The sequence below is a fragment of the Pan troglodytes genome, chromosome 20, assembly GCF_028858775.2.
Source record: "Pan troglodytes isolate AG18354 chromosome 20, NHGRI_mPanTro3-v2.0_pri, whole genome shotgun sequence".
Classification (NCBI taxonomy): Eukaryota; Metazoa; Chordata; class Mammalia; order Primates; family Hominidae; genus Pan; species Pan troglodytes.
The window spans coordinates 21,234,265-21,485,354 of NC_072418.2; the positions used below are offsets into that span (position 1 = coordinate 21,234,265).

Consider the following 251,090-nt stretch of genomic DNA (forward strand, 5'->3'; position numbering starts at 1 on the left):
GTACCAGGCCTTATTACTTGAGGGACCAGTGCTTCAGATGCGCACTTGTGCAGCTCTTAACCTGGCTAACTTTCTCCCAGAAAATGAAGGACCAATAGAACATGACTGTCAACAGGTCATAGCCCAAACTTATGCTGCCCAGGAGGATCTTTTAGAGGTCCCCTTAGCCAACCCTGACCTCAACCTATATACTGATGGAAGTTCGTTTGTAGAAAAGGGATTACAAAGGGCAGGATATACCATAGGTTAGTGATAAAGCAGTAGTTGAAAGTGGGCCCCTCCCCCAGGGACCAGCACCCAGTTAGCAGAACTAGTGGCGCTTACCCGAACTTTAGAGCTGGGAAAGGGAAAAAGTATAAATGTATATACAGAGAGCAAATTTGCTTATCTAGTTCTACATGCCCATGCTGCCATATGGAAAGAAAGGGAGTTCCTAACCTCCGGAGGAACACCCATTAAATACCATGAAGAAATTATGAAATTATTACAGGCAGTGCAGAAACCCAAGGAAGTGGTAGTGGCCTTGCACTGCAAAGGCCATCAGAAAGGCGAAGGAAAGGAGGCAAAACGAAATCGCTGCACAGATGCTGAGGCCAAAGTTGCCGCAAGACGGGACCTCCCATTAGAAACACCTATGGAGGGACCCTTGGTATGGGATAACCCCCTTCAGGAGACCAGGCCCCAGTATTCCCCTGCAGAAACGGAATGGGGACTTTCACGGGGACATAGTTTTCTCCCCTCGGGATGGCTAGCTACTGAGGAGGGAAAGGTGCCCATACCCGCAGCTAATCAATGGAAAATACTTAAAACCCTTCACCAAACATTCCATAGGGGTATTGAGAATACCCATCAAATGGTCAAATCTCTGTTCACTGGACGAGACCTCCTTAAAACTATCCAGCAGACAGTCAAGGCCTGCGAAGTGTGCCAAAGGAATAACCCCTTGGTCCGTTGTCAAGCCCCTCACGGAGAACAAAGGACAGGGCACTACCCTGGAGAGGACTGGCAGTTAGATTTCACTTATATGCCTAAGTCAAGGGGACTTCAATACTTACTAGCCTGTGTTGATACCTTCACGAATTGGGTTGAAGCCTTCCCCTGTAAGACAGAAAAGGCCCAGGAGGTAATCAAAGCCCTGGTCCATGAAATAATTCCTAGGTTTGGACTTCCCCGTAGTTTACAAAGTGATAATGCCCCGGCTTTCAGAGCCACAGTGACTCAGGGAATTTCCAAGGCGCTAGGGATACAATATCACCTGCATTGGCTGGGCGCGGTGGCTCACGTCTGTAATCCCAGCACTTTGGGAGGCGGAGGCAGGTGGATCACGAGGTCAGGAGATCGAGACCATCCTGGCTAACATGGTGAAACCCCGTCTCTACTAAAAATACAAAAAATTTAGCCGGGCGTAGTGGTGGGTGCCTGTAGTCCCAGCTACTCGAGAGGCTGAGGCAGGAGAATGGCGTGAACCCGGGAGGTGGAGCTTGCAGTGAGCCGAGATCGCACCACTGCACTCCAGCCTGTGCGACAGAGTGAGACTCCATCTCAAAAAAAAGAAAAAAAAAAAAAAATCACCTTCATTGCGCCCAGGGACCACAATCCTCAGGGGAAGTTGAGAAGATTAATCAAACACTCAAAAGGCACTCAAGGAAATTAACACAAGAAACTCACCTCCCATGGAAACTCACCCTCTTGCCCATAGCATTATTAAGGATCCTAAATTCTCCCCACAAGATAGGACTCAGTCCTTATGAAATGCTATATGGACAGCCTTTTCTCACAAACAACCTCTTACTTGATTGAGAAACTGCCAACTTGGTCAAGGACATAACTTCTTTGGCTAGGTACCAGCAAATCCTAAAGACATTACCCGAGGGATGCCACTGAGAAAAGGGAAAAGCATCGTTCCATCCCAGGGATCTAGTATTAGTCAAGTCCCTCCCCTCTACCTCCCCATCCCTAGATCCATCGTGGGAAGGACCATATTTGGTTATCCTCTCCACTCCAACTGCAGTCAAGGTGATTGGAGTGGAGTCTTGGATCCATCACACCTGAATCAAACCTTGGATACAGCCTGAAAAACCGGCAGAATCATTAGCTCGGGAATCTAAGAGTCAGCCGGACAAACCTTCTTACACCCACGAGCCGTTGGAAGACTTATGTATCCTCTTTCAGAAGGAAAAACCACAGGAAATTAATCAGTGCTCATAAGTTCTACCTCAGTTCTTGTTTTAAAAACAGAATGTACTCTAACATCCTAACATTCCTTGCCTTTGCCCAAGTCTTAACCTTTCCCCACTCAATGTCTTCCCCTAATCTTGAGGGAATTATTATTATTATTATTATTATTTTTTGAGACAGAGTCTTGCTCTGTCGCCCAGGCTGGAGTGCAGTGACGTGATCTCGGCTCACTGCAAGCCCTGCCTTCCGGGTTCACGCCATTCTCCTCCCTCAGCCTCCCAAGTAGCTGGGACTACAGGCGCCCACCACCACACCCGGCTAATTTTTTGTATTTTTAGTAGAGACGGGGTTTCACCGTGGTCTCGATCTCCTGACCTCGTGATCTGCCCTCCTCAGCCTCCCAAAGTGCTGGGATTACAGGCGTGAGCCACCGCGCCCGGCCTACCTTGAGGGAATTATAAACATGTCCTCCAGGTTTTTATTTGAAGCACATCCCAATCAGAGTAACTCATCCTGTTGGGTTTGCATGAACCCTAATTTCCCCCTTATATACAGCAGTTCCGGCCCCCCTCAGCATATGGGTGGAAAGCTCTGAGGCCTCATACATAGCTAACACTTCTAAGGGTCCAGGATTTTTTCATCCTAGTGATAGGTCCAATTTCCCTGACAGGGCTCAAGCAGCCTTAAAAGCAGCCGCCGCCATTCTCCGACAATTCGCTCTATCAGCTATCCCAATCATAGGTTCTATGGGCACAATAACCTCCTTCTCTTCGCCTCCGCTCCTTTGTATCTCCCGTCAAGTGTTCCCAGGATCACAAGGTGTGGGACACGTGGCTGGCTGCAACTATAGCTTGCCTTGGATATAGAGTTCAAATATTCTAATTCTTACAGTACGACTACTGGCACCCCAATGTTTTGTGGAAATAAACATGAGCTCCTTGGAAACCCTATTTCAGTCACCTGTCCCTTAAGATTTACCACCCCAAGCCAAATAATTCCCCCACCAGAGGCCAAAACAACAAGCAATTACTGCTGGGGCAGACTTCCTTTTGCCCAGGATATCCCCCTCCTGGGACTTGGTTCCTCTCTCACAGGCAAAGGGTTAAAAAAACCCCATTGCTTCCTGCTTCCTGTCTGGGGTGCGCGAGTTTTTCTTTTTGTTGTTGTTGTGTTGTTTTGTTTTTGAGATGGAGTCTTGCTCTGTCGCCCAGGCTGGAGTGCAGTGGCGCGATCACCCTCACTGCAAGCTCCGCCTCCCAGGTTTGCACCATTCTCCTGCCTCAGCCTCCCGAGTAGCTGGGACTACAGGCGCCCACCACCACACCCAGCTAATTTTTTGTATTTTTAGTAGAGATGGAGTTTCACCGTGTTAGCCAGGATGGTCTTGATCTCCTGACCTCGTGATCCACCCGCCTTGGCCTCCGAAAGTGCTGGGATTACAGGCGTGAGCCACTGCACCCAGCCGAGAGTTTTTCTTAATGCAGCTAGCCACCGGTTTGCCTTACAGGAACCCCATAATACGTCCTTGGCAAATTCTATTCAGCTCCAACTGCTAGGAGTGGCCCATTTGTCCTGAACCCTCAAATCATGGGAATGAGAAATGAATTTAGACTGACCACAGCCCTTATGAGATTTTCAGCTACAGGGGTGTATAGAACCCTGATAAGGAGTTTTCTTTGTGTGTGGAAGATCCTTCTATATTTGCCTCCCCACCAACTGGACAGGAACTTGTACTTTAGCCTACATAGTACCTCCTGTGACTTATTCCTTTTCAGAAGAGGCAGTAGCTGTGCCCATTCATGCTAAGCTTCAGCCGAGAGCAATCTCACTACTTCCTCTATTGGCTGGTTTAGGATTTACTACCACCTAGGAGGTGGAAACGCTGGACTCACAGCCTAGATGAAATCTCTCTCCAACTTACTCAAATCCAGGACCAAATAGACTCATTAGCAGCCATGGTTCTCCAGAACCAGTGAGCACTAGATCTCCAATCTCCTCACTGCCGAAAGGGGAGGAACATGCCTTTTTCTGAACAAGGAATGTTGTTTTTATGTCAATAAATCAGGCATAGTGAGAGATGGAATTAAATGACTTCAGGATAGAGCCAGCAGACTACATGGTGGGACAACCGAAACTACCTCAGGGTTCTCACAGCCTGTTCTCCCCTGGCTTCTTCCATTTTTAGGTCCCTTCCTTTATGATTATTCTAGGAGTAACCTTTGGCCCATGTCTTTTCAATTCCTTCATCCTTTCGTTTCTTCCTGAATGGAATCAATGAAACTAGAAATGTTACTGCAGATGGAACCTCAGATGACTTCAACCAGCACCTATTATCAAGGACCCCTAAACCAGCCTGCCGGCCCATACCCGGACGTTGACACACAAACCACCTCTCACGGAAACCTCAGCTACAGAACCCCTTCTATGCCCCTATTTAGCAGGAAGCAATTAGAGTGGTCATCCTCCCACACCCCAACAGCAGTTGGGCTCTCCTTTTGAGAGAGGGGACTGAGGGGTGGAGTTGGCAGGATTTACTGGGCAGGTTTGGGGACTTTCACAAAAGACCCCTGTGACTCAGTGTTTTGAGTTCTTAAACCAATCGAGTGAAGGATTCAGAATTAACCACTCCAGGCCGGGCGCAGTGGCTCACGCCTGTAATCCCAGCACTTTGGGAGGCCGAGGCGGGCGGATCACGAGGTCAGGAGATTGAGACCATCCTGGCTAACCCGGTGAAACCCCGCCTCAACTAAAAATACAAAAAATTGGCCGGGTGTGGTGGCGGGCACCTGTGGTCCCAGCTACTGGGGAGGCTGAGGCAGGAGAATGGCGTGAACCCGGGAGGCGGAGCTTGCAGTGAGCCGAGATCGTGCCATTGCACTGCAGCCTGGGCGACAGAGCGAGACTCTGTCTCACGGAAAACAAACAAACAAACAAACAAAAAACACTCCAGAGGAGGATTGAAAAAAGAACCACTCTCAATGGACAAAAAGAAAGGGGAGGGGTAACATAGGGATATGAGCCCTAGCCACCGGAGCCAGCAACGGCAACCCTTCCGGGTCCCCTTCCAGCATGTGGAAGCTTTCCTTTCGCTTTGTTCAATAAACTGCCCTGCTGCTCACTCTCCTGGTCCGTGGACTCTTTTTGATCTGTAACACACACCGCGAAGGTCCACAGCTTCATTCTTCAAAGTTAGCGAGACCACGAACCCATCGGCAAGAAAAACTCCCAACTCACTAACAGCCTAGTCCCTTCCCCCTTAAAGGCCGGTGTCTGTCACCCCATACCTGAGCTGGTCCCTCTTCACTAAGTCAGGCTACCAGCATCTTCCTGCTCCTCCGGCTGGGCCCCTGGAGGAGGAAGCTTTCCAAAGCTCTGTCTAGCCCATGTATCCCTCCAGCAGGAAGCTCCAAGGCCTCCTCTGTACTTTGAGGTCGTTCTGGCCCCTGCTATGCTCCAGGCTCAGGGCTATTACACAAGACGCCCAATTCAACTCGGTGGGCTGTTGACACCGTCCCTGTCACTGAATCTTGTCTTCACCCCTGTGATTCTCTGAAGAGCCAGTGAATCTCTGTTAATGTTGGTGGAGTTCCAGCCACTGCACTTTTTTTGAGGCAGACTCACTGTGGCTCCGGCTGGAGTGCAGTGGCATGGTCACAGCTCATGGCAGCCCCCAACTCCCGGGCTCATGTAATCCTCCCACCTCAGCCTCCCGAGTAGCTGGGACTGGAGGCGGGAGCCGCCATGTCGGGCTAATTGGTTTTTCTGTAGAGATCGGGCCTCCCTAGGTTGCCCAGGCTTACTTAACACTCTTGAACGTCAAAACCCACGCTCAGTACCCGCTTCACGTGGAAGTCGGTGTTGAGATACAAGCATAGGAACGAACTCAAGGCTAACAGCTGTTCTGTATTCAGAGCCGCACAATCAAGGAAAAACACGATCGGAGGCGGGCCCTGGACGGGAACAAGAAGGGTGGGTGCAGGATGGTGGGCTTGACTGGGCGGCCCGCGGTCTTGGCTCCCCTTTCTTCCTTCTGGCTCGCCGGCCGGAGGGTAGGGGGTCCGTGGACCTCCCGGCCTGTAGGGGGCGTCGGGCGCAGCGGAAGGGCCTGCTCCGGAGCCTGGCCAGGGCTGCGCAGTCATGATCACCGAGACCGCGGCGGAGCGTACGGTCCCTGCAGTGCCTGCTGCTGAGGAGGCCACCGAAGCTCGGGGACGCGAGGAGCCGGCGTGGCCCTGGGTGAGCCCAGGCCCAAGCGGGAACGGGCGCGGGGCGGGCGGCGCAGACCCAGGGGCGCGGGCTTCATGCCCCAGCCGTGCCCCCTGTCCCGCAGAAAGACGCCCCGATCCGGACGCTGGTGCAGCGCATCCACCAGCTGCAGGCTGAGCGCGCGCAGGGCTTCCGCCGACTGGAGGAGTGAGTGGGGGCGCGGAGGGGCTCAGGGTTCGGTCCCCCGCCCGCTCCGGGCGTGGGCGTGTTCTCGGCGGGCGTGCGTGGAGGAGGAGCTGGGTCCTTGTGCGGCTGCAGAGTCAGATGGGGCGGGGATTTCGGGGCACCGGGTCCTCACCTTCACGAGAAAGGCCCCACAGCACGTCCCCACTACCCGACGACTCAATCCTCGTGGCTTCTCTCTCCCCCGCAAGAGCAGGGGTGGGCCTGTCTCGCGTTCCCCTGCGGGAGTCAGGAAGCGTCCTTCCTACCTACCAGTCCTCCCCTCTGGGGTCTGGGGACACTTCCTGGGGGCCTTTCAGGTGGTTGGCGCCGGTGCAGGGCCTGAGAGCCTGGGGGCGCGGCCTCAGGGTCCCCACCTGCCGCAGAGGCCACCGCCAGTACCTGCGCAGCAGCCCTGACTACGACTTCGCGCGCTACCGGAGCATAGTGCACGAGGTGACCCAGGCCTTCGCCGCCGCCTCGCGGGAGGTGCTGGCTGTGGAAGCAGAGCTGGGCGGGCCTCGCAGGCAGCCGCTGCTCGCCGGCCACGTGCGCAGCCTGCAGGAGCTGGAGCAGACGCGGCTGGGCACGGTGAGGCCACCACCCCTTCCCCGCCGTGTCTCTAGGACCCTGGCCGGCTCCTCTCATGACGCACCCCTGGTTGGGGGGTGGTCCCAGTATCCCATACACAGACCTCACCCCTTCCTGTCCCACCCCAATCCTCTATTAAGGCTTCACTTGGGGATTCTCGGACCTGGCCCTCTGCTGTTCATCCCCAATTTTTTCCCCAAGTTTTGTCCTTATTCCCAGAGCACTCCCGCTTTCTCCCAGCTCCGCCTAAATGCTATTCCAAGATGCCCAGATCCCGCCCCAACAATGCTCCACCCACTCTGGTTGTTCCGCGTCTAGGGTCCCACCCTCAACCTCCCGTAGATACAGGCGAGGGGGGTCCCAGGCCACGCCTCCTCCGTATTATTCCTCCATCACAGCTTTAGTTCTTTGCCTATTTCTCTCTTGCGATCCGCCTGCTCGGCCCTGCAACCGTGTGTGACTGGAATTCCTAGGCCACGCCCCCCATGAGCGACCCGTCTCAGCGTCTCTTTGGCCTTTTTCTCTCTGTTTTTTTTTTTTTTTTTTTTTTTTTTTTTTTTTTTAAAGACAGGCTCTTGCTCTCTCACCCAGGCTAGAGTGCAATGGCGCGATCTCGGCTAACTGCAACCTCCGCCTCCCAGGTTCAAGCGATTCTCCTGCCTCAGCCTCCTGAGTAGCTGGGATTACAGGCGTAATTTTTGTATTTTGTATTTTTTTTAGTAGAGATGGGGTTTTGCCATATGGGCAAGGCTGGTCTCGAACTCCTGGTCTCAAGCGATCCGCCCTCCTCTGCTTCCCGAAGTGCTGGGATTTCAGGCGTGAGCCACCGCGTCCAGGCTTTTTGGCCTACTTTTATCCTGGGTCCCCGTCCCTGGGACCATGAGGCGCAACCTAACCCACCCCTACGGCCAATGCCTGGCTAAGACGTCACTGTTGTTCCCAGGCCACGCCCACATCGCGCTCAGCACTGCCTCTGGCCTGCCTGCTGTCTCCCTTCTGAGAGAGCCTCTAAACTGAATTTCGGACTCTTCCTACACAAAGCACTGCCCCTCGTGGTTCTACCCGGGCACTGCCTTTCTGGGTGCCTCTGTTTTTTCCTGAACATCCTTGGAGGGCAGGGGTGGGTTCTGCTCGTGGAGACATCCTTCCTGTTGTTCATTCCCCCACCAGGTGGCCCTGCTGCAGTTGATGGAGACGCCAGAGCTGGCGGGGCAGGAGGACGCTGTACGGATGCAGCAGCTGAAAATGAAGTGAGCGCTGCTGCCCAAGCCGCCTGGCTATGCTCGATTTGCACCAGGGTTGGCACGGTCAGGACGCTGCCAGCAGAGGAACCCTCTGCCAGTGCACAATGGTGTTCTCACCTGGTGGCCCTCAGATGTACACTTCCCCAGAGGGCACAGCCGTGAAACCTCACATCAGTTTCGCTGTGCATTGCTGGGACACTGCTGTATACCTCGACACATGCCAATCCTGCACACGTGGCTGTCCGTGGAGCTTGGACATGCCCCACTGAGCACAGACCTTCAGATGCCTGTCCTCAGCCCCCAAGCACACACACTCATGTACACACACATTTGACAGAGTCACACTTCATAACCTCCTAATGGTACACACCCCACCAAGATGGCCTTTTCTTTTCTTTTTTTTCTGAGACGCAGTCTCACTCTGTCACCAGGCTGGAGTGCAGTGGCGCGATCTCAGCTCACTGCAACCTCTGCCTCCCGGGTTCAAGTGATTCCCCCTGCCTCAGCCTCCTGAGTAGCTGGGACTACAGGCGCGTGCCACCACGCCCAGATAATTTTTTGTATTTTAGTAGAGATGGGTTTCACCATGTTGGCCAGGATGGTCTCGATCTCCTGACCTGGTGATCCGCCCACCTCAGCCTCCCAAAGTGCTGGGATTACAGGCGTAAGCCAGCACGCCTGGTCCTTTATTTTCTTTTCTTTTTTCTTTCTTTTTTTTGAGACAGAGTCTTGCTCTGTCACCCAGGCTGGAGTGCAGTGGCGCGATCTTGGCTTACCGTAACCTCTGCCTCCTAAGTAGCTTGGATTACAGATGCCCGCCACCATGCCTGGCTAATTCTTGTATTTTTAGTAGAGACGGGGATTCGCCATGTTGGCCAGGCTGGTTTTGAACTCCTGACCTCAGGTGATCTGCCTGCCTCAGCTTCCCAAAGTGCTGGATTACAGGCGTGAGCCACCATGCCCAGCCCAGATGGCCTTTTCTCTCAGCCCACTGTGACCTATGGGGCCACCCCTTCTCCCTAGCACCTAAGTGTTCCCTCTTGCTGCTAGTGCTGCCTGGAGGTTTGGCGGCGGGCAGGAGGGCCTGGGGCTCACCACAGCCACAGCCCTCTTGCAGCTTCGCGGCAGCAGCTAATTCGCCCCATCTGGGTTTTATTTATAGTTCCCATCCGCTCTTGTAGGGTAATTAAAACCATGGAGGCGATCAGCGAGGTTCTCCAGGACCTCAGGTTTGATGCGGAATCTGCCGAGTGATGGCGGCTCCCCAGGGATGCGCCGAGGGAGATGGGAAACGGGGCGGATGGCGCCCAGCCCAGCCCTAACCGCCAGCTGGCTGGGGTCGCGCCCCACTGCGCTGCTGACCTTCCTGCAGTTCCAGACACCGCCCACAATAAAGAGCTCCTCCTCTGTAGCCGCTCTGCCATCTCTGTGTACAAGGGTGCTGCAGCCAGTGTGCCTAGGGAGGGGTCCCCCACAGGGCCAGGGATTGTGGGTAGAAGACTCCCACCCTCCCTAGAAACTGAGGGTTTTTTGCTTGAGACAGGGTCTTGCTGTGTCACCCAGACTGGAGTGCAGTGGCGAGATCGTGGCTCACTGCAGCCTTGACTTCCCCAGGCTCAAGCAGTCCTCCTGCCTCAGCCTCCCAAGTAGCTGGGACTACAGGCACATGCCACCACAAGCCCAGTTAATTTTTTTTTTTTTTTTTTTTTTTTTGAGATAGAGTTTTGCTCTTTTTGCCCAGGCTGGAGTACAATGGTACGATCTCGGCTCACTGCAACCTGCACCTCCTGGGTTCAAGTGATTCGCCTGCCTCAGCCTCCTGAGTAGTTGGGATTACAGGCATGCACCACCACGCCCAGCTAATTTTGTATTTTTAGTAGAGACGGGGTTTCTCCATGTTGGTCAGGCTGGTCTCGAACTCCCGACCTCATTTGGTCCACCCATGTCAGCCTCCCAAAGTGGCGGGATTACAGGCGTGAGCCATGGCGCCTGGCCAATTTTTTGCTTTTAGTAGAGATGAGGTCTCCCTTTGTTGCCCAGGCTGGTCTCCAACTCCTGGCCTTGAGCAGTGCTCCCAGCTTGGCCTCCTAAAGTTCTGGGATTACAGGCATGAGCCTTTGCAGCCAGCCAGCTCAGGTATTTTGAATCACATTCTCCAAGGAGTTCAGAATCAGACCTTGCAAATACTGGATAGACAGTCTGAAGTCCTGGGAGGTGAAAATTCTAATCTCAAAGGGTCATTAAGATGCCTCACATTCCCCTCAAATCTCACAGCCCCCACCCCAGGCCAGGCAGGCCCCAAACTCACCTTCACAATCACAGCACCTAAATAGCTCATTTATTTAAAAGGACTCTTTTGGAGGGGCCCTAGGTAGTGGGGAGTAATGACTCCCCTTCTCACCCCCAGCCCTGGCAGGGGTTCTAGGCAACTCAACCAACCCTCACACACACACACCCCCACTGGGGTGCACCCAAAGGTGGCCTCACGTGGGAGTCAGAGCTGTTATGGCCGTTGGAGCTCAGGGGCCACCCAGCTCCTGCTGAGGGTGGCTCAGGTGCCCTGAAGTGAGGGTACAGAGGTGGCCCCAGTTTGGGTTCGGCCTCTGCGTCTCCATGTGGCAGGGAGGGTGGCCTGAGCCCCTACAGCTTATCTGGCAGGACCTGCAGGCAGAGGGGAAGCCAAGCTAAGCAGGGAGTCCAGGAGAGGGCCGCACCACAGAGCCACTGAAGGAGGCTTCATTCGTATCCTGTCCCCACCGCTTCTGGCTGTGTGACTTTGGGCAGGGTCCTGCCCCTCTCTGGGCCTTGGCGAGGCTATCTGAGCTGCAGGTAAAGCACTTGGCGCGGGGCCAGTATGCAGTAGGCGCCCATGCGTGCTAACTAGGGTGAGTATGTTCATTCATTTCGGAGGAGATTCCACTTCGGACATTTTCAGGGCATTGAATGTTCTTAGGCTAAAGGAGACAATGCCAGTTATACAGTAAGTGCTAAGTAAATGCTGATGAATAACAAAGGAAGAGGACGGATTCCATCTCAGCGACTCTAAGGCTGGGGTTGGGAGGCGTGGGGGTGTGAACAAGACCTGCAGCCACCGGAAGGGGCCCTCCCCTTGCTCCCTCCCGCCCACCCATTCAGGCCCACCTTACCTCTCGCCGTGCCCCGTCTGCCCGAGGGCAGGATCCCCTCGTCCTGTGCTTGGAAGGAAGGCAGAGGTGTCGTGGGGGCTGCAGACCTGCGTCCACACCTTGCTGTCTTCCCCCTCCCCTGTTTTCTGGGCCCCCCCAGCTCCCTGTCCCCACCCCCACGCCCGCGGGTCCCTCCTTCCTACCTGGTTGCGGGTCTTGTGCGACTTCTGCATCCAGGCTCGCCACTGGTCGTAGAGGCGGAAGCTGAGGTTGGAGCAGTAAGCGTGCTTCTTGAGCCAGCCCAGGAACTGCTTGAGCTCGCGCCGCACCGGCCCCGAGCTCGGCTCTCCGCCCCGCGGCTCGCACGCCCCGCCGCCCGGGCCCGGGCGCTCTGGTGGTGGGCGGAGCGGCAGTGTCAGGGCGCGCCCGGCAGGGGGTGCGCGCGGGCAGGAGAGGGGAGACTCCGGCGTGGCGGGACCATGTTCCCCTCGGGGAACCTCCCTCCCCGTTTCTCAAGGACCGAGTCCTCCCCGCGGCCCTGCACAGCAGCCCAGCTGCGCCCCTGGCCCGGCTGCGCCCCTGGGGAGGTGGGGGGGAGGGGGAAGGAAGGGGCTCCTCCTCCACATCTCCTCCAGGAACCCGATTCCTGTGGCCTGAGCCAGGTGCGAGTGGAGTAGGGGGAGGGGAGAATGAGAGAGGCCAGAGCCGGGGGGATGAGACACAGAGACAGACAGACAGCAGGGGGCCGAAAAAGAGAAAGGGAGAAAGACGCACGGATGAGAGAGCGGGGCCAGGGATGGAGAGATGGAGACGCAGGGTGGGTGAAAGCCAAGGGTGTCAGCCCAGGAGGAAAGGGCCTGATCAGGGTAGGACAGAAACCCTGGGGACATAGGGACAAAGAGATCGAGACAGAGACACAGAGGAAGAGTGACAGATGAAGGGAGACCGAGTGCAAGATGACCCCATGGGACAGTCCCCAGCATGGGCCCATGGGACAGGGAGTGGGCCAGGAGGGCCAGGTGGGAGGCCTGCCTGTCGGTCCAGCTGCCGGCTGCAGCCAGCCCCCAGCAGGCCGGCGGATAAGGACATCGGCCTCACGTCATAAATAAAGCCGGGGACCCGCTGACAGGCCCTGGCACGGCCCCGGCCCCCGCCGCCCCTGCTGGCCTTCCCCGGCCTCCCCAGCCTCCCCTGCGGACGCAGCGGCCTGCTGGCTCCTGTGCAAGAATCGCAGGTGCCGGGCACGAGCAGGGGCCAAGGCTCAGGCCCCTCCCGGCTGCGCTTGCTCCCGCCCACCCCTGAACCTGGAGGGGCCCAGGATAGGGGCTGGGGAGCTGGCTGGAGCCTGACTCTACCCCTCCCTAGCTCTGGGACCCTCTCTGGGCCTCAGTTTCCCTATCATCTCACGAGCCAGAGTGAGCTTGGTCTTCCCGGTGAACTAAGTTTAGACCTGTGTGACCTCCTAGAGCCTCAGTGTCCTCACCTGAGAAAAAGCGGCCTCCCTTGCAGTGAAACCCTGGGGGGATGGGACAATAAGTACCTCCATGCCAACTGCCTGCAAACACTTAGGTGGCACCCACCATGTGGGCACTTGCCACAAATTATGTCATCCAACCCTCATAACAGACCAAGGCAAGTGGGATTCTCGACCCCACCTTCCAGATGGGGAAACGGAGGCCAGACATTCCAAGTAACAGCTTTCGTTTCATTTCACAAAAGAGAGACTAGAGGCCTGTGGACCCGGAGAAATCCCAGACAGCAAGAGGAAGCAGACCTAGGCACCTAATCATTCCCATCCCCCTGCCTTGATCAGAAGGAGAAACTGAGGCCCATCAAAGTAGGAGTTGGCAGCCCATTGGCCTTAGAAGCAGGGGTCTCAAACTCACTGGCCCTCTTAGGAGGGAGTCTGAGTGGCCAAAACAGACCAGATGGGGATGGGCAAATGGAGAGTGAGGGTCCTGAGAAGGGGAGACCACTGCTGGTGGGGGCTGTAGGCCATGCTGTTACATTTTCTAGATAATTTATTTTTCTAGGGAATCTAGGATATTTGTGTAAAAACTTCCTGGGTTTAAAATTTCTACTAGTTGGTCAAACTTTTTTTTTGTTTTCCAAACAACAGGCCAAAGAAAATAGATCCAAGGGCCACATTCAGCTCTAGGGGGGCCACCAGTTTGAGACTTCTACTCTCTTGGAGACAATCAGGAAACAGGCTGGGCATGGTGTCTCACACCTGTAATCCCAGCACTTTGGGAGGCCGAAATGGGCAGATCACCCGAGGTCAGGAGTTCGAGACCAGCCTGGCCAACATGGTGAAATCCTGTCTCTACTAAAAAATACAAAAATTAGCTGTGCATGTTGGCGCGTGCCTGTAGTCCCAGCTACTTGGGAGGCTCAGGTAGGAGAATCGCTTGAAACCGGGAGGCAGAGGTTGCAGTGAGTGCAGATCACACCACTATGCGACAGAATGAGGCCGTGTCTCAAAAGAAAAAAAAAGAAAGAAAGAAAACAAGGAAACAGAGGCTCTAGCTGGTTTCAGACTGGCCGCTGGATCACCCAGCCCTAGGAGGGTGCTCACCACTGCGGGGAGTGGAGGCGGCTGTGGGGTGGCTCCACTCACTCCAGATCCCCGCTTTCTTGGAGCCATAGATGCCAAAGGGGTTGCAGCGCACTTGCACGAAGTACACGGTGCCGGGTTTCAGGCCGGCCAGGCGGCAGGAGGTCTGGTTGCTCACATCGTCCACCACCTGGACAGTGAGGACAAGGTCAGAGTAGAGGGCGGGGCCTAGCAGGAGCGGGAGCGGGGCCTGGAAGGAACAGGGGCGGAGTCAGGGAAGGGGCGGGTCACCTTCCAGTCCACACTGTCCTCCACTCGGTAGCGGATCTGGTATTTGGCTTGAAAGAGGAAATCCTTGAGGGCGGGTGGCGACACCCAGCGCACGCTCAGCTGGTCCTCCAGGCCCCCGACGCGGCTCACGTGCACGTCGGGCGGGGGGTCCGTGGTCACTGCGGGGCAGAGGAGGGCCCCTCTCAGCCTGGGACTGTCTGGGTTTAACTCCCCCCAGCAGTGTGGCCCAGGGCACTTGGCCTAGATGGAACCTGCCTCTGTTTTCCTCCTCCTCCCTCTGCCCCCACCCCCAGGACTGGTGGATTACACGATATATAATATTGGAGAAACACTCAGCACCTAATTAATGTTAGCTGCTATCACCATTATTATCTATGACGGGAGAAACATAATCCTATCTTCAACTGACTATGGGAAAGCAGCCATTGCGGGGTTGATGATATTATTATTATCATGCTTAGGAGGCCAGGGGCTGTCAGGCCGTCAGCCTTCTGGGAACCTCCCTGCCACCCCCTCCCCACTCACACCTCCCTTCCACTCTTACTGAAATCTTTGATGTGACATTTTGCTGGGTGCAGAGAAGCAACTGAGGCTTAGAACTTTCCCACTGTAGCGTTAGGATGTGGGGAAGAGTGAGGCAGGCTGCGGGGGCAGGGATGGGGGCTACAACCCAGGCGTATGTGTGTGTTGGGGGGTTCTGAGGATCCTTCTGGGGGCCCCTGAGGGCAGCAGGGTGAGCTGGCCTCTCCCCCTGAGGCCTTGGTGAGGGGCCTAAAGGGTTAAGGCACAGGCCTGCTTGGGGCTGAGAAACACCCTAATTAGATTAGGCTCAATTCTGCTCACAGATCATCCATTTCCTGCCTCCCGCCCTGCGCCCCCCAGCTCCAGGCCTCGGCTTCCTGGGGCGCCTCCCGACCTGGGCGCCCCCTCCCCTCTCCCCAGGGCCCCCTCCTGCACACCTGGGCTGCCGAGGGGGAGGTGGCCAGGCCAGGTGTTCTCTGTGGAGTGGGGGTATCCTGGCTGTTTCTGGGGGCTGCGGACTGATGAGTGGATGCTCAGCTACTTACCTACCTTCCCTCTGACCAGCAGGGACAACCCGGGAGTTGCCGGGCTGGGGAGGGGCAGGCGGGACCCTAGGAAAAATGAGAAGGTGCAGGGGACCCCTCGGGATGCTCGGTGGGTGGGGCTGGTGCCGAGGGAGGGGCCTAGCAGACACTGGGGGCTCACCCACATCCAGGATATCCAGCGTGAGCACATCGGAGCGGGCAGAGCCCAGGCGGTTGGTGGCCTCCACCCAGATCTCATAGGGCGTAAAGAGAGCCAGGTCCTTGGGGATGTGGCAGGAGTGGGGCCCCACTGTGTGGTACTCCTCACATGTGTTGTCCTGCCCATACCACCTGCGGGGATGGGAGGGCGACAGGACGCATGAGGGTTCCTTGTGGCCCCCAGACCTCACCATGGCAGCCTCAGAGTGCAGACAACACATGGGGGCTCAGAGAGGGTCCGCGTTGGTCAAGGTCACGCAGCCAGCCTGGGACACACACATCGCCCTCAGGCCACCACCAACCTAAGCTTGTACTTGAGGGAGTAGTTGGTGTGCAGGAAGGTCTCCCCGTGGGCCCCTGGCGTCCAGCGGCAGGTCAAGTCCTTCATGTTCTTGGACCAGCAGCTGATGTTGACGGGTTTCTCTGGGGGCACTGGGAGAAGGGGAGGGTGCAGGAAGCAGGCTGAGGGTCTGGACTAGCTGAGCCTGGGCCGAGGGGTTGCTGCCCACCCACCAGGCCCCCACCTTGGAGTGGAAGGAGGGCAGACAGGACAGTCTCAGCCCTGTGCTGAGAAATGCCAGCACAGTTGGTGTGACAACTGCAAGGGCTCTTGAGAGGCTGGTGACTCGATCTCCGGGTTCTTTTTCTTTTTTCGAGGCAAAGTCTTGCTCTGTCCCCCAGGCTGGAGTGCAATGGTGCCATCTCAGCTCACTGCAACCTCCGCCTCCCGGGTTCAAGCAATTCTCCTGTCTCAGCCTCCCAAGTAGCTGGGATTACAGGTGCCTGTCAGCACGCCTGGCTAAGTTTTGTATTTTTAATAGAGATGGGGTTTCGCCATGTAGGCCAGCCTGGCCTCGAACTCCTGGCTTCAAGTGATCCACCCACCTCAGCCTCCCAAAGTGCTGGGCTTACAGACATGAGCCACCTTGCCCGACCGGGTCTCCAGGTTCTCATTCCCACCTCAAAGACCTGCATAGCCATGCCAGTGTGCCCACAGCTCATCCCCAGGCCAGAAGGCCCACAATTCATGCCTCACTCCAGAGGGAGATGCCGCTCCCAAGAGCTACCCCTGGGGTGTCCTGGGTGCCAACTTACGGCCAACATAGAGGCAGGAGCCAGCCAGGATGCTGCCGTCACGAGCGTGGCACACGAGGTTGTCCCCTGACTGCTGCCTGGACCCATTGAGGTTGGCCAGGGCCAGGGCCAAGGTGGAGGCGTTGAGCACACGGGAGAGCTCAGGGGGCAGGCGGCGCCCGTTGAGGGTCCAGTAGAGGCCCTCGGCGGTGGTTCCTGGTGGGTCTCCGTGCACTGAGCAGGTGGCCAGCAGGGAGGAGCCGATGAGAAGCGTGGGATCCTGGGGACTGATCACAGCTGTGTCTGGGGTCAAAGAGGAACATGTGTCAGGCCAGGGCGGGGACCCTCCAAGCCCCCAACCATGCCAGGACCTCCAGGGTTCATGGTGGTCCTGAAAAGACGCTGTTAATGATTGTCCCCCATTTTACAGATAGGGAAGGTAGAGATCAGCTGGGTTAAATGCCCAGGGCAACACTGGTGGCCAAACTGACAGACCTGGAGTTGTCCAGGTCTGTCTGACTCCAACACTGGATCCTTCCAAAACTCTTCATCACTGACATGCTTAAGGTTCTCTGAGGGGTCACACAACTCGGGCATATAGGCTCATTCGGATCCAAGTGACTCTTGCTTAGCACATTGTTATGACAAACACTATGCTTTGCTTTTTTTTTTTTTGAGACGGAGTCTCGCTCTGTCGCCCAGGCTGGAGTGCAGTGGCGCGATCTCGGCTCACTGCAACCTCCGCCTCCCGGGTCCAAGCAATTCTTCTGCCTCAGCCTCCCGAGTAGCTGGGACTACAGGTGTGCACCACCATGCCTGACTAACTTTTGTATTTTTTTTTTTTTGAGACAGAGTCTCGCTCTGTTGCCCAGGCTGGAGTGCAGTGGCACAATCTCGGCTCACTGCAAGCTCTGCCTCCCGGGATCACGCCATTCTCCTGCCTCAGCCTCCCGAGTAGCTGGGACTACGCACCCACCACCACGCCTGGCTAATTTTTTGTATTTTTAGTAGAGACGGGGTTTCAGCGTGTTAGCCAGGATGGTCTCGATCTCCTGACCTCATGATCCATCCGTATGGGCCTCCCAAAGTGCTGGGATTACAGGCGTGAGCCACTGTGCCCGGCCAAGTTTTGTATTTTTAGTAGAGACAGGGTTTCACCATATTGGCCAGGCTGGTCTTGAACTCCTGACCTCGTGATCCACCTCCCTCGGCCTCTCAAAGTGCTGGGATTACAGGAGTGAGCCAATACACCCAGGCATGCTTTGCTTTTTATTTTTTTAGCGACAGGGTCTCACTCTGTTGGCCAGGCTGGAGTGCAGTGGCGCGATCATAGCTCACTGCAGCCTCGATCTCCTGGGTTCAAGTGATCCTCCATCATCCCAGCTCCCAATTAGCTGGGACTACAGGTGTGCACCACCACACCTGGCTGATTTTTAAATATTTTTTTAGAGGTGAGGTCTCGCTAGTTTGCTCAGGCCGGTCTTGAACTCCTGGCCTCAAGCGATCCTCCCACCTTGGCCTCCCAAAGTCCTGGGATCACAGGCATGAGCTTCGGTGCCTAGCCTTCTTTATTTTTCATTCTCATTTTGTTTTTCTTTTTTGGCAACTAGAAACAAAAGATTGTGGGCTCTTCCTGTGATACTCCCAGAGCCTCACACATAGTAGGTGTTTCTGTGGGGGAAGGGCATTGCTTAAAATGAAAGCCCTGACCCTTACTTGAATCATTAAGAGCACCAATTTTTTTTTTTTTTTTGAGACAGAGTTTTGCTCTTGTTGCCCAGGCTGGAGTGCAATGGCGCGATCTCGGCTCACCGCAATCTCTGCCTCCAGGTTCAAGTGATTCTCCTGCCTCAGCCTCCCGAGTAGCTGGGATTACAGGCACACACCACCGTGCCCGGCTAATTTTTGTATTTTTAGTAGAGATGTGGTTTCACCGTGCTGGTCAGCCTGGTTTCGAACTCCTGACCTTGTGATCCGCCTGCCTCAGCCTCCCAAAGTGCTGGGATTACAGGGGTGAACCACTGCACCCAGCCTGTATTTTTAGTAGAGTCCAAGTATCGCCATGTTGGCCAGGCTGGTCTCGAACTCCTGACCTCAAGTGATCCGCTAGCCTCAGCCTCCCAAAGTGCTGGGATGACAGGCGTGAGTCATTGCGCCTGGCCTAACAGCACCATTTATTGAGCACTTGTTGTGTTCTGAATACTGGGCTAAGACTACCTACATTTTCTCAGCCAATCCTGCTTATATGTTAAAGATGAAAAAACTCCGGCTCTGAAAGATGGAGTTTCCTTGCTGGAATGAGGGAAGGCCATACTAGTTAGGCCCAGATTTTCTGGTCTCCAAAGTTCTGTTCCACACTGCCTACCTCTGGAACTAAAGGCAGCCCTGGCAAACTGCATGTCCCCAACTCCCATCCAAAGGGACTTGACATCATCGCTGTTTCCCTCCACTCAGTTTTCCTCATCTGCAAAGTGAGAACGAGAAAGCTCTTTGTCTCCTGGGCTATTGCGAAAGTCAGAGGGGAAAGGACTTCCTGAACCAGGTTGTGTGTGAGTCAGGTACTAGGCACAGGAAACTTGGGGACGCCCATGGGTGGTTGATGCCTCCTCTCCTGCTGGCCATGAGGGCAGCCCAGGAGTTCCCTTTCTGGAGACCAGAACCTTGTCCATAGGGAAACCAAGGCCCAGAGAAGGAGGAGGGGGTGCACAGGCCAACCTCCCAATGCCTCTCTGAGTCTCAGTTTCCCCATCTGGAAAGTGGGCATCATGGCGTCAATGTCATGGGGTTGGCTGGGTGCGGTGGCTCATGCCTGTAATCCCAGCACTTTGAGAGGCTGAGGTGGGAGGATCACGTGAGGTCAAGAGTTTGAGACAGCCTGGGCAACATGGTGAAACCCTGTCTCTACCAAAAATACAAAAATTAGCCAGGTGGGGAGGGGGTGGTGGCCCATGCCTGTGGTCTTAGCTACTTGGGAGGCTGAGGCAGGAGGATCGCTGGAGCCCGGGAAGTTGAGGCTGCAGTGAGCCATGACTGCACTACTGCACTCCAGCCTGGGTGATAGTGAGACCCTGTCTCAAAAAAGAAACAAAAAATTTAGATTTAAATTTATAAAAACCAACAAAACAAACCTCATGAGGTTGTTTGAGAGGAGTGAAAATATTGTTGGAGACAATATTTTCCCATGAGATCTTTAAACCAAGTTGACCCGGACTCGAATGCCCCCAGCCTGACTCAGTGTTTTACTTTTTTTTTTTTGAGACACAGTCTCACTCTGTCACCCAGGCTGGAGTGCAGTGGCACAATCTCGGCTCACCATAACCTCCACACCCAGCTAATTTTTGTATTTTTAGGAGAGACGGAGTTTCGCCATGTTGGCCAGGCTGGTCTCGAACTCTTGACCTCCAGTGATCCACCCGCCTTGGCCTCCCAAAGTGCTGGGATGACAGGCGTGAGCCACCGCACCCGGCCTCAGTGTTTTACTTCTTTGAGCCTCTGGAAAGGGGCTTCTCGTTCCACACAGAGTGGTTGTAAAGACTCATCCACTCCTTTGTTCGTTCACGCGTTCATCTATTCATTCACAGGGTACCTATAGTGTGTCAGGATCTGTGGGCACTGGGGTGATGCCCAAGACACACAAAAGTCCTGCCCTTGTGGGCATCAAATCCAAGGAAGCAGCAGGAAAAAGGAATAAATAAATATCTAAGACAATAACTAGGGGAGAAAGTAAAGCAGGGGCTGGAGGAGGACAGAGCAGCGGCAGAAGCTTGGGAGGCCTGTCTGGGGAAGTGACCTTTGAGCAGAGACCTGAATAAAGTAAGAGAAGTAGCTGTGACATTATCTAACAGAGCATGTCCAGGCAGTGGGAGCTGCAAGTGCCAAGGTCCTGGGGCAGAAGCGGTGGGAAATGAGGTTTGAGAGGTCAGAGACCCTGACCTGCAGGGAGGAGGGATTCCAGGGTTCTCAGCCGGGGAGGGAGGGATGCGGTGAGATATGCGTTAAAAGGACTCCCCAGGCGGCTGGAAGATGGGACTGCAGGAGGCAGGGGCAGCCCAGCTTCGCAGAGATGGCAGCCAAGGACAGGGTGATCCTGGCCCCCAGGGAGGCCCCCTAAATGCCAGCGCTGCCCTGCACTTGCCCTCACTGCCCCAGATGGGCGAGGTGGGGTGGACACGGTTCTTGGGCCGGCCCTGATGATTTTCCGGGGCAAACTTGGCTCGAGGGCTCTGTCTCGCTGGAGCCTGGAATCGCAGTTGCGCTTGGGGCTTGGCCCAGGGCTCGCCGGAGGTCTCCGCGTCCGTGCGAAGGAGCCGGCTGAGCGGGCCAGAGCCGAGGAGGCGGGGGCGGCCGAGGGGGCGGGGGGCTGGGGGCCAGGGGACCGCCCTGGAGGTCCCAGGCAGCCAGCCGCCCGCTAATTCGGAATTCCTTCTGCATGAACTCGGGCGTGCCAGCGTCTCTGCCCCGGCCCACCCACCGCTTCCTGCCTGGGCCCCCCCAACAGAGTGGGAGGCACGGCCAGGCCTGCCCAGACCCCAGGCCCTTCTCAGCCCTTCTAGAGTGGGTCTCGCCCCTCCTGCCCCCCCCACCCGCCAGCATGGCCTGGGCAGGAAGGGGCTCTCTGGGGGGTCCTGGCTGGGGGGCGCTGCCCCTCTGCCACACCCGCCTGGCCTGGGCCCGCGTGGCTCACTTGCCAGCAGCTGCAGCTGCCCTCCCGGGGCTGGGCGGGGGACACCGGGCGGCGACGGGTTGTGGGGGGAAGGCAAGGCCAGGCGGGCCTGGACAGACCAATCTCCCACCCCCTTAGCCCCAGCCGGTAAGGTCAGAAGGACACTTTCTCCTCCCGGGATATGGGCGCAACACCAGTGGGAGAACCTGGGCAATTGACTTCCCCTCTCCAGTTCTCAATTTTCTCCTCCATAAAATGGGAGGAGAAATATGTTCTACTTGCTGGGGAGATCAATGAGATGTGATTGCAATCCAATGTCCAGAGGGCTCAGAAGCCTGAAGCCCCCAGGAGCTACAAAGATGACAGCCCCTCCCAGCTCTGGGGTCCCGGCTGACTAGGCACTCCCTCCAGGCCTCCACAAACAATGGGCTAAGGCACTGGGGACAGAGATGCACGCACTCCAGGCCAGGCGGGGGAGCAGCTGGGAACAGCCCACTGAGCCGGAGTTGGTGGGGGCTTGGCTTGGTTTGGAGGGCCTCCTAGAGGGCTCCCCAAAGCAGATCCCTAGGTTGGGCTTTTGAACAGCCCCCTTTTCACTCCCTGCCTCCCCTCCTTTCCCGCAGAGCTGGGGCCTTTAAAAGTTTTTTCTCTCCTCTTTTCCCAATCTGGAGCCACTGCCGTTATTAAAAAGGAACACCATGTGTTTTAAAAGGGAAAAGTGTGAGATTCTCTGCAAGCAGGGCGGAAGGGTAGCCTCCATCCCAGGGTCCCCACGGGGGTCCCCATCTCCCGTCCCGCTGGTACCTGCAGACACTTTACGACCCACCCGCCTGCTGGTCAGGTGCTAAGACACACCGTAAGTAGAAACATATTGCCGAGGTGTGAGAATCTTTTATTTAATTTCTTCCCCCCTTAAAGGAAAAAACACACTTACAATGCCCCCCCACCCCCTACACCTTCGCCTGCTGCTCTACTGGCTGAAAACAAAGCTTGGCGCTCACAGTGGCACTCACAGGCGCTGCCCACCGCCTGGCAGAGCCGTCAGGGGCCCTGGGAGGGCCCGAGGTAGCCCCTCACCTGAAAGCCGGGGGAGAGCCAGGCTTTCAGCAAGTGCCCCTAGAAGATGCCCGGACCCTGCCCCTTCCCGGAGGAGCCCTACAGGCAGCCCGCAAACAGCCCAGCACAGGTTGGGTGAACCTGGGAGCAGTGTGTGCCCGGCTACCCCCGGGGTGGCACGTGCGCCTGGATGGGGTGCGTGGAGTGACTGAACGTCTGGGGCGAGTGGTGCCTGCCTCTGTGCCCCTGGGTCGCCTCCCCTGTGGGATGTGTGTGACCGTGAATGTGTGTGTCGGGGATGGAATGTGTGTGCGTCCGCGATGGTGCGCGAATGTGCATCTGGGATGCAGTGTGCGCGAGTTTGAGGGCGAGGGTGACGGGCCACAAGCCAGTGTGATTCTTTGTGTGTCTCTGGGTGTGTCCCAGAGCGGGTCTGGATACGGAGACGTATCCTTGCGGGGGTGTTCCTTGGATGGGGGGCCCCAGAGTGCCTGAGGCCAGAAGTCCCTCCAGGGCAGGGGTCTTGGCCCGTAGAGCAGCGGGTTCCCAGTGGGCCCCCTCAAAGTTTGGGCCTGCTGGTGCCCGGACTCACTGGCTCCCGCTCCCGCTCCCTCTCCCTCTCACCCACTCGCTCACAAAGATTCCTCTCGCTGGAGGCTCTCCGCCCGATGCAGCCTGGCTGAAAACCGTTCTAAGCGCTGCCGGTGGCGGGGACTCCGCGGACCCCCGTGCGCCGGGTCCCGCAGGGGGAGGGCGGTGGCGCCGGCCCGTGGAGAGACAAGTCCCCCGGGACCCCGGGCTGCGCGCCAGGCGGCCAGAGCGGCCCCCCTGCAGCCCCGCCCTCCCCGTGGGGCTCATCCCTCCGCCTTGGGGGGGGCCCGCTGGGGGCCCGCACCCAGCGCGCCAACCGCTTGCGCCCCCGCCTGGGAGCGGTGCCCTGCAGTCCCAGGGGCCCAGAGTCCACCGAAGCAGACGCGTGCGCCCGCCACGTCCTGGCATGCAGAGGGTCTCAGGCCGCGATCCCCCCAGCCCCCGGGGGCCTGGCCTGGCGCCCTCGGCCCAGCTGCTCAGGTAACAGGGCCTCGGGCGCGGAAGCAGGACTCTCTGGACAGTGGACTGCGGCGCCGTGTGCCCCGCAGGTGAGGGCGCCCCGAGGGCTGCGCCGGGGGCGCCTTCCTTTGTTCCCCGGCCGTCCAGGTGGCGCCCGCGCCCCCTCCCCCCGCGGCTGCCCCCGGGGCGCCCGCCCTCTGCTCTGGCAGGGAGGAAGGAGTGGGGCGCCGGGTACTCACGGGCTCCTGATCCGCCTCGCGGCGCCCCGAGGACGCAGAGCAGCAGCAGGGGCAGCAACGGCGGCGGCCGCCGCGCGGATTGGGCGGCGGGGTCCCGGCGGCCGGCGGGCATGGGGCCGGCGCTGCCGGGGGCGCGCGGCGGGCTGCGGCTTGGCGGCGGTGGCGCAGGGCGCGGGACGCAGGCCGGGCGCGGGAGGGCGCGGGCCGGCGCGGGCCAGGCCGCCCGCACGTCGCTGGGCGCGGACGCGGAGGCCGGAGCAAGTCTGAGCAGCCGAATTGACAAGGCGCTAATGCGCCGCTGGCCCCGCCCGGCCCCGCCCCCGGCCCGGCCCGGCCCCGGGGGGGCGGCGGGCCCCGCACCGGCCTCCCCGCCGCCCGCCCGCCCGCGGGCACCGCGCGCCCCGCCCGTCCGGCCTCCGCCCCACCGAGAACCGCGCGCGCCCCATCCCGCGGCCCAAAGCCCCCTAAATCAACCCCTACCGGCCCAGGACCTCCCTCTCCAACCCTGCCAGCTCCAGGCTTCCCACCCCCAGTCTGGGACCTGGCACCCCCAATCCCGTTTCCATAACCCTGCCCACTTCCCTGCACCCTCCTCTCAGCCCAGTGCCTCTTCAGTGGCCCCTTTGGTCCCCAACCCTGCCCCGCTCCTCCATTCCCCCTTCCACGGCCCAATCTTCTGTCTCGGCCCCCACCCCAGCTCTGGCCCCGCCCCCCCCCCCCCCCACCGAGCGGTCCTTGAGTCCCGCCTACCCCCATCTCCAGCCCCTCAGCCTTCCCAGGGACCTAAAAGTCACCCCCAGCCCCACGCCCTCGGCGCGCGGGTCCCAGCCCTCCCACCTCATCCTGCCTCTTTTCGATTCTCCGCGAGTAGCCTCGGCCCCAGGCTTTGCTGGAAGAAAGGAGAAAAAGCAGGAAGGCACGGAGTCCCTCGCCTTCGCCCTGGCTGCGCTGTCCCCTTCGCGCGCGGAATGGGTTTGAGGTTGCTCTGGGCGCCCCGGGGGCCTCGGGAGGGAGCTCCTGCGTGGGCAGACGGGGAGATGTAGTCCCCTGTGGGAGCCGGGACCCAGGCCTGCGCAGGAACTGGGTCCCGCACCGCAGTAAGAGGGATTCCCAGGAGGAGAGCGGTAAGAAGCTCTTTCCCCGGGACCTATTCACACCCCGCCACGGAAAAATCCACTCAGCGGCCCGCGGGTGGGGTGCGCCACGCGGTGAGTAATCGCTCCGGCGGCCACCGCCCGCCGACTCCAGGTAACGCCGGCTGCCCGGAGCGACGCATAGTTTGTCTTCCTTCTTTTGCGCAAAGAGCCTTCTCCGTGTTATTATTTTTGGCCATTGCTCGAGTTTCGGGACCCCTCCCGGTCCGGGCGTCTCATCTCCCTCCTCCCGGTCCCCACCCGATGCGGGCGCCCAGGAATAAAGGGTTCCTGGCCTCCAAGGCTGCTGCGGATGAGGGTGCCTGAAATGAGAGTTGGGGGGTGCAATTACCCACTTTGGGTCGCAGCCTCGCCCCCAGCTGCAGCGCCCAGGGAAGGGAACGGCTCCAAGTCCCCTTTTCCAGGAGTCCCTTAGAGGCCTGGATTCTCTCTCCCGGTCCCCAACCAGCCAAGGGGGTAAAAGTGTCTGAGGGGGGCTCAGGAGCCCCCATTTGTCTGCCCAAGACTGAAGCCCCACCCTCTCCTACTTAAATCTCCAGTTCAGACTCCAGACTGTCAAAAAACAAGATTGGGGGATGGGAGCCTATAGGGGCCCAGGGCGCCCCTTCTCCGTCTGAATTCTGGATGGAGAAGACAGACAAGGAGAGACGCTGCCATTTACTTCGGGAAACCAGGCCTTTTGTGCCTCAGTTTCTTCCTCTGCACAGTGGGCACCACTCAGCCTAGGAGCTTCTGTGGGAAGACGCAGGGCAGCAGAAGTCTCTACAATCCAAGCCCTTAGCACAGCACTGGAGGATATCCTGGAGCAGAGGTGACCCCCAGCCCTGCTTGTCCCCTTTGAAACATGGAGCCATAGTCCCACCTGCCAGGGGACCCAGAGGGTTAAGTGGAGGTGGCAGTTCTTGGCTGGAATGGAGTTTTTAGGATACTCACCACTACTCCCCCATGGCTCCTGTCTGCAGATGCTCTCTGTGTGGATAGAGACGCCTCACCCCCTCCTGGGAGGACTTCAGGCTTCTGGAGCAAAACCTTGATTTTTTCCCCCCTCCATTTCTGCTTCTCTTCCAGTCATTTTGGTTTTGGGAAAGGGCTCTCCCATCCATCCAGGTGCTCAGGCCAGAGACCTGGAAGCGCACGTGACAACTCTCTCCTTCACTCATCCCTCATGTCCAATTTATCAGCAAATCCTGTTGGCTCTGATTCCAAAACACATCTCCATTCTGAGACGCTGACCCCTTCTTCCCACCCCATTCAGATCCAGGCCCCATGGTCTCCCTCAGGGATGCTTCCCGGCCTCCTCCAGGGCCTGCCTGATAACCCTTCTGCCTTTCTCGGCACACCAGGCAGAGGGAGCTTTTAAAAGAAGAAAAAGCAGATCTTTGTCCTGCCACCCTCTCGCCATCCTCTCCCCTCCTCTTCTTCCCTCTCCTCTTCCCCCTCCTCTCCCTCATTCCGCCCCAGCCACTGGAGCCCTGTTTCCCCAAACATACCAGGCTTGTTACTATCGAAGGGCCTCTGCGTGTTGGCTGTTCCCTCTGCTGGAATGCTGTTCCCCACATCTTCCCCAGTTGGCCCTTTCTCTTCCATCACGTCACAGGATTAGTGCCACCTCCTCAGAGAGGCCCTCCACCCTTCCCCCAGCACTCTCCCTCTCCTTCACTTTGTTTTATTGTTTTTGAAACACAACTCTTCCAACCATTTCATTTCTTGTGCAACTGATTTTCTTTAGACTGTGGGCAGCCTCAGCCCCTTTGGACCCCAGTGGTGGGCCCAGTGAGGGCTGAAAGCGAAGCACTCACTAAATATTTGTAAAAGTAAAGGATGGAGAACTCTTACTCCCTCCAAGTAGCAAGAAAACTCAGTCCTAGCAAGTCATGCTGCCTGGGGTCCTAGCCTGGCCCACACTCTCTGTCTTGCTGTGTGACCCTAGCCAGTAGACATCCCTCTCTTGTTCTTACCAACAGAAGGGGAAGGACCATTTTCCAATCCTGCCCAGCCCCACCCTGGAGTGTGACTTCTGCCCTTGGGTGATCTTTACCCCACACCTTTGACTTCAGGGAAAGGGAATTGACCCCAGAGTGCATCCTTCCCGGCCCTTAGGGCCCCCAGAAGTTTAACCCTTTCCTCCCCAGTTCCATTATCTCCTTGAGGACAAAAGGGAGCTAGCGTCAATGGAACTTCTGGCAAATATTGACCCAAGTCCTTGAAGTTGGCTGGGAATGTGTAAGGGGCAGAAGGAGGGAGGGCCTCCCCTTGGGCAGAGGGAGGGCCTCCCCTTGGGCTGGGGGAGGGACCCCTCCTTAGTCCTGCACCCTCCACTCCAAGGTCACCTCTGGATGAGAGGTATTAGGTTGCGGGGGGGCCTCCATCCCCAGCTCCCTCGTGATTCCAGGGCCCTGAGGGTGCACCAGGGAGGGGGCAGTGGAAATGGCACCTTCAGGGTCCTGTGGGGACCCACAACCACTGGGAGTGAGGAAGGCTGAGAGCTGCCTCTCCCATTCTGAAAGCCCCGTGCTCAGGGCCCCCCAGTATGGGATTAGCTACCTGGTGTTCCAGGCAGGTGCTTTCAGGAATTAAGGGGCAGTGAGGGTCTGGACACCTGGTTCAGGGTCTGTGGTACAGGAAAGTGGGGCCCGTGTGTACCTAGGCTTTATAATTTCTGCCCTGGAGGCTGAGCCTGGGGAGAAGCAATGCCTGGGTGCTCAGTGTAATGCACACTGGACTTCAGGCACTGGAGGCGGGACCTGGGGAGTTGCAGACCTGCCTAGGGGACCTGCCTGGGAAGTTGCAGGCCTGCCCCAGGGAGGCCAGTTTCCCTGCCCATCTGTACCTTGAGAAGCCTCTGAAGTCTGGGTCCCAGGAGACACCAGCTGCTTTAGGGGGGCAGCCACATCCCTCCTTCCTCCCCCAACAACCCTCAGCAACCACCACCGGCGCCATGGTGCTCTGCCTCCTCCCTAGCCTGTACCCTGCTTGGAGGTGGGGGTCAGCAGGGTCGTGGTGAGGGCGGCAAGGGACAAAGGGTGCTTGTCCGCTGCCCGCCTTGACCTCGGCTGCTGTGGCTTCCCGGACGCCTGGCCTGCCGCTGATTCACGCCCAGGCCGGCCTCAGCGCCCCCCGCCTGCCGCCCCCCGCCAGGCCGCCCCGGGGGGTAGGAAGTGGGGGGGGGGCGAGGGCGGCGCCGAGTCAACTTTCCCTCTTAAGCCCCGAAGGAATGTCGGCGGATTTCCTGAAACCCGACCCTGGCCGCCCGCCGGCCCTCCCGCCCCTCACCTGGACCGGCTCCCCCGGGAACAGCAGGAGGGGCGCGGGGGCTCACCTTGGGGGCTGGGGTCAAGTCCTCTTTCCGCTCGCCCCCCCCAGCGGCCTAGTGCAGCGGAAAGGGGGCTGGGTGGGCGGCAATCAACCTCTTTCCCTTCTCCCCTCAGGCGACCTGGGTGATCGACCCACTCCTCCAGCCTCAGTTTCTCCTTCTGCAAAAGGGCGCGGGGTGTCCCTCCTCCCTGATGCGTTTTAAGCAATGCCCAAAGGTCACCTCCCATCATTGGCAGGGCTCTGCCAGCTTTTCTTTGCTTCTCTCCCTGTCACCTGGACAGAACCACTTTGCAGTCTGAGCATCAGTTTCCTCACCCATATAAAAGGGCAACGCTACCGGTACCTGTCTTATACGGTTGTTGCAAGAAAAAGTGTTTCGTTGGAATGAATGAAAGACAGTAATTGTGGAGGGGTTAGGCGCGCGCGGGCCTCTGGAATTAACATGTGTGGGCTTGAATCCTGACTTTGCCAACGCGTCCCGGAGCCTAAGTTTCCCACCTGTGAAATGGGGGACAGTATTGGTCATAACGCACAGGGCTGTTTCCCAAGGTGCGGGCCTGGCGCGCGGGTGGGTTAGAAGCGGAATTCTCCTGCTGGATTCTGGCGCAAACTGCGGGCTGGAGGCCCTCGCCGCCGGGTCGCAGCGACCTAGCATGGGAGGGGAGGGGAGGGGCGGGGCGGGGCGGGGGAGGGGCCGCACCGGGATCCAGATGTTCGGGGTCCGCCAGGCACAGCCGCGCCTGATTAAGCCACGTGGGGGCCGGCCGGGGGCCGCTGAGATGAAAGCGCGGCCGCAGGCCAGAGGAGGGGGTGCGCCAGGCCCCCACCCGGGACACCCTCTTCCCAGGCCGGAACCTGAGCCGCCCTCTGACCCGCAGACCCTGCGAGGCTGCCGCCCCGTCTGCGGGGGCGGAGCGTAGGTGGGGGACCTGCGGGCTGCTGAGCGGCGCTGCAGGCACCTGCGCCAGGCATGCCAGCGAAAGCGGGGGCATCTTTGCAGAGGATCCGGGTTTAGAGGGGCGTCCCCACTCCCTTATCTGGCGGAGAGGAAGCTGGGGGTACCCTCTAACCGAGATTCGGCTCCTGGGGCTACAGTCCATCGCCCTGGGGTGTGATGGTTATGGAAGTCAGAAGTGTCGCTATTTGCCCCGTTTTCCCATGAGAATTAGACATTTTAGCATCACCCCCTCCCCTTGCTCCTGAGCGTACCTCTGTGTCCCCTCCCACTAAGCCCCAGCCCAGGGGTCTCCAGCCTTGAGGAGACAGGGCCAGATTCCCTAGGTCAGTGGATCAGGGCTGGGCCAGAGGGAGGCGAGGCTGAAGGAGCAAGGGAGGGGCTCAGAGGGCTTCCCGGAGGAGGCAAACTGCGCGCAAGTTGTCTCCTTTCTAACCTGGGTGTCAAAAGAGAAGATGCCAGGACTCAGCTGCCGGGTCCTGCGGCTCTCACCTTCCTCCCTCTCCGTTCCCTGGTTGGACTCCAGCCCCATCGCCCTCCCTCCTCCTGCAACAAGCTCTTCCCCTCAGGATCCTCGCTGACCCTTGTAGCCTGGACATCCCTTTCTCCTCTCTCCCGCGTGGTCGGCTCACACGTCGCCTCCTCCGCCAAGCTCTCCGCTCTCCTCGACACCCCTGGCGAATAGTCCCCTCCATCGCATCCCCCTATATATTTCCTTTTGGCCCCAAGCGACAGCAGAGATCCCCCGCCCGTGGGCACCAGAGAGGTGTCCTGGGACCCCCGCGGTGGGATAGACGGTGGGGGCCGCGATGCACCTGCCCCGCCCGACCCGCACGCCTCGGGTGCCGCAGCGCAGCTACCCCGCCCGCTCTCCGCATCTCCCACCCCCCGCTTCCCAGGCTGCCTCGCTCGGGTGACGTCAGCGCCCCGGTCCCCGCCGCAGCCGCTGCATCCTCCGTGCCCGGCCTGAGCTGGAGTCCCCCGCGCCCCCCGCGTTCCGCCCGGCCATGGCTGCGGTGGCGTTGATGCCACCGCCGCCGCTGCTGCTGCTGCTGCTGTTGGCGTCGCCGCCCGCCGCCTCCGTGCCGTCCGCCCGCGATCCCTTCGCCCCCCAGCTCGGGGACACGCAGAACTGCCAGCTGCGGTGCCGCGACCGCGACCTCGGCCCGCGGCCCTCGCAGGTGAGGCGCGTGCGGTGCCAGGTGCCAGCGGGGGACGCGGGATCTCTCCGATGGAGGAGGCGTTGGGATGGGCTTCTCTTGTATGACAGCAGGAGACTTTGGTGGGGGTGTCCGTGGGGAGGTGGGGGTCGGGAATGGGGAGATCTCTCCAGTAGGTGACGGGCTGGGGTTCCCTCTGATGGGGGAGTGCTTGGGGATGCAGGTCCTTGCGATAAGGGGCCGATACCACCTCCCGGGCTCCCTCCACACTCTGCTGGGTAAGGACCCTCTAGCACCCAACCCCCAGCTCCCTCAGGCCTGATGGTCCCCCCACCTCATTCCTCCTCCTCCACATCGTGTTCCCTCCCCACTCAGAGCTACCAGCCCCTACTCATACCACCACTCCCCAGGATTCAAGCCTGATCTGCGTGTGACCAAAACCCCCTCCTCTGAGCCTCCCCCTCCTCCTCCAGGTCTGAGAATCCTTCTCCATGTCTCCCCTCCTCCCTGGAACCTAGTGGGGGGAAGGCTCATTTCTCTCCACCTTCACTGTCCATTTCTCTTCTCAAGCTCCCTCCCCATCTCCCTCCTCAGAGCTAAGAGCCCCCACTAATATTTGTAGCCTCTCCCAACTTCATCTCCATCTGGCTAGATGTGGTGGGGAGCGGGGAAGCCTTTCCCTGCCTCTGCTGAATGCTCCGGTCCCCCCACCCTCCTCCTGCCCCTCCCCATGGCCTGAGCTCCCTGTCCTCCCCTCCCCCAGGCGGGGCTGGAGGGCGCCTCCGAGTCTCCCTATGACAGAGCCGTTCTGATCAGCGCTTGCGAGCGTGGCTGCCGCCTCTTCTCCATCTGCCGATTTGTGGCCAGAAGCTCCAAGCCCAATGCCACCCAAACTGAGTGTGAAGCAGGTGAGGGCTCGCCGGCAGGGTGGGCCAGGGTGGGGAGAGTAGGCCTGGGAAGGGCCGTCCCCAGTCACCCACTCCCACCTCCCACAGCCTGCGTGGAAGCCTATGTGAAGGAGGCAGAGCAGCAGGCCTGTAGCCATGGCTGCTGGAGCCAGCCCACGGAGCCTGAGCCGGAGCAGAAGGTGGGCCTCCCACTGCGGCCTGGGGTCCCTTTTCCCAATACCCCCACCCGCTTCACCCCGTGGGAAATCTTCATTCACGTGCAGAGGCTCTGCCAGACTCTGCCTTCTATACCAGGCCTGCAGGGCAACCTCCATCCAGCCCCGTCATGTCTCCAGCCTTAGTTACATGCAACAATGCCCCCCATGCCCCACCACCTTTTCAGGAATAAGTGGCAGAAAACAGCCATCATTTATCAAACATCTGTCCTGGTTCGGGCCTGACTTCAAACTGTCCCAAATGTTTTTGTGTCACTTGGAGGCACAAGGGACAATGTCACCCTCATTTAGTGCCCAAGGGGCAACCTCCCAGGTCATACACAGGGCTGTGCAAGGAGCGAGATTTGAAGCCACCAGAGCTGTGGCCACTCCTCACCTCACTCCTCTTAGGCGCCCCCAGAGCTGCCAGGTGCTGGTCTAAGCCCTTCCCCTGTGATGAGCTGGTGGTCACTGTCACCTGGAGGGGCTCAGAACTGTGGCTCAGGGTAGAGCAGGCTTGCCTCGCAAGCACGCACACACTGCCTTATGGGAGAAATAATAATGGTTCATCTATTGTAGTCCAAGCAATGCTGCATCAGGGGAAACTGAGGCACAGAAAATCATGTAGCATAGCCAGAGACCTAGGGGCTGGGACTCCCCAGAAAGCCCTTTCCCCACTTCCCCCATTTTCCTCCACCCCTTCCCAGCTTTCACTGCTGTTCAGAAAAGCTCACTGCACTGTCAGCCCTTCCAATTCAGAGCTCCCTCTTATTTATTTATTTATTTATTTATTGAGATGAAGTCTTGCTCTATTGCCCAGCCTGGAGTGCAATGGTGCAATCTTGGCTCACTGCAGCCTCCGCCTCCTGGGTTCAAGTGGTTCTCCTGCCTCAGCCTCCTTTGTAGGTGAGATTACAGGCACCCACCACTACAATCGGCTAATTTTTGTATTTTTAGGAGAGACAGGGTTTCATCATGTTGGCCAGGCTGATCTTGAACTCCTGACCTCAAGTGATCTTCCCACGTCGGCCTCCCAAAGTGCTGGGATTACAGGCATGAGCCACCATGGCCGGCCATCAGACCTCCGTCTTGACGCTGTCAAAATAAGAATAATGAGGATGATGATATTTTTAGTAATACGGACTACTACGCATTAAGTGCCTGTGCCGTGCCAGGCACTTGGCAGGCATCCTCTAGTTGAAATTTCATGGCTACTCCATGAAGGAAGAGAACGATACCCATTTTAGGGCTCAGAGAGCACAATCCACTTCCCTAAGGGTACACAGGAAGCCAACTGCCACGCTGAGATCTGTGTTCACTATAAGAAGTCCTATTGGCCCAAATCACTTAGCCACATCCAATCCAAGTGAATTCTCCTAGCTCCTCTCCTGTTAGTTTATTTATTCATTTATTTATTTGAGATGGAGTCTCACTCTTTCACCCAGGCTAGAGTTCAGTGGTGTGATCTTGGCTCACTGCAACCTCTGCCTCCTGGGTTCAAGCAAATCTCCTGCCTCAGCCTCTGGAGTAGCTGAGATTCCAGGTGTGCGCCATCATGCCTGGCTAATTTTTGTATTTTTAGTAGAGACAGGGTTTCACGATGTTGTCCAGGCTGGTCTCAAACTTCTGGCCTCAAGTGATCGGCCTGCCTCAGCCTTCCAAAGTGTTAGGATTACAGGCGTGAGCCACCACATCCTGCCCCCTCCCATTCATTGGTTAATGCCCTATTTCGGTGCCATCTTTGTGTCTTGGACCTTTATTCACCAGAGAAAGGTCCTGGAGGCTCCAAGTGGGGCCCTCTCCCTCTTGGACTTGTTTTCCACCCTCTGCAATGACCTCGTCAACTCAGCCCAGGGATTTGTCTCCTCCACCTGGACATACTACTTGCAGACTGACAATGGGAAGGTGGTGGTGTTTCAGGTGAGACCTCTGACAGGGGCCACACCAGAGTGGCAGATGTGTGGGCAGGGTAAGAAGATGGGATGCATTGGCTCTTAGCTCATGAGATGCAAAGTCCACAGTGGGCGAGCTTCAGGCACAGCTGGATCCAGGGGCTCAGTGTCTCACTCCATGCCTTGACTCTGCTTTCTTCTGTGGTGGCTTCATTCCCAGGCATTTACTTCTTCTTGGCAGTAAGGTGGATGCCAGAGGCTCTAGGTTACAAACGCTGTGTTTTTTTTTGTTTTGTCTTTTGTTGTTGTTGTTGTTGTTGTTTTGAGATGGAGTCTCATTCTTGTTGCCCAAGATGGAGTGCAATGGCATGATCTTAGCTCACTGCAACCTCTGCCTCCCAGGTTCAAGTGATTCTCCTGCCTCAGCCTCCTGAGTAGCTGGGATTACAGGCGGCCACCACCACACCCGCCTAATTTTTGTATTTTTAGTGGAGACGGGGTTTCGCCATGTTGGCCAGGCTGGTCTCGAACTCCTGACCTCAGGTGATTCACCCACCTCGGCCTCCCAAAGTGCTGGGATTACAGGCATGAGCCACTGCCCCGGCTCCCTCTGGGGTTTTAACTGAGCTGGGATTTACTCTGATTGGCCCTGGCTGGATCATATGACCATCTCTCAGGCAATTCACTGGCTTGGTCTGGATCATGTTCCTACTTCTGGAGCTAAAGGATGGGGTTAAGGCAAATGGAGGAGCCCATGAAAGCAGAAAACAACATCCCTGACATCAAGCCCACCCCGATACCCAGGGGAACTGGGTATCAGCTGGGCGTGGGACATGGCAGTCACAGAGGGCCTGCCTGGGCCCAGGGGTGCTGTTCTCACAAGCCTCTCTGTGCTGTCTTGTTCCTGGCCCAGACTCAGCCCATAGTGGAGAGCCTCGGCTTCCAGGGGGACCGTCTGCAGCGCGTGGAGGTGACCTGGCGAGGCTCCCACCCTGAAGCTCTGGAGGTGCACGTGGGTAAGGTGCAACCTAGACCAGTGTTCCTTCCATGGGTGGCCCCACTGCCACAAGGAGTCGGCCTGGCAAACAGACCTTCTAGGATCGGGATCTCCATCTCTCAAGTCCTGGGTTCCATGGCTCATCCCCCAGGTCTCCATGGTCTATTTCCCAGGGTTCCATGGTCCACCTCCCAGGGTTCCGTGGTCCACTTCTCAGGGTTCCGTGGTCTACTTCCCAGGGTTCCGTGGTCCATCTCCACGGGTTCCATGGTCTATTTACCAGGGATCCGTGGTCCACCTCCCAGGGTTCCGTGGCCCACCTCCCGGGTTCCGTGGCCACCTCCCAGGGTTCCGTGTTCCGCCTCCCAGGGTTCTGTGGTCCACCTCCCAGGGTTCCATGGTTCACTTTCCAGGGTTCTGTGGCCCATCTCCCTGGGTTCTGTGACCCATCTCCCAGGGTTCCATGGTCCATCTCTCAGAGTTCCATGGGTTCATCTCCTAGGGTCATCTCCTAGGGTCCATCTCCAAGGGTTCTTTGGTCCATCTCTCAGGGTTCCATGGTTCATCTCCTAGGATTCTGCAGTTCATCTCCCAGGGTTCTGTGGCCCATCCCCCAGGGTTCTGCAGTCCATCTCCCAGGGTTGCATGGTCCATTTCCCAGGGTTCCATGTTCCATCTCCCAGGGTTCCATGTTCCATCTCCCAGGGTTCCATGGGTTCATCTCCTAGGGTCATCTCCTAGGATCCATCTCCCAGGGTTCCATGGGTTCATCTTCTAGGGTCATCTCCTAGGGTCCATCTCCTAGAGTTCTTTGGTCTATCTCTCAGGGTTCCATGGTTCATCTCCTAGGATTCTGCAGTTCACCCCCAGGGTTGCATGGTTCATCTCCTAGGATCCATCTCCCAGGGTTCCATGGTCCCTGTCTCAGCATTCTGTGGTCCATCTCCCAGGGCTCTGATCTCCATTCCAGGACTCCATGCCCCAGGTCCTGACCTCCTCCCTCCTGGTCATGGTTATTGTGGCCTCTTAGCAAAGACCTGGTGGTCGCTGAGTGGCAGCTGATCTCTCAGACCCTGTAGGCCCCCTGGACAAGGTGAGGAAGGCCAAGATCCGAGTCAAGACCAGCAGCAAGGCCAAGGTGGAGTCTGAAGAGCCACAGGACAATGACTTCCTCAGTTGCATGTCCCGGTGGGTGGCAGGACCTTGGGGGTGGGAGGGGGGTGGGACTGGAGGTGCGGGTCTCCCTGGTCCCGGCCTGGGCAGCTGAGTGGTGCCTGCCGGGCGGGGCAGGCGCTCGGGTCTGCCTCGCTGGATCCTGGCCTGCTGCCTCTTCCTCTCCGTGCTGGTGATGCTGTGGCTGAGCTGCTCCACCCTGGTGACTGCGCCTGGCCAGCACCTCAAGTTCCAGGTGGGTGGGATCTGTGAATGGCGCTGGGCCGAGGGAGGGGGTGAAGGCAGAGAGAGCTGTTTGCTGGTCCTGGATTTGGCCACCTGCTCCCATGGAGGCCAGGACCTCAGACTTTTTTTTCTTTTTTCATGTATATACATATATATACATATATGTGTGTGTGTGTGTGTGTATATATTATATATATATATATTTTTTTTGAGATGGAGTCTTGCTCTGTCACCTGGGCTGGAGTGCAATGGCACCATCTCGGCTCACTGCAACCTCCACCTCCTGGGTTCAAGCAATTCTCCTGCCTCAGCCTCCGAAGTAGCTGGGACTATGGGCGCGGGCCACCACACCCAGCTAATTTTTGTATTTTTAGTAGAGACGGGGTTTCACCATGTTGGCCAGGCTGGTCTTGAACTCCTGACCTCAGGTGATCCATCCGCCTCGGCCTCCCAAAGTGCTGGGATTACAGGCGTGACCCACCGTGCCCGGCCTATATATATATTTTTGAGACAGGATCTCACTCTTTCACCCAGGATGGAGTGCAGTGGCACGATCACAGCTCACTGCAGCCTCGGCCTCCCTGGCTCAAGCAATCCTCCTGCCTCAGCCTCCTGAGTAGCTAGGACCACAGTCACGTGCCACCATGCCCCGCTAATTTTTGTATTTTTTGTAGAGATGGGGACTATGTTGCCTAGGCTGGTCTTGAACTCCTGGGCTCAAGTGATCCACCTGCCTTGCCTTCCCAGAATGCCGGGATTACAGGCGTGAGCCACCTCACCCAGCCAGGACCTCACACTTGCTGCATGACTTGGGCAAGTTTCTTCACTGCCCTTTGAATTGGTGGGAAGAAAATCCACTCTTAGTTGGGGCGACATGAAGTCAGAGGTGGCCACACTTCTGTGGTGTTGGCCTCACCTCTATCATGCCCAGGTGTGTTGGTGACACCTCTGTGGTGCCCAGAGCCTGGGCAACATGGTGAAACCTTGTCACTACAAATCATTTAAAAATTAGCTAGATGTGGCTGGGCATGGTGGCTCATGCCTGTAATCCCAGCACTTTGGGAGGCCGAGGTGGGCGGATCACGAGGTCAAGAGATTGAGACCATCCTGGCTAACAAGGTGAAACCCCATCTCTACTAAAAATACAAAAAATTAGCTGGGCGTGGTGGCAGGTGCCTGTAGTCCCAGCTACTCGGGAGGCTGAGGCAGGAGAATGGCGTGAACCCAGGAGGAGGAGCTTGCAGTGAGCCGAGATCGCGCCACTGCACTCCAGCCTGGGTGACAGAGCGAGACTCCATCTCAAAAAAAAAAAAAGAAGGAAAAAAAATTAGCTAGACGTGGAGGTGCATGTTTATGATCCCAGCTACTTAGGAAGCTGAGGTGGGAGGATCACTTGAGCCTGAGAGTTCGAAGCTGCAGTGAGCTGTGATGGCACCACTGTACTCCAGCCTGGACAACAGAGAAGACCCCATCACACACACACACACACACACACACACACACACACACACAAGTCCAGGTGTGGTGGCTCACACCTGTAATTCCAGCACTTTGGGAGGCTGAGGTGGGCAGATCACTTCAGGAGTTTGAGACCAGCCTAGCCAACATAGTGAAACCCCATATCTACTAATAACACAAAAATTAGCTGGGCGTGGTGGCGTGTACCTGTAGTCCCAGCTACTTGGGAGGCTGAGAAAGGAGAATTGCTTGAACCTAGGAGGCGGAGGTTGCAGTGAGCTGAGATGGCGCCACTGCACTCCAGCCTGGGTGACAGAGAGAGACTCTCTCAAAAAAAGAAAAAAAATAAAACAATCCGAGGTGGGAAGGAGACAGTCAGGGTTGGGGGCTCGGCCTCTCCCCCTCCCTCCACTTCCCTCCTCCCCTCTCTTCCTGCAGCCTCTGACCCTGGAGCAGCACAAGGGCTTCATGATCGAGCCCGATTGGCCCCTGTACCCGCCGCCGTCCCACGCCTGTGAGGACAGCCTACCACCCTACAAGCTGAAGCTGGACCTGACCAAGCTGTAGGCCTCCACTGGCCCCATCACTGCCAACTGCAGGGGGCCCCTTGGGCCTCACTTGCCCTGAGCCCAGGAGTCCAAGGGCAGGGTGGGTCCAGCCTTGAGCCCCTCCACCCTCAAATCCTTCCTCTCCTCCCAGTCCCACCCCTTGCCCCACGGAGTCCTGGGGACGCAGTGCCCCAGCTGGGAAGAGGGCGGGATCGGGCACTGGTTCCTTCTTGTCCCCGCTTTCTTGGGGCCTTGCTACTTTTTGTCTTCTATTGTGTGGCTTTCTGAGTATTTGAACCCCAGTCCTGTGTCACCTTCCTTTTTCCTTCTCTGTCCCCTCTCTGCGGGGGGGCGCTGAGGCTGAGGGGGAGCTGCGTCTTGCTAGGGCTTCCCCCTTCTCCCCATCCCGGTCTCCAGAGACCCAGCTTCTGAGAGACGGGGTGTGGGCATCTCCATGCCCCTATAAAGCGTGCCTGGGGCTTGTCTGGGGCTGGGGAGGAATAAACCATGTATATAAAAGAGTTTCAGGCTGAGCCTGCTTCTGTTCAGTTGTCTGTCTGCCCTTGGGGTGTGGCCCACGCATGGCTATGACCCCTGCCGAGCAGGATCTTTCTGACATGGGAAAGCCCTGGAAACCCAGGTGGCACCAGGGACTGCAAGTAGCTGCCTCTCAGAAGGACACTCCCTCTGCTCTAACCCAGGTCACACTCCCAGCTACAGATGTCCCTGGAAAACTGACTCGTGGACAGGCACAGCAGCTCATGCCTGTAATCCCAGCACTTTAGGAGACCGAGGCAGGAGATTCATTGGAGCCCAGAAGTTCCAGACCGGCCTGGGGCAACATAGCAAGGCCCCATCTCTACAAAATACACACACACACACACACACACACACACACACACACACATATATATTAACTGGGTGTGGTGGCTTGAGCCTGTGGTCCCAGCTACTCGGGAGGCTGAGGTGGGAGGATTGCTTGAGGCGGGGAGGCGGAGGCTGCAGTGAGCTATGATTGCACCACTGAACTCCAGCCTGGGTGACAGAGCATGACTCTGTCTCAAAAAAAAAAAAAAGTGGCTTGTGCCACCCATCTGACTGGGGCAGTTCAGCGTCCCTTCCTGTGCCTGATGTCCCTGTTATGAAGGGACAAGTTGCATCTTGAAGAGGACTTGATTTTGTAGCCACCTGGCTTCCGGTCTACTTTTTCTTTTTTTTTTTTGAGACAGAGTCTCGCTCTGTCGCCCAGGCTGGAGTGCAGTGGTGCGGTCTCAGCTCACTGCAAACTCTGCCTCCCAGGTTGCAGTGATTCTCTTGCCTCAGCCTCCAAGTAGGTGGGATTATAGGCGCGTGCCACCATGCGCGGCTACTTTTTGTATTTTCAGTAGAGACGCAGTTTCACCATGTTGGCCAGGCTGGTCTTGAACTCCTGACCTTAAATAATCTGCCCACCTCAGCCTCCCAAAGTGCTGGGATTACAGGCATGAGCCTCTGCACCCAGCCAGCTTTATTTATTTATTTTTTAAAAAATGAGACAGGCTCGGCCGGGCACGGTGGCTCATGCCTGTAATCCCAGCACTTTGGGAGGCCGAGGCGGGCAGATCACGAGGTCAGGAGATCGAGACCATTCTGGGTAACACGGTGAAACCCTGTCTCTACTAAAAATACAAAAAAAAATTAGCTGGGCATGGTGGCGGGCGCCTGTAGTCCCAGCTACTCAGGAGGCTAAGGCAGGAGAATGGCGTGAACCTGGGAGGCAAAGCTTGCAGTGAGCAGAGATCACGCCACTGCCCTCCAGCCTGGGCAACAGAGCGAGACTCTGTCTCAAAAACAAAACAAAACAAAACAAAAAATGAGACAGGGTCTCACTCTGTCACCGAGGCTGGAGTGCAGTGGTGTGATCACAGCTCACTGCAGCCTCCACCTCCCAGGCTCAAGCCATCCTCCCATCTCAGCCTCTTGACTGCAGGAAGGGAGCCACGCCCTTCCGTTCCTGTCTGTTCTGCAGACTCCTCCAGATTCTTCTTGTAACTCCGCTTTGAGATTCAGTTGACTTGAGTTGGTTTCTGTTGCTCGAAACCAGAGATTCCTGACTGATACAGGGCCTCATCCCCTGGGCAGAGCTCAGGATCAGGAGCATGACGGCCCCAGCCTACAGGCAATGGGGTGGAGAGTCCCAGGAATTCCAGGCTGATGGAGTGACAGTGGGTTGGCAGGTTGGGGCAGAAAATTAAATGATGCCTCCTGGGGCTGTGTGTAAGACTCTCCACCCTTCACTCTACCCTGGATCCTGGAAGGTTGATCCACTTGGACCCTCTTCTTTCCACTGGAGTCAGTCAGAGGGACCACTGGCAGGAGATGAGAGGAGGGAGGAGTCAAGGTCTTTCCTGGTGTCCTTCCCAGCATCCCCTGACTCAAGACGACAACTCGACCAAGCAGCCTCCCCTGGAGATCTTCAAGAGCTCTGGAGGGGCGGGGCGCAATGGCTCATGCCTGTAATCCCAGTACTTTAGGAGGCAGAGGAGGGTGGATCAACTGAAGTCAGGGGTTCAAGACCAGCCTGGCCAACGTGGCGAAACTCCCGTCTCTACAAAAATACAAAAATTAGCTAGGCATGGTGGCGCACTCCTATAATCCCAGCTACTCGGGAGGCTGAGGCAGGAGAATCACTTGAACCCTGGAGGCAGAGGCTGCAGTGAGCCAAGACTGCACCATTGCACCCAGCCTGGACAACAAGGGCAAAACTCTGTCTCAAAAAAAAAAAAAAAGAAAAGAAAAAAAAAGGCCCCTTGGCCAGGTGTAGTGGCTCATGCCTGTAATCCCAGGACTTTGGAAGTCTGAGGTGGGAGGATCACTTGAGTGTAGGAGTTTGAGACAAATCTGGGGAATATAGCAAGATTCATCTCTACAAGAAATTTAAAAATTTAGCCAGACCTGGTGGTGGGCACCAGTAATCTCAGCTGCTGAGCTGAAGCTGAGGTGGAGGGATCACTTGAGCCCAGGAAGATAAGGCTGCAGTGAGCCATGATTGCACTAATGCACTCCAGCGTGGCTGAGAAGAGTGAGACCATTTCCAAAAAAATAAATAGATAAATCAAAATAAAAGGCTGGGCGTGGTGGCTCACGCTTGTAATCCCAGCAATTTGGGAGGGTGAGGCGGAAGGATTACTTGATGCCAGGAGCTTGAGACCAGCCTGGCCAACATGGTGAAACCCCGTTCCTACTAAAAATACAAAAAATTAGCTGGGCGTGGTGGCCCATGTCTGTAATCCTGGATATTTGGGAGGCTAAGGCATGAGAATCGCTTCAACCTGGGAGGCGGAGGTTGGAGTGAGCCGAGATCATGCTACTACACTGCAGCCTGGGCGAAAAAGTGAGGCACTGTCTCAAATAATAGCAATAATAGCCCGGGCATGGTAGCTCCCACCTGTAATCCCAGCACTTTGGGAAGCTGAGGCGGGCGGATTGCCTGAGCTCAGGAGTTCACAACCAGCCTGGGCAACACGGTGAAACCCTGTCTCTACTAAAATACAAAAAATTTGCCAGGCGTGGCAGTGTGTGCCTGTAGACCCAGCTACTCAGGAGGCTGAGGCAGGAGAATTGCTTGAACCCAGGAGGCAAAGGTTGCAGTGAGCTGGGATCATGCACTGCACTCCAGCCTGGGAGACAGAGCAAGACTCTGTCTCAAATAAATAAATACAATAATAATAATTGTTCCTTTAGGCCAGGCAGGGTGGCTCACATCTGTAATCCCAGCTCTTCGATAGGCCCAGGTGGGAGGATCGCTTGAGCCCAGGAGTTCAATGTTACAGTGAGTTATGATCATGCCTAGGTGACAGAGTGGGACTGTGGTTCAAAAAATACATGTATAGCCCATTTATTTATTTATTTATTTATTTATTTATTTATTTATTTATGTATTTTGAGACGGAGTCTCGCTCTGTTGCCCAGGCTGGAGTGCAGTGGTACGATCTTGGCTCACTGCAACCTCCATCCCCTCGGTTCAAGTGATTCTTCGACCTCAGCCTACTGAGTAGCTGGGATTACAGGTGCATATCACCACGCCCGGCTAATTTTTGTATTTTTATTAGAGCCAGGCTTTCACCATGTTGGCCAGGCTGGTCTTGAACTCCTGACTTCAGGTAATCCGTCAGCCTCGGCCTCCCAACCACTTTATTTATTAATCTATTTTGAGACAGAGTCCCACTTTGTCACTTAGGCTGGAGTGCAGTGGCGAGATCTGGGCTCACTGCAACGTCTACCTCCCAGGTTTAAGCGATTCTCCTGCCTCAGCCTCCCAAGTAGCTGGGATTACAGGCACAAGCCACCATACCTGGCTAATTTTTGTATTTTTACTAGAGACGGGGTTTTGCCATGTTGGCCAGGCCGGTCTCGAACTCCTGACCTCAAGTGATCCGCCTGGTACCATGACCATCAGGATTCAACCCAGATGTAATATGGGCCCCATGGAGTATCATTCTGGGCCCTGTGTGGGGTTTCAGGAAAACCTCTAGGAATGTTGCCCAGAAATAAGACATGGGCAGAGGTGAGAAGAGAATGACAGCCAGCCGTTCTCTTTGGTAGAACTTTCTTTGATGATAGAAACGTTATGTCTGCACTACTCCCAGCCACCTGGAAGTTACTGAGCACTTCCAACATGGCTAGTGTAACTGACAAATTGTGTTTCTTATTTTGTTTAGTTTGAGTTGATGTACATGTAAGATTTTTCCGGCTGGGCACGGTGGTTCACAGCTATAATCCCAGCACTTTGGGAGGCTGAGGCAGGAGGATCACTTGAGCCCAAGAGTTCAAGACCAGCCTGGGCAACATGGTGAGGCACCTGTCTTTTTTTTTTTTGAGACTGAGTCTCACACTGTCGCCCAGGCTGGTGGGCAGTGGCGCGATCTCAGCTCACACCAACCTTCACTTCCCAGGTTCAAGCGATTCTCTTGCCTCAGCCTTCCGAGTAGCTGGGAGCTGGGATTACAGTCACTTGCCACCATGCTCGGCTAATTTTTGTATTGTTTTATTAGAGATGGGGCTCCGCCATGTTGACTAGGCTGGTCTTGAACTCCTGACATCCGGTGATCTGCCCACCTCGGCCTCCCAAAGTGCTGGGATTACAGCATGAGCCACTGCACCCAGCTGAGGCACCCGTCTTTATTTAAAAAAAAAAAAAAAAGAAATTGGCCAGTTGTGGGGGCATGTGCCTCTAGTCCCAGCTACTAAGGTGGCTGAGGTGGGAGGATTGCTTGAGACCAGGAGTTTGACACTAGCTCGGGCAACATAGCAAGACCCTTTCTCTAAAACAATTTTTTAGGCCAGATGCAGGCAACAAAGTGAAGCCCTGTCTCTACAAAAAATATACGTATATACAAAATTAGCCAGGTATTATGGCGGCTGCCTGTAGTCCCAGCTACTCCCAGATACTTGGAAGGTTAAGGAGGAAGGATTGCTTGAGCCTGGGGAGGTTGAGGCTGCAGTGAGCTGTGACTGCACCACCGCATACCAGCCTGGGTGACAGAGTAAGATCCTGTCTCTGACGTGACATCATGCCAGGCTAATTTTTTAATTTTTTTTTGAGACAGAGTCTCTCTGTTGCCCAGGCTGGAGTGCAGTGGCACGATCTCGGCTCACTGCAGCCTCTGCCTCCTGGGGTCAAGCAATTCTTCTGTCTCAGCCTCCCGAGTATCTGGGATTACACCACGCTAGGCTAATTTTTGTATTTTGTTAGTAGACATGGGGTTCTGCCATGTTGGCTAGGCTGGTCTTGAACTCCTGAACTCAGGTGATCCACCAGCCTTAGCCTCCCAAAGTGCTGGGATTACAGGCGTGAGCCACCATGTCCAGCCTATTTTTTGATTTTTTATAGAGATGAGGACTCATTATGTCGCTCAGGCTGGTCTTGCACTCCTGGACTTAAGTGATCCTCCTGCCTCGGTCTCCCAAACTGCTGGGATTACAGGCGTGAGCCACCATGCCTGATCAAAATTTGCCATTTTCATGAGTTTTGAGTGCATTAATTGCATCCACAATGTTGTGCAGCCATACCTGCCATGGATTTTTTTAAAATTGTTATTGTTTTTGAGACAGAGTCTTGCTCTGTTGCCCAGGCTGGAGTGCAGTGGTGCAATCTTGGCTCACTGCAACCTCCGCCTCCCAGGTTCCGGTGATTCTCCTGCCTCAGCCTCCCAGGTAGCTGAGATTACAGACATCCACCACCACACCCGGCTAATTTTTGTATTTTTAGTAGAGACGGGGTTTCACCCTGTTGGCCAAGCTGCTGTTGAACTCCTGACCTCTCTCAGCCTTCCAAAGTGCTGGGATTACAGGCATGAGCCACTGCAGCCGGCCCTGCTGTGGATTTAAATGGCTACTGTCACTGGTCAGCCCAGTTTGAAAGGGACTTCATATGGACTCACTCTGTCTCCTTGCCTGGCCCCCAGTTTCTCTTCTTAGTGGCTCTAGACATCTGGGCTGCATCTTGATTCTTAACTGTCCTCACCTCACTTCATTCCATCAGCACAGCTTGTCCCCTAGGCCTCCAGAGCATACCTCCAGCCCACAAGCATCTCTTTGTCTCCATGGCAACCACCGAAGTCCAAGCTGCCACTGCCTCTCACTCAGCAATGGTGCCCACCTCCTCCTCTTGGGGCTTCCGGCCTCTCCAGCCGCCCTCTGGTTCCATCTTGGATAAAGCAAATCTGATCCCAGACTCCACACCTTTCTGGGGTTTACTGTTGTCTTGAGGAGCCCAAATATTCCCAGACAGCAGAGATTCCCACGATCGGGTCTCACTAACACTAACCTAACATCTCCAAGCGCTTTTTGTTTTTTCTGAGATGGAGTTTCACTCTGTTGCCCAGGCTAGAGTGCAGTGGCGTGATCTCCGCTCACTGCAAGCTCCGCCTCCTGGGTTCACGCCATTCTCCTGCCTCAGCCTCCCAAGTAGCTGGGACTACAGGCGCCCGCCACCACGCCCGGCTAATTTTTTTTTGTATTTTTAGTAGAGACAGGGTTTCACCGTGTTCACCAGGATGGTCTCGATCTCCTGACTTTGTGATCCACCCACCTCGGCCTCCCAAAGTGCTGGGATTACAGGTGTGAGCCACTGCACCCGGCCATCACCAAGCGCTTCTGTGAGGCTCTGCCCCTCACTCCCTCTGCTCTGGCGGCTGCGTGAGGTTCTCTCTGGATTTCTTGAGCCTACCTTGTTCCTTCCAGCCCCAGGGCCTTTGCACATGCAGTCCCCTCTGCCAGGAGCACACTCCTGGTCCTGCTTCACCAAGTTCTCAGCCACGTCAGCATCTCCTGGGATCCCCATGTTTCACTTCCTGTCCATCTTCCCTGCTCTGATGACATTCGTCGTTGATTAAAAATTATTTGTTGGCTGAGGGCAGTGGCACATGCCTGTAATTCCAGCACTTTAGGAGGCCGAGGTGGGCAGATCACCTGAGGTCAGGAGTTAGAGACTAGCCTGGCCAACATGGTGAAACCCTGTCTCTACTAAAAATACAAAAATTAGCCGGGCATGGTGGCACGTGCCTGTAGTCTCAGCTACTCGGGAGGCTGAGGCAGGAGAATCTCTTGAACCCGGGAGGCAGAGGTTGCAGTGAGCCGAGATCATGCCACTGCAGTCCAGCCTGGGCAACAGAGCAAGACTCTGTCTTAAAATAAATACATAAATAAAAATAAAAATAATGGAGGCCAGGCATGGTGGCTCACACCTATAGTCCCAGCTCTTTGGGAGGCTGAGGCAGGTGGATGGCTTGAGGTCAGGAGTTCGAGACCAGCCTGGCCAACATGACGAAATCCCATCTCCACTAAAAATACAAAAATTACCTGCGCGTGGTGGCTCAGGCCTGTAATCCCAGCTACTCAGGAGGTTGAGAGGGGATAACCTAATTCTCCTGCTCACCTATGAAGAGCTTTTGATCTTTGCCAGCCTGGCAGCCACCTCTCCTGTGCCATCCCTCCTGCCTTTTGGTCTTGGAGACCAAAATGCGCTTGTCCTCATTTTGAATCAATGGTCTGGCCTTGGGGCCTTTTCTGCAGCTTCCCTTTGCTTTGCAATGCTGTTACGGACTTGGTAGGCATCTACCCAGCACCTGCAGTCTTCCTTCTTCCTTCGTTTTATTTGTTTGATTTTTGTTGTTTCATCTGTCGTCCAGGCTGGAGTGCAGTGGTGCGATCATGGCTCACTGCAGCCTCGACCTCTCAGGCTCAAGTGATTCTCCCACCTCAGTCTCCCGAGCAGCTAGGATGACATGTGAGTGCCACCACAAGGGCTAATTTTTTAAGTATTTTGTATAGACAGGATCTCCCTATGTTGCTCAGGCTGGTCGTGAACTCCTGGGTTCAAGCAATCTACCCGCTTTGGCCTCTCAAAGTACTGGAATTCCAGGTATGAGCCACCGAGTTGGGCTGGCAGAGTGTTATTGTTTGTTCTTTTCACAGCTGTGTGTAGTTGATCACTTTTTTTTTTTTCTTTTTAGACAGAGTCTTGCTCTGTCGCCCAGGCTGGAGTGCAGTGGCGCGATCTCGGCTCAGTGCAACCCCTGTCTCCCGGGATCAAGTGATTCTCCTGCCTCAGCCTCCCGAGTAGCTGAGGCTACAGGAGTGCACCACCATGCCTGGCAAATTTTTGTGTTTTTAGTAGAGACAGAGTTTTGCCATGTTGGCCAGGCTGGTCTCAAACTCCCGACCTCAGGTGATCTGCCCTCCTTGGCCTCCCAAAGTACTGGGATTACAGGTGTGAGTCACTGTGCCTGGCCTTGATCACTTCTTGAATCCCATGACCAGCCTAGGATTGGGTCCAGAGTGAATGCTTCACAAATGTAGAATGAGTCATGCCAGGTGGTGTGGGCACAAACAGTGAGCTCCATAGGTGTGTGGAAGTGGGAGGGGAGTCCCTTCCAACCAGGTGGTGAGTGATGGCTGCCTGGAGGAGGTGGCAGTCAAGTTGGGTTTTGAGGGATGAATATGATCTGGGGAGAAGGGAGGGTGTCCCAGGTGGAAGGAAAAGTATCGTGTGTGTGTGTGTGTTAGATCTGTCTGTGCATGTAGGTGTGTCAGAGGCGTCCTGGGGTGTCTGTGTTTGCCTACAATGTCTTCAACCCTTTCTCTCTCTCTCTCTTTTTTTTTTTAGACCAAGTTTTGCTCTTATTGCCCAGGCTGGAGTGCAGTGGCCCAATCTTGGCTCACCACAACCTCCGCCTGTCGGATTCAAGTGATTCTTCTGCCTCAGCCTCCCAAGTAGCTGGAATTACAGGCGTCCGCCACCACGCCCGGCTAATTTTTTGTATTTTTAGTAGAGACAAGGTTTCACCATGTTGGCCAGGCTAGTCTTAAACTCCTGACTTCATGATCTATCCACCTCAGCCTCCCAAAGTGCTGGGATTACAGGCGTAAGCCACTGTGCTCAGCCTATTGACTTCTTTATGGGTTCATCTTCTGCCTCCTACATCACTCAAGACTGGGCTCACTGGGAGGGCAGGGCTGCGTCGGCTGTGACCCCAGTACCCATCAACGCAGGTCACAGAGGAATGACCCAACAAGGGTGTCTGGGATGGCTGGGAAAGAACCCCGCTTGCCATGCAGAGGCCTTGGGGCTGCTCTGCCCAGTAACCAACCCCTTACCCTATCCTGACTCTCAGGAGAGAAAGGCCTCTTTGACCACGTAGCTGAAGACCAGACTCACCACAGCTCTGTCTCTGAGCTTCAATTTCCTCTCCTGTCCTAGAGCCCTGCCCCTCCCTCCATTTTCATCCTGAGCTGCACACAGACCTGGTGGTGGGTGGGTGGGTGGCTGGCGTCATGGCAACGGTAGCACAGGGTTGCCACAGCAACTTGGTTCCCTAGTGACAGGCCTGAGTTTCTTAGCCCAGGGGTGGCAATCCGCCAGGAAGAAATGGGGAGAGGGTGTCCCCAGCGTCCAGCTGGCACACAGGGGACATTCTGTAAACACTTGGAGGGCAGGATGGGGATGCATGGTGGCTGTCTTTTCCTGGGGTGCGAAGAGGAGACTTCAGGTCCCTGTTGGGCTCCATGCAACTCCTGGCACACTCTCCCTCCTCAGGGCCCCCATGCAGGCTGTTCCCTCCGCCTGGAGGCTGTTCCCTCTTCGCTCCGTCTGGCCAGCTCTTCAGCCTGACCTCCTGGCTCAGCCCCAGCTTTTATCATGGTGACAATTAAGTGATGGCTTGTTTGCTTGTGTGATGATTGGTTTAATAAATGTTCCCTCTGCCAGATGCTACGCGCTAGGCGTCTTGGTCACAGCTGTGTCCCACACACCAAGGAGGCTGCTCTCAATACATCTTTGTCGACACTCTCCATCCTTGCTCCGCCTTGCCCACTTCTTCCAAGCCAGTGCGGCCTCATCTCTATCCCTTGAGCTTTTTCTGGCACTGGGCTTAGGTCCTTCATATTATGTCCTCTCAGAATATATGGGAACATTGCACAATGTTCTGGAATGTCCTGGAACATTCTAGAACATTCTGTCCCCTTCTTTTACTGAAGCTGGGACATCATCACCTCTTCAGGGAGGCTCTCCCTGATCTTCTGGCTGAAGCAGTGCTCCCCTACCCAACACACACTTGATTGCTCTCAGCTCATTGCCTTCGAGGCAGTTATTGCCATCTGAAATGGCCTTGGTCATTGATCAATTATATATCTCAGATTTGTCTTTCCCATCAGAATGTACCTTTCAGAATATCTTGGAACATGAGGTCAAGGATCTTGTCGGATGGGCTGACAGTTGAATCCCCAGCAGCCTCTCAGCACCCTAGTCCCCACAGTGGTGGGTCCCAGTTGGTCGCCCCCCAGAGGTAGTCCTAGTTCTTATCACATTGGGTGGATTTGACCTTGTCTTTTTTTTTCTATTGGGATGGGATCTCTCTATGTTGCCACGGCTGGTCTTAAACTCCTGGACTCAAGTGATCCTCCTGCCTCGGCCTCCCAAAGTGCTGGGATTACAGTCTTGAGCCACCGCAATTGGCCTGATTTTATTTTAGTAAATCAGCTTTTTTTTTTTTTTTTTTTTTGAGGCAGAGTCTCACTCTGTCGCCCAGGCTGGAGTGCAATGGCTTGGCTCACTGCAAGCTCCGCCTCCTGGGTTCACGCCATTCTCCTGCCTCAGCCTCCCAAGTAGCTGGGACTACAGGCGCCCGCCACTACACCCGGCTAATTTTTTGTATTTTTAGTAGAGACGGGGTTTCACCGTGTTAGTCAGGATGGTCTCGATCTCCTGACCTTGTGATCCACCCACCTCGGCCTCCCAAAGTGCTGGGATTACAGGCGTGAGCCACCGCGCCCAGCCTTAGTAAATCAGCTTTAATAAGACATAATTTACATCCAATGGCACATCCATGTTAAATGCCCAGTTCAATGAGTTTTGGCAAATGTAATCCTCCTAAGATACCCCTATAATCAAGATATACACTAGGTATGGTGGCTCACACCTGTAATCCCAGCACTTTGGGAGGCTGAAGTGGGAGAATCACTTGAGGCCTGGAGTTCAAGACCAGCCTGAACAATATAGTGAGACTCTGTCTCTACCAAATTTTTTTTACAAAATTAGCCAGGTGTACTGGCATACACCTGTGGTCCCAGCTACTCTGGAGGCTGAGGTACGAGGCTCATTTGACCCAGGAGGTCGAGGCTGCAGTGAGCTATGATTGCGCCGCTGCATTTCAGCCTGGGCGACAGAGCGAGACCTTATCTCTAAAAATATAAATAAATAAATAAAAGGGCCCGGCGTGGTGGCTCATGCTTGTAATCCCAGCACTTTAGGAGGCTGAGGTGGACAGATTGCTTGAGCTCAGAAGCTCAAGACCAGCCTGGGCAACATGGTGAAACCCCAACTCTACAAAAAAAAAAAAAAAAAAGCAAAAATTAGCTGGGCATGGTGGCGCATGCCTGTGGTCTCAGCTACTCGGGAGACTGAGGTAGGAGGATCACTTGAGCCCAGGAAGTCAAGGCTGCAGTGAACTGAGGTTGCACCACTGCACTCTGGGTGACAGAGTGAGACCCTGTCTCAAAAAAAAATAAATAAATAAAAATAAAATAATAAAATTAGAAAGGCATGGTGGCATGTGCCTTATAGTTCTAGCTACTCAGGAAGCTGAGGAGGGAGCATGGCTTGAGCCCAGGAATTGGAGGTTACAGTCAGCTATGATCGTGCCACTGCACTCCAGCCTAGGTGACAGAGCGAGACGAAGACCCTGTCTTTCTTTTTTTTGAGCCAGAGTTTTGCTCTTGTTGCCCAAGCTGGATGGAGTGCAATGGCATGATCTCGGCTCACCGAAACCTCCGACTCCTGGGTTCAAATGATTCTCCTGCCTCAGCCTCCCGAGTAGCTGGGATTACAGGCATGTGCCACCACGCCCGGCTAATTTTGTATATTTAATTTATTTATTTTATTTTTATTTTTATTTTTATTTTTTTTGAGACAGAGTCTCGCTCTGTCATCCAGGCTGGAGTGCAGTGGCGCGATCGGCTCACTGCAAGCTCCGCCTCCCGGGTTCACGCCATTCTTCTGCCTCAGCCTCCCAAGTAGCTGGGACTATGGGCTCCCACCACCACGCCTGGCTAATTCTTTTGTATTTATTAGTAGAGACGGGGTTTCACCATGTTAGCCACGATGGTCTCGATCTCCTGGCCTCGGCCTCCCAAAGTGCTGGGATTACAGGCGTGAGCCACCACGCCCGGCCAATTTTGTATTTTTATTAGAGATGGGGTTTCTCCATGTTGGTCAGGCTGGTCTCAAACTCCCGACCTCAGGTGATCTGCCCGCCTTGGCCTCCCAAAGTGCTGGGATTACAGGCGTAAGCCACCGCACCTGGCCAAGACCCTGTCTTTTAAGAAAATGGATAAATAAAACATAAAAAAAGAAGGTAGCCAGTCCAGGTGGCTCGTGCCTGTAATCCCAGTACTTTGGGAGGCCGAAGTGGGCGGATCACCTGAGGTTGGGGAGTTTGAGACCAGCCTGGCCAACATGATGAAATGCTGTCTCTACTAAAAATACAAAAATCAGCCAGGCCTGGCGGTGGGCAACTGTAATTCCAGCGACTTGGGAGGGTGAGGCAGGAGAATCGCTTGAACCCAGGAGGTGGAGGTTGCAGTGATATGAGATTGCGCCACTGCACTCCAGCCTGGGCGACAGAGTGAGACTGTCTCAAAAAAACAAAACAAAACAAAAACAACAACAAAAATTTAAATAAATAAATAAAACATAAAAAAAGAAGGTGGGGCCAGTGCAGACATGACTTCAAGGAGGTGCGGGAGGCTGCTGGCTGGGGTAACAGAGAGAGATCATGGTGTTTGTCAGCAAGCCCCACTCATGATCCTGAAAGGATGTGCCGCCTCCATTAAAAAAAAATTTAGGGCCAGGCGCAGTGGCTCACGCCTGTAATCCCAACACTTTGGGAGGCTGAGGTGGGTGAATCGTCTGAGTCAGGAATCCAAGACCAGCCTGGCCAACATGGTGAAACCCTGTCTCTACTAAAAATACAAAAATTAGCCAGGCGTGGTAGTGCATGCCTGTAATCCCGGCTACTTGGGAGGCTGAGGCAGGAGAATTGCTTGAACCTCGGAGGCGGAGGTTGCAGTGAGCCGAGATTGTGCCATTACACTCCAGCCTGGCGACAGAGCGAGACTCTGTCTCAAAAAAAAAAAAAAAAAAAAAGGTAAAACACAGAGTTTGTTAGATAGGAGAAAAATCAAACAGGACTGAGGACAGGGAGTTGGTGTCGGGGGACCTTGAGCTTGCCCCAGGACCACTCCGTGGTGACCGCCTGATGGGGCAGACACTGTCCCCAGCCTAAAACCACAGGAACTTGAAGCCCTCCCCCAAGGCTTCACTTTCCTTCTCCATAACACCTGGGGATTGTAAGGGAGGCCTCCAAGCTCTGACCTGAGGGTGTGAGCCCTGCAGCTGGTCTGAAGTGGGAGAGCAGGTGGCGCGGCCCCTGCCTCTAGGAGAGCCGTGCCAGCTGTGGGCCAGATGGTGGCCAGGCCCGTGGATGCTGTCTGCTATGTCCCTGCCTGCCGGCTCTGCCACACCACAGGTCATCATTACTGGATGAGGCGTGTGCAGTCACCGGCGTGGGCCCTCCAGGTCCTCCACTTGTCTCTGCTCCATGCCAGTGATAGTGGCCACTAGAGCTCAGGCCAACAGCTCTGGCAGACGTCACTGGCCTCACTCTGCCTCACTCGACATCCCATCTGTTCCATCTCTTTTTGGTCCCACCTGCAAAGTGCATCTCAACTAGGACTACCTCCCACCCCTCCATGTCTGTCACCCTGGGATGAGCCCTACCCATTTTTCCCTGGATTATATGCCTCCTGACTCATGTCCCAAATTCAAGATATTGTCCCCCAGTTGTCAGACACTGTTGAACAGTCAGACACTGTAACACTGTTAAATTGACACTGTTAAAACCAATGTCAGCTGGGTGCAGTGGTTCACGCTATAATCCTGGCACTTTGGGAGGCTGAGGCGGGCAGATCACTTGAGGTCAGGAGTTTGAGACCAGCCTGGCCAACATGGTGAAACCCCGTCTCTAATAAAAATACAAAAATTATGCTGGGTGCAGTGGTTCACTCCTGTAATCCCAGCACTTTGGGAGGCCAAGGCAGGTGGATCACTTGAGGTCAGGAGTTTGAGACCAGCCTGTCCAACATGGTGAAACCATCTCAACTAAAAATACAAAAATTGGCTGGGCGTGGTGGCGCATGCCTGTAGTCCCAGCTACTCGGGAGGCTGAGGCAGGAGAATCACTTGAACCTGGGAGGCGAAGATTGCAGTGAGCTGAGATTGTGCCATGGCACTCCAGCCTGGGCGACAGAGTGAGACTCCATCTCAAAAAAAAAAAAAAAAAAAAAAATTAGCCAGGCATGTGGTACATGCCTGTAGTCCCAGCTACTCGGGAGGCTGAGGCAGGAGAATGACTTGAATCCAGGAGGCGGAGGTTGCAGTGAGCTGAGATCACACCACTGCACTCCAGGGTGGGCCACAGAGCAAGACTCCGTCTCAAAAACAAAACAAAACAAAACAAAACAAAACAAAAACCCAGTGTCAATTACATTGCCACTGCTTACAAGCCCCCTCTCCCTTCTCATTTCATGCAGAGGACCCCAAAAATGATCCCCAAAGCCCTCTGTGACCTGAAGCACCTCCTGTTGCCTCCCACCCATTCTCCTCCCCTCTCCTCTCCCTCTTCCTAATTTTTCTCTGCCAGGCCACTCTCTAGGCATGCTCCTGCCCCAGGGACATTGCACTGGCTGCCCTGTGCTATGTGATCGTGGAGGACAGATCACACAGTGTGTCCAAAGTGCAGCGAGTCTACAGCACACTATGTGTGTGTGCACAGCCAGGAGCCCAGAGAACCTCTTCTTTCTTATCTTCAGCTGTGTGTCTTGTGTGTCTGACATATGGGTCAAATCTGGATGTTTATGAAGTGTGCGTGCATATGGACACCATTGATTTCAGATGTTATTTGTGGCGGGTGTGTCAGCTGTAGGTCGCTGCTGAGTGAGGTTTGATGCCTGCATATGGTTCGTCTGGAACAAAGACTCCTGGGGCGGTGCTGACTTAGGGCAGGCAAGGGTGTGTGTGTGTGTGTGTGCAGAGCTTGCCGGAACGTGAGCTGTTCATGCACGCGTGCATTCAACATTTGCAGAGTGCTTACTGTGTATTGGAGATGCCAGCAGTTCCCTTCAGCACTTGGTATCTGTCAGCTTGCACAGGGTCATCTGAGAGCATTTTGTGTAACGATTGAGCACGTATTGTTGTATCAGGCCCTCTGTTGGAGATGCTGGTTGAGTGTGGTCCAACCTGCAGGAGTCCACTCAAGCAGGCCCCTTCCTTCCTCCTATGGGGTCTCCAGCCCCATAGCCACCTCCTTCTTCCAGCACTGACGGGAAAGAAGGCTTTGAGCTCCTTCTGGATCACTGCTTTCTGCCCAAGACTGCACAAGTCAGAGTTTTCTGACTTGGAGGTTAAAAGAATAAATGAGCTCCAAGCTACAGAGGGGATCCTGGGAGCCTGGAGCTTACCAGAGATGGGGGGTGAGGGGTGCCCCCAAAAGGTCTAGATGCTTTATAGACGCCTATAGATGCAGGACTTTGAGCCCTGGCTGAGGGTCAGTGTGTTGGGAGGGCTGGTGCTTGGGGATCTGAGGGTGTTGGGTCCGGTGGAATGGACTTTAGGAGTGTAAGGTTTGAAGGATCTGTGGGCAGGGATTTGGGGGAGTGGGAGATGAGATTTGAGTAGAGAATGGGAGATAATTGGATGTGCAGGGTTTTAGAGTATGAGAAACCAGAATTGGTGTATGAAGCAGGTGGTGGGAACCTAAGGCCAGATGATTGGGGTCTCAGGGTGGAGGCTCTGAAGAGGGTATGTCAGGGGAGGGTGGGGAACCATGAGGGGCTGGAAGTCTGAGGCCTGGGCATGGGTGAGTTTCGCCCCTGAGAGAGGCCTGGGAAGGAGGTAAGACTGGAGTCGGGGTGTGCAGGGTTGGGAGAGGGAGGGTGTGGTTCTCAGAGCTTAGAGACCCATTTCTCCATGCTCCATCTCACCCTCCCTCCCACCCTACCTGTAACTCACTTCCCTGTGGCTCCAAAGTATAACCACGCCCAGCCAACGCCCGGGGCACGCCTGCCAGCGCCCCAGGGCACTCACAGACACTCCTTAACACCTGCATGTGCCCCGCCCCTCCTCAGATCCGCCGCTCACTTAGCCCGGCCCCACCCCCATCAGATGAGGCTCCGCCCCCCGGCCCCGCCAATCCCTCGCCCCCTCCACGCACACACCCCTGATCTTCCCCGCCCTCCTTCCAACCAGACTCCACCCCTCGCCCAGGCCCCGCCCTTCCTCAGACCAGGCCCTCTCTTCGCTTGACCACACCCATACCCAGATTCCTCCCCTCTCCTGCCCAGACCCGCCCAACCTCAGACCCATCTTCTCCTTTCTACCTCCCCGACCACCCCCCACCGCATTCCTAACCTCCACCTTGTCCCTTCTCACACCTGGCCCCGCCCTTTATCCTGCGCCCCGCCTCCTCCGCAGGCCGGACCCTTGTCCCTCCTCCTCTTGCCCTGGGCCTGCCCCTTCTTCAGACCCCGCCCCACTCCTCAGCCCAGGGACCAACCCCATCCTACGCCTACTTGTCCTGCTCCGCCCCGTCCCCACCTATCCACAGACAGTACGCCCTCTCAGCCCAGAACCGCGTCCCTTTCAGACTTGGTTCCGCCCCTCACGCCGGGGTCCCGCCCCAATCCGGCACCCCTAGCCCAGGCCCCGCCCTGGACCCACCTCTCTGCATAGCAGGCCCCTCCCTTTATCCCAGACCCGCCCTGGCCCTCCGTAGACCACGCCCCTCCGATTCCGGGCCCGCCCCAATCCTTGGTTTCTGGTCCCGGCCCCGCCCCTCCGCAGACCTGGCCCCGCCCCGCCCCCCGCGTCTCGGTTTCCCGGGCCTGCGCGCGCGGCTCCCGTCACTCGAACGCGCGACGGCGGGGGGAAGATGGCGGAGTCCGGCGGTAGCAGCGGTGGTGCTGGTGGCGGCGGCGCTTTCGGCGCGGGCCCGGGCCCCGAGCGCCCGAACAGGTGAGACCCGGCCCGCAGGATAGACCTGCACCTGTCTTGGAGCCCAGGGCACCTGTGGGCAGTCTTGGGCGTCCTGAGGGGTTGAGGGGAGGCCTGGCACGGCTCGAGGGTCTTTCGCTGAGAATATGGACTTTACGGGGCCGTGGGGTACTGGAGGAGCCGAGGGCTACTGAGGGGGTGGCTGGAGGGGGGCTGGGTGCCCCAGGACCTCGAGGCGTCTGCAGGCGGCCCTAGGGACCTGAGAATCCTGGGGGTCTGAAGGGAAACCGAGGGGCTCCTGACTGTGGTGGGCCGTGGGGCAACTGGGGATGCCAAAGGGCCTGGGCAGCAGAGAGGGCCTGAGCAGGGGCCATGGCCAGTCTGAGGGTGGTGAGGTGTCTTGGGGGCTCTGAAGAAGGGGCTAAGGCCCAAGGCATCCTGGGAGGTGCTGAAGGGCCCCAAGGTGGCTAAAGGTGGTCCTGAGAGCGTGCTGAGGGGCCCTGGAAGGAGTGGAGACTGTGGGAGGCCCTGGGTGGGGGACTTAGGTGAATCTGGGAGTCTGAGATGGGGAGGCTGAGGGGGCCTGGGGGTGCCAGGGCCCCTGAGGGGCTGGGGTGGGTCTAGGGAACCTGAGGGGGGTGAGAGAACTCCAGGGGGTTTATAAAGAACATACAGAGGGTTCTTCTTTGGGGCTCCTCCCTTCCATCCCCATGGGGTCCAAATCCACATCCCCAACAGGCTAAAGGACTTACAGAAAGGTCTTGCCCTCAGACAAGGGGACAGAATTCACCCCTTTGGTCAGAGGGAGGCCCCCTTTCCCCATGGCCCAGTCCTGACATGGATTGCTTGAACGTCCAGGTTTGCATGACAATTAGTTATCATCAATAACTAATGATATGTGTGTGCATGCATTGTATTGGATTGTCAGAGGGAAAGAACACCTGCCTTAGGAGTGTGATCTCCTGCTCTTTTCCTATTGGGCAAAGCCAGACCCTCCCACCCCAGCTCCTCCTCTAGCCCACCACCCAGGTCAGGCCAAGGAGGAAATTCAGGCTTTTTCTTGCTGGTGAGCTTCCAGGAGCCAGTAATTTCAGGCAACATGATAAATGATGAAGTTGTTTGATACTTACGTGCTGTGGAGTTTTGGACCTGTGGGCTGATTGTCGGAGGGAATGGCCTGATGGCCTGGCTGTGTGATTTGATACTGAATGGAACACGCATGGGATGGGTGGGGAAGGGAGGAGGGATGGCTGGGCCAGGGCACAGAGGAGGCAAAGGCCCTGCCTGTTCCTGAGGATGCTGAGTGGCACCTTGAGACTTAGGTCTGTGGGCATTGAATCTGGTCTGCCAGAGGGGCCATGGGGAACCCAGGAGGTGTGTGTCCAGAGGGGTGACCAGCCTCCTGGGGTAGGTGTGGGGCAAGATTGTCCTGCAGTAGGGAGCCAGGAGATGTCAGAGGATTTTCAGAGATATTCAGGGAGTGGCCAGGGCTTGAAAATTGGGTATGAGTTGGCAAGTAAGGGACAGGGAAGAGGGACAGTGAACCCCAGGTCCCTGCCTTGGGCACTGGAGTGGGATAACCTGGGGCTAGGGCTTTTTTTATTTTTATTTTTTTGAAATCCCGTCTCGCTCTGTCACCCAGGTATCTAGGCTGGAGTGCAGTGACGCCACCCAGGCTCACCGCAGCCTCAAACTCCTGGACTCAAGTGATCCTCCCACCTCAGCCTCCTGAGTAGCTGGGACTACAGGTGTGCACCACCACACTTGGCTAATTTTTAAATTTTTTGTAAAGACCAGGTCTTGCTCTGTTGCCAGGCTGGTCTCAAACTCCTGGGCTCAAGCAATCTTCTTGCCTCACCCCTCACTAAGTGCTGAGATTACAGATGTGAGCCACCATGCTGGGCATGGCTCTTTTTTTATAAACAGCTTTATCAAGATATAATTAATTGCATGGCATACAATTCACTCATTTTGTTTTTATTTATTTATTTATTTTTTGAGACAGAATCTCGCTCTGTCACCCAGGCTGGAGTGCAGTGGCGCAATCTCGGCTCACTGCAACCTCTGCCTTCCAGGTTCAAGGGATTCTCCTGCCTCAGCCTCCTGAGTAGCTGGGACTACAGGTGCCCGCCACCATGCCTGGCTAATTTTTGTATTTTTTAAGTAGAGACAGGGTTTCACTGTTGGCCAGGCAGGTCTGGCACTCCTGAGCTCAGGTGATCCACCCGCCTCGGCCTCCCAAAGTGCTGGGATTACAGGCGTGAACTACTGCACCCAGCCAATTCACTCATTTTAATTTATCATTAAGTTTTTTTTTTTTTTTTTTTTTTTGAGATAGAGTTACTCTGTTGCCCAGGCTGGAGTGCAGTAGTGTGATCTCGGCTCACTGCAACCTTTGCCTCCTGGGTTCAAGCAATTCTCCTGCCTCAGCCTCCCGAGTAGCTGAGACCACAGGTGCATGCTACCATGCCCAGCTAATTTTTGTATTTTTAGTAGAGACGGGGTTTTGCCATGTTGGCCAGGGTGATCTTGAACTGCTGACCTCAAGTGATCTGCCCGCTTCAGCCTCCCCAAGTGCTGGGATTACAGGTGTGAACCACTGTGCTCAACCCAGGTCATTAAGTTTCAGTACATTTACTGAGTTGTGCATCCTTCACCACAATCCAGTTTTTTGGAATGCTTCCATCACCCCAAAGAGTTCCCCCAAGCTCGTCTGCAATTAACCCTGCTCCACCAACATACAGCCCCGGGGACATCCTGATCTGCTTTCACTCTCTGTAGCTTTGCCTTTTCTAGAAATTTCGTAAGAATGGAATCAGACATGTGGCCTTTACGTCTGGTTTCTTTCCTTAACATAATGTTTTTGAAGTTCATCTGTGTTGTTGTATCAGAAATTTGTTCTTTTTCACTGTGGAGTGAAAATAAACACACTGTGTCCGTCCATACAATCTCGTATGGACGGACACAGTTTGTTTATCCATTAACTGGTTGATGGACTGTTGGGTTGTTTCCATTTTGACAACTGCAAATAAAGTTGCTGTGAACATCTGGATATGTGTCTCTGTGTGGACGTATATTTTCATCCTCTTGGGTAAATACTTAAGAGTAGAATGACTAGTTCATATGGTAGATGTGTTTAAATTTTTTTTTTTGAGACAGGGTCTCACTCTGTTGCCCAGGCCGAAGTGCAGTGGTGCAATCACGGCTTACTGTAGCCTCTACCTCCTTGGGCTCAGGTGATCCTCCCACCTCAGCCTTCCAAGTAGCTGGTAGGTACTACAAGGGCATATGCCACCACACCCAGCTATTTTTTCTGTGCTTTTGTTGAGACAAAGTCTTGCCATGTTGCCCAGGCTGGTCTTGAATTCCTGGGCTCAAGCAATCTTCCCACCTCGGCCTCCCAAAGTGCTGGGATTACAGGTGTGAGCCACTACGCCTGGCTATGTTTTAATTTTTTTTTTTTTTTTTTTTTTTTTTGAGATGGAGTCTCTCTCTGTTGCCCAGCAGTTGTTCACTGCAACCTCTGCCTCCTGGGTTCAAGTGATTCTCCTGCTTCAGCCTCCTGAGTAGCTGGGATTGTAAGGATGCACCACCACACCCAGCTAATTTTTGTATTTTTAGTAGAGACGGAGTTTTGCCATGTTGGCCAGACTGGTCTTGAACTCCTGACCTCAGGGGATCCGCCCGCTTCGGCCTCCCAAAGTGCTGGGATTACAGGTGTGAGCCACCGAGACTGGCCATGTTTTAATTTTTAGGAAACTGCCAAGCTTGTTCCCAAAGTGGCTGTACCATTTTGCATCCCCACCAGCAATGTTCAAGAGTTCCAGCTCCTCCTCATCCTCACTAACACCTGGTATGGCCAGTCCTTAGTTTTAGCCATTCTTATAGGTGTGTGCTGGTGTCTTCATTTGGTGTTTTTATTTATTTATTTATTTGTGAGATGAGGTCTCACTCTGTCGCCCAGGCTGGAGTGCGATGGTGCGATCCTAGCTCACTGCACCCTGGAACTCCTGGGTTCAAGCAATCTTCGGGCCTCAGCCTCTGGAATAAGTGGGATTACAGGTGTGCACACCACTGTTCCCAGTCTTATTTTGGTTTTAATTTGCATTTCTCTAATAACTAATGATGTTGGACAGTTTTTCATGAGCTTCTTAGCTATTCATCTCTTTGGTAAAGTGTCTTTTCAAATGTTTGGGCCATTTTTAAGTTGGGTTGCCTTTTTTTTTTTTTTTTTTTAAGACTGAGTCTCGCTTTGTTGCCCAGGCTGGAGTGCAGTGGTGCGATCCTAGCTCATTGTAACCTCCACCTCTTGGGTTCAAGCGATTTTCATGTCTCAGCCTCCCGAGTAGCTGGGATTACAGGTGCATGCTACCACACCCGGCTAATTTTTGTATTTTTAGTAGAGACGGGGTTTCACCATGTTGGCTAGACTGGTCTCAAACTCCTGACCTCAGGTGATCTGCCTGCCTCAGGCTCCCAAAGTGCTGGGATTAGAGGCATGAGCCACCACACCCGGCTCTTTTTCTTTTTTCTTTTTTCTTTTTTTTTTTGAGATGGAGGCTTGCTCTGTTGCCCAGGCTAGAGTGCAATGGCGTGATCTTGGCTCACTGCAACCTCTGCCTCCCAGGTTCAAGCAATTCTCCTGCCCCAGCCTCCCGAGTAGCTGGGATTACAGGCGTGTGCCACCACACCCGGCTAATTTTTGTATTTTTAGTAGAGGGGGTTTCTCCATGTTGGTCAGGCTGGTCTCGATCTCTTGACCTTGTGATCTGCCCGCCTCAGCCTCCCAAAGTGCTGGGATTACGGCGTGAGCCACCATGCCCGGCCCTCTTTCTTAAAAGACATCTTTGTCATTCTCCCCTATCCTCCATCCTAGTGAAAAATCACTGTTTGGAGCAACTGATAGGGGCGTCTCATGCCTCAGGTGCTAGTGTGGGGAGAACCCCTAATGTGGCAAGATGGAGCATGCAGAAAATGGATCATGTTTTGAGGGAGATTGGTACAAGACATTCTCCCAAAAGTCATTTTGAGACATTGAGTCTTTGTAGCATTGTTCGTCTGTTCCTTCATTTATTGCAAATGGGACAGCCAGGCCTGGTGCACGACCCACCTCCTCGCCTCAACCTGCCCACGCCTCCTTCCTCTTCATCCTTCCACTCTCCAAGGTTCTGGCCCCTCAGAGCCACCTGCCTGACCATGCAAGCTCAAGTAGTCCCCAGGACACTTTTGCTAGTCACCTAGTTTGTGTGTGTGTGTGTGTGTGTGTGTGTGTGTGTGTGTGTGTGTGTGTGTTTGAGATGGAGTTTCGCTTTTGTTGCCCAGGCCGGAGTGCAGTGGCATGGTCACTGCAACCTCCACCTCCCGGGCTCAAGCAACTGATTCTCTTACCTCAGCCTCCCGAGTAGCTGGGATTACGGGCGCCTGCCACCAAGCCCGGCTAATTTTGTATTTTTAGTAGAGATGGGGTTTCTCCATGTTGGCCAGGCTGGTCTGGAACTCCTGACCTCAGGTGATCTGCCCGCCTGGGCCTCCCAAAGTGCTGGGATTACAGGCGTGAGCCACCGCGCCCGGCTTGTGGTTTTTTGTTTGTTTGTTTGGTTTGGTTTGAGGAAGAGTCTCACTCTGTCGCCCATGCTGGCATGCAGTGTCGTAGCTACCTGCAGCCTTCTTGACCTCCTGGGCTCAAGCTATCCTTCTGCTTCAGCCTCCCGAGTAGCTGGGACTACAGGCATCTACTAACACACCTAATTTTTTTTTTTTTTTTTGAGACACTGTCTCGTTCTGTCGCCCAGGCTAGAGTGCAGTGGCACAATCTGGACTCACTGCAACCTCCACCTCCTGGGTTTAAGCGATTCTCCTGCCTCAGCCTCCTGAGTAGCTGGGACTACCAGTGCACGCCACCACGCCCGACTAATTTTTGTATTTTTAGTAGAGACGGGGTTTCACCATGTTGGCCAGGGTGGTCTTGATCTCCTGACCTCGTGATCCACCTGCCTTGGCCTCCCAAAGTGTTGGGATTACAGGCGTGAGCCACTGTGCCTAGCCCACACCTGACTAATTTTTAAAAATTGTTTTGGGCCGGGCGCGGTGGCTCATGCCTGTAATTCTAGGACTTTGGGAGGCCGAGGTGGGCAGATCACTTGAGGTCAGGAGTTTGAGACCAGCCTAGCGAACATGGTGAAACCGCTTCTCTACTAAAAATACAAAAATTAGCCAGGATTGGTGGCACGTGTCTGTAATCCCAGCTACTCGGGAGGCTGAGGCAAGAGAATCACTTGAACCCGGGAGGCAGAGGTTGCAGTGAGCTGAGATCGCTCCACTGCACTCCCACCTGGGCGAGAGAACCAGACTGTCTTAAAAAATATATATATTATTTTATAGAGATGGGGTCTTATTATTATTATTTTTTGAGATAGAGTTTTGCTCTTGTTGTCCAGGCTATAGTGCAATGGCATGATCTCGGTTCACCAAAACATCCGCCTCCCGGGTTCAAGCGATTCTCCTGCCTCAGCCTCCCGAGTAGCTGAGATTACAGACATGTGCCACCATGCCTGGCTAATTTTGTATTTTTAGTAGAGATGCGGTTTCTCCATGTTGGTCAGGCTGGTCTCGAACTCCTGACCTCAGGTTATCCTCCCACCTTGGCCTCCTAAAGTGCTGCGATTACAGGCATGAGCCACTGTGTCCGGCCAAGATGGGGTCTGATTATGTTGCCCAGGCTGGTCTTGAACTCCTGGGCTCAAGTGATCTTCCTGCCATAGCCTCCCAAAGTGCTGGGATTACAAGCATGAACCACTATGCCCAACCTGTATTTTTGTTTTTTGTTTTTGAGGTACGATATATGTAACACAAAATTCACCCACTTTAAGTGAACAATTCAGTGGCATTTAGTGCATTCACAGAATTGTGCAACCATCACTGCCATCCAGTTCCAAAACATCTTTGTCCCCGCAAAAGGTGACCCCATCTTCATTAGCGCTAACCCCCTATTCTCCATTGCCCAGCCCCTGACAATCACCAATCTGCAGTCTGTCTCTATCCGTTTTCAAGTTTTATAGGTAGAATCATGCACTATGTGGCCTTTTGAGTCTGGCTTCTTTCACTCAGCATGATGCTTTGGGGGTCATGCATGTTGTAGCCTAAATCAGCACTTCATTCCTTTTTATGGCTGAGTAATATTCCACTGTGTGGATGCACCACATCATCCATTCATCTGTTGATGGACACTTAGATTGGTTCCACCTTTTGGCTATTATGAATCATGCTGCTATGAACATGAGTGTACACATTTTTGTCTAAACACTCATGTTCAGTCCTTTGGGGTACACATCTAGGAGCGGAATTGCTGGGGCACATGCTTGTTGTATATTCTTGATCATGCTGGTCACCACCTAACGTTATTTGTTGTGTTTCTCTGGTGCCTTGAGGTTGGAAAGCCTGTCTCTCTTGTGCCCTCTTGTGTGCCTGGAACATGAATGACACAGAAGGAGGAAGTGTCCCAGAGACGTGGCTGAGAGGGAGGAAGGGAGGGATGGGGGTGTGCAAAAGCTTATTGCTCTCTGAGGCTTGCAGTCTGGCAGGTGGGAATTCCCTTCTATGGGATCAGGTCGATCTTTTGCCTTTCCAGTGAGGCTTGTGGGGCTGCTGGGGGGCAGTGGGGGCTGGCCTTAGTCTCTAGCTGCCTTTCTAGCCTGCCAGGCAACGCCCGCATCTGCCTTTTTGTCCCACGAAGGTTTTGTCTTTTGGCCAGGGGCGGGGGCAGTTCCTGTCTTCCCCCTGGCCCTTCCAGCGGTACCACAACTCAAGAAACTGTCCCCAGGAGGGACTGCGCTCCCCCACCCCCGACCGCCCCCAGCGTTATATAACTTGTTTGTTCCAACTTCTGTCTTCTGCAACCAAGGGGGAAAAAAGAAAGAGAAAAGCTTATTCTCCTTCCTTCCTATCTCGAGGGATCAACAAAAAACCCGTTGCCTAGTAGAGATGGTCATTAATGACTGAGCCGAACCTCAGGGATGGACAGAGTGGGGCTGCCCTGGCTGGGGTGTGCGGAGAGGAGGTGGGGTCCTTGCTGCAAGCACAAAGGACACTTGTTCACCAGCTGGCCTCCTCCCAGCTCGGGCCGTGGGGTCTAGACTCCTTGGAGGGAAAGGAGGCTTGGGCCACTTGGGGTGTTGCAAGGGGAGGCAAACCCTCTGGGGAGTCGCACCTCCCCAGCTAAAATTCTGTCACTGTGAGGTACCTGACCGGCAGAGTTTTGGAGGAAGCTTCTGGCCTTGCAGCCTCTCCGACATGGGCCTTTGGCATCCACGCTTTTTGGCCCACGCTCCCTGGAGACGCCTGGGTAGGGCCCAGGCTCACTGAGTCATGCTGTTCCTGGGGGTGAGGTGGGGGGATCTGGGTGAGGGATGTGCCAGCTTCAGGCATTTGCATAAGAAGTGGTGGCTAGGCTGGGTGCTTTGGCTCACTCCTGTAATCCCAGCACTTTGGGAGCCCAAGGCAGGCAGATTACAAGGTCCGGAGTTTGAGCCCAGCCTGGCCAACATAGTGAAACCCCCTCTCTACTAAAAATACAAAAATTAGTCAGGTGTGGTGGTGGGCGTCTTTAATCCCAGCAATTCTGGAGGTTGAGGCAGGAGAATCGCTTGAACCTGGGAGGAGGAGGTTGCAATGAGCCGAGATCGTGCCACTGCACTCCAGCTTGAGCGACAGAGTGAGACTCTGTATCAAAAAAAAAAAAAAAAGAAGTGATGGCTGGGACGTTGTGCCCAGGGGCTTTGTTGCCTGCTGAAAGTGTTTGCATGGAAAGTTGTGGCCGAGACGCTGCGCCCGGTGGGTTTGTCACAGTCAGTCTGGCTGGGTGGCCTTTGCCTGTTGAAGCTTTCTCCACAATCTAGATCATCTCCACCAAGCCCAGAGGCCTTGGAAGGGTCCAGCCCCCCAGCTCCTGCTAGGAAGACTTAGGGGAAGAGGTGGCTTTCCAAGGAGGTTCTTGCTACTTTGGGGAAGTTCTCATTCCTTTGGTCTCTTGCCCCTTTCTTTTTTATTATTATTAATTTTTTTTGACGTCACTCTGAGCTCAGGCTGGAGTGCAGTGGCATGATTTTGGCTCACTGCAACCTCCGCCTTCTGGGTTCAAGTGATTCTCCTGCCTCAGCCTCCCAAGTAGCTGGGACTACAGGCGCCCACTACCATGCCTGGCTAGTTTTTGTATTTTTAGGAGAGATGGGGTTTCATCATGTTGGCCAGGCTGGTCTTGAACTCCTGACCTCAGGTGATCCACCTGCCTTGGCCTCCCCAAGTGCTGGGATTACAGGCATGAGCCAGTGCGCCCGGCCTCATGCCCCTTTCAGAAGGAGGATTTTGACCCTTCCAAGACGTGGACTCAAGTCCTTCTCCTGGAAAATGTGGTCAGATATGGCGGCATGAGGTGTCTCATCATACCCATGGGTGACTGTGGCTCCCTCTTTATGGGTTGTGGCTGTGACAGATTCCTCATCTGGGAAATGGGGCTCCAGGCCCACCAGGTGGGGGGTGTCTGGGAGGAAACGAGTGGGGAGAGGTCACATGTACCTCATCAGTGTTACTGTGGCAGTGCGGACGCCCATGATGGGGACACTGCCATCCTTCTGCCCGCCATGCTCGCATGGGCCTTGAGGGGATCGTCAATGCCAGCAAGCCTTGATGTGGCGTGCGTGTGTCAGGCAGGGAAAGGAGAGGGTGAACTTGAGCCATTGGGAAGACAGTAGTGCCATGACTTGGGCCATAAGAGGGACAGCAGCAGGGGCAGCGAGAGAGTAGAGCACGTCCAGCGTGAGCTGGAGAGGGCAGGTTCGGCCAGGAGCAGGCCTGGGAGCAGGAGCTCGGCAGGGCGGGGGCAGGGGCGGGGGGGGCGGTGGCGCGTCTCAGCAGGGATGGGGGCAGGTGGAACTGGGCCAGCCCAAGAAGGGCACTGGCCCACAGGCCGAGCCACATCCAGGCCACTCGATCTGCCCCTCACTGATCCTCAGCTGAGCCCCTTCTCTGGGAAGGAGGCCACCCTCTCCTCCCCTCCTTGTCGGCAGGTCCCAAGAGCTCTGGGAGTGGAATTGCTCTGAAAGCACTCACTTCAACATGAATCGTGCAGTGCGATCATCACAGCTGGACTGTTTCCACCTGGTAGCTGTGACCCCCGGGACGGCCTCCTTGTCGTTGTCTGTAGTTACCGGGGAGAAAGGCTTTATTACCCTCCGCCATAATCGCACCATCTCCAGGGAGCCCCTGCGAATGTCATCCCACCTCCCCCACGGCGATTACTTTTTATCTCACCCACCTCTCCTCAGACACTGTAAAAGGGAGGCTTTCTCCTCACTCCAGCCCTTTGGTTTTTTCCTTTTTCTGATATTTGTGTGTGTGTGTGTGTCTTACCCTTTGGTTTTAGGGAATGTTTTAGATTTGGTGTTAAGAGGCCCCGGAGGAGGAAGAGAGGAGGAGGAGGAAGAGTGGAGGAAGAGGAGGAGGAGATGAGAGGGAGGAGGAGGAAGAGGAGGAGGAGAAAAAGAGGAGGAGGAAGAGGAGGAGGAAGAGGAGGAGGAGGAAAGAGAGAGGAGGAGAAAAAGAACAGGAGAATGGGGAGGGAGAGAGGAGGATGAGGGGGAAGGACACAGATAGAAATAATTCAGCGACTTGGGGCCTTGGATCCTGGAAGAAGGGGGTGGGATCTACTGAAGGCAAGGGGTGACTGGGCAGCATGTGTCCCGGCATCCCCAGCTCTTTGCTCTGTGGACAGGATTTGTTAGACACATTTCTCTGCCTTTGTGCAGGTGCCACAGTCTCCTGTGTCCACCCCATGCCTGGTGCTGGACATGAAGGGTCCATGGGACAGATGGACCCTGCCCATGGGGCGCATACATGCCAGCAGGAGTTAGAGAACGTCATGCGGTCATTTCCGGGCTGGCTGGGCCAGGGGGCCAGGGCAGGGTTTGGGTGAGCGGCATATCAGTCAGCCTCCTGTTTTGAAAGGATCCCTCTGTAGGCCGGGTGTGGTGGCTCACACCTGTATTCCCAGCACATTGGGAGGCCAAGGCGGGTAGATCACTTGAGGTCAGGAGTTCGAGACCAGCCTGGGCAACATAGTGAGATCCAGTCTCTACTAAAAATACACAAAACTAGCTGGGCGCAGTGGCGGGTGCTTGTAGTCCCAGCTGCTCTGGAGGCTGAGGCACGAGAGTCGATTGAACCCAGGAGCCAAGATTGCACCACTGCACTCCAGCCTGGGCGACAAAGTGAGACTCTGTCTCAAAAAAGAAAGGATCCCTCTGGCAAGAGACAAGTGACCCTCGGCCAAGGTGGGCCCTGGAGGGATGGAGAGGCACACGCAGGCTTGGGGATGCCTGGAGGTTGAGCTTGTGCTGACCGATAGTGGTGGCCAGTTTCTGCCCTCCCCACCGGGCAGGCTGAAGGTCAGGGTTGTCCTTGGTCCCGCGCGGCTGCACTGCCTGCAACAAGCAGCAGACTTGGAGGCGCCACCTGGCCTAGGGGATTCGCAGCCCTTCCTGTGTTCCAGAAAAGCCCTTCATGCCTCTCCTTGCTCAGGGTTCATGCCACTTGGAGCTCCCACAGTCCTTGAGGGCTTCAGGTCTTCCCACCAGCAGGTCCCAGTCCTGGGAATGTCCCTCCTCCTGAGAGAAGGCCTCAGTCTGGCTGCAGCTGCCCAGGAGGTCCTCAGGTAGCATCTCTTGTGGGTTCCACCTTCGAGCCACAGCCTGGAGCCAGCTCCTCCTGCTCTCTCCTCCCCATCCCAGCTCAGAGCCACTCCTGGCTCTTCCCCTCCTGGGCATCATCCCCAACTCCAGCCAGCGGGACCCTCCTAAGGCAGGAATCAGACCACCTCACTCCCCTGCCGGCCACCTGCCAGTGGCTCCCTCACTCTCAGAACAAAATCTACTTCTTGATGTGACCTGCTGGGCCCCTGAGCTTCCGCAGCTCTGACGGCTCTGCTGGGCTCTGAAGCACGCTCACTGGAATGTCCTGTCCCAGCGATTTGCACGGCTCAAGTGTTGTCTCCTCGGGGCCTGGCCACTGTGTCCACCGTGGCGCCACTGCTCGCCCTGTCGTCATGGTACATTCTCTGCTTGAGGACCCATGTCCCTGTAGAATGTACGTTCCCCAAGGGCAGGGCTTTATCAGATCTTTTTACAGTGGTGGTCCTGGCGCTGGCACAGCTACTGGCACGGGATGGATGCTTTTGAGTGTAGATCCAGTGAGTACCCCACCCCGAACAGTCTTCGACACATACCAGAGGGGAAGCCTCCTGGCATAGCTCTGCATGCCCAGGCTGGCCGAGGGTCATCCGCCTCTTCCTCTTCACTTCATTGAACCAGCAGGGTGTGGGCGGAGAAGCAGAAATTCACAGGCATGTTGTCAGTAAACCGGCCCTGTTACCTGTTACAGAGCCCAGGGCACCATACCGTTTTGCATGTGCTGTCTTTAGTGAGTGAGCAAAACCTCAGCCCTGCATGTTAAAGCAAAGGCGGCAAACGACAGCCGCTCTCTCCCTGTCCAGCTGTCTGAAGTGGAAGTGGGGGCCAAGCCCGCTGGGTTCCCGCTGCCGGCAGCCCCGCCCTCCTCCTCTGGTAGCCGCTCTGCAGCTGTGCGGACCAGCTCTCTTAACACTTGTTAACCCCAGCCTCCAGTCCCTTCCTGCCCCCCACCCCGCCCCTTCCACATGTCTCTCCGGAGAGGGCCACGCAGAATTCACAGGACTCGTCTCCAACGGCTGCGCCAGCAATTCCCTAGCATTCCTCCTCTGCAGAGTGGATTTTGGTGCATGTCCAGCGTGATTTCAGACCCCTCACTGCGCAGCGGAGTGCCTGATCGCTCTGTGTGCACCACCACGGTGCACACTGAAAATATTGTGATCTGGGAGGAAGTAACCAGCACCTTGGGGGAATCACAGACCTTTCCTGCGAGGGCGAGAGCTTCCGGAATTGAACAGGCTGGGCCTGGAGGAGATCTTGAGGGGTGGACCTTCAGGCTTGTAAAGGCCTGGAGGGGGGTCACCCGAGGATCGAGGCCGAAGATATTTACTGACGCCACAACTGTGAAATTCCACAGGGGTCAAAGACGGACCCGGGCGGGAGCGGTCTGGGCTGGATATCCGGAGAGTTCTGCTCTCCACGGGATGTTAGAATTTGAGGCAGTCTGCCTAAGGAGGCAGAGCAGAGAGGCATGTGATCACCCAGATCGTCTGAGAGCGGGACATTTTCCCGGAGCGGGGTGGAAGGAGTGTCAAGGTGACTGTGAGATGACAGACACGTAGGGGAGCCCCACGGACCCCCAAGACACCCTCTCTGTTGCCATCAGCCTGAGTCATCCTCTATCTGAAAAACTTCCAGGACTGAAGTTCGAGTTGGAAGCACGCGTTCTCCTTGGTGAAGTCCGTCCTGTCCCAGGAGGGCTGCGCTAGGTCTCTCCTCTGGCTCCCCCTCCTCGGGTCCTCGTGGCTCTCTGTCGTGTGAAGCGGGGGGTCAGGAGCGCACAAATGTTTATACTCCACGTGAGTCACTTGCACAGATGACGGGTGATGTTTTCCTCGCCAAGGCTGATGGCACCGGGCCCCTTTGCCGTTCCAGCCTCAGTCACGCCTCCAGTCTGTTAGCATTTAGAGTTGCTGAACTTTCGCATTGGTCAGGGGCGCGGGCAGCTTGCTGACCTTTTCTGGGAGTCGTGGCGGACGGAGTGGAGCCGTCTGTCTCGTCACAGACAGGCGGGGCTGCGGCTGGGGATGGCCGCCACCCACTCGCCCTCAGAATGGCCCTCAGCGGGGCTTCCTGACCCCTCAGCCCCGGTAGGAAGCTGGTGTGCACTGCAGGGAGAGGCGGCAGCTGGAAAAGTGTTAAGGCCACAGTGGTTTTTCCAGAGGCTCGTCTGGAATGCCGTGGATGGATCTGAGGCTCCTGACATCCAAGGCCCCTCTTGGTGGGGAGAGCCAGAAACCCAAGACACTGCCATCAGTTAAAGACTCGAAGTTCACATTTTAAAAAGTGCAAGGAGACACCCGGTTTTAGGTACGTTGGGGTGCAAGGTCTGAAGGCTGGAATCTGTGGCTCCCTTCTTTCAGCTCTGCCATCCCTCTTGTCTGGGTGCTGCCCACCTGGTAGAAAGGGGACCTCACCTTGCCACTCCACTAGCCTGCCAACACCACCGGGAAGGCGACCCTTCATCCTGGTGGCTCCAGTAAAAATCCCAGGGAAGGCTCTGATTGGATCAGAAGGGCCAAGTCCCCATCCCAGGATGAATCCCTACGGCCAGGGGCCCTGGAGCCTCTGTCCAGTCTGTGTCACATCCATATTTTCAGCCCAGCAATGGGATCTGCCTGATCTCCACCACTGGGGCTGAGAATAGAGAACAGGAGGTTCCAGAGGAGAACAGGGGGCCCTTATGAGAAGAGGGGAGGGATGGTAAACACCCCAAAAATGAAGATATTCATGACAGACCCCCTCTGATGCTGAAATTTGTGTTGTCTTTGGAAGGCGCTGGGCTAAGCTGTGGAGTGCCTGCATCTGGCCCGGCTCTGCTGGGGATGAGCAGTGCCATGTGGCAGCCCCGTCCCTTCTGGGGCTTCAACACCTGTCCTGCCAGTGGAGGCAGTGGGGTGGGCTGCCTTGCAGCACGTTACCACCCCGACATGCTAGAATTCAGCAGTGCTAGAATTTCACTGGGTTTCCAAGCGGTGCTCTGGAGCTGTGCAGTCATGTACCTACTTGCCTGAACTGTGGAGTGAAGGGATTTGCTCATTCAAGTGGTCCCTGCTGCCGGCCCAATGCAGTGGGACCAAGTCAGGGGATGGGCTGTGGCAGAAGCAGTCTCACCTCAGTGGGAGGGAATGGGAAAGGGAAGCCTCAGGCCGAGACCTGCCCACTCGTCAGCCCTGGATGGGGACCCAGCTGGGCCATGAGGGTGAGGAAAGCCATGGCAGAGAAGGCTCTGGGGTGGAGGCAGCAGAGGCGCTGAGCGCAGAAATGCTGGTGGGCTCAGGAGTGTGGTGGAGGGAGAAGGGTCTGAGGGCAAGAGGGTTGGCCACTCAGCACAGAGCACAACATGAGCAAAGGTCCAGAGATAGGATGTGCAGGAGAGTCCCACTGAGGGCTTCGCGGTGGATCCTGAAGGATCACATACACTAGGACTCGGGCCAGGAGGTCTTGTGGGGAGGAACAAGCAGTGAGCTAAGATAAGAGTTGGGCTCCAGCAGTCCAGGTGCGGTGGCTCCCGCCTGTAATCCCAGCACTTTGGGAGGCCGAGGCGGGCAGATCACCTGAGGCCGAGAGTTCGAGACCAGCCTGGTCAATGTGATGAAACCTCGTCTCTATTAAAAATACAAAAATTAGCTAGGTGTGGTAGTGGGTGCCTATAGTCCCAGCTACTCGGGAGGCTGAGGCAGGAGAATTACTTGAACCTCGGAGGTGGAGGTTGCAGAGAGCTGAGATCACACCACTGCACTCCAGCCTGAGTGACAGAGCCAGACTCCATCTCAAAAAAAAAAAGAAGAGTTGGGCTCCAGCCCAGTGCTGCCACCTGGGAGCCATCCACCTGCCACCTCACTCATCCACTCACCCTCAAACCCCACCTCCCTGGCCAGCAGCAAGCTCTCTGCCTCCACAGCACCCCTCCCATCCTGGCTTGTACCTGGACCACAGTGTTGGGGCGTCCCCATCAGAACAGCCCCCACGAACCAAGGGAGCACCCACTTTGTATAAGGCCATCAACTGGGGTGGTGCAGTTCTGGTTCCTGGCTCCGTTGTCAGCAGGCAGCCTAGAAAAGGGGCACGGCTATCATCCCATTTTACAGATGGGGAAGTTGAGGCACAGAGAGGTTCAGGGGCTCATCCAAGGCCACACAGTAAACAAGAGGCAGAGGGACACTAGGTATGGCCAGCAGAGACCTTCTTTGGCCAGTGCACAGGTGCTTTTTGGCCTTTTCATGGTCCCAAGTGGGTGGGCCCTATGATCATCACCATGATGCAGATGGGGAGACTGAGGCTCAGAGGGCTGAGACTGCTCACCAAGGCTCTGCCTGAGCCTGGAGGATGCATGTGGAGCTAAACAGCAGGAAGAGCAAGACAGGGGCTCTTCAGGGCCGGCCCAGCACAAAGATGTGGGTTTATCTGTCCATCTATCCACCCACCCTTCATCCACCATTCATCTATCTGCCACCCACTCACTCCTTCTTACCCACCTGTTCACACCTATGTCCACCAGTTCACCCACCCACCTGACCATCCATACCTCCACCTGTCCATCCACCCAACCACCCACCCACCCACCCATCCGCCCACCCACCCACCTGCCCCTATCCACCCATCTTTTCATCAGTCCACCCTTCCATCCACCCACCCATCCACCTGCCCTTCCATCCACCCACCTACCCATGCCACCCACCCTTCCATCTACCCACCCACCCATCCATCCACCCATCCACCCACCCTTCCATCAGTCTACTCTTCCATGCACCTACCCATCCACCCTTCCATCTACCCACCTAGGCACCCACCCACCCTTCCATCTACCCACCCACCCATCCATCCACCCGTCCACCTGCCCTTCCATCAGTCCACACTTCCATCCACCCACCCACCCACCCTTCCATCTACCCACCTGCCCACCCACCCTTCCATCTACCCACCCACCCACCCATCCACCCGCCCTTCCATCAGTCCACCCTTCCATCCACCCACCCACCCTTCCATCTACCCACCTACCCACCCACCCACACACCCACCCTTTCATCTACCCACCCACCTATCCATGCACCCATCCACCCACCCTTCCATCAGTCCACCCTTCCATCCACTCACCATCCACCTGCCCTTCCATCCACCCACCTGTCCACCCACCCACCCATCCATCCACCCATGCTTCCATCAGTCCACTCTTCCATCCACCCACCCTTCCATCCATCCATCCACCCACCTACCCACCTACCCATCCATCCACCCATCCAGCCATCCACCCGCCCTTTCATCAGGCCACTCTTCCATTCACCCACCCATCCACCTGCCCACTCTTCCATCTATCCACCCACCCATTCATCCACCCACCTACCCACCTACCCACCCACCCATCCATCTGCCCTTCTGTCTGTCAGCCATCCATCTGCCCTTCCATCCACTCATCCATTAACTCATCTACCTGCCCATCCAGGCACCCTTCCATCTACCCATCCACCTACCTACCACTATCCATCTACCAACCCACCCGCCCATCCACCAATCCACTCATCCACCATCTGCCCACTCATCCACCATCTGCCCACCCATCCACCTGCCCGTCCAGCCACCCTTCCATCTACTCACCTATCACTATCCATCCACCAACCCACCATCCACCAATCCTCTCATCTACCATCCGCCCACCCATCCATCCACCCATCCACCAACCTACACACCTGTCTGTCCACCCATCCACCCACCCTTTCATCCATTTATTCACCCATCCATCCATCTACCCACCCAGCTATCCACCCATCCATTCATCCGTCCATCCATTCATCCAGCCATCCATTAACTCACCTATCCATCCACGCACCCTTTCATCCACCCATCCACCTATCCATCTACCCACCCATCTATCCACCCATCCATCCACTCATCCATTCACCCCTCCCTCCACCCACTTACCCATCCATTCACCCGCCCATTTACCCATCCACTCACTGATTCACCCATCTACCCACCCATTCATCTGTCTATCTACCATTTGCCCATCCACCCACTCATTTACCCATCCATCTACCTGTCCATTCATTTGACTGCTCATCCACCCATCCAGTTGACAAGCATGACTGAGCTCCAACCATATGTTAGGCATGGCGGTGAGCACCAGGACATTGCAGGAGACAGAACCTTGCCTGCTCGGCTTCCATGGGGTTCCCCTTTCAGCCATGGGGAGACAGGCTGGAAACAGATGATGTGGCAGATGGAGTGAGGAGCAAGGAAGACAAAAATGGCCCAGGTGGGGATCAGGGAGGTGGGGTGGCTGATGAGCCGTAGACCGAGGCTCTCCCAGCGGGGCCTGGCAGGCACCGCCCCTTCATCTATAGAGTGGGGTTCCCTCTCTTGCAGGGTGGCTGGAGGACTAGTGGGGTAAATCCACATTCTTGCCTGGGGCTGGCCTTGAAAAGCCCCTGTCTTGCTCTTCCTGCTGTTCAGCTCCATGTCCATCCTCCCAGCTCAGGCAGAGCCTTGGCGAGCTGTCTCAGCCCCCTGAGCCTCAGTCTCCCCATCTGTGTGATGGTCACGATCAGAGGCCCACCCACCTGGGACCGGGGAGAGGTCGACCAGCACCCGTGTGTTGGCTGAGGAAGGCCTCCTTTGGCCAAGCCTGGTGTCCCCCTGCCTCTGTTTACTGTATAACTTTGGGCCAGTGGCCGAACTTCTCTGTGCCTCCATTTCCCCATCTGTAAGATGGGATGGTAGCAGTGCCCCATCAGAGACTGCCTGCCAAAAGGTGGGCCAGGAGCCAAGACTGCACAGACTGGGTGCTCCCTCGGTCGGTGAAGACTGTTCTGATGGAGACGCCCCAGCATTGTCATCTGGACATGGAGAGCCAGGATGGGAGGGGTGCTGTGGAGGCAGAGAGCTTGCTGCTGGTCAGGGAGGTGGGGTCTGAATACCCCCTTGTCTTCATGCTATGGAGGCAGAGAGCTTGCCGCTGGTCAGGGAGGTGTGGTCTGAACACCCCCTTGTCTTCTGGGCCTTTGTTTGGATGGTGGGGCTTCCTCTTGTTGGCCTTGAGAAGTGGCTGGAGTTCGGCAAGTCCGGGATGGGGGCGCTGTGCATAATGTCTTCGTGTCCATTGGCCGCAGTCAGAGCCCCACACATCCTGGACTCCTGGTGGCATTGGTCAGAGGCTGGGATTAGGGCAGGACATCACAGCCCGGCCTTGAGGGCACTGGGCTTATGGTGACCCCTGAGGAGCAGGTGAGGGGTGGCCACACGTATCCATCATCCACCCACCCATGCCTCCAGCCTCCTTCCTCATCTAGAACACCCCCATGCTCCTGAGATGACAGCTTGCAAACCACTGCACCTCTAACCCCCTGTTTTCTGGAAGGTTTGAGCAAGGCTCAGGAAAGAGGAGGCCACGCAGCTTGCCCTGGCTTCATGGTGGGGTTGGTGGGGGACCTGCAGGATGGGGGTGGACGGGCCTCAGCTTTCTGCTCCCAGCTCTGTGGGCTTCACCTCTCAACCTGCTGAGCCTGAGAGCAGGGAGTGTCTCCTGCCACCTCACTGGGTCCTTGGGGTCATTGGTTGTGGTCCTTTCCAATTGATCCTCGATTCCGAAACCTGCCTGCCTGCCCTCCCTGAACTCCCGGTGTGACTTGGGCAGCCCGCCACCCTCTCTGAGCCTTGGCGTCCCTGGCCGTCACTTGGGGGCTGTCTGGGGGTGCCAGCCCTGGGTACAGTGGCCTCCTGCTAGGCACTCCCAGATGCTCTGTCTCCTGTCATTCTGTCTCCACCCAGCAGGCACAGACAGGCTGAAGCCAAGGACAGACAGGCAGGGAATGGCTCCAGATCAGGAGGCTGGGAGGAAGGGGAAGGCCAGGGCCTCCTTCGCAGGGGTCAGAGGGCATCCATGCAGGACGCTGTGTGAGTTGGGCCAACAGGCGCAGCTCACGGCTAGCCCTGTCTGCCTCAGTAGCGCGGGGCTCTTGGAGGAGGCTTGAGGGTGGGTGGGTGGGGAGGCTGCGAGGTTAGGGTGGCTCTGACCCTGCCTGGCCTGCCCAGCACGCCTGCCCTCCCAGCACAGGGCGGGAGTGGCGGGTTCCTGTTTGAAATGATTCGTGAAGATGTTGGAGAAAATCAGCATGTCAAGCAGGAGGGAGACACAGACAGCTGCACCCTGGCGGCCCCTGAGCTGCAGTCTGTCTCCCTGTCTCTGAGTCTCTGTCCCTCTCTCCCTGGGTCTCTGTCTCCCTGTCTCTGGGTCTCTGTCTCCCTGTCTCTGGGTCTCTGTCCTTCTGTCTTTGCATCTCTGTCTCTGAGTCTCTGTCCCTCTGTCTCTGGGTCTCTGTCCCTCTGTCTCTGGATCTCTGTCTCCCTATCTCTGAGTCTCTGTCCCTTTGTCTCTGGGTCTCTGTCTCCTTGTCTCTGGGTCTCTGTCCCTCTGTCTCTGGATCTCTGTCTCCCTGTCCCTGGATCTCTGTATCCCTGTCCCTGGGTCTCTGTCTCCCTGTCTCTGGGTCTGTGTCTCCCTGTCTCTGTCATGAGACAGGGTCATGAGAGAAGGTATCAGTGTGGTTGGAGTCTCTGTCTCCCTGTCTCTGGGTCTGTGTCTCCCTATCTCTGAGTCTCTGTGTCTTCATCTCTGGGTCTCTGTCTCCGTCTCTGGGTCTCTGTCTCCCTCTCCCTGGGTCTGTGTCTCCCTGTCTCTGAGTCTCTGGGTCTCTGAGTCTCTGTGCCTCCATATCTGGGTCTCTGTCTCCCTGTCTCTGAGTCTCTGTGTCTCCATATCTGGGTCTCTGTCTCCCTGTCTCTGTGTCTCTGTCTCTGGGTCTCTGTCTCTTTGTCTCTGTTGCCATCTCTGTGTCTCTGTCCCTCTGTTTCTGGGTCTCTGTCTCCCCATCTCTGTCCCTCTGTCCCAGTCTCTGGGTCTGTCAGTGGCTGAGTGTCCTGGCCTGCTGGGACACTGCGATGGGGCCCTGCACCCGCTCCTGGCTCTCCCACTTGTCCATCCAGAAGCCATTATCTTTCCTCCACTCCCACGGGAGCCAAGGGAGGCAGAGAACAGCAGGTGCCTTGGAAGGGGCGGCCCCTTATCAGGAGGGATAACCCCAGGAAGTAGCCTTGGGCAGTCTGGGGGAGAAGCAGGGCGGCCGGGCCTCAGGGGCCTCTGAGCTGTCCCACGGGAAAGCTTGCTGACGTGAGCGTGGGGGCCGGAGCGTTTGAGGGCCAGCATGAGGTGCCGGAACCCAGCAACTCCATCCTGTGGGCTGGGAGCAGTTCCCAGTGCTGTGAAACATTGTGGTCACCATGGCAACAGTACTGGGGGAGCTGCCTTTGTGGAATGGGTGGGACCCTGCCTCTTTGTACCTTTTACCCTCGAGGCACGTGCCCAAGAGCCAGCGAGGACTGCAGCTGCTGGTGGCCAGGGGTGGGGGTGGCGGGGGGGGAGCAGGGGCACGCTGGGCCACGGTGTTCCCATCTTGGAGAGGGATACTGAGCCTGTGATCTCCCCGGCTGCTGGGGATTTGTGAGGCTGCATGTGAAGACCTGTGCCTGCTTGGTGAGGTCAGAGTGGGTGGGAAGGGTCATGAGAGAAGGTGTCAGTGTGGTTGGAGAGTAGGGTGGTGGCTGTGAGGCTGAGAGGTTGGTGGTGGGATTCCAGGCCCCCCACAGCTCTGGCACTCGAGCCCCACACCACCTCCCACACACTGCCTGGTCGCTGTCACCCCCACCCCTGCCACCATTTCTGCTTCCCTTCCTTTCACTGGCTCTCTGTTCCTCTCTCCCTGTATTTCTCTCCTTGTATTTCTCTCCTTGTCTCTCTGGGTCTCTGTCTCCCTCTCTCTGGGTCTCTGTCTCCCTGTCTCTGGGTCTCTGTCTCTCCCTCTCCCTCTCTCCCTGGGTCTCTGTCTCCCTCTCTCCCTGGGTCTCTGTCTCCCTCTCCGTCTCTCTAGGTCTCTGTCTCCCTCTCTCCCTGGGTCTCCGTCTCCCTGTCTCTAGATCTCTGTCTTCCTCTCTCCCTGGGTGTCTCTTTCTCTCCCTCTTGCTGGGTCTCTCTTTCCCTCTCCCTCTGGATCTTTCTCTCCATCTCCCTCTCTCTGGGTCTCTGTCTCCCTGTCTCCCTGTCTCTAGGTATCTGTCTTCCTCTCTCTCTGGGTTTTTTTCTCCTCCTCTTGCTGGGCCTCCGTCTCTCCCTCTCTCTTTCTCTGGGTCTCTGTCTCCCTCTCTCCCTGGGTCTCTGTCTCCCTCTCTCTGGGTCTCTGTCCCCTCTCGTCTCTGTCCCCTCTCTCTGGGTCTCTGTCTGTCCCCCTGTCTCTGGGTCCCTGTCCCCCTCTCTCTGGGTCCCTGTCTCCTTCTCTCTGGGTCTCTGTCTCCTTCTCTCTGGGTCTCTGTCTACCTTTCTCTGCGTCCCTGTTCCCCTCTGGGTCTCTGTACCCTCTAAGTTTCTGTCCCTTTATCTCTGAATCTTTTTTTCTCTCTCTGGGTATCTGTCCACTTCTCTCTGGGTCCTGTTTTTCTTTCTGTGGGTCCCGGTTCTTCTCTGGGTCTCTGTCCCCTCTAAGTCTCTGTCACTCCCTCTCCGAGTCTCTGTTTCCCTCTCTTGCTGGATCTCAGACAAGGCTCTCAGGATGGTCTTGGTCCAGTTGCCAGCCTGGGACTGGCTGGGAGAGAGGCTAGGGATTGGGCAGTGGCTTCTCAGCCAGCCCTGACATCCCCTGCTGTCCCCTGAAGTACAGCCTCTTCCCCACCCATGCACCGAGACCCTGGGGCGGCATCGCATCAGCCGGGGTGGGAGCCAACCAGCTGTGCTGTGCTGCTGTGCTCCTTCGAGCCACATGGACAATAAAACCAAAATTGGCTTTGAAAGTGGAAGTGCTCTCCTCTTTGAGGGGAAGTGAGGGACTGCACGCGTCAGAACCGCCTATGAGGGGCAATGCCGGCAGGCTCCGTTCTGGCCCGAGCGCTGGGCTCCGCGTGGGGGTGGGAAAGGATTTTACAAAACCCCAAAGAAATGTTTCCATGAAATTCTTTCTTGTTCTTGCCTTTTTTTTTTTTTCTTTCTTTTTTGGACATTCCAATGAAAAGAACTGTTCTGGGGCTTTGGATCGCTTCTCATGGGTTGGGAAGCCGACCATGGAGATGAGGCCAGCCCGGGGCCGGAGGAGGGGCGCCTGCCCTGACAGGTGCGTGCCCCTCACTGTTGTCCCCCTAGGCAGCCCCCACCTCCCTCTGCTCCTGATCCTCCCATGAGGCTTCATCCCTAGGGTGCCTGGCCGCAACCTCTGCAACTCTGAGCTTCTTGTGACCTCCCCCACGAGGCCATCATGCCTTGGGCTGGGTTCCCCCAGAGCAGACTCTCAGGCGAGGGTTCGAGGGCCCCACGAAAGAACAGCGTGGGGAGGGAAGGAGCCTCCACAGGGTGTGTCAGTAGCGAGCAGGTGGTCCCGGGGCAACCCTTGGAGATCTCGGGAATCCCATAACAGGCGGTCCACCTGGGGGAGTTTACCCCACCCAGGCTCCCTGGATGTCAGCCCTAGCACATCCCTGCACTGGGACATCTGAGAGGAGCAGGGGTGGTGTTGCCAGGGCAGACCTGGGCGTGTCCTTGGGTCCAGCACAGGCCTGGGCCTGGCTAGGGTGCCCGATGACATTGCTGGGGGGATACAGCGGCAAGCGGGTGTGAGAATGGCCCCTAGCCCGGGCCAGGCCTGTAGCGGGGGCGTGTGGCCACTCAGAGGCCAGATTCGGGCAGAGGGTGCAGCCAGGGCGGGCAGCAATGGTCTCTTGAGACGGCCCTGGCCGGGGCTGCTGACGCATTGGCTCCGATGACTCACGTGCGGGTGACCGTGACTCGAGTGGCCGTCTGGAGACTCGGACCGGCTCAGGGCCACCGCCTTCCTGGGGGCCTGTGGCCCCGCCGTGCTGGCCGCCCCCTGTCTGGACCAGCCTGAGTAATGGGTCCTTCCCCTCCTCCCAGTGGCCGGCTGGAGAGGACCTTAGTCATCAGCCCTGGCCCCGGCCCTCCCTCCTCCGCCTGCCCACCTCCGCCCAGGCTGCGTCTCGCTTCTCCGTCCAGGCTGGGGGACTCCTGCCCCTACTGGCCTCCTCCCTCCTTGAGTTCCCCAGGAGGGGCTGCAGTGGGGTGGGTTTGGCTTCACAGGGGCGGCAGTGAGGGTGACGTCAGGGGCCTCAGGGACAGTTGTCCCATCCCTAAGATGAGAGGAAGGAAACAGCCATGTGGAACGCGTCACGCATCACCGGGGCATGAGGAGGAGGCCTGGGGAGGACAAGCTGCTTCCTCCCCTGTTTGGTCCAGCGTGGGCCCTGTGCCCTGTAACCAGCAGTGGATGGGCCTCACCCTGCTTTCTGGGCCTGGGGTGTCCTAAATTCCAGATGGGAGCATCCAAATTCTCCGAGTGTGTAGTCGTCACGTGCTAGTGGCAGCCTGGGTCCCAGGGCTCTGCGTTTGCTCATCTCATCCTCCAGCGGCCCTGGGGCTGGGGAGCTGGATGGTCATTTGCCCCTGCTTTGTAGCTGAGGCCTGGGTGGTTGAGTGACTGCTGAGTTCCCAGCTAACCAGAGCTGGCTTGGCCCAGGCTGCTGGCCCCTGATGTCTCCTCTGAGATGCCCTGCCAGTCAGCTGAACCGATCCTGCCTTCTGGGTTCCGGGCACCCTCTCTGCTTGCTGGGGAACCCACAGATCCCATGTTTGGAACACTGGCCCACCTCCCTGGTTTCCTGTTCCTCAGTCATCAGAGTAGCAGGGTGCAGGGCAGTAGCTCCTCTCCTCCCCAGAGGGAGGTCCTCTCTGTCCAACTTCTCAGTTCTCCAGATTCTGTGCACTCATGGGCAGATGCATATGTGTGGCACTTTGAGCCCAAATAGCATCCCACTGTGTGCACTCTGCCTCTTCCTTCCTCCTGCAGCCTTGACGTCATCCCCTGCATGCAACATCTTCCCCAGGATGCGTCAGCCTCCTCACCCATCTATAGGGCAGCCCTCACTCAGAAGGTGCTGTGATTCCACGAATCTCCTTTAAGGGTGGTTAGCTTATTTCTCGTCTGTGGCCCCTAGAGATTGTATTTGGGTAAGTTTCAGAAATAGAGTTCTTGGGTAAAGGACATGAGCCTTTAGAGTGTTGCTGGGTCTACGCAGCTGCCTTCCTGGGGGTCACCTTGCTTCATAAGCCCCCGAGAGTGTGCTTCCCTGACTGCAAGCGAGGCTGACTCTTACGTCCTTCTAGCCAGCTCTGCTTGCTTTCCTGGGAACCATCAGCCCACATTCTTTGTGCATCTTTCGTTCTCACTCTGTCACCCAGGCTGGAGTGCAGTGGCACAAATATGGCTCACTGCAGCCTCCACCTCCTGAACTCAAGTGATCCTCTCACCTCAGCCTCCCAAGTAGCTGGGAACACAGGCTCATGCCAGCATGCCTGGCTAATTTGTATTGATTTCTTGATGCTCTTTATATATGGAAGAGCATGGTAAATATGCTCCTAAGGACTGAGTGGCCCCATGGTGAACTTGCCGCAGTGCAACGTGTTTCTTCTGATGAAAATGTACACATGCACACCTGCCTCCAAGGGCTTTACAGGAGGCACAAGAAGTCCTCCCATCCCTCCCCCCAAATCTCCTTGAACTTCTAAGGAAAAACCAGACCAAAATCAAAATGGCAAAGGCTGGCAAGGCCCATGCATACTTCTGGGAGACAAAGTGTCCACAGAAAGGCCGGCAGGGGTCACCCAGAGCCCGAATGCGCAACCCTTGCCACAGCTGCAACACAAAGCTGATTCTGGGTGATCTGACCCCTTTTGGTCCCCATTGCCTGGACCGCGTGCCCATGAGGACGGGGCCTACTTCGTCTCATTTATGCAGCATCCCTGCATGCATGGGTAGGGAAGAGGAGTTTGCAAAGCCAGTGAGGCAAACTGGGGACAAGGAGAGACGTGGTCACCTTGAGGGTCCTCAGAGGCACATGCAGGATGCGGCTTTGGCCCCAGGCAGCCTGGACACCCGTCGCAGGGTGTCGGTGAGAGGGCATGCCATTCATGGGAAGCAACGAGACCCTGCCCTGGAGATGTCCAGGCAGGTGCTGGACCCCTGTGGGGGGCTGGATAGGGGAGGGCGGCCCATGAGCCTGCGACATGCTCCTCACAAGCCTCGGATCTGGATCTGTCATGGGTCTAGGGAAAAAAGAGCCAAGGCTTGGCTCAGGGCAGCAGCCTGGTCAAGTGGGATCGGGGCGGATGTGTGGGGAGGGGAGGAAGGGAGGAGGGGAGGTGAGCGTCCCTTCCACTTGGCAGGGGAAAGGCCACGGGGACAAGCCAGAGTCTCAGGGTGCACCTGGACCCCTTTCCTTCCCTGCCCTCCTCAGCTTTCAGAAGGCTGCACCCCCACCCTCCCAGGCAAACACCAGGTCTGGGCTCCAGCAGCCCCAGCACCGCAGCATTGCTGGCCAGCCCAGATGACCGTGGCATTGGGCTCTGAGTAGCATATGTCCTGCTTCCCCAGGGACTCAAAGGCTTTCCACTGAGCACAGGCCCCACACTGGGTCCTTCGTGCTATGTCCCCACCCTCTAGGACATGCAGCGCCTCGCAGGCAGGGCTGGGGCTTGGGCAACTTCTCTGCCTGTGGTGCCTTGCAGGGCTGTGGTCAGCGCCTGGCCCTGAAGCCCCTCTCCCCAGCAGTTTGTCTTGATCACTCACCCTTTCCCAAGGGTCTCTGGAAGGGTGGTCTGAAGGGGAGGTCAGGGACCTCCGGTGGCAGCTGCTATGTTGACTGAGTGCCCACTGTGCGCCCTGTGTTTGACGTTGGCTCTTTAATGCCCACTGTGGTTTTGGGGCTGGCTGGCAGTGGGGCCAAGGAGCCTTCCGTCTCCTCCCGCTTTCTTGGAAAGATCAGTGCCCGCATTCCTGGCCCTTGCTTATGGGCAGGCGTGGGTCCCAGGAATGGGAGAGCAAATTCCAGAGGGCAGAGGCCACCAGGACAGAGCAGGGTGCCTCAGCCTGGTGGGGGTGGGGGTCTTAGAGGGGACTGATCCTGGAGGTGGCACCAGGGTCCACCCCCTGTTGTGTTCTGAGGAAGAAGTGGTGTGTTAACGGCTCCTAAGCTATTCATTCATTGATCCGTTCAACAGTTTCCCCAAATGAAATAGCAAAGGGGTGGTGGGGCTGGAGAAGAGGGGATGAGGGGGCAGTAGGGGCAGACTGCAGTGGGGGCTGGACCACAGAGGGCTCGTATACTCTGGGGTGCTGGGGGCTGTGGCGGGGCTTGCAGGGGACTTGAGAAGGCTCCCGTGTGTCCTTTGGTTTTTTTATTGAAGTGAAATTCACGTGACATAAGACTGTCTGAAAGTGGACAATTCAGTGGCATTTAGTAGATTCACAGTGGTGTGCAAACACCACCTCTATCTAGTTCCAGAACATTCTCATCCCTCCAAAAGGAGACCCCACCCCATCAGCAGTCACTCCCCCCTCCCCTCCCCCAGCCCTTGGTGGCACCCATCTGCTTCCTGTCTCTGCGGATTTGCCTGTTCTGGGCATTTCACGTCAGTGGAGTCATACACAGTGTGGCCTTTTGTGTCTGGCTTCTTGCACTGAGTGTTGTGTTCAAGGTAATAGTGTGTGTGTGAACCTCTGGGCCATGTCCCCACCTCTGCTTTCCCCGCAGCACGGCCGACAAGAACGGGGCCCTCAAGTGCACCTTCTCGGCACCCAGCCACAGCACCAGCCTCCTGCAGGGCCTGGCCACCCTCCGCGCTCAGGGCCAGCTCCTCGATGTTGTGCTGACTATTAACAGAGAGGCCTTTCCTGCACACAAGGTCGTCCTGGCTGCCTGCAGCGACTACTTCAGGTAAGTGCTGGCCCCAGGCAGCTGGAAGGGGCGGCTGCCTGTTGGGACAGGGACAGGTCAGATGGCACCCACTTTCTAAAGGGGGCCTGTCTCAGCGCTACCCAGGGACAGCTTCGAGGGAGAATGGCTGGTACTGGCTGCTCTTCTTTTTTTTTTTTTTTTTTTTTTTTTTTGAGATGGAGTCTCGCGCTGTTGCCCAGGCTGGAGTGCAGTGGCACAATCTCGGCTCACTGCAACCTCCGCCTCCCGGGTTCAAGCAGTTCTCCTGCCTCAGCCTCCCGAGTAGCTGGGAGTACAGGCACCCGCCACCATGCCCAGCTAATTTTTTTTGTATTTTTTAGTAGAGACGGGGTTTCACCTGTTGGCCAGGCTGGTATTGAACTCCTGACTTCGTGATCTGCCTGCCTTGGCCTCCCAAAGTGCTGGGATTATAGGCGTGAGCCACCGCTCCGGGCCCCTTCTGATTTTAGAGAGAGGTTTAATGTCCAGTAAACCTGCAGGTTTCCCGGAGTTTGCATCTTACTCTCTTTGGGCAGAACATGCCTGGAGGGACAGAGATGGCCTGTGGGCACCCACTCACTTCTACCCTGCATGCAGGGTGGCAGGGCTTGGCCAGGTTTTTGATCTGTTTTTTTTTTTTTTTTTTTGAGACGAAGTCTCGCTGTGTCGCCCAGGCTGGAGTGCAGTAGCACAATCTCGGCTCATTGCAACCTCCGCCTCCCGGGTTCAAGCGATTCTCCTGCCTCAGCCTCCCGAGTAGCTGGGACTACAGGCTCATGCCACCACACCTGGCTAATTTTTTGTATTTTTAGTAGAGACGGGGTTTCACCATGTTAGCCAGGATGGTCTTGATTTCCTGACCTCATGAGCCACCTGCCTCAGCCTCCCAAAGTGCTGGGATTACAGGCGTGAGCCACTGCGCCCAGCCCAATCTGTCTTTACTTGACGCCTGCTGTATGCCAGGCACTATTCTAGTCCTTGGGATGCAGCAGGGATGACAGTGAAATGGGCACAAGCCCCTGCCCTCAGGGCATCCCCTCAGGACACCTGGAGCAGGACAGCTGGGGGACTGGAGGGGCATTGAGGGCCGCAGAGACCCTGTGTCTGCCAACACCATGTCCTGGGCTCTGTCTGAGGCCCAGATGAGTTCTCCTCCCTGTCTCCCTGAGCTGTGGGCACTTCCCCAACGTGACAGAAGAGGCCATGGCGGGCACTGTCTGTCTGTCCCTGTGCCGTGGCCGGGCCGGAAGTGAGAGCACCACAGAGCAGGGCTGTGGGGTGGGGGGTGCATTCTCCTCGCCAGCTGGGGGCTGTTGCGGGGCTGTTGCAGGGCTGACTGGTCTCCCTCCCTGGGTGACCAGCAGGTGAGCCTCCTTCCTGCCAGGCGGTGACCCCGCCAGAGAGAGCTGGGCCGCCCTGGGGAGGCTCCCAGGCCCCAGCCCAGGTGTGCCGCTCAGCCACACATTCCCTGAGGCCCGGGCCGCCTGCCCCATGGGCTCAATGAGGCTGTTGTGGGGGCCGCAGCAGCCGAGCCAACTGGGGCGCCTCTTCTATTTTTATTCTGGATTTGGGGACGGGTGGGCCAGCCCAGCCAGCAATGCCCTTTAAAGGCTCCCCTGTGCTGGCACTGCAGCCAGCGAGACCTTAAAAGGCAAAGCTCCCTCCTGTCGCCTGCGACCGCCTCTGCCTTCATCGCATCATGCCCGAGGGCCAGCGCGGACCCGTGGGGACAAGCGGGGCAGGGTCTGGGGAGCTGGCAGCGTACTTACTGCTCCTGGACCGCTCAGAGATGCTGAAGAGCTGCTTGTTGGGCAGATGTCAGTGGGCGGCCCCGAGATAGTGCCCTGGCAGCTGTCCTTGCCCCTGTAGCCCTGAGCCTGGCTCACAGGAGGTGCAAGACTAGGGGACAGGCCTCTGTGGGTCAAATGCACAAGGGATGTTCCCTCCTCCTCGGACGGCCATCAGGGGAGGTGCACTGGCAGGAGTGAGAATTACTATGCCATGCCATTGCGCCTCCTGGAAGGAACCGCCCATTCCCCTGGAGCTGGGGTGCTCTCCCCTCTTCTGCTGGGGAACACCCTAAACGCTGTAGGGGAACTGTGACCTAGAACCGTGTGCCTCCCCGCTGCCCTCCCTCACGGGGGCCTGTGTCCCCTCCCACTCTCAGGTTCTGCCTCCCAGAGCACAGCAGTACAAGGGCGGAGCTGGGGTCTCAATGGAGGCTGGGGACGTAGCTGTTGGGTGGGAGGTGCTTCCCCGACCACCTGAGCCTGTCTCTGGAGACAGCAGTCACCCCAGCACAGCCTCCTGGTGGGGGCTCCATTCCTGGGGACCCTCATGACCTTCCCCTCTTCACATGATGGTTGTTGAGACTCAGGCTGGGCATATCAGAACTGCCTGCTTAGGTCAGTGAACAAGGTGAGAGTTGAACTGTGGTGCACGGCACCTCCAGAGCACTGGCCTTGCAGTTCCTGAGCTCAGGTGTCAAGTGGGGCTGCAGATCTGTCCCCAGAGCCACAGGGTGTGTTCTCATCCTGCACTGCCATACCTGGCCCCTCTAACCGCACCCCCGACAGGCACATTGTGGGTGAGGCTGACCCGGGCCACCGCTCCTGCAGCTCCTACACGATCTAGTCATGAAGGGGCAGGGGCAGGGTCCTCTGCAGAGGGGCCAAGCAGGGAGTTGCTATTTATAGGAAGATGCATGGCTTGGGTGGATTCAAAATCTTTTTCTTTTTTTGCATGTTTTTTTTGTTTGTTTGAGACAGAGTCTTGCTCTTATTGTCCAGGCTGCAGTGCAGCATGATCTCGGCTCACTGCAACCTCCAGGTTGGTCTTGAACTCCTGACATCAGGTGATCCACCCACCTCGGCCTCCCAAAATGCTAGGATTACAGGCGTGAGCCACTGTGCCCGGCCTTTGCATGTTTTTGTTTGTTTGTTTGTTTTTGTGACTGAGTCTCACTCTGTCACCCAGGCTGGAGTGCAGTGCCAGTGGTCTCGATCTCCTGATCTCATGATCCACCCGCCTGGGCTTCCCAAAGTGCTGGGATTACAGGCATGAGCCACCGCGCCCAGCCCCTTTGCATGTTTTTAATGAGCATTCCGCCTACTTTCCTCTTGCTGGCTGTGCCCTGTGTTCTGTGTCCCCAGGCCACTGTTCCCCAAGCCAGATCATTCCTGGCTGGCCAAAACACCCCTCAGCCACTGCGAGCCACACGTTGTGTTTCTGCCCTTCAGGGCCATGTTCACCGGCGGCATGCGGGAGGCAAGCCAGGACGTCATCGAGCTGAAGGGCGTGTCGGCCCGTGGCCTGCGGCACATCATCGACTTCGCCTACAGCGCCGAGGTGACACTGGACCTGGACTGCGTGCAGGACGTGCTGGGCGCGGCCGTGTTCTTGCAGATGCTGCCCGTGGTGGAGCTGTGCGAGGAGTTCCTGAAGGCGGCCATGAGCGTGGAGACCTGCCTCAACATCGGCCAGATGGCCACCACCTTCAGCCTGGCCTCGCTGCGAGAGTCGGTGGATGCCTTCACCTTCCGGCACTTCCTGCAGATCGCCGAGGAGGAGGATTTCCTGCGCCTGCCACTGGAGCGCCTGGTCTTCTTCCTGCAGAGCAACCGGCTGCAGAGCTGTGCCGAGATCGACCTGTTCCGCGCGGCCGTCCGCTGGCTGCAGCATGACCCGGCCCGGCGGCCGCGCGCCAGCCACGTGCTCTGCCACATTCGCTTCCCGCTCATGCAGTCGTCCGAGCTGGTGGACAGCGTGCAGACGCTGGACATCATGGTGGAGGACGTGCTGTGCCGCCAGTATCTGCTGGAGGCCTTCAACTACCAGGTGCTGCCCTTCCGGCAGCACGAGATGCAGTCTCCGCGCACCGCCGTGCGCTCGGATGTGCCCTCGCTCGTCACCTTCGGCGGCACGCCCTACACTGACAGCGACCGCTCGGTCAGCAGCAAGGTCTACCAGCTGCCTGAGCCGGGCGCCCGCCACTTCCGCGAGCTCACGGAGATGGAGGTAGGCTGCAGCCACACGTGCGTGGCCGTGCTGGACAATTTTGTGTACGTGGCCGGGGGGCAGCACCTGCAGTACCGCAGCGGCGAGGGCGCAGTGGACGCCTGCTACCGCTACGACCCCCACCTGAATCGCTGGCTGCGCCTGCAGGCCATGCAGGAAAGCCGCATCCAGTTCCAGCTGAACGTGCTGTGCGGCATGGTGTACGCCACGGGCGGCCGCAACCGAGCCGGCAGCCTGGCCTCCGTGGAGCGGTACTGCCCCCGGCGCAATGAGTGGGGCTACGCCTGCTCGCTGAAGCGCCGTACCTGGGGCCATGCTGGGGCCGCCTCAGGGGGCCGCCTCTACATCTCGGGTGGCTACGGGATCTCAGTGGAGGACAAGAAGGCTCTGCACTGCTACGACCCCGTGGCCGACCAGTGGGAGTTCAAGGCGCCCATGAGCGAACCCCGCGTGCTACACGCCATGGTGGGTGCCGGCGGCCGCATCTATGCCCTCGGGGGCCGCATGGACCACGTGGACCGCTGCTTCGACGTGCTGGCTGTGGAGTACTATGTGCCCGAGACGGACCAGTGGACCAGCGTGAGCCCCATGCGGGCCGGCCAGTCAGAGGCCGGCTGCTGCCTGCTGGAGAGGAAGATCTACATCGTCGGGGGCTACAACTGGCGTCTCAACAACGTCACGGGCATCGTACAGGTGTACAACACGGACACCGACGAGTGGGAGCGGGACCTGCACTTCCCGGAGTCCTTCGCGGGCATAGCCTGCGCCCCCGTCCTGCTGCCCCGGGCCGGGACCAGGAGGTAGCCCCCAAGACCCCCGGGACCCTGGCCTGACCGCATGTTGTCTCCAAGTGGGGCTTGGCGAATGCACGTCTGCCTGAGAACCCCAGTGCCCCCCTTCGCCCGGGCTGCCCTTGAGGGGCCTGCTGCGTTGATAAGCCCCCCTCCCAGGGGTCCCTCCCTCCCTCCTTCCCAAAGCAGATCCTGGCTGCGAGTCCATCCGAGGGAGCCTGCCGGCAAAGCGTCTGACATGTGGTGGCAGCAAATTCGTCCCCGGGGTGGTTTCCTCGCCTGGCCCCCGAGTCCCCACGGGCTGGCGGGTGGAATCCCAGGTCTCCAGGGGGTCCCTGTGCAGCTCCATCTCACTTCTCTACCGTCTCCCAGCCCCACGGTTCCAGGCATTCAGATGTCAGCTCATCAACATTGAACCCAAAGTCGGTGGTATATGACTCACCCTCCTTCCAAGTCTCCTGCGCGCGTGTTTTTAAAATAAACTCACCCGAAACGTCCGTAACACACGGACCTCCAGGAGAAGTGAGAAGTGGCTTAGAAGCCCCTGGTTTGGGGTGGGTGGAGGAGGAGGGCACGTGTCTGCCTCCCCTGGGGTGCCCTCCTTCCCCCATCCCAAGCTGCTGAGGGGAGGCCCTGGTCATGCCTCAGTTCCTGTCTTCATCTGCTTTCCGGAGGAAAAACCATATCAACTCCTAGAAACGCTCCTTAGGGGCTTGGGACCTTCCATTTGGCACTGAGCATCTTGTGGGGCCTTAACTGGCTGAGACATCCCGGCCCTCTACATTTGCCCTGTTGGCCAGGCAGTCCCCTTCCCGCAATTGGAGGGCGACGCTAACTTCAGAATCCCATAGTGTCGCTTGCCACAGGTCTGGTGGGGTGTCTTTTTTCTCCTCCCTCCTTTCCACCCCTCCGCGCCCTGCCACTCCCTGGCCTGCCCTGTTTTTGGGTCAACATTGCTACGGAGCCAGCAGTGAGGCCTTTCCCTTCAAGGGCTCTGTGGTATCTCTGGCCACATTTGTTTTAATGTCTGAACCTCTAAACCTTTTCTTTGTGATTGGTTTTACTGTTTTTAAGAAGCCAGCACTGCTGTCTCATAGATGGGATTTGTACTCTTGGGGCAACTTAAAGTGTCTCTCTCGCTGCTAACAGACGATTGATGTCTTGTCTCTGTGACCCACTCACCATGTAAAGAATTAACCTCCTATCTTAGCAGACGTCGTCTCCTAATATTTCCCTTTATTTAATAAAAATGTTATGGTGAAGAGATGGAGCCGGCCCAGCACTGAGCTTGTGCGGCTTGGGTCTGATTGGTCACAGATTCCTCGTGGGTCCTCCGCGTGTCTGGGGGCTCCTCTCCCCCGCCTCAACCTTTTCCAGCCTTTCAGAGGAGTTGGCAGGGGGCTGGGCTTTGGCTCAGGGGCGCAGAGGCAGCAGGAAGCGTGGCCAGGACTTTCACCCTGGCGTTTTTTGTTGTTGGTTTTTTTGTTTTTTTGAGACAGAGCCTCGCTCTGTCACCCAGGCTGGAGTGCAGTGGCGTGATCTCGGCTCACTGCAACCTCTGCCTCCTGGGTTCAAGCAATTCACCTGCCTCAGCCTCCCAAGTAGCCAGGATTACAGATGCAGACGCACACCACCACACCCGGCTAATTTTTGTATTTTTAGTACAGACGGGGTTTCACCATGTTGGCCAGGCTGGCCTTGAACTCTTGACCTCAGGTGATCCACCTGCCTCTGTCTCCCAAAGTGCTGGGATTACAGGTGTGAGCCACCATGCCCGGACCAACCTTGGCACTTTGGAAGAGGCTTCAGCCCCCTATTCTCATCATGGCCGGCCAAACTATGAACTGGGCTGCCCAGAGCAGGCCACTTATCAGTTGCAGGTTAGCAGAGAAAGCCTGATGTTCCCGGACGGCCTTCCCAGAAGGGAGGCCCTGGGATATCACACACACATGGATCTGCATAAGTTGCTGTGCCTGCATGCCTGGCGCTCCTGTGTGGCAGCCATCGGGGCTGGGGTAACACTAGAGGCTGAGGGGGTGGGCAGTGCTAAAATAGGAACACGGTTGGGAACCTAAAAGAAGCCCACACTGTCAGGGGCATCGAAACAAAAGCCGAGTTCCCTGGGGACTTACCAGAACATTCCAGCCCCACCCCCGACCTGAGCTCCCCCAAAGAGAACCCTTCCCCACTGGAGGCATGGCCCCTTCAGGGGAGCAGTGAGAAGCTTTGCCAGCTGCAAGTCCCCTGGATCAGCTCACACCTCAGAACATCTTGTCCCCAATGAGCTGGCAGGGGCGCCGGCCCAGGGCGGGGGGCGCTGCTGTATCTAACCGGGTCGATTGTGCATAACCGTCTAGGCTGGTTCGTGGAATGTTCGTGGGGCCCCCTGCCCCTCCCTCAGCCTCCCCCCGCATCCCCCCAAGAAAGGAAAATTATTTTTCGTATTGTAAACTTTAAACATGAAAAAGCTGTTTTTAATTTAGCAGAAACTGGCTTGAATCTTCACTTTGTGAACGTTTGTGTCCTTCAGAGGCAGAATACGCCTGCGCACACTCGCACATGCTCACGCACACACCTGCACACGCATGCCGCAACACGCACATTCACATGGCCGTGCTCGTGCACGCCTGCACACGCATGCTTGCCCATACCCACGCATTGCAGCGCGTTCACACGCTCACCCGCACACAGTGAAACACAAGCTCACACATATGCACACACACACATATCTGTGCATGCACCCCTGGACCAGCGTAGCCCACTCTGCCTGGCGGCCCAAAGGGGTCTGGAGCCCGGCACCGCCCCGAGCCTGGGGGAAGCCTGTCTACTTCCAGATGCCCTGCCTACTCGCTGAGGCCTGGACGCCGGCCGCAGGAGCCTCCCTCGCACCTGGGCTCAGGCTGTGGGAAAACGCTGTCTCTTGGGACGGTCGGATGCAGGCCCGCAAGAGGGAGGCCAAGTGCGACTTCTGGGGCCTCTCAGCAAGTGAGGGCCAAGGGGGCCTCTGGGGAGCCGTGTGAGGTGGGAATCCGCCCCGGACCTGGCCAGCTTGGAAACCCGCCCCTGGCTCTGTCTCCGAGGAAGCAGCTCCAGCTCGTCCGTTCTCACGGGCCCTGGAGATTCACTTTGCACGGTGCAGCCTCGGACCCTGCTCTTCCTCGGGGCGCCTGACCGTGGATCTCAGCGGCCCGGCGCCTAACACAGAGCCTGGCACAGACGGAGCATAGCTCGAATGTTTGCTGCACAAAGGAGAGGTGCTGGGGCGGGAAGGTGAGGGCAGCCTTCTTCACACTAGTGGCCGTGGGCACCTTCTGTGTGCAAACCCCGGGGAAAGGAGGGCACCAAGCCGTGCTCCACCCCCAGCAAGGCCCCTGCTTTGTTCTCGTCTTCCTGTCGCTCTCATTCTGGTGGCCAGCCGGGCAGCCATTCCTCCCTCCTCACCATCAGATCCCTGATTTGGTGCCAGCAGCAACGTGCCCAGCCTCTGGGGTTAAGATTCAGCTGAGCCGTTCTTGGCAATGCCTTTTGCCGGGGTTGTTTGTAATCTGGGCGTGTTTCCCAGCTCTGGCCAGCAAGCTTGAAGGGGTCGGGTGTTTCTGGACAAGGGAGAGAGAGGCCTTGTTGCCCCCTTCCCTTCCTTACTGCTTCTTATGAGGACACGATGCCAGGGGCTTCTGCAGCCATCTTGTGGCCAGGAGGAGCAAGTTAAGAGAGCACACTCAGGCTGGGCGCGGTGGCTCACGCCTGTAATCCCAGAGCTTTAGGAGGCCGAGGCAGGAGGATTGCTTGAGTCCAAGAGTTCAAGACCAGCCCTGAGTGACATAGTGAGAACTTATCTCTACAAAAAAAAAAAAAAAAAAAAAAAAAGCTCATCAGGGTGACGCACGCCTGTAGTCCCAGCCACTCAGGGAGGCTGAAGTGGGAGGATCACCTGAGCCCAGGAGTTCTAGGCTGCAAGGAGCTGTGATTGCACCACTGCACTCCAGCCTGTTTTTCTGAGCCTGGTTTTCCAGCCTTCTCATCACTTCTGTGAGCTACCAAACAATTTTTTTTTTTTTTTTTTTTTTGAGACGGAGTCTACTCTGTTGCCCAGGCTGGAGTGCAATGGCACCATCTCAGTTCACTGCAACCTCTGCCTCCTGGGTTCAAGCGATTCTCCTGCTTCAGCCTCCTGAGTAGCTGGGATTACAGGTGCATGCCACTACTCCTGGCTAATTTTTGTATTTTTGGTACAGACGAGGTTTCGCCATGTTGGCCAGGCGGTCTTGAACTCCTGACCTCAAGTGATCTTCCCACCTTGGTCTCTCAAAGTGCTGGGATTACAGGCGTGAGCCACCACGCCTAGGCTTTTTTTTTTTTTTTTTTTTTAATAGAGACAGAGTCTCACTATGTTGTCCAGGCGGGTTTTGAACTCCTGGGCTCAAGCAACACTCCTGCCTTGGCATCCCAAAGTGCCGGGATTATAGGCATGAGCCACCATACCTAGCCAACCAACCAGTTTTGCAATACACACATTGGCTATTTAAATTGTCCAGGCTGGATGCAGCGGCTCACGCCTGTAATCCCAGCACTTTGGGAGGCTGAGGCAGGCAGATCACTTGAGGTCAGGAGTTCAAGACCAGCCTGGCCAACATGGTGAAACCCTGCCTCTACTAAAAATAGAAAAGTTAGCCAGGTGTGGTGATTAATGCCTGTAATCCCAGCTACTCGGGAGGCTGAGGCAGGAGAATTGCTTGAACCTGGGAGGTGGAGATTGCAGTGAGCCAAAATTGCACCACTGCACTCTAGCCCGGGCAACATAGCAAGACTCTATCTCAAAAAAAATTTAAGTAAATAAATTGTCTAGAGTCAGTTTCTGTTGCTTACAAGTAAAAACCCTGACATGAGATGGGAATACTCCAGCATCTGCCACATTTACATTATAATTTTGGAACTGCTTGGTGACAAGCATATCTGGCCATTAGTGTTTTCTGCAGTGCAGACATTATTTCTCATAACAAGGAGACTGGAGGTCAGAGGTGCCGGGATGTTATGACTGGTGGCCCATGATTTCTGGGAGGGGGCATGACTATGCCTCTCTCTCTCTTTCTTTCTTTCTTTTTGGTTTAGAGACTGTATTCCCAGCACTTTGGGAGGCTGAGGCAGGCAGATTTCTTGAGCTCAGGAGTTGGAGACCAGCAACACAGCAAAACTCTGTCTCTACAAAAAATAGAAGAATTAGCCTGGAATAGTGGCGTGCACCTGTAGTCCCAGCTACACAGGAGGGTGAGGTGAGGATAGGTTGAGCCCTGGAGATCAAGGCTGCAGTGAGCTGTGATTGTGCCACTGCACTCCAGCCTGGGTAACACAGTGAGACCCTGTCTCCAAAAAAAAAAAAAAAAAAGAAAAAAGAAAAAAGTAAACAAGGGAATCAAAGGGGTGAGGCAGCTAGGCCTTCAGCTGAAATTATACCAGAGGATGATCCTGCCACCACTGCAGAATCCAGATGCCTCCGTTGGCACTGCCATCTGCCCTGGGCACTCAGCCACAGCTGCCCCTAGAAAACAGATGGCCCTGCCCCGATGCTGTTTCTCTGTAGCACTTGTGCCTGCATGGAAACATCCCGGAGGCCCAGCCAGTATCCCACGCCATTCCCCAGCTGTCCCAGGAGTGGTGAAAGTGAGTACATTCGTGTGTATTAGTCAGCCACTGCTGTGCAACAAACACCCCCAAGTCTCAATGGCATACAACAATAAGCGTTTGTTTTTCACATGTCTGTGAGTCAGCAGAGGTGGTGTCTGCTCTAGGCGGGCCTCGGCTGGGCAGCTCTGCTTACAGGTGCAAGGATGCAGAGTAGCCCAGAGTCCCTGCTCCACGGGTTCTTGCCTCCTGCTGGAACAGCAGCTAGCCAGGGCACATTTTCCTCCTGCAGGTGTCTGAGGACAAGTGGAATCACGTGAGGCCTCGTAGGATCTCAGTTCGGGACTCACACACTATCACATCTGCCCGTAAGTCTTTTTTTTTTTTATTTTGAGATGGAGTCTTGCTCTGTTGCCCAGGCTGGAGTGCAGTGGCACAATCATGGTTCACTGCAGCCTCGACCTCCTGGGCTCAAGTGATACTCCCACCTTAGCCTCCTGACTAGCTAGAACTATACGCTCATGCCACCAAGAGCAGCTTATTCATTTATTTATTTATTTGAGACTGAGTCTCGCTCTGTCACCCAGGCTGGAGTGCAGTGGCGCAATCTCGGCTCACAGCAACCTCCACCTCCCAAGATCAAGCGATTCTCTTGCCTCAGCCTCTCGAGTAGCTGGGATTACAGGTATGTGCCACCACACCTGGCTAAGTTTTGTATTTTTAGTAGAGATGGGGTTTCGCTTTGTTGGCCAGGCTGGTCTCGAACTCCTGGCCTCAAGTCAACCACCTGCCCTGGCCTCCCAAAGTGCTGGGATTACAGGCATGAGCCACTATGCCTGACCTGCCCGTAAGTCTTTGGCCAAGCAAATGACATGGCTGAGCCCCACATCTGGAATGGGGAAGTGTCTTCCACCTGGAAGGAAGAACTGTAGAGGGCAGGGACGCAGGAATAGGTGGGAACCGCGGCCAATAGTTCGATGGGTCACCCTTGGCTTGGGGGCCTCTCTTGTTAGCAGGGTGACCAACTTCCCTCTGTGGGGGGACTCCCCAAACTTGGATGGGGACCCTGATGCTGGCAACCAAAAAGAAAGGCCCGTTCTGCATCTCCTTAGCAGCCACTGCCCCCTGGAGGTCGAGGTATCCCTCTTTTTTGTTTGTTTGTTTCAGGTGAGTGGGGGCTGTGAGTGCCCCAGGCTCTTGGAAAGCAGGATGGGGGTCTGGATGTAGGGAGGTCAGTGGGGCCTTGGCCAAGTTTCAGGGCATGGACACTGTAGGTGTCCCTGGGAGCATGCCCAAGTCTCTCTATGTTGCCCAGGCTGGTTTCAAACTCCTGAGCTCAAGCAGTCCTCCTGCCTCTGCCTCCCAAAGTGCTGAGAATACAGGCACAAGCCAATGCATCCAGCCAACCAACCAGTTTTCCAACACGCACTTCAGCTATCTATCCCTCAACACAAGTGGCTGGGTCCCTAGACTTGAACCATGGGTCCCCCGCCTGCCCAGTTCCAGCCTCTCACTACCCTCCTTGGCGGCCCACCCCGTCCCACCCTCCACCCACCACTCAAGCCTGGGTGGGAGGACGAGGGGCCTGGGTCCTCCTGGAACCTTATCGTAAGGAGGGGCATCGCTGGCTTCTCTTGGGTCCTTTCCCTCTCTCTTCATGATCAGACCCGGCTTTTGCTTTGCCCTTTAAAAACTCTGTACGATGAGAGCCTCTTTTGGAAGTCAAAGACAGACCAGGGATTGTTTTCCTCTTTGCCTCTCAGCTCCAATGGCCCTAATTCACCTCCACACGACGTGGGTACCCCAAATCGACTAAGATCCCATATAAGGAAGAGCTGAGAAGCAAAGCATGAAAACTAACATCGCGAAGTAGCGTTTTGCTTTCCTAACAGTTGCTGAGTGCTTGGATGAAGCAGGCACTGAGCTAAGTGCTTTCCATGTGTTATCTGTTTCATCTTTCCAAGAGCCTGCTATGAGGAGCACCACTGTCCACATTTAGCAGAGGAGGGCAGTGAGGCTCAGAGAGGTGAAGACAGTTTTCCATTGTCACACAGCTTGACAACTGATAAGTGTTGGACCACACAGAAATGCTCAAGAGTTTCTTGATCTCCCGGGTCAAGCGATTCTCCTTCCTCAGCCTCCCAGGTAGCTGGGTTTACAGGCGTGCGCCACCACGCCTAGTTAATGTTTTTTTTGCATTTTTAGTAGAGACGGTGTTTCACCATGTTGGCCAGGCTGGTCTCAAACTCCTGACCTCAGGTGATCCGCCCGCCTCAGTCCCCCAAAGTGCTGACATTACAGGTGTGGAGGTGGAGGTTGCAGTGAGCCGAGTTCGCGCCACTGCACTCCAGCCTGGGTGACAGAGCAAGACTCTGTCTTAAAAACGCACAAACGAATGAACAAAAACACATAAGAAATCACGTGTGTCTGTGCCCTTTCCACATTCCACAGGCACACAGGGAACTCTGGCCTGGCCCTGGCCTCTTTGGGAAAGGCGAACATAATCTCAGCTCAATCTACAAGGGATCAGATGAGACCGCACAAACAGCTGCCTTCAGAGAGTGGGATGTTTCTGGGTCATGGGAAGAGACGCTGGAGGTCCACTGCAGCTAGACCCTTCAGGAGGGTCTCTCAGAGCAGAGGCCTGCAAGTCGAGAAGGAGCCAGCCACGAAAGCATCTTGGAGGAGCGCAATCCAGGCAGAGGGAACAGCGATGAGGCCCGTGTGGCTGGAGCGAGAGCTGAGCCGAGCATAAGCATGTGGAGCCGCCAGGAGGAGGGTATTTTTTTTTTTATTTGAGATGGAGTCTCACTCTGTCTCCCAGGCTGGAGTGCAATGGTGCGATCTCGGCTCACTGCAACCTCCACCTCCTGGGTTCAAGCGATTCTCCTGCCTCAGCCTCCCAAGTAGCTGGGATTACAGGCACCCACCATCATGCCTAGCTAATTTTCGTTTGTTTGTTTTTTTAAGAGACGGGGTTTCACCATGTTGGCCAGGCTGGTCTTGAACTCCTGACCTCAGGTGACCCACCTGCCTCTGCCTCCCAAAGTGCTGGGATTACAGGCATGAGCCACTGCGCCAAGCCTTTAGATTTTTTTTTTTTAAGTGCGATGGGAGTGTGGGATCTGCCCTGCTTTGCAAAGCCCGCAGGGCTGCTGTGAGGAGCAGTGTTGGACCACACTGGGTGGCAGCAAGTTCCTTTGATGAAGGAAGAAAGTGAAAACCTCAGGGTTGGTTTTTGCCCAGGTCACTGGACACTGAAGCCTCGCCCTTCTCAGGGCTGGGGGTCAGTGGAGCAAGAAGCGGGGCTTGGGCTGCTGTCTGGCCATTGCACAATGAGCGGGCTGGCTGCTTCCTCTGACTCATCACCAGGGTTTAGGATGGATCAAGTTTCACGCCAGGCGGGCCGTGGGGTGAATGGGGGTGAGTAGGAAGAGCAGCAGACTGACTTCTGCACATGCCCAGGATGGCTCCTTGCTGTAACCCCTGCTAGTCCCCAAAATCTTTTCTCTTCCATCTTCCTGTGTCTGGAAACTGGCTTAGTGCAGATATATGTAAGTGATCAGGGTAAGTGGCATTTATGGAGCACCTCTTAGTGAGACACATATTAACATATGTTAACATACTAACATATTAACATATGTTGACACATACTAATTTCATTTAAAGCCTACAGGGCCAGGCGCAGTGGCTCACGCCTATAATCCTAGCACTTTGCGAAGCCGAGCCAGGAGGATCACTTGAGGTCAGGAGTTCGAAAGCAACCTGGCCAACATGGCAAAACCCCGTCTCTACTAAAAATACAAAAATTAGCCGGGTGTGGTGGCCTACACCTGTAGTCACAGCTACTCAGGAGGCTGAGGCAGGAAAATCGCTTGAGCCTAGGAGGTGAAGGCTGCAGTGAGCCGAGATCTCACCACTGCACGCCAGCCTGGGAGACAGAGCGAAACTCCATCTCAAAAAAAAGAAAAAATTAGCTAGGCGTCGTGGTACACCCCTGTAATCTCAGCTACTCCGGAGGCTGAAGTAGGAGGAGAATTGCTTGAACCCGGGAGGCGGAGGTTGGAAGTTGCAGTGAACCGAGATCGCAACACTGTACTCCAGCTTGGGTAACAGAGCGAAACTGTGTCTCAAAAAAGAAAAAAAAAAAAAAAGATACATGTAATTGATTAGGGTAAGTGGCATCAATTACGGAGCACTTCTTAGAAGTAAGGCAGTTGACACTTATTAACTTCATTTATTTTTATTTATCTATCTATTTATTTATTTTTTTTTTTTGAGATGGAGTTTCACTTTTGTTGCCCAGGCTGGAGTGCAATGGCGCAATCTTGGCTCACTGCAACCTCCACCTCCTGGGTTCAAGCGATTCTCTTGCCTCAGCCTCCCGAGTAGCTGAGATTACAGGCATATGCCACCACGCCCGGCTAATATTGTATTTTTAGTAGAGACGGGGTTTCTCCATGTTGGTCAGGCTGGTCTCAAACTCCTGACCTCAGGTGAGCCGCCTGCCTCGGCCTCCCAAAGTGCTGGGATTACAGGCGTGAGCCACCACGCCTGGCTAACTTCATTTAAAGCCTACAAAACTCAGTGTGTGGAAGCAGCTGAGGTCGGCTGTGAGGCCTTAGTTTTGGTGCATAAGTTGCTAGGGCAGCTGTTGTCCCTGCTCTCTGTCTTTATTTCTTCTCTGACCTCACAGGATGCTGTCAAGAACTAGAAGCCGGTCAGGCGTGGTGGCTCACGCCTATAACCCCAGCACTTTGGGATGCCAAGGTGGGAGTATCATCTGAGGTCAGGAGTTCGAGACCAGCCTGGCCAACATGGTGAAACCCCATCTCTACTAAAAATACAAAAATTAGCTGGGCGTAGTGGCGCACGCTTGTAGTCCCAGGTACTCTGGAGGCTGATGCAGGAGAATCACTTGAACCTGGGAGGCGGAGGTTGCAGTGAGCCAAGATCGTACCACTGCACTCTAGCCTGGGAGACCTAGCGAGACTCTGTTTAAAAAAAAAAAAAAAAAAAAGAACTAGAAGCCACATATGTAGCGGGCCCAGTCTCGCATTGGACTCACAGAAGCTGCAGTCTCAGTCAGAACCAGGAACAGAAAAAGGACTTGAAATAGATTTAGGCAGGCCAGGCACGGTGGTGCACACCTGTAATCTCAGCACTTTGGGAGGCTGAGAGGGGCGGATCACTTGAGCCCAGGAGTTTGAGACCAGCCTGAGCAACAGGATGAATCCTGTCTCTACAAAAACCACAGAACATTAGCCAGGCATGATGGTGCACACCTGTAGTCCCAGCTACCTGGAAGGCTGAGGTGGGGGGATCACCTGAGCCTAAGGGTTGGGGCTTCAGTGAGCATGATCATGCCACTGCACTCCAGCCTGGGCAGCAAAGTGAGACCCTGTCTGAAAAAACAAACAAACAAACAAACAAACAAGAAAACAAATAGACAAGCACAAAAGGGAATAAATTTTTGGCCTACATAACTTAAAAGGCAGGTGAGTCTAGCTTCAGGAATGGCTGGATCCAGAAGCTCAGGCTGGAGTACAGTAATGTGATCTCGGCTCACTGCAACCTCTGCCTCCTGGATTCAAGCTGTTCTCCTGCCTCAGCCTCCCAAGTAGCTGGGATTAGAGGCATGTGCCACCATGCCCAGCTAATTTTGTATTTTTAGTAGAGATGGGGTTTCCCTATGTTGGTCAGGCTGGTCTCAAGCTCCTGACCTCAAGTGATCCACCCACCTTGGCCTCCCAAAGTGCTGGGATTACAGTTGTGAGCCACCGTGCCAGGCCTGGTTCTGTTTTCCTCTGTGTGGGTCCACTCTTTTGGCCCAGCTGAACTAATCTTTTGTTTTTTTTTGAGACAAAGTCTCCCTCTGTTGCCCAGGCTAGAGTGAAGTGGCGCTATCTTGGCTCACTGCAACCTCCACCTCCTGGGTTCAAGTGATTTTCCTGCCTCAGCCTCCCCAGTAGCTGGAATTACAGGCGTGTGCCACCGCGTCTGGCTAACTTTTTTTGTATTTTTAGTCGAGATGGGGTTTCACCATGTTGGCCAGTCTGGTCTCAAACTCCTGACCTCAGGTGATCTGCCCGCCTCTGCCTCCAAAAGTGTAGGGATTACAGTCATGACCCAGCGCCCAGCCTGTTTTTTGTTTGTTTGTTTGTTTGTTTGTTTGAGACAGGGTCTTGCTCTGTCACCCAGGCTGGAGTGCAGTGCATTATCATAGCTCACTGCAGCCTCCATCTCCCAGGCTCAAGCAATCCTCCTGTCTCAGCCTCCTGAGTAGCTGGGATTATAAGCAGGCACCACCACGCCCAGGTAATTTTTTTATTTTTAGTGGAGATTAAATCTCGCTATGTTGCCCAGGCTGGTCTCAAGCTCCTGGGCTCAAATGATCCTCCTGCCTCGGCCTCCCAAGTTCTGGGATTACAGGCATGAGCCACAACACCCAGCCTGGCCTGAACCAATCTTGATGGCCAGCACAATGGGCTATGCTGATTGGCCAAGACTTCCACCTTAGGGAGGGGTGTTTGTGTGGTGGGACAGTGGTGAGACCAGCCATTCACATCTCACAGACTGAAAGTCAGAACCAGTGTTCCCCAAATAAGGGTTGTTGACACTAAAAAGTTGAGGGAGTGGGTGGGGTTGAGAGAAGGAATATGCTTGTTAGGCAAAAAGTATAGGAGCTTACCAAAGTGCGCAAAATCATATCAAGAAGGAAGATGGCCGGGTGCGGTGGCTCATGTCTGTAATCCCAGCACTTTGGGAGGCTGAGGCGGGCAGATCACCTGAGGTCAGATGTTCAAGACCAGCCTGGCCAACATGGTGAAACCCTGTCCCTACTAAAAATACAAAAAGTAGCCGGGTGTGGTGGTGGGTTCCTGTAATTCCAGCTACTTGGGAGGCTGAGGCAGGAGAATCACTTAAACACCAGAGGCAGAGGTTGCAGTGAGCTGAGTCTGTGCCACTGCACTCCAGCCTGGGAAACAGAGACTCCGTCTCAAAAAAAAAAAAAAAAAATCCCATAAAAATTAGCTGAGCATCATGGTGCATGCCTGTAATCCCAGCTACTTGGGAGGCTGAGGTAGGAGAATCGCTTGAACCTGAGAGGCGGAGATTGCAGTGAGCCAAGGTCGCGCCACTGCACTCTAGCCTGGGCGACAGAGTGAGACTCTGTCTCAAAACAAAGATAAAGTAGGGCAGTGGCAATATCCAAGGCATTCTAAATGAAAATCGATATATATATATATATATATACATATATATATATTTAACATGAGCATTTTATTACCTGTTGTAAAGCATGAATCAAAGCATGTTTGGAAGATGTCAGCATCCCCTCCAGCCATCCTCAGTCCAATAAAATGTGTGCTTGTTGTGCCATTAGAGCCATCATCAATTCCCCCAGCTGACCTTCCTAGCTTCCACCCAGCCCATGCTCTGAAATCCCTGCAGCCTCCTGAATATAAACTTTCAATATTGGTGGTTGGGGGTCCCTATCTTGAGGGAGGGAGGGTTAGAGTCCCTCCTGCTTCCCTGGCTTACCACTCTGCCATCGGGGGAGTCTCTGCTCCTTCCTTCACTGCTGAGTCTTGATGGGATTTCTGGACCCTTCTGTTAGCACCTTGTTGCAAAATAGAGATCCTTGAACAAGACTGGACTGGAGAAGTATGCAGAGGGAAGGCTGAAGCTCTGTAACTCCAGTTCTTTGGGCTCAGGTATCCAGAGAATAGCAATATGCCCATTGCAAGGGAATGGGAAAAAACAGTCGTCGGCTGGACATGGTGGCTCACGCCTGTAATCCCAGCACTTAGGGAGGGCGAGGCGGGTGGATCACCTGCGGTCAGGAGTTCAAGACCAGCCTGGCCAACATGGTCTTTAGTCTCTACTGAAAATAAAAAAATTAGCTGGGCGTGGTGGCGCCTGCCTGTAATCCTAGCTACTGGAGAGGCTGAGGCAGGAGAATGGCTTGAACCTGGGAGGAGGAGGTTGCAGTGAGCCGAGATCGCACCACTGCATTCCAGTCTGGGCGACAAGGGCAAAACTCGGTCTCAAGGAAAAAAAAAAAAAAAAAAGAAGTTAAGGGCAACAGCTAGGTTTATGGACTGAGAGAGCCGATTGCAGGGCTCAGGTCTTAGCTAAGATAACTTTCCGCCTCCCTGTCTGTGGTGGCTGCAGGAGCCTCCCTCCCTAATGTTCTGTGGCTGGCCACTGGTCTTATTTACCGCATCACATTTACCTCCATCTGAAAAGTTCTTGGTTATTTGTGTGCTATGTCTGCCCCCTCTCTGACTGTACACTCCATAAGGGCAGGGATCACCTCTGCTTGTTCACGCCTGTACTCCAGTTTGCCTGGCACATAGTAGGTGCTCAGTAAATATTCCTTGAATGAATGAATGCATGAGTGACCAACGCCCTAGTCTGTTTTCAGAGCTCTTAGAGCTCCAAATCCAGGTTCAACTTGGGGTGCCACCAATCCTTGCGGGGCGGGGTGCCTGGCCCCACCCTTGTGAATTGGGAGGATCTGGGTCAGGCCGTCTCCCTCTTGGGGGCTCCAGTGCCCCAGCCGATCCGCGGTCCTTGTCCAACAGCCCAGAGGCCGCTGTCCAGCGGGCCAGGAGGCGGATCACTGCGCCGGCGCTGAAATTTCCACTCGCGCTCCACTGCCCTTCCCGCGGGCCCCGAGCGCGCGCCGGGGCGCGCGCATGCGCCTTCGCCCCCGCGCCGCGCGCCGCTCCTGTGCGCCTGCGCCGCGCTCACGACCGCCGGCGCGCCTGCGCACTGCTCGCCGCCCGTGGGCCCAGCCAGCGCTTGCGCAGTGGCACGGGCGAGTGGGGGGGCGAGGAGGTGGAGGAGGAGGAGTAGGAGGAGGAGGAGGTGGCGGCGAGAAGATGGCGACTTCGAACAATCCGCGGAAATTCAGCGAGAAGATCGCGCTGCACAATCAGAAGCAGGCGGAGGAGACGGCGGCCTTCGAGGAGGTCATGAAGGACCTGAGCCTGACGCGGGCCGCGCGGGTAAGGGGGCTGCCCGCGCCGACCCTTCAGGGCCGGCGGAGGGAGGGAGGGGGCGCGTGTCCGGCGCGTGCACGGGGCGGGGTGGGGGGGGGGCGCGGCGGGGGCGGGGCGCGCGCGGCGGGGGCGGGGCTTGGCACGGCCCGAGGGGGACAGGTGTCCCCACGCCCCGGGCGTCGTGGGCGGGACAGGTGACCCCACAAAATCCATACCTGATGGGGTACAGGTGCCCCGCATCACTGCTCCCCGGAGGAGACAGGGGCCTCTATATCATTACTACTAGGAGGGAACAGGTGCTAGTACCTCGTCGTTACCTGACAGGGGACAGGTGTCCCTACATCATTGTTACCCGAGGGGGACAGGTGCCCCACATTATTACTACCTGGAAGGGACAGGTGCCCCCGCATCATTGCTACCTGGGGGGGCAGGATGACACAGGTGTATGAGCTGGGTGCTGCTTGCAAGCACCATTGGTAGCTGGGGGTGAGGGTGCAAGTGCCCCCGCATCCTTGCTACCTGGGAGGGACAGATGCCCTCCCATTCTTGCTACCTGAGGGGGACCGGTGTCTCTACGTCATGGTTACCTGTGCCTTTACTCCCTGGGTGTTGGGGGAGGAACAGATGTCCCCACTTGCAGAGCTGAGGTGGGACAGGGATCTCTCCCTCTTGGACAGCTGAGGGAATGGTCAGATCCTGTCCCCCAGGGGGTCCAGAGGGGGGCCAAGAAGGCAGATTGTGCTCAGTCCTGGAACTTGGAGTTGAGACAGCTGCCCCATCTCCATGTAGCCCATATGGTGGGGGCCAGGTGATGTTCCTCCCAGTGGAACAGGGGATGCTGACCACAGCCCCTGCCCTCTCAGGACCAGGGTGGAGGGCCAGGTCTGCCTCAGGTGGCTGGGCGCATTTGGTGTGCAGGGGCAGGCCAGGTTCTGCCAGGCTCCTGGCTGGCAGAGCAGATACCCCGCAAATCTCACATGGGAAGTTGCTGTGGGCCAGGAGCAGGGGCTTGATTGGGGCTGGTGTCTGAGCACGGCAAGGCACCCGAGTTCCTCAGGCCTCAGTTTCTTCCCTTGTCAGGCATCCTAGCAAGACCTTCCTCTTGGGTCAGGGTGGTGAGCACACTTTGCAAAGGTGATGCTGAATCTCCACTTTGTTCTTGCAGTGTGGTGAGACCTCTCTCCTGCATCCTGGGGCCTTGGGGAGGGTTTGGGTGGGCTTTGCAGATGCTCATATCCCTGGTTTCCAGATTCAGCCACTGATGTGACTGGCTCAGGTGGACTTAACCTCAGTCTCTGATTCCTTAGGTAGCACTTTCAGTCTGTGTTACTTTGTAACTAGTTGTTTGTTTCTCTGAGAGATTGTGACCTTATAGACTAGGATTTGTGTCTTCATTTCTGTGTTGGTAATGATTGGGAGCTCACTGTCACCCAGGTACTGCTTTAGGCATGCTCGGTGAGTGTGCCACATCTGTCCTCCCAGCTCCAAGCAGCTACATTCTTGCTCAGGATGTACAGAAAGAGATGGCTGGTGAATGAATGAATGAAAAAAAAATAAGAAAATGGCCAGGTGTGGTGGCTCATGCCTGTAATCCCAGCACTTTGGAAGGCTGAGGCAGTGGATCACCTGAGGTCAGGAGTTCGAGACCAGCCTGGCCAACGTGGTGAAACCCTGTCTGTACTAAAAATATAAAAATTAGCTGGACGTGGTGGTAGGTACCTGTAATCCCAGCTACTGGGGAGGTTGAGGTGGGAGAATCACTTGAACCTGGGAGGTGGAGGTTGCAGTGAGCCGAGATCATGTTACTGTACTCCAGCCTGGGTGACAGGAGTGAAACTCCATTTCAAAAAAAGAAAATAAGAAGAAAGTGTGCAACTTGAGCATCCTTCCACGTGAGTGTCCCCCACATATCAGGGCTTCTGAGGCAGGAGTGGCCACTTCTTTTTGTCTCCAGCACATGGTGTGTGCTGGCGTGCAGTTGTTGTCAAATGTTTGCAGTGTGACCGGAAGAAAGGGGTCACGGTAGGTTCATGGGTGTCATTCTGATTAGAAGTCCAGTTTCTGCGTGGGATTGGAAATAGATTATTGTTGTTGAAAACATCTCTTTAAAATAATAGCTTTATTGAGATATGATTCACACATCATACAATTTACTTGTTTAAAGTGTACAGTTTGGTGGTTTTTAGTATATTCACAGAGTTGTGCAACCACCCCTATTTTGTAATTCCAGAACACTTTTTATCCACCCAGAAAGAAACCCCGTCCCCATTAACAGTCACTCCCCATTCCCCCTCCCCTAGCCCCTGCCAAGCACTAAGCTGTCTTCTGTCTCTGTGGGTTTTCCTATTCTGGGCATTTTATATAAATGGAATCACACAACACGTGGCCTTTTGTGACTGGCATCTTTCACTCAGCATCATGTTTTCGAGGTTCATCTCTGTAGTATCATGGATCAGTGCTTCGTTCCTTTTTAGGGTCAAGTAATATTCTGTTGTATGGATATATTGTATTTGTTTATCCATTCATCAGTCAATGAATTTAGAAAAATTCTGAGGCCAAGTGCAGTGGCTCACACTTGTAATCCCAGCACTTTGGGAGGCCAAGGTGAGTGGATGACCTGAGGTCAGGAGTTCGAGACCAGCCTGGCCAACATGGTGAAACCCATCTCTACTAAAAATACAAAAATTAGTCGGGTGTGGTGGCACATGCCTGTAATCCCAGCTACTCGGGAGGCTTAGACAGAAGAATCGCTTGAACCTGGGAAGTGGAGGTTGCAGTGAGCTGAGATTGTGTCACTGTACTCCAGCCTTAGCAACAGAGTGAGACTCCATCTCAAAACAAAAACAAAAACAAGATTCTGAAGATATGCAGGTGGCAGTTCTTTCAGCCCTGGAAACCATTTCCCATCTTCCTCATCACCTGGGGTCAGGGGAGCATGGGCTCTGGGCAGAGGTGAGTTCACACTAGATTTTTAGACACAAAGCATTGTTCTCTTTCTGGGGCAGGGGGTGATTCTGCCCCCCAGGGGACACTTGGTGATGTCTGGAGACATTTTGGGTCATCATGATTAGGGGGTGCTTCTAGCATCTGGTGGGTGGAGGCTGGGATGCTGCCCAACCCCCTACATGTAGTGCACAGGATGGCCCCATCGTGTGGAATAATCTGGCCCCAGATGTCGGCAGTGCCAAGACTGAGAAACTTTTTTTTTTTTTTTTTTTGAGATAGACTCTTGCTCTGTTGCCCAGGCTGGAGTGCAGTGGCGCAATCTCGGCTCACTGCAACCTCTGCCTCCCGAGTTCAAGTGATTCTCCTTCCTCAGCCTCCCGAGTAGCTGGGATTACAGGCATCTGCCACCATGCCTGGCTAATTTTTGTATTTGTAGCAGAGATGGGGTTTGTAGTAGAGACCGTGTTGGCCAGGCTGGTCTCGAACTCCTGACCTCAGGTGATCCGGCCACCTCGGCCTCCCAAATTGCTGGGATTACAGGCGTGAGCCACTGTGCCCAGCCAAGGCTGAGAAACTTTTGATTAGAGGTGTAACAGTGAGGTGGGCCAGGGTGTGAGCTTTGCACCTGGTCAGGTAGAGTTCCATCCTTTGCTCCCACCTATATGGCTGTGCCGTCTCTGGCAGGCTGCGACCAGGGTGGGCAAGCTTATTCCCAGCTTGACTGGCCACTGCACAGTCCAAGTGGCATGTCCGCCGTGCCTGGAGCAGGTGAATGAACCTATATGATGTGGGCTTCCCTCCTGCAGCCATGGCGCGCTGCCTCCCATACTGTAGACAGCAGGAGTTTGGCCACACCTGCAGCCAGGTGAGGCATGGTCCGGTCGGCACCTGCTCCTCTCCTTTGAATTCCAAAGGACAGCATGTCACTCATGCGTGTCTGTTCACAGTTGCCGGTGGTGATGGCACCTGAGGTGTCTTGCTGCCGTGGAAGGCCAGTCAGCAGATGTTTGGCTAGAAGACAGGGACCTCACCAGGGCACAAGCACTGAAGGGTTGGGGGACAGGGCGTAAAGTCGGGAGACTGTTTGCAGGTCTCGGGGCGGAGGGGTGGGTGTGTGGGCGTTCCCTCCCACTCTTAGGCTTGGGTCAGCGTGACAGGCAGGCTGTCTATGGCGCTCTGCTCTGTGACACTGGGTGGGTTTCTCAACCCCTCTGGGCCGTAGAATCCTGACTTGTAAAGTTGGGGCAGCGGGTTCATTCCGTCAAATGACAATTTTCATTGTCTGGCATGTCTCAAGAGACTGGGGTGCTGGGGCTCCTGCAGTGTACAGGGCATACGGGGCTGTGTTCTTGGGGAGCCAGCATAGTTTTAGGGGGGACAGGAGAGCATCAATGCATCCGAATGAAGCAGACGCCCTCAGAAGGTGGCACATGCTGGGAGAGAAGTGGCTCAGCCACGTGCTAGGAGTGGCTGGGACAGGGGTGACACAGCATCCCCAGAGAGCAGGGAAGAGCACTTCAGATCGGGGACAGGCACAGTCAGAGCCTTGTGGTGGGAACGACTTGGCGAGTTTGAGAATGGGTGGAAAGCAGGGAGGAGGGCAGGTGAGGCTGCAAGAGCTTGGATCTCCCCTGAGGGAGGGGTCTGGGAAGCCTCCCTGCTTGTTTTGTTTGTTTGTTTGTTTGTTTTTGTTTTTGTTTTTTTGGAGAAGGAGCCCCCCCGTCGCCCAGGCTGGAGTGTGGTGGTGCGATCTTGACTCACTGCAACCTCTGCCTTCTGGGTTCAAGCGATTCTTCTGCCTCAGCCTCCCAAGTAGCTGGAATTACAGGCATGCACCACCACGCCTGAGTAATTTTGTATTTTTAGTAGAGATGGGGTTTCTCCATGTTGGTCAGGCTGGTCTTGAACTCCCGACCTCAGGTGATCCGCCCACCTTGGCCTCCTGGAATGCTGGGATTACAGGTGTGAGCCACGGCGCCTGGCCCCGCTTGTTTTTGTAACAGCTTTATTGAGATGTCATTTCCATGGCATTCCGCCACTCAGTGGCTTTTAGTATATTCACATTTGCACAGCCAACACCAGTCAACTTGAGAACATTTCGTACCCCCAGAAAGAGACCCTGTCCCCATCAACAGTTACTTCCCACTCCCCCTTGCCCAGCCCCTGGCAGCCACAAATCTGCTTTGCTTGCTTGCTTTCTTTTTTTTTGGAGACAGAGTCTCAGCTCTGTCACCCAGTCTGGAGTGCAGTGGCACAATCTCAGCTCACTACAACCTCTGCCTCCCGGGTTCCAGTGATTCTCCTGCCTCAGCCTCCTGAGTAGCTGGGATTACAGGCAGGTGCCACCACACCCGGCTAATTTTTGTATTTTTGAGTAGAGACAGGGTTTTGCCGTGTTGGGCAGGCTGGTCTCGAACTCCTGACCTCAAGTGATTCACCCGCCTTGGCCTCCCAAAGTGCTGCGATTGCAGGTGTGAGCCACCACACCTGGTCAACTAATCTGGTTTCTGTCTCTATGGATTTGCCTGTTCTGGACATTTCATATCAATAGAATCCTACACAGTGAGGCGAATCCTGCACCACGAAGCCTTTTGTGTCTGCCTTGTTTTACTTAGCATAGTGACTTCAAGCCTCTAACTTGGATCAGTGCTTCATTTCTTTCTTTCTTTTTCTTTCTTTTTTTTTTTTTTTTTTTGAGACAGAGTCTTGCTCTGTCTCCCAGGCTGGAGTGTAGTAGCACAGTCATGGCTCACTGCAACCTCTGCCTCCCGAGTTCAAGCGATTCTCCTGCCTCAGCCTCCTGAGTAGCTGGGATTACAGGCGCCTGCCACCACACCCTGCTAAGTTTTGTATTTTTAGTAGAGATGGGGTTTCTCCATGTTGGCCAGGCTGGTCTTGAACTCCTGACCTCAGGTGATCCGCCCGCCTCAGCCTCCCAAAATGCTGAGATTACAGGCGTGAACCACTGTGCCTGGCCTCCATTTATTTCTTAAAATTGGTGGCATGGACAGACGCAGTGGCTCATGCCTGTAACCCCGGCACTTTGGGAGGCCAAGGAGGTGGGCGGATCACCTGAGGTTGGGAGTTCGAGACCAGCCTGGCCAACATGGTGAAACCCCATCTCTACTAAAAATACAAAAATTAGCTGGATGTGGTGGCACACGCCTGTAATCCCAGCTACTTGGGAGGCTGAGGCGGAGAATTGCTTGATCCCGGGAGGCAGAGGTTGCAGTGAGCCCAGATTACGCCACTGCACTCCAGCCTGGGCGACAGAGTGAGACTCCATCTCAAAAAAAAAAAAATTGATGGCTATATATATATATATATATGTAACATAACACTTACCATTTCGACGTTTTTTAAGTATAAAATTCAGTGGCATTAAGTTTATTCCCAGTGTGGTGCACCGTCACCGGCATGGCTCAGTAATAGTTCATGTCATATTCCATGGTGTGGGTCTACCCCGTTTTGTCCATTCATCTGGCCATGAACACGGGTTGTTTCCACCTTTGGCTGTCGTGAATCACGCTGCTGTTGGCATCTTTGTCCACGTTTTTGGGTGGATGTATATCTTCATTTCTCAGAGCATGTGCTGGGGAGTAGAGTTGCCGGGTCCTCTGGTAACTCTCCATTTATCCATTTGAGGATGTCGTGTGTCTCAGGAGGATAGCTGTGGCTGTGAGTGGGATGGGTGTGGTGTGAGCAGCCGCTGCAGGTGTCCAGATCAGGGGGAATGATGGCTGGAGCAAGGGGGTGACAGAGCGGGTGGATTTGGTGACATTTCTGCAGCAGAGCCACCCAGACGTGCTGGAGGATTGGATGTTGGGGGTGAGGGGAAGGGAAGGGGGGAGTGTCGTCTGCTTGCCAGGGGTTCAGGACATTGGGGATTCCTCGTATGACTGATCATTGACGACCTCAGACAGCAACACCTGGGCCAGAAAAAGTACCCAGGCAAGACAGTCACGGTGGCATGGTCAGGGCTGAAGGAGGGCACTCTCCTGCTGTTACCTACTGTGAAGCTGGAGTAAAACGGGCCCCTGGGCTGCAGGCACAGCGCAGTGGTGGCTCAGGTTAGCTGAGTGTGGAGCCCGCCCCCCAGTCCTGGCTTTGGCGCTATTTGTTTCTGTGCCGGCTGCTTCAGCTGTCTGCTGCCATCCGCAGCCTCCGTATACAGGCAGGACTCCCTGAGCTGCTCCCTGAACAAAAGGTGGGGCAAGCTGCCCTCATCCTCATCACTCTCCAGGCCCCTCCAAAAAGCTAAGCTGTCTCAGTACTCCCCAGGTTGTGAGCTGCATGCCCTGCAGCAGGCTGAGTGGTGGCCGCTAAAAAACATCTGCTCACCTTCTAGCCCTGTAACCCGTGAATTGGACCTTAGTTGGAAAAAAGGTTTCTGTAGATGTGATTAAGGTAAGGATCTGGAGATGAGATCATCCTGGGGGGGTGGCCCTAAATCCAGTGACTGGTATCCTTATGAAGAGTGGGCCATGGCTGGGCGCAGTGGCTCACTCCTATAATCCCAGCACTTTGGGAGGCCGGGGTGGGCAGATCACGAGGTCAGGAGATCGAGACCATCCTGGCTAACATGGTGAAACCCCGTCTCTACTAAAAATACAAAAAAATTAGCTGGGCGTGGTGGTGAGCGCCTGTAGTCCCAGCTACTCGGGAGGCTGAGGCAGGAGAATGGCATGAACCTGGGAGGCAGAGCTTGCAGTGAGCCGAGATCACGCCACTGCGCTCGAGCATGGGTGACAGAGTGAGACTCTGTCTCAAAAAAAAAAAAAAAAAAAAGAAGAGTGGGCTGGGAGTGGCGATGCATGCCTTTAATCCCAGAGTTTTCAGAGGCCGAGGCAGGAGGATTGTTTGAGCCCAGGAGTTTGAGGTTACAGTGAGTTATGATCACTCCAGCCTGGGTGACAGAGTGAGATCCTGTCTCAAAAAAAAAGAAAAAGAAAAAGAAAAAGGAAAAGATGGAGGGGGACCAGGCACAGTGGCTCACGCCTGTAATCCCAACATTTTGAGAGGCTGAGATGGGACGATAACTTGAAGCCAGGAGTTTGAGACCAGCCTGGGCCACAAAGTGAGAACTCATCTCTACGAAAAAAATTTTTTTTTAATTAGCCGGGTGTGGTGGTATGCACCTGTAGTCCCAGCCACTTGGGAGGGTGAAGCGGGAGGATCACTTGAGCCCAAGAGTTAAGGCTGTGGTGAGCCATGATTGTACCATTGCACTCCAGCTGGGGTAAAAGAGTGAGACCCTTATCTCCAAAAAAAAAAAAAAAAAAAAAAAAAAAAGACAAGAAAGGACACAGAGACACAGGGGAGAGGACCATGTGACAATGGAGGCAGAGATTGGAGCGATGTGGTCACAAGTCAAGGAATGCCCAGAGCCCCCAGAAGCTGGAAGGGATAGGAAGGGTCTTCCCCTAGAGCCTCTGGAGGAAGCATGGGCCTGCCGGTGCCTCTTTTTTTTTTTTTTTTTTTTTTGAGATGGAGTCTCACTCTGTCGCCCATGTTGGAGTGCAGTGGCGTGATCTCGGCTCACTGCAACCTCCTTCTCCCGTGTTCAAGCGATCCTCCTGCCTCAGCCTCCCGAGTAACTGGGATTACAGGCTCCTGCCACCACGCCTGGGTAATTTTTGTATTTTCAGTAGAGATGGGGTTCATCCTATTGGCCAGGCCGATCTCGAACTCCTGGCCTCAAATGATCCACCTGCCTCGGCCTCCCAATGTGCTGGGATTACAGGTGTGAGCCACCGCGCTCGGTCTTCCCCACCCCCACTCTTAGGACACAATCCAATCCCGAACACTGAGCTCCTACACTCCAACCCCGACCCTGTGGTCCTGATCCTCCACCCCAGGCCCTGCTCTTGCTGTCTCCCTCTGTCTCATCCAGTGTAGAGCAAGGGCCCCTGCTACTAAAAAGGGCTGAATGAAGGGTCCACTCCGGGCCTCGGTGGTAACCCCACACAAAACCTGCGGAGCCAGCTGGAGCTGGCTGGACTTATGCATCTGCAAGCGGCCGCAGCCCTGTCCTGATGTGAAGTCCACAAGGTTACCTGGTGCTACAGGTTCTTTCAGGCCCGGGGTTCCTTGCCACTGGCTAAAGTCACAAATGACCACAAAGTGAGGGGCATGAAAAACAGAAATTAATTCCCTCACCGTCATCAATATGATGAAACCCCGTCTCTACTAAAAATACAAAAATTAGCTGGGCATGGTGGCATGCACCTGTAATCCCAGCTACTCAGGAGGCTGAGACAGGAGAATTGCTTGAACTTCGGAGGTGGAGGTTGCTGTGAGCAGAGATCGTGCCATTGCACTCCAGCCTGGGCAACAAGAGTGAAACTCTGTCTCAAAAAAAAAAAAAAAAAGAAGAAGTGGTTAGGGTGTGCAGCGACCAGGTCCACGTGCTCTGGGGAATCTGGGAGGGCTTCCTGGACCCTCAGCGTGTGTGAAACCAGGGGCTGCAGGGCTGGGTGAGGAGCAGATGTCCCTGGCTCAGGAACAGGCATGGCACTTGTGGCTCTGCAGTTAGAAATTCATTTTTCTGGGCCGGGCACGGTGGCTCACGCCTGTAATCCCAGCACTTTGGGAGGCTGAGGCGGGCGGATCACAAGGTCAGGAGATAGAGACTATCCTGGCTAACATGGTGAAACCCTGTCTCTACTAAAAATACAAAAAATTAGCCGGGCATGGTGGCACGTGCCTGTAGTCCCAGCTACTCGGGAGGCTGAGACAGGAGAATCACTTGAACCTGGGAGGTGGAGGTTGCAGTGAGCCAAGATCGTGCCACTGTACTCCAGCCTGGGTGACAGAGCGAGACTCCGTCTCAAAAAAAAAAAAAAAGAAATTCATTTTTTGGCCGGGTATGGTAGCTCACACCTGTAATCCTAGTATTTTGGGAGGCCGAGGTGGGCAGATCACGAGGTCAAGAGATCGAGACCACCCTGGGCAACATAGTGAAACTCTGTCTTTACTAAAAATACAAAAATTAGCCAGGTGTGGTGGTGTGCACCTGTAGTCCCAGCTACTTGGGAGGGTGAGGCAAGAGAATTGCTTGAACCAGGGTGCTGGAGGTTGCAGTGAGCCGAGATTGTGCCACTGCACTCCAGCCTGGGTGACAGAGTGAGACACCGTCTAAAAAAAAAAAAAAATTCATTTTTCATGGCTTGCCAGCACCTACCACCAAATGTGCAATCAAGACAGGTTTTACCAAGGAGCTTAACTCTTTTGTTTTTTTTTTTTTTTGAAACAGTTTCTCTCTGTCGCCCAGGCTAGAGTGCAGTGGTGTGATCTCAGCTCACTGCAAGCTCCGCCTCCTGGGTTCACGCCCTTCTCCTGCCTCAGCCTCCTGAGTGGCTGGGGCTACAGGCGCCCACCACCATGCCCGGCTACTTTTTTTTGTATTTTTAGTAGCGACAGGGTTTCACCATGTTCGCCAGGATGGTCTTGATCTGATCTTGTGATCCACCCGCCTTGGCCTCCCAAAGTGCTGGGATTACAGGCGTGAGCCACCATGCCCGGCCCGCTTAACTCTTACTGTTTGCAGGCACACTGATGTACTCTGTTTTGTTCTAATATGAAAATTAGCCTGGACTGGGTGGGCACAGTGGCTCACACCTGTCATCCCAGCGCTTTGGGAGGCCAAGGCAGGTGGACCACCTGAGGTCAGGAGTTCGAGCCAGCCTGGCCAACATGGTAAAACCCTGTCTCTACTAAAATACAAAAATTAGCTGGGCATGGTGGCGGGCACCTGTAACCCCAGCTATTCTGGAGGCTGAGGAAGGAGAATCGCTTGAACCTGAAAGGTGGAGGTTGCAGTGAGCTGAGATTGCACCACTGCACTCCCCAGCCTGGGTAACAGAGCGAGACTCCGTCTCAGAAAAAAAAAAAAAAATAGGCTGGCATGGTGGCTCATGCCTGTGGTCCCAGCTACTTGGGAGGCTGAGGCGAGAGGTTCTCTTGAGCCTAGGAGCTTGAGGCTGCAGTGAACTATGATCACGCCACTTCACTCCAGCCTGGCCGACAGAGAGACTCCATCTCAAAAAAAAAAAAAAAAAAGAAGAAGAAGAAAGAAAGAAGAAAAAAATAAAAAGTACCAGTTGGGACCCACTGAATTGATGACTTACTAATCCAGAGCTCTGTAAGCTACGTCTCTTTATTTTATTAGAACATGGGCACAACCATTTATTCCTTTTTTGTGGCTGCTTTTGTGGGACATCAGCATAGTCCCATGCAACAGAGATCATGCTGTCCACTGTGGCTTTGACCTCCTGGGCTCTAGCGATCCTCCCACCTCAGCCCCCTGAGTAGCTGGGACCACAGGTGTTAGCCACCATGCCCGGCTAATTTTTTTATTTTTTGTAGAGACAGGGTCTTCTCCCTGTGTTGTCCAGGCTGGTCTCAAACTCCTGTGCTCAAGCAATTGTCCCATCTTGGCCTCCCAGAGTGTTGGGATTACAGGTGTCAGTCACTGCGCCAGGCGCATCTGGCCCTTCACAGAAGGGATTGGCTGGCCTCTGGGACTCCCACACAGTTTGAAACCCACTGACCTCAAGTGTTAAGGAAGATCAGCTGCAGGGGCTGGGGGTGGTTAGCAAGGAGAGTGAGGTTGGCGGCAGTTCTCCCACTTTCAGCGACCTCTTTTTTTTTTTTTTTTGAGAGAGGGAGTCTTGCTCCTATAAGATCTTGGCTCACTGCAACCTCTGCCTCCTGGGTTCAAGTGATTCTCCTGCCTCAGCCTCCCAAGTAGCGGAGACTATAGGCACGCGCCACCATGCCCAGCCAATTTTTGTATTTTTAGTAGAGATGAGGTTTCACCATGTTGGCCAGGCTGCTCTCCAACTCCTGACATCAAGTGATCTGCCCGCCTCAGCCTCCTAAAGTGCTGGGATCACAGGCATGAGCCAATGTGCCCAGCTAATTTTTGTACTTTTGGTGGAGATGGGGGTTTCGCCATGTTTGCCAGGCCGGTCTCGAACTCCTGGTCTCGAGATCTGCCCGCCTTCGCCTCTCAAAGTGCTGGGATTACAGATGTGAGCCACTGCGCCCGGCCTGGGGATTTCTTTTTTTAAATGGGACTCTGTAAAATGCCATATGGACAGCACAAGTGGGGTCTGCCCTGGGGAGAGACTGGCCTGAACCCAGGGTCAGGGAAACATCAAAATCCACAGGTTATTCCGTGCAGAGTAGGGGGCTCACTTGGGGCCGATTCTGCCCCCGGGGGCATTTGGCAACTTTTGGGGACATTTGTGATTGTCACGACGGGGAATGGGGTGCTACTGGCATCCAGTGGGCAGAGACTGAGGATACTGGTCAACACTACAGTACACACGGCTGGGTGTGGTGGCTCACGCTTGTAATCCCAGCACTCTGGGAGGCTGAGACAGGCAGATCACGAGGTCAGGAGATCCAGACCATCCTGGCTAACACAGTGAAACCCCGTCTCTACTAAAAATACGGAAAATTGGCTGGGCGTGGTGGTGGGCGCCTGTGGTTCCAGCTACTCGGGAGGGTGAGGCAGGAGAATGGCGTGAACCCGGGAGGCAGAGCTTGCGGTGAGCCGAGATCGCATCACTGCGCTCCAGCCTGGGCGACAGAGTGAGACTCCATCTCAAAGACAAACAAACAAACAAAAACACTACAGTACACAGGACGGCCCCCACCACAGGGAATTATCCAGCCCTAAGTGTCAGCAGTGTCACAGTCCAGAAGCCCTGGTGTCAGGCCCTGTGTGTGCCGGGAGCATGCAGGTGCAGAGGGGTGGGTGGAGGCTACTGGCTACATGAGATGCAAACCTGGATCCTGCAGTACATGACTGCTCCGGGCAGCTGGTGGCATCCTCCCGGGTTTACAGAGTGGGAGACAGGCCCGGAGAGCGAATGTCATAGAGCGCTAGAGTGGAGAGGCTGCCATCTGACCCAGGTTGGACTAACCCCGCAGCCTGCGTGTTTTTGCCGTGTCACGGAGTTCTGGGAGTTGGCCGGCTGGTCAGGGTGGGGCAGGGCGGTTCAGGCTGCTGGAAGCCTGTGTGCCGAGGAGGGGGCCCTCAGAGCGGGTACGACAGTGGGTGGAGGGCCTGGAGCCAGGCCCTGCCATGTGGAGCCATGGAAGGTTCTAGTGGGCTGGCAATGTGCGTGACAGTGGGGGTCCAGGGAGTGGCAGGAACTGGCCTTGCTAGAATCCATGTATTTGTGCACAGTGGATTGTTGCAGTAACTCATGAGAAAGGGCCTGTTGCCTGCCCCCATGGCACAGATGAGAAATTGAGGCACAGGAGGTCACATGGCTGACGGTGGGAGGAGGAGCTGGGACTTGAACCTGTGTCTGACTCCAAGGCCCATGCGGAGGACCTTGTTGTACGCTGAGCCTCAGTTCATGTTCATCTGTTGAGAAGCATAGAGGTCATCCCTGGTTTTTCTCAACCTAAACATTCTTTGTGTTTGTCCCAGTGCATGTACTGGGGGAGTGGGGACCTCTCCAAGGTGCCTGCCTGGGAATGGCCCCACCTGTGTGTCCCTGAGCCCCCTCCAGTAGGGAGGAGGGTGAGCAGCTGGAGGTGTGCCACTCATGGAGGAAGACTCGGGGCATTTAGGAGGTGATGGTGACAGGGATTATTGGGAGGACGGGTGGGGGAGTCCCAGGCTGCAGCGTGGGAACCAGAATCACAGGGGAGGGTTGGGGGGTAGGAGAGTCCTGCTTCACCTTGGAGCTCATGGGATAGAACACACCCCCACTTTATTTCTGGTTGGGGTATGTCTCTGACCTCCAACAGGTCCTGCGTGGCCCCTGGGTGGAGGTGGGTGCCCTGTTCTTCTGGGTGTGGCTGTGGTGCCAGCAGCTGGATGGGGGTCCAGGTGTGTAAATAAGGAAGTGCCGTGCGCCTCGAGGGCCAGGGATGCCCGAGAGCCAATGTTTATTATTTGCCAACTGGAAACGAAGCGTGGCCGGGGCCTCCTCCTTGGGGTTCTTGCACGGAGGGATTCAGAAGCACTTGGCACCGGGGGGAGCAGCCCCATCGGTGTCCAGCCAGGGCCACACAGTCAGCCTCAGCCCCCACCTCGCTTCCTTCTGGGCGAGCTTAGACCTGGGAGGCCTCTGTTTTTTTGGAGTGCCGTGGTGTGATCTCGGCTCAGCAACCTCTGCCTCTCGTGTTCAAGCGATTCTCCTGCCTCAGCCTCCTGAATAGCTGGGATTACAAGCTTGCACCGCCATACCTGGCTAATTTTTGCATTTTTGGTAGAGATGGGGTTTCACCATGTTGGCCAGGCTGGTCTCCAACTTCTGACCTCAAGTAATTCTCCCTCCTTGGCCTCCCAAAATGCTGGGATTACAGGCATGAGCCAATGCTCTTGGCCCAACCTGGGAGGCCCTGCTGTCTTTGGTGCATGGTGCAGTAGGGGTCACAGTGGTCTCTGCCTCATTGGATCATGGTGAGACGTGAATGTGAAGGCATCTGGTGTATCTGGAATGGGGCCTGGCATAGATACTCACTGTGTGCTCACTGCTGCCAAGATGCTGGAGGTGTGGCTACTGTGGACACATGGTGTACCCAGTTGGCACTGGGCAGGCATTTGGCAGGCATCCAACAGGTGCTTGATGGGGACACAGCAGGCCTGCAAGAGGCACTTCGTGCCCACACAAGGAAATATTTAGCAGATGTTCAGTAGGTGCCCAGTAGATGCTCAGCAGGCACACAGTGTGTACTCAGCTGGTGTTCAACAGGCTAATGGTATGTACTCAGCTGGTGCTCAGCAGGCTTACAGTGTGTGTTCTGCAGGTGCTCAGCAGGTGCACGGTGTGTTCTGCAGTGTGTACTCAGCAGGTGCTCAGCAGGCACACGGTAGGTGCTCAGCAGGTGCACAGTTTGTGTTCTGCAGGCGCTCAGCAGGCGCAGCATGTACTCAGCAGGCGCTCAGCAGGCACTCAGCAGGCACACAGTGTATACTCAGCAAGTGCTTAGTAGGTGCACAGTGTGTACTCAGCAGGCACTCAGCAGGCACAGTGTGTACTCAGCAAGTGCTTAGCAGGTGCACAGTGTGTACCCAGCAGGCGCTCAGCAGGCACAGTGTGTACTCAGCAAGTCCTTAGCAGGTGCACAGTGTGTACTCAGCAGGTGCTTAGCAGGCACACAGTTTGTACTCAGCAGGCGCTCAGCAGGCACACACACAGTGTGTACTCAGCAAGTGCTTAGCAGGTGCACAGTGTGTACTCAGCAGGCACTCAGCAGGCACAGTGTGTACTCAGCAGGCGCTCAGCAGGCACAGTGTGTACTCAGCAGGCACTCAGCAGGTGCACAGTGTGTACTCAGCAGGTGCACAGTGTATACTCACCGGGCGCTCAGCAGATGTGCAGTGTGTGCTCAGCAGGTGCTCAGCAGATGCGCAGTGTGTACTCATCAGGTTCTCAGCACATGCACAGTGTGTACTAAGCAGGTGCTCAGCAAGTGCAGTGTGTACTTAGCAGGCACTTAGCAGGCGCACAGTGTGTATTCCACAGGTGCACAATGTGTATACAGGTGCTCAGCAGGCGTACAGTGTTCAGCAGGCACACGGTGTGTATTCAGCAGGTGCACAGTGTGTATTTGGTTGCTGAGCAAGTGAACACTGTGTACTCAGTAGGCGCAGTGTGTGCTCTGCGGGCACTCAGCAGGTGCACAGTGTGTATTTAGCAGGCGCTCAGCAGGTGCATAATGTGTATTTAGCAGGTACTCAGCAGGCGTACCGTGTGTGCTCTGCAGGCGCTTAGCAGGTGCACAGTGTGTATTTAGCAGGCACTCAGCTGACACACCGTGTGTATTTAGCAGGCGCTCAGCAGGCACAGTGTGAACTCAGCAGGTGCTCAGCAGGCATCAGCAGGCTCTGGAATCTGACCTCCCTGTGGGCAGGCCTGTCTCCAGTTCATTCTGGAATCTCATAGAAGCAGGTGCTAAGAGGGCCAGTACCATGTCACATGGTCCAATGTCCCCACTTCAGTCCTGGGAGGGGTGTGCGGGGTCTTCTCAATACCTCCACCTGGGAACATGTACCAGCTGTTGAGGGGCCCTGAAGTGAGAAGAGTAGTTTGTGGTATTCCTGGAGCTCACATTTTTCTAAGCAAATCCTGAGCCTGTATACTTGTACGGAACACAGTGTGTTCCAGGGTCAAATCCTCGGGGTAGGATGACCCTGGGGCTGCATGGTGGTGCCCACCCAGCCCTCTCAGTGCCTGAACAAGAAGCACTGGGGTGGCCCGGTGAGTTCTCCCCGCAGCAGTGAGGGTTTGGATAGGAAAGTCCATTCCTCGAGTCAGTTGGTATTTCCTGAGCATCTCCTGTGAGCTGGCCCTGGAGACACCTTGGAGAGCAGGTCAGCTGGAGACCCTGCCCTAGGGAGTGACAGGAAGCCACACCTGTGCCAGCTGGCCCTGCCCCTGAGGTTGCGGCTCTGAGCCAAAGCGAAGAGCCTGGCCTCGCCTGGCTCTGGGGGTGATGCCTCGTGGGCCAGGGTGAGGGGTTGAGATCGGGTCCTGGGGTGGGGAGGGTTTTGAGCAGGGCAGTGATGTGGGATTTATGCTTTGCAAGGATCCCATTGGCTGCCATGTGGGGACAGGCCTGGGAGGAACGAGTAGGGAGCAGCAGGAGGCCTAGGAGGGGCCAGGGCAGGTGTCCCCCGGAGATAGTGGGTGCTGGGGCTCTGTGATGACCTGGGGCTTGGCAAAGGCGGGCTTGTGACAGACTGAGCCTCATCTCGGCAGCTGTGACACCCATGGATCCTGAGCCTGATTCCCCAGGAGGGTTGGCGACGGGAGGGTTATGTTAAGTGGCTGCGTCTTCCATCTCAGGGAGCCCCACACTGGGGAACGTCACCACTATAGCGGCTGAGAGGCTTTGGGTCCTCATTTACTACATAAAATTCCCCCTTCTCTGTACTTGGGTCCTGACGCCTCCGCTGGTCCCAGGAGTTTCACTCTGTGGGGTGGGGTTGAAGGGTGGGGTGAGGCCCAGAGGAGCTGAGTCTGCTTGGAAGGGTGGGCCTTCTCCCACTGAGGGTGCTAATACCCTGTGCCCATATCCTAGCCACCCTGTCCCTTATCCACATACCCCACTCTGGTATTTCAACAGCCCAGAGACCACCACGGTGCTTGGGGGCTCTCGGCAAGGGGGCGAAGCCTCCCTGAGAACTTCTGCAGGCCGCCCTTCTCTTCCCTTTCCTGCCGGGGCTCTTGCTGCAGAGAAGCTCTCTGCCACGCTTTTTTTTTTTTTAAATAAAAAAAATGAAAATAAATCATTTATGTTTCAAAACTTTGATTAAAATTGAAAACAGAAACACCACAGCACTTCCCGTTTCCTCTGCATCTGGCACCACTCACCTGGGTGCAGAGGGTGGGTGGGTGCATGCCAGCCGGTCATTCGCCCGGAAATCTCTGGGAGGAAGTATCAGCACAGCCTAGCAGGGTGCCTGGGACTGGCTCTGTGGGCTGGCCGTCCCTCTGGCTGGGGACACGGGGAGGCCGAGCGTGTCCGCAAAGACACGCGAGCTGTCCACCTTTCTGGGCTGCAGGGGTCTGCGGAACCTCGGAACCTCGGAGGGGCTCTCTGTCTGCTTCAGCGTCTCTTTCTCAAGTGACTGAAAGCAGAGGCTCCCTGCTGCGTTACACCATTGAGTCCTTTCGCATCTGTGCGCATCCCGCTTCCATCGCTGCGGGGATCCCTTCGGTCCTCCCAGGCAGGCGAGATTGGTGGCTGTAATTAGGACAGGAGTGGCTCATTATATCATCACAGAATAAATGCACAGACCCTGGGGATGATTTATGGTCCCAACAGCCTATCTTTGCGCCCGGGCGGCCTCGGCCTCTGTTCGGCAAGGAGCCCGCTAATCCCTTCACTGCCGGCTCAGCCGGGGCAGAGGGAGGAGCCTGAAGGTCCACCATGGGGTGGAGGCTGCCTGCTCGCGGGCCCGCCCCCGGAGCCCGGGGCTCATCACGCTGCTCTATGCGCCTCTGTTGGCTCCTGCCAAACAGTCCCTCCCTTCTGTGCCTCAGTTTCCTGGCTGTAAAAAGGGGGTGCTCACAGAGCCCCCTTGAGGAGTCGTCACATGGATTAGATGATGCATCCACGCAAAGTGTCTGGCCCCGTGCCCGGCCCGTGGTGGGTGCACACCTTGAAAGATGCCTGCTTGGCCGAGGCCAGCTGTTGAGCTGCTACTTGGGGCAACAGTGAGAGCAGGATCGCACCTTGTTCACCTCTGTGCCTTGGCCCAGAATGTGACAGCTGCCACTGTGTGGCTTATGGGTCATCTGTTTAGTTTCACCTGAGGGAGTATTCATTGCTGTTAACTGTTTCTTATGAGATAGGATTTTTGTTTTTTGTTTTTTGAGACAGAATCTCACTCTGTCACCCAGGCTGGAGTGCAATGGCGCCATCTCAGCTCACTGCAACGTCCACCTCCTGGGTTCAAGCGATTCTCCTACCTCAGCCTCCTGAGTAGCTGGGATTACAGGCGTGTGTCACCAGGCCCAGCTAATGTTTTTTATTTTTTTTGTATTTTTAGTAGAGACGGGGTTTCACCATGTTGGTCGGGCAGGTCTCCAACTCCTGATCTCAAATGATCCGCCCACCTCGGCCTCCCAAAGTGCTGGGATTATAGGCATGAGCCACTGCGCCCACCGTTTTGTTTTTTTTTTTTTTTTTGAGACAGAGTTTCACTCTTGTTGCCCAGGCTGGAGTACAGTGGTGCAATCTTGGCTCACCGCAACCTCCTCCTCCCGGGTTCAAGCAATTCTCCTGCCTCAGCCTCCCGAGTAGCTGGGATTATAGGCGTGTACCACCACACCCGGCTAATTTTGTATTGTTAATAGAGATGGGGTTTCTCCATGTTGGTCAGGCTGGTCTTGAACTCCCGACCTCAGGTGATTTGCCCGCCTCAGCCTCCCAAAGTGCTGGCATTACAGGCGTGAGCCACCGTGCCCAGCATTTTTTTTTTTTTTTTTTTTTTGAGACAAGGTCTGGCTCTGTTGCCCAGGCTGGACTGCAGTGGTGCGATCTTGGCTCACTGTAGCCTCAATTTCCTGGGCTCAGGCAGTCCTCCTGCCTCAGCCGCCTGAGTAGCTGAGACCATAGGCGTGTACCACCACAGCTGGCTAATTTTTAGTATATATTTTTTGTAGAGACGGGAGTCTCCCTGTGTTGCCTACGCTGGTCTCAAACTCCTGGGCTTAAGTGATCCTCCTCCTGCCTGGGCCTCCCAAAGTGCTGGCTTGAGCCCCATTCCTGGCTTCTTAGGGGATAGTCTTTTTTTTTTTTTTTTTTTGAGATGGATTTTCGCTCTTGTTGCTCAGGCTGGAGTGCAATGGCGCAATCTTGCCTCACCGCAACCTCCACCTCCCGGGTTCAAGCGATTCTCCTGCCCTCAGCCTCCCAAGTAGCTGGGATTTCAGGTATGTGCCACCACACCCGGCTAATTTTGTATTTTTAGCAGAGGCAGGGTTTCTCCATGTTGGTCAGGCTGGTCTCGAATTCCCAACCTCAGGTGATCCACCTGCCTCGGCCGCCCAAAGTGCTGGGATTACACAGGAGATAGTCTCTTAGACTTTGTGAAAAGTTTTGGAGATAGTGCAGGGAATACCCATAACCCCCCACCTGTTTCCCACATTGTGAACATCACACGTGACCTGGTTGCAACGGCCAGGCTGGGACCTCCAGTTGTCACAGTTCTTTTTTTTTTTTTTTTTGAGATGGAGTCTCGCTCTCGCTCTGTTGCCTCAATTTCCTGGGCTCAGGCAGTCCTCCTGCCTCAGCCTCCTGAGTAGCTGAGACTCGGCTCACTGTAAGCTCCACCTCCTGGGTTCACGCCATTCTCCTGCCTCAGCCTCCCGAGTAGCTGGGACTACAGGTGCCTGCCACCACGCCCGGCTAATTTTTTTGTGTGTATTTTTAGTAGAGATGGGGTTTCACCGTGTTAGCCAGGACGGTCTCGGTCAGGATAGAGACGGGGTTTCACTGTGTTAGCCAGGATGGTCTCAATTTCCTGACCTCGTGATCTGCCCACCTTGGCCTCCCAAAGTGCTGGGATTACAGGCGTGAGCCACCGCTCCTGGCCCAGTTGTCACAGTTCTATTAACTAGACTCCAGACTGTGTTTGGATTTCCCCGGATTGCTCCTTTAAGCACCTTCTCTGGACAGGGTTATGTGTTGCATTTATTTACTTACGTATTTATTTATGCATTTATTTATTTATTTATGATAGAGTCTTGTTCTGTCGCCTAGGCTGGAGTGCAGTGGTGCGATCTCAGCTCACTGCAACCTCCACCTCCCAGGTTCAAGCGATTCTGGTGTCTTAGCCTCCCAAGTAGCTGGGATTATAGGCATGCACCACCACGCCCGGCTAATTTTTGTGTTTTTAGTAGAGATGGTGTTTTGCCGTGTTGACCAGGCTGGTCTTGAACTGCTGACCTCAGATGATTCGCTTGCCTTGGCCTCCCAAAGTGCTAGGATTATAGGTTTGAGCCACCATGCCTGGCTAATTTTTGCATTTTTAGTAGAGATGGGGTTTCACTATGTTGGCCAGGCTGGTCTCGAACTCCTGACCCCAAGTAATCTGCCTGCCTTGGCCTCCCAAAATGCTGGGATTGCAGGCGAGAGCCACCGCGCCTGGCAACGTGTTGCATTTAGTCAAAGCATCTCCTTTGATTCCTCCAATCTGTGACGGTTCCTCAATGTCTCCTCATCATCTGTGACCTTCACCCTCTTGAGGAGAGCTGGTCAGGTGTTTTGTGGAATGTCCTTATTGTGGTCTTGTGGAGGTTTTCTGGCAATTGGACTGAGGTTGTGGGATTTTGGTGGGGATCCCACAGAAGTGAAGTGCTCGTTTTCTTTTTATATTTTTTCTTTTTTTATATTTAAAATAGGGATCTGCCTGTGTTGCCCAGGTTGGAGTGCAGTGCTCACTGCAGCCAGGAATTCCTGGGCTCAAGCAGTCTTTCCACCTCAGCCTTTCAAGTAGCTGGGACTACACCATCATGCCTGGCTAAGTTTTAAAATTCTTTTGTAGAGACGGGGGTCTTGCCATGTTGCCCAGGCTCAAGTGATCCACCCTCCTTGGTCTCCCAAAGTGCTAGGATTACAGGCATGAGTCACCATGCCCAGCCTTTTTCTTTTTTTTAAATTTAGTAGAATACACATAACATGTGCCCAGATGCGGTAGCTCTTGTCTGTAAGCCCAGCACTTTGGGAGACTGAAGCAGGTGGATCACCTGAGGTGAGGAGTTCGAGACCAGTCTAGTCAACATGTTGAAACCCCGTCTCTATTAAAAATACAAAAATTAGCTGGGTGTGGTGGCGGGCGCCTGTAATCCCAGCTACTCGGGATGCTGAGGCAGGAGAATCGCTTGAACCCTGGAGGCAGAGGTTGCAGTGAGCCATGATCGCACCACTGCACTGCAGCCTGGGCAACAGAACAAGACCCTGTCTCAAAAACAAACCAAAAACAAAACAAATACACATAACGTGTAAGTTACTGTCTTAACCTTAAGTGTGCAGTTCAGTGGCATTTAGTAAGTACCCTCACATTGTTTTGCAATCATCACCACCATCTGTGTTCAGAGCTTTTGCATCTTCCCTCACAGAAACTCTGTCCCCATTAAACACTCACCCACCCACCCCCTACCCCCTAACCCCCAACCCCCACCCTCCTACTACCCTCCATTCCCTCCCAGCCCCTGGCAACCACCATCCTACTTTCCACCTCTATGAGTTTGACGACTCCAGGGACCTCATGTAAGGAGAATCATCCAGGATTTATCATTTTGTGTCTGGCTTATTTCACTGAGCATAATGTCCTCAAGGTTCGTCCACATTGTAACATGTGTCAGAACGTCCTTCCCCTCTAAGGCTGTTATTCCACTGTATGGATGGGACACATTTTGTTTATCCGTTCATCTGTTGATGGACATTTGGCTGGTTTCACCGTTTGGCTATTGTGCGTAGTGCTGCTGTGAACATTGGTGTACATCTCTTTGAGTCCCTACTCATAATTTTTTTGGGTATATTCCCAGACATGGGATTGCTGGATCATGTGTAATTGTATGTTTAATTTTTTTTGAGACAGAGTTTTGCTCTACCACCCATGCTGGAGTGCAGTGGCGTGATCTCGGCTCACCACATCCTCTGCCTCCTGGGTTCAGGCGGTTCTGCCTCAGCCTCCCGAGTAGCTGGAATTACAGGCGCATGCCACCACACCTGGCTAATCTTTGTGTTTTTAATGGAGATGGGGGTTTCACCATGTTTGCCAGGCTGGTCTCGAACTCCTGACCTCAGATGATCCACCTGCCTTGGCCTCCCAAAGTGCTGGGATTACAGGCGTGAACCACCACGCCCAGCCAGCATGTTTAATTTTTTGAGGAACTGCCACACTGTTCTCTGTAGTGGCTATACCATTTTATGTTCCTACCAACAGTGTATAAGGATTTCAGTTTCTCCATATCCTCAATAACACTTGTTATTTTCTGATTTTTTGATAATAGCCATCCTAATGTCTACTAATATTTACTAATCCTAATATCATTTTTTCTGCAAAAAATGATATTTTGATAGGGATTGTGGTTTTGGTTTGCATTTCCCTAATGATTAGTGATGTTGAGCATCTTTTCATGTGCTTCTTGGCCATTTGTCTGTCTTTGGAGAAATGTTTATTCAAGTCCTGTGCCCTTTTCCTTTTCCTCTCTCTCTCTCTTTTTTTTTTTTTAATGCTTTTTAGTATATTCATACTTTATCTATTTTAAATTGGGTTGTTTTTCTTTTTGCACTTGGAGATCCTGTTTTCCCAGAGCTATTTGTTGAAAAGACCATCCTTTTCCCATTGAGTAGTTTGGCACCCTTGTTGAAAATCACTTGACCATATATGTGACAGTTTATTTCTGGGCTTTCTATTCTATTCCACTGGTCTTTTTTTTTTTTTTTTTTTTTTTTTTTAAGACAGAGTCTTGCTGTGTCTCTCAGGCTGGAGTGCAGTGGTGCAATCTTGGCTCACTGCAACCTCCTCCTCCCGGGTTCAAAGCGATTCTCCTGCCTTAGCCTCTTGAGTAGCTGGGATTACAGGTGCCCATCACCACACTCAGCTAATTTTTGTATTTTTAGTAGAGATGGGGTTTCACCATGTTGGCCAGGCTAGTCTTGAACTCTTGACCTCAGATGATCCCCCCCCCGCCTTGGCCTCCCGAAGTGTTGGGATTATAGGCGTGAGCCACCACATCTGGCCCCATTGGTCTTTATGTTTCTCTTTATGCCAGTATCACACTCTTTTGATTACTGTAGCTTTGTAGTTAAGTTTTGAGATCAAGAAGTGTGAGTCTTCCAATTTTGTTATTCTTTTTCAATAATGTCTTGGCTATTTGAGGTTTTTTGAGATTCTGTATGGATTTTAGGGTGGATTTTTTTCTATTTCTGCAAAAAAGGATATTTTGATAGGGATTGTGGTTTTGGTTTGCATTTCCCTAATGATTAGTGCTGTTGAGCATCTTTTCATGTGCTTATTGGCCATTTGTCTTTGGAGAAATGTTTATTCAAGTCCTTTGCCCTTGTTTTTTAGCGCTTTTTAGTACATTCACATTTTGACTATTTTTAAATTGGGTTGTTTTTCTTTTGGTTGGTGGGTTGTAAGAGTTCTTTATATAGTCTACATATTGATCCCTTATCATCTATATGATTCGCAAATATTTTCTCTCATTCCGTGGGAATGGGGCCTTTTCACTCTGTTGATTACGTCTTTTGATGCACAAGTGTTTTTAATTTTGGCAGCATCCAATTTATGTATTTTTTCTTTTGTTGCCTGTGCTTTTGGTGTCAGATCCAAGAAATTATTGCCAAATCCAGTGTATGAAGCTTTTCCTCTGTTTTCTTCCAAGAGTTTTATAGTTTTAGTATATATAGTTTTAGCTTTTATGGTTTTAGTTATAGAGTTACAGTTTTAGTTTTTTACTTTTATAGTTTTAGCTTTAGATCTTTGATCCGTCTTGAGTTAATTTTTGTATATGGTGTTAGATCAGGGCACAGCTTCATTCTTTTGCATATGGAGATCTTGTTTTTCCAGAGCCGTTTTGTTGAAAAGACTGTCCCTTCCCCGTTGAATGGTTTGGCACCCTTGTTGAAAATCACTTGACCATATATGTGAGGGTTTATTTCTGGGCTTTTATTCTATTCCATTGGTCTTGATGTTTGTCTTTATGTCAGTACCACACTGTTTTGATTACTGTAGCTTTGTAGTTAAGTTTTGAAATAACAAAGTGTGAGTCCTCCAATTTTGTTATTTTTCAAGATTGTCTTGTCTATTTCAGATTCCTTGAGATCCCATATGGATTTTAGGGTGGATTTTTTTCTATTTCTTCAGGAAATGGTATTTTGGTAGGGATTGCATTGAATCTAGACTGTTTTGGGTAGTATTGCCACCTCTGAAATATTAAGTTGTGGCCGGGCACAGTGGTTCACGCCTGTAATCCCACCACTTTGGGAGGCCAAGGCAGGAGGATCACTTGAGCCCAGGAGTTCAAGACCAGGCAGAGCAACGTAGTCAGATCCTGTCTCTATTTAAAACAACAACAACAAAAAGAAGTCACACTCTCCTCCTCCCAGCTATGTGACCCTGGGCAAGCCCATAATTGGCCCCTGCCTCAGTTTCCCCATCTGTAAGATGTGCCATGAAGGGGGCTAACTCTGTCAATGCATGAACAGTCCTCAGGACTGTAGCTTGCACAGGTAGTGCTCCATGAAGGCAGCCATGTCTCCTGGGAGGGCTGCCTGGAGGAGGAGAGCTCTGCAGTGGGACATTAGGGGTGAGGTCCGAGTTCCCGGTGCAAGAGGTGGGTAGGGAAGGGAAGGCTCTTTGGGTGGAGGAGAAACAGCATATATGGGGCCCAGAGGCCTACAGGAGGCAGGGAAGGAGGAAGGAGAGTGGAGACCCAGATCTGGAAAGGCCCAAGAGCCAAGCTGGGGAGCTTGGACGTGATCCCACAGCCAGCTATGGGGTGGGGAGGGGTGACCCAGGATCAGCTTTGAGCTTTAAGAAAGGCTAGAGAAAAGGTGGTGGGGTTGGAGAGGAGAACAGGGAAGGGAGTTGTGGGTTCTGGAGGGGCTCAGGAACTGCAGAGGAGAGGTGAACCCAGGGTGCCCGAGAGAGGAACGGGGCCACCCCGGGTTTCTGGCTTCTGTATCAGCATCAGGAAGATCATGGCACTGTCTGCCAGGGCCAGGTGAATTGGGCACGTTGGCTGGGGGAATCGGGACCATGACGAGCCTGGTGAGGGGCTGCTGGGCTGGAGGAGTCTCCTGGGGCATCACAGGAAATGTTCTGGAAGCAGGGCTGGGGCGGCACTTGGGAGTTAGCTGACAGTAAGGAGTGACGTGAGAAACACAGAGGCCAAGTCCTCGGGGAGCCAAGTTTGAGAGGCAGACGGAGCGTGGGGACCGAGGTCAGGGCTCCTGCGGGGCCGGCCCGGCCCTTCCCTTCCCACCGCCGTTCGGGACCCTGTGGTATCTTCCGTGGGCACTGGCCCTGCTCCCAGCTGAGCGGTGCCCAGAAGCAGGAGGACCCTGGTTTCCTGCCCCTACTCAGCCACTCTGCCCTCATACCAGCATCCCATGCCGTGGCAAGCCCAGAGCTGTGCTCAGTTCAGGCAGCCGTGTGGCCACCCTGGTGACTCCTCCCTGCCGCTCCCTGCTGTCCTGTCCTCCGTGGGGTGCTGTCTCTAGGCCCGGGAGGAAGGCTGAGGGGAAGGCCTCATGGGTGCAGTGGGTAAATGTCCACCCGGTACCTCCTCTGAGCCCGCATGGTGCTCGGAGGTGCAGGGTCCCAGGGCTGTTTCTGGAGCAGCAGGTGCCAGGCATGGCATGGGAGGAGCCTTGTGGAGCCCAGAGTCGCAGGTGCACCTGGCAGTGGGCAGAGCAGCTGCAGAGGCTTGGTGTTGGCAGGGTGCACATGAGGAGGTGGTAGCCGAGGGGACAGGGCCTCCCAGCCTGGTGCCCGCAGCCTCCCTCACACAGGGACCACCTTTCCCCTCCCCTGGCCCCTCATCCTCTGTCCTGATGTCCCCTCATGGTGCCTTTTTATGCCCACCTTGCCCCCACACGTAACCCTCAGGCAGTGGGAGAAGGGCTGCAGTAGGGGGGTGTGGCTCTTGGTGCAGGGGACAGGCCAGGTGGCAGGAGCCAGGACAGCTTCAGAGGGAGAAGCCTCCAGGCCCAAAATGGGGCCTAGACAGGAAGGAGGGAGAGGGCAGGTTAAGAAGGGCAGTATCTCCGTGGGGCTGAGAGGGAGCAGAGAGGGCGTCTGAGGGTGGCTGGGGGCTGTGTCTGAGCAAGGCCATGGATGGGAGTTGGGATGAGCCTCTGTACCTGCGGACACCCCTGCTGAGGTCCTCTGGGAAGCCGGCAGTGCACCTAGGACTCCACCTGGGGGAGATGGGTCCCGTCTGCCCTGGGCGGGCTTCCTCATGCTGGGACCCCAGCCTGGAACGCAGCCAGGATCAGGAGCCCTAAAGTTAGGACCTGAGGGCTCCGAGGGCTGAGGCCGGGGACAGCTGCCTGGCGTTCCCTGCTGTGGACGGGCTGCTGCTCTCATGTTGCCTGCCCTGCCCTGGCCCCTCAGTCCTGCCTTCTCCAGCAGCGGTGACTTTGCCACAGGGAGGACAGCTCAGGTCACTCCTGGTTAAATCCTTCCAGCGGCTTCTCGTCCCACCCAGGATGGGGTCCCACAAAGCTCAGCTCTCTTGAGGCTCTGAGCCCAGCACCCGCCCCCCGACACTTCTTTGCCCACCCTGGCTTCCTTGGCGAGCCACTGTCGTGGTCACTCTGTGACCCCAGGGCCTTTGTGTTCACGGGGCCTCCTGCCTGGAGTGCTCTTCCCAGCTCCAGCGTCACCTCCTTGGCCACCTTCCCCCCACCCCATTTCCAGCTTGTTTTCTGCACAGCCCCACTCACTCGGAAGTCCCCCACTTCCTTCCTCCATCTACCCACCCAGCTGCCCGGCCCATGCCCATCTGAGCCAGCACAGCTTGTCCTGGGCCAGCAAGGACTTGTGGCTTCCCCTGCTGTGGACTCCCCGTTCCTCAACGTCCCTCCCTGGCCTCCCGTCCTACTGCCTGGGGACAGTGTCTGGCCAGCAGATCCTTCTTGAAAGGGACCATCCCTCTGGGTGAACTGGACATGCAGGGTTTTCTGGGGCTGCTGGAGGGGGTGGGAGCCAGGAGCCAGTGTGAGTGGGCGGCCGGCCGGGCTCCTGGCCGTGTTGAGCTGTTCCCTCCCATGGGGGCTTTGGGTCAGAGGGTAGCGAGGGTCACACTCTCAGGCACCCTTGACTGTTTATTTTTTACATTTATTTTTTATTTATTATTTATTTATTTTTTGAGACAGAGTCTCACTCTTTCACCCAAGCTGGAGTGCAATGGCTTGATCTCGGCTCACTGCAACCTCTGCCTCCTGGGTTAAGTGATTCTCCTGCCTCAGCCTCCCCAGTAGCTGGGATTACAGGCACCCGCCACTGTGCCCGGCTAATTTTTGTATTTTAGTAGAGATGGGGTTTGGGTTTTGCCATGTTGCCCAGGCTGGTCTCGAACTCCTGACCTCAAGCGATCCACAGCCTTGGCCTCCCAAAGTGCTGGGATTACAGGTGTGAGCCACCGCACCCGGCCTCACCCTTGACTGTTTAGAAAGCCCATGCCCAGGCTTGGCCAGTCACCCCTCTTTCTTCACCCTGTCCCACCCCACAGTGCCCCCTCCCCAGGGCTTTGTAGGCCTCCAGCTGATGGGGAGTCTACTGTGGCCAGGGCTGCTAACAGTTAACTGCTGGATGAGCTGCAGTAAATTTCCTTGGGGTTTTGGCTCAGGGTGAGACCCGCATTCCCAGCTTTGCTTGGCCACATGCGGCATCCTAGCACTGAACCTTCCCGTCCCAGGTGGCCTGCTTCTCGGGGAGGGGCCTGGAGGACTTCTTGTTTGGGAGTCGGGGAGCCATCCTTCCCTCCAGGCCTTGGGTCAGCCCACACAGCTGCTGACCCAGAGTGAGGGGCAGTGGGACGCGTTGGCCTTGGCGGCCCCGGGGCCGCTTTGGAGGGGAGCATGAGGGCACCGATCCTGCGCCTCTGTGCCTGGGCCGGGTGGGAGCTGGGGATGCATCCATCGCCTGCCAGGAATCCGGGCCCCGAGTTGTCGGCACTTCCAGTGTTTCAGGAGAAGCCAAGCAATTCTGATGTTTAAGTTAACTTAAAAGAAAAAAAAAGTAAAAGTTGGCCACCAGTTTGCATTTTTAAAAAAATCCTTCTCAGACCTCAGGAAGGCCACAGCTGCGGCCGGCCACGCTCCTGCTCCTGCCTGCCAGGTTACAGGCTCTGACGTGGGCCTGAGGGCCTCTGGGCTGTAGTGGGTGGGGCGGCCGTGCTGGTCCTGGGGTGGGTGCCGGGCAGTTCCACCCATTCCCGGCTGCGTTGGGAGGGGGTGTGTGATAGCCAAGAAGCTTGATGCCAAGGGTCTTGGATCAGCAGCTGACGTCCTCTTCCTTATACACATGTGGGACCGTGGTGGCTTCCTGGTTAGATGGCACTAGTGTGGTCTACTTTGGGCCCCTCCACCCACCCCCACACTGCCAGAACCTTGGGTATACTTTTTATTTCTCCTTTATACTTTTTTCACTGAGATAAAACACATATAACATAAAAATTAGCCTTTATTTAATTTTTTGAGACAGGGTCTTGCTCTGTTGCCCAGGCTGGAGTGCAGTAGTTCTATCCCAGCAGCCTCAACATCCAGGCTCAAGTGATCCTATCACCTCAGCCTCCCAAGTAGCTGGGATTACAGGCGTGTGCCACCATGGCCAGCTAATTTTTAAAATTTTTTTGTGGAGATGGGTCTCACTATATTGCCCAGGCTGGTCTGAAACTCCTTCCTGGGCTCAAGCCGTCCTCCTGCCTCAGCCTCCCAAAGTGCTGGAATTACAAGCATGAGCCACTGTGCCTGGCCAAGTTAGACGTTTGTTTGTTTGTTTGTTTGTTTTTGAGACAGGAGCTCACTCCGTTGCCCAGGCTGGAGTTCAGTGGCATGATGTTGGTTCACTGTAGCCTCCACCTCCCGGGTTTAAGTGATTCTCCCACCTCAGCCTTTCTGGTAGTGAGATTACAGGCGCCCACCACCACACCCAGCTAATTTTTTTGTATTTTTAGTAGAGATAGGGTTTCACCATGTTGGCCAGGCTGGTCTAGAACTCCTGACCTCAGGTGATCCGCCTGCCGTGGCCTCCCAAAGTGCTGGGATTATAGGCGTGAGCCACCATGCCCAGCCCTAATTAGCCATGTTAAAGTGTGCAATTTAGTGGCATTTAGTACCTTCTCAATATTGTGCAGTGAACACCTCTACCTGGCTCCAGAACATTTCATCCTCCCAAAAAGAGAATCCCCTTAGCCGGGTGCAGTTGCCCATTCCTATAATCCCAACGCTTTGGGAGGCCAAGGCGGGCAGATCGCTCGAGGTCAGGAGTTTGAGACCAGCCTGGCCAACATGGCAAAACTCTGTCTCTACTAAAAATACAAAAATTAGCTGGGCATGTTGGCATATGCCTGTAATCCCAGCTACCTGGGAGGCTGAGGCAGGAGAATGGCTTGAACCCGGGAGGTAGGGGCTACAGTGAGCCGAGATCGTGCCACTGCACTCCAGGCTGGGTGATGGAGCAAGACTGTCTCAAAAAAAAAAAAAAAAAGACCCCACCCCCTATCCCCATCAGCAGTTACTCCCCGTTCCCCTCCCCAGCCCCTGGCAGCCAGCAGTCTGCTTCCTGTCTCTATGGATTTGCCTGTTCTGGACATTTCAGATCAATGGAATCTCACACTATGTGGCGTTTTGTGTCTGGTCTCTCTCACTCAGCATCGTGTCTTCAGGCTTCTTCCACGTCGTAGCGTGGATGAGTGCCTCATTCCTTTCCATGGCTGAATAGCATTCTGCTGTATGGATGGAGCACATCTGGCTGAAGCACATTCTACTGTATGGATGGAACACATTCTGTTCAGCCACTTGTCTGTTGATGGGCATTTGGCCTGTTTCCACCTTTTGGCTGTTATGAACAGAGCTGCATGGACATGTGTGTTGCAGGGTTTGTGTGGACACTGTCTTCAGTTCTCTTGGATCTATACTGAGGCCTGGAATTGCGGGATCATGCAGTGACTCTGGGTTTAACTGTTTGAGTAGTGGCCGGGCTGTCTTCCCGGAGTAGACTGGTTTTCTAAGCTCCTTTTCCTTGTTCTCTGCTGTGACCCTTCTGTGGGAGCTGAGGCCCTGCACCCTTAGGCGTCCTCCTTGTGCCCCTCCTCCCTCCAATGTTACTGGGCCTGTTGTTGGGGTTTGTAGTGTTTCTGTACGGCTCTGCAGAGGCCAGGCTCACCGCCGGTTGGCCTTAGCTCAAGGTCCAGGTTCGTGTTGGCTGGGATTCCTGCCCAGGTCCATTTGGAATATTCCACTTGCGCGTGAAGCAAAGGCCCAAGTATATGAAGTGGCGTGCCCAGGCACAGAGCCCCGTTCTGTACACCCAGCTGCACGCGCGGGGAGGAGCTGACATCCCAAAAGGCCACGCAGAGGTGGGAGCTGGAGGACACAGCCCTGCAGTATCTGCTGGGGTGAGCCCTGCACCACTGGCAGCCCGCTCCCCAGCCTGGTGGGTAGGGCTGTGTTGGGAGGGCCTGCAAGTGTGGAAACCTACACTAAAAATAGCAGCCACATGCCTCCTGTGGGCGGCCCACGCTCACCTCTCCTGGCACCCTAGCGTGCCCAGAAGCAGCAGGGTGGGAGGGCACGCCAGGCCCCACACAAGCCCATACTGTCCTTACACGTATGCATGAGGCTGGGTGAGCCATGCACACCCAAGGCCACCCTCCACAGCCCTGTATCCCATGCTAGGGTTTGGGGTGCCCCAGAAATCAGCAGGAATCAGAATAGCTCCGTTTGAGGAAGACATCACAGCACACATGCAGCCATGATGCAGTTTCCCCAGTGGGTCCAGGCAGGCGCACTCCATCCACCTGCTATTCGGTTTGCAACAAAACTAACACTCTTTTTTTTTTTTTTTTTTGAGACGGAGTCTTGCTCTGTCACCTAGGCTGGAGTACAGTGGTGTGATCTTGGCTCACTGCAACCTCCGCCTCCTGGGTTCAAGCAATTCTCCTGCCTCAGCCTCCTGAGTTGCTGGGATTACAGGTGTGCACCACCACGCCCGGCTAATTTTTGTATTTTTAGTAGAGAGCGGGTTTCACCATGTTGGCCAGGCTGGTCTCGAACTCCTGACCTCGTGATCCACCTGCTTTGGCCTCCCAAAGTGCTGGGATTACAGGTGTGAGCCACCACACTCGGCCTAAAACTAATGCTCATTAAACAGACAAGGGCAGCTTCCCGTCCACTGGTCAGATGTGGCTACTGGCCAGCTTGTGCTCTGATCCCCAGAAAGGTCTCTCCAGAGCGTTCTCATTTCAGCATGGCAGGTTAGGGATTGAGGTGTCGTTCTCACCCCCAAATGTTGATGACCCCTGGGGAACCTCCAACCCTGTGGCCACATCCTGCTGTCTGCACCCTGAATATTTGGGCCTATATGCTCCCTTGCCCTCCCTCAGCCCTTTGGAGGGCCTCTCCTGCCCCCACTGGGCTCTGGGGCCTGCAGTTCCCAGCCTGGGCTTCGGGAAGGATTTCCGTGCCTGTTCAGGGACCTTTCAAGCACAGTTTTTATTATTGTCCTGGGGCTGCCACTACAAATGACCACAAAATCTGGTGGTTTAAGAAACAGAAATGTATACTCTCCCAGCTCTGGAGGCCAGAAGTCCAAGATCAAGATGTGGGCAAGGTTGACTATCTGTAGAAACCTCTAGGGGCGGATCCCTCCTGCCTCTGGGGGCTCCCGGAGCTCCTTGGCTTGTAGCCGCATCACTCCAGTCCCTGCCTGTCTTCACATGGCCTGTGTGTCTGCATCTCTTTCCCCTTCTCCTCTCTTTTTTTTCGTTTGAGACAGAGACTCGCTTTGCCACCCAGGCTGGAGTGCAGTGGTGCGATCTCGGCTCACTGCAACCTCCACCTCCCAGGTTCAAGCAATTCTCCTGCCTTAGTCTCCCAAGTAGCTGGGATTACAGGTGCACGCCACCACGCCTGGCTAATACCCCTTCTCTTCTCTTCTAAAGGCCCTTGCCATTGGATTAGGGCCCACCCTACTCCAACATGACCTTAACTCAATTACAGCTGCAAATACCTTATTTCCAAGTAAGTTCCCATTCCAGGTGCCAGGGGTCAGGACTTGGACATACCTTTCTGGGAGTACGTCCCACAACAGAAAGTAAGTATTGTGGTGCAGGCCCCATGCCCAGCAGGGAGCTGCAGCCTCCCCTCAGCCACCTGTGGCCCCGGGGACGGGCCTGTCCTCCCCTCTTCCCCTGCTTCTCAGTGTGTGGACATCACGATGCTTTTGCTTTCGTCATTTGTGTGATCGCATCTTGGAACCAAGTGCTGTTTGCACGTGCAGGTGGGCTCCCAGGCGGGGGGGTCTCTCTGAGTTGGCCTGTTTGGAGGTTTGTCCCAGCCAAGGGGCCCGCCTGGCTGAACCCACCCTGCTCAGGGCTGCATCCTGTTTCCCTGTTGACTTTGCTGCAGCCCACGCTCCTTCCTGCCACTGCTTGTGGTTGGCTGCTGTTTGGAGCTGTCCCCGGCATTCCTGCACCCGAAGCCTGGGACAGGTGTACGCTTATGTGCTGGCAGCGGTGGAGCGGGGGGATGTTGCCAAAGAGCGGGGATGCTGAGAATGGTCCCCATGCTGGGCTGCAGGTGGGGAGGGATGCCTCCGGGATTCCCAGAGTCACTGGTGGCATGTGCCCCCCGCTGCCCTGCCCAGTGCCCCGCCCTGGGGACCCTGTAGTGAGTGCAGCAGCCACAGCCCACCCTTGTTGGGGGCTGTGGTCTTAGGGTGGGGACATCAGCCTGAGGGTCATTATTGGAGGTGGGGCCAGAATGTGGCTCCCGAATGACTTTTTTTTTTTTGAGACGCAATCTTGCTCTGTCACCCAGGCTGGAGTGCAGTGGCAGATCTCAGCTCACTGCAGTCTCCACCTCCCAGGTTCAAGCAGTTCTCTGCCTCAGCCTCCCGAGTAGCTGGGATTACAGGCGTCTGCCACCACACCCAGCTAATTTTTGTATTTTTAGTAGAGATGGGGTTTCACCATGTTGGCCAGGCTGGTCTCAAACTCCTGACCTCATGATCCACCCACCTTGGCCTCCCAAAGTGCTGGGATTACAGGTGTGAGCAACTGTGCCTGGCCGGCTCCTGCATGACTCTTAGCCCAGGTGCAGCCCAGCAAGCATTAGCGTGTGGAGAGCCCAGCGGGCATTAGTGTGTGGAGAGGGCATGGCTAGTACAGGGGCTAGCGAGTAGAGCATGCTGTGTCATCTTTCCTGTAGAGCTGGAGTGACCTGCTCAGGTGGGAAGTTTGGAGAGACTCCAGCTGAGTGGTTTGGGCGCTGCAGGGTTAACTTGAGACCCCAGTAGGAGGCTTCTGTATTTGTCCAGGCAAGAGAAGATGTGGCTTGGGCCAGAATGAGGACAGAAGAGGCGAGAGGGCAGAAGAGGTGCTGGGACATGGGGGAGCCAGGTGGGGCATGGGGGGTTCCTAAGGAAGGGACAGGTTTGGGCAGTTGTGAATGTGCTCGTGTGCGTGCAAGTGAGTGGGAGCTGGCGTGCAGGCAGGACAGGAGTGTGAGCATGTGTGTGTGCATGTGAGCATATGTGCATGCATGTGCATGAATGTGTTTATGTGACTATGTGCATTGCTGTGAGTGTGCACACATGTGGCTGGGTGCATGTGTGTGAACACGTGTGATGTCTGTACAGCCTCCCTGGGTGGGTGACTGGCGCTGGGCTGGAGACATGAGTTTGGGGAGCTTTGAGTGAGGGGTGATGGTGGCACTCTCAGGGTGGGGCTGAGAGGGGGCTGCTGGGCTTGGGAGTGGAGGGCCCAGGGGAAGGCTTTCCCCCAGCACCCTCTCCCAGGGTCTTCAGGCTGTGTGGGAGCCAGGACTGGGTCTGTCTCCTTGTGGCCTCTGTCCTTGGTGCAGTAATGACTGGGTAGTGGCCCTTGGGGTCAAGGGCATCCCTGGAGCCCTTGCCATAGATGCTGAGCTGGAGCAGGGCTGCCACCCCATACTGTTCAGGGGCCAGTCTCTCCCCTCTGGAGCCGATCACCCCAAACACTGTCCCCTCAGAAGGGTCGTAGTGCTCACTCACAGGAGCCTGTGTTTCTGCCTGTGTGTGGGGCACTGGGGCCCAGAGAGGCAGACACAGATGCCTGCGGCCACCAGCTTGGATGCAGGACCCCTGGGCTCAAACACTGCTTTCCAGTCTCAGCCTACAGTGAGTATGGGCGGGGCTGGAGGATGCAGCTCAGAGAGGAGGGTGCAGGGTTCCGGGGTGGGCCAAATGCTGGGTGGGAGCAGAGCAGGGCCGCAGGGACATGGGAGGGCCTCTCGCAGGACGGTTTCTCATGCCAGCCCTGGTCAAGGCAGCAGTGGTTTCCAGACACGGGGGTGCGTGTGTGAGGCAGGAACAGTACAAGCAGAGGGCCCCTGGGGAGAGGGCCTTTGACAGCAGGAAGAGGACCTGGCAGTAGGGACAGGAGTGAGGGAGAAGAAAAAGACAGCAGGGCCTGGGCAGCCCCATCACAGGGCCGGCTTTGAATCTTACTTATCTATTGTTGAGGTGAACACCACATAACATAAGATTCACCATCTGAAAGTGAACAGTTCCATGGCGTTTGGCGCATTCACAGTATTGTGCAGGCATCACAGCTATCTAGTTCCAGAACATTCTCATCATCCAAAGGAGACCTTGTCCCCATTAGCAGTCCCTCCCCTCCTCTCCTCCCCAGCCCCTGGCAGTTACTAATCTGCTTCCTGTCTCTATGGATTTGCCTGTTCTGAGCATTTCAGATCAATGGAATCTCACACTCTGTGGCCTTCTGTACCTGGCTTCTCTCACTCAGCATCACATGTTCAGTTTCATCCACATTGTAGCATGGGTCAGTGCTTCCTTCCTTTTTTGTTGTTCCTCTTGAGACAGGGTCTCACTCTGTCACCCAGGCTGGAGTGCAGTGGTACGATCACGGCTCACTGCAGCCTCCACCTCTTGGGCTCTGTCCAACCTCCAACCTCTGCCTCCCGAATAGCTGAAATTATTGGTGTGCACCACCATGCATGCCTGGCTAATTTTTTTTTTTTTTTTTTTTAGAAACAGGGTTTCACCATGTTGGCCAGGCTGCTCTCAAACTCCTGGCCTCAAGGGATCTTCCCTCCTCCGCCTCCCAAAGTGCTGGGGTTACAAGTGTGAGCCACCGTGCCCAGCCTTCATTCCTTTTCATGGCTGAATCCTATTCCACTGTATGGACGGACCAGTCTTATTCATTCATCCCTTGGCACACACATGGGTTTTCCCACCTTTTGGCTATTGTCCATCGTGCTGGTACACACACTCATGTATGATTGTCTTCATTTCGTGGGGGCATCCGTCCAGGAGTGGGATTGCTTGGTCATAACAGCAGCTCAGCACGTCACTTGTTGAGGAACCGCCACACAGATTGGGGGTTTATTTTAAATAGGATGGAAGCCTACTGGTGTGTTTAAAACAGGAGCATAACACAATTTGAACTGAATGAATAAAGAGAAGAAAATGAAGGAGTCTCGGCAGCCACTTGCAGAGGGAGCAGGGAGGCCTGGGAGGAGGTCACGTGGGTGTCTGGGTGCGAGATGACACGGGCTAGTACCAGGGAGGGGGCTGACGATGGGCCCTGGAAGTTGGGCTGCTGGGAAGTGATCATGGGAGTGATGAGGCAGGCAGAGGAAAGGGACACCTCCAGCCTCTGTCCCTGCTTCCTTTACCCTGGCGGGCGCAGCCTCCAACTAGTGACCCCTCCTCTGGGCTTGGTCCTTCCCTGCATCGTGTGTGTCTGCTGGGCACTCCAAATGTGGTGCCTGGCCCCGCTAGCCCAGAATGCGGCCTGAAGATGGTGAGACAGGCAAGGGCCGACCCCACCGGGTCCCCAGGGCCTGCAGCAGGTGCCACCTGGGGCCCGGCTAGGAGTTCGGGGGCCTGGGTGAAGCCTTTGGGACAGGGCTGTGAGGGCACTCAAGGGGTACCAGGTGGGCTCCGGCAGGCCCAGGATCTGGCCTTCCAAATCATAAAATGACTTTTGGTGTTATGTAACTCCATAGTCAAGCTATGTCTAAAAAATGGAGCATAAAAGCTATTTTGGGCTCATGGTAATGAGGGCATCTCGCCTTTGTCTTAGCCGTCCTGGGGGGAGGCAGCGTCGAAAGAGCTACTCAGAGAGGCGGGTTCAGCCCAGACCCCAAGCAAGCCCTGTGTCAGCAGGCAGATGCCGTTTTCAAAAATCATTTGTTCCGCCTCGACCGGAGGTGGCTCCTGGCAGATCGCCCCGCGGTGCTCAGAATCCCAGAGGCCTGCGGGCGGCTGACCCGGGGCGAGCAGGGCCGGGCCTCCTCTGCCGTGTCTGGGATCTGACTTCCCTGAGGTTAGGTCCGGCACCTGTCAGAAACCAGGCCTGACATTTTCAAGACGGGCACAGGCCCGCTCCGGGGAGGCCCCAGGCCCATCCATGTGGGCAGCGTCGGCGTCGGGCTTCTTGCCTGGGACCGAGGGGCCGCTCCTGGGGAGACCCTGTTTCAAGTGGCCAGCATCCCCCGCCAGTGGTTTGCATTATTCAATTGGTGATAAGATTTAAAATTAAATTGCAAAGGATCTGTTCCCCCAGCTACAAATAGAGACGTGTGCTTGCACATTCCAGAACACAAGTGTGCACCGAGAGATGTGTTTTGAGTCAAGGTGGAGAAAAAGTGAGTTTTTTTGTTTTGTTTTGTTTTGTTTTTGAGATGGAGTCTCACTGTCTCCCAGGCTGAAGTGTAGTGACGTGATCTCGTGTCACTGCAACCTCTGCTTCCCTGGTTCAAGCGATTCTCCTGCCTCAGCCTCCCGAGTAGCTGGGATTAGATGTGAGCCACCACACCTGACTAACTTTTGTATTTTCTTTCTTTCTTTCTTTTTCTTTTTTTTGAGACAGTCTCGCTCTGTCGCCCAGGCTGGAGTGCAGTGGCATGATCTCGGCTCACTGCAAGCTCCGCCTTCCGGGTTCACGCCATTCTCCTGCCTCAGCCTCCCGAGTAACTGGGACTGCAGTCGCCTGCCACCACGCCTGGCCAATTTTTTGTGTTTTTTTTTTTTTTTTAGCAGAGACGGGGTTTCGCCATGTTAGTCAGGATGGTCTTGATCTCCTGACCTTGTGATCCGCCCGCCTCGGCCTCCCAGAGTGCTGGGATAACAGGCGTGAGCCACCACGCCCGGCCTAACTTTGGTACTTTCAGTAGAGACGGGGTTTCATCATGTTGGCCAGGCTGATCTCGAACTCCTGACCTCAAGAGATCCACCCACCTTGACCTCCCAAAGTACTGGGATTGCAGGCGTGAGCTGCTGCACCCGGCCGAGTTTTGGAATTCCCTCTCTTTCTCTCTGCTCATGTACACTATGTGCACGCATGCATGGGGCCCTCTCTCTCTATGTATACTATGTGCACGCATGCATGGAGCCCTCTCTGTCTGCCCGTGTACACTGCGTGCACACATGCGTGGGGCCTTAGTCCTTCCTTTCCTGTTGGTGGCTGTGACAAATGACCACAAACTGGGTATCTTAAAACAATAGAAATGTATTCAGTGCAGGTGTCGGCAGGGCTGGTGCCTGCAGGAGGCTCTAGGGGAGGATCCTTCCTGCCTCCTCCAGCTTCGGTGGCTCTAGGCGCCCTTTGCATCACTCCAGTCTCTGCCTTCATTGTCATGTGGACACCTCCTCTCACTGTGTCTCTTCTCATCTTCTGAGGATGCTAGTCATTGGATTTAAGGCGTACCCTACTCCAGTTCAACCTCTTTTTTTTTTTTTTGAGACGGAGTCTCGCTCTGTCGCCCAGGCTGGAGGGCAGTGGCGTGATCTCGGCTCACTGCAAGCTCCGCCTCCTGGGTTCACGCCATTCTCCTGCCTCAGCCTCCCGAGTAGCTGGGACTTCAGGCGCCTGCCACCATGCCCGGCTAATTTTTTGTATTTTCAGTAGAGACGGGGTTTCACAGTGTTAGCCAGGATGGTCTCGATTTCCTGACCTTGTGATCCACCCACCTTGGCCTCCCAAAGTGCTGGGATTACAGGCATGAGCCACCACACCCGGCCTTTTTTTTTTTTTTTTTTTTAAAACAAGGTCTTGCTCTGTCGCCCAGGCTGGAGTGCAGAGGCACAATCATAGCTCACTTCAACCTCTGCCTCCTGGGGTCAAGCGATCCTCCCACCTCAGCCTCCTGAGTAGCTGGAACTACAGGCGTGATCCACCATGCCCAGCTAATTTTTGTATTTTTAGTAGAGACGGGGTCTTGCTATGTTGCCCCGGCTGGTTTCAAACTCCTGAGCTCAAGCAATCCACCTGTCTCAGTCTCCCAAAGTGTTGGGATTATAGGCGTGAGCCATGCACCTGGCCTCGACCTGCAAAGACTCTCTCCAAATACAGTCACATTCACAGATGGGGGGGTTAGGACATGGCTATGTGTTTCCAGGGGACACAGGCAACCCACAGCAGACATTCTGCCAAGTCCATCATCACTGGCCCTTACTGAGGTCCCCCAGCCTCCTCTGGGTCTGCCCAGGAGGTGCTGTGACGTACTTCACCCCATGATCCAGCACATGGGAGTACCTGGGTCACCGTGCAGCCGGGGTCTCAGCAGAGGCCGGAGTCTGCCCTGAGTCACCAGAGGCTGTGGGTTTTGGGGACATGCACCGGAGACCCCCACACCTATGCATCCGCTGACTAAGTCCCAGATGAGATTCATCCCAGCCCCGCTGCCATCCTGCCATGGGGAGCTTGCAGCCCTGAATGGGAGATGAGAAAACATGCCAAGCAGTTATCAACTTGTCTGGGGCCCCTTGGCTGGGGAGAGGAGACCTGGGGTGTGGACGCAGGCCACAGGCATGCCAGGTGCCTCCCAGCTGGCTTCAGAGATGCTGGGGGAGTGGATTGGAGAGTATCCCCCAGACATATGCGCCCATGTCCTAAGTCTTGGAACGTGTGACTCTGGCCTTATGTGGAAAAAAGGTCTTTGGGGGTGTGATGAAGTGAAAGACCTTGAGATGAGATCGTCTTGGATTTAGGATTGGCCCCGAATCCCATGACCGGTGTCCTTATTTAAAGAGGAGAAGACACAAGCACACAGCGAGAAGGCCACGTGATGAAGGAGGCAGAGACCAGAGTGATGCGGCCACAAGCCAAGGAGGCCAAGGACTGCTGACGGCCACCAGTTTTTGAATGGACATGATGTTCACATAACATGAAATTAAGCATTTTAGAGCAGGCCGTGGTGGCGTGTAGCACACTCCCAGTGCTGTGCAACCTTCCCTTCTGTCTGCGCCCAGAACATTTCCATCTCCCCAGAGGGAGACCTCACCCCGCAGGTAGTCACTCCCCATTTCCACTCCCAGCCCCAGGCAACCACTAATCTGTCTCTGTGGCTTTGCCTATTCTGGATATTTCATATCAATGAAAATCTCACACCATGTGGCCTTTTATGTCTGGCTTCTGTCACTCAGCATCGTGTTTTCGAGGTTTGTCCATGCTGTAGCGTGGATCAGTGCTACAGTCTTTTTTTTTGAGACAGGGTCTTGCTCTCTTGCCCAGGCTGGAGTGCAGAGGTGCAATCTCGGCTCACCGCATCCTCTGCCTCCTGGGTTCAAGTGATTCTTCTGCCTCAGCCTCCCAAGTACCTGGGATTACAGGCATGGGGCACCACTCCTGGCTAATTTTTGTATTTTTGGTAGAGATGGGGTTTCACCATGTTGGCCAGGCTGGTCTCAAACTCCTGACCTCAAGTGATCCACCTGCCACAGCCTCCCAAAGTGCTGGGATTACAGGCCTGAGCCACTGTAATTGCCCGGCCTACAATCATATTTTGTTGTACGGATGGACCACATTTTGTTTATCCATTTATTTGGTGGGTTTTGTCTTTCGGGTGTTGTTAACCGTCCACCTACCCTTTGTAAGTTTGTTGACATCTTATCTCCAATCTCCCCATGGGGAGAGACGGAGACCTGTCTCTTCCCATCTGCCTTAGCATCCTTGCTTCTGAAGACAGCTCTCTGGAAGTAGCAGGGCGTGAGGAAGGGATGAAGGGTGGGTGTCTGTGTCACCACAGCCCAGAGGTGCGGAGCCACGTGGCGTCTCCATGCTGTGGCTTAAAGTGTTGGAAGTTTGTGGCCAAGGCCAGTTCACTGGGGACCCCAGGTCCAGTATGGGTTTCCTAACAGTAGGTTTGCATCACATTAGATAAAAGACCTCAGAGAGAACTCTGGAGGGCAAGGGGGCATCTGGTTGGTATTTCTGCCTGATTGCCATTTGTTTGGGGCCTGGAGAGGGAGCCTTAGCTGTGTGTTTTGATGTGGTCAGACGGCCTGTGGGCAACAGGGCAGTGGCCCTGCAGGGACACTGGTCTCAGATGGAGTGAGACAGCCCCTGCGTCGACCCACCTTGCTGCCTGTGCCAGCTCCACAGCAGCCTCGTCAGTGTGGGGCACATTGCACACGCCACCGTCCTCTCAGTTGTCCCCGTGTGCTTGGAGCCCCCGGGAGGGAGGATGCACGTTGGCGTGTTAATGGCGATGGCATTCCACCGTCACCCCAGGCAGAAGCAGACACTGTATGCTGCACTTATGAGACATGTGAAACCTCCCTGCACAGAACAGAGCATCCCACATATGTGGTCATGGGAGTTGAGAGAGCAACACCGTGAGCCCAGGGCTTGTCCCCTGGGCTCCAGGCGGGAACCGGCGGGGCGGACAGGCTCCTCGGCAGCATCGACACAGCTCCCTCGTCCCCTCTGCAGATGGCGAGGCCCCAGGAGGGAGCAGTGACAGCTGATCAGTCTGTGGGGTGGGGTGTGTGGGTGCGTGGGGTGTTGTTCTCTGCACTTGCTAGGAGTCAATTTCATTTTCATCTTAGAGAGGTAACGGGTTGTTGCTGTGTGTGGGGGGATTCCATGATGAGCTGGCTCTAGGATCAAGGGACCTGGGGTGTTCAGGTTCTCAGCCCTGCCCTGGAAAGGGAGACAGCAGCACCTGTTGGGACTGGGGGGCCATGTGTGAGTTTCTGGTGGCTGCTGTAATATATTAAAGTACTACACCTGGGCTGCTTAGAACAAGAATGTCTTCTCTCATGGTTCTAGAGCCTGGAAGTCTAAAATCCAGGTGTCGGCAGGGCCGAGCTTCCTCTGGAGGCTCTGGGGAGAAATCTTTCCTGCCTCTTCCAGCTTTCAGTGGCTCCAGCCGTTCCTTGGCTTGTGGCTGCATCGCCCCAATCCCGGCCGTCCCCCTCTGCAACTGTGTCTCATCTTCTGTCTCTTAAAAGGGCAGCAGTCACCCGATGTAGGGTCCTCCCGGCTAATCTAGGATGATTTCTTCATCCCAAGATCCTTCCCTTAATTATGTCTGAAAAGACCCTTTTTTCAAATAAGGTCATACTCTCAGGTTCCAGGGATGAGGAGGTGGATATAACCTTTTGGGGACACCGTGAATTCACTCCCCAGTAGCTGAGCTGACCTGCATCGAGCGCTCGGGATCTGCCTCTCACCCTCTTGGTTGCCTTGGCAGTTCCCTAAGGCCTCTGACCCCGTCACCCCCTGCCCAGCTTCCCTCAGCACACTGGCCCCACCCGGGAGCGCTCCTGTTGGTCCGTCCCTTGGACCCGCCTGGAGCTGGGGGGTGTCCCCTTTGTCCTGAGTACACACCCAGGAGACCCCTGTATGCTTCACCTTGGGGAGCTCAGTATCTTTTCTTCATAGCACTCTAGGCCAGCGTCCCTGTGTGAGACCCCCTTGCTCCCTAGTGCCCCTGCCTGGCCCCTCATGGCAATGCTGAGGGGGAGGCCTCCTGTGACCTCTGACCTCTGCAGGCCTCTGCACCTCCAGCCCCTTCTCTCCCCCAGCTCGGGCCTGAGGCCAGCACCCCTTAGGTGGTTTGATCCATCTCAGTTGTCCCTCCCTGTGGCCTCCAGGGAGCCCCTGTCCAGCTCCCAGAATCCTTGCTCTCTGTCATCGCTTGGTTTCTGGGTTCCTGCCTGTCTCTATCCTGGAGAGGAGAAGGAGGAGGACCCAGAACCTAGGAGGCCTCGGCCACCCTCCTGGAGCAGAGGTTGGGGCAGCCTGGCCAGCCGTCCCCACACACGGGCCCCTGGGTCAGCGTTGGAGAAGGCATCAGTGCCAGACCTGTGGCTATGCGTGCTCACAGGGGCACCAGGCTGCCGGCTGGACCTGGCTTGGCCACTTGCATCCCTGGGGAGGCCTGGCCGTCCTTGGTGCCAGCCCCTCCTCCCTCTTCCTGAGCCTCCCACCTCTCTGGCCTGGGTTAGGGGCTTCTTTCTCCTCTTCTGAGTCTAATTCTGTCTTTCTCGCGTGGCTCAGGTATTCCGCCACCTTCCCCCAACACAGCCTGCGTGGTCTCCCTCTCCTGGCTTACAGGGTCCACCTCGGCCCTCCCGTGTTCTGGAGAATTCCTCTCTCCCCGTGTGTGGCACTTCCGGGGCTGCCGGTCACCCTGGCTGCTCCTGCTGCCCAGATCCCCTGGGGACATCCCAGGGACGGGGGCCACCCAGCCTCAGCCCAGGTCTGCCTGTGCCCATGCAGATCTGCAGTAAAGATGTTCTAGAAAGTGCTTCCTCCCGACTCATGTACCGCGCCCTTGATCTTCTCTGGAGTTGAGGCCGGGCCCTGGAACAGGCTCCAGCTCCTTGTTCTCCCAGCTGGTGACGCAGGAACATCTTTGCGCATAAATCTGCGTTCTGGACGATTTCCCTCAGGAGAGCTTCCCAGAAGTGGGATTACCAGGTCAGAGGGCAGGAACGTTGCTCAGGCACTCGGCGGACGCTGCCAAATGGCTCAGCCGGCGCTCCCAGCCACCTGCCTCTCAGAGCCCCATGCATTTCCAGCACCGCTGACGTGTGCCGGCCTCGCTTCACCCCTCGGTCCCCGGGGGACAGCAGAGGAGGCCCAGGCCCAGGAGGGGAGCTGGCTGCCCCAGAGGAGCCCTCAGGCGGCCAGCTATAGGGATGAGGTGAGAGCCATGGGCATCTGCTTCCTTGGGATGGTTCTTAGTGTGGGCTGGAGGTGACCTGGGGTTTGGTGAGTGTAGGGGGTTGAACAGTATCCCCTCAAAAGTTCATGTTCATCCAGAACCTGTGAGTGAGCTCATTTGGAAATAGGGATTTTACAGATGGACTTAAGTCATGATGAGGTCATTATGGAATAGGGTGGGCCCTAAATCCAGTGACTGGTGTCCTTATAAAGAAGACAAAGGCCGGGCGTGGTGGCCCACTCCTGTAATCCCTGTACTTTGGGAGACCAAGGCGGGCGGATCATGAGGTCAGGAGTTTGAGACCAGCCTGGCCAACATGGTGAAACCCTGTCTTTACTAAAAATACAAAAATTAGCCAGGTGTGATGGTGGGTGCCTGTAATCCCAGCTACTTGGGAGGCCGAGGCAGGAGAATTGCTTGAACCCAGGAGGTGGAGGTTGCAGCGAGCCGAGATCGTGCCACTGCATTCCAGCCTAGGTAACAGAGAAAGACTCTGTCTTGGGGAAAAAAGAAAAAAAAAAAAGAAGGCAAAACAGGCCAGGCACGGTGGCCTAGGCCTTTAATCCCAGCACTTTGGAAGGCCAAGGTGGGAGGATCACTTGAGGCCAGGAGTCCAGGTCTAGCCTGGGCAACATAGCCAGACCCCATCTCAGCAAAAAATTAGAAAATAATTGGCCAGGCTTGGTGGTGTGCTCCTGTAGTCCCAACTACTGAGGAGGCTGCGGCAGGAGAATAACTTGAGCCCAGGAGTTCGAGGCTGCCATGAGCTATGATTGTGCTGCTGCACTCCAGCCTGGGTGACAGAGTGAGACCCTGTCTCAAACAAACAAGGCAAAACAGAGGCACAGGGACAGAAAAGGAAAAGGACAAGGTCAGGCACGGTGGTTCACGCGTGTAATCCCAGCACTTTGGTAGGCCGAGGCAGGCAGGTCACGAGGTCAGGAGATCGAGACCATCCTGGCTAACACAGTGAAACTCTATCTCTACTAAAAATACAAAAAATTAGTTGGGTATGGTGGCACGCATCGGTAGTCCCAGCTATGTGGGAGGCTGAGGCAGGAGAATCGCTTAAACCTGGGAGGTGGAGGTTGCAGTGAGCCGAGATCACGCCACTGCACTCCAGCCTGGGTGACAGAGCAAGACTCTGTCTCAAAAAAAAAAAAAAAAAGAAGAAGAAGAAGAAAGGGAAAAGGACACAAGCAGACAGAAGCAAAGAATGAGGCGATCCGTCTACAAGCCAAGAAGTGCTAAGGATGGCCAGCAGCCGCAACAGCTGGGAGAGAGGCCACCTTGCTTTTATTTTATTTTTATTTTTTGAGATGGAGTCTCACTATGTTGCCCAGGCTGAAGTGCAGTGGCACAATCTCGGCTCACTGCCACCTCTGCCTCCCAGGTTCAGGAAGTTCTCCTGCCTCAGCCTCCTGAGTAGCTGGGATTACAGGCGCCCGTCACCATGCCCAGATAATTTTCTTTTGTATTTTTAGTAGAGATGGGGTTTCACCATGTTGGCCAGGCTGATCTCGAACTCATGACCTCAGGTGATCCACCCACCTCAGCCTCCCAAAGCGCTGGGATTACAGGCGTGAGCCACCGTGCCTGGCCTCCACCTTACTTTCAGAGCCTCCAGAGCTGTGCGGGAAACATCTCTGTTGTGTCAGCCACCTGGTTTGTGCTTATTTGTTACAGCAGCCTCAGGAGACTGATATCATGCCCAAGAGTTGGGGATGGACCAAGGGGGACTCTGGGGTCAGGACAAGTGACCCCTCCCCTGGTGTCCTGGCCCTCCTGGTGAGGTTGCACAGAGGTTGGGAGAATGTCCCGTCCTGGCCCATCTCTGCCTCTCCACCCCCTTATGTTACTAGGTGAAGAATTGTACATTAGCCTCATTTGAAACTTTATTCCCAGGCCTCTTCAGCTTCAATCGCTGCCCAGGATGCATTGTGGGTAAGCAAAACCAGGACAATGGGCTTGGGCTTAAAAGTATCAGAGATCCCGATTTCATTCATTCCTGACACCAAGTCACTTGAAAAAGCAGTCGTAACATCACAGAGCAGCTCCGGGGAAGTTCTCCGTGCCTTATCCTCTTTTTTAAATTTTTTTGGAGATGGAGTTTCCCTCTTGTGGCCCAGGCTGGAGTGCAATAGTGCAATCTTGGCTCACTGTAACCTCTGCCTCCTGGTTTCAAGTGATTCCCCCGCCTCAGCCTCCTGAGTAGCTGGGATTACAGGCATGTGCCACCACACCTAACTAATTTTGTATTTTTAGTAGAGATGGAGTTTCATCATGTTGGCCAGGCTGGTCTAGAACTCCTGACCTCAAGTGATCTGCCCACCTTGACCTCCCAAAGACCTCCCAAAGTTCTGGGATTACAGGTGTGAGCCACCTCACCTGGCCTTTTTTTTTTTTTTTGAGACAGAGTCTTGCTCTGTCGCCCAGGCTGGAGTGCAGTAGCACGATCTCAGCTCACTGCATCCTCTACCTCCCGAGTTCAAGTGATTCTCCTGCCTCAGCCTCCCAAGTACCTGGCATTACAGGTGCCTGCCATCATGTCTGGCTAATTCTTGTATTTTTAGTAGAGACAGGGTTCCACCATGTTGGCCAGGCTGGTCTCGAACTCCTGACCTCAGGTGATCCACCTCCCTTGGCCTCCCAAAGTGCTGGGATTACAGGCGTGAGCCACTGCACCTGCCCGCCTTATTTTCTTTAGAAGTTGGTTCAGGCTGGCCGGGCGCGGTGGCTCACGCCTGTAATCCCAGCACTTTGGGAGGCCGAGGTGGGCGGATCACGAGGTCAGGAGATCGAGACCATCCTGGCTAACGTGGTAAAACCCTGTCTCTACTAAAAATACAAAAAAATTAGCCGGGCGTGGCGGCGGGCACCTGTAGTCCCAGCTACTCAGGGGGCTGAGGTGGGAGAATGGCGTGAACCCGAGAGGCGGAGCTTGCAGTGAGCTGAGATCGCGCCACTGCACTCTAGCCTGGGCAACAGAGCGAGACTCCGTCTCAAAAAAAAAAAAGAAAAAAAAAAAGAAGTTGGTTCAGGCTGGGTGTGGTGGCTCATGTCTGTAATCCTAGCACTGTGGGAGGCCGAGGCAGGAGGATCATTGGAGCTCAGGAGTTTGCGACCAGCCTGGGCAACATAGGGAGACCGCGTCTCTACTAAAAATAAATTGGCTAAGCGTGTTGGCCTGCCGCTGTAGTCCCAGCTACTGGGGAAGTTGAGGTGGCAGGATTGCTTGAGCCTGGAAGGTTGAGGCTGCAGTGAGCCATGATTACACCACTGCACTCCAGTCTGGGTGACACAGCAAGACCCCATCTTTAAAAGAATAATAATAATAATAAGTTGGTTCAGTTTCATTTGCTTGGAAGCCCCTTCAGTTCCCAGCCCCGCAGCCCTGTGGCCTCCCCCAGAGGTGGTGTCCACACTCCTTATCCTCGTTCTTGGCCCTGCTGGAGCCTGTGGCAGATTCCTGGGGTTGCCTGTGAAACCAGGAGCTGTGACTCCTGCCTGGGCCTCAGTGATTATGGTGGGGTCACGCACTGGTGCCGGGGTCTGCCACACCCCACCCAGGGGCCACTGCCCAGCAGCAAGTGCACTTAGCCATGCAGCTCCCCACACAGATCGAGGTGGGATGGTGCTGGGTGCCAGCCATCCTGTGCTTATGTCCTGTCCAAGGCCGGCCGTGGCTTCTGCTGGCTTACCCTGAGAAGGTGGCCTGCACCTTCAGCTGGCCCTGCTGGTGGCGTTGGTGGGGATGGGCTCTCCTGAGGGCCTCAGCAGCCCATACGAGGTAAGGGCTTTTTGCCGTGTGTAGATCCCACGAAGCACATCACCAGCTCCTCACTCAGGGTCCCTCCTGCCTCCCCTGGATCTGCTGGGGCATGTCCCAGGCAGGGGGCGCCTAGTGAACACCGAGCCCCCCTGCTTCACACGCTACCTGGTGCAGCCCCTGGACTTTGGGGTGGAGTCGGGGTCACATTCACAGGGCCTTCCGGGTAGGCGTGTCTTCAGGATGGGCCCTTCTCCCAGTGTACTGGGGCCCCCCTACGCCCTACAGCCCTGCCGTGGAGTCACCGGCTGGGCGTTCGCCGCTCCTTGTGCTGTCCTGGTTTGGGCTTCATCTGCACCCTCCCCGTCCCTCTGCAGTGACTACCATGAGAGCTGGCCTGGCCTGGTCTCTGCTCCCTGTGTCCAGCCTCCACTCCCACCCCTGCAGTTCCTGCCGCCCGACCCGCTGCCTACCTCATCCTTCATCCTGGACGGTTCCTGTAACCACCCCTCCCAACTCCCTAGTCTCAGGATCCCTGCCCCCTCTGGGCCCTTATTGACCCTACTCTTCAGCCAGTGGTGCCCCCCTTGGTCCCCCTACTCCTGGGGACCAGCCCAGAAGCCGCCAGTGGCCCCTGTGGCTGTCTCCTCCTGGTGTGCCCCGAGTCGTGGCCTTAGTTGAGTCCCATGTCCAGAGGGAGCTTGGAGAGGGAAGGGCTTGTCCCAGGCCCTCCACAGTTCCGGGGCTGAGTATCCTTCCCTCCCTCCCTCCCTCCTTCCCTCCTTCCCTTTTTTAAGAGACAGTGTCTCGCTGTCACCCAGGTTGGAGTGCAGTGAGTGGTACAATCTTGGCTCACAGCACCCTCCACCTCCTGGACTCAAACAGTCCTGCCTCTGCCTCCCGTGTTGCTGGGACTACAGGTGTGTGCCAATGTGCTCAGCCTGGGCTAATTTTCTTAGGCTGCCATAGCAAAGCACCACGAATCAGGTGGCTTAAGACAATAGAAATGTCTTGTCTCTCATCTCTGAAGGCCAGAAGCCTAAGATCAAGGAGTCAGCGTGGCTGGTTCCTCCTGAGGCCATGAGGGAGAGCCAGTCTCAGGCCCCTTTCCAGCTCCTGGTGGCCCAGCGATCCTCGGCAGGCTCTTGACTTGTAGACGCGGCACCCCAATCTCTGCCTTTATTGCCGCTTGGCCCACTTTCCTCAGTGTCTCTGTCCTCCCCTCTCATGGGGGCACCAGTCATTGGATGCAGGGACCTCCTTAATTCCAGGATGATCTCATTTCAAGATCCCGCACTAATTACATCTGCAGAAACTCTCTCTTTTCAAATAAGGTCACGTTCCGAGGTTTTGGTGGACATGAGTTTCAGGGGAGCTGTGAGTCCATCTAACTAACACAGGACCCGATTCATCCTGGGCTGCCTGGCCTTGAACTCTGGGCTGCTCCTGCTACCTTACGCTGCCTCCAGCTGGACGGCAGGCCCCCCGCTAGCCCCCGTGCGTCCCCAGCCCGTGAACCCCACCGAGCAGGCACATTGCTTATCTTCGGGAGACTCATTACAGAAACACCGCCCACAGCTTCCTGCTCGTCACACCTCGGCTGCCTGGCTGCCCCGGGGGGTGGGGGGAAGGCACTGCTGGTCACCTTTGTACCACAGACACTTGGCCCTTTAGGGCTAGCGCACACTGGAGCCCGACCCAGGAACCCCCTCTCCTCACCCACCCTGCACCCCGGGGGCTCCTGCAGGGAGAGTCCTGGGCTCCGTGGGCTTCACCTGGGTTTGGCTGCCTGTGGTTGCCCCCTGATGACTTGGGATGTGGGGCGATTCTGGGCTGCCCAGTTTCAGATACACCTGTCTATGGACAGTTCCTGTAATTCCTGGGGGTGATGCTGGGCCCCCAGGGGCAGGGCATGTTGGCCTGCAGAAAGACACAGGCAGGCGGCTTATTTGTGAGCAGGTGCCACAGACTGAATTCTGTCTCCCACAAACTCACAAGTTGAAGCCTTCACCCCCAGCGAGGCTGTATTTGGAGGTGGGGCTGTTAGGAGGTAGTTAAGGTTAAATCAGGCCATAAAGGGGGGGTCCCGATCTCTAGGATTGGAGGCCTTGTAAGAAGAAGAAGAGAGATCTCTAAGCACACACAGCTGGGAGAGGCCATTCGAGGACTCAGAAGGTTGGCCCCCCAGGGCCAGGAAAGGCGCTGTACCTGGAACCTGGTCTGGGTACTGCTGGGCCCTGATCTTGGACTTCCAGCCTCCAGAAGGAAGGCATTCTGTCCAGAGGAAGACATTTCTGTCATTTAAGCTGCTTGGTCTTTGGTATTTTATCATGGCAGCCTGGGCTGCTAAGACAGAGGATTATTTTGGATGCAGGGATTGGGGGTCTGGCAGGGCTTCCTGGGGAGGTAGTGCTTGAACTGAGTCCCAGATGATGAATGGGAACTGTTGTGGAAGGTTCCAGACAAGGGCTTCGTGGGTGCAGGGCCCAGCGGCAAAAGGCGGAGGAGGGCCTTGAGTGCCGCCAGTGGGGAGTTGGGGTTTGCCTCTGGGGGAAGGAAAAGAGAGCTTTAAACCTGGGGATACTCCAGAAGCCTTTCAGAATAACGACAGGAGGCCGGGTGTGGTGGCTCACACCTGTAATTCCAGCACTTTGGGAGGCCAGGCAGGAGGATCACCTGAGGCCAGGAGTTCAAGACCAGCCTGGGCAACATAGGAAGACCCCATCTCTGAAAATAAAAAACTTAGCTGAGCGTGGTGGCGGGCACCTATAGTCCCAACTACTCGGGAGGCTGAGGCAGGAGGATCATTTGAATCCAGAAGATGGAGGCTGCAGTGAGCTGTGTTCACTCCACTGCACTCCAGCCTGGGCAATAGGGCAAGACCTGTCTCTTAAAAAAAAAAAAAAAAAGATGACAAGAGACAGCCCTCCCGGCTGGGGAAAGAGCCTGGATTGTAACTGAGGCCCCTCCTGTCTTCCCTTAGTGCCTCAATTTACCAGCTTGCAAAATAAGGGTACAGCTGTGTCTCCCTGCTCTTAGGACTGCTGCAAGGCCCCACACAGGGTGGGCGCTTGGCCAGCTGGCAGGGCTGGAGTCTCTTTTGTGGGGAGGGAGGCCCCTGTGAACCAGCTGTGTGCGCTCAGCCCCCGAGGGACCCTTCACACGTCCCAGCCGCCACCTACAAGAGAAACAAAACGTGCTCACGGCAGACCCTCTGTTCAGCTGGGTCTGGAAATTTGGCAGCAGCAACCATGCCTGATAAAAGGCATTCCGAGGCAGGCCTGGTGTTTGTGTATGTGGTTCTGTATTTACATGAGTGGAGGGAGCAAGGAGGCAGCAGGGGAGTGTCTCCAGGGCCCAGGAGACTCAGCCTGGAATCCACGTGCCCGTGATGCTCTCATCATCATTCCCTATCGCTTCCCAAGCTCGGCAGATGTTTACTGAGGAACTCTGGTGGACCAGCCATGCAGCGAGGGGTCAGCTCAGCTCTTCTCATCAGGCCCTCAGTAAACGTGGGGACCCACGGCATGGAGGGACTGAGGCAAAAACAAAGATGACAGCCAGAATGAACTCAGAATGGGCCAAAGACCTAAATGCAAGAGCTAGAAGTGTAAAACTCCTGTAAGAAAACAGAGGGGCTGGCTGGGCGCGGTGGCTCCTGCCTGTAATCCCAGCACTTTGGGAGGCCAAGGTGAGCGGATCACTTGAGGTCAAGAGTTCAAGACCAGTCTGGCCAACATGGTGAAACCCCATCTCTACTAAAAATACAAAAATTCGCCGGGCATGGTGGCGCGTGCCTGTAATCCCAGCTACTTGGGAGGCTGAGAATCGCTTGACCCCGGGAGGTGGAGGTTGCAGTGAGTCAAGATCGCGCCACTCCACTGCAGCCTGGGTGACAAGAGTGAGACTCCGTCTCAAAAAAAAAAAGTCCAGAACAGATAAATCCACAGAGACAGGAAACGGATTAGTGGCTGCCAGGGGCTGGGGGAGGGGAATGGGGAGTGACTGCTGATGGGGATGGGGTTTCTTTATGGAGTGATTGAAATGTTCTAGAACCAGACAGAGGTGATGGTTGACAGTGTACTAAACGCCTCTGAATCATTCACTTTCAAACAAGATCATGGTAAATTTTTTATGTGGATTTTATTGCAGCTTTTTTGAAAGTATATTTTTCATGTAAAAGATTAAAAAAAAATAGAAAGAAACAGGCCACAGAGAGAAACCAATGGTGGGCCGGGCACAGTGGCTTACACCTGTCATCCCAGCACTTTGGGGGCCAAGGCAGGAGGATTGCTTGAGGCCAGCCTGGACAACATGGGGGACCCTGTCTCTACAGAAAAAAAAAAAAAAAAAAAAGGCCATGGTGGTGCACACCACTACTCCCAGCTACTTAGGAGGCTGAGATGGGAGGATTGTTTGAGCCCAGGAGGCTGCAGTGAGCCCTGATCGTGCCGCTGTACTCCAGCCTGGGCCACAGACAAAGACCCTGTCGCAAATAAAAGAAAGAAAAGAGATGCGGGACGTCAGTCTCAGGCTGTGGCCTTGTTGCTCCAAGCTGTGTTCCCACACACACAGTTTCCAGAGGTGGGCAGTGGCAACACCCTGGGGAGGGTCCGTCAGGGCTGGCAGCTCCTGCTACACAGCAGGTGATCCCCTCAGTCACTAGCCTCTCCTGTTCCCCTAGGACCCAGTGCCTGGAGGTGGGCAGCAGCTCCCACATTCCCGGTGTACCCTGCGGCCATTACCCAGCCCCGGCCTCTGGGAGAATGAATCGGTCAGGGGATGCCGGGCATGCATCCCTTACCCCTATGGCGAGGCATCCGGGCAGAAAATCCTCCCCCACAACACGCACAGGTGATGGCGACGGGCATCTGGGCAAAATGCGTGAGATCTGGGGCTCTTTGCTGGGCCCTTGGAGGAGCACAGGAGGAGGCTTGAGGGTCAGACATGGGAAGTTCTATGTCCACAAGTCAGGGGCAGAAGGCTTTGCTGCAGCCTCCGACATCACTTGGAGCTTTGGGGGTACCTGTCAGAGACTTGGATGCCCCAGGGCTGGGCAGAGGCCTGAGGGCTCTTGTCCCTGTCTCCCTTCTCACACTGGCATCAGCCCCTCCTGGCATTGGGGATGCCGTCCCTGCTGGTGCATCTGGTTAAAAGCTGGCCTGGAGGGTGTTCACCTCCTTTGTTCTGCTTGATCCAGGGCAGTGACAAGGGGAGCCCCCGGGGAGCGGGGGATCCTGAGCATGGCACTGGATCGAGGCGCGCGCCAGCTCCTGTAGGCCTCGTTTTGAAGCCGAGGTCTCAACTGCAGGGAGCAGATGGCATGTCCCCTGGGAGTGCTGGGGCGGGGGCGATGACAGGGCTGTGGGGCCGGCTCTGGGCAGCATGGGCAGGTGAGGCCTCACGGTAGAGGCCTGGAGCCCTTAGGGGAAGAGTCCTGCTCTGGCTGTTGACGGTAAGTGGCTCCAGAAGCTTCCGTTCCCTCGATGACCGTATTTCACCCTTGGTGGCCCATCTCAGACCCTATGAGCTCCCAGTCCTGGGCCTTGGTACCTGCTGTTCCTCCTCCCCTGCAAGGCTCCCCAGTGCTGTGTCTCTGCCAGTCCACGGCCGCACAGTGGCTCAGGCTGAAGCTCCCACAGTCACCACTTGCCTGGAGATCTAATGCTTGCTGCCCGCTCTGGGCTGTGGGCTCATGTGAGCAGTGCCCATCTGGCTGGCTGGCTGCCATGTCCACTGAACCTAGAACCATGCCCAGTGCTGGGCAGACTCTTGCCTTGAGTCTGGCAGGGGAGGTGGGGACACTGCCGTGGTGGGGCGGGAGCCGGGCTGGCTGAGCGGGTGGGTGCCTGAGCCTTGGTTGGTTCTCAGCTGTTGACCCAGCTGGGCTTCACGCCAGCAGCAGGGGTTCCAGCCAGCGTGGACATGAGAGGATGAAGGCTCTTGCCCTGTGGGGGTGTCCTTCAAGTCGGCACACATCCCCACCTGCGGCTGCTGGGACGCTTGGAGATCCCTCCAAGGCCCAGGCCTCCTTCCCCATTCCAGGGTCCCTCTGCCTTCATCAGCCTTCCCAGAACTCCATCTTGGGAAGCCCTGAGTTATGGGGCTGCAGGGTCAAGGGGTGCGAATCCCCGGGGTCCTGGTCAGCTCCCAGGATCCAGGATCCAGGTACATCCTGTGCATTCGCTGGGCTGGAGAAAGTGTTCACTCCCCACCTTCCTCTTGTAGGGCCATGCCTCAGGCTGAGGTGCATGCTGCCTCTGCTCTCAGGCAGTCTCTGTGCTTTCTTGAGCCTCAGTTTCCCCATCTGGACTGTCGGGAGGGGCTGTGCAGAGGGCGGCCCCTTGGAGGAGGCTCAGTGCTGGGCAGCGGTGGCCCCAGGGGGAAGAGCCTTCTGGTACAGGCAGCACCCGTGCAAAGGCCCGGAGGTAGCGACTGGTGGCTCCGGGAGGAAGCATGTGAGCTGGAGCCTATGGTCATGGAGAGTAGAGACTAGACTTTGAAGCCTAGAGGTGGAGAGGGGGGGAAACTGAGGCCTGACTGGCACAGACAGCGCTTCCCTCCCTGGCCCCCCCACAGGGAGGCCCTGGGTCTGCCATGGCTTTGCAGGGCCGAGCTCAGCCATCAGCCCGCCTGCTTCCCTCAATCTCATTAGAAGGTTGGCCGGTTGCCATGGCAGTTGCTTCTGGGCGTGACCAAGGCTGGCCGGTCTGCAGAGCGAGCCCCAGGAAGGGCCGGCAGGTGGGGGTGTCGCTGTGCCCTGTGCAGAATTCCTGGGAGACTGGGTGCTGCCCAAACATCTCTCCACATCCTGGAGAAGTAGCCACAGGCGCATTACACTGGGGCCACCCGGCCTCCATTCCCCTACCTAGGGGCTCCTGCTCCATCCAGCCCTGTGGACGCTTCCTGGGCGGGGCAGGGGGCATAGACTCAGCAGGAGTGTGGACGTGGGCACAGACAGAGGCAGAGGTGGGCGTTCTCCAGGGCGAGGGTCCTGTCAGCAAGGGGCGAGGGTCAGCGGAGGCCTGAGAAGCCACCTTTACGAAGGGCTCTATAGAGGGGTCAGGTGGGGGGGTAGGACTTTGTGTGAGGGGGTCCCGGCGCAGGCTGTATCAGGAGCGGGGGTCCCTGCGGTCAGCTTGGTAGTGTCAGAGCTTCTGGGTCCACATCTGCCTCCCACGTGCCTCCACTGATGCTGGCAAGCTCTCATCTGAGATCGGGTGGCTTCAGTAACACTTGTCCCAGGAGGGGCCATGTGACTTCAGTCATGCTGGTCATGCAGGGGTTAAGTTTCAGGCATGTGGGGCCTCAGTTTTCCCATCTGGAGAGTGGCATGTACTGGTACACCCTCAAAAGCCCTGTAGAGGGGTGAATCATGTCCCACAAAAAGATACGTCCACACTCTCACTCCTGGAACCTGGGAAGGTGACCTTACAGTTGACTCCTGAATCAATGGTTTTGAGCCACGCATGTCTACTCATACGTGGATTCTCTCCCGCCTCTGTCATGCCTGAGACAGCAAGACCAAGCCGCCGCCCTCCTCCTGCTGCTGCTGCTCCTCCTCCTCCTCCTCCTCCTCCTCCTCCTCCTCCCTTTTCCTCCTCCTCAGCCAGCTCTACGTGAAGGACGGTGAGGACAAAGACCTTTGGGATAATCCTCTTCCACTTCACAAATAGCAAACATTTTCTCTTCCTTAATGATTTTCTTAGTATCATTTTCTTTTCTTTAGCTTTATTGTAAGAATACAGTATGTAATACGTATAACATACCAAATCTGTCTTAATTGACTCATATTATCAGTGAGGCTTCCAGTCAACAGTAGGCTATTAGTTAAGTGTTGGAGGAGTCAGAAGTTATACTGGACTGGGGCACGGTGGCTCATGCCTCTAATCCCAGCACTTTGGGAAGCTGAGGTGGGAGGACTGCTTGAAGGCAGGAGTTGGAGACCAGCTGGTCAACATAGTGAGACTCCATCTCTACAAAAGTTAAAAATTAGCCAGGCATGGTGGTTTGTGCCTGTGGCCCCAGATACTCAGGAGGCCAAAATGGGAGGATCACCTGATCCTGGGAAGCCAAGGCTGCAGTGAGGTGTGATTGTGCCATTGCCCTCCAGCCTGGGCGACAGAGTGAGAGCCTGTCTCAAAATAAATAAATGAATAAATAAACAGAAGTAAAAAGTATAAAAAGAAAAAAAATCATACTTGGATTTTTGGCCACATGAGGGTCGGCTCCCCAATCCCCGTGTTGTCTCAGGGTCAACTGTAGTTGGAAATAGGGCCTCCAGATGAGACCGTCCTGGATTAGGGTGGGCCTTTCTCTTTAATTGTAAGAGAAAGGAGAGCTGAGCCAGGCCCAGTGGCTCACTCCTGTAATCCCAGCACTTTGGGAGGCTGAGGCAGGCGGATCACCTGAGGTCAGGGGTCTGAGACCAGCCTGGCCAACATGGCGAAACCCCATCTCTACTAAAAATACAAAAATTGTCCGAGTGTGGTGGCACGCCTGTAATTCCAGCTACTCAGGAGGCTGAGGCAGGAGAATCGCTTGAACCCAGGAGGTAGAGGTTGCAGTGAGCCGAGATCGCGCCATTGCACTCCAGCCTGGGCAACAAGAGGGAGACTCCATCTCAAAACAACAACAACAACAACAACAAAGCCAGAGGCTGGTGCGATTGTGACTTGGGGGGCTGCTTCTTGAGCCGGGGTGTTGGGGATGCCCCTCTAAGGAGGGGCCGTCAGGCCTTGCATGAGGGGTCAGTGGGGAAAGGACAAGCTGGGGGCACTTTGGGGCTTGGGCGGCTGGAGGGAGTGAGGCTGGGGAGGCCGGAGGCAAAGCGTGGTTAATGGGGCGCCCACCCACCCTCAGCAGGGCCCTCCAAATTGCTAGTGGGGTCTACTCTCATGGCCGGGCAGCCAGGACCAGATGCCCATCTATCTGGCCCACAGGCCATGAGTGAGGGGCGCCCTGGGAGCTGCAGCTTTCCCGACTCCTACCGGACGCCTTCTCCAGGCCTCAGCTGTTTCACCTGTCGCCCCGCTTGTTGACAGCCATGGGGATGGTGTGGAGATGGGACACCTGAGTCCCAGGTCAGCCCCGAGCCTCTGTGTAGGGCAGGCTGGAGCTGCTGTGGCATCCCAGGAGCTCCCTCCAGAGCTAGCCACTGGCTCCAAGTGAGGGTTACACCTTGAGGTGGCTTGTGTTGCCTGGGCCAGCTGAGGAAGGGGGTGGCCAAGCTGCCGCCTAAGGCCTCCTGGGTTTTAATCTTAAGTGCTTGTACAGCCTCCAGACAGGCCTGTCACCTGGCTTGTGAAGTCAGCTGTGGAGGGGGTGCAGCAGCGTTCATTCATTCATTCATTCACCCCCTCACATCTTTGTTCACTTGTGGATTCCGCCGGCAGGCGCTGCTGAGCAGCGGGCCCTGGGCTGGCTGCTGGGTTCACGGAGCTCGTCCTCAGGGTCTCAGTGGTTTGGGGAGCACAGCATGGTGGGGGGCAGGGGACTGTGATGTGGCGATGAGAAAAGCTGTGATGTTGCCTGCAGTGCAGTGACATCTGGCAGTTCTTCCAGCTGAGGCCAGAGGTCTGTGGGGGCAGAGCCCAAGCTGGCGTCCCACCACCCTGAGACCCCAGAGAAAGGAGGACCCTGCTCCCAGGGGTTCCAGCCAGGCTGGGGAGGAAAGTCAGCTCCTGCAGACTCAGGAGTCTCCGTGCCCACCCTCTGGCTAGAAAATTCACTGGAAGGACTCCCCAGAAGCCGTTTTGTTCATGCTTATGGTTTATTGCAGCGAAAGGACACATTAAAATTACCCAAGGGAGGCTGGGTGTGGTGGCTCACACCTGTAATCCCAGCATTTTGGGAGGCTGAGGTGGGCGAATCTCTTGAGGTCAGGGGTTCAAGAACAGCCTGGCCAACGTGGTGAAACTCCGTCTCTACTAAAAATACAAAAATTAGCTGGGTGTGGTGTTGCATACCTGTAATCCCAGCTACTCAGGAAGCTGAGGTGAGAGAATCGCTTGAACCCTGGAAGTGGAGGTTGCAGTAAGCCGAGATAGTGCCACTGCACTCCAGCCTGGATGACAGAGCTAGACTCCATCTTAAAAAAAAAAAAAAAAATCACCCAAGGGAAGAGGCAGATGAGCAGGGTCCAGGAGAAACCAGGCCAGAACCTCCAGTCAGCCCCTCATGTGAACAGTGCATAATTCTCCCAGCATGGAGCACTGCCAGCCGCAGAAGCTCCCCTGGCCTGCATGTCCAGGGTCTGTACTGGGGGCTGGTCCTGTAGACGTGGCTGACCACCCTCATGGCCAACCTGTCTCTAGTCCCTCCAGATGTCAAGCTGATGTGCCCAAACTCCCACCCTAAAACCACAGTGTGAGCAGACTCTGCCATAGCCCAAGGCCTCAGGCATACAATGACACTCTTATCAGGCAGGATATTCTCCTGCAGGTCACCTCCCAGGAGCTGGGGACAAAGGCCAGACCTCTCTTGGGGCCAGCTTAACGCTTTTGCTGTACAACTCCTCATGCAAAACCAAGAATGAGCATGGGGTTCCCCAAAAGAAGAGCAGAGGCCAGGCGCGGTGGCTCATTCCTGTAATCCCAACACTTTGGGAGTCCGAGGCGGGTGGATCACTTGAGGTCAGGAGTTTGAGACCAGCCTGAGCAACATGGTGAAAAACTCTGTCTCTACTAGAAATACAAAAAAAAAAAAAAAATTAGCCAGGCATGGTGCCTGTAGTCTCAGCTAGTTGGGAGGCTGAGGCAGGAGAATCACTTGAGCCTGGGAGATGGAGGTTGTAGTGAGCCAAGATGGCGCCACTGCACTCCAGCCTGGGCAACAGAGCGAGACTCCATCTCAAACAAACAAACAAACAACAACAACAACAACAAAAAAGAAAAGCAGAGTCCCCACTCAGTGTCCACTCCTGGCCCAGGGGCTGTGCTCCGAAGCCTGAGTGCCTCCAGCAAAGTGGACAGGAGCTGGGAATTGTGGGCAAGGTTTGGACAGAGATGGGGCTTGGGAACCATGAGAGTTCTGTGTGTCCCCAGTCCTGTAGATTGTCCCCGCATCCCAGGTTTCCTGTGGCCTGGAGACATAGTGTAAACAAAGCTGCTTCAGGGAGTTCTTGCCCCTGTTGTCTGGCCCCCTGGGAGCTGGCAGCTCAGCCCGTGTAGAAAGCACATGTGGCATGAGTACCTGCTGTGTCACACGTCGTGTGTCCCTCTCACATCTGCCTGTAGCACTCACTCTAGGTCGGGGACACAGGTCCAGGAGGGGTCACAGCCTTTAGGGCCATACAGTCAGTGAGAGGTGAATGTAGCACAGGTTTCTGTCATGCTACTTGGACACAGAAGAGGGTGGAGAAAGTCACGGGAGGCCACAGGCGACCTATGCCCAGGTAGGTGTGGGGTGGGAGCTGTAGGACCCCCACCCTACACCCCCTCCCCCTGCTGCAGCCCAGAGCTGGCCTGTTTCATCTGGTGTGACTGCTGGGAGGGACACTGTGGATGTTCATTGTGTATGTGTCTGGCCAGCGGCCACCAAGGGCTCCCAGCACAGACCCTGGGCCGGACCCCTAGGCCCTCGAGAGCCACCCAATAACACACAAGGTTAATCTTACCATCGGCTCCACTTCAGCTCACAGGAAACAGCTGTTTACCTGGGCGAGGTGCTCAGCCGGGCAGGTGGCCAGTTCCCGGGCTTTACTTCCGCCTCCGGTGTCCAGGGCCCTCTAGGAAGCTGGGGCGGTGGGGCAGCCAGCTCTCCACGCACTGCCAGGAGCTGTTTGTAAGGAATGAGTCGGCCTTGTTGTGTACACAGTGTCCACCCTAGCAACCGCCCCTGCCGGGCCAGAGTGGACAACCACCCCTCCTTCCTGCCTGCCCAGCCCCGCCTCTCCTCATGGTGGCTGCCTCCCCCAGTTGCATGGCGGGCATCATGGACCAGCATCCCCAAGGGCCTCGGGTCGTGCCACCTGGGTCAGGGGCCTCTGTTACTGGCAAATCAGCATCAGCCACATGAAGGGGAGGAGGCCAGGTTCCAGCCCTGTTCAGAGTCAGTGTGACCCATCAGGGAGCTCCTGGCCCCTGGTTCTGTGCCCTGATGCCATCAGGGAGTGGGAAGCAGGGATGCAGCCGAGATGAAGGCACTCAGCTGGGCCCAGCCCCCAAGAGGCTGGGAGGGACCATGAGGAAGGAACATGGGGCTCAGGACCCTCTAGAACTCAAGCTGGGTCTGGGGGACTGACTTGGCTGCCCTGGCTCTGTGTGGGCTGCCGTCAGGATCACAAGTCCCACGCTTTGAAGGCCATCACCACGCTTCTGAGACAGCTTCCTCCGATTCAGGCCAGTGGAAAGCCGCCTGGCCTGCCAAGTCACAGCCTCTGGCCGTGATAAGAAATGGCTCCCCTGGGCTGGTGAGGGGCCTCCTTGGCAGGCTGCAGGCCCGCCAGTGCCTCTCTTGCTCATTCACTGACTGGCCGAATCAGCAGCAAGGCAGCCAGCTCCCCAGGTTCACGGTCATGGGTTTCTGCATGGTGCATTGCCCCGCCTGGGGAGCCGTCCCGGCACCTCGGGTTTCTGATTCTGCCATTTTTGGTGGAGGGACACCTGGTTTCCTTAAGCATCTGGGTCATGAGGTCCTGCAAACTTCTGCACTTAGGCTGTCAATCCCACCACTTGGGTCTTTTTGTGCCTTTGGGGCTGGCACTCTGAGGTGAGCCTGGGAGGTGACCCCTCCCGCAGCTGCTGGCTTCTCTCTCGCAGCTCCAGCTCCAGAAATCCCAGTACCTGCAACTGGGCCCCAGCCGAGGCCAGTACTATGGTGGGTCCCTGCCCAACGTGAACCAGATCGGGAGTGGCACCATGGACCTGCCCTTCCAGGTGAGTGCCCCGCCCCCTGGCCCTGCCCCCATTGTGGGGAGCTTCCCCCAGCCTCCCACTGGGGGCCAGACATTGAGGACAGCTGGGATTATCAGACAGTTGGCGGAGCCCACCCAACCCCTGCCTTCTCCATGTCTGCCCTGGGAACCAGAGGAAGCAGAGTGGCCCCACCAGGGTGCCCCCGCAGCCCATTCCCCATCAGCAGACCCCGAGGCGAGCCCTCCATCTGGCCTCCAGCATTTCGGCAGCCGCTACACCTGTTGGCCGGCTGTGCGGCAGCGGGAACCGCTCGGGGCCACTGGGGCTTGGCTCTGTCCTGCCTCACTAATCCGCAAGCCCAGCAATTCTCAGAAGGAGGCCCGGCGGCCTGACCCCACTTGTCTGCAAACGTTTCTTGGCAGAGGCCCACACAGCGCGGCTCCCGCAGGCCGCACAGCCACCGTGCACAGCCTTATCGTAAACAGGAGATAAGGCCCACAGCGGCCCTCTTCCCTGTCCCTGGTCTGCGGGTGGAGATGGGGATGGGGTGGGGCCGAGGGAGCTGGCCTATGAATCAGGGCCACCCCCAGGATGGTGTCTGGGCTCTGCATGAACAGGTCCCCCTGGGGGGGTCACACCTACTCTGTGGCTGAGAAAACCACCTCGGACACAGCCATGGCCACTGACAGGCCAGATGGAGCCGGGGCCCCTCCCGAGTCACCCACCAGCTCCACCGCCACCTGCACCGCCGCTGGACAGGGCAGGGATCCTTGGGCTGGCCACCACGGTGCGCCTCCTCCGGCATACAGAGTGCGGGCCATCACTGATGCTGGGCGTGTTCTTTGTCACAGCCCTTCCCGGCCAGGTTTTCTCCCCTCCTGCCCTTCTCTCCCTTTCCTGTTTCTCCTGTCCCCTCTTCCCTGGAGGAGAGTCTCTCTCTGGGCACCTTGCAAGCTCAGCCTGAGTGGGGCTGAGGGGCACAGGACCCTGTTGGGTGTCTGTCGCCCGAGGCCCACAGCCCGGGGGGAGGTCCCACGCATCCCGCCTTTGGGGCCAGGCAAGGCAGCAGCGTCTCAAAGTCTCGGTTCTTTGCATTTTCAGCCCAGCGGATTTCTGGGGGAGGCCCTGGCAGCGGCTCCTGTCTCTCTGGTAAATGAGCCCCCAGGCTGAGGCCGCGGCGTCCCCGGCGCCAGCCTGCAAGACCCCGACCCGTGTGCGGGCGCTGGGGATCCCTGAGCTCCCCAAGCGGCCGCCCCTGCGGCTCCCAGGGAGGTGGAGGTGTCCCGTCCGCCAAATGGAAATGGATCCACTCCGCACCCCCATCTCGGGAAGTGCGTATGGTCGCGTCGAGAGGCCCTGGGGACTCTTGGGGTCCATCTGGGGCAGATGCCATAGCCGCGCATCCCCATCTGGGGTCCAGCAGAGCAGAATCCCAGCATGTGCCCCAAAGCTGCATGGTCCGTCCCTATATACACACACACGCACACAAACACACACACACACACACACACACACGTGTGCACGCATCTCCCAAACCAGGCCAGCAGGCAGGACGTGGCGAGCCCGGGTGTGGCCAGCCCCCGCTTCATTCTGCCTCTGACTTGGCTTTGGCTGCCTCAGTTTCCCTCTGGGCTTCAAGGCATCTCTGGAAGGAGATGAATTGCCCCTACCCTGAGGAGCCTGTGCGCTGGACAGCACAGTTCCCACCCTCATCGTCACAGGCCCACGTCTCCCATGCCCACAGCCTTTTGGGGGCAAGAGCCACAGAAAGACCCAAACCAGCAGAGTTCATGCTGGATCGAAGAAAGACTTGGGGGTCCCCAGGGCTGGGGACAGTAGTCAGCCCTGAAGTCTGGCCGAGGCTGGGACAAAGCAGCAATCCTAGCCATGGACAGGCTTCTGGAGAGGAGACTCACTTTAGTATCAGAGTCACATTTTGCCCGGCTGCCCAGAGAAGGCATAAGGGCTCAGGGGCCAGATGGCCGGACTGGGGGATTGGCTGCATCCAAAGCTGGCAGAGCCTGCTGATCTCACCCCAGTCAGATGGCAAGTGGGCAACACAGGGTCAGGGCAGGCTCCTGGCAGCCCCGGGGGCATGAGGCCGGGCATGTAGCAGGGCCTGGGGAGGGCCAGCCTGGTGCCAGCCCCAGGTGCTGGGAGGAAGCCCCGTCCAGCCAAGCAGTGGGCCATGGCTCCGGAAGGCGCCTGTAGTTGGCTCTGGTGGTGCCTGGAGTGCCTGGAGGAGGCTGCGGGGGAGGGTGTGTGGGGGCCGCGTCTCAATCAAGAGCAGCCCTGGGCTCCACAAGGAAGCCTCCCAGGAACTCGCGCTTGGCCAGGTGGGCCCCGAAACAGTCCTGGGCTGGAAGCCCCTGGGCCGTCTCTTGGCAGGCCCCTCCAGGGATGACGTAGGTGGGGGTAGGAGGCCGTCCAGGCCCGGAGAGAGAGGGCGGAGGCCTGTCTGCACCTGGTGAGACTGGGGAGGAGGGCTGCCTAGGCCGGCTACATCCCTGGCACCCGGCGGGCGCTGGCCCCGAGCTTGTGCCGCTCTGCCTGGCCTGTGCATGCCAGCTGCACTGCACGCCCCTGCCACCCTGGCTCCCGGGACCCCAGCTCACACCCCCTCCCTGCCCCCCAGTGCTTGGAGAGCCAGGGAGCTGGGGCTGAAGGAAGAAGCCCATCCCAGGCTGTGGAGCGATGGCCGAGGGTGCTCCAGAGTGGGGGGCCCTGCGATCAGACTGGGGCCAGCGCTGGGGCCACAGCTGCTAACCATTGTTTGGATTTCTCTCTCTCTGTTTCCATCTCCTCCTCCCCCAGACCCCCTTCCAATCCTCGGGCCTGGACACCAGCCGGACCACCCGGCACCATGGGCTGGTGGACAGGGTGTACCGGGAGCGTGGCCGGCTCGGCTCCCCACACCGCCGGCCCCTGTCAGTGGACAAACACGGACGGCAGATATCCTTTTCCCCAGAGGATGAGGGTGGGGGCCAGGCCCTGTCGGTGCCGGCAGGACCCCAAGTTTACCCAGCAGGTTCTGACAGGGCTGCCTGCTTCCAGCTCTGGGGACAGAATCAGGGCAGCACCATCTGGGAGGCTTGATCTCAGGGCAGCCTGAGGGACTTCCTGGAGGAGGCTGTGCCACAAGCCCTGGAGCCTTTGGCCAGACTTGGGGGCTCAAGGGGCACAGGGAACAGCTCCCAAGGCAGGAGTTGAGGAAGGTTATACCTGACCACAGAGGGCTTAGACACCTGGCAGGGCAGTGGGGCCAGGAAGGCCATGAGCAGGGAGCCCACAGTCAGGGCTGTGAGCTGATGAGGCCTCTCCTACGCGCTGCACGGAGGGCAGCCCAGCCAAGGCAGTGGGGCTAAGGGGGTCTGTGTGAGACCCGGACGCATCCAAGGGAGGCTCCATCTCGGTAAGACAGGAGTAAAATTCGCCTCTGCGACTGGGTCACGCAGAGATCAGCCAGAGTCCCCCCCTCCCCCCCAACTCAGCCGCCCCTTGGTGCTCAGCCAGCCGGGCCCCACAACACCAGAGTCTGAGCGGCCTCAGGTTGCTCCCGGGATCCCCCGGCTCTCCAGAACAGAGAAGCTTGTTCTCCGGTTCTCATTTCCGTGGGCTGGGGGAGCTTGACCAGCTGGGCCCCAGACTGAGCCCTTGGGCCCCAGGAGCCACCCCGTCAGCCCAGGATGGAGAGTCTAGACCAGGGTCAGCTGAACTCAGACTCCCCAGCATCCCCACAGGCCCTACTTTCACAGCCCAGAACCCCCTCCCTTGGAAGGGGTGCAGCCCGCACGTGTGCTCACGGAGCAGAGTGCTGAGTGCTAGGTGGACAGGGCTGTACCCCTGGAGAGCCCCTGGAACGGGGGCTGCTTGTAGCCAGGCAGGAAAGGCCGGCAGGAAATGCCCCCCGCCCTACTGGTCCCAGCTGTTTGCAGGCCTCAGGCCGACCCCAGCCAGCCAGCCGGGGCTTCCTGCCCTGGGCTGAGAGTGTGTTGTTGGAGGCGAGGTCTCAGCCAGTGGCACTGCCCCCTTAACTCACCTCACGCCGACAGCTGCCCCTACGGCACCGTGTACCTCTCACCACCCGCGGACACCAGCTGGAGAAGGTCAGTGGCTGGACACCCCCCCCCCCGCCCCCTTCTTGTTGGAAACAAAACCAAACTCTCATCATGGTTACATGTGGAAAAGCAGGACACAGTCGCTTAAACAATGACCAAACTAAGATGCATCCAGAAGTTTCTAGAAATTAGCCTTCACCCTGAAACACAGGAGTTCCAGCTTTGGGAGGTCTTCTAACATTTCCCTTCCCCCCACTTATGACAAAAAAAAGACAAAAACAAAAGTGGGACCAGGAGTGGTGGCTCAGGCTGTAATCTCAGCACTTTGGGGGGCCGAGGCAGGCGGATCACTTGAGGTCAGGAGTTCGAGACCAGCCTGGCCAACATGGTGAAACCCCGTCTCTACTAAAAATACAAAAATTTGCCAGCATGGTGGCGCATGCCTGTAATCCCCAGCTACTCAGGAGGCTGAGGCGGGATAATTGAACCCGGGAGGCGGAGGTTGCAGTGAGCCAAGATCGAGCCACTGCACTCCAGCCTGGGTGACAGAGTGAGACTGCATCGCAAGAAAAAGAAAGTGGGACGATACCGCATATTCAGCACTGTAGCTTGCTCTTTCCTATTTAATGCTGTATTCAGAGCAGGTACCCATGTTACTCAACAGCCATTAAAAATGTGATGATAAAATTATATTAACACATTTAGGATGGAAGATTAGGAAAAATACAGGCCAGGCACAGTGGCTCACGCCTGTAATCCCAGCACTTTTGGAGACCAACGCAGGCGATCAGTTGAACCCAGGAGTTGAAGACCAGCCTGAGCAACATAGAAAGATCCCATCTTTACAAAAAATGAGAGAATTAGCCAGATGTAGTAGTGCACGCCTGTACTCCCAGCTACTCGGGAGGCTGAGGTGGGAGAATTGCTTGAGCCCAGGAGGTCAAGGCTGCAGTGAGCTGTAATCATGCCACTACAGTCCAGCCTGGGCCACAGAGCGAGACCCTGTCTCCAAGGCCTAAAATAACAATAATATAGTTAATATAAAAACATACAATAATATAGATTATGGTTGCACAACAATGTGAATGTACTTAATGTCACAGAACTATACACTCAAAAACAGTTAAAACTATACATATATACACACATATTTACATACATATGTATACAAACGTGTGTGTGTATATAATTTTTTTTCTGAGACATGGTCACACTCTGTTACTGAGGCTGGAGTGCAATGGCGCGATCACAGCTCACTGCAGCCTCGACTTCCCAGACTGAATCGTCCCACCTCTGCTTCCAGCTAATTTTTTTTTTTTTGGAGAGACAAGATCTTGCCACGTTACCCAGGCTGGTCTCAAACTCCTGGGCCCAAGTGATCCACCCATCTCGGCCTCCCAAAGTGCTGGGATTACAGGACATGAGCCACTGTGCCTGGCTGTTATATATATTTTACTACAATAGAAATATATATAACAGGCACAGTGGCTCACACCTGTAATCCCAGCACTTTGGGAGGCCGAGGCGGGTGGATCACTAGAGCTTGGGAGGTTGAGGATGCAGTGAGCCATGATCATGCCACTGTACACCAGCCTGGGGGGCAGAGTGAGACCCTGTCTCAAAAAAAAAAGAAAAACCATATACATACATACACACGCACACACACCACACACATACACACACGTTAGTAAACAGAAGAAAAGTAAGCAAGCTGTTCAAAATATATATGTATACTACAATATTAAATTCTCACCAAGCCCGTATCATAGGTCGGGCCCTGTTCCCGCCATCACATTCATTAACTTATATAAAATGAATGGAGCTTTATGGAGTGGGCAGTGTGTTCATCTCCATTGTAGTCCATTTTAGACATGAGGAAATTGAGCACAGAGAGGTCAAAACACTTGCTCAGAGACACATAGCTGGTGGTGGCTGTACCCACATTTTGCCTGGCAGCCAAGGAGGCTTTCTGGGGAGCCACTCTTGAGGCACCTGCAGCCAGGAGCAGATTGGGTGGCCTTGTGCCTTCTCCCCATCAGTTCCTAGAGGGAAATGCGGTCCCTGGAGGTAGAGGGAAGAGCCTCTCCTGGGCTGGTTGAAGCAAGACCTCCTGCCTCAGGTTGGCTTCCCAACCACGGGGGCCTCTAAGTGGCTTCATTCCTTCCGGGGCCTTCTCCTAGCCCCTTCCACCTGTCACACTGGGTTTGTGTGACACTGAGCATCCTAGAGGTCACAGTCACCTGATTTTGTTTGTCACCAAGAGGGGACCTGGTGACAGACTGGAGGCTCATACCCCAAGGCTGGGCACCTGTGGGGCTCCTTCTTTGGGAGGTTTCAGCAGGAGGGCACTGTCCTTTCCCCAAAGCCAAGAAGCCTTGCTCTGTTGCCCAGGTTGGTCTTGAATTCCTGGGCTCAAGTGATCCTCTCACCTCAGCCTCCTGTGTCGCTGGGACCACAGGCGTGCGCCACCTCGCGTGGCTGCTTTTTGTTTTTCACGAGCTTTGCAGATGAACACCGCAGTCACTCTGGTGGCTCTTTTTAGAATGAGGTCCCGAGAGCTTTGCTCAGGTGCAGCAGCTCACAAAAATGATCCACAGCTGCCACCCTGTCCATCCAGCATGTCCCAGCTGGGATCAGGACTGTTGCATCGTCTGCCTTGGGCTGAGGCTCATTGTCTCTTCCTCCCTCCCCACCAGGACCAATTCTGACTCCGCCCTGCACCAGAGCACAATGACGCCCACGCAGCCAGAATCCTTTAGCAGTGGGTCCCAGGACGTGCACCAGAAAAGAGGTATGGACAGGGGACTCGGGTGTCTCTGCTGGGGTGAGGCAAGTCCAGCAGGTAACCCCTGTTCTCCAGGAGGTCACAAGCTTGTGGGCAGATGGCTCTTCAAAGGAAGACTCAGACCATGCTGAGGGATCGGGGGAGGGGATCGGAAACTTTCAGAGGTGGTGCTACTTAAGTTGGATTTTGAAGAGTGCATAGGAGTTTTCTAGGCAGAGAAAACAACCCTGTAGGCGCACGTTGGCTCCCATTCCTGGATTGAGGGCGTGGCCATGAAGTCTGGGTGCTGCACAGATGCTGGTTTCAAATGTAGCGGCAGCAAGCCCACTCAAAGGAGCATTTGTCAGCTCATGACAGAGCAGGCCAGGGGTCGACTTCTAGCCACAGGTTCAGCTCCTTCCACTGCTTCCCACTGGACTGTTTCCTGGCTCTGCTGCTGAGAACTCTCCTCGCCTGCAGTCCCTGGGCCCGTCCTAGCTATAGCGAGTGAGAAAGAGGCCATCTCTTCCCAACTCTTGGCCAGAGTGTCGCCTCCAGCTGAGCCATGCACACCCCTGTGGCGGGGACAGATCTGTACCCAGGTCCTTGGCTCCAATTTGAAGCCGGGCGTGGAGGCGGCACCCTGGGAACCTTCAAGGAGGGCATATGCTGTCTTAAAAACTGGGGCGGTGCCATCAGAGAAGGGAGCTTGGAGGCTTGAGGCCAGCCCCAGGGAACCTGGTGTGGCCCAAGGCACTGAAGCCAGGGAGTTGCACGTGCTTAGGGCTCACATACCTATGCTTGTATTGCTGCCGTTCACCGAGTGGGTGGTTAACACGCAAGGGAGATTCTGCTGATAGGAGGAGGAAGAGGAGGAGGAGGAGGACTGTTGGCCAGAACCTCACTCCGGGGTTCCGGCTCAGCGTGCAGCAGAGACGGGAGGGAGAAGAGAATGTCTCCATAATGAAAATGAGGCTTCTGGAACACCCAGGGGTGCTGAGGACGGCACAGTGCCTGGGGCTTCCCTGCTATTCCTAATGAGCAGGCTGTTCTGAGGCTGCTGCCTGTCCTACTAGGTCCCCACAGACAGGACGTCCGAGGGGTGGGCAACAGGATGTCACCATCCCCTGGGACACTGTAACCTGGGAAAGGAGCTGTAACGTGGGACCCCTGGTGGCCTTGGAGTGGGGGCCTGGCAGGGACACATCATCTATCCCCACTCTCCACGGAGCGCCTGAGGTGGTGACAGGGCTGGGGTTGGCCTGGCTGCCTCCTCGCAGCCTGGCTTTCAACAAGGAAGGGGTTGGCCTATCTGGCTGTGCTCATCGTGGGTCTCCCAGTTACAAGTAAAAAAAATGAAATGTGCAACAGGCATAAAGAAAATGGGGAAATGGGCTGGGTGTGGTGGCTCACGCCTGCAATCCCAGCACTTTGGGAGGCCGAGGTGGGTGGATCACAAGGCCAGGAGTTTGAGATGAGCCTGGGCAACATAGTGAGACTCCGTCTCTACCAAAAACACAAAAAAATTAACTGGGAGTGTTTGCACGTGCCTGTGGTACCAGCCACTCGGGAGGCTGAGGCAGGAGGGGGAATTGTTTGAGCCTGGGAGGTGGAAGTTGCAGTGAGCCAAGATCACGCCACTGCACTCCAGCCTGGGTGACAAAGTGAAACCCTGTCTCAAAAGAAAAAAGAAAATGGGGAAATGTTTACTCTTACCTTGACTGAAAGATCCAAGGAAAGGCACCTTCAGGCCCAGCTGGTTCCAGAGCCTCAATTGATGCCCATCCATCCCGTCGCTCAGACTCTCCCTCTCCTCTTCTTGCTCTGGCGCTGGCTGACATTGTGGCTGACTCACGGGGCTGCTGCTGCCATGAGTGCACTGGTCCCACCTCCATCAGCATTGAGTGACATGGTCTGAACCCCTGTGCTTGGTGCCGGGGGCTCAATAAAGGTTCAGCCACTGGGTGTCAGCAGCCCAGAGCAGGAAGCAAGATCAAGTGGTGGATGCGGAACAGAACATGCAAGCTAGGGCCAGGCGCGGTGGGTCATGCCTGGAATCCCAACACTTTGGGAGAGAGGCTGAGGTGGGCAGATTGCTTGAGATCAAGAGTTTGAGACCAGCCTGGCCAACATGGAGAAACCCTGTCTCTACTAAAAATATAAAAATTAGCTGGGCTTGGTGGCACATGCCTATAATCTGAGGCTGAGGCAGGAGAATCTCTTGAACCCAGTAGGCGCAGGTTGCAGTGAGCCAAGGTGCCACTGCACTCCAGCCTGGGTGGGAGAGCAAGACTGTCTCAAAAAAAAAAAAAAAAAGAAAGAAAGAAAAATATACACACAAGCTAGGCAGCTGCTCTTGGGAGAGATTCTTGGCTGTTCTCTGTAGCCTGACGCCTCTGAGGCCCACGTTGGTTCAGCCTCTTCTGTGGGAAGCAGAATCCACACATCCTCAGGCTCCAGAGCTGCTGTTTTATATTATTTTATTTTAGAGACAGGGTCTTGCTCTGTCACACAGGCTGGAGCGCCATGGCATGATCACAACTCACTGGAGCCTCTACCTCTCAGGCTCAAGCGAGCCCTCCACCTCAGCCTCTCGCATAGCTGGGACTACAGGTGAGCACCACCACACCCGGCCAACTTTCTTATTTTTTGTAGAGGTGAGGTTTTGCCATGTTGCCCAGGGCAGTCTCAAACTCCTGAGCTCAAGTAATCTGCCTGCCTTGGCCTCCCAAAGTGCTGTAATTACAGGTGTGAGCCACTGTGTCCAGCCTTGTTTCTCTTTGTCTCTCTCTCTTTCTTTTTTTTTTTTTTTGAAACAGAGTTTCACTCTGTCGCCCAGACTGGAGTGCAATGGCGTGATGTCAGCTCACTGCAACCTCTGCCTCCCCGGTTCAAGCAATTCTGCCTCAGCCTCCCAAGCAGCTGGGATTACGAGTCCTGACCACTATGCCCGGCCAATTTTTGTATTTTTAGTAGAGACAGGATTTCGCCACGTTGGCCAGGCTGGTCTCAAACTCCTAACCTCGGGCGATCTGCCCACCTCAGCCTCCCAAAGTGCTGGGATTACAGGCGTGAGCCACCACGCCCAGCCTATTTTTTCTTAAGTCACAGATTTTCTGACTTATTTAAAGTTGATGGGCCGGGCACGGTGGCTCACACCTGTAATCCCAGCACTTTGGGAGGCCAAGGCGGGCGGATCATGAGGTCAGGAGATCGAGACCATCCTGGCTAACACAGTGAAACCCCGTCTCTACTAAAAATACAAAAAAAAAAAAAAAAAAAATTAGCCCGGCATCGTGGCGGGCACCTGTAGTCCCAGCTACTTGGGAGGCTGAGGCAGGAGAATGGCGTGAACCCGGGAGGTGGAGCTTGCAGTGAGCTGAGATTGTGCCACTGCACTCCAGCCTGGGCGACAGAGCGAGACTCCGTCTCTAAATAAATAAATAAATAAATAAATAAATAAATAAATAAATAAATAAAGTTGTTGTTGTTTGTCATGAAGCCCTTTTTTGTGGTTTTAGTACAGTCCACAGAAGTTCCCGTTAGGACAGTTGCAGTCTTACCATGGCCATGACTCCGTGTGTCAGGGACGTGTCCTCCTGGTACCACCATGCGGCTGCAAAGAAATTTCTTCTCTGATTCTCCTTCTCCCCCTCCCACCTCCCCAGTCTTACTGTTAACAGTCCCAGGAATGGAAGAGACCACATCAGAGGCAGACAAAAACCTTTCCAAGCAAGCATGGGACACCAAGAAGGTAAGAGCCTATGAGCTTTCAAAAACTTTTTTTCTTCTTTCTCTTCTCAAGCATCACCTGGGCAAAGGTGACAAAATGGCAGGTTGGGGTGGCTTCACCTTCCCAAGACAGGGAACCTCACTCCGATTTTTCCATCTTCAAATTCAGAGAATCTGTTAGGTCTGTTGATCACTAAGATCACTAACAGCAGGCCTTATCCAACAGGCCGGAACTGCACAAAAATTACAACCCAGGCTGGGCGCGGTGGCTCACACCTGTAATCCCAGTACTTTGGGAGGCCGAGGCAGGCGGATTGCCAGAGGTCAGGAGTTCAAGACCAGCCTGGCCAACATGGTGAAACCCTGTCTCTACTAAAAATACAAAAAATTAGCTGGGTATGGTAGTGCACGCCTGTAATCCCAGCTACTTGGGAGACTGAGGTGGGAGAATCGCTTGAAACCTGGAGTCAGAGGTTGCACTGAGCCGAGATTGTGCCATTGCACTCCTGCCTGGGCAACAGAGCAAGACTCCATCTCAAAAAAAAAAAAAAAGAATTAAAACCCGTTGCTGGTCAAGTTGCACTGAAAGGGACAGCAATGCAAATTACTCCTCCCCTATGGGAAAGTGAGGCACCAGCCTGTGCCAAAATCCTTTCAAAAGGGTTTGCTCCAGGCTGTGCATGGCTCACGCCTGTCATCCCAGCACTTTCGGAGGCTGAGGTGGGAGGATTACTTGAGCTCAGGAGTTTGGGAGCAGCCTGGTCAACAAAGTGAGACCCTGCCTCTACAAAAAATGAGCCAGGGGTGGTGATGTGTACCTGTACTCTGAGCTACTCAGGAGGCTGAGGCGGGAGTATCACTTGAGCCCAGGAGGTCAAGACCGCAGTGAGCTATGACTATACCGTTGCACTCCACCCTGGACAATAGAGCAAGACCCCTTCTGGTGGGGAAAAAAAAAATATTTGCTCCAATAATTTCTTCTTCAGGAATTCAATCATTGAGAGTTGAGGAATGAATAAGGAGCAATGTGTTTTTTAAAGGTATTTTCCAGAGCTTTTGCAATAAACTAGAAACAGCCTGCACATTTCAGGAGTAAGGAATTTGTTGAGGAAATAGTCTTCAGTCCCTCGAGGAGATAAGATTTTGAAGAAATTTTAAACTCATGAGAAACACTCCTGATACTATTGTCATGTGGACAGAGTGGGATAAGAATATTGGAAAAGGCATAAAACTTGCAGAGATGCAGCTGCACAGATACCAGCAGGCAGACCTGACTGAGGGGCGTCTCACAAGGGTTGTGCATTTTCTGTCTTGGTGAGTGTGGGTGGCGCTGTCAGCCCTTTATATCCATCTGTGTATTTCTTTTTCTTTTCTTTTATTTTTATTTTAAAATTTTATTATATTTATTTTAATTATTTTTATTTTATTTTTTTGAGAAAGAGTCTCGCTCTGTTGCCCAGGCTGGAGTGCAGTGGCGTGATCTCGGCTCACTGCAACCTCTGCCTCCCGGGTTCAAGCGAAGTGATTCTCCTGCCTCAGCCTCCCGAGTAGTTGGGGTCACAGGCGTGTGCCACCACACCTGGCTAATTTTTGTATTTTTGGTAGAAACAGGGTTTCACCATGTTGGCCAGGCTGGTCTCAAACTCCTGACCTCAAGTGATCTGCCCGCCTTGGCCTCCCAAAGTGCTGGGATGACAGGCTCTTTTTGTTTTTTTAGAAATAGGGTCTCTCTTATGCCTAGGCAAGAGTGCAGTGGTGCCACCCTAGCTCACTGCAGCCCTGGAGTCCTGGACTTAAACAGTCCTCTGCCTCAGCTTCCAGAGTAGCTGGGACTACAGGTGCATGCCACCATGCCTGACAAATTTTTGTATTTTTTGTTTTTTTGAGGCAGGATCTTGCTCTGTTGCCCATGCTGGAGTGCAATGGTGGGAACACGGTTCACTGCAGCCTCAACCTCCCAGGCTCAGGCGATCCTCCTGCCTCAGCCTCCTGTGATGCTGGGACTATAGGAGCGTGCCACCAAACCTGGCTTTTTTTTTTTTTTTTTTTTTTCTGAGATGGAGTTTCACTCTTTCGCCCAGGCTAGAGTGCAGTGGCGCAATCTGGGCTCACTGCAACCTCCGTCCCCCAGGTTCAAGTGATTCTTCTGCCTCAACCTCCCGAGTAGCTGGGATTACAGGCGTGAGCTACCGTGCCCGGCCAATTTTTAAATCATTTATAGAGACAGGAACTTACTTCGTTGCCCAGGCTGGTCTCGAACTCCTGGGCTCAAGCAGTCCTCTGCCTCAGCCTCCCAAAGTGCTGAGATTACAGGCATGAGCCACCTCGCCTGGCCTATTTTTTAATTTTTGTTAAAGACGGGGGTCTCACTATGTTGCCCAGGTTAGTCTCAAACTCCTGGGCTCGGTCTCTGTGTTTCAGTTTGGCACAAGGAGTCACTGAGATTTCCACTCTTATGGGAAAAAAACTTTAAAAAAGAACCCTAGGCCAGGTGCAGTGGCTTACGCCTGTAATCCCAGCACTTTGGGAGGCCGAGGCCGGTGGATCACCTGAGGTCAGGAGTTTGACACCAGCCTCGACAACATGGTAAAATCCCATTTCTACTAAATACAAAAAATTAGCCAGGTGTGGTGGCACTTGCCTGTAATCTCAGCTACTTGGGAGGTTGGGACAGGAGAATTGCTTGAACCCGGGAGGCGGAGCTTGCAGTGAGCCGAGATCGCGCCACTGCACTCCAGCCTGGGCGACAGAGCGAGACTCCGTCTCAAAAAAAAAAAAAAAAAAAACTCTAGGCTGGACGGACACAGTGGCTCGTGCCTGTAATCCCAACACTTTGGGAGGCTGAGGTGGGAGGATTGCTTGAGCCTAAGAGTTTGAGACCAGCATGGGCAACATACTGAGACCTGGTCTCTGCAAAACATTTTAAAACAGTTAGCTAGTGTGATATGTGTGTGTGCCTGCTACTTGGGAGGCAGGAGGATCACTTGAGCCCAGGAGCCCAGGAGTTCAAGTCCAACCTGGGCAACAGAGCAAGACCCTGTCTCTAAAAAAAAAAAAATTCTAACAACAAACAAAACAAGAAAACAAATGTCCAGCAGCAGAGAGGTGGGTAAGTAGGCCACGGTCCACCCACACAGCTGGATGTTCTGCCGTTACTCAAGAAAAGGAAGATGGCGACAGTCACCTTGCAGAGGGAGACACACCCCGATAGTGGAGTGGGGTGGTGGGTGAATTTTTAATACTGCTCAGAAATCCATTAATGTCTCCATAATGTTGGTGGAATGCTTTTCAAAGTATTCTTGAGAACGTGATCGCCGGTGTGCTTTGCAGAAATCCGGTAATGAAGCGAATGTTTACTCTCAGAATGAAGGAGGCTCTGGCCAAGCAGAAACCCGTTCAGCCGGCGTTCTCCACAGAGGCTTAACACCCGCCGGTCGCACGCCACCCCTCGGGCACCCCAGTGGCTGCGGGTTGGGCATTGCCCCCTCACGGTGTGTGCATTTTGAGGCCAGCCCCACCCTCTGCCAGCATGTTCGCCTTTTTCATCTGATAATCCCGAAAGAACTCAGCCAGAAGTGTTTGCCCCAGGGCCCTAGGGGCGGAAACGTGTCACACTGGGAGGCCTCATCCATGGCTGGGGTTCTGTCTGGTCATGCCTGCCAAGAGCAGAAGACGGTCCTGCCTTTGTCCTTGAACAGGAGTCTCGGGGGCCCCTACCTGGAGCCTGTAGTTCCCCAGGGCCTGCAGTGATCCCATGTCTTGGCTGGTGTTAGTGCCCCCAACTCACAGGGGAGGAAACATTGGTCCTCCAGGAAGGTTTTCCTGGGCACCCCCTCCCCAGGGCCAACTCACCGGACTCTGTCTGTGAGCGGTGGGGGCTTGGAGGCTGCCCTGCTACCCTACTGTGTCCTCACAGCCAGAGCCAGACCCCACCCTGCCTCAGAAGCCCTTGGAGGTACCCGGCAGGTCTTTCGGCTGGGATTATGATTTTCTTTCCCGTTGCTGTGAAAGTCCATACTTCAGTCCGGGTGCCGTGGCTCACGCCTGTAATCCCAACACTTTGGGAGGCCGAGGCAGGAGGATCACTGGAGCCCAGGAGTTTGAGGCCAGCCTGGGCAACACGGTGAGCCTCATCTCTTAAAAAAAAATTAAAAAATAAAAATTAGGCTGGGTGCAGTGGCTCACGCCTGTAATCCCAGCACTTTGGGAGGGTGAGGTGGACAGACCATGAGGTCAGGAGATCGAGACCATCCTGGCTAACATGGTGAAACCCCGTCTCTACTAAAAATACAAAAAAATTAGCCGGGCGTGGTGGCGGGTGCCTGTAGTCCCAGCTACTCGGGAGGCTGAGGCAGGAGAAAGGCGTGAACCTGGGAGGCGGAGCTTGCAGTGAGCCGAGATCGTGCCACTGCACTCCAGCCTGGGCGACAGAGCCAGACTCTGTCTCAAAAAAATAAATAAAAATAAAAAATTAAAATTAAAATTAAACATTTTTTTAAAAGGCGGAAGAGGCCAGGCACCGTGGCTCATGCCTGTAATCCCAGCACTTTGGGGGCCAAGGTGGGCGGATCATGAGGTCAGGAGATCGAGACCATCCTGGCTAACACGGTGAAACCCTGTCTCTACTAAAAATACAAAAATTAGCCGGGCTTGGTGGCGGGCACCTGTAGTCCCAGCTACGCGAGACACTGAGGCAGGAGAATGGGGTGAACCAGGGAGGCGGAGCTTGCAGTGAGCTGAGATCGTGCCACTGCACTCCAGCCTGAGAGACAGAGTGAGACTCCGTCTCTAAAAAAAAAGAAAAAAAAAAAGGCAGAGGAGCCCTTCCCGAGACCCTGAACTTCAAAGGCTCTGTGGGCCACAGTCCAAGAGGAGCCTATTGTGGGCCCTTTCCATATACCATGTCCACGTCCCGAAAGTGTCCTGACAGTGCTCCTCAGCCAAGCAGAAAAACCAATGTCATGCTGAGGGCTACCCAAGCCCTAGTCAGTGGGGGATGAGTGTGGCTGCCCACATAGCAGAGGGATGTCTCGGGACTCTCAGGAAGTAGCAGACCCTGAGGGTCCCTGGGGAAGTCACATGTCTAGGTCTCTGCTGCAAAGCTGGTCAGCCCCAAGACAGGGGCAGTGACCTCTGAACTGAGTTTAGGGCATCAGGTCCAAGCTTCCTGGGTCTCCCCTGACTCAGTTCTTCCCTCCTTTGGGCCTTGGGCTTGATTCACTCCCTGGAGACTGGTGGCTGCTCACAAACTTGCCCGGTGGGCACTGGATAGAGGCAACTCCTGCCCCCGGAACCCCTGCCACCATGATCTGGGAACAGCATGGATGGTTGGGGACAGCTCTAGGGACACTTAGCCTCGGGTACCAGGGCTTAGGGCGGCCAGCTTAGCAGAGGCCCCTCTACTGTGCTGGCTGCTGACTGCTGTGGTACAGCCTTGGGAGTGTCAAGAGGCGCTTTACACAAAATTTAAAAAGCAGCCGGGCGCAGTGCAGTGACGCGTGCCTATGGTCCCAGCCACTCGGGAGGCTGAGGCGGGAAGATCACGAGCTCGGGAGGTTGAGGCTGCGGCGAGCTGTGATCACACCACTGCACTCTAGCCTGGGTGACAAAGTGAGATCCTGTCTCTATGAAATAGAATAAAAATTTAAAAAGATCCACATGCCATGTTCTCCCCAGACTCCTCTGAAAAGAGACTGCCCACTGAGGGCAGGAGCAGGGGGAGGGGACCCGTAGGGAGACCCTCTCTGTGCAACTCTTCGCTTCGCGCTGGGCATGTCTGGGGCCCGCCCCTCCACCCTGGGGGGGTGCCCCTGTCCTCCATCTGTGGGGCTCTGTGGCCCCAGCAAGCTTGGTTCTCATGATGCATCTCTGGGCTTTGTGGGAAGATCAGCCGTTTCAAGGAGGCCCAGTGCCCAGGAGGAGGGCCCCACGGGGTGTGCCCCAGGGCTCAGGCTCTCCTGTCTTCTCTTTCAGACGGGGTCCAGGCCCAAGTCCTGTGAGGTCCCCGGAATCAAGTAAGTCTCCACAGGGCCCACCCCGCACACTGCATCTGCTGCGCTGCTCCGTCCACCCCGGGGTATTCTGTCCACTCTCTTGAGGTTGCAAGTCCCTGCAAGAGGGACACCGTGTGACCAGAGGCCAGTGACAGAGCCCCCACATGCCCACCCCTCAGACACCTCATTCCCAGGGATGATGCCCTCTCCTGGGTTCAGGGAGGTTGCTGCCCCCAGGCCCCCCACCGTCCTCACCGGGTGATAGGCTGCTTTCCAAGGTCTCAGCCTGGTGCCAGCCAACAGTGGTTTCCCAAGCACACGGCACCTGATGGGGGGTGGCCTTTTGCACCCGCTGATTTTCTCCCACCAGCCCCCTGTCCCCGCTGCCAGCCCCCTGTCCCCGCCACCAGCCCCGCCCCGTGAGCTCACCTCCTGCCTGCCTCTGGCCTTTTCCCAGCATCTTCCCGTCTGCCGACCAGGAAAACACTACAGCCCTGATCCCTGCCACCCACAACACAGGAGGGTCCCTGCCCGACCTGACCAACATCCACTTCCCCTCCCCGCTCCCGACCCCGCTGGACCCCGAGGAGCCCACCTTCCCTGCACTGAGCAGCTCCAGCAGCACCGGCAACCTCGCGGCCAACCTGACGCACCTGGGCATTGGTGGCGCCGGCCAGGGTAAGGCAGGGACACTCTGCCCTCGGACAGAGCACTGGCTTGTGGAGACAACACGGGCATCTGCAGGATGACTTGGCAGAGTCCCGTCCCAAATACCAGGGCATGGGGGACAGGGCTGGGGGGCGGCCGACAGGCTGACCCAGCGGGCACAGGCATCCCAGGTAGGGGTGGGGCCTGGGTACAGGCCTGGTGGAAAGGAGTGCCTGGTGCCCCCAGACACCAGACAGTGGGTTTGAGGGTGTGTGATGGTGCTTTGGGGAGTCCAGGAGGGAAGCCCTGGGAGTTTTAACGCAGCTGGGGTGGGCCAGGCCTTCCCTCCACCCCTCCTCGCCCCCAGCCCCTCACTGGGGGGCAGGACCAGGCCTGACCTGCTTCCTCCACCCGACATCTGACAGCGACCACCTACTTGTCACATCCCAGCACCACCACCCCCAACCGTCTCCAGCTCCACACTCCTTTCTTCCTCAGCCACATCCACAGGGACATTGCACAGGCCCCTCGCCCGTCCCAATAGCTCCTGGTGCTGCTGCCGCCCTGCTCCCCCGGGACCCCCTCCTGTGGCTGCACTGATTGCAGAGGTGTCCCCCAACTCCTCTGTCCTTTCCCGGACGTGGACCTGACCCATTGTCAGCGTGTCCTGTCGGCTCCGCCCTCAGGATCTGGCCTGACCTGGCTCCTCTCCCCAGGCCCCCAGCCCCCTCCCCACCTAGAACAGCCACCAGCCATGGCTTCCTCCACTTGGGACCTCGCACGGCCCCCAGCTCCCTCTCAGTGAAAGCCTGAGGCCTCCAGGGTCTGGGATGTCCACCCTGGCCCACCCTCCACCCTCTGAACTTAGCCCCAGTCCCACCTCAGGGCCTCTGCACATGTAGTCCTTCCTCTCCAGGAGGCTGCAGGCCTCCCTCCCTCCCCTGCCCTGCCCTGCCCTGGTCAGAGCTAGTCCCCTTGGCAAGGCCGTCCCGGCCCTGGCCTCTACTGCCGCGTTGCTTTCCTGCACCCCTGCCCTGGCCCACGTTGCTGCTCCGTCCTTAGCTGTTGTCTGCGTCCCCATTGGCTGTGCAGTGTGTGACCTGCATCCCGGGGGTGGCAGGCACCTGGCTTCCAAGGAGGAGAAATGGCGTGGCTCCAACTAGGCCTGGGGGGTGGGACAGGCTGGAGGGGCTGTGGGGGATGCACTGGGGGTGGGGGTGACAGACGCCACCTTGCTGTGCTCTGTCTTGCCCCAGAGCTGGAGAATGAACCGGCCCCGGCCCACTCCACCAGCCCATCCTGCCTCTGCCCCAGGCTTGGAAGGCAGCACCAGGCAGGGCTTTCCATGAGACAGTCACATGCTTACATTTGTAACTGGCGGAGTCCCCCTGGCTGCCCTGGAAGAAGGAGCTTTTGGGAGGGGCGGCCACTGGAGCAGGACAGCACCCCAATTGGGGGCTCTGCCTGGAGACTCCAGGGTGAAATTGGCCAGCCTGGGAGCTGGGTTGATGCAGGGAGTGAAGGAGAGGGAGGAGCCTGGAGGCGTTCCTGGCTTTGGTGCCAGCAGGGCCAGGGGCAGGCAAGGGGCGTGGAGGGTGGCGTGAATGTTCCTGGGTTTTTTGGAGGAGGGCATGGGGACTAGAATAGTGAAGAGGGAACAGGGCCCCAGCCCGAGCGCATTGAGGCTGCATTCTGACTCCCACACCTGGGCCCTGGGCCCTGGGCCCGCGGGGCTCTGCCACTGGACAGAGGGCACCGGAGAAGGCCCAGAAAACACAGCCGATTCGGAGGAGCCTTCTTCATTGTCTCCAGATAGACAGGGCCAGGCAAGCGGCATCCACACGCACCTGCGCAGAACCAGAAAGCTGAAGGTCAGCGCTGGGGCTGCAGGTACCCCTGCCCCGCATAGAAGCCGCCATCTCCCAGCCCCTGCTTTTCCCCTCACATCTCTTCACGGCCACCAGAGCACATGGCCCCCTTCCCGCTGGAGGGTCCTTGGCAGGTCCCCAGCGCCCGCCCGGGAGCTGCGCACCTCCAGCCGGCACCCAGTCTAAACGAGCACAAGGAAACACACAACATATGTGGAAGCTGGAGCCGGCGCTGGCCAGAGCGGCCCGGTAATGCCTGACATGTGTTGGGTTGTTTGTGAACCTGCCGCCCAAGCAGCTCGCCTGGCAGGGGCTTTGCTTTCTGGACGCCTTTTAAATCAAGCCGAGCTGCCGGCCCCTGGCACACACGAAGGTGGCCCCCTCCCTCCTCGCAAACCCACCCGCCAGTCAGAACGTGAGCTCCCTCAGGAAGGAAGACAGAGGCCTTCGCGGCCGAGGAGACAGTACCCCGCTTGGCTCCATCTACATTTCCCATATCCCTGGCTGCTTTCCAGAGTGCAGGAGGAGGGCAGGCCCTGGCTCCTCCTTCCTGGCCCAGCTTTGAGGCCGGGCGGGCCCTGACACCTGGCCCGCCCTCCCCTGGCAGCTCTCCCTGCCCGCTCCAGACTTCCCCTCCAGCTGGCTCTGTGCCTGTTCCCAAAGGTGAGCCAGGTTGCCAAAAGGAATTCAACAGCAAGGCTCCCGTCCGCCCTCCTGGGCCAACTGGCCTCTCCAGGGGTGGCCGAGAGCTCACTTTGCAGCCAGTGGAAGATTAAAAACTCCCTTGTATTAAGGGCAGACATTAGAGACTGGCAGCCCAAGGGCCAAATCCAGCCCATGGTATGTTTCGTGTGGGCCCACAGTTGTGCATCTGTAATACAGCCACACGCCACATCTTGACGTTTCTGACAACAGCAAACCACATAATCGGCAGTGGCCCCATCAGAGTATAATGCTGTGTCTTACTGCTCCTTTTCTAGGCTTAGACACACAAGTCCTTACCATTGTGCTACAGTTGCCTACTGTTTTTAATTTTTTTTTTCTTTTTTTTGAGACAAAGTCTCACTCTGTCACCCAGGCTGGAGTGCAGTGGTGTGATCTCGGCTCACTGCAACCTTCGCCTCCCAGTCCCAAGCGATTCTCCTGCGTCAACCTCCCGAGTAGCTGGGAGTACAGGCGCCCACCACCACGCCTGGCTAATTTTTGTATTTTTAGTAGATACGGGGTTTCACCACATTGGCCAGGCCAATCTCAAACTCCTGCCCTCAGGTGATCCGCCTGCCTCAGCCTCCCAAAGTGCTGGGATTACAGGCGTGAGCCACTGCGCCTGGCCGACGGTATTCAGGACGGTCACCCTGTACAGGTTTGTAGCCTGGGAACAAGGGCCCTACCGTCTGGCCGAGGTGTACAGAGGCTCTGCCATCCAGGTTTGTGTAAGTTGCCCTGTGATCCTCATGCACAGCCATGAAATCGCCGGACAACGCGTTTTTTCAGAAGTCACCCCCATTGTTAAGTGATGCTTGACTGTACTTAGAATCAACATTGAAAAACCAGGGGAATGCCCGTAGAACACCAGATTTCTGGCTGCTCTTGAAGAATCAGACAGCCCAGTGGCCATGGCCGATGTCCTGCACCTCGAGACGGGCCACAGTGCTCTGGTTTGCCTCAGGCCCCACCCGCCCCTGTCGTCCCACATCGGTACCCTCACACGCTCCTGACGTTTGCCCCTACTTTGTACCGAGCCCGACCTCTGCTTCTGACCTGGGCACTGAGCATCTCTCAGCCTGCTGGACGCACGAAGTGGCGGACACTTAGGAGAAGATGAGGGAGTGGCCCAGGGTCGTGACTCTGAGTGTGCTCTGAGCAGGCTTCCCCCACATCCTCCCATCCAGGCCTCTGTTGATGCCTCCCTGGACGCCAGGGTCTGCAAAGGGCACTTGCTGCCTGGGGAGCAGTCAACAGCACCAGGCTTCCTCCCACAGTGCGCAGCCAAGCAGAGCTGCCAGGGCATCCGAGGGGATGTGCAGGCGTGACTGAGCTCGCCCTGGTGAGCAGCTGCCCTGGGCACGGACAAGGCTGTCTGTCATCTCCCCTCGGTGCTTGTCGGGTGTGTTCCCACGGGCCCACGCACCCGCCGTCTCATCTGCCGGAACAAGGTTAATCTGGTGCCCAGATCTCCTGGGGTGAGTCAGGCGGCTTCACCCCCGCCTTGACTGCAGGCCAGATGCTCTTCAGAGACTGCTCCTGACCTCACCAGGGCCTCACTTTGAACCGGAGAGGGCGGCTGTTATCGTCGCCATCTCACCAACCAGGGAACCAAGTCTCCAGAGTGGATGGGGGTCAGGCCAGGCCCGCAGGGGTCCTCCTGCCATCGAGGGGCCTGTTGCCTGCCTGGCATGGTGCCCACAATAACCCAGCCAGCCCCAGCTACTGCCACGTTGAACTTGACCTCACCCAGCTTCATCACTGCAGCAGAATCCAAGGATTGGGTTGCTCAGTGCAAGGGCCTTCGGGGCCGGGGTGAGGGAAGGGGTGATGAGGCGGCTCCTGGCAGGACCTCCAGCAGGAATGATGTGTCAGACCCCAGGGCAGAGAGGGGGAAGGATGTTGAGGAGTGACATTCTTTAGTTCAGACAGCCTGATGGGTGGCACTGCAGCTTGGGGAATGCACCAGGTCTGGGGAGGAGGAAGTGGCTGTGGGACATAGGGGATAGCAGGTGCTCAGGTCTGGGGGCCAAGAGAAGCAGCTGCAGGAATGGACACATTCACTGAAGGAGGGCAAGATCCACGAGGCGGTGGGCAAAACCACAGCATTGGGCAGGGCCTGCTGGCTTGAAGCTAACCACAACCCCAGCCATTTTCAGCCAAAAAAAACCATTTATTGTCTCCTGAAAGTGGGAAGCAGGCTCAGATGCTGCCTCTCCCCTGCAGCCCTTCAGCTGGCTCCTCACCTCGCCACAGGATGCCCCACACATGGCTTCAGACAGCCCTTCCTGGAATTCCATCCAAAGCCCCTGGGAAGGCTCTCATTGGGCCAGCCTCGTTACATGCCCATCTGGGGGCCAATTTTATGCTCCAGAGATGGGGATGTGCTGGTTGGCTGGCTGTGAGACACCCCCCTTCCTGGAAGGAAGGAGAACAGACTCTGCAGGACTGTGGGACCCTCGGGTCAGGGATCAGGGCCTTCGGGGGGTGCCCAGGTTTGGCAGTTGGGACATGTCCATGGGCTTCTGTCTGAGCAGTTGAGCTATTCCCATGCAGTGTGACTGTGGGAGTGTAAGCAGCCCTTTCTCAGTGATCAGTCTCACACCTGCTCTCCCTCCCTCCTACTTCCTTTCTAGGAATGAGCACACCTGGCTCCTCTCCACAGCACCGCCCAGCTGGCGTCAGCCCCCTGTCCCTGAGCACAGAGGCAAGGCGTCAGCAGGCATCGCCCACCCTGTCCCCGCTGTCACCCATCACTCAGGTGCGAGGGCAAGGTGGGGGGCAGGTGGGAGGGGGAAAGGGAAAGGTGGAGGCCTGGCTCTACCTCTCGGAAGGCCTCCTGTTCCTTCCAGGAGGCCACAAAACCTTGAGAATGCTCCCAACACTTTTAGTTTTTATTATCAAATTTTCAAGCTGGGTGCCGTAGCTCATGCCTGTAATCCCAGCACTTTGGGAGGCTGAGGCGGGTGGATCACTTGAGGTCAGGAGTTCGAGACCAGCCTGGCCAACATGGTGAAACCTCGTCTCTACAAAAAATACAAAAATTAGCTGGGCATGGTGGTGTGCGCCTGTGGTCCCAGCTACTAGGGAGGCTAAGATGAGAGGATCACTTGAGCCCAGGGGGTGGAGGCTGCAGTGAGCCATGATCACACCACTGCACTCTACCCTGGGAGACAGTGAGACTCTGTTTCAAAAAAAAAGAAAAAACTCAAGAGGTTAGCTTTTGATTTTTCAATTTGCTGTATTTGCTTGTCTACTTTTTTGGGTAGTTTGTATGTGTCTAGGAATTTGTCCATTTCGTCTTTGCTATCCAACTTGATGGCAGAAAATTTTTCATAATACTCTTTTGTAATCCTTTTTTTTTTTTTTTAAGACGAAGTTTTGCTCTGTAGCCCAGGCTGGAGTGCAGTGGCATGATCTCGGCTCACGGCAACCTTGCTTCCTGGGTTCAAGCCATTCACCTACCTCAGCCTTCCAAGTAGCTGGGACTACAGGCATGTGCTACCATGCCTGGCTAATTTTTTTTTTTTTTTTTTTTTTTTTTTTTTTTTGGTATTTTTAGTAGACATGGGGTTTCACCATGCTGGCCAGGCTGGTCTCGAACTCCTGACTTCAAGTGATCTGCCTCCTTTGGCCTCCAAAAGTGCTGGGATTACAGATGTGAGCCACCGCGCCTGACCGTAATCCCTTTTTTAAAAAAATTTTTGAGACAGAGTCTCGCTCTGTCACCCAGGGTGGAGTGCAGTGGCGTGATCTTGGTTCATTGCAACTCTGCCTCCCAATTTCAAGCAATTCTTGTGCCTCAGCCACCTGAGTAGCTGGGATTACAGGTGACCGCCACCATGCCTGGCTAATTAAAAAAAAAAAATAATAGAGATGGGGTTTTGCCATGTTGGCCAGGCTGGTCTCGAACTCCTGGCCTCAGGCAATCTGCCCACCTCGGCCTCCCAAAGTGCTGGGACTATAGGCGTGAGCCACCACACCCAGCCTTGTAATCCTTTTTATTTACGTAAAGTTGGTAGCAAAGTTCCCATTTTCATTTTCTGATTTTAGTAATTTGAATCTTCCCTCTTTTTTACCTAATCAATGCAGCTTCATAGAATGAGTTAGGAATGTTCACTTCTCTTCTATTTTTTGGAAGTATTTTTAATTCCTCTTTAAAAGTTTGGTAAAATTAGGCGGGTGTAATGGTAAATTCCTGTAGTCCCAGGTTTGGTAAAATTCACCAGTGCAGCCACCTGTGTCTTAGCTCAAATGTGTTGGGAAGTTTCCAATCTCATCTCCTTCTTATAAGGCTATTCAGGTTTTCTGTTTTTTCTTGAGTCAGTTTTGGTCATTTGTGCATTTCTAGAAATTTATCCATTTTGTCTTTTTAAAAACAAAACAAAAAAACCCTAACAGAGAACTTTGACATTTTTAAAATTTTTTTATTTTTTAATTTTAATTTAATTTTTTTTTTGAGACAGAGTCTCACTCTGTCGCCCAGGCTGGAGTGCAGTGGCGTGCTCTTGGCTCTCCTGCAGCCTTTGCCTCCCAGGTTCAAGCGATTTTCGTGCTAGCCTCCCAAGTAGCTGGGATTACAGGCATGTGCCTACCATGCCCAGCTGAGTTTTGTATTTTTAGTAGAGACAGAGTTTCGTCATGTTGACCAGGCTGGTCTCAAACTCCCAACCTCAAGTGATCACCCCATCTCAGCTTTCTGAAGTGCTGGGATTGCAGGTGTGAGCCACCGCGCCCGTCACTTGTTTGTTTTTAATGTAACCACAGTGGCATTGTCCACCTACAACGAAGTTAATGGTAGTTCCTTGGTACCTGGCAATGCCCGGCCCGGACTCCATTTCTCCCCGCCCCTCGGCCCCCATGTCTCCTGTCTGCTTACAAAGCTGTCTTATTCAGATCAAGATCCAGACAGAGCTGTGGGCACTGGCTCCTGGCAGCTGTGTCTTCAGCCACTTTGTGAGCTAGGCTGTCTTAATCTGACACCTGCCCCTTCCCTCTATCTGGAAACTCCTTTCTCTTCACAAATGACCCACTGGTCCTCAGAGGCCGGGCATCCTGCTAAGTGGTTTTTGTTCCATAGCTCCTGGGCACGCTCAGCCTTTCTTAGAGGGCAGGGACCCCACCTTTCCCAAGGACTGTCAGCTTGGTAGCCCCTGGCTGTGAGTTTCCACACAGACAGTGAACGTCACACACTTCCCTCTTATTGATTTTCCTCTTTCCAGCTCTGCGAAGGCCTGAGCCAGCCCTTGGTGAGGGGCCATGCTGGTATCTCCAGCAACCCCAGCCTCTCCAGCATCCCCAGAGTGGGCAAGGCTTTGGGTGGGGGGGGTTGGGAAGGCAAGGCCAGTGGATCACTTGAGGTTTCCCCGCAGCACCCACAGGGGCTGGGAGCTGGCTGCTCACTGAGCCACCAGGGATGGCCATCCTGGGCTTGCCCTGCAGCTGGTGGGCTGGCCTGAGCTGCACGGCATGTAGTGCGGGTGCAGGCACAACAAGCTGGAGGAGGTCAGGTCCTGCCCAGCTCCAGCTGACCCCCTTGGGGCCCTGCGTGAGGCCCACCCTCTCTAGCCTGGGCTCCCTCATTATGAGGAGCACCCAGCCCAGGGGCTGCCTGTGATCACAGGGCCCTTCCACCTCGCCTGCTGAGCATGCCAGGCTATGGGGGCCCGAGGGGGCCAGGCGCTGACAACCAGGGCCCGCCCCGCCTGACGCTGTCCTCTCCTGCAGGCCGTAGCCATGGACGCCCTGTCTCTGGAGCAGCAGCTGCCCTACGCCTTCTTCACCCAGGCGGGCTCCCAGCAGCCACCGCCGCAGCCCCAGCCCCCACCGCCTCCTCCACCCGCGTCCCAGCAGCCACCACCCCCGCCACCCCCACAGGCGCCCGTCCGCCTGCCCCCTGGCGGCCCCCTGTTGCCCAGCGCCAGCCTGACTCGTGGGCCACAGCCGCCCCCGCTTGCGGTCACGGTACCGTCCTCTCTCCCCCAGTCCCCCCCAGAGAACCCTGGCCAGCCATCGATGGGGATCGACATCGCCTCGGTAAGCCCAGGGTGGGGTCCCTCGGGGCCTGACTGGGGGTCTTGTAGAGGACAGCCCGGGGGCTACAGAACAGTCGGGTTACCTGCTGCATGGGCCAGGGGTCAGAGCCCCAGCGAACGCTGCCTGGGCCCACCTCTCCACGGGGCTACCCCTTGGAATCAAACTGAGACTGTCACTCCCTGTAGAGATGGAGAAACTGAGGCACGAGCAGGTGGCTGGCCCCAGATTCCACCCAAGGTGGGCCACCCCATGTTTAACTGCCGAGCACCCCTTCTTGGCCTCTCTGGCCCCTCCCACCTGAAGCCAGGCTTCCTAGGAGGCAAGAAGAGTACGGCGTTCTCAGGGCCAGGGCGCAGGCCGGGGGCCGGGGATGACGTGAGCTTGTCAGAGAAGGAAAGACGAGGCCAGTCCAAGAGGCGGCAGCCCGTTGGGCACAGCGCCTGGGGCCCAGGGCTGGGGGCTGCAGCTCAGACCATTGGACTTTCTGCCTAGGGCCGGCTCAGGCAGACAAAGGCTGGGCTTTAACCCCGTACCCACAAACCTTCCTGACTGTCCAGACAGGTGGTCCAGCTTGCTCCAGCGGTGCGGGCTGGGTGGCAAACAGCTGCATTGGGCCACATCCAGGGAAACAGGGACTTGTGTTCCGGGCACAATGAGTCCTCCCACTTGACCCCGACTGCCAGCCCCAGGCTAAATGTCCTCCAAACATTGTGTGCTCTGCAAAGAACAGCCGCCTGAGCTGGGTGGGGCAGGCAGGTGAGCCTGTGGGTAGACACCCGTGTTCCCAAGCTGCTCTGACCTCACGGAGGGGACCACCCACGGCCCCTGGGTGGAAGAGTGCCCAAGTCCTTTCTTTGGTGGAAACACAGAAGGTCCTGGGGGAGGCTCCCAAGGTGGGGCCTCGCCTTGGAGCTGGGTGGTTCTTGGAGGCACAGGGTGTCTGGGCCAGGTGCAGGGACGGCCCTTCTAGGGCTCTTGGGTCAGGCTGTCCATGTCCAGCACCCTCACACAAGAAAGACGGCTTCCTGCCCCCACTTCAAGGACTTCTAGCCTCCTGGGGTTGAGGGGGGACTCTGAGTTTTTGCACAGACTCACCCAAATGAGAATCTCCCTCTGATCCCTTTGTCCTTTCCAACTCCAGGAAGGCCCAAGTCAGCCATCCCTAAGTAACAGTGCTGGCACCTCCATCACCCACACAGGCGAGCTACCCGCAACCCCCCGCCCTACCCCACCCCGCCCCACCTGGACTCAAGCCCTACCCCAAACTGCCCAGAAGGCGCCACCAAGGACATGGGGGAGACAGCAGTTATAGGCCCTGGACCGGTCAGGCTGGGCCTCATTCAGTGACTGGCTCAGACAGGTCAGGCAAGTTGTCTGCAGGCACACAGCATGGCTGGGCCGTGCTAGGACAAGAGAGTGGTCTGAATCCAGGGCCTGGCCTGGCCCGACCTGCCTCTGAAAGTTCTGGGTCATAGCAGTGAGATGCCCGGGCCTTTCGTCCCTCGAGCAGGTGGAGGAAGTGACTGCCCCTTGCAGGTCTCAGATGGCATAACCCAGGCAGGTTTGTCCTGCAGCAGGGCAGGGATAGTGACTGCGCCATGCTGGGAGCCTGGGCTACCAGCAAGATGGCCTTCACTCAGTCCCCACCCCCAGAGGTGGGCCAGACCTGCTGGGCTGCAGACTTAGGGGCTTAGAGAGCCAGGGGACCTGCCCAGGGCACACAGTCAGCGAGAGCCGGGAACAGGAGGCAGCCTTGGGTTTTCCCTGCCCATGGGGGTGTGTGTGTGTGGGTTGTGGGTGTGCACAAGTGGGTGGGTGCGGGTGTATGTGGTGTGCACCTGCATGGGTGTGCATGCATGTGGATGTGTGTGCATGTGTGCATGCGTGGGTATGTACATTTGTGGATGTGTGGACATTTGTGGATATGTGGACATTTGTGTGTGGATATGTGTGCTTGTGTGGGTGTGTGCACACGGTGTGTACATTTTGGTGTGTGAATATATGTGTGTGTGGGTGTGTACATGCGTGGGTGTGTCCATGTGGGTATGGGTGTGCATGTGGGTGTGGGTGTGCATGCGTGGGTGTGTACATTTGTGTGCATGTGTGCATTTGTGGGTATGTACGTTTGTGTGTGGATGTGTGCCTGTGTGTGCATTTGTGGGTGTGAGTATGCGTGTGTGTGCATGTGTGGGTGTGCATGCATGGACATGTACATTCATGTGTGGATATGTGCACATGTGTGGGGGTGTCCGTGTGTGTGTGGATGTGTGTGCATGTGTCTGTGTGGGTGTGCATGTGTGGGTATGTATATTCTAGTGTGGATATGTGTACACGTGGGTGTGTCTGTGTGGGTGTGCATGCATGAGAGTGCACATGTTGCTATATGGCTCTGAGCCTGCTGAGTCAGGGCCAACCCTCTGATCACCCTCCTGTAGCTCCAAGAAGGAGGGCAGTTATTCACCCTCCATGCCGTTCCTTCCTGGGTTCGGGGGCAGCTCCCCAGAGGGCTCAGGTACCCACCTTTCCTGCAGGTGTCCAGGCTCCTCTGCCTACCAGTGGGGTGGCGACCATCACCAAGGTGTGAGGGGTAGGGGGACCTGCCTGGGGGCTAATCAGGCTGCTCCCGGGAAGCAGGGACTGGAGCCCGGGCTTGGGCAGCTGGGCTGCGGCGTGCTGATCTGTCTGTCATCGCAGGCGCCGGCTCTGCAGCAGTACCGCACTAGCGCCGGCTCCCCGGCCAACCAGTCTCCCACCTCGCCAGTCTCCAATCAAGGCTTCTCCCCAGGGAGCTCCCCGCAAGTAAGGGGCGCCGCCTCCCCCTTGGCCTGTGGGCTCCACGCTTGTCTTGTTCATGCCCCGTGTGTTCCCTGCCCACTGTCTGTCCTCATGCATCGCTCCTCATGCATGCCCTCATGCATCCCATCCCGTCCACGCCATCGGACCTCAGCTGTGCACCTACCAGGCTGCACCAGGGCAGGAACCCCACAGGGTCCTTCCCAGGAGCCGCCAGAGCCTGCCTCTGCTGAACACTAGGTGGGGGTGTGCATTAGTGACATTAGCCATGGCTGTGGCCCTGCCTGGGTGTCCTCATTGAGTGGCCCAGGGACAATGCCCTCCACACCCAGTGTGTCACCCAGAGCGTGAGCTGGAGCTTTAGGGACCCCCCCGACTTGGGGGTGCAGCTGAGATGGCTGGCCCGCCCACAGGGAAGGCGCTGACTGCAGCCCTGCTTTCCCCTTCACCCCATAGGCAGCTGTGTTTCTCCAGAACCACTGGCCCAGGAGGCTTCTCTGAGCCACTCTGCAGTGTCTCAGGGCCCTTGTCCCCATTCCACAGACGGGAGACTGAGGTCAGCCTCAAACCTCACCCATCAGCCCTGGGTTTTCCTGTTGCACCCAGCACCGTAGGACCCTGGCTTGCTCATGCCCCAGCCACTCCGAGGTTCAGGTTCCTCGGAATGCCCCTTCGTTCTGCCTGGCCAGTGGAAGCGGCCAGCCTGGCTCCCCACTCAGCCTCCTCCTGTTGTACTTTGACATCAGGTGTGGCCAGTAGACCCCACATTCCATCTAGAACATTTGTCCGGGAGAAGGGGTGCCCACAAGGCCAACATCCAGCTGCCAACTTTTTTTACCCTGGCAGCAGAGCCTTCCCAGAACCCCGCTATCCTGGGACCATCTCATCCCTGAAATTTCACCAAGCTGAGAAACCCCTAGCAGCCACTGCTGTGCCCAGGGCCCTGAAGCCATCCCTGTCCCTTGTAGAGGGGATGCTCTCGTCCTACTTCCCAGCTAGATAAAAGGGTCGCTCCTCCAGGGCTGAGGTCGGGCTCCCTTGTCCCAGGGCAAACCGTGAGCGCCACAGACAAGGACAGTGAAGCCCCTCTGCCCCCATCTCCAGCTCTCACACGTGTATAGGGACATCTGCCCCATCAGCCAAGGGCCGTCTGGGACCACTGCCTGTAGCCCCGTGTTCTGGAGGCAAGTTGGTGGGCAGCAGTGGTCTCGGGGAGGTATGGGGGTCAGCCTGGTGTCTGCGCATGCTTGGTCTGCCCGCACTGGCTCTCTGAGCTCTCGGGCTCTGGCAGCGTGTCTGGTCTCGTCGTGTGGTACTGTTGGGGATGGGGCTGGAGGGGCTGGAGAAGCGGCAGGTGAGGCCTGTCCCAGGTGGGCAGCCCAGGTGGGGCTGGTTCCTGAGTGAGGTCCCTCTTGCATGTGAGACAGGACAGGACAGGAATTAGGAGTCGAGCCAGTTTCTCTCAGGAGAGAGTCACTGGAATGGTTGGTGAATTTTTGGGCCCCAAGCCAAAGCGGGTTAGTCTGCTGGGCAGCGAGCAGGTGGCGGTGTTGTCAAGCCCATGTCTGTGTGTCTGGTGTCCGTCGTGCGCTGATGCAGGAGGCAGGCGGCTCATGGAGGTATAGGGACATCAGTACGGGGCTCTCGGGCAGATGGTTCTAGGTGGAGCCGAGACCTGCCTTCCCTCTGCACTGGGTCTCCGAGGACTCACCCATCGGTCCCACAGGCCCAGACCACCCCACACCTGCTGTGTCCTGCCTTGAGTAGCCACTGTGTGCACCCCAGCCAGGCCCTGGGCCACAGGCAGCTACCATTTGGTCCAGTTTGTGGCTCTCTCCCAACTTCAGGCTCACCTTTCTGGCAAGCCCTCACGGCAGGCTCACAGGGAAACCTCAGCCTGTGTTCCCCTGTGTATGCCAGGCCTTTTTGAGCCCAAGCCCACAGGGACAGGATCAGGCGCTGTCCTGGAAGCCTGGTCCCACCCCACACCCCGAGCCCCAGGATAGACCCAGCTTCGGACCAGCTCTACGACAGCCAGGACATTACCTATTGCCTGCCTGCCTCCCTCGCCTCGGGCAAACCAAGCCGCAAGCTTGCGGTCCTTGTTTCCAAAACCTGAAGCCGTTGATTTTTAGGGCCAAGATAGCATTTTTGCCACACGTGCTGGCCTTCCCTTCCTTGGGTCACCTTTTTACCTCTTCTCTGGCATTTGAGTGGGACGTCCAACCTCACAAGCCTCCTCGCCCCAGGGTGAGCGTGTCTGTCTCTGTTGTCTGCCCACTGACCACCAGGAGCAGCTGGTGGGTTTGTGGCCGGCCCCTCTCTGGGATTGAGGCCAGAGACTCAGGCGTTGGGGTCTTCCTGGAACAAAGGGGATCGCTCTAGAACAAAGCTCAGATGGGGAGCTCCAAGGGAGAGGGCCAGGGCTTTGGGTCTGTGGAGACATTCACCTGGACGCCTTATAGGGCACATGCCTTACGCTATAGCTCTGAGAATGGCTGTGGGGCAGTGGCTTCCTGGGGACACTAGCCAGAGCTCCCAGCCCCCTGGATGCTGCCAGGCCTCCAGCAGCCACAAGGTCACACTGCAGCTGGGGTTCCCGAGGCCTCGTCCACGGCCACCCTCTCCTCGCCTCCACACCCCAGCCAGACCTCATCCCACCATCTCTTGGGCAGGGGCTCCGAGTGTCTCCTTTCTAGCGTCTCCACCACCCATAAGGTCCCCTAGCCCCCTGCTCCTGTCAAGGGACAGCCCCTGTCACCCTGCCTCTGAGAGCCCTGCTGGCCTCAGATAGCAGGAGTAGGGCCCCGGGTCCCTCAGGCCGGCAGCCCTGGGCAGGGGCTCTCCCTGTGCCTGTCCTGTGCTCTCTCAGCTGGTGGCTGGCTCTGCGCGCCCATCCTGTCCATGTACGTGGCCTGCGTCGTGTCCTTTGTCTCCTGTCAGGAGTCACCAAGTGCACTTTTTGTCCTGAATGTAACGTCTGGGCACTTCCCGCCTTGGCCCTGGTGACAGGTTCTCCTCTGGGGCCTGTTGGGTGGGGGTTCCTCATCCCTGTGGCCCCCAACTTCCCTGTGATGGAGATAGAGGCTGCCTTACCCAGGCTTGAGGAGAGGAGATGGGGATGGGGCCTTGGGAAGGGGCTTTCGGGTTGCAGAGGCCTCCCAGGAGCAGGTGGCGGAAAAAAAGTCATCCAGGATTGGGGGGCACTTCTGGAACCCCAAAATAAGCATCATCATCAGCCTCCTGCCATCTGGGAGGTTCCAGGGGCCTCTTGTCTTCCAGCCGGGCTTGGGAGGTGCCGACTTCCCACCTGGCCTCAGGCCGTGACCACAGCAGGCCTCTCTTCTGTCTGCAGCACACTTCCACCCTGGGCAGCGTGTTTGGGGACGCGTACTATGAGCAGCAGATGGCGGCCAGGCAGGCCAATGCTCTGTCCCACCAGGTGAGCGGGCGCCCAGGCTGCCAGCCGGCCAGTGCCCAGGACAGATGCTTGCTGGGACCCTTGCTGGGACCCGGGCCTTGCGAGTCAGAGCTGCACGTGCTCGGGGGGCCCGTGCCTGCCCCTCAGCTTTGCCCCTCGGCCCCCGCCCCATCCCATCTGCGGGCTATGGAGGCTGAGTCCCCGGCAGGGGTGGCCTAGCGCTGCCTCCCCTGGCATCTTTGCCCACCTACAGAGCGGAGGCCGAGGGCAGAGGGTGAGGGGGGGCAGGCAGCAAACGCCGGGCCAGACAGGGATGGGACCGTGGCTGTGGACGCGGCGCCTCGGCATGGACCGTGCACGCGGGTTTCCCGGGAGGTCGTGCTGGCTTTGCGTGGAGGCCAGGATCGGGGGCATCCAGAGGGCTTGGTGGCAGCCTGGAGCTGCTCACTCATTTGCTCATCCATTCATCCATTCATCCAGCCAGTCTCTAGGGTGGCGGGGAGGCCCCAGGTGGCGGGCGGAGCGGGGTTCGTGCTTGGCAGCCTGGGTGCCGAGCATCCTGCAGGGACAGAGTCCCCAGCTGCGGGCAGGCCAGCCACAGCAGCCAGGGGCTTGGGGTGGCCAGCTGGGCAGGCCCGCGGTGGCCCTCACAGCCCGGTGTGCCTCCCTTCCCAGCTGGAGCAGTTCAACATGATGGAGAACGCCATCAGCTCCAGCAGCCTGTACAGCCCGGGCTCCACACTCAACTACTCGCAGGCGGCCATGATGGGCCTCACCGGCAGCCACGGGAGCCTGCCGGACTCGCAGCAGCTGGGATACGCCAGCCACAGTGGCATCCCCAACATCATCCTCACAGGTGAGGCCAGGCCGGGGGCGCGTGTGCGGCGCCCCAAGGGGCCTCAGCCCGTGCGGAGACAGCCAGAGACTGCTGTCCCGCAGCAGGAGGGTTGACAGGGCCGGGGTTGTGACCCAAGCTTGATGGGGGCCCGAGGAGGCCACACCCCCTCTCCCCCGAATTTGACTCACTCCTGGGCTTCGGGCCAGGCCAGGCCAGGGAGATGCCTCTGGACCAGACGTCCCGTGCATAGGATAGAGACGGTCACTCTCCCCTCTCGGCGGCCTCCTGTCTGGCCAAGCAGCCCGGGTAAAGGTCAAGCAGCCGGGTACACGGTGCCCACTGCCCAGGCCACTGACTTGTCAGCTGAATGTGCACCAGGGTCAGGGACGGCTGTGGGGTGGGCCCTGTCTGGTGAGCCCAGCCTGGGCAGCCAGCTAACAGGTCAGGGCCGTGATGCACCGTGACAACCACGCCCAAGCAGTCTGAGCACGGCGCCTGGGCTCCTGGGGACAAGCCAGCCCCGTCCTGCATGGCACATATCAGCAAGACCCGGCTCCATCTAGCACAGAACCCAGATCCTGTCTCCCTGCTGAAGAAGATGATTCCCTTATGAGTCAGGGCTGCTGGATTGAGGGTGATGCACCCCCTGGCAGTCCTCACCGGCCTCTTCCAGGCTGGAAGTGTCCGTATTTAGTGCTCCCCCACTGTGGCCTGGGCTCTGAGTACAGAATCCAGCACCTCCTTCCCACCCTGCGGGTGTAGGCAGCAGTTGACGAGAAATTCAAGGGTGGACGCGCCAGCCTCAGACTCAGGAGAAGAATCAGAATCTGACCCCCGCAATGGCCTCAAGGGCCCAGAAAGACAGGGCGTTTCAGCCCCATTTCTCAGACCTGGAACCTGAGTGTAGGTGGAAGCCTAGGTTTGAACCCGGGTCTTTGTGGGGGAACTGAGGATTCCCTCCAGCCCTAGCAGCAGCTGGGTCCCCACAGTCACTCCAGCCTGCTTCTCAGTGACTCGTGCCGAGCAGCCCTCATGGCTGAGGGAGCCGGGGAGGTCCCTGCCCCCGCCAGGTCATGCTGACGTGCGTCAGTGACACAGCCCTTGGCCTGAGGCTTCTCCTTGGTGCTCCTGACATCTGGAGCTGACATCTAGGGCCAGACTGGTCTCTGGGGTCCAGGCACTGTAGGGTGCTGAGCAGCATCTCATGTGCTGGCCCCTCCCCCAGTCATGACAGCTGGAATGTCCCCAGACATTGCCAGCATACCCAGGGGACAGAGTCGCCCGGCGGGCATGCCTGGTCCGACACATGGATGCGAGCGATGGAGCCAGGGCTAAGCAGTGCCTTTTGTCCCCACCCCATCCCCCAGTGACAGGAGAGTCCCCCCCCAGCCTCTCTAAAGAACTGACCAGCTCTCTGGCCGGGGTCGGCGACGTCAGCTTCGACTCCGACAGCCAGTTTCCCCTGGACGAACTCAAGATCGACCCCCTGACCCTCGACGGACTGCACATGCTCAACGACCCCGACATGGTTCTGGCCGACCCAGCCACCGAGGACACCTTCCGGATGGACCGCCTGTGAGCGGGCACGCCGGCACCCTGCCGCTCAGCCGTCCCGACGGCGCCTCCCCAGCCCGGGGACGGCTGCGCTCCGTCCCTCGCCAACGGCCGAGCTTGTGATTCTGAGCTTGCAATGCCGCCAAGCGCCCCCCGCCAGCCCGCCCCCGGTTGTCCACCTCCCGCGAAGCCCAATCGCGAGGCCGCGAGCCGGGCCGTCCACCCACCCGCCCGCCCAGGGCTGGGCTGGGATCGGAGGCCGTGAGCCTCCCGCCCCTGCAGACCCTCCCTGCACTGGCTCCCTCGCCCCCAGCCCCGGGGCCTGAGCCGTCCCCTGTAAGATGCGGGAAGTGTCAGCTCCCGGCGTGGCGGGCAGGCTCAGGGGAGGGGCGCGCATGGTCCGCCAGGGCTGTGGGCCGTGGCGCATTTTCCGACTGTTTGTCCAGCTCTCACTGCCTTCCTTGGTTCCCGGTCCCCCAGCCCATCCGCCATCCCCAGCCCGTGGTCAGGTAGAGAGTGAGCCCCACGCCGCCCCAGGGAGGAGGCGCCAGAGCGCGGGGCAGACGCAAAGTGAAATAAACACTATTTTGACGGCTGTCTTTTATATTTCTGAGCACACACAGAGCCCTGGCGTCCACCGGGGCAGGCGCAAAGTGGACAGAGCATGCAGGGCGGCGGACCCCCCCACGACCCTCCTCGCCCTGTCTCCATCCCCTCGAAGCCCTGCCTCACCGCAGGCAGGCCCATCGGTGGCCACCTTTGCCGGGAAGTGACCGGAAGGCCCCGTGAGGGGTCGAACACGGAGGCAGGGGTTACCTCTTGGGGCTTTACAATCCGTGGCCCCTCCTGTCCTGCACTGTGGTCACCGGTCCTGTCATAGATGCTGTTAATTTAAGGTACAGGCAGAGGTGGCCAGGGGAGTTTCATTGTGGTTTTTTTTTCCTTTTAGTTTCTAGTTACATTTTGGTTGTAGATGAGTCGCTTAATCTTTTAAGCCAACACTTGCCTGAGAGCATGTTTTTATTTCAGAAATCCAACTTTACCTATTTTTTAAGCTAACTGGAAATGGAGGCCATGCGCCCCAAAGCAGCCCGCCACCCACCTGAGTGTAAGCAGTGAGTCCGGCTTTTGGGTTTCACCCCAAGTTATCTCAAAACAAAAGGGCTGGTCAGGCTGGGCAGGGCCTTGTCAGGAGCTCACGGTAGGCAGAGGTGCCTCTGTCAGGGCCACAGAACAGACTTCCGGGAAGGGGCCTTGGCTTTTATTGAGGGTCTCTCGAAGACCGAGCCCTGCCAGCCTCTCCCAGAGGTGCCTGCTAGTCCTTAGAGTGTGTGTGTGAAGATGCCATGACCAGTGGCAGCTGAGACCTCTCTGCCCCAAGAGTGTGGGGGACTGGCAGGGAGCGAGGGTCCCCGAGACGAGGACCATGGCCCTCCCTGAGAACCTGGGTGGAACTGGCATTTCATCCCCTCTCCACCCTACCCTCTGGCTCCTAGCCCACACCCCCTCTCTTGGGCAGCGTGGTCTGCTGGCTGCCCCTTCTTGGCAGCTCAGGGTCGTGGCAGGTGGACTTGGAGACACACAGCAGTGTGCGTTTTAGTGGCAGGTTTCAGGAGCACCTCCAAGACCAGGGTGACAGGGTACTTGGGAGCTGTCCTGGACCCTCCCCATACCACGGGCCCTGCAAGGGAGGCATCAGGGCTGGCTTTGTTTTCTGCTGTTCTTGGAATAGGAACTGCTGTTCTGATCCCCCCAAAACTGCATTGCGGCTCTCGCTCGCCCCTGCCTGCCGGGCCAGCGCCTTCTGCTGAGTCCGTTTATTTGTAGTGTCATGGCCGCTGCTTTCACTGGGGTCCTGGGCACCCTGGCTTCTGTCCTCAGAGCTGGGATTGATCCTAGCAACCATCCCTTCCTCTCTTTGCCCGGCAATGCCTTTGGCATGTGTCTGAGCAGCCAAGTGGCCACTCATAGGAGAAGGCTCCCTGGTCACATTGCTCCTGCTGCCATCTTGTTCCAAGGTGTGGGGGGGACACTGTCGGTCTGTCCAGGTCAAGGTCCCTTTCTCTTACCATGACAGAGGCTGGGGGCAGACAGCGGGGACTTTTTTTTTTTTTTAAAGAAAAACTACATGTACATAGGAGAGTTTGATTACCATTAGACTTGTATGTAGGACTTAAAAAAAAATGGCCTTAATAAAATTACAAGCAACCCGCCTGGATGCGGTTTTCAAAAGAAGGCATTGAGGACCATGCTAGGAAACCTCATTCCCCATCCGTCCAACCTCCGGCGGGCGCCACTGCTTGTCCTCTGGTCTTCGGTGTGGACAGATAGGAGAAGAGGGATGCCCACCTCAGAGCATCCCAGGCCCGTGGCCCATTTTCAGCATCCTGAAGCCAGATTCACAGTGACATTGTGTTAACGTGACGACCTTGGTCCATTATGGAGTTCTTTTTCCAATGAGAACCTGGTGGACCGAGGTCCGAGCTTGCCAGGGAAAGTGGGGCCCACGCGAGTACCCGGGGCCCAGCCAGGAGCCAGCAGCCAGGCGTCCCTGTGTTCCAGAAGGATTCATGCCCCTCCTGGACCTGGGCGGGCCTCCCAGGGGGTCTGTATCACGGCCTTTTGTGTGTGCGTACGTGTGGTTTTTTTAAATATCACTACTACATATTCTTGAATTGCCAAGACTTTCTGAAACAAGACAGCTTAAGGGAATCAGCCTTTTGCTTTGTGATGTGAAAATACTGTGATTTGACGAGCCGCTTCCTGAGGGGCAGGCCCATGTGGGGAGGCTGCGGCGTGTACATAGACCCGCCGTCTGTGTCCTTGGTCAGGCCCGGATGCTTGGTCTACACTGGGTTAGAGGCTGCTCTCCCCATGCACCCATGTGCTCATGGCTTCTGCAGACCCTCTGCTGGGTACATCGGTCCCCTACGGCGAAGTTCAGCCAGGGCTCTCCCTCCTGAGAGCATGGCGTCCCCACCTTCCTGTTTCGCCGACGTCACTACCCAGGGTGGCAAGTCTTGCAGGCAGAGGGTGTAGCCCAAGTTCAGCCTCTCTCTGTGTCCTCCAGAGAAGAGGGTTCTTTGCCCTCATCAGGGCCCTGCTTGTGGGTTTTCGGCTCTGGGGAGGAGAGTGTTGGCATCAGTGTGTTTGGCCTGATTTCTTCAGGGGGCCAAGCTCCCGGGAGGACCCCTAGCCAGGAGGGCCCCCCATGTCCATCCATCCCTCCTGCTGGGGCTTGGATGTCAGGCTTGGGGGCTGTGAGCTGGGACCTCGCCTGAGCCCGGTCAGGTGGGACAGGAGCCTGCCAGAGGCCCATGGGGGGCCAGGCCGGGTGGCTTCTATTTTATTTTTTTAGAGATGGGGTCTTGCTGTGTTGCCCAGGCTGGTCTCGGACTCCTGGGCTCAAGCAGTCCTCCCTCCTCGGCCTCCCAAAGTTCTGGGGCTACAGGTGTGAGCCACTTCTGCCCAGCATCCCAGGCCTGAACAGCCTTGGCAGGACCCGTCCCTAGAGGGGGCTCTGGTGCCTCCCTTAGGTGGGCCTTGAGCTGGTTTTTAACCAAACATCCTTCCAAACTCGGGCTGCGACCTGCTTCCTGAGTTTTCTGTATTTCCAAGGAGCCCTCCGACCAGGGAGAGGCTGGTGGAGTAAGGTCCAGTGGTATTCGGGGGTCCTCTGTCACCTCGCCCTGAAAACAGCAGCTCCCATCACCTTCACTGGGTCCCGATGGAGCCGTCTCAGAGGCCGAGGGGCCCTCTGTGTGGGGGTGGGACGCAGGGGCTCTCAGAGCAAGGGCCACAAAGCCGATGGCACAGATGTGCCCCTGGGCCTGGCCCATCACCCGCATGTGGTGCCCTGGGCCAGGGCGTGCGGGCGCCAGAGCCTTCCCTACACAGCCTAAGAGCAGGGGCAAGACTCGGCCCCTCACTCACCCTGGGAGGCCTGCCTGGGCTACATGGACACCTGGGTCTCTTTCTACCCCCATTCACCATGGACCAGGGGCCTCCATTTCCTGGGGGCTCTTGCGGCATGTGATTTGGGGGTCCCTGGGACATTCCCCAGTCAGCTCCACCTGAGCCAAGTGTCCTGTTCCCTGTGGCCCTTGGCCTTCCAGGGTCCTGGCCAGGCAGGGGTCAGGCACCCCATACTCTTCCGTGTGGCACAGGTGTCCACCCACCCCCACTGGCCACAGACACCATTCTCCCCCTGGGAGCAGGAGGTGGAGTAAGTTGTACCCCCAGGCCTGGGTGCTGGGGAGTTCCTGAGGGCATGGGTGGGGCAGGAGTGAGTGCCTCGTGATCCCAGCCTCAGTTTCTCTCTTGTCACTTTCTCAAACCTGCAGGTCTCAGGGCCCCGGGCTCCTCCTGGGCAGGATGGGGGGCAGGGGCTGGGCCTTGGGGTGGTGCTGGCTCTGATGATTCCAGAGCCTGTATCCACCTTCTGGGCTCCTGGCCAGCACCCCACCCCCAGGAGCCAGGGACAGGTAGCATGTGTTGGGGTCGGGGGATGGCCCCCATCTCGAAGTGTTCTGGAATTTGGGGGCAACCCTTGCCCAGCCCAGCCATCAAGCACTTCTGATCTCCTGCCCACCAGGAGGGGACTTAGCCATGGACTTGGCCAGTAGGCCTGGGGAGGGAGGGCTTTGGCAGCCAAAGTCCACTGGCCCTGCCGTGCCCCTGAGTAGGAAACTGTCCCCTAGGGGCTGGGTGGCCCCACTGATATATGCAAACCCGCCGGTGCGAGCCCTGTTCCTGCCTGTGCTCCTCTGTGCCCAGGCTGGCTCTCCCCCAACCCTAGCATGTATACTCTGCCACGGACATCCCGTGGGCCATGATTGTGGGCGGCCGCAGCGGGCGGGGGCAGGCGGCTCAGGGCACACTCGGCCGTCCCTGCCCCATCCTCTGGCGGGGCCGCTTTTGTCTTTGTACCTTTGCATCCTTTGTAATGAAACGTAATAAAAATCCAACGTTTTCGTCACTGGCTCTTCCTCTTTTTTCTGAGCCCCTCCCTCCTCCCTCAGGGGTGACACATGGGCGTGGCAGGTGCACTGGCAGGTGCCTCAACCCTTCCGAACACACACACACACACACACCCCAGACCAGGCAAGGGAAGGGGTCCCCAAAGCTGGGACAACTGGGAACCTGCCCCCCAGAATCCTGGGGCGGACACTGTATCGGGGTCTCAGCTCTTCCATGGCTGGCATCCAGTCCTGTGACCATGAGGTGGTGGGTCGTGGAGGTGGACCCAGGGGCCTCCCCAAATCCCAAATCGCAGTTGGACAGTCCCTGGCAGGCCACTGGCACTCAGCAGCAGCTGCAGCACTGAGGCCTTGGTTTGGGGTTCCCTGGCCCGACCCTCCCTCAGAGGCCCGTCCCTACTGTCTCCATGCAGCAAAAACCACAGCCGCCACTCCCCGCACACACACTTTATTTTGTCCTCTCTGAGCCCTTCTCACTTCCCCCTCAGGACGGCCACCCCTTGGGGCTGGGTGCAGAGCCCCCATCCAGCCGCGGTGAGGGTGGCTGTCATCCGGCGGGTCCTCACCCTGGTCCCTAGGCTCGCCGCAGCTGATGGGTCTCATAGTCCTCTGGGATGGTGTCTGCAGGGAGAGGGCAGGTGGGTGAGGGCTGAGAAGGCCAGCAGGGCCTGTGTGCAGACTCCCCGCCCACGGCCCGCTGGCTCTCGGCTCACCATTGCAGCGGTAACGCAGGTTGGCCCAGATGATGTTCTCCTGGGAGAAGCAGAAGACCCCCAGGCGGCCACCCCGCATGGTTGTGTCCAAGACCACGTTGCTGTCAGCCACCAGCTCAGGGCCCTCATAGAATCGCACCCTGAGGGTCAGACATGGTGAGGCCTGGGGGATCTGGGCCAGACCCTTCCCTCTCAGAGCTTCAGTGGCCAGCCCTGGAAGATGGGTACCCCTGACTGGGCTGCACTGGGAGCAAGTGAGGCCTCTGCCCTGGGCCTCAGTTTCCTGGTGTGGTGGGCATCAAGGGCCCTGGACATAGTTGGTGCTAAACAGAGCACCTGGGCTTGCTAGCAGCATGGAATGGAGGCTGAGAAACAGGGACTGGGTGAGGCCCCATTTCTAGCTGGATACACACTGTGTGCTGTGTCCTGGCCAGGGTCTCGCTCTGTCACCCAGGCTGAAGTGCAGTGGTGCAATTACTGCCGCCTTAATTCCCAGACTCAACTGACCTCAGCCTCCCTAGTAGCTGGGACCATGGGCACGTGCCACCATGCCTGACATTTTTTTTTTTTTGAGACAGAGTCTCACTCTTGTCACCCATGCTGGAGTGCAATGGCACGATCTCTGCTCACTGCAACTTCCGCTTCCCGAGTTCAAGCGATTCTTCTGCCTCAGCCTCCTGAGTAGCCGGGATGACAGGGCCCCGCCACCACACCTGGCTAATTTTTGTATTTTTAGTAGAGATGGGGTTTCAACATGTTGGCCAGGCTGGTCTCAAACTCCGGACCTCAGGTGATCCACCCGCCTCGGCCTCCCAAAGTACTGGGATTACAGGCATGAGCCACTGCGCCTGGCCTAATTTTTTTCTTTTTTGTAGAGACAGGGTCTTACTATGTTACCCAGGCTGCCTCGAACTCCTGGGCTCAAGTGATCCTCCCATCTTGGCTTTCCAAAGTGATGGGGTTACAGGTGTGAGCCACCACGCCTGGACCAGCATAGGTTCATTCTAACTGCTCTGTATGTTTCCTATCGTACAGATAAGGGGACCAGGGTCACACAGCCCCTGCCTGGCCAGGGCACTCCCACCTGGGCCTGTGTGTCCCCAGCCCAGCCCACCACAGAGGGTGGAGTCCCCACCTGATGTAGCCCACTTGGGGCCGGTGCTGCAGGAACCAACGATAGGACTTCTTGTCCTTCCAACCCACGTTTCGCGGGTCCTTCCACAGCAGCCGCACCTGGGACTCTGTGTCTCCTGTATGCCACAGAGCGTTCCGCAGCTGTTCCCCGGGGCCTGTGGAAGACTTCACAGCCTGCCAATACCCAGGAAAGGTGGTCAGAGACCTCGCGGGCCACCGGAGCCCCCCTAGACACCTTCCTGGAGAGACAGTTGGGAGCAGCAGGTGGTGGGCGGCCAGGGGGATCCGGATGAGAGACCCACAAGGAAGCCTTCTTCAGGGGCCTAATGGCAGCTTGGGGATAGGTCACAGGGGGCAGCAGTGGTCTGCAGGTTCATGAGAGGATTTGGGAGTCCGTGGACAGATTCAGGGTCTGGGAGGATGGGGGGCTCTGCAGAAGGACTTGGAAACTAAGGAAAAGTTTAGGGCTGTGCGAGAGGGTTTAGGGTCCATAGGAACACTGGGGGGCCCTGAGAATGTTTGAGAATTTGTGCAAGGAACTGGGAGGATTTGGGGACTGCGGGAGCCCAGAGGAGGGCTGGGACAGCTTTGAGGTCCATAGTATGAGGCTAGGGGGCTGGGGGGCTCTAAGGGCTGTAAAGGGTTTTACGGAGGGTCATGGGAGGGCATGAGGACCGCAGAGGTCAGGCACGGACGGCACTGGCACCTTGAGTTGGATGCCAGGCTCGGCCACAGCACGGAAGGGGTTCGCCTGCCAATACGTTTGCTCCATCTGCTTCCACATGACCACGTAGAAGCTGGAGCTGTCCTGGTAGCCAAAGATGAAGCCCGCATAGTCGTCATCCGTGACCGTGTTCACATGGAACGTGCCCTCGAAGTCCACGCCATTGAAGGCAGTGTAACCTAGGGATGGAAAGAGAGCAGTGGCCTTTCCGAACGCCAGCCCCAGCCCCCGGAACCTGGCACCCAGAATCCAAACCTGCCCCCTGGGTCCCGATCTGCCTGCAGACCTGCACCATTCCCACTCGCAGAGCCCGGACTCAGCCACGCCCCCCATCTACCATTGGCCACGCCCCTCCAGAGTCCAGCTCCACTTGGCCCCGCCCTTCCCGAGCCCGCCCTTCTTCTGGCCCCGCGCCTTCTCCTCCCGGGCCCGCCCATATAACCCCGCCCCTCTGTCCCCGCCCTTCCTGAGCCCGGGCCAGCCCCCTTCTGGCCCCGCCCATTCTCAGCCCGGGCCTGCCCCTTCTCTGGCCCCTCTCCCTGAGCCCGCTCCGTGGCAGGATTGCGCTGCTCCCCGCTTCTCACCCACAGCCAGGCCTGGGTCGCTGTTCATTGTCTGCACGATCTCCCTTCCCTGATGGGGTCAAAGAAAGGAGGGCCTCAGGCTGGCCGTGACAGCCCTACGCACCCTGTCCTCAGCATAGGCCTCACTGTGGGGGTTCTAGGGTCCCATCACCCCCCACGTGGACCCCGCTCCCACCTGGTTGAGCACCACCCAGTTTGGGTCAATCTGCGCGTCACCCTCCGGGTCCAGCACGACTGTCTGGAAGGCCCGGAAGTCGGTGAGCGTGACTTCAGCGTTCTCCGGACACACGTCGATCTTGTCTACCACCTTGTCTGCATCAAAGTCGTCCTGGCACACGTCGCCCACGCCGTCCCCTGAGAGGTGGGAGACCCCTCGGTGGGCTAAAGTCAGGGCCCGCCCACCGTAGACCCCGCGCCAGGAGCCCCCACTGGCCCCGCCCCCACCGCAGGCCCCGCCCCCGCCGTACTGTCCGCGTCCTCCTGGCCGGGGTTAGGCACCAGGCGGCAGTTGTCCCGACTGTCAGGGACTCCGTCATTGTCGTCGTCGTCGTCGCAGGCATCACCCTGGCCATCGTGGTCTGAGTCCTCCTGGGCACTGTTAGGCACCGTGGGACAGTTGTCCCGAGAGTCCTGATGTCCGTCTCCATCCCTAGAGTGGATAGGTGGGATCCAGAGACAATGAGCTCTCCAGAGCGTTTTGTCAAAGGCTACCCGGACGCTCACCCCAGGTGGCCTCCTTACTGGTCTTGATCGCTGTCACAAGCATCTCCCACAAAGTCGTGGTCCACATCCGCCTGCGGAGGGCAGAATGCGGGGGTCCATAATCAGACAGAGGAAATCAGAAAGCCTCCCACCCAACCCAGCCGCACAGCCAAGGTCCTCCTGACCCCAAGGAAACCCCCACCGCAGGCTGCTCGGACTGGGAGGTCATTTCTCTGGCAGTGTAAAATGCTCTAAGCTGGGCTGTGGGCTGGGTAATCCAACTTGCAGTTCACCCAGAGGGCTTACCCAGCTGGAGTCTGGCCTGCCCTCACCTGATCCGGGTTGCTCTTCTGGGGACAGTTGTCACAGCCATCCCCTATACCATCGCCATCACTGTCCTTCTGGTCTGAGTTGGGTACCCTAGGGCAGTTGTCGGCCTGGTTGCGGATCCCTGCAGAAATCCACGGGACCAGAGCCCCAAGATTGGGACCAGGCCAGGATGACTTCATTAGGATGAGGCCAGCCTGAGGCTGGCCTGGAACAGAGTCCCAACTTCATGGAAGCTTTTTTTTTTTTTTTTTTTTGAGACAGTCTCATTGTGTCACCCAGGCTGGAGTGCAGTGGCATGATCTCGGCTCACTGCAACTTCCACCTCCCGGGTTCAAATGATTCTCCTGCCTCAGCCTCCCGAGTAGCTGGGATTACAGGTGTGCGCCACCACGCCCAGCAAATTTTTGTATTTTTAGTACAGACGGAGTTTCACCATGTTGGTCAGTCTGGTCTCGAACTCCTGACCTCGTGATCCACCTGCCTCAGCTTCCCAAAGTTCTGGAATTATAGGCATGAGCCACCCCGTCTGGCCCACAGGAACTTTAAGAATGAATGGTCCCATCCAAGGGAAGGCTAGTGAGGGGGACGGGCTCTCACTCCCAGGGTGGCTCAGCTGGGTGCCCGTGTGTGCCACCCTGAGCCCCTATGTCCCCATCTGTAAAGTTGTCACCTCCCAGGTCCTAAACCCCAGGCTCGAATCTCTTGTCCTCTTAATTCCTGCCTGCGGCATTGACACAGGGACCACCTTCCCTTCCAAATATCCCTGCGTTTTTCCTGGCCTTGCAGCCCAGCTTGCATTTTTCTGGCGCCCCACCATGGTCTTTGGTCCAGGGCGCCCTAGTCCGCTTACCCCATCCGGCTTCCAAAACCAGCCAAGCCCCGCCCCGGAGCCGAATCCCGCCCTTCGGTGCCCGCCGCCTCTCCTCGCCCCCCAACCCCCATCGAGCTCACGGTCGCCGTCGATGTCGTCGTCGCACGCATCGCCCCGGCCGTCCTGGTCTGTGTCCTTTTGGTCGTCGTTCTTCTGGGACCGGCAGTTGTCGCACGCATCGCCCCACTTGTCCTCGTCCGTGTTGCGCTGGTCTGGGTTCCGCACCAGCGGGCAGTTGTCCTGGATGACAGGGTGGGTTAAGGGTGAGATCAGGTCGAGAAGGCAAAGGTCACACTCCTCAGATTCCCAAATCTCCGAGGACGCGTCTCCTCCGCGAGGAACCTTTCGCCCCTCCTAGACCACGGAGGCCACGCCCCTCATCCAAGCCACGCCCCATCCCACTTCCCTAGGCCCCGCTCACAGCTCTGTCTTTTCTTTTTTCTTTTTCTTTTTCTTTCTTTCTTTCTTTCTTTCTTTCTTTCTTTCTTTCTTTCTTTCTTTCTTTTTTTTGAGACAGAGTCTTGCTCTGTCGCTAGGCTGGAGTGCAGTGGCGCGATCTCGGCTCACTGCAACCTCTGCCTCCCGGGTTCAAGCGATTCTCCTGCCTCAGCCTCCTGAGTAGCTGGGATTACAGGCGTGCACCACCACGCCCCGCTAATTTTTGTATTTTTGGTAGAGGAGGGGTTTCACCATGATGGCCAGGATGGTCTCCATCTCTTGACCTCGTGATCCGCCCGCCTCGGCCTCCCAAAGTGCTGGGATTACAGGAGTGAACCACCTTGCCGAGCCGTAGATCTACCTTTTCATTGGGGACCCCGTCCCCGTCGGCATCCGGATCGCAGGCGTCTCCGATGCCATCGCGGTCCACATCCTCCTGCCCTGAGTTGGGCACAGTCACGCAGTTGTCCTGGGGGCGGGCACAGAAGGTGTGAGGGGCGCGGTCATGAAGTCCCGCCCTCCCTCCTGCCCGGGCCCGCCCCGCTCCGCCCCCACCCACCTTACGGCACTGGCGCTCCGGGCAGCGCAGCTTCTCGTCCGGGAAGCCGTCTAGGTCAGTGTCGCGACCACAGAGGATCCCGTTGCCGGCCCAGCCAACGGCACACTGTGGGAGAGTGTAAGTGGGTGCCCTGGAGTGGCCGCCACCCAACCCCGCCTCAAGCCCAGCCCGCCCGCACTCACCACGCACGACCGCGAGCCATCGCGCTCTAGGACGCAGTCTGCATGCTCGTGGCACTCGCTGGGCGAGCCGTCGGGGCAGAAGCGCTGTGCGCGCCGCTGGCAGCCGGACTCCTGGTCGCCCACGAAGCCGGGCTGGCAGGGGCCGCACTGGAAGGAGCCCTGCGCCGGAGCCGCCGGAGGTCAGCGCAGGCCGCCCGCCGCTCGCCCCACCTCCCGCGATCCTTTCTTCCTCCCCAGCGGGCCTTACCCGGGTGTTGATGCACACGGAGTTGGGGACGCAGTTATGTTGCCCGGTCTCACACTCGTTGATGTCCGTGCAAACCTAGGGGAGGGGAACTCAGAGGTCACCACCCCACGCAGACACCTCCGGACCTCCCACCTCCTCCACACTTCCTCCGCATCCTGCCTCTCCCCTCCATCCTGCCCCAAACCGATCAGCCCTGGCGCAGCGGACCCCTCCTCTCCCCACCCCTCCCGCTGGAAGGAGGCTGGAAGAGGAGTTTACTGGTAAACAAAATGGACGCCCCCTTCCCTTCTGCTCCAAAAATGGGGCCCCCACACCCCTCACCTGCTTGTTGGCCTTGGCGAAAGCCAGCCCCACGCCCTCGTGGGTGGGGCCGCTGTACCCCGGCGGGCAAGCCTCGCAGCGGAACCCCGGGCTGGTGTTGATACAGCGGACTCGGGGGAAGCAGGGGTGGGCGTTGCACTGGGGGAGGAGGGGCCACAGAGGGTCAGAGGGCTTCGAGCTGGGCCCTGGGGGCCGCACCTCGTAGTGTCTCGGATGTGGAAAGTTCAAGGGCCATATGCCAGTGCTTGGAGCTCTTCGCCACGTGAGATGGAAGCAATTGTCGCAGGGGTCAGGCACGACTTTGCCTTGATGACGGCAAGGGCGCAACCGGGAGAGGAGAGGAGAGCTGTTCCCTCATGGGCGAGGGGAGGAAGGATGAGGGCGGGCATCCCCAGCAGAGGGGGGCAGGGGTCGTCGGGGCGTGCGTGCCCGGCGGTGGCGGGGGGTCTGGGCGTGCGTTCCCTGGCTGTGGAAGGGTCGTTGGGACTGGCGATCCCCTGCGGCGAGGAGGGTAGCTGGGGCGGACCACCCCTGGCGGTGAGGGAGTCCTCGGGGCGGGCGTCACTAGCTATGGAGGGGGTTGTCGGGGCGGGCGTCCCGGGTGGTGACGGGGATGGTCCTTGGGTTGGGCGTCCCCCCGCGGTAAGGAGGTAGTCTGGCCGTGCGCCCCCGGAGGTGAGAGGCTCTTCGGGGCGAACACTCCCAGTGGAGGAAGGGGTCTCCCGGGCGGCGAGAGATTGGGGGGCGGTAGAGGGAGTCGTCAGGGCGGTGGAGTGTCGGGGCTAGCGCACCTCGTTGACGTCGGTGCAGTGCGAGCCGTTGCCCGTGAAGCCCGCGGGGCAGGGGCCGCAGCGCGCGCCGCTCTCCGTCTGGATGCAGGCCACGCCGGGGAAGCAGAAACCGGGCGCGCAGTGGAGCAGGGGCCGCACGCTGGGTAGGCCGGTGCGTACTGACTGCTGCATCCCTGCGGGGGGGAGGGGGGAGACGCGGCGGGGCTGATCGGTGGCTCGCCCGGGGGCAGAGTCTATCATGGCCACGCCCCGGGGCTGGAGGCTTCCCCTTCCCCCCCACCCCCCGCCCCGGGGCGGCCCGAAATCCTGCGCTGTCCGCGATCCCGCCCCAGAGGCTGCGCGCTCTGACCGCAGGGTCTCCCCGGTCTCTCTCTGAGTCTCTGTCCCGCTTTTCTGCCCCGTGGCGTCTCTCACTTCCCCAAAACTCTCGCACCGCTTCTGTCTGTTTTTGTCTCTGTTTCTACACCCCCCATCCCATTCCCGTTCGTCTCTCCACCTCTCCGTCAGCCTCCATCTCCTTCCGTCTCTTTTCCTCCCCAGCTTTCCCTGGCTCTCTGTCTCTGTCTCTGTGTCTCCGTCTCCCGTCTCTTCTCTCTCCCGACCGCCCCGCCGCGCTCACCGCACGCGTCACACTCCATCACCGTGTTTTTCAGGAACGTGATCTCCCTGACCTGCAGGGGTGGGATGGAATCAGCGGGGTCCCAAACTCTCCTCATCCCTCGGGTCTCCCCTCTCTCTACCCCGGGGTCCCTTTCTACAGCCTCTTTTCGCCAAGGACTCCCTACCCGCCGACCCCCTTCCCTCCCCATCTCCTCTCCACCTTCTCGGGTACTTCCTCTCTCCTCGCTGGGAACTGAGACCCCCTTCCGTTCCCTGGCACTCCCTGCCCCGCACCCGGGCCCCGCACCTGCTGCCGCAGCAGCTCCCGCACGTCCTGCAGCGCCGCGTTGGTTTCCTGCAGTTCCCGAAGCATCTGCGGGCCCAGGTCTGAGCCTGCGGCGGCAGGGGACCTGGTGAGGCGTCATGGGGCCGGGGAATCCCACCACCAACTCCCACCGTCGCAGCGAACCCGGACCTCCGACGCCCCACTGCGCTCCTCTAGTCTCGGTCCCGCCACCTGCTTTCTGCGCCCGGCACGTCCCCTACGAACAGTCCGTGAGCCCCAAACAGCCTGGATCCCGGGCCTCTCACGGGTCCTACAGTCCGTTGTGGGGCCGTGGGCACGGCGCGGGTGCTAACGCGGCTTACCCAACGGGCTCTGGCCCTGTCCGGACGCGCCGAGGGCAGCCAGGGTGAGCAGAAGAACGCAGGCGGTGTCGGGGACCATGGCGGTGGCGGGGAGCTGGGTGGCTGCTCGCTTTCTACCGCCCACGAGGCCCGCGGGGCCTATTTATCCCCAAGGCACGGCCGGCCCCAGGGACGGCCCACCACAGCCCTGCCCAACGTCCAGCCTCAAGGTAAACAGATGGCGCTGGCCCCTGCGTTCAAGTCCCCGCCCGGAATGCCCCGCGAAGTCGCCCGCGGCTGAATTCGACATGGTGGGGAAACTGAGTCCCGGGGTCTGTGGAGAGAGCTGGTGGGGCAGGGAGTCAGGGGGTACTGCCCCCACTTTCATTCACTGTGTGTGTGCGTCTGTGTGTGTGTGTGTGTGTGTGTGTGTGTGTGTGACGGGGTGTGGCTGTATCGCATCCTCTTGCTTCAGTCTCCCATGTAGCTGGGACTACAAGCGTGCACCACCAAGTCCAGCTAATTTATTTTTATTTTTATTTTTATTTTTAGAGACCGGGTCTGGCTATGTCGTGCAGGCTAGTAGTCTCAAACTCCCGGCCTCAAGCGATACTCCCCACATAACTGGGATTACAGGATCCAGCCATAGCATTCAGCTCATTGATTGATTGATTGATTGAGTGCTTGCTGTATGCCAAACCTGAGTTCCAAACAAGGCAGGCTCCATGGCCACGCTCTCAGCTCACACTTGGGGAAACAGAGTCACCAGTGTCTGAAAAAATAGGTCCACCCACTATGGATCAGACTGACTGGCCCTCCACTCCTCCTGAAGTGCTTCAAAACTGGGTAAATTGCCGGGTGCGGTGGCTCACACCTGTAATCCCAGCACTTTGGGAAGCCAAGGCGGGCAGATCACCTGAGGTCAGGAGTTCGAGACCAGCCTGGCTAACATGGTGAAACCCCATCTCTACTAAAAGTACAAAAATTACCCGGGCGTAATTCCTCCCTTACACAATGGAGGTAATAAGTTAATAATTATTAATTAATGATTAATAGTAATGATGATTATGATGATGAATGGAAAATAGGGGAGGGGCAGTTGAGACCGGGGACTCTCAATTTTCCTGCCTCTGTCCAAGGAGGCCGCTTCTGGCCCCAACGCTGGAGGGCTGCAAATGACTCCCCCCAACCCAACTCATTGCTGGTGTTCCCTCCCCTCCCCGTGGTCCCTCGGCTGGTGGAGGAGGGGACAGCGTTCAGGATCTTGCCCCAACCCCTGTCCAAGGGGACAGGCCCACTTGGTTTTCCAATCTGTGCAATGGGGTGTGAGGCCCCCATCTGGAGGGGAGCAAGTTAAAGGGCTCTAGCAAGGGGAGGTCCGGGGCTTCTGTTTGTCCAGGCTGTGCCATACCTTCCAAACTGTGCTCCAGCTGCTGTGGGAACAGCCTGTAATAAAAATAAAAGTTACCACTAACTGGCCAGCCACACTCTGGAGTTACAAAACCCCTTAACCTCCTGGAATCAGTTAACACTCTCCACTCCCACCTTCCAGTACTCACAGCCTCTATTCTATAGACAGAGAAACTGAGGCCCAGAGAGAAAAAGTGACTGGCCTAAGGCCACTGCCCGAGGGCAGGGGTGAATCTAGACTCAGAGCCAGATATCTTTTCTGGAGAGCCTACAGAGAAGTCACCGAGGGCTTCCTGGAGGAGGTAGCAAGGAGACAGACATAAAAGAAAAGGAGGACTTGGATCAGCAGAGGGAAAAGGTGAGGGCAGTTTTGGTGGAGGGAAACATGTGAAGCTTGGAGGTGGGGACATTTCTAGACACATTAATTATTTCACAAACATCAAGGACTGTTGTGTGTCATGTCTCCTGTGCTGGGAGATGGACACACAGGGTGAAGAAGTCAGACCCAGTCTCTCCTTCAAATGGGGAGCCCAGTGGGCTCATGGCTGTGACGGGACACACAGACAATGGTAGGAGCCCCCAGGAAATTGATCTGTTTGAAAGGGGATGGGTCAGGGTGGGCTTCTGGAGGAGGAGGGACCACCAAGCTGAGGACTGGATGATGAGGAGGACACAGCCAGGCAGAGGTAGCAGAAAGTCATTCCAGGTAGAGGAAACAGCATAGGCAAAGGCCCTGAGGCAGGAACCAACCTGGCCCGTTGGATGGACTGACCTCAAGGTGACAAGCTCTTGGGGCTCAGTGAGAAGCAGGAGATGAGGCTGTGTGTGAAAGGGCAGTGCTGGTGGTGTGGGGCTCCAGTGGTCTCCCGAGGGTAATGGGGAGCCACAGAGAGTGCGTGAAGAGAGACAGGCCTGTAAATGGAGTGTTGGTGGAAGCAGCTGGTCCCAGCCAGAGCATTTCCAATGAAGCCTGTCCTCAATAGTGCCTGCCCTGCCTGCTGCCTACATTGGGGCCATGAGCTCACCTCCTGTTTTCCTTGGCCTTCAGCACACCTGGGGGCCGCTCCCGGCAGCACTGGAATTCTCGGGAAAACCACAGCTCCAGTGGGGCCTGGGGGCTGGCATATGCTGCACACAGCTAGGACAGGAGCACATGGAAGCCAGGCCCCTGCCACAGGCTGGTCACAGTGCTGGGGCTTGGACACACGTGGCCTTATCCATGGCTGGGCCACGGGGAGTTGCAGGGAAGGGCATTCCAGGCGGAGGGAACTACAAAGGTGGAGTTCCTGAGGGTGTCCCAAGATCGGACAACAGAGGCCCGGAAAGGGGATGTCTGGGGTCACACTCCTGCCTCCTGGATCTCGCCAGCCCTGAAATCCCCCTTCTAGGCAGCAGTCCCCTCCTCCTGTGCACAGCACACTTGCCTCAGATTACAGAATAACTCACTGTAGGTGTCATTCTGGGCCTTTGTACCTGCTGTTCCCCCCACCTCGTACAAACTCCTCCATCCTTCAAGGTCCAGCTATAATGTCCCCTCCTCCAGGAAGCCTTCCCTGCTGATATTCTCCGGATAACCTTCCAGCCTAGCCCTGATCCTCGGGACTGTGAGTGTCTGTGGTTTGCTCTGTCCCTCCGAGCCTGAAGGGCTCCCACCCAGGGGCCTGGACTGGTGTAGAAAGGTTAGGTTGGAGGGTTTGGTGAGCCGGGACAGCATCCCTATGATTCGTGTTCATTACTATTCTTTTTTTTTTTTTTTTGAGATGGAGTCTCACTTTTATCGCCCAGCTGGAGTGCGATGGTGCAATCTCGGCTCACTGCAACCTCTGCCTCCTGAGTTCAAGTGATTCCCCTGCTTCAGTCTCCTGAGTAGCTGGGATTACCGGCACCTGCCACCACGCCCAGCTAATTTTTTTATATTTTTAGTAGAGACGGGGTTTCACCATGTTGGCCAGGTTGGTCTCGAACTTCTGACCTCAGGTGATCCACCTGCCTCAGCCTCCCAAAGTGCTGGGATTACAGGCGTGAGCCACCGCGCCTGGCCATTACTACTTTTTATAATTAATGTAATGTCATTACTATTTTTTTTCTTTTTTAAAATAGAGATGGGGGTCTTATTATGTTGCCCAGGCTAGTCTCGAACTCCTGGGCTCAACAGATCCTCCTTCCTCGGCCTCTCAAAACCCTGGGATTTCAGCCACTGCACCCAGCCAACATTATCATATGAATCCTAGTAACCCCTGCCACCTCTGTACTTGATATGGCAGGGAAGGGGGCCACACAGCCTGGGTTCAAATATTGGTGAGCATGGCCTTACTGTGTGACCTAGGTCACTTAACCTCTCTGTGCTTCAGTTTTCTCACCCATAAAATGAGGATGATCACTGTTGAGAGGATTGAATGAGCTGACCCATGGAAATCCTTCAGCCCAGCACCCAGCTCCAGTGCTACTAGCGTGCTTATTCCATATGAAATTTATACACCGTGGGCCAGTGTGGTGGCTCACACCTATAATCCCAGCACTTTGGGAGGCCACAGCAGGTGGATCACCTGAGGCCAGGAGTTCGAGACCAGTGTGGCCAACGTGAAACTCCATCTCTACTAAAAATACAAAAATTAGCTGGACGTGGTGGCGCGTGCCTGTAATCCCAGCTAATCGGGAGGCTGAAGCAGGAGAATCACTTGAACCGGGGAGGCAGAGGTTGCAGTGAGCCGAGATCACATCACTGCACTCCAGCCTGGGCAACAGAGCGAGACCTTGTCTCAAAAAAACAAAACAAAACAAAAAAACTTATACCCTGTGCCTGTTGCTTATACCTCAGATCATTCTTATTTCTATCTTACTCAGAGAGGAGAAGAGACAGTCTGAGGTCACACAGCCAGAATTAGAACAGAGGCATGCAAGACCCTCAAGCCCTTCATACCCGCCCTCTCTGTCCTTGCCACAGAAACAGAATCCAGCATTTCGCTGGCCCGAGCCCCTCATTAACTGGGATGTCTTCTCGGCCCAGGACCTCCTGGCCAGAGCATCTGGCCGGCGCCCCAGCCAGCCCCACACCAGGCCCCGTGGTTCCAGGAGCCCGGCCAGGCTGGGGAAGAGGGACGGGTGCCTGCATGATGGGGCCCCGGGGCCCTTCCTGGCAGACGCCTGCTCAGCCAGGAGACGTGTGGGCGCCCCGGCTCCCTGCCTCCCGCCCTCCCCGCCCCCCCCCCTCCCCGTTGCCTGCCTTTGTGAATGCAGAAGGAAAGTATGTTGTGAAGGCAGCCGCCCTGCCCTGGGCGTGCCGGGCTGTAGGCCCCCAGTCTGCGGAATTCATCAGGGCGGCAGGGGAGGGCAGCTTGGCGACCTCTGCATCCTCAGCCTGCCTTGAACTGGGAGAGACGTACTGGAGGCATCTCTCTAGAAGGAACAAAAGGCAGGGGTGGGATGGGGGGCTCTGAGCTTTGAAGTCCAGGAGACGCCCCCCGACTGGCCGTGTGACCTTTGGCAGGTGCCACCTCCTCTCCCAGTCTCCTTTTTTTTTCTTTTTTTTGAAACAGGGTCTTGCTCTGTTGCCTGGCCTGAAGTACAGTGACAATCATAGCTCACTCATTGCAGCCTCCAACTTCTGGGCTCAAGTGATCCTCCCACCTCAGCCTCCCAAAGTGCTGGGATCACAGATGTGCACCACTGCACCCAGCCCCATTCTCCCTTTACTCAGTCCCTACCCCCATTGCATCCCAGGCTCTACTGGATGGCGATAAAGGAAGAAGACAACAATAAATACACTGGCTACAGTTTTCTTGAGCAAGTGCCAAATGCTTGAAACCTTACCACTCAGGCTTTGTGGGTTTTCTCTTTCTGTCATCCTTTAAGTCCCAGAAGGCAGGAATTTGTCATCATGGGAGACAGTGGGGCACAGTGATGAAGGTCTCAGTGCCTGAGTTTCATATCCCAGCTCTGCTGTGGTACATGAGGCAAGTTGCTTAACCTCTCTGTGCCTCGGTTTCTTCTTTTTTCCTTTATTTCTTCTTTTTTTTTTGCCACCTTCGAAAGTTTCTTATAATGTAAAATTTTACTTCTCAGGTTACTATACTGAAGAGTTGCTTCTGGAGAGAAAGAATTTCACCAGAGGCCGGGCGTGGTGGCTCACGTCTGTAATCCCAGCACTTTGGGAGGCCAAGGCGGGCGGATGACCTGAGGTCAGGAGTTCAAGACCAGCCTGGCCAACATGGTGAAACCCTGTCTCTACAAAAGTACAAAAATTAGCCGGGCATGATGGCGGGTGTCTGTAATCCCAGCTACTTACTCAGGAGGCTGAGGCGGGAGAATTGCTTGAACTCAGGAGGCGGAGGTTGCAGTGACCCGAGACTGCACCATTGCACTCCAGCCTGGGCGACAGAGTAAGACTCTGTCTCAAAAAAAAAAAAAAAAGAATTTCACTAGGAACAGATAGGAATTTCACAATATTCAATTGATACTGGTTTCTTTCTTTTTTTTCTTTTCCTTCCTTCCTTCCCTCCTTCCTCCCTCCCCCCACCTTCGTTCTTCCCTCCTCCCTGTCTCTCTCTCTTCCTCTCTGTCTCCATTTCTTTCTTGTTTTTGAGATAGGTTCCCGCTCTGTCACCCCAGCTGGACTGCAGTGGTACAAACACAGCTCACTGTAGCTCAAACTCTTGGGCTCAAGCCGTCCTCACACCTCAGCCTCCTGATTAGCTGGGGCCAAAGGCATGTGCCACCACACCTGGCTAATTTTTTTTATTTTGTAGAGACAGGGTCTTGCTCTGTTGCCCAGGCTGCTCTCTAACTCCTGGGCTCCAGTGTCCCTTCCATCTTAGCCTCCAGGGTAGCTGGAATTACAGGCATAACACCTATATTTAATGAAGGTTTCATGCAGTCAAATAAACTAGTGTCTGTGTTCTGAGGGGAGGAGAGTGCCTTCAGGGCTAACTGTAGAAGCTTTGTGCTCTCCTTCAGTCTCTCTGTCTAATGAAGTAAAAATGGAAATGTGTAAAGTTTTACGCAAGGTAACGGTAGCAGGAAAAACCAAGGTGAAAATAAGTATGAGAAGAATCCTCACCTCTTAGCGTCAGTGTAAGAATTGAATGAATTAGCGCCCAGAAAGTTCACAGCCCTTGCTTGGGAGGCGGAAGTGGGAGGATTGCTTGAACTTAGGAGTTCAAAACCAGCCTGGGCAATATAGCAAGACCCTGTCTCTGAAAAAAAAAAAAAAATTTTAAAATTAGCCAGGCATGGTGGTATGTCCCTGTAGTCCCAGCTACTCAGGAGGCTAAGGTGGGAGGATGGCTTGAGCCCAGAAGTTTGAAGCTGTAATGAGGTATGATTGTACCACTGTACCCCAGCCTGGGTAACAGAGTAAGACCCCGTCTCAAGAAAAAGAAAGGCCCAGGCGTGGTGGCTCATGCCTGTCATCCCAGCACTTTGGGAGGCTGAGGCAGGTGGATCACTTGAGGTCAGGAGTTAGAGACCAGCCTAAGCAACATGGTGAAACCCCATCTCTACCGAAAATACAAAAATTAGCCAGGCATGGTGGTGCATGCCTATAATCCCAGCTACTCAGGAGGCTGAGGCACGAGCGTTGCCTGAGCCCAGGAGGCAGAGGCTGCACTGAGCTGAGATCATGCCACTCTCACTCCAGCCTGGGGTGACAGAGTAAGACAGAGTAAGACTCTGTCTCAAAAAAAAAAAAAGAAAAAAAAAAAAAAGGAAAAGAAAGAGCTGAGCCCTCAATCAATGTCAGCTATTAACATCCCCATTTTACAGGTTGGCAAACTGAGGCTCAGCAAGTCTGTCCTGTCTCCTCAATTTGGTCACTGGATGCTCAGAGAGGGAAGTCACCTCCTACCCCTGCCTAAGGCTCCAGGAGAGGGTCTCCCAACCAGGCTTCTGCAGTTCCCGCTGCAGAAGGTAGGGTGGGCTGTCAGCAGAGAAAGTGGAGAGTGCAGGGACCAGAGCACTACTGCAGTTCCTCAGTACCCCTCGTGCCCCTCCCAGCCCCTACCTGGGCTCATTAACAGGAGGCCCTTGTTCAGGGGAGTGATGGATGGCGTGGGAGGCCGAGGGCGGGGTGTGTTTACCCACCGGCGGCTGCAGACAGGAGCCCAGGCCAGGGCCGGGCCAGTAGGGGAGGGAGGCTCCCAGGTAGGGAGGAGCCCAGCCCCAATACTGCTGCACGGAAAGGGGCCAGCTGGGCCCCTTCTGGAAACAGAGGCCAAGGGTCAGGGAGGCCATCTGCTGGGGAAATTGGTGCCGAGAGTTGAACAAGTGAACAGGTGCCAGCAGAGCAGAGCCCCAGGCAGAGGGCACAGCAGGGGCAAAGGCCCAGAGGTGGGTATGTGCTTGATGTGTTGGAGGTTCCACGAGGCGTCAGGAGTGGCTGCAGCAAGCGGGGAGGGGAAATGGAGGAAATCTTCCAGCTGTGAGCCATGTTTAGGCTCCATGGGCGTGTCCATTCCCACATCTTTCTGCATGCCAGGCCCTTACCTGGGCTGTGACCACTCCCTGGTGCCCTGTCTGCTTTCACATGGCTCATTCCTCGCCCCGGCTGGCTTAGAGGCTCCCGCTGGCCTTCACAGGCCCTTGGTGTGCTCCATCAGAGCTGTGACCATGCTGTATGGGCACTGCCAGGTTACACGGGTCATGGGGCTGCCTCCTCCATCAGACTGAGCTCCACCATCTTGTTCCCCAATGTGTTCCCTGCATATACACATGATGGAATACTCCAATAACAGATGGACGGGTGGATGTATAAGTGGATGGATGGATGAGTGGATGGATGGATGGATAAGTGGATGGATGGATGGATGGATGGATGGATAAGTGGATGGATGGATGGATGGATGGATGGATAAGTGCATGGATGGATGGATGGGTAAGTGGATGGATGGATGGATGGATAAGTGGATGGATGGATGGATGGATGAATGGATAAATGGATGAATGGATGGATGGATGGATAGGTGGATGGATGGATGGATAGGCAAATGGATAAATAAGTGAATGGATTGATTAATGGATGGATGGATGATGTATAAGTGGATAGATAGTTGGATGGATAAGTGGATGGCTGGATAGACAGATGGATAGGTGGATGGGTGCAAAGATAATGAATTGATGAATAGATGGATGAATGATGTATAAGTGAATGGATAGGTAGATGGATGGGTGAATGGATGGATGGATAAGTGAATGGATGGATAAATGAATGGATAAGGAGATATGTTGTATGGATGAATGAATAAGTGAATAAATAATGGATACATGGATACATTTATACATGTGGATGGATAATGTATAAATGGATGGATAAACAGATGAATGGATGCATAAGTGGATGGATGGATAAATGAATGAATGAATGAGTGGATGGATAGATAAGTGGGTATATAGATGAATAAGTGGATGGATGGATGAGTAAGTGGATAAATGGATGGATGGATAGGTGGATAGACAGCTGAATGGATGGATGATGTAGAAGTGGATGGATGGATGGATGGATGGATGGATGGACAGATAAGTAGATGGATGGATAAGTGGATGGATGGATAAGTGGATGAATGGGTGGATGGATAGATGGATGGATGGATGATGGAGTAAAGAAAAGCTACAAGACCACAAAACAAGGATCCACAGGACTAAGAAATGACAGAATCACATCACTGGTTAATGGAGCAACTGAACTGTGGAGTCCTAGGGCCACGGGACCACAGAGTTAGAGATCCACACAGCCCAGTCAACAGAAGCACAGAACCGAAGGGTAGTTGGAAGCTATAGGACCCCAGTGGGGGCAGAGACAAGCCACTGGGGCATCCCACATCCACGGTGCCACCAGGATAGAGTCTCAGAGTTGACCCCAACAGAACCACCCTCTGGCCACACGCTCACCTCTCAGCTCTCCAAGGAGCCTCCCAGGGGCCACTGAAGCCACAGGGTGCTTTTTCCCCCAATCTGTGGAGCAGCCTTGGGGGACAGGACCATGCCATCGCCAATGCCTGCAGCCAGTCAGCCTCCAAACACTCAGTGAGTCCCGGCACCAGGGCCAAGTGAGGCTGTCCAAGTACCAGGAAACACTGCCAGCCTCTGGCCAGGCTCCTCTGGACGCCGAGTGCTCTGCAGCCAGGGGCAAAGGAATCAACGGGTAACGTTTACATCCATGTCCCTTCCAAAGCCAGCAGCAACATAGCATGGAGGGGAGGCCGTGCCCCAGCTGCGTCCCCTCCAGGCCACGGTGCACTGACTAGCTGCCCGCTCCATCGCCAGGAGTCACAGCTCAGCTCGAATTTCTCGACACATCCACGTATTAATGAGCTCTCCCAAGACAGCACCCGTTTGCCCAGCAGAACTTGCACCTGATGCCCAGAACAACCAGCCCATTTGAGATGGGGGAAACTGAGGCCCTTGTCTCAGAGGTGAGCCCAGGAACACAGCAGGCTGGAGCTGAGTCTCAATCCCAAGCCTGCAGGATGCTAAACCTGAACTTATCATCACCCAGTTGGGCTGCCTCTCAGGCCCCAGCCCCTTGTCCTGGGACCCCCCACCCCTTCCCCACCAGGTGTTTGCTTCCAAATGTGGTGCATTGCAGAATGCCAAGAGCACGGGCTGCAGCAGTTTTTTCCCTTCCATGGGCTCAGAATATCTAGCTCACAGGGCTGTGGTGGAGACAAACTGTGGTCATAGCACAGAAAGGGGACCTGATTGCTGGCCTGATAGGAGCCTTGCCCACACCGTTTCCCTCTCTTCTTCTTCTTCTCCTTCTCCCTTTTTTTTTTTTTTTGAGATGGAGTCTCTCTCTGTTGCCCAAGCTGGAGTGCAGTGGCATGATCTCGGCTCACTGCAACCTCTGCCTCCGGGTTCAAGAGATTCTCCTGCCTCAGCCTCCCAAGTAGCTGGGACTACAGGCATGAGCCACCGTGGCTGGCTAATTTGTGTATTTTTAGTAGAGACATGGTTTTGCCATGTTGGCCAGGCTGGTCTCGAACTCCTGATCTCAGGTAATCCGCCCACCTCAGCCTTCCAAAGTGGTGGGATTACAGGCCTGAGCCACCGCCCCTAGCCTTTTTTTTTTTTTTTTCTGCTAGGTTTCGCTTGTGTGATTACCTCATTCCATCTTACATATGAAAAAGTAGAAGGCAAGAGAGTGAGGTTCTAATCCTCCCGATACCCACCCTGGCAGCTTCAGGGAGGGTTTCTCGCATCTGCAGTGTAGTAAAAACATGGCATTGCTGGGCACCGTGGCTCACACCTGTAATCCCAGCACTTTGGGAGGCTGAAGCGGGAGGATCTCCTGAGCCCAGCAGTTCCAGACTGGCCTGGGCAACATATTGAGACCTCATCTCTACAAACAAGCAACAACAACAAAAAGGCTGGAGTGCGGTGGCACAATCTCAGCTCACTGCAACCTCCACCTCCCGGCTCAAGTGATTCACTTGCCTCAGCCTCCCTTGTAGCTGGGATTACAGGTTCTTGCCACCACAGCAGGCTAATTTCTGTATTTTTAGTAGAGATGGGGTTTCACCATGTTGCCCAGGCCGGTCTTGAACTTCAGACCTCAGGTGATCCGCCTGCCTCGGCCTCCCAAAGCGCTCGGATTCCAGGCGTGAGCCACTGCCCGGTCTGCCTGCCCTTTCTGAATAGCAAGGATGGACCCCTGAAGTGCCAGGCTGAAATTCCGCCAGCTCACTGAGTGGGGAAACACCCTCTCCCTGACGAACTCAGCAAAGATCTCAAGGCTAACTCTCATAGGCTCAGCCCTGAACCAATCACTGTAGTCGGTGGGTGGAGGGCTTTGATTGCCTGGGCCAGGAGCCTGAGTCCCCTCTGGGGGTTGGAGGGGCAGGGGCCAAAGGAGGATGGTGTCAGTAACTCGTGGTGCAGGCAAACTTGATGGAAACTGAATCCCCACCCAGACTCTTGCCTTAGTGGGTCTCTGGCACCACGGGCTACTCTGAGTGGCTTTTTCTGGGGGTAGGTGGAGGGACGGAATCTCGCTCTGTCCTCCAGGCTGGAGTGCGGTGGCGCAATCTCGGCTCATTGCAACCTCAGCCTCACGGGTTCAAGCATTCTCCTGCCTCAGCCTCCCAAGTAGCTGGGATTACAGGCGCCCACTACAACACCCTAATTTTTGTATTTTTAGTAGAGATGGGGTTTCACCATGTTGGTCAGGCTGGTCTCAAACTCCTTACTTCAGATGATCCGCTCTCCTCGGCCTCCCAAAATGTTGGGATTACAGGTGTGAGCCACCGTGCCTGGCCTGAGTAGCTTTAACGGGGTGACCCTGGCCATGTGCCAAGCCCCATCCCCTGTCTCTACCTCCGGCTGCTGTATTTGAGGCCCCTTCTTACTGCCCTCTGCTTGCAGGAAGGTGGGTTCTTCCTTACTCTGCTGGCCTCCCGACCTCCCCTGGGTACCAAGCCACCTTAAGCATCACAAGGAAGCAGGCATTACCTGGAAGAGTCCCCACCACCAGTTTCTTTCACCTGAGGTCAGGAGTTCGAGACCAGCCTGGCCAACTTGGTGAAACCCCGTCTCTACTAAAACTACAAAAATTAGCGGGGCGTGGTGGTGCCTGCCTATAATCCCAGCTACTCAGGGGGCTGAGGTGGGAGGATCACCTGAGCCTGGGGAGGCAGAGGTTGCAGTGAGCTATGATCGTGCCACTGTACTCCAGCCTGGGTGGCAGAGTGAGATCCTGTCACAAAAACAACAGCAACAACAACAACAAAAATTAAGGAAGGGAATTCCAGGCAGAGAGGTGAGCTTGTGCAAAGGCCCTGGGGTAGGAAGTAATTTTCTTGTTGGAGGAGGTGAGGAGGCCGATGTGACTGGAGCAGAGTGAGGGAGGAGGGGGGAGATGGGTTAGAGAGATGGGCCAAGGTGGGATCACATGGGGGCCTTGCAAGCTGCAGCAAGGAGGTGGGTTTTATTCTGAGAGCAATAGGGAGCCATGGAGAGTGTGTGAGCAGGGGAGGAACATGATTTATGATTTTAAGACATCTCTTGTGGCTGCAATGGGGAAGAGGCCAGGCAATGTCAAGGCAAGAGCTGGTGGGGCCAGGGCCAGGGCACGGCCACAGGGTGGGGAGGAGAGGTTAGATTTGTTTGTTTTGAAGCCTGAGAGGACTAGAGCTACTGATGAGCTTGGGAAGGAAGGGAGGGAGGAGTCTCAGACGCGCCCAGATCTTGAACCCATCACAGGGTCGTTGGTAGGGTTGTTGCCCGACACAGGAAGACTTAGCGGAAAATCATGAACCCCACCTTGGCCATGTTGTTGCTGAGGTGTCTGGTCTGGGCTGGCCAGGCTCCAGATGGAACTGTGGACCTTGTGGGCAAAGAGTGGCCTGTGACTTCCAGGCCTGGGCTGTGTGTGTTGCAGGGAGATGGGCAGGGGTCTCTGGCTGCGTCCTTGATCCCCATCCTTTGTGCAAACAGGTGGGGTGGGGCAGGGGGAACCCATGTTTTCCCCATCCCGGGTCCTTTTGTTCCAGTTGGAAGCCACGACCAATTCGAAAAGTCCAGATGTGGAGTTGGACGCAACCCTTGGACCATGCGGTCTGGGGAGGCCAGTGGCCCGTCATCCAACAGGTCAGGCCTCCATGTGGCCTCGCTGGCTGTGGCCCGGCTGGGGCTGGGGGGCAGAACGGCTTTGATTTCGAGTCTCTGGCTGAAACTGCAAAGGTTAAAAAAATAATCACCAGCACCAAGGCGTTGCCCCTTCAAGACGTCAATCCCAACACCAGGCGGAAAAAACAGGCCCTGGGGCCCCCGCCAGCCCACAGGCCTGAGACCTGCAGAGGGGCCTGATCAGAAGGCCAAAAAGCTGGGTCCCCACATCTCTCCGGGCACAAGGGGAGACTCGGCTTCCCGTCTGGAACACAGAGCATTGCTGTAGAAGCGCATCCACGTTCAAGGTCAAGTGCAGCATCTACCTGCCTGCCAAGCCCTGGCCCAGGCAGTGGGGACCCATGAGGCGAGTCAAGGTTGGCCCCGGTCTGTAGGGCTCCCAGGCCAGAGATGGGGTTTCCCCATGCTGGTCAGGCTGGTCTTGAACTCCTGACCTCAAGTGATCCACCCACCTTTGCCTCCCAAGTGCTGGGATTATGGGTGTGGGCCATCGCGCCCAGCCCCTTCCTTCATATTTACATAAAATACCCTTCTGTGACCCAGGACTTGGCTTAAATGTCAACACCTCAGGAGACCTTTCCCAACCCATGGGCAAAAATACCTACACCCAGGTATTTCTTTCAGAAACTTCTCACTCTTGGAAATGATCTTCTCGGCTACATTTTCATGAGGTTGGGAACGTGGTTTATCCGCAGTTTGTGCCATTGTACCTGGCATATACTAGGTGAGATTGTCTCCTTGGGGACAAAGGAGGATGCTGGCTATCACAACAGAGTTTCACAAACATATACCCTCTGAGACCCCCAGACCTCCCCCAGCAGTGCCCCAGGATTTACAACCAGAACTTTATTTATTTATTTATTTATGAGCTGGAGTCTCGCTCTGTCGCCCAGGCTGAAGTGCAGTGGTGCAATCCCGGCTCACTGCAGCCTCGACCCCCTGGGCTTGGGTGATCTTTCCACCTCAGCCTCTCGAGTAGCTGGGACCATAGGCACATATCACCCTGTCCAGCTAATTTTTATATTTTGTAGAGACAAGGTCTTGCTATGTTGCCCAGGCTGGTCTCAAACTCCTGGGCTCAAGTGATCCAACCACCTTGGCCTCTCTAAGTGCTAGGATTACAGGTGTGAGGTACCACACCTGGCCTACAACCCAGAAATTTGCCCTCAATAAATGGCAGAGTGAGGCTGGTCACAGTGGCACACATTTGTAATCCCAGCATTTTGGGAGGCAATGGTGGGAGGATCGCTTAAGACCAGAAGTTCAAGACCAGCCTGGGCAACATGGTGAAACCCCCATCTCTACTAAAATACAAAAGAAATTAGCCAGGTGTGGCGGTGTGTGCCTGTAGTACCAGCTACTCGGGAGGCTGAGGCAGGAGAATTTCTTGAACCTGGGAGGCAAAGATTGCAGTGAGCTGAGATTGCACCACTGCACTCCAGCCTGGGCGACAGAGCAAGACTCCTTCTCTAAAAAAAAAAAAAAAAAAAAAAAAAAAAAAATAGGGCCGGGCGCGATGGCTCACGCCTGTAATCCCAGCACTTTGGGAGGCCAAGGTGGGCAGATCACAAGGTCAGGAGATCAAGACCATCCTGGCTAACATGGTGAAACCCCATCTCTACTAAAAATACAAAAAAATTAGCCGGGCGTGGTGGCAGGTGCCTGTAGTCCCAGCTACTTAGGAGGCTGAGGCAGGAGAATGGCGTGAACCTGGGAGGCGGAGCTTGCAATGAGCAGAGATTGTGCCACTGCACTCCAGCCTGGGCGACAGAGCAAGACTCCATTTCAAAATAAATACATAAATACATAAATAAATAATAGGCAGGCACAGTGACTCATGCCTATAATCCCAGCACTTTGGGAGTGCCGTGGTAGGAGGATCACTTGAGACCAGGAGTTCAAGGCCAGCCTGGATAACATTATGAGACCTCACCTCTTTTTTTTTTTTTTTTTTTTTTTTGAGACAAAGTCTCCCTCTGTTGCCCAGGCTGGAATGCAATGGCATGGTCTTGGCTCACTGCAACCTCTGCCGCCTGGGTTCAATCGATTCTCCTGCCTCAGCCTCCTGAGTAGCTGGGATTACAGGTGCGCACCATGACGCCCAGGTAACTTTTGTATTTTTAGTAGAGACGGGGTTTCACCATGTTAGTCAGGCTGGTCTCGAACTCCTGACTTCATGATCTGCCTGCCTTGGCCTCCCAAAGTGCTGGGATTACAGGCGTGAGCCACAGCACCCGGCCGAGACCTCATCTCTTAAAAAAAAAAATTAGGCCAGGCATGGTAGCTCATGCTTGTAATCCCAGCACTTTGGGAGGCTGAGGTGGGGCTAAGGTCAGGAGTTCGAGACCAGCCTGGCCAATATGGTGAAACCCCGTTTCGGCTGGGCGCGGTGGCTCATGCCTGTAATCCCAGCACTTGGGAAGACAAAGGTGGGTGGATCACGAGGTCAGGAGATCGAGACCATCCTGCCCAACATGATGAAACCCCGTCTCTACTAAAAATGCAAAAATTAGCTGGGTGTGGTGGCACATTCTTGTAATCCCAGCTAATCAGGAGGATGAGGCATGAGAATTGCTTGAACCCAGCAAGCGGAGGTTGCAGTGAGCCGAGATCGCGCCACTGCACTCCAGCCTGGCGACAGAGCGAGACTCTGTCTAAAAAAAAAGAAAAAAAAAAAAAAGAAACCCCGTTTCTACTAAGAATACAAAAATTAGCTGGATATGGTAGCGGGCGCCTGTAATCCCAGCTACTTGGAAGGCTGAGGTAGGAGAATTGCTTGAACTCAGGAGGCGGAGGTTGCAGTGAGCTGAGATTGCACCATTGCACTACAGCCTGGGTGACAGAGCGAGACTCCGTCTCAAAAATAAATAAATAAAATTAAAAAACAATAATAAATAAAATAAATAAATGGCAGAGTGGTTTGAGTCATGCTGGAGGCGCACAGGCAGCTATGGAGGGTCAGCAGGAGGGACTGCTATGCTGCGACTGAAGGAGAGATGAGAATTGGCCTGGTAAGAGGCCACAGAGGGTGCTCGGGTGGGGGCACCAGCGTGTGTAAAGGCTTGGAGGCGACAGAGAACGATGGAGTGTTTCTGGAACTGTGTGTAGAGGGGCCCAACTCACACAGAGTGAGGGGAGAAAGGGCCATACTGCTGGAAGGGCCCACAAGCCCTGGGACGATGGGACTTGGACTCCATCCCAGGCAATGGGGAGCCATGGGAGGTATGTGAGCAGAAGGCACATCAGACCTGTACCCCTTCGTCCTGTGCCAGGTACCGAGAGGCTCCCTCCCAGACCTGGGAACCCCATGGGCTCAACATGCATGGTAGACACATCTCAAAGCAGTTTTACGTGAATTCCTGAGGAGAGCTGTCTCCAACAGGCCAGGCCACCCGCTATCCTCACCACCACGGGGCTGGGGAGGTCTGTCGTCCACAGGAGCCTCCCAGACCCAGATAATGCGCTGACAGCTGCCTGGCCCTGCCTGGGCCTCGAGGCCTCCCCCCAGCATGGCTGGGTTCCCCCGAGGCCCGGGTCTGACTACCCCTTCCCGGCCTGACCACCCCTTCCTGGCCCTCGGTGGATGCTGAAGACATTTCTTCTTATTCCGCTGGAATTTTCCTCGTGGACCATGCCAGCGCCTCCAGAAACACATGAAAGGAAAATGTTTCCAGTCTGAGCAGGGCTGTTTTATGGCTCTCCGGGCTGGGAGTCTGACCACAGAGTGGAAAGGGCTCGTCATACCACTGTTCCTCCTGCTGAACGGCTCGGACCCGGCCCACCCTGCCATGCCCTCCTTGGAGGCCCGGGTTCTGCAGGGTTGTTTTTTTTTTTCTTTTTTTTTTGAGAGAGGGTCTTGCGCTGTCACCCAGGCTGAACAGGCTGGGGTGCAGTGGTGCGATCTTGGCTCACTGCAGCCTCCACCTCCTAGGCTCAAGCGACCCTCCTGCCTCAGCCTCCTGAGTAGCAGGGACTACAGTCTCTTGCCACCATGCCTGGCTAACTTTCCAAAACTTTTTGTAGAGATGGGATCTCCCTATGTTGCCCAGTTTGGTCTTGGACTCCTGGGCTCATGTGATCCTCCTGCCTCGGCCTCCCAAAGTGCTAGGATGACAGGCATGAGGCATTGCTCCTGGCCTCTGCAGGGTTTTTCCAGCTAAGGAAAGTTTCCCCTGCCCTTGTCCCCCTGACCAGGGAGCAACTCCCTCAAAAAATAGAGGTTGGGGGCCGGGCACACTGGCTCATGCCTGTAATCCCAGCACTTTGGGAGGCTGAGGTGAATGGATCACCTAAGGTCAGGAGTTCGAGACCAGGCTGGCCAACATGATGAAACCCCGTCTCTACTAAAAATACAAAAATTAGCCTGGTATGCTGGCACATGCCTATAATCCCAGCTACTCAGGAGGCTGAGGCACAAGAATCTCTTGAACCTGGGAGGCGGAGGTTACAGCGAGCTGAGATCTCACCACTGCACTCCAGCCTGGGTGACAGAGTAAGACTCTGTCTCAAAAAAGAAAAGAAAGAAAATAAGAAAAGAAAAGAAAAGAGGAAAGGAAAAAGAAAAATAGAGGTTGGGAGCTCAACCTTGGAGCTGATGCGTTTTTCCATCGTTTATTCATTCAACAGTCTACTTTTTTCCCAGAGTGTGCCCATTTCTGCATCGGGTGCTGGGGCGCAAATGAGAACAAGGAGGATCTGTCACTATTCTTTGGGAGCTCGTGGAAAGGTGGAAAGGGGGGCTTCATGTGACCCCATTCCCAGAGCTGAACATGGAGGCTTGGGGGGAAGCTGCTTGCCTGAGATGGTGCAAGGGAATAAGTGACAGGGTCAGAACGCAACACACAGAGTGCCTCCAAAACCGGTTTTCTGGTGTGGTGGCCCGTGCCTGTAATCCCAGCCACTCAGGAGGCTGAGGCAGGAGAACTGCTTGAACCCTGGAAGCTGCACTCTAGCCTGGGCAACAGAGTGAGACTCAGTCTCAAAAAATATATAAAATAAAATAAAATAAAGTGCACAATTCCCTGGCATTCAGTGCACACACCATGTTGTGCAATCACTACCTCGATCTACTTCCAGACTATTTCGTCACCCCGTAAAGACGCTCCGTTCCCATCAGCGGTCACTCCCCCTTCCTCTCCCCAGGCCCTGGCAACCACAAATCTGCTTTCTGTCTCTGTGGATTTGCCAGTTCTGGCCATTTCCTACAAATGGAATCACACACTATGTGACATTTCGTGTCTGGCATCTTTCACTTGGCATGTGTTTTTGGGGTTCATCCATGCTGTAGCAGGGAGCAGTGCATCCTTCCTCTTTTGTTTTGTTTTTGTTTTTGTTTTGTACTTCATTCCTTTTTGTGGCTGAATCATATTCCATTGCATAGATGGACCACATTTTGTTTATCCATTCGTCTGTTGAGGGACATTTGGATCATTTCTACTTTTTGGTTATTTAATTTCCTTTTATTTATTTATTTTATTTTTGAGACAGAGTCTCACTCTGTCGCCCAGGCTGGAGTGCAGTGGCGTGATCTCGGCTCATTGCAACCTCCGCCTCCTGGGTTTCAGAGATTCTTCTGCCTCAGCCTCCTGAGTAGCTGAGACTACAAGTGCGTGCCACCACACCCCAGTAATTTTTGTATTGTTTTGTGTTTTTTTTTTTCCTTTTTGAGATGGAGTCTCACTCTGTCACCCAGGCTGGAGTACAGTGGCACAGTCTCGGCTCACTGCAACCTCCGCCTCCCAGGTTCCAGCGATTATCCTGCCTCAGCCTCCCAAGTAGCTGGGACTACAGGTGCATGCCACCACGCCCAGTTAATTTTTGTATTTTTTAGTAGAGATGGGATTTCACCATATTGGCCAGGCTGGTCTCAATCTCCTGACCTCATGATCCATCTGCCTCAGCCTCCCAAAGTGCTGGGATTACAGGCATGAGCCACCATGTCCGGCCCTAATTTTTGTATTTTTAATAGAGACAGGGCTTCACCATGTTGGCCAGGCTGGTCTCGAACTCCTGACCTCAAGTGATCTGCCAACCTTGGTCTTCCCAAGTGTTGGGATTACAGGCGTGAGCCACCGAGTCCAGCCTTTTTTAGGGGACAGCAGGGTAACTCTCCGTCACCCAGACTGGAGTGCAGTGGCGCGATCATGGCTCATGGCAGCTTCAACATCCTGAGCTCAAATGATCCTCCTGCCTCTGCCCCCAAAATAGTTGGGACTACAGGTGCATGCCACTATGCCTGGCTTATTTTTTCTTTTTCTTTTTATTATTTATTTATTTTTTGAGATGGAGTTTCGCTCTGTCACCTAGGCTGGAGTGCAATGGTGTGATCTCAGCTCACCAAAACCTCCGCCTCCCGGGTTCAAGTGATTCTCCTGCCTCAGCCTCCCGAGGAGCGGGGATTACAGGCATGTGCCACCACGCCCGGCTAATTTTGTATTTTCAGTAGAGACGGGGTTTCTCCACGTTGGTAAGGCTGGTCTCAAACTCCCAACCTCAGGCGATCTGCCCGCCTCAGCCTCCCAAAGTGTTGGGATTACAGGCGTGAGCCATCGCGCCTACTTCCTTTCTCACACTTTTAAACAGTGCTGTTATTGGCCTGGCACCGTGGCTCATGCCTATAATCCCAGCACTTTGGGAGGCCAAGATGGGTGGATCTCTTTGAGCTCAGGAGTTTGAGACCAGCCTGGGCAACACGGTGAAACTCTGTTTCTATAAAACATAACAAACAAACAAACAAACAAAATCAGTCCGGCTTGGTGGCTCATGCCTGTAGTCCCAGCTACTCAGGAGGCTGAGTAGCTCTGTCGCCCAGGCTGGAGTGAAATGGTGTGATCTCAGCTCACCGCAACCTCTGCCTCCCAGATTCAAGTGATTCTCCTGCCTCAGCCTCCTGAGTAGCTGGGATTACAGGGGCCCACCACTACGCCCAGCTAATTTTTTTGTATTTTTAGTAGAGACAGCATTTCACCATGTTGGCCAGGGTGATCTTGAACTTCTGACCTCAGGTGATCTGCCAGCCTCAGCCTCCCAAAATACTGGGATTACAAACATGAGCCACTGTGCCTGGCCTACACCTCATATTTTTAAAAGCAGCTAGTCAGGGTTTTTTAGAGAAATAGAAGCAATTGGATAGGTATGTATTGATAGAAAAAGATTTATTGTGAGGGATTGGCTCACACACTTATGGAGGCTGAGAAGTCCTACTATCTGCTGGCTGCAAACTGTGGACCCAGGAAGCCAGTGATGTCTTTTTTTTTTTGTTTTTTTGTTTTTGTTTTTCTTTCTTTCTTTTTTTTTTTTTGAGATGGAGTCTCACTCTGGCCCAGGCTGGAGTACAATGGCGCAATCTCAGCTCACTGCAACCTCCACCTCCCAGGTTCAAGTGATTCTCCTGCCTCAGCCTCCTGAGTAGCTGAGATTACAGGTGCGCACCAACCATGCTCCGTTAATTTTTGTATTTTTTAGTAGAGATGGGGTTTCACCATATTGGCCAGGCAGGTCTCGAACTCCTGACCTCATGATGCACCTGCCTTGGCCTCCCAAAGTGCTGGGATTACAGGCGTGAGCCACTGTGCCTGGCCTCGTTGTTTTTCTTGAGATAGAGTCTCACTCTGTCACACCGGCTGGCGTGTAGTGGCACAATCTTGGCTCACTGCAACTTTCACCTCTCGAGTTCAAGCGATTGTCCTGCCTCAGCCTCCCGAGTAGCTGAGATTACAGGCACGCACCACCACATCCCACTAATTTTTGCATTTTTTTGTAGAGATGGGTTTTTGCCATGTTGCCTAGGCAGGTCTTGACCTCCTGGGCTCAAGCGATCCTCCTGCTTCGAACTTGCAAAGAGTTGGGATTACAGGTGAGAGCCAGAACATCTCTTGTTTGATCTTGTCACCTTCTAACACATGACACCAGTTTCTTATTCCTGATGGCTTTGTTATTGTCCTTCTCTCTACTAGAGTCGGCTACATGAGGCCACATGGTCGTCTGTGAATTGGGGACAGTGACACCCACCTTGATGTGTATATAGGGTGGGGGTCCACAGGGCCCACAGGGAAGTGTATTTGGTTTCCTGCCATCACACCTTCCAAAACAGCCTCGGTAGCCGGATGTGGTGGCTCATGCCTGTAATCCCAGCACTTTGGGAGACTGAGGCAGGATGATTATTTGAGGCCAGAAGTTTGAGACCAGCCTGAACAACATAACAAGACCCCTGACTCTACAAAAAATTAAAAAATTAGCCAGGTGTGGTGGCCCATGCTTGTAGTCCCATCTACTGAAGAGGCTGAGGTGGAAGGATCACTTTAGCTTGGGAAGTCAAGGCTGCAGTGAGCTATGATCGCGCCACTGCACTTCAGCCTGAGTGACAGAGCGAAACCCCGTCTCAAACAAGCAAACCAACAATAATAAAACAGCCACAGTGAACTTCCATCCAAAATATATCCCAGGCTGGGCACGGTGGCTCATGCCTGTAATCCCAGCACTTTGGGAGGCCAAGGTGGGCGGATCACTTGGGGCCAGGAGTTTGAGACCAGTCTGGTCAACATGGTAAAACCTCTTCTCTACTAAAAATACAAAAAATTAGCTGGGTGTAGTGGTGCACGCCTGTAATCCGAGCTACTAGAGAGGCTGGGGCAGAAGAATCTCTTGAACCCCGGAGGTGGAGGTTGCAGTGAGCTGAGACCGTGCCACTGCACTCCAGCCTGGGAGACAGAGCACAACTCTGTCTCAAAACAAAAATAAAAACAAAAACAAAAAACAAAATATATCCCAGCCTGAAGCCTGGCTCGGGAATTCCAAGGGGTCCGCAGGGACCACCTTCCTCTCCAGACACTGTCAGCAACCTTTACCACCCTCAATAGCAGCCTTGAGTCTCTGCAGCAACCAAAGCTTTGAAGCCAAGCCAAAACCCACCTCCCTGACACGCTAGCACATCCCCAAAAAAGCAACCTGTGATCGTAGAATCAAGGTGGCTGCCGGCTTGCCCCCACCACCTGAAGTTTACACAGACCCACCATCCCCTTCAAAGACACTGTTCAAAGCAAGCAGAGCTCTAACACAGACACACACACACACCTATTTTTCTTTTCACTACCAGCATGCCCGGGTGTGCCTGAGGCTTGGCTGTGTATCCAGATCCCACAAGGGGCTCCTTTGAGACAGGAATGGGGCCACAGAGGAGGGGCCCACAGGAACCCACAAGCACCCACTGTTCCTAGGGAGGAGTGCTGTACATGGAGGGTCCCGGGTCCACCCGAACTGGCCACACCTCTGCAAGGGCAGCCACCGCGAGGGCCACGTCTGTGGAAGCTGGGAGCTCAACAGAAAGGGTTTCTTTTTTTTCCTTTTTTTGAGATGGAGTCTCACTCTGTCACCCAGGCTGGAGTGTAGTGGCGTGATCTCGGCTCACTGCAACCTCCGTCTCCCTGGTTCGAGCGATTCTCCTGCCTCAGCCTCCCAAGTAGCTGGGATTCCAGGCACCCACCACCACGCCTGGCTAATTTTTGTATTTTTTAGTAGAGACGGGATTTCACTATGTTGCCCAGACTGGTTTCGAACTCCTGACCTTCAAGTGATCTGCCTGCCTCAGCCTCCCAAAGTGCTGGGATTATAGGCATGAAACACCGTGCCCTGCCAACAAAGTGGATTTTAAAGGGACCCAAGCCTGGGCTGGGAGAAGCCACTGCAATATCCTAAATATCCTTTTCCCAAAGCCGTGGAATTTCTCTGCAGCGGCCAGGGCCAACGCTTACCCTCGAGGGACCTCTCTTGGTATGAAGGAAAAATTCCATTTTCCTGGACCTGGGGAAGCTGATGTGGAACTCGAGGAGGGGCCGGCCTACGTTGAGAGCAGACACAGGGCACAGGGTAGGTTATAAATTTAGGACTCCAGGCTCAGGGGCGTGACCAGGCTGATTTAGGTCTTCAAGCAGGACAGTGCTAGGGATGGCCTCATTCAATATTTTTTTCTTTTCTTTTTTTTTCTGAGATGGAGTCTTGCTCTGTTGCCCAGGCTGAAGTGCAGTGGTGTGATCTCGGCTCACTGCAACCTGTACCACCCGGGTTCAAGCGATTATCCTACGTCAGCCTCCTGAGTAGCTGGGACTACAGGTGAGCGCCACTAGGTCTGGCTAATTTTTTGTATTTTTAGTAGAGATGGGGTTTTGCTGGGTTGGCCAGGCTGGTCTTGAACTGAACTCAAGTGATCCGCCCACCCGGGCCTCCCAAAATGCTAGGATTACAGGCATGAGCCACGGTGCCCAGCCTCATTCATTTTTTTTTTTTTTTTTGAGATGGGATTTTGCTATATTGCCCAGGCTGGTCTAGAATTCCTGGGCTGAAGGGATCCTTTTGCCTCAGCTTCCTGAGAACCTGGGACTACAAGTGCATGCCACCATGCCTGGCAAGGTTGGCCTCATTCTGTCTGGAACCCGGCCTAGACTGGGCGAGAGAGACACTTGCAATAAAGACCCATGGAGACTTCAATGTTGTCTGAAACTTTTAAAAAGTTTCAATAATGTGCCGGGTGCAGTGGCTTATGCCTGTAATCCCAGCACTTTGGGAGGCCAAGGCAGGAGGATCACTTGAACCCAGGAGTTTGAGACAAGCCTGGGCAACATGGTGAGACCCTGTCTCTATAAAAAAGTAAAAAAATTGGCCAAGCACGGTGGCTCACACCTGTAATCCCATCACTTTGGGAGGCCGAGATGGGCTGGATACCTGAGGTCGGGAGTTCAAGACCAGCCTGACCAACATGGAGAAACCCCATCTCTACTAAAAATACAAAATTAGCCGGGCATGGTGGCGCATGCCTGTAACCCTAGCTACTTGGGAGGCTGAGGCAGGAGAATCGCTTGAACTCAGGAGGAGGAGGTTGCAGTGAGCCAAGATCTCACCATTGCACTCTAGCCTGGACTAGAGCGAAACTCTGTCTCAAAAAAAAAAAAAAAAGTGAAAAATGTAGCCAGGCATGGTGGCCCGTGTCTGTAGTCCCACCTGCTTGAAAGGCTGAGGCAGGAAGATTGCTTGAACCCAAGAGATCAAGGCTGCAATGAGCCATCACGGTGCCACTGCACTCCAGCCTGGGCAACAGAGCAAGACCCTGTCTCAAAAAATATATATTCAATAATGAATCGTCACAATTTAGGCAAAGAAAAGAACGCAAGCATTCATAAATAGCTGCTGCTCAGTGGCGGCTGGTCAGATACCAGGTGCCACCATATGCCCCTCATGTATCACTCTCTGGGGTGTTGGGGGTGTCACTAGATTCCATTTCTCAGGTGAAACACAGAGAGGCCAAGACATTGGAGAGAGGTCACACAGCAAGCAGATGGCTGGGCAGACATGTGAATTCAGACGTGATGTAGTTGACCCAGACTCACTATCGCCATCCTCTGTGGTTTGAACACAGTGATGTGTCATATGTCTGCCAGCACTTTCATCTTGAACTTCCCGGGCTCAAGAACTATAAGCAACACATTTCAGTTTTTCTTTTTTCTTTTTCTTTTTATCTTTTGATATGGAGTCCTGCTCTGTTGCCCAGGCTGGAGTGCAATGGTGCAATCTCAGCTCACTGCAACCTCGGCCTCCCGAGTTCAAGTGATTCGCCTGCCTCAGCCTCCTGTGTAGCTGGGAATCACAGGCACTCACCACCATGCCTGGTTAATTTTCATATTTTTAGTAGAGACGGGGATTTGCCATGTTGGCCAGACTGATTTCAAACTCCTGACCTCAGGTGATCAGTCTGCCTTGGCTTTCCAAAGTGCTGGGATTACAGGTGTGAGGCCACCATGCCTGGCCCAGTTTTTATTTTTATTTTTGCGACAGGGTCTCGCTCTGTCGCCCAGGCTGCAGTGCAGTGGTGTGATCTCAGCTCACTGCATCCTCGACCTTCTAGGCTCAAGCAATTCTTCCACCTCAGCCTCCTGAGTAGCGGGGACTACAGGCCCACATCACCACGCCCAGCTAATATGTCAAAATTTTTTGTAGAGACAGGGTCTCACTATGTTGCCCAGGCTGTTTTCAAACTCCTGGGCTCAAGCGAGCCTCCTGCCTTGGCCTCCCAAAGTGCTGAGATTACAGACGTGAGCCACTACACCTGGCCCCTGCCAAATATTTTTAATCCCCACTTGGTTGTGTCTGAAGGTGCAGGGCCGACTGATAGAGAAGATCACTGTATTGTTTGTTAGGTTTTTAAAAATAGCTAGAAAAAAAAATCTGCACCATAAGACAGGTTGAGAAAAAATAACTAGTAGCCAAGTAAACAAAAGTGGTCATGGGCCCTCCAGTGATGACTAGACCAAGCACTGTTTTTATTCTCAGCCTCTCCATATGACATACTAGAAAATCCCTCTGGAGAGGGGATTACATGCAGATGCCAGCCGGATGCGGTGGCTCATGCCTGTAATCCCAGTACTTTGGGAGGCCGAGGCGGGCAGATCACCTGAGGTCAGGAGTTCCAGACCAGCCTGGCCAACATGGAGAAACCCCTTCTCTACAGAAAATACAAAAAATTGGCCGGGTGTGGTGGTGGGCACCTGTAATCCCAGCTACTTGGGCTGAGACCCAAGAATTGCTTGAGCCTGTGAGGCGGAGGTTGCAGTGAGCCGAGATCGTGCCATTGCACTCCAGCCTGGGCTACAGAGTGAGACTTTGTCTTTAAAATATATATATATAAAAAATAAAAATAAAATGCAAATGACTGGGCCCACCTAGGACTCTCTTAAACTGAGTGCCTGGGTGGAGGTGGAGGGTGATCCTCGGAGACTGTGCCCCTCGAATCTGAGATGTCTGCATTCAGGGGAAGTCTTGGTGCCTTTGAAAGTCCTTTTGTCCCCACTGGGACAAATTATCCCTTTTTTGTTGTTTTTTGAGACATGGTCTCGCTCTGTCACCCAGGCTGGAGTGCAGTGGCTCGATCTCGGCTTACTGCAAACTCCGCCTCCCGGGTTCAAGTGATTCTCCTGCCTCAGCCTCCCAAGTAGCTGGATTACAGGCATGGGCCACAACACCCGGCTAATTTTTGGATTTTCAGTAGAGACGGGGTTTCACCATGTTGGCCAGGCTGGTCTCGAACTCCTGTGCTCAAGCGGTCCTCCCTTCTCGGCCTCCCAAAGTGCTGGGATTATAGGCGTGAGCCACTGCGCCCAGCTGACAATTTCTTTTGGGTGATTTTTTAGAGTCTCCAGTTGAATCTCACTTCCCAAACCCCATGCCAGATTCAAAGACAGCTCACGTCTCTGTCCAAGCCTCAGTCTCCCCCTCTGGAAAATGGGTTGATACCACCTGCTCTCAGAATTGCTGGGCACTGTTTGTTAACTGATGGTGTCCTGTTTTTTGTTTCACACTAAGATTTCGCAACCTCAGCATGTTGACGTTTGGGGCAGGATAGTTCAATTTTTGTGGGGGACTGTCCCGTGCATCATAGATGTTTAGCAGCATCCCTGGCCCCTACCCACTAGACGACAGTAAAGAGTTGCTGGATTCAGCAAATATAAATACAGAAAACCCCGTTAAACATAAACTGCAGATAAACAAATACTGCTTCTGCCTAAGTATGTCTCAAATGTTGCATGGCACATACTTATACTAAAAAGACATTTGAGCCAGGCACGTTGGCTCACGCCTGTAATCCCACAACTTTGGGAGGCCAAGGCGGGCGGATCACGAAGTCAGGAGTTCGAAACCAGCCTAACATGGTGAAACCCCTCTCTACTAAAAAATAAAAATTAGCCAGGCGTGGTGGCAGGTGCCTGTAATCCCAGCTACTCAGGAGCCTGAGGCAGGAGAATCGCTTGAACCCGGGAGGTGGAGGTTGCAGTGAGCTGAGATCGTGCCACTGCACTCCAGCCTGGGTGACAGAACGAGACTCCGTTTCAAAATAACAAACAAACAAACACAACTCACAGAATAGGAGGGAACATTTGCAAATCATGTATCTGCTAAGAGATTTGTATCCAGAATAGAAAAATAACTCTTTTTTTTTTTTTTTTTTTTTTTTTTTTTTTGAGATGGAGTCTCATTCTGTTGCCCAGGCTGGAGGGCGGTGGCGTGATCTCGGCTCACTGCAAGCTCCGCCTCCCGGGTTCAGGCCATTCTCCTGCCTCAGCCTCCCGAGTAGCTGGGACTACAGGCACCTCCACCACGCCCAGCTAATTTTTTGTATTTTTACTAGAGATGGGGTTTCACCGTGTTAGCCAGGATGGTGTCGATCTCCTGATCTCGTGATCCACCCGCCTCGGCCTCCCAAAGTGCTGAGATTACAAACGTGAGCCACCGTGCTCGGCCGAAAAAAAACTCTTATAAATCAACAATAAAAAGATAAATAACAGAATGTATTTGTTTAGTTATTTATTTTTCAGAGACAGGGTCTCACTGTGCGGCCCAGACTTGAGTGCAATGGCCCCATTCTAGCTCCTAGCTCACTGCAGCCTTGAATTCCTGGGCTCAAGCGATCCTCCCACCTCAGCCTGCCAAGTATCTAGGACTACAGGTGTGTGCCACCATGCCTGACTAAGTTTTTGCTTTTATTTTTGGTAGGGAGACGTCTTGCTATGTTTCCCAGGCTGATTTCAATCTCCTGGCCTCAAGCAATCCTCCCACCTTGGCCTCTCAAAGCACTAGACGGTGTATTTTCTTACAAGGGCAGTGATCCCATCATGCGGTACTCCCCTCATGACCTCATCTAACCGTGATCACCTCCTAGAGGCCCCATCTTCTTTTTCTTTTTTTTTAGGATGGAGTCTTGCTCAGTCACCCAGGCTGGAGTGCAGTGGCGTGATCTCGGCTCACTGCAAGCTCCGCCTCCCGGGTTCATGCCATTCTCCTGCCTCAGCCTCCCGAGTACCTGGGACTACAGGCGCCCGCCACCAGGCCCAGCTAATTTTTTGTATTTTTAGTGGAGATGGGGTTTCACCGTGTTAGCCAGGATTGTCCCGATCTCCTGACCTTGTAATCTGCCCGCCTCAGCCTCCCAAAGTGCTGGGATTACAGGTGTGAGCCACCGTGCCCGACTGAGGCCCTATCTTCTAATACCATAACAATGGGAGTTTAAAACTTCACAAGATGCATTTTTTTTTTTTTTGAGATGGAATCTCGCTCTATTGCCCAGGCTGGAGTGCAGTGGTGCAGTCTTGGCTCACTGTAGCCTGTGCCTCCCAGGTTCAAGCAATTCTCCTGCCTGAGCCTCCCGAGTAGCTGGGATTATAGGCATGTGCCACCATACCTGGCTAATTTTTGTATTTGTAGTAGCAATGGGGTTTCACCATGTTGGCCAGGCTGGTCTCAAACTCCCAACCTCAGGTGATCTGCCCGCCTCCTAAGCCTCCTAAAGTGCTGGGATTACAGGTGTGAACCACCGTGCCCAGCCACCATATGCATTTTATGGAGACAAGAACATTCTGTCCTTAACAGGCACCAAGATCATTCAACAGGGGATAGAAGGGCATCTTCAGCCAGTGGTGCTAGAATGACTTTGCATCCACAGGCAAAGGAATGAAGTTGGATCCCTACCTCCTACCATGCTCAAAAAATGAGCTCAAAATGGATCAAAGCCCTAAAGGCAATAGCTAAAACCATAAAACTTTTTTTTTTTTTTTTTTTTGAGACGGAGTCTTGCTCTATCACCCAGGCTGGAGTGCAGTGGCTCGGCTCACAGCAACCTCCGCCTCCTGGGTTCGTGCAATTCTTCTGCCTCAGCCTCCCCAGTAGCTGGGATTACAGGCACCCGCCATCATGCCCAGCTAATTTTTGTATTTTTGTAGAGATGGGGGTTTCACCATGTTGGCTAGGCTGGTCTCGAACTCCTGACCTCAGATGATCCTCCCGCCTCGGCCTCCCAAAGTGCTGGGATTACAGGCATGAGCCACCACGCCCAGCCCATAAAACTTTTTTCTGTTGCCCAGGCTAGAGTGCAGTGGCGCGATCTTGGCTCACTGCAACCTCCACCTCTTGGGTTCAAGCAATCCTCCTACCTCAGCCTCCTGAGTAGCTGGGATTACAGGCGTGCACCACCACACCTGGGTAATTTATGGTTTTCTTTTTTTTTTTTTCTTCTTTTTTTTTTTGAGATGGAGTCTCGCTCTGTTGCCCAGGCTGGAGCACGGTGGCATGATCTCCGCTCACTGCAAGCTCCACCCCCCCCAGGTTCATGCCATTCTCCTGCCTCAGCCTCCCGAGTAGCTGGGACTACAGGTGCCCGCCACCACGCCCGGCTAATTTTTTGTATTTTTAGTACAGATGGGGTTTCACCGTGTTTTGCCAGGATGGTCTCGATCTCCTGACCTAGTGATCCACCCGCCTCGGCCTCCCAAAGTGCTGGGATTACAGGGGTGAGCCACCGCGCCTGGCCTAATTTATGTATTTTTGGTAGAGATGGGGTTTTGCCATATTGGCCAGGCTGGTCTCAAACTCCTGACCTCAGGTGATTCGCCCACCTTGGCCTCCCAAAGTGATGGGATTACAGGCATGAAACACAGCGCCTGGTCTTTTTTAAAAAAATGTTTTGAGGCAGGGTCTGGCTCTGTTGCCCAGGCTGGAGTGCAGTGGCATGATCTCAGCTCCCTGCAACCTCCCCCTCCCGGATTCAAGTGATCATCCCACCTCAGTCTCCCAGGTAGCTGAGACTACAGGTGCACGCCACCATGTCCGGCTAATTTTTATATTTTTAGTAGAGACAGGGTTTTGCCATGTTGCCCAGGCTGGTCTCAAACTCCTGGGCTCAAGCGACCCTTCCAAGTTGGCCTCCCAAAGTGTTGGGATTACAGGCATGAGCCACCGTGCCTGGCCCTTGTGATGGCTAATTTTCTGTATCAACTTGACCAAACTAAGGGATGCCCAGATACCTGGTTACACATGATTTCTGGGTGTGTTTGTGAGGTTGTTTCAGGAAGAGGTTAGCATTTGCACTGGTGGGCTGAGCAGGTGGGCCTCCCCAGTGCAGATGAGCATCATCCCACCCTGTGAGGGCCTGAATAGAACAGAAAGGCCCAGGGAAGTTGGACTGACTCATCTTCTGCCCACCCCCCTAAGCTGGGGCTTTGATCTCTTCCTGTCCGTGGTGCTCCTGGTTCTCAGGGCTACACACACACTGGAATCAGCCTTGTCTCTCAGGGTTTCCAGTGATACCACAGGACTTTCCTGGGTCTCCAGCTTGCACATGGCAAGCAGATCATGAGACTTCTCCATGACTGCAAGAGTCAGTTCCTTATAAGAAATCTATTTCTGGCCGGGCGTGGTGTCTCATGCCTGTAATCCCAGCACTTTGGGAGGCCGAGGCAGGCGGATCACCTGAGATAAGGTGTTTGAAACCAGCCTGGCCAACATGGTGAAACCCCGTCTCTACTAAAAATACAAAAATTAGCTGGGCGTGGTTGTGCACACCTGTAATCCGAGCTACTCGGGAGGCTGAGGCGGGAGAATCGCTTGAACCTGGGAGGCAGAGGTTGCCATGAGCCAAGATTGCACCACTGCACTCCAGGCTGGGTGACAGAGCAAGATTCCGTCTCAAAAAGAAAAGAAATGTCTTTCTAGGCTGGGTAGGTAGCTCACGCCTGTAATCCCAGCACTTTTAGAGGCTGAGACAGGAGGATCGCTTGAGGCCAGGAGTTCAAGACCAGCCTGGGCAACATAAGGAGACCCCGTCTCTATATATATAAAAAAAAATTTTTTTAAAGAAAAAAAGTTTAAAAACAAGAAATCTCTTTCTAATCTTTCCATATATCCTATTGTTTCTGTTTCTCTGCAGAATCCTAATGCAGTCTCTACATGCTCAAAGAGTACAAAGATGTTGATAGGTCTTTAAAAAATTTTTCTTTAATTTATTTTTTATTTTTTGAGACAGGGTCTCACTCTGTCACCCAAGGTGCAGTGCAGTGGCACAATCAAGGCTCACTGCAGCCTCAACCTCCTGGGCTCAAGCAGTCCTCCCCCCTGAGCCTCCTGAGTAGCTGGGACTACAGGCACGTGCCACCGCACCTGGCTAAGTTTTACATTTTTTGCAGCAACGGGCCCTCAATATGTTGCCCAGGTTGGTGTTGAACTCCTAGGCTCAAGTGATCCTCCTGCCTTGGCCTCTCAAAGTGTTGGGATTTCGGGCGTGAGCCACCAAGCTGGGCCTCACTGATGGATCTTGAGTTTGCTGAAAATCTGTGCCAGAAAAGCCTGGGAACAGAAGATTTTGACAACATGTGGCACTTTGTAGCCACCCCTTCAGCCTATAAAGTTAGGGAATGTGGGGAATAGGATTTCTCTTTTGTTCTCCCCAGGCTGTAACGTGGAGTCATGAGTTGTCCATTGGAACATTTATTGAGCATCTACTGTGTGCCCAGCATTGCGGCTGGCTTTGGGCGTGCAACAGCAAACGAGATCGACAGGCCCCTCACTCATAGGGCCGACTTCCACCCTGGTATGGGTCGGGCTCTCCAGTAGCAGAGCCTGAGACAGGGATTCAGCGTCATGGGAGTTTGGGAGTGGGTGCTCTTGGGGGAAGCTTCCGAAGAAGTGAGGCGAAGTAGGTTAAGATAGGGAAAGAGCTATGTAAGGAGGTGGGCTCAGCTGGCCTGGAGCCTCAGCCCATCTCCGGGGCAGCCCTGGAATGTGAATAGCACCAGATATGCTCCCCACTTTTTTATTCATTTGAGACGGGTCTTGCTTTGTTCTCCAGGCTGGAGAGCAGTGGTGTGATCATAGCTCACTGCAGCCCTGAACTCCTGGGCTCCCAGGCTCAAGAGATTCTCCTGCCTCAGCCTCCCAAAGTGCTAAGGTTACAGATGTGAGCCACCGAGCCCAGCCCAAGGGTCAACTTTAATTACGTGTCTGGCTATTTCTTCATAAACAAAATGAACAACCATGTGTGCTGCTTAAGTGTCTGCTGGCTGGGGGGATTTCCCTTCACCACTGCCCTTCAAGGATGTCCCACAAAGGGGCTGCAGTGCTGTGGCTGTCCACTTCCAGGTGAAGCGGGAGTGTCACCCAGAATCATCGGTAAACCAGGCCAAGCATTTTCTTTTCTTTTTTTTTTTGGTTCATGCTATTCTCCTGCTTCAGCCTCTGGAGTAGCTGGGACTATAGGCACCCGCCATCACGCCTGGCTAATTTTTTGTATTTTTAGTAGAGATGGGGTTTCACCGTGTTAGCCAGGATGGTCTCGATCTCCAGGATGGTCTCGATCTTCTGACCTCGTGATCTGCCTTCCTGGGCCTCCCAAAGTGCTGGGATTACAAGTGTGAGCCACCGCGCCCGGCTTTTTTGTTTTTTAGATGAAGTCTTGCTCTGTCGCCCAGGCTGGAGCGCAGTGGTGCGATCTTGGCTCACTGCAACCTCCACCTCCCAAGTTCGAGCGATTCTCCTGCCTCACCCTCCTGAGTAGCTGGGATTACCATGCTACCATGTACCACCATTCCCAGCTAATTTTTGTACTTTCAGTAGAGATGGAGTTTCTCAGTGTTGGCCAGGCTGGTCTCAAACTCTTGACCTCAAATGATCCGCCCACCTTGGCCTCCCAAAGTGCTGAGATTACAGGCGTGAGCCACCGCGCCCAGGCAATAATTTTTTTTAAAATTTGTAGCTGGGCATAGTGGCTCACGCCAAGGTGTGAGGATTGCTTGAGGCCAGGAGTTCTAGACAAGCCTAGGCAACATAATGAGACACCAGGGCAGGCCCGGTGGCTCACGCCTATAATCCCAGCACTTTGGGAGGCTGAGGCGGGTGGATCATGAGGTCAGGAGATCGAGACCATCCTGGCTAACATGGTGAAACCCCATCTCTACTAAAAATACAAAAAATTAGCCAGGCGTGGTGGCGGCGCCTGTATTCGCAGCTACTCAGGAGGCTGAGGCAGCAGAATGGCATGAATCCGGGAGGCAGAGCTTGCAGTGAGCCAAGATCATGCCACTGCACTCCAGCCTGGGCAATAGAGTGAGACTCCACCTCAAAAAAAAAAAAAAACAACCATAATGAGACACCAACGCTACAAAAATAAATAAATAAATAAATAAATAAATAAATAAATAAATAAATAAATAAAAATTTTAAAAAATTAGCCAGGTATGTAACAAGCATCTGTAGTCCTGGGATGCTGAGGTGGGAGGATGGCTTGAGCCCAGGAGTTGGAGGCTGCAGTGAGCTATGAGCACACCACTGCACTCTAGCCTGGGCAACACAGCAAGACCCTGTCTCAAAAAAAACAAAAAATTGGTAGAATAAATCAGCAAAACCATCTATTCCTGGGATTCTCTTTGCTGGATTCTTTAATTACTAACTTTACTTGTTGTAGGTCTATGTAGCTTTTGTATTTTTTTTTCTGAGATAGGGTCTTGCTCTGTAGCCCAGGCTGGAGTGCAGTGGTGTGATCTCAGCTCACTGCAACCTCCACCTCCCAGGCATACTCAAGCGATCCTCCTGCCTCAGCCTACTGTGAAGCTGAGACTACAGGTATGCGCCACCACACCCAGCTATTTTGTGTATTTTTTTGTAGAGATGCGGTCTCACTATGTTGCCCAGGCTGGTCTCTAACTCCTGAGCTAAAAGCAATCTGCCCGCTTCGGCCTCCCAAAGTGCTGGGATTACAGGCATGAGCCACCGCACCCAGCAGTTTTGTATTTATTCTTGAGTCAGTTTTAGTAGTTTTTGTGTTTCTAGAAAATTTTCCATTTCATTTAGCTTATTCAGTATGTGGTCACCCAATTGCTCATACTTTTTATTTTTTATTTTTTTATTTTTATTTTTTTGAGATGGAGTCTTGCTGTCGCCAGGCTGGAGTGCAGTGGCACAATCTCGGCTCCCTGCAACCTCCGTCTCCTGGGTTCAAGCGATTCTCCTGGCTTGGCCTCCCGAGTAGCTGGGAGTACAGGCACACACCACCAGGCCCAGCTATTTTTTTTTGTATTTTTAGTAGAGACGGGGTTTCACCATGTTGGCCAGGATAGTCTGGATCACTTGACCTCGTGATCCGCCTGCCTCGGCCTCCCAAAGTGCTGGGATTCCAGGCGTGAGCCACTGCGCCAGGCCCCAATTGCTTATACTTATACTCTTTTCTGTTTCTGTAAAGCCAATAGTATTGTCTTCCCTTTCATTCCTGATTTTAGTAATCTGAGTCTCTTTCCTGTTTTCCTAGGTCAATCTAGCTAAAGTTTCATCAATTTTCTTTTTTTCTTTTTTTTTTTTTTGAGATGGAGTTTTGCTCTTGGTGACCAGGCTGGAGTGCAGTGGTGCAATCTCCACTCACTGCAACCTCCACCTCCCAGGTTCAAGCAATTCTCCTACCTTAGCCTCCCAAGTAACTGGGATTACAGGCATGCAGCACCATGCCTGGCTAATTTTTTTATATTTTTAGTAGAGACAGGGTTTCTCCATGTTGGTCAGGCTGGTCTCAAAATCCCGACCTCAGGGGATTCGCCCTCCTCAGCCTCCCAAAGAGCTAGGATTACAGGTGTGAGCCACTGCGCCTGGCCGTCAATTTTCTTTTCTTTTTTCTTTTTTTTTTGAGATGGAGTCTTACTCTGTCACTCAGGCTGGAGTGCAGTGGCACGATATCGGCTCACCGTAACCTCCATCTCCTGGGTTCAAGCGATTCTCCTGCCTCAGCCTCCCAAGTAGCTGGGATTACAGGTGCCCGCCACCACACCCGGCTAATTTTTGTATATTTAGTAGAGACGGGGTTTCACCATTTGGGCCAGGCTGGTCTTGAACTCCTGACCTTGTGATCCACCCGCCTTGGCCTCCCAAAGTGCTGAGATTACAGGCGTGAGCCACCACGCCCGGCCAATTTTCTTAGTCTTTTCAGATAACGAACTTTTAGTTTTATTCATTTTCTCTATTGCTTTTCTTTTTCTTTTTCTGTTTTTTGTTTGTTTGTTTGTTTTTTTGAGAGAGGGTCTCACTTCATCGCACAGGCTGAAGTGCAGTCATAGGTCACTGCAGCCTGGACCTCCCACGCTCAAGGAATCCTCCTGTCTTGGCCTCCTGAGTGTCTGGAACCACAGGCGCCCACCACCACACCTGAATGATTTATTTTAGTAGAGACGAGGTCTTGCTATGTTGCCCAGGTTGGTCTTGAACTCCTGAGGTCAAGTGATTCTCCCACTTCAGCCTCCCAAAGTGCCAGTGTCAGGCATCAGCCACTGTGACCGGCCATGCATTTTATTCCCTTTCTTATTTTTCTCTGTTCTAATCTTTAGTATTTCCTTCCCTCTTTGGGTTTATTTGCTCATCTTCTAGTTTCTTAATGTAGGAAGCTTAAGTTACTGATTTGACATCCTCTGTGTTTTGTTTGCTTTTTTTTTAGACGGAGTCCCATTCTGTTGCCCAGGCTGGAATGCAGTGGTGAGATCTCAGCTCACTGAAACCTCTGCCTCCTGAGTTCAAGTGATTCTCCTGCCTCAGCCTCCCTAGAAGATGGGATTACAGGTGTGCGCCACTACACCCAGCTAATTTTTGCATTTTCAGTAGAGATGGGGTTTCACTATGTTGGCCAGGCTGGTCTCGAACTCCTGACCTCAAGTGATCTGCCCGCCTCGGCCTCCCAAATTGCTGGAATTACAGGCATGAGCCACTGTGCCCAGCTGAGAGCCTCTGTTTTGATGTAGACATTTATAGCTATGAATTTCCCTCTGAGCACTGCTTTTGCTCCATCCCATAGTTTCGGTATTTTATATTTGAATTTTTATTCATTTTAAAGTACTTTCTAATTTCCCTTTTAATTTTTGCTTTAACTCCATAATTTAGAAACATATTTTTAATCAGTATGAATCACAAATTCATATTTGTTAATTTTCTAAATCTCCTTCTGTTATTAAATTTTATTTTCATGCCACTGTGGTAAGAAAATATATTTTGTATGATTTCAGTCTTCTCAAATGTATTGATACTTGCGACCTGATATTTGCTGTATTCAAGAAAATGTTCCATGTGCCTTTGGAAGGAACATGTATTCTGTCATTGTTGGGCAGAGAATTCTATAAATGTCTGTTAGGTCTCGTTGGATAATTGTTTTGATGAAATTTTCTGTTTCCTTGATGATCGTCTGTCTAGTTATCCTATCCATTTTTAAAAGTGGAGTGGCTGGGCACGGTGGCTCATACCTGTAATCCTAGCACTTTGGGAGGCCGAGGCGGGTAGATCACTTGAAGTCAGGAGATCAAGACCAGCCTGGCCAACACGGTGAAACCCCATCTCTACTAAACATACAAAAAAATTAGCCGGGCATGGTGTGTGTACCTGTAATCCCAGCTTACTCTGGAGGCTAAGGTAGGAGAATTGCTGCTTGAACCTGGGAGGTGGAGGTTGAAGTGAGTTGAGATCACACCACTGCACTCCAGCCTGGGCAACAGAGTGAGACTGTCTCAAAAATAAATAAATAAATAATAAAAATAAAAGTGGGGTATAGGCCAGGCACAGTGGCTCATGCCTGTAATCCCAGCACTTTGGGAGGCTGAGGTGAGCAGATCACTTGAGCCCAGAAGGTCGAGACCAGCCTGGGCAACATAGCAAGACCCTGTCTCTACAAAAAATAAAAAAAATTAACCAGGCGTGGTGGCACACACCTGTAGTCTCAGCTACTCTGGAGGCTGAGGCAGGGAGATCACTTGAGCCTGGAAGGTCGAGGTTGCAGTAGGCAGAGATTGCAACATTGTGCTCCAGCACCCACAATAGAGTGAGACCCTGTCTGTACAAAAAAAAAAAAAAACACTTTTTTTTGAGACAGGGTCTCACTCTATTGCCCAGGCTAGTCTCAAACTCCTTTACTCAAACACTCCTCCTCCTACCTTGGCCTCCCAAGCTGCTGGGATTACAGGCGTGATCCACAGTGACCAGCCTTGATTTCTTTTTAAATCCATTCTGACATACTCTGCATTTTAGGTAGAGTTTAATCCATTTACATTTAATGTAATTGCTGATGAGCACTTATTTCTGCCATTTTCTGATGTTTCTTTTTCTTTTTTTTGAGACGGAGTCTCACTCTGTCACCCAGGCTGGAGTGCAGTGGCGTGATCTTGGCTCACTGCAACCTCTGCCTCCCGGGTTCAAGTGATTCTCGTGCCTCAGCCTCCTGAGTAGCCGGGATTACAGGTGTGTGCTACCATGCCTGGCTAATTTTTGTATTTTTAGTAGAGATGGGGTTTCACCATGTTGGCCAGGTTAGTCTCAAACTCCTGACCTCAAGGGATCCGCCTGCCCACCTGCCTCAGCCTCTCAAAGTGCTGGGATTACAGGTGTGAGACACCGCACCCGGCCTCCTATTTTTCTATACATCTTATGTCTTTTTTGCTCAATTCCTCCACTACTGACTTCTTTTTTGTTAAATAGATGTGGTTTTTTTTTTTTTTTTTGGTCTTTTTCTTTAAATAGATGTATTCTAACGTACCATCCCAATGTCACTTTGCAATTGTGAGTGTATACCGGAAATAAGAAGAGATTTTTAGAAATGGAGTAGGTGGGTCAAAGTGGGAGAGGGGCAATTAAAACTCTGAAAGGTGGGCTGGGTGTGGTGGCTCACGCCTGTAATCCCAGCACTTTGGGAAGCTGAGGAGGGAGGATCGCTTGAGCTTAGGAGACTGAGACCAGCCTGAGCAACATAGTAAGACACTGTCTCTACAAATAAACAATTTAAAAGATAGCTGTGTGTGGTGGTGTGTGCCTGTAGTCCCTGCTACTCATGAGGCTGAGGTGGGAGGATCCCTTGAGCCCAGAAGGTTGAGACTGCAGTGAGCTGGGTCACACCACTGCACCCCAGCCTGGGTGACAGAGCAAGACCTGGTCTAAAAATAAATTTTAAAAACTCTGATAGGTGTTACTAAATTGATCTGAAATTTGTCTACAAATTCCACTGGATGTGTTCCAAAGAGAGCTTTGCATGATATTAAAATTATCTGTTGGTCTGTCAGTATTCCCCCTTAAACTGTGCCTTCTTGGAGAGGGAGACCTACTTTGATTCATTGTTTATATTCCTACAGTTTAGTGCATGCTAGGAGCCCCCACGAAATGTTATTTTTATTTTTTATTTTTTGTAGAGATGGGGGTTTTGCTGTTTCCTAGGCTGGTCTTGTACTCCTGACCTCAAGTAATCGTCCCACCTCAGTCTTCCAAAGAGCTGTGATTATAGGTATGAGCCACTATGTCTTGTCCCTGAAAAAGAGTGAAGAAGGCTGTGGCTCACACCTGTAATCCCAGCACTTTGGGAGGCAGAGGCAGGTGGATCACCCGAGGTCAGGAGTTCGAGACCAGCCTGGCCAACGTGGTGAAACCCCGTCTCTACTAAAAATACAAAAAAATTAGCCGGGCATGGTGGCAGGCGCCTGTAATCCCAGCTACTTGGGAGGCTGAGACAGGAGAATTGCTTGAACCCAGGAGGTGGAGGTTGCAGTGAGCCAAGATTGTGCCATTGTACTCCAGCCTGGGCGACTGAGTGAAACTCCGTCTCAGGAAAAAAAAAAAAAAAATGTGAAGAAGGAAAACAGAACCTCTGTCCCTGTGATGATAAACAGGCAAATTGGAAATAAGGAACCACGGCAAACTGGGAACTTTTAGTTCAGCTGTGCAAGCTAGGAGCTCTTTCAGCTGACTTATTTAAAGAGCAGCAGAATCTTGGGACAGAAAGGGAAATGGGGGTGTTTTCCAAGATACTTTACCAGAGAGGAAGGGAACGCCTGGGGTTAGGAAATTAAGGCCCATAAACCAGTAGCTTACCTTGGATTTAAAGTGTCAGAAAACTTTTTATTGAGCACCTACTGTATGAGGCATCATTCTCTCCGTGGGGAAGATCATAATGAACAAGGCCAACACCCTGTCCTTATGGAACTACGCATTAAGAGAGTGACTGGTAGCTCATTTATTCCTCTCATATATATATATATACACAGAGAGAGAGAGATAGAGTGTATATATATATATACACACACACTCCCTATCTATATATAATAGAGTGACTAGTAGCTCATTTATTCTTATATATACAGTGTGTATATATATGTATATACACGCACTGTCTATCTCTGTCTCTATATATAATAGAGTGACTAGTAGCTCACTTATTCTTATATATACAGTGTGTATATATATGTATATACGCGCACTGTCTATCTCTCTCTCCATATATAATAAAGTGACTAGTAGCTCATTTATTCCTCTCATATATACAGTGAGATATATAATATACATCATATATATATATATATATATATATATATATACACTTTTTTTTTGAGACGGAGTCTCGCTCTGTCACCCAGGCTGGAGTGCAGTGGTGCAATGTTGGCTCACTGCGGCCTCCGCCTCCTGGGTTCAAGCAGTTCTCCTGCCTCAGCCTCCCAAGTAGCTAGGATTACAGGCACACACCATGCCCGGCTAATTTTTGTATTTTTAGTAGAGACGGGGTTTCACCACGTTGGCCAGGCTGGTCTCGAACTCCTGACCTCGGGTGATCCACCTGCCTCTGCCTCCCAAAGTGCTGGGATTACAGGTGTGAGCCACAGCCTTCTTCACTCTTTTTCAGGGACAAGACATAGTGGCTCATACCTATAATCACAGCTCTTTGGAAGACTGAGGTGGGACGATTACTTGAGGTCAGGAGTACAAGACCAGCCTAGGAAACAGCAAAACCCCCATCTCTACAAAAAATAAAAAATAAAAATAACATTTCGGGGGGGCTCCTAGCATGCACTAAACTGTAGGAATATAAACAATGAATCAAAGTAGGTCTCCCTCTCCAAGAAGGCACAGTTTAAGGGGGAATACTGACAGACCAACAGATAATTTTAATATCATGCAAAGCTCTCTTTGGAACACATCCAGTGGAATTTGTAGACAAATTTCAGATCAATTTAGTAACACCTATCAGAGTTTTTAAAATTTATTTTTAGACAAGGTCTTGCTCTTTCAGCCTCCGAAAGTGCTGGGATTACAGGCGTGACACACCGCACCGGGCTCCATATATATCAGCAGCAACCATATATCATATGAGAATATGAGAGGAATAAATGAGCTACTAGTCACTCTATTTATATTAACATAAATAAATATATATTAATACACACACACACACACATAGGATCTCTGTCACCCAGGCTGGAGTGCAGTGGCACAATCCTAGCTCACCGCAGCCTCAAACTCCTGAGCTCAAGTGATTCTCTTGCCTCTACCTCCTAAAGTGCTGGGATTTCAGGAAAGAGCCACCTTGCCCAGGCTTCCTATGCCACCTTAATGGCAACAGAAACCCTAGGCTCAGAGAGGTTAAGTCACTTGTATAATTTCACACAGCTGGTAAGTGGTCAGGTCTAGAGTCCACCACAGACCATGTGCTTCCAGTTGTTTTGCTGTATACGTCCACTAAATAATAATCATAGCAAAAATAGTAATGGTATAATAACAGTGGCAGAGGCATCAGGAACAGCAGCAACCATCATTTCCAAGTGCCAGGCCCAGTACGTAAGACTATCCCCATTCATTTATTTTTACTTATTTTTGAGACAGGGTCTCGCTCTGTCACCCAGGCTGGAGTGCAGTGGTGCAATCTCGGCTTACTGCAGCCTCAACTTCCCAGGGTCAAGCGATCCTCCCACCTCAGCCTCCCTAGTAGCTGGGACTACAGGTGCGAACCACCACGCTTAGCTAATTTTTTTTTTTTTTTTTGAGACAGAGTCTCACTCTGTTGCCCAGGCTGGTGTGCAGTGGCACAATCTTGGCTCACTGCAACCTCCGCCTCCTGGGTTCAAGCGATTCTCCTGCCTCAGCCTCCTGAGTAGCTGGGACTACAGGCTCGTGCCACCACGCCTGGCTAATTTTTT

At 55.3% G+C, this 251,090-nt stretch overlaps 6 protein-coding genes across 17 annotated transcripts; 4 read left to right on the forward strand and 2 right to left on the reverse strand.

The window, feature by feature from the left end:
* Positions 1 to 6,215: 6,215 nt before the first annotated feature.
* Positions 6,216 to 9,852, forward strand: REX1BD (required for excision 1-B domain containing). 3 transcript variants are annotated; one of them, XM_001135296.7, is made up of 5 exons: positions 6,216 to 6,414; positions 6,509 to 6,591; positions 6,927 to 7,197; positions 8,368 to 8,447; positions 9,623 to 9,852. In XM_001135296.7, exons 1-5 carry the CDS (start codon positions 6,316 to 6,318, stop codon positions 9,693 to 9,695), a joined length of 606 nt encoding a protein of 201 aa, XP_001135296.1. In that variant the 5' UTR covers positions 6,216 to 6,315; the 3' UTR covers positions 9,696 to 9,852. The 3 variants fall into 3 exon arrangements, with proteins under 3 accessions (XP_001135296.1, XP_009433326.1, XP_001135150.1); XM_009435051.5 differs by having other exon boundaries at positions 6,221 to 6,414; positions 6,975 to 7,197; XM_001135150.7 differs by having other exon boundaries at positions 6,243 to 6,414; positions 6,993 to 7,197.
* A 910-nt stretch (positions 9,853 to 10,762) lies between these two features.
* Positions 10,763 to 24,024, reverse strand: CRLF1 (cytokine receptor like factor 1). 2 transcript variants are annotated; one of them, XM_016935535.3, is made up of 9 exons: positions 23,759 to 24,024; positions 16,772 to 17,053; positions 15,979 to 16,108; positions 15,639 to 15,808; positions 14,412 to 14,569; positions 14,142 to 14,310; positions 11,770 to 11,957; positions 11,588 to 11,630; positions 10,763 to 11,102 (listed from the first exon to the last, which is right to left on the reverse strand). In XM_016935535.3, exons 1-9 carry the CDS (start codon positions 23,868 to 23,870, stop codon positions 11,089 to 11,091), a joined length of 1,266 nt encoding a protein of 421 aa, XP_016791024.1. In that variant the 5' UTR covers positions 23,871 to 24,024; the 3' UTR covers positions 10,763 to 11,088. The 2 variants fall into 2 exon arrangements, with proteins under 2 accessions (XP_016791024.1, XP_016791023.1); XM_016935534.4 differs by having other exon boundaries at positions 11,588 to 11,635; positions 23,759 to 24,012.
* A 6,053-nt stretch (positions 24,025 to 30,077) lies between these two features.
* Positions 30,078 to 38,258, forward strand: TMEM59L (transmembrane protein 59 like). 2 transcript variants are annotated; one of them, XM_016935536.4, is made up of 8 exons: positions 30,083 to 30,363; positions 31,106 to 31,250; positions 31,338 to 31,429; positions 33,212 to 33,364; positions 34,250 to 34,352; positions 35,404 to 35,521; positions 35,624 to 35,741; positions 37,628 to 38,258. In XM_016935536.4, exons 1-8 carry the CDS (start codon positions 30,190 to 30,192, stop codon positions 37,754 to 37,756), a joined length of 1,032 nt encoding a protein of 343 aa, XP_016791025.1. In that variant the 5' UTR covers positions 30,083 to 30,189; the 3' UTR covers positions 37,757 to 38,258. The 2 variants fall into 2 exon arrangements, with proteins under 2 accessions (XP_016791026.1, XP_016791025.1); XM_016935537.4 differs by lacking the exon at positions 33,212 to 33,364 and having other exon boundaries at positions 30,078 to 30,363.
* Positions 38,259 to 55,078: 16,820 nt separating this feature from the next.
* KLHL26 (kelch like family member 26) lies at positions 55,079 to 88,956 on the forward strand. Of its 3 annotated transcripts, XM_054674139.2 has the most exons (4): positions 76,404 to 76,585; positions 78,112 to 78,209; positions 82,696 to 82,878; positions 86,118 to 88,956. In XM_054674139.2, the coding sequence occupies exons 2-4, from the start codon at positions 78,160 to 78,162 to the stop codon at positions 87,697 to 87,699; spliced, it is 1,815 nt and encodes a 604-aa protein (XP_054530114.1). In that variant the 5' UTR covers positions 76,404 to 76,585; positions 78,112 to 78,159; the 3' UTR covers positions 87,700 to 88,956. The 3 variants fall into 3 exon arrangements, with proteins under 3 accessions (XP_009433330.1, XP_054530114.1, XP_009433328.4); XM_009435055.5 differs by lacking the exons at positions 76,404 to 76,585; positions 78,112 to 78,209 and adding an exon at positions 55,079 to 55,345; XM_009435053.5 differs by lacking the exon at positions 76,404 to 76,585 and having other exon boundaries at positions 77,723 to 78,209.
* Positions 88,957 to 102,116: 13,160 nt separating this feature from the next.
* On the forward strand, positions 102,117 to 201,464 carry CRTC1 (CREB regulated transcription coactivator 1). Of its 6 annotated transcripts, XM_016935539.4 has the most exons (15): positions 102,133 to 102,322; positions 161,981 to 162,097; positions 163,178 to 163,225; positions 164,891 to 165,028; positions 166,121 to 166,182; positions 168,831 to 168,925; positions 172,567 to 172,652; positions 178,604 to 178,644; positions 179,081 to 179,301; positions 184,481 to 184,605; positions 187,572 to 187,880; positions 190,575 to 190,679; positions 194,029 to 194,115; positions 194,770 to 194,950; positions 196,300 to 201,464. In XM_016935539.4, the coding sequence occupies exons 1-15, from the start codon at positions 102,197 to 102,199 to the stop codon at positions 196,509 to 196,511; spliced, it is 1,953 nt and encodes a 650-aa protein (XP_016791028.2). In that variant the 5' UTR covers positions 102,133 to 102,196; the 3' UTR covers positions 196,512 to 201,464. The 6 variants fall into 6 exon arrangements, with proteins under 6 accessions (XP_024207296.1, XP_024207299.1, XP_054529502.1 ...); XM_024351528.2 differs by lacking the exon at positions 163,178 to 163,225 and having other exon boundaries at positions 102,117 to 102,322; XM_024351529.3 differs by lacking the exon at positions 194,029 to 194,115 and having other exon boundaries at positions 102,132 to 102,322; positions 196,300 to 197,081.
* A 433-nt stretch (positions 201,465 to 201,897) lies between these two features.
* COMP (cartilage oligomeric matrix protein) lies at positions 201,898 to 210,424 on the reverse strand. Its single transcript, NM_001098565.1, is given in 19 exon segments — positions 201,898 to 202,086; positions 202,179 to 202,318; positions 203,314 to 203,486; positions 204,019 to 204,215; positions 204,621 to 204,669; positions 204,796 to 204,974; positions 205,088 to 205,269; positions 205,362 to 205,414; positions 205,655 to 205,773; positions 206,604 to 206,763; positions 207,323 to 207,430; positions 207,521 to 207,625; positions 207,703 to 207,861; positions 207,950 to 208,024; positions 208,271 to 208,408; positions 209,062 to 209,234; positions 209,681 to 209,732; positions 209,969 to 210,054; positions 210,310 to 210,424. Coding segments are annotated over 19 exon segments (2,274 nt in total). The 5' UTR covers positions 210,389 to 210,424; the 3' UTR covers positions 201,898 to 202,039.
* Between the last annotated feature and the right edge of the window lie 40,666 nt (positions 210,425 to 251,090).

Excerpts from the sequence above, each read along its gene's own strand:
- REX1BD (XM_001135296.7), top strand. The coding sequence starts at position 6,316 with ATGATCACCGAGACCGCGGCGGAGCGTACGGTCCCTGCAGTGCCTGCT. Across the intron at positions 6,415-6,508 it reads AGGAGCCGGCGTGGCCCTGG|AAAGACGCCCCGATCCGGAC; the intron begins GTGAGCCCAGGC and ends CCTGTCCCGCAG. Across the intron at positions 6,592-6,926 it reads GGCTTCCGCCGACTGGAGGA|GTGGTTGGCGCCGGTGCAGG; the intron begins GTGAGTGGGGGC and ends GGGGCCTTTCAG.
- CRLF1 (XM_016935534.4), bottom strand. The coding sequence starts at position 23,870 with ATGCCCGCCGGCCGCCGGGACCCCGCCGCCCAATCCGCGCGGCGGCCG. Across the intron at positions 17,054-23,758 it reads GCGAGGCGGATCAGGAGCCC|ACACAGCTGTGATCAGTCCC; the intron begins GTGAGTACCCGG and ends CTTTGACCCCAG. Across the intron at positions 16,109-16,771 it reads CTCCTGCCTCTATGTTGGCC|TGCCCCCAGAGAAACCCGTC; the intron begins GTAAGTTGGCAC and ends CCCTTCTCCCAG.
- TMEM59L (XM_016935536.4), top strand. The coding sequence starts at position 30,190 with ATGGCTGCGGTGGCGTTGATGCCACCGCCGCCGCTGCTGCTGCTGCTG. Across the intron at positions 31,251-31,337 it reads CCAAACTGAGTGTGAAGCAG|CCTGCGTGGAAGCCTATGTG; the intron begins GTGAGGGCTCGC and ends CACCTCCCACAG. Across the intron at positions 31,430-33,211 it reads AGCCTGAGCCGGAGCAGAAG|AGAAAGGTCCTGGAGGCTCC; the intron begins GTGGGCCTCCCA and ends TTTATTCACCAG.
- CRTC1 (XM_016935539.4), top strand. The coding sequence starts at position 102,197 with ATGGCGACTTCGAACAATCCGCGGAAATTCAGCGAGAAGATCGCGCTG. Across the intron at positions 102,323-161,980 it reads GCCTGACGCGGGCCGCGCGG|CTCCAGCTCCAGAAATCCCA; the intron begins GTAAGGGGGCTG and ends TCTCTCTCGCAG. Across the intron at positions 194,116-194,769 it reads CCAATGCTCTGTCCCACCAG|CTGGAGCAGTTCAACATGAT; the intron begins GTGAGCGGGCGC and ends CTCCCTTCCCAG.
- KLHL26 (XM_009435053.5), top strand. The coding sequence starts at position 77,950 with ATGAGGGGCAATGCCGGCAGGCTCCGTTCTGGCCCGAGCGCTGGGCTC. Across the intron at positions 78,210-82,695 it reads AGGGGCGCCTGCCCTGACAG|CACGGCCGACAAGAACGGGG; the intron begins GTGCGTGCCCCT and ends CTTTCCCCGCAG. Across the intron at positions 82,879-86,117 it reads GCCTGCAGCGACTACTTCAG|GGCCATGTTCACCGGCGGCA; the intron begins GTAAGTGCTGGC and ends TCTGCCCTTCAG.